The sequence below is a fragment of the Arvicola amphibius genome, chromosome 10 (genome assembly GCF_903992535.2).
Source record: "Arvicola amphibius chromosome 10, mArvAmp1.2, whole genome shotgun sequence".
Taxonomy (NCBI): domain Eukaryota; kingdom Metazoa; phylum Chordata; class Mammalia; order Rodentia; family Cricetidae; genus Arvicola; species Arvicola amphibius.
Genome location: NC_052056.1, coordinates 71,477,215 through 71,734,891, shown reverse-complemented (window position 1 = coordinate 71,734,891; position 257,677 = coordinate 71,477,215). Strand labels below are relative to the sequence as shown.

At 44.8% G+C, this 257,677-nt stretch overlaps 2 protein-coding genes and 1 pseudogene across 8 annotated transcripts; 2 read left to right on the top strand and 1 right to left on the bottom strand.

Moving 5' to 3' along the window:
- Nucleotides 1-23,267: 23,267 nt before the first annotated feature.
- Nucleotides 23,268-69,919, top strand: Senp2 (SUMO specific peptidase 2). 3 transcript variants are annotated; one of them, XM_038345641.1, is made up of 17 exons: nt 23,268-23,507; nt 25,075-25,133; nt 28,732-28,865; nt 30,911-30,977; nt 33,120-33,210; nt 43,548-43,716; nt 45,884-45,984; nt 46,970-47,064; nt 47,590-47,641; nt 50,924-50,984; nt 52,809-52,982; nt 53,917-54,048; nt 55,968-56,171; nt 56,915-56,994; nt 65,110-65,194; nt 66,579-66,674; nt 68,754-69,919. In XM_038345641.1, the coding sequence occupies exons 1-17, from the start codon at nt 23,407-23,409 to the stop codon at nt 68,793-68,795; spliced, it is 1,743 nt and encodes a 580-aa protein (XP_038201569.1). In that variant the 5' UTR covers nt 23,268-23,406; the 3' UTR covers nt 68,796-69,919. The 3 variants fall into 3 exon arrangements, with proteins under 3 accessions (XP_038201569.1, XP_038201568.1, XP_038201570.1); XM_038345640.1 differs by having other exon boundaries at nt 23,269-23,507; nt 68,582-69,919; XM_038345642.1 differs by lacking the exon at nt 25,075-25,133 and adding an exon at nt 24,940-25,007 and having other exon boundaries at nt 23,361-23,507; nt 68,582-69,919.
- An 8,681-nt stretch (nt 69,920-78,600) lies between these two features.
- On the bottom strand, nt 78,601-187,911 carry Igf2bp2 (insulin like growth factor 2 mRNA binding protein 2). 5 transcript variants are annotated; one of them, XM_038345437.1, is made up of 16 exons: nt 187,734-187,911; nt 186,193-186,253; nt 111,058-111,106; nt 109,525-109,576; nt 106,271-106,352; nt 104,058-104,309; nt 102,291-102,425; nt 99,150-99,272; nt 98,373-98,508; nt 96,088-96,219; nt 89,228-89,296; nt 87,490-87,606; nt 83,832-83,906; nt 82,215-82,346; nt 81,270-81,383; nt 78,601-80,424 (listed from the first exon to the last, which is right to left on the bottom strand). In XM_038345437.1, exons 1-16 carry the CDS (start codon nt 187,909-187,911, stop codon nt 80,332-80,334), a joined length of 1,800 nt encoding a protein of 599 aa, XP_038201365.1. In that variant the 3' UTR covers nt 78,601-80,331. The 5 variants fall into 5 exon arrangements, with proteins under 5 accessions (XP_038201365.1, XP_038201364.1, XP_038201367.1 ...); XM_038345436.1 differs by having other exon boundaries at nt 106,271-106,334; XM_038345439.1 differs by lacking the exon at nt 96,088-96,219 and having other exon boundaries at nt 106,271-106,334.
- Nucleotides 187,912-247,149: 59,238 nt separating this feature from the next.
- LOC119824283 lies at nt 247,150-247,967 on the top strand (annotated as a pseudogene).
- The last annotated feature ends 9,710 nt before the right edge of the window (nt 247,968-257,677 follow it).

The following is a 257,677-nucleotide window of genomic DNA, read 5'->3' as shown; positions in this document are numbered from 1 at the left end:
CAGAGACTCTTCCCCAGAAATAAATACTCAAAAGCAGTGCATACCCGGATCTCTGAGTAGTCACAGAGAAATTCCAAGGACCATGCAAACAAATAAGGCAGAGGCAAACTTCTTTTCCTCTGAAAAGTTCTAAAACAAACAAAAGTTAATAAAGTCTGAGGAATTCCCAATATGTGAATCATCTTTTGGTGCCATGTGTTATGCCCAGATCACAGAGTCCCCCAAAAAATCAACAAGAAGACCGGGTCCTGTATGTAAAAGCAAACAATTTTTATTCTTACACAAGTTTGCGAACTCGGACTCTCCACGTGTCCATTGTATTGGCGTGATCAGAGAGCCCCGAGTTCAGTTGGGGTTGGTTTTTTATAATAGTAAAGGTAGGGGTGAGAGATTTGTAAGGTTCAGAACCCCCGATTGGCTGACATTTGTCTAGGGGTGTCCTGGTGAAAAGCGATGGGTGTGTGCTGGCAGGTGATCCTATCTACAATGGTTGGAAACGTTAGGAATTTCCTGTGGATGATCTGTTCCTGGGCGGTCCCTGGATCATCTCAGTTTATGGTCTTTCTTGGAACCAGGTCTTGCCTTAGGATTAACTACTGAAACTCCGGCCTCTATTGAGCTTGTCAAGACTGGGTCCTACACCATGTACTTTAGATTCATTTGGATCTTGAATTGTTGCTTCAGAATTGAATGCAAGGAGCGCAGCAAAGTAACCGATGGCAGCAGCTCTGTTGGGGGGAAGAGGAAGTTTGTTCCAAATTGCCAAGGCTGCTCTCTGGGAAAGCAGAGAGTAGCGGAGATGGGGAGAAATCTCCAGGGTTATAAGGAGAGTGGGAGGGGTTACCTGGTGGAAGGGGAGCGTGTGAGCTGTGGTGTGGAGGCTTTGAAGTATGTAACAAGTACCTGTGTGTAGGGGCTGAGGGAGCCTAGAGGCTACCATGGACCTTGATATGCTGAGAGGCACCACAGCATATATGTTAATGGCAGAGCCTTATGTCCCTTTTGGGATAGTGGGAGTCAGTTTCTCAAATTCCTAAGGAATGGTCCTAAGGTTCAGGACTGCCTTTCGGGATATGGGGAAGTGGAGTTTCCTTTGGATCTGACAGAGATGTTTATTAGATCCAGATTTGTCTTAGTTTTTGTAGCTGGCTTCCCCAGGGCTGATCAGTAGAATCTAGAATTGTCATTCAACAATCTCCAGGCACAGGGCTGTCCACATGAGAAGCCACTCCGTGGAAAAGTCCCACAGTTTGGAAGGTCAGCTCTGTGACTTGCTAGGTCCTCGTTCGGAATGGCCAAGAGCCATTGGGGCTCTCTCATTCCACGGGGCGTTTTCTCGGAGACCCCTCCTTTCACTGTCCTTGGAGTCAGCTTTGTCTTGCTGACTTTCCTTTGAGTCATCAAAGTGTGTGTGCGTGTGTGTATGTATGTGTGTGCGTGTGTGTGCGTGTGTGTGTGCGTGTGTGTGCGTGTGTGTGTGCGCGTGTGTGCATGTGTGTGTGTGCGTGCATGCGTGCGTGCGTGTGTGTACACTTTTGATATAGGGTTGCTATGTAACTCAGACTGGCTTGGAACATCCTATCTAGCCCAGACTGACTTTGAAGCCAACAATTCTGCCTCAGGCTTCTGAGCTGGAATCACAAGCATGCACCACTATAACAATCTTCAAAGTTAACCTCAGATCTATATTTTAAATCAAACCACTCTGAAAATCTAAACTTGGTAAAAATAAATCCAACCATTTTAATTTGTGTTTATATTTTATTATTGTAAAGGTGTGTGAGTTTATGCTAATTTTGTGTTCATCATCACCCCATGATGATAACAGACAGTACTTTGGCAAAGATTCTAGAATAACATTCTATGTCAGGATGTTAGGCTGGGTCTCTGTGTGACTTCAGCATTTGCTTTGTGCTGAGCCTGAACGAGGTCCTACATTTAGGTGTTCACTTAGCACACGGACACTCTAACATGCCAAGTCCCAGAGAAGGTCCCTGCCCCATGATGTCTCATGTCAATGGGGACATTGGAGCATCAGCTCAATCCAAACATTTTTAGAAGTTCAGAAGTATTAAGGGTTGGAGAGATGGTTCAAGGATAAGAGCACTTATTACTCTTCCGGAGGAATCAAATTCAATTCTAAGCACCTCCATCAGGTGACTTACAACCTATTAATTCCACCTCCAGGAGCTCAGACACCCTCTTCTGGCCCCTGCAGGATCCTCCATGTACATTCACAAAAACAAATACACAAGTGGACACCGACAGATGCATATGATTTTAAAATTAAAATTAGTTTTAAAAATAAAAAATATGGAGCTGGGCAGTGGTGGCGCACGCCTTTAATCCCAGCACTCGGGAGGCAGAGGCAGGAGGATCTCTGTGAGTTCGAGGCCAGCCTGGTCTACAAGAGCTAGTTCCAGGACAGGCTCCAAAGCCACAGAGAAACCCTGTCTCGAAAAACCAATAAATAAATAAATAAATAAATAAATAAATAAATAAATAAATAAATAAATAAATAAATAAAAATAAAAAATATGGGAGCCGAAGATATGGCTCAGTAGTTAGGAGCACTGGTTGTTCTTCCGGATGACCCACGTTCAATTCCCAGTGCTTACACTGTGGCTCCAACCATCTGTGACTCCAGTTCCAGAGGATCCTATGCCCTCTTCTGACCTCTGCAAGCACTGTATGTACACAGTGCACAGACATACATGCAGGAAAAAACCCAGATACCTAAAGTAAAAATAAATAAATCTTTAATAGAGAAAATCAGTAACAGCAAAAAAAACTTGCTCAGCATGCAGGCACACACTGATAAGCCCAGCGCTTGGAAAGTAGAAAAGGAATAATCAGGCCACCCTAGCTACATAGCCAATTTGAGAACAGTTTTAGCTACAAAATACCATGCTGCAAATATCCACAGCAAAAGTGGAAAACGAAAACCTAATTTAGTTTATGGGTTTATCTTTCACAATAGTAGCACCAACAATAAAAATGTATAGCAACGAACATGGCATGAAATAAAAGGTCAGAAAGAAAATCATCCTGAAAGTGTCAGAGGAGCGAAAGTGGGAGAGGAGGGGCTCCCAGCGGCGTGAGAGATGACTGGGTCCTAAATGACAATACTTCTGATAGGTCTGTATATGAGGAGGGGCAAATATACAAAATGTACAAAAAATACAGGATGCTGAACAGGCCCTGAGAAGGGAAGAGAGGAGAGAAAAGCATCCTGTACTCACCTGGACACAGCATAGGCCCTTTCCTTCATAAATACTTAATCAGCCCTCAGATCTGAGCCAGCTAATATGGCCAGGTATCGTTTCTCCATTATCTTCAGGCATCATGAGTATTAGGTTTCAAACCTGGGACAAAGGTGAGGTGCCTATTTAACATATCAAAGAGGACCTGGCCAGCAGGTTCTCCAGCATCCTGGGGTCACTATCTATTACAGAGCCTTCCTAACTGGATGTCCCGACCCCTATCCTAAACTCTACAATCAAGGGGACTGAGCTCCTCTTCCCTATATAATGCAACCTATGGCTGCTAGTTCTTTTTGTACCTTTGACCTCATGGCTGCTGCACCTGGCACACCTCACCCGCCCTTCGTACTTGAATCTCTGCCCACAGGATTCCTCTCTCTACCTGTATTGTGCCTGTATTTTACCAGTTTCCCCCCGTTAATTACCCATCCCCAGTGGCTCATTTCTAGTTTTCTGTCTTCCACAGTACTCCAGATTAAGCACAAAACCAAACTGTAAGCAAGGATCCAGACATGAGAAAAATGTAGCTTTTGTCTTTCTGTGCCTAACCTCACTCAGTATAATTTCTTCCAGTTCTACCCACTTACCTGCAATTTCATTATATCATTTTCATTACAACTAAGTAATATTCCACTGTAAATATACACCATATTTTCCTTACCCATTCTTCAGTTGATGGATATCTAGGTTGTTTATATTTCCTGGCTATTGTAGAAATGGTATGGTGATTTGGGGATGTCTTTGAGAACAACATCGTCTTTTGTGGGGGGAGTGAAAGGAAAAGCAGGAACCCCAACATCAAGTTTTCAGCACAAAAGAGACCTGTGTGCCCCAGAGGGACAGAGGGCAGAGCCTAAGAGACAAAAGCAGGAGATGGAGAATGGGGAAGGGAAAAGGAACAGGGGAAGAAGAGGGTGTTTATTCCAGATGAACAAAGGACTGCCTCTGGATAGAGAGGAGACAAAGGTGACCCATAGGCAAATGGCAGTTTCTAAAGGTAAAGGGGGAAAGAAACCCCATGTTAGGATGAGGTGTTTAATTTTGATTGGTCATGTTAATTAGGTGAGCCAAAGGGAGCTTATGATCAGTGGACTTCAATACTTTGGTAGCTTAACCTTGGTTGTCAGCCTCGGGAGGAGGGATTGGCCAAACAAGGGAACAGATCTTGGGGGCTAGCTCTAGCATGTAATCTATCACTTTTTAGCCAGGTAGAGAGAGTATGGGGGAGAAGGGCCAGGCCCATTAGAGCCATGCTTTCCACACTTGACCTGCCAGAGTCCCCCCCCCCCCAAAACCACTCTGAGCAAGTGACTTTCAGGTTCTTGTCTCATGAATTTGAAGAATGAAACTCATTAACACAAAAGGTGAGTTTAGAGAGAATTTTACTATAGATTCTGAGGCATGAACTTAAGAGGGGGGTAGAGAGTCAGGCCACGTAAGACCAGCCACATGTGGCAGACATCAGTTGCATAGCAAAAGTGGGGGGTGGAAGTGGAATGGGGTGCTTCAGAGAAAGAATGAGGTATTCCAGAGTTCCAGAAAAAAAAATATACTTAGGCTCTGGCCAGCACCCAAAAGAAAAAGAAGGAAAAGTTATGCCTTCCTGTGTTCTAAGGCAGGCAAACTCTACAGAACCTCATGGCCGTTCATAGGGACAGCACTCGAGGGTAGAAACTCTGGGAAGGTGGAAGTGTGATATCTCACTGCAGAGATGATTATTTCTTCTAGCATGACTGAAAGTGGCTCTGCCTTCTCCAGGAGGTGGCCCCTTGGCCAGGTGATCAACTTGCTCAACTCTTCTACGTTTGAGTTGTTGCAATGATATTCCCATTCCAACTAGAGAACAATGAGGGACTCTGTCTCAGAGCCCAAAGGCTGCTGAAACATTTTCCACGTGTCAAGAGGCAGACCAAAAGCCATTTAAGAACTAGATCAGGGATCAGAGCCCCAAACACGTCTGGAATTTCTGGCCTCCAGCCAGGAAAGGCTCACCACCACCGCTCCCCCTCCCCCCCATGGTGATGTGGTAACACTAACATTCTCTACATGGCCATCTAGAGAATTGAGACAATGACTGAATCTGGATTCTTACTGCTGGTGGGATCATGGGGTGTGGCAGTTGAGACTCCCCTCTAGTGAGCCCAGGTAGGGGACCCGGAAGTTGAATCAGTGGTTACATTGATGTGACAGGGAGGCCCAGGGGATGAAGGAATACCTTGATTGGTGCCTGGATAGAGACATGGAGGAGGAATAAAAGTAAGAATGGAATCCTTTGAGTAGAGGAAAGATTTCATCTATCTAGTGTTTGGTCAGAAGCATCACCCCAGCTCCCTAACATCTCTTTATTTAAAAAAAAGTCTGGATTGTTTGTCTGGGGTCTTCACCCCAGCTCCTGGCATAAGCCCCCTCCCCTGGGAGTTGCCTCAGTCCAAACCCCACTTCCGGGAAAGTCCTCCAAATAGTGACCCCTCCCCAGGGAGGCTCAAGAAAACCTGCCAAACGATAACCCCTCCCCAGGGAAGGTCAAGACCACTCCCACAGGCTATTTAAACTGCCCCTTAGAGAACGAACACGTGGTCTCTGGGTTTCGTGTGGTCTCCCCTTCTCTCTCTTCCCCTCTTCATGCTTTCCCGGGGCCACCTGGGAACATTTCATTAAACATGGGCATCCTTTAATTTGGTCTGATTCGGTTTGATTGGGATTATTTGCGGAGAGGCTCATCTAAGACAAAATACATAACATCTAGGAACAGGAATGAGTTAACACAAAGCCTTAGGCAGAAACCCAGGAGCCAGAACAGAGGATTTTTTGGTTTTGTTTTTGTTTTTTTGAGACAGGGTTTCCCAGTAGCTATGAACTCAGTCCTGGAACTTGCTTTGTAAAGCAGGCTGGTCTTGAACTCCTAGAGATCTGCCTGCCTCTGCCTTCTGACTGCTGGGACACCTGACTGGAGGACATTCTTTAAATGTTCAAGTACAGGTCCATTAGAATGTCTGGATGGTCTCAAAACAGCAGCCATCCATTCCTTTGGCCTCCAAGACTGGACTCAAAGAGTGAAGGGCTCAAGATCTGCTTTCAGACTATTTGGTAGCTGTTGGAGTGACCAGAACCAAAGTGCGATGTACCTCCCAGATGGTTTCTGGAAAGGGAAAGAAAGAAACTTAGCTATCGTTTAATATTGGAGTGAAAAACAGCAGTGGCCTTTTTCCTTGGCTACAGACAGGGATCTGTGGTGTTGAACTGAAGCAAGGTGGGGTGTCCTGGATGCACATATTTTTAACCAAACAGAAAACCATTGGTGAGAAATAATTATCTAAGAACCATCTCATATGGATTTAAGTCTAATGTCTGGGAATGTGGTCCCTTGAACTATAAAAAAATAGTCTCCGCCAAGTATAGTGGCGCACGCCTTTATTCCTAACACTTGGGAGGCAGAAGCAGGTGGATCTCTGTGAGTTAGAGGCCAGCCTGGTCTACATAATGAGTTCCAGGACAGCCAGAGCTGTGTAGAGAAAAAAAAGAGTGAGAATAAAGAAAAGAAGGAGAGCAGTTTTAGTTATACTTTCCTGCTGGGTGTTTAAGACTGTGTAGCTAGCCGAACACACAGCTCTGTCAAGGCCAGCTGAGGATTTGGGCTGTGGTCCAGCACCTTGCCGGCCAGCCTGCTGCCATGCTCCCTGCCAGGATGGTCATGAATTCTTACCCTCTAAAGCTATAAGCCCTAGATCAGCGATTCTCAACCTGTGGGTTGTGACCCTTTTAGGGGTCACCTAAGGCCATCTGCATATCATATATTTACATTACAATTCATAACATAAAATTATAGTTAATAAGTGGTAATGAAAATAATTTTATGGTTGGGGTTTACCACAAGATGAGCATCTATAATAAAGGGTTGCTGCATTAGAAAGGATGAGAACTACTGATAAACTATTTCTTCTATAAATAGACTTGGTCAGGGTGTTTTATCATAATATAAAAACAACGAAGACGGAAGTGGGCTATTGCTATGACAGGCCCAGCCATGCTGTTTCTCTGGGAGAATGTAAAAGACTCTGGACCTTAAAAAGTGGCTGAGTGGGGCTGGAGAGGTGGCTCAGCGGTTAAGAACATTGCCTGCTCTTCCAAAGGTCCTGAGTTCAATTCCCAGCAACCTCACGGTGGCTCACAACCATCTGTAATAAGGTCTGGTGCCCTCTTCTGGCCTGCAGGCATACACACAGACAGAATGTTGTGTACATAATAAATAAATAAATATAAAAAAAAACCTACAGAGAGAAACACTGTCTCGACAAAAAAAAATCATTTCCACATTAAAAAAAAGTGGCTGAATGCTATGAACAGGGCCTAATGGGCCACCTTAGTAGTAGCATGGAAGACATAGTGCTAAGAGCAATGTGGACTATGGAGGCCAGCACAAGAGGCTTCAGAGGGGAATGGCATTAGCAACTAGGCTAGAGAACTTTTTTGTGATATTTTTGGCAAAGAATGTGGCTGCCTTTTGCTCATATCCTAAAAATTGCCTAAATTGAAAAATACTGGATTTAATTCTTTGGCTGAGGAGATGTCAAGACAGCCTAGTACTGGCTCTGTTGTGCAGTTACTAGTAATCATTCTTATGCAGGCCTACGACAAGAAATAACCAAGTGGGACAAAAAGAAAAACAAAATTTACAGTCTGAGAAGAAAAATAGCACCAGGAAATATAATGTGGGAGCCAAGGCTTGGGGTGATGGGGATGCGAAGTGAAGGAGATGACTGATTGGAAATGGAATAAAGGGAAGGATCCCTCCGGTAAACCCCACTGAGCTAAGCTTCCAACTTGTAATCAGGAAAGGCCTGAAGAATTTTCTATTCTTTTTTTTTAAAAAAATATTTATTTATTTATTTATTTATTTATTTATTTATTTATTTATTTATTATGGATACAATATTCTGTCTACATGTATACTTGCAGGCCAGAAGAGAGCACCAGACCCCATTACAGATGGTTGTGAGCCACCATGTGGTTGCTGGGAACTGAACTCAGGACCTTTGGAAGAGCAGGCAGTTCTCTTAACCTCTGAGCCATCTCTCCAGCCCGAATTTTCTGTTCTTTAAACAAAGGAAATTCATTGTGAAATATTACTTTAATTAGGCAAAGTTGTGTTACATTTGTTTATGTTGCAGAATATTACTTAAATGGTGTAAAGGTATATTACTTTTGTTTATGCTGCATTTGTTTAATTATTATTATTTTTTTAGTTATAAACTGATAGTTCCATTAGCTCAGGCTTCTTATTAACTAATTCTATAGCTTATATTAGCCCATAATTCTTGTCTGAGTTAGCCACGTGGCTTGGTACCTTTTTCAGCAAGGCAGTCACATCTTACTTCCTCTGCAGCTGTGTCACGATTGTAGACTGTGCTTCCCTCTTCCCAGAATTCTCATTGCCCCGCCTCTACTTCCTGCCTGGTCACCCCACCTATACTTCCTGCCTGGCTACTGGCCAATCAGCGCTTATTTAAAATATAAGTGACAGGGTACAGACCATTATCCCACAGCACTTCCCCTCCCCTTTTTTTTTAAAAAAAGAAAAACAAGAACTCTGAATCTAATCTTTTTTGTTTAGCTTTTCTCCTATTATCCATAATAACTTGTAACCAACATTCTAAACAATGGAAAATATCATAGTCCATTTTTTGGGAATGTGGTTGTAATTTTTCAGACTACTTCCTGTTGAACTGGGGCGCTGATAATCTTATGGGGCACTAAGGAAAATTTAGAATTATGATCAAGTGTGACTGGAGTATCCTGTGAAGCTTGATCATCTTGTCCAGCAGCCTTGAGGCTGTTCTGGATGTAGCACTCAGACATCTGGACCATCTGCTCCTATCAGAGATTTCTCAGGTGGTCTTCCTTATCAAACCTGATTTTTCTTAACCAGGAATAAATCCACAGCCTCTCATTATCTGTGGAAACAAAAGCAAAACTTCTTCTCCAAAGTAACATACCTTTTAACAATTGTGAAGTCAAGGTATTTTCAAAATACCTATCTTTGATTAATCCAGCAACATTTATAAACAAATACCTATTAGCATCTGTTGCTCCTTCCTCAGCATTCAAACACTTTAATGAGAACATAATAACATACAGTATCCAGACTCTCTGTGTATTTTTTATCTTTACATACCTTTATTTCAACCTCTATTTCGTTTATTTTATTTTTTAATTTTTGGCTTTTCAGACAGGGTTTCTCTGTGTATCTTTGGCTGTCCTGGAATTCACTCTGTAGACCAGGTTGTCCTTGAACTCACAGAGATCTTCCTGTCTCTGCCTCCCAAGTGCTGGGATTAAAGGTGTGTGCCACCACACCTTGAACTCTTTCTTTTTTATTTTAAGGACTTTAACCTTTTTCTTTTTTCTCCCAAGCCTGCATATATTTTTAACACACTGTAAACTATTTAGAGGTTTTCTTTATCTTTGAATCTCTCTTTACTGTATATCTCTCTTTTTATGACCACATGAGTCTTTAATTTGCTAAACAATATGGCTAGGATTAAAGCTGTGACTTTGATGGCTGGACTCCAGCCTCATGGCAGAGGTACTTGCTGGAGCCATGTTATTGCCATAACTCTATGTCATTTCAAAGTCCATGCCACCACCAAAAAGCATGTGGTAAGCTTTTCAGCAACACCATTTACGTGTTTTGTGGCAGGACCTCTTTAAAAGAGGTACAAGGTTTTGCAGCTAAAGCTGATTCAAGAAGCCTCTCTTAAATGAGAGCGCTTGTTCGCCTCTAGCAAGCAGAGCAGACCCGAGAAATTGCTGCTCTCAAGAAACCATGTGTAATGCTGTTATTTTGTGTCTAGAATAGTTGGGCACCATTCTATTGACTGAGGTTTTCTGTCCCACCAGGTCCCACAGCTGTTTAGCCCCAAAGGAATCACACAGAGGTCTACATTAGTTATAAACGGATTGGCCCATTAGCTCAGGCTTTTTATTAACTAATTCTTTTACCTTATATTAGCCCATAATTCTTGTCTGAGTTAGCCACATGGCTTGGTACCTTTTTCAGCGAGGCACATCTTGCTTCCTCTGTGGCTGGGTCATGACTGCATTTGTTTCATTATGTAAAGATGTGTTGCTGCTTCACCTTGCTTGCCTAAGGCACCTTATTGGTCTAATAAAAAGCTGAATAGCCAGTATCTAGGCAGTAGAGGGATAGGTGGGGCTGGTGAGCAAAGAGAATAGATAGGAGGAGAGAAGGGGATAAAGGAGAGAACAAGAGAGAAAGAGAGGGAGATGCCCGGGATACAGACAGACAGAGAGCAAGCAGTGAAAGTAGAACACACAGAATGAAAGAAAGGTAAAAAGTCCCAAGGCAAAATGTAGGTGAAGAGAAACAGGTTACTTTAAGTTATAAGAGCTAATGGGACAAGCATAAGATAAGGCCAATCATTCATAACTAGTAAGTCTCCATGTCTTGATTTGGGAGCTGATTAGTGGCCCACGAGAAAGCCTGTCACAGATATTTATGCAACAAAGAAAAGCTTATGCAATCATAATTCGAGGAGGGGGCCAGGCTCCATCCCGAGTAGGCAGTTGAGCTTGGCAATGTCAGCCAGGTGGCAATTATGGAAGATAGAGGAGTAAAGAGATTGTGGAATCTTCCTCTGCACGTGAGAAGCACTGAGGTCAGGCGTGTGGCAGGGAGTCCCTACACACAGGCCCTGAAGGGCCATTATGTGAAGCTATAAACATGAAGCTGTTATTGTACTGGTGATTCCAAGATGCTAGAAGTCCCAGAGCTGCGGGATTTGTGCCAAGGAGAGCTGTAGACAGGCAGTAGAATGAGAGGTGGGGGGGTGGTTGCAGTCAGCAAAGCTGGAAGGACTAGGAGATCTGAAGAAACACCTTTGACATTAGACACGAAGCCACAGGATTTGGAGTTTACCCTGCTGAGTTTCGGTGGTGTTTTGACCCAGTATTTTCTCACTATGGCCCCTTTCCTTATCATTATCATATCATATCTGATATACCTTATCAGAACATTATCATGTTCTGTGCCATTGTATATTGAAAGTCTGTAATTTGCTTTTTTGATTTTACAGGGGGTTACAATTAAGAGAGTTGCATGAGTCTCAGAAGGCACTTTGGACTTTTAAACAGTGTTGAGACTGTGATAGATTATGGGGACTATGATAGTGGTAGGAGTCTGTGTGGGCCAGGGAGTGGAATGTCTTGTTTTGAATGAGACTGTCTCCCCTAGGCTCTTGTATTTGAACACTTTATCCATAGTTGGTGAAAATATTTGGGAAGGATTATGTATGGCTTTGTTGGAGGAGATGCATTGCCAGGAGTTGGCTTTGAGAGTTTAAAAGCCCACACCACTTCCAGTTAGCTCTGTCAGCCTCATGCTTATGGATCAAGATATATGCTGTCAGCTACTATTCCAGCGCCGTGTCTGCCTGCTGCTATGCCCCACCAGGATGGTCACGGGCCCCCTCAAACTATAAACCCCAAATAAATACTTTCTTCTGTAAGTTGCCTCGGTTATGGTGCTTTATCACAACAATAATGAAGTAACTGAGACACAACCCTAGGGAAAAATTTCAATTAGAGGGATAAAACAGATGACACAGAAGGAAAGGTGGAGTGTGCTAGAGATTAAAGGTTCAAGTGGCTTTAGTGAGGTTGCGGAGAGGAGAGGGTAGGGAATTGGTTAGCCAAAGCTAAGAAAACATGGAGAAATACTATGTTAATCCGTATATAAAATATAGATTGTGTGTGTGTGTGTGTTAAGAGACCAGAACGCCCAGATATGGTGAAATTTAGGCAACGGAAAATACCCCTCCTGTGGAACAAGGCTGCGGTTTAGCCAAGCCAAAGAAAGAAGGCTCAACATCCTTTAGACTGCACATGGCTTAGGATTCTCCTTTAGCCCCCTGATAAGCTTGCCCAGGCCAGAAATGGCTGTGGCAGTGGTGGGGTTGTTGCTAAGGTAATTCCATTCTTTGGCCAATGGACAAGCAGTGGCCAGTGTCTGTTCCACAGTCCACAGGACATCGAAGGCACCAGGTGGCAGATTAAAGGCAGAAACTAATATGAGTGAAGTCTGCTTTCTCGGCTTCTGAGGGTAACTAAGGTTAGGGGCCAGGCTAAGTGGCGTTGTTTGCTAATGAGGCCTTGGGATTCAGAATGACACCTATAATCTCAAAGCTCTGGAACTTTTCACATGCATAATTAATGTTTCAAAATTGCATTTATTTATCATTTTATTTCAGTTTTTGGTTTGTGAACAAGAATTCCTGGAAAAAAGCTCTGACTACAAAGGCTGACTGACTGGTTAGAAGGTTGTAAGTCCAGAGACAAATTACAATAGACCATCATTAGTGCCCTTAATAATTACTTATATCCAGGCATGGAGGCGCACGCCTTTAATCCTAGCACTCAGGAGACAGAAGCAGGCAGATCTCTGTGAGTTTGAGGTCAGCTTGGTCTACACAGTGAGTTCCAGGACAGCCAGGGCTGTTACACAAAGAAACCCTGTCTTGAAAAGCTATATTATTATTTATTGCCCTCTTCCATATATGACCTAACATGTTTGTGACCACTAGGTGGATCCTAAAGCATTCGGATACTCTAAAGAGTATCCAAACAGACCCCTAGTTCCCACCAAGTGCAATGCTAAGAATGACGTCAGGTAACATCTACAGCCTGAAGCTGAGATTTCCCTGGTCTTCTGTGAACTGCCTACATAATGTTCCCCCAATATACTTTAAATGTGTCATGATTTATAATTTTCTTTGTTCTGTTATTATAAAAATTTCAAGACATCAGACCATGGAATTTGGGTCAACATGAGTCTTTTCCTGAGCCATACATATGCACATTTGGTGCCAGGTCAAATTACTTTTTTAAAAAGTATTTATTTATTTATTTATTTATTTATTATGTATACAATATTCTGTCTGTGTGTATGCCTGCAGGCCAGAAGAGGGCACCAGACCCCATTACAGATGGTTGTGAGCCACCATGTGGTTGCTGGGAATTGAACTCAGGACCTTTGGAAGAACAGGCAATGCTCATAACCTCTGAGCCATCTCTCCAGCCCCCAGTCAAATTACTTTTTATCTCTCTTTGAGGTGAGAATTGTGTTTTGTAATGAGAGTTTTTCTGAAACAGTATACTATTTCTTATATTTTTGGCTATAAGCTTACCCTTTAATAGCTGGGCCATCTCTCCAGGCCAGGATGCTGTTTCCTTATGTAGACCAGGCTGGTCTGAAATTTATGTTCCTCCTGCCTCAGCCTCCCAGGGTCTGGGCTTACAGACATGAGACACCATGCCTAGCATTCAACACTGCTCTTGTGTGTGTGTTACTGAAACAGCAAAGAAAGGACGGCAGTGCTGTGATGGTCCCATGAGACTTCATCCCGGATTCCTTACTCCGGGTGCTCAGCCCTGAGTGAGATAGGCTCTTATTCAAAAGCAGCTTGTTGCATATTATCTGAACGAAAGCTGCTCTTTCCCTTCAGAGACACCCAGTGCTTGATAAGGTTGAAAGTTTGCCAACAACAAGACCAATCCTCACTGATAGTCCAGGCATGTTGTCTTCTGTAGGGTCTTGGCTCCATTAAATACTTTGGAAGACCAGCTTGAATGGGGAGGAGGTAGAGATGGAAGGAAAGTTTCCCTGCATTGGTAACAATTGGACAAAGGGGCCTTTTGGGCTCCTCACTCTCAAAACCTATACCAGTGCCACAATGAGAAGTGTGTAAAGGGTTAAAAGGGAATAATGGAACAGAAAGGGTTAAACTGAGGTTGGAGGAGTGGAGGGTAAGGTAGAGAAGGGAATACGGGGGGAGGGAGATAAATAACTAAAGGCCTTTTGAAAAAGGCATATGAAAACCTGGTATTATAGGAGCTTCCTAAAATATAAACATATATCCCCCTCCCCTCAGAGTTAAAATGCAGTTGCTCTACACGAGGCAACGGTGCCCTGACTGGAGACCATGCACTAACAAATAAAAAGCCCAGGGTCAAGTTACTTCTTTTGGAGTTTTTGGCCCCAGTGATGTTCCACAGATCCACAAACATTACATACATTGGTGACCCTGCAGAACTGGACGCTAAGATTCTTTCACTGAAAACACCATGTGCTTGAGTCACAGAATATGGGAATCTTAAGCAGGTACTAACCCAGAAGCTTCATCCCTACTTGTCGGCTTACATAGCTTCCAGTAGGAAGGCATGACATATGCCACTGGAGGAGAAATGCCATCATCAATCTTACCCTGATGTGAACCCTGCAAGCTACAATAATGACCAACCTGTCAAGTCAAGCCCTCAGTAATAGTGGCATGGATATCATGGGAGCAAACAACTACTTTCTTTCTTTCTTTCTTTCTTTCTTTCTTTCTTTCTTTCTTTCTTTCTTCCTTCCTTCCTTCCTTTCTTTCTTTCTTTCTTTCTTTCTTTCTTTCTTTCTTTTTTTCTTTCTTATTTTATATTTTTATGTATGAGTGACCTGCATGCCAGAAGAGAGCATCAGATCCTGTTGGGAATTGAACTCAGGACCTCTGGAAGAGCTGCCAGTGCTCTTAACTGCTGAGCTATTGCTCCAGCCCCAAACAATTACTTTCTGAGATTGGAGTTAAGTACTCCACAAGATGAAACCCAAGCCTGAGCCCATTATCAGGCCAAGAACTTAAGCCCAGACAAGTGATAGGCCTTAGAACAGAGAGCCTAATATTATTATTCTGCTGAATTGACCTGCTATTAAACTGACTCCTAATAACATCCACTTAGATTAATGCATCTCTAACCCTCATCAAGGAACCTTCTCCTTACAATATATGGTGATTAACACAGAGACCCACAACTGTGCACCCACCCTCCAAACGGCACTTCTCGTGACACTGTCCTAAACAGGACTTTGGCCCTGAAAGTTTGATTTTAAAAAAAAAAAAGCCTTTCTTTCTGCTCATGGTAGAAAGAAATTTTGTAGTTTCTTTCTCTATGCTATTGCTTATATTCCGTGCCCAAAACCTGGGAGGGACACCGAGCCCCCAAAAGACCTGTTCCTCCTAATGGAACTAGCCTGCTAATTTTTGCCCCTCCTGGGTGCAGATCACTTGTTTCTGCTGGCTCCTGCCACCCACCATATCAGACTGTAGATTTTAGAGTCCATCTCTTCAGCGGCTTCTCCTCCTCCTCCTCTAACCACCCATCTTTCCTTGTCTATTCTGGGAAGTGCCGCTTTGGAGCTGCTTGCTCCGTCTCTCTTTTGTTGGCTCACTGGAGTCTGTCTCTGTCTCTCTTGGCTCCTGGAGCCTACTACTACAAAATCATGTCAGTGTGTCAGGCAGCCGCCCACAGCCTTTTGGGCACCCCAATGCATGGAGGAGGGATGTCCTTCCACTGATCCTGAACATCTCTCTGGCAAGTCTCTCAGTCGCTTGGGGATACCCGCACACTGATACTGGTTATCTAGTCTGCGCTGAGACTTAGCCATTTGCAGTAAGACAGAGAGGCTTTACTGAAATCTGGGTCTGAGGAGGAAAAGGATTAGAGAAGGCAGGTGAGGAGTCAAAAGGTGAGGAGTTTAAAAAGAACCCATGGTTAGAGATGAGAACAAACTCTAGGCGCAAGCTGAGAGACAGCATAAGCAGAAAAAGGGCAAACTCCAGAAGCAGAACAAGAGGGGCAGGCAGAGGCTGGGAGGTGCGGGGAGAGCAGTAAACAGTGACTTGAAGATGTATGTTTAACCTTTGTCTCTGCCTCCTTTGTTAACCTTTGCTGTTTGGATAAACTGAGTCACAGAAGAAACTGATATTCTCTAAAGGATTCTGCATCTACTCTAGAACCAGCTTGTTTTTCTGGCCCCGGTGCTCCTGAAGAGCCCTGGACTTGCTAACCGCGAAGAAGGGACACACTTGGCTCTCCCTCAGAAAAGAGCGTTGTTAGTATGTGTGTGAACCAGTCCCGCCAACTGGAAGAAAGACTAAAAAACATACATGAACGGGCTCATGACGTATAGCTTCTAGGAAATGACTCCAATGCCAGATTCTCACAACAGTCCTCTCTGGGGCCCTGGTTCTACCCTCCACTGGTCTCTATCCTTCTCATAACAACAGTTGCTTCTTTAGGTTCCTTTGGGAGCAAATTAATGAAATAACCCAAGGGTCAGTAAACCAGATGCTTCCTTGGGGTTTCCTTGGGTCTCCTACCATCACCCTCCAGCTTGCGCCCCAGCTTTGGACCAGTGTTCTTTCCAGATACATCCCTCTTCTCAAGCCTCCAACTGAGGAGAAGTAGCCAGAGGACTCATCACCCCTTCTCAACAAAAGGTTGGAATGTTAGGTCTAAAGGCTTCCCCCCCACCTCCTCAGGAGCCTCCCTAAAACCACCCCAAAGAGCAACAATCCACACAGCCTGATCAGCTCCAGTCCTCACCCTACTGACTGTCACAAAATCTGGTTGCTTTTCTGCCAGTTTGCCCCCTCCCCCAGAACGGCCTTGGCGGTTTGATCCCCAATAAACCTTCCTTTCTACAGAGCGGTCTAATTGGGCAGTTTCTCTGCATGGCTGCTTATGTACACTGCAGTCTCCCAAGGCTCCGGGATCACTGTGGAAGATGGGGTGGGAGGGCGTAAGTGCCAGGGTGGTGGATGAGTACAGGAAACTGTTTTCTGGACGCTCCAGTGAAAGGCCTATGGGCAGCACAAATGGAACTTGATGGAGGAAAAAGAAAAAAAACACAAACTTGGGTGAGTAGAGAAAGGGGTGAATCTGGGAAGAGTCGGGGAGGTGAATATGAGCAAACATGTTGTATGAAATTCTCAACTAATACAGATTCAATGCAATGCCCACCAAAATCCCAGAAAAATTCTTCAGAGACCTCGAAAGAACGGTACTCAACTTCATATGGTAAAGCACAAAACCCAGGATAGTGAAAACAATCCTCTACAATAAAAGAACTTCTGGAGCCATCACAATCCCTGACTTCCAACTCTACTACAGAGCTACAGTACTGAAAACAGCCTGGTATTGACATAAGAACAGACAGGAGGACCAATGGAACCTAATAGAAGATGCGGCTATCAATCCACACATCTTCGAACATCTGATTTTTGACAAGGAAACAAAAAATATCAAATGGAAAAAAAAAGAAAGCATATTTAACAAGTGGTGATGGCATAACTGATATCAACATGTAGAAGAATAAAAATAGACCCATATCTATCACCATACACAAAACTCAAGTCCAAATGGATCAAAGACCTCAACATAAAGCCAGCCACACTGAACCTTATAGATGAGAAAGTGGGAAGTATACTTGAATGCATTGGCACAGGGAACCACTTCCTAAATATAATCCCAGCAGCACAGACACTGAGAGAAACAATTAATAAATGGGACATCCTGAAACTGAAAAACTTCTGTAAAGCAAAGGACACAGTCAATAAGACAAAACAACAGCCTACAGAATGGGAAAAGATCTTCACTAACCCCACATCAGATAGAGGTCTGATCTCCAAAATATACAAAGAACTCAAGAAATTGGACACCAAAAGATCACATAATCCAATAAAAAAAATGGAGTACAGCCTAAACAGAGAACTCTCGACAGAGGAATCTAAAATGGCTGAAAGACACTTAAGGAAATATTCAACATCCTTAGTCGTGAGAGAAATGCAAAACAAAACAACTCTGAGATTCCATCTTACACCTGAAAGAATGGCCAAGATCAAAAACACTGATGACAACTTATGCTGGAGAGGTTGTGAGGGAAAGGGAACACTTCTGCATTGCTGGTGGGAATGCAATCTGGTACAACCCCTTTGGATGTCAGTGTGGAGATTTCTCAGAAAATTAGGAAACAACCTTCCTCAAGACCCAGTAATACCACCTTGGGGTATATATCCAAAGGATGCTCAATTGTGCCACAAGGACATGTGCTCAACTATGTTCATAGCAGCTTTGTTTGTCATAGCCAGAACCTGGAAACAACCTAAATGCCACTCGATCGAAGAATGGATAAGGAAAATGTGGTACATTTACACAATGGAGTACTACACAGCAGAAAAAATAACGACAGCTTGAATTTTGCAGGCAAATGGATGGAGCTAGAAAACATTATTTTGAATGAGGTAACCCAGACACAGAAAGACAGTTATCTCTCATAGATGGTTTTTAAACATAAAGCAAAGAAAGCCAGCCTACAAACCACAATCCCAGAGAACTTAGACAACAATGAGGACACTAAGAGAGACTTACATAGATCTACTCTACATGAGAAGTAGAAGAAAACAAGATCTCCTGAGTAAATTGGGAGCATGGGGACCTTAGCGGAGGGCTGAAGTGGGGAGGGGAGATGCAGGGAGGGGAGCAGAGAAAAATGAAGAGTTCAATAAATATCCAAAAAAGAAAAAGAAAAGAAAAAAGTGATGGGGGCGGGTATACAAAACTGATGTGGCTCAGCAGGTAAAGGCACTTAGCTGCCAAGCCTGACAACCTGAGTTCAATCCTTGGGATTCACTTGGTAGAAGGAGATTCAGTTCCCACAAGTTATCCTCTGAGGACTATATATGTGCCATGGCATGTGCTTGCATGTGTACACATATGAACAAAGAAATGTAATACGAATATCTTAGACACTGAAAAATAAAGCAATATGCCCCTGACTTTGAAATATGTCTAAGACCATAAAGTAGCTAGGAATAAAGCAAACATTGGAAACTAGGTGTTAAGTACTTCTTTCTATAGTATTATTCTGTAATTTTAATAAGTTGGAAATTTGCCATAGTAGTAAATCAAAATAAAGTTAATGTAAAAATAAACTTTATTGTGCAGTAGTGGTGCCACATGCCTTTGATCCCAGCACTTGGGAAGCAGAGGCAAGGGGGGGAAAAAGAAATTCTCAACTAATAAAATATGTCAACAACAACAACAACAAAATAACCAACCAAACAAAAATTTGGCTGGGTGGTAATGAAGTATGCCTTTAATTCCAGCACTCAGGATGCAGAGGCAGGCGGATCTCTGTGAGTTTGAGGTCAGCCTGGTCTACAGAGTTCCAGGACAGGCTCTAAAGCTACACAGAGAAACCCTGTCTTGAAAAGCAAATAAGTAATAGATAGATAGATAGATAGATAGATAGATAGATAGATAGATAGATGATAGATAGATAGAAGATAGATAGATAGATAAATAGAAGATAGATAGATAGATAGATAGATGATAGATAGAAGATAGATAGATAGATAGATAGATAGATAGATAGATAGATAGATAGATAGATAGATAGACAGGAGATAGATAGATAGAAGATAGATAGATAGATAGATAGATAGATAGATAGATAGATAGATAGATAGAATACCTCAAAAATAAGTAATAAAACTTAATAAGACTCCCTTCTTTCTGTACTTTCCTTCTTCTGGAAGAGTGAGTTCTGTTTCCCCTGTTCAGCTCTAAAGTCAACCCTGTCTTAATTCTGTGTGGCTCTTGTGCTTTCATATTACAAAATTTGTTGCTTTTTTTCTTTTTTATTGTTTCTATCCATACATTGCACAGACTAAATTATCAAGTCTTCAGAGGAAAAAGAATCTAGTTTAATTTCCTTTTACAAGCTTTAAGTAACAACTTGGTGTCGATTATGGTTTGGGAAATTGAGAGGTGCAAGCACATACTTAGAATTGTCTCTGCCAAACACCTCTCAAGCCAGAGGCCACCTGAAGGAATGTAGGCAGACTTTTCTTTGGCACCTGCTAGTTCCCAAATAACTGACACAGAGGCTTTATATTAATTATAGATGTGTGGCTGATAGTTCAGGCTCATTACTAACTAGCTCTTACAACTTAAATTAACCCATTTCTATTCATCTACGTATTGTCACATGGCTCATGGCTTTACCTGTCCTCCAGCATGTCTTGCTCCCTCTACATCTCCTGGCAACTCCTCAGACTCTGCCCTTCTTCTTCCTGGCATCTTCCTAGTCTGGCTTTCCTGCCCAGCTATAGGTCAGTCAGCATCTTATTACCAAGGAAAGCAACACAGGAGGCTTGCAGTAGAATTCTGGAACACTGTCTCTTGAAAGGAGGGGTCTCACTGGAAGCACCTGGGTTGAACTCAAGCAAGCCCAGAAGATGGCCTTAACTGAGACACAGTGAAGCAGAGGTTTGTAGGGAGTCAAAACCTTTGCTGTATTTTCAGACCTGTTGAGAGGAGGGTGGATTTCCAATCACCCAACAATGTGGGACTTTTCAGTTGCTAATTGATAGTGTGACCTCCACATTCACAGAGAGGACAATGAGACTTGCTACCTGACAGCAAGGGGGAGCAGAGGAGCTGATTAGGAGGCCAAAGGTATCATTCAGTCCCTGTTTCTCTGAAGCTTTCCTGTAACGAGTCTTTCTCTGTTCAGACAGCTCCCAAATAATGACATAGAGACTTCTTATTAATTATGAAATCCCGGCCTATAGTTTAGGCTTGTTCCTAACCAGTTCTGATAACTTAGGTTAATCCATTTATATTAATCTATGTTCTGTCACATGGCTCATGGCTGTTACCTCTCCTCCTGCCTATCCTGTTTGTTCTGGGTCTTCTGGTGTTGCTGCCTCTCCCCCTCTCAGTGTTTTTTCTGTTTATTAGCATTCAAAAAATTCAAAATTAACAAAGCACCATATAAGGCCCAAACTCTCTGTGTTATAATATTTTCCATTTTTATGTGGCTTATATTTTTCTTATTATTTTGCTCTATTTAAAGACTTTATTATTTTTTTAAAGATTTATTTTTTATTAAGCATACAATGTACTGCTGGCAAGGAAGGCACCAGGTCTCATTACAGATGGTTGTGAGCCACCATGTGTGATAGAGTACTCTCATTGGTTAATAAAGAAACTGCCTTGGCATTTTGATAGGGCAGGATTTAGATAGGTGGAGTAGACAGAACAGAATGCTGGGAAGTCAGTCAGACGCCATGCCTCTCCTCTCTGAGACAGACGCCATGGAGCCAGCCGCCAGGTCATACATGCTGAATCTTTCCCAGTAAGCCACCACCTTGTGGTGCTACACACATTACTAAATATGGGTTAAAGCAAGATGTGAGAATTAGCTCGCCTCTCACTACACATGTGGCTGCTGGAAATTAAACTCGGGACCTCTGGAAGAACAGCCAGTGCTCTTACCCTCTGAGCCATCTCTCCAGCCCAAGACTTTATATTACTTTTAAATTATTTTTCTACAGCGGTCTGTACTCATTTTCTTTCTTTAATATTTGAACACATTTTTAAGCATACTCTACTTGTTCAGAGTTTTTCTTGATTTGTACCTGTCTTTTTGCACGTTTGTAGCCTTCTCTGACCGTGTGAGCCAATCCTTAACCGGCTAGGTGACCACACTGCAGCTCTGGCAGCTGATTCCGTCTTCTCTCCAGTTGGTGAGAGCAGAGCTTCACGACTTCGGCCTTGGTCTGGAACCATATACTTCCCCAGCTCTGGGAAGTAGCTGAGTTCGAGATGCAGCAGCAGGCTTTTTTTTTTTTTTTTTTTTTTTTAAAATGAGACAGGGTTTCTCTGTAGCTTTAGAGCCTAACCAGGAACTAGACCAGGCTGGCCTTGAATTCACAGGGATCCCCCTGCCTCTGCCTCTGCCTCCTGCGTGCTGGGATTAAAGGTGTGTGCCACCACCGCCCGGTTTAATTCTTAATATTTTTAGTTGTGAGCCTAGCCTTTAACGGCTGAGCCATCTCTCCAGCCCCGGTTTAATTATTCTTTATTATTAAAAACTCATGAGTCAGATAACAGGGTAAGAACTTGATTGGTCAGCAAAGCTGCAGATAAGTGACCAGTGACCTCCTATATCTCTCCTTCCTCAATCCAAATTGGCAGAGGATCTTTCTAAGTTCTCTATTGGGGACCATATGTAGTCAGATTTTTCATCGGGCCTCCAACTCACAAATAAAGACACAGAGACTTATTATTATTATTGAGACTTATTATTAATTATGAAAGCTTGGCTTTAGCTTGGGCTTTTCCCTGCTAGCTCTTATAACTTAAATTAATTTGTTTCTATTCATTTACATTTTACCATGTGGTTTTTTGTTTTTTTTTTAACCTTTCTTTCATTCTGTATGTCTAACTCCTGTGTATGTTGGCGTCTCTTTCACATAATTCATTAAAGCGTGATTCCTTCTCCCCCCCCCCCCCATCCTACTTATCCTCCTTGCCTAGCTGGCCATTTAGCTCTTTATTATACCAATTGCAACAATACATCTTCACGCAGTGTACAAAGGTTCCACAACACTCTCCTAAGGAGTTGTCCTTCCCAGCATTTCCCAGCATGCGGTTCTCCTTTCTCTAGTTCCATTGCACTTTGCAACATTCTTCCCCACAGTGGTAATTATCTTGTATTCAAATTTAAAATTACTTATGAAAATGTCTCTTCCAGTAGGTTTGACCTTAAGAACGTAGAATCGGCCTAGTACTTTTGTTCAAATGCTGGTAAAACAGCTTTATTATCGTAGGCACAAGATTTAATTGCTACACCTTTGGTTTTTATGACAGGCTCCCTAACGCTTTCCGTTGCTGAGAACAGGATGGCAATCCGTGTAAAGTAATAGACAAATGTAGATGCCAATTAAAGAGTAAAACGTTAAACACTCGATCGCTAAGCTGACCTATTTTTGCCGTCCGCGTTCTTTTACAGAGCCCCCACCATCCGGCCCCTCAGGTAGCTCTCTCTCCTTAGCGGCGGTACACGTGGTCCGGGTCTGTGGGCCTTGTCCCGAGGCCGACTCCTGACTGGCTCCGCCAAAGAGAAAGCCCCGCCCACCAGTCCTGCCAATCAAGGTTGCGCAAGACCCTGTTCTGCCGGGCCGGCTTCCTGTTGCTAGGTTTACCAGTAGCGGGGCCCGGCTGCGCGTGCGCAGATCGCGGAGGCCGCTTTCCCGTTGGGCGGAAGAAGGTGACGTCAGCGGCGCGGAGCGGGTCCTCCCTGAGCCCGGGGAACGTTGAATCTGTGGGCCCTCTGATGGCGTCATAAGCCCGCGCCTGAACCTGGCTCCGGCTGAAGCAGCGAAGGCGGCAGCGGCGGCGACAGCTCTGGGGTTCGCGTCTCGGGGTGTGTCGGCCGCCGCTGCTGCTCCGGCCTGGAATGTACAGATGGCTGGCTAGGGTTCTCGGCACCATTCTCCGCTTGTGCGAGCGGCCTGCGCCCGGGGCTCGCGCCCTGCTCAAGAGGCGGCGCTCGAGCAGGTAAGGCGGCCGCGCGCCGGTCCCCTCCCCCGCGCTGGCGTTGGGCGCCGCGGGCCTGTGGGAACCGGCGGCTCCGGGACCGCGGAGGCCTGGGGGCGAGTCCGCCCTTCAAGCTGGGAGCGGAAGGGGAGCGGGAGGCCGCCGCTGTGCTGCTCGCCCGAAACAGCTCCGGTCGCCCGGTGTCACCGCGGGCGGGCAGCGCAGGGACAAGCCAGTAGGTTAGGAGTTGGCCCACGGTCATTTGCAAGTCCTGTTCTCTTCTCACCAAGGAACAGCTGTTGTCTTGTTTTACAGCAGCTGTGTGTGTTGGGCTGGAGGGGAGGAGAATGGTCCAGTTCTTTAGCATCGCTGTAAGAGGCGGAAAGAAAGTAGGTACCCCACTCTAAGGCTTGATTAAAATTAGAGGGAAATTACAAATATTATTACTTAGCAGCTACACCTTTACCTGTTTTATAGCCTTCCCCTTTAAGGATTTATCTAGAAAGTAAAACACTGTACAAATTCTATATTCCCCATAAGTCTCTCCCAACCTTCCTTACTATGCTGTGTCTGCTTCATTTATTATGAGGATGATGGTTATTTTTGTGTTTCCAGGTCCAGAGAAGTGGACAAAAATTGACTTAGGGGGAATTAGAACTAAATGATTCATAGATGATTCTAGAAATGTAGGTCACTAATGGGATTGGGTGTTAGCTAAACTGGTACATATTCCAGAGAGATAGAATCAAGAGAATTTAAGATGTTGTAAAGTTCCTAAAGTAATCTTTGGTGTACTAGGTAAGGGCAGACAGTGTTTTATGCTGAGTCTGGTGTACAATGAAATTGCATATTTTATTGAATGGGGACTGCTAACAGTTATTCTCATTCAGAATCATTCAATGCTCCCCCCATTTTAGGGACTAGAGGTGTGTCTTAGTGGTAGAGTGCTTGTCTACCGTGCCTGTTCTGTTTCCCATCGGGCGGGGCAGTTAATCACTCTCTCCCAAAGCCCCCCTAATAACATACCTCTTAAGGCTGCTAATATTGACACTTGAAGTAAAAAATTGCTGTCTTTGGGGTTATTGTTCCAAAAACAAATGATTTATTGGTTCAGTTTGACAAGATTACACATCATTACGAGATAGGAAGTTTTGGGTCTTTCTTAAGATTTAGAAATAAGTGCCAGGCAGCTGGGCAGTGGTGGTGCTCACCTTTAATCTCAGCACTCAGGAGGCAGAGGCGGGTGGGTCTCTGTTTATTTGAGGCCAGTCTGGTCTATGAAATGAGTTCCAGGACAGCCAGGACTGTCACACAAGAGAAACCCTGTCTCAAAAAACCAAAATTAAAAAAATAAGATTTAGAACTAGCATTCTGTTTTATATGTTTCATCCCATTTTATGAATTGTAGATGGAATTAGGAAGGTTGTATGGTATGTTTTTGTCTTGGTGCTAGGTTTTGAACCCAGAGGATTTTACATGCTAAACACGTGCTGTACAACCGAGTCACACCTCCAGCTCAGAGTAAGTTTCTTTATAGAAATACATATGTTGCATATGTATATACATACTTCTTTTCCTTTCTTTACAGCACTCTGTTTTCTACTACAGTGGACACTGATGAAATCCCAGCTAAAAGACCAAGATTAGGTATTACATTTTGAAAATTTCTTTTTAGTATGAAAAATACATGTATGGAACAAAATCCAAAGGTAAAATATTGCGACAGTGAAAAAGCTGCCTCTTTCCTGCCCTTCCCTACGCCACTGGCTTTCAGATATGTGCTAAAGTAGTCTGTAATAAAAAGGGACGTTTTCTTTATTTTTAAGCACCAGTTTAAACTGACTGATCAGATTCATCTGGCTGCGTGAACCAATCTGATTTGTTGTCTCATCTGCTTTCTTGTATCTTCCTGGTAGACAAGAATAAAAGCAGGTTAAAGGGCCAAGCACAGTAGAATACTATAGTGTGATCCCTGTTTTCAACAGTGCTTGTGAATCTGGGTTATTCCAGATGTGTTGGTTAATTGTGGAACTTGTTGCTATTTCATTTAAATCTAATAAATACTGAGTATGTCTTGATCTTACGTAATTACAGGAAATTAAAAAAATTAACTCTAGGCTTAATTATAATCATTTTGAACTAAGGAAAGATGAGCTTTTTAAAAAAAATATAAATAAATAGTAGCTTGTACTTGAATGTAGTAGAATACATAAAGCAACATGGCAAAACAAAAAACAAAAAAACACCAAACCAGAAACAAAAAACAACTGGTGGTACCTAGGGCCTGGTAAAGACAGGCCTTTGGTCTTATCTACTGAGGATGTCGAAGCCCGTAGATCAAAGTTCAAAGCCTGCTTAGACTACTGAATTAGATCGGTTTCAAAGTAAAGTAGTTAGGGGGTGGAAATAAGTTCGGTGATTGTCTAATATACTCAACACCCAAATTTCATTCCCTCGTACTACAAAGCAACACTTTGGTGGTATTAGAGAAGGTTCTGGGTTAGTTGTATATGGTAGTCACCTACTTCTGTGCTGAGGATCACCCCACTCCATCATTTCTGTTGAATACAGACTTTGATTTCAAACAGCAGAAAGGAATCAGAACTGGTGATGCAGCTTGGTAGCACAGCGTGCTGGCCAGCAGCTCTTCTTGTGGTGATGTACTTGAAGTATGGCTAGTATGAACTCAAAGAATTCAAGGTTTTTAAATTCAGTGTATGTGCGTGTGTGTGTGTGCGGCTGTGGCTGTGTCTTAAGTAATCCAAATTGTCCTCAATCCTTTTCCTCAGCCCCCTCCCCCCAGTTCTAGAGTATTGAAGTGTGATGGTTCACACTTCAATAAAGAACTGAATTTTTAATTTTCAGTGATTTACATGAAATTACACGGTAAGCACATCTGGCTTCTGGGTGACTTTAGGTAGCTTTGTGGAGAAGAGACAGCAGAGGTGAAGGCGGGAAGGGGACCTCATGGAGCAAAGCCATGATTTTACTGTGAGAACCAGAGTCTCAGGTACACCAGGTCATGTGAGCCTCTTTTATAGGTGAGACCTTCCTTTGTAAGAGTTTAATGAGCTGACACAGTATTAGGATAGACCCATTTTTTGATAAAATTTGTAGGAAAGTAAAACATTGCAATACTTTAGTGTCTGATACTCTCATCAAGAAGTATGTCTTGTCTGCCAGAGTCTGTGGAATACACACCAACCATAGGAGTAGAAACAATCCTTCAGCTTATCGTAGGAAGAACCTGCAACTGCCTCCCAATTCCTGAAATGAAAAACAACTAATTTGAAAATGTTAGTATTTTTCTTTTTTAGGACAAGGTCTCCATATGTAGCACGGGCTATCCTTAAGTTTACTGTGCTGCCCAGGCTGGTCTCCAACTTGGGATTCACCTCATGAATTTGGAATTATGCTTGCAATTTTTTCTTTCTTTTTTTTTTTTTTTTTTTTGGTTTTTCGAGACAGGGTTTCCCTGTAGTTTCTAGAGCCTGTCCTGGAGCTAGCTCTTGTAGACCAGGCTGGCCTCGAACTCAGAGATCCGCCTGCCTCTGCCTCCCGAGTGCTGGGATTAAAGGCGTGCGCCACCACCGCCCGGCCTATGCTTGCTATTTTTGTGTCAACTTGACTCAAGCTAGAGTCATTGGAGAAAAAAATGCCTCCATACGATCTGGCTGTAAGCAAGCCTGTGGGAGATTTTCTTAACTAGTAACTGATGTGGGAGGCCCAGCCCATTGTATTCTCACTGGACTGGTTGTCCTGGGTTCTATAAGAAAGCAGGCGAGTTCCAGGACAGGCTCCAAAGCTACAAAGAAACCCTGTCTCAGAATAAACAAACAAACCAACCACCAACAGACAAACAAACGGAATCAAAAAAGAAAGCAGGTTGAGCAAACCATGAGGAGTAAGCCAGTAGGCAGCACCCCTCCATGGCCATTGCATCAGCTCCTGCCTCCAGGTTCCTGTCCTGTGTGAGTTCCTGTCCTGACTTTGAAGAACAGTAATGATAGAGTGTAACCCAAATAAACCCTTTCCTCTCCAAGTTCCTTTGGTCATGGCATTTCATCACAGTAATAGTAACCCTAATTAGAACAGGATGCTTCAGCCTTCTGAATGTTGGAATTACAAGTGTACGCCATTGTGGTCAGCAAATATGTAAATTACTTCTAAGTTGGATTCTGCTCCGCCTGACCAACACGTTTTCTCACTTATTTGAGCCGTTCCCCTTCCTAGAGAGTATTTATTTTGCATTTTATCTACATTGGAACTCTGTTGCTTTAAGCCACCATTTTAGCCTATTTTTCTCTGAGGAAGAAACTAGTTCTTTAAGTATCTTTAATTGGCAAGTATAAAGGAAACTGTAGGAAACATAGATGTGTAGGAAGTGAGGAGGTAGTATTATAAAAGAAGGAAGTAGAGGAGCACTGAAATTCCCCCCCCCCCATTTGTTTACTTCTCAATTTTGTAATCTTTGGTACCAGGAAGAAGTGAGCTTGAGATTGTCCAATGCATCTGGTTCAGTCGTGGGATAGCGTTTCTTTGTCGCAGATGCTCAAGAGATGGTTTGTTTGTTTGTTTTTGTTTTTGTTTTCTCTCAGTCAGGATTTATGAGGGGCTTTGTAGATGGTTGTTTAAAGTAATCATGCTGTTACCCGCCTAGGAAACTAGTGAGTGAGTATCAGCGTTCTCTATAGGTTTTCCGTGCCTGGCAGTCTGTGTGTTCTTTGTTCATTTATCCCTCATCTCTTTGAAGTTTCTTTTTATGTATTCTACAAAGCCTACTGCTCAGAAGCTGCTATTGCAGATCGTTTCTTGGGAATCAGTTTGTGGCACTAAAGTAATAATTTAATGATTTCATAGCAGCTGTGCTAGTTGATTAAGACAAAATTCATGTGTTAGAATTCCATTTTTTCAGTTGGAAGTATTATTCGTGTATGTATGATGCACACACACGTGTGGAGTTGTGTCATGACATGCCTGTGGAGGTCAGAGGACAACTTTGTGGGTTCAGTTGTCTCCATCTTTATGTGGGTTCTGGAAGTTAACCTTAGGTTGCTAGGCTTGCAGGGCAAGCACTGTTACTCACTAAGCCATCTTGATGGCCCCAAAGTACTTTTATAGATACATTTTTAGTTGAGTGTTCAAAGTAAGACTTTATTAAAAACTAAGATAGGTTCTTTTCAAAACATCATTAATTTTTTTCTGCAAGTTAATGCTATGTTTATAATTTGTTGATACTTTCTAGATTGCATCATTCACCAAGTGAAAAGCAGTTTCTACAATGCTGCAAGTTTACTTGGATTCCCATGCCAGCTGACCACAAAACCCATGGTGTCTTCTGCTTGTAATGGAACACGGAATGTGGCCCCTGCAGGAGAGGTCAGTGGGGCTGGGATATTGGCCTTTTTTTCACTTTTTGTTGTTTTGTGTGGAAATGGAACCCAGGACCTTGTATATCTTTCTTTTTTTTTTTCAGACAGGGTCTCTTTTCATAGCCCTGGCTGTCCTAAAACTCACTATGTAGACTTGGCTGGTCTCAAACTCACAGAAATGCCCCTGCCTCTATCTCCTGAGTACTAGGATTATAGGGCGCCTGAAATGGGTTTTCTAAATCTTAAGTACAATTTATGTACCTCTAGCCCTACACACTGATGTTTGTACTTAGTTTGAAAAAAAAAATTACATTGTTGTAGCTTGACTGATAAAAGCCCAGAGACAGATAATGGGGTTCAAGCTGAAGATCAGAAAAGCAAAGCAGCCAAGCCACTAGAGAGTTCTTACCTCTTCTAAGGCTCAGACAAACAAAAGGGCGATCCTGTCCTTAGAATGACTGTAGACTGCAGTGCTCTCCATCAAACCTCAGACTATAGACTGTCTCCTCCTGTCTTATATTCCTCTCTAGTACTGAGATTAAAGGCATGTACCGCCACTGCCTAACTAGTGTGGCTGCTGGGATTAAAGGTATGTGCCACCACTACTTGACCTGTATGGCTGACTAGTATGGCTAGCTTTGCACTCTGATCTTCAGGCAAGCTTTATTAAAACACAAACAAAATATCACTATACATTCATTGTAATATATTTTTTTAACATTGAATTTAAAAAATATTCTCAGTCTTTTGGGGGAATTAACATATAGATTGACCTATTTCCAGAAATGATTATGCAATTATTAGCTTTGATATGAAGATTAAGAAATTAAAGATAAAAATTTAAGTACTTTAAAAATATTTATAAAGGGGCTGGAGAGATGGCTCAGCGGTTAAGAGCATTGCCTGCTCTTCCAAAGGTCCTGAGTTCAATTCCCAGCAACCATCTGTAATGAGATCTGGTGCCCTCTTCTGGCCTGCAGGCATACACACAGACACAATATTGTATAATAAATAAATTTAAAAAAATATTTATAAAGAATGTTAGGGGGCCAGCAAGATGGCTCAGTGAGTAAAGACTCAAGCAAGCTCAGGCTTTGCTGCTGAGCCTGATGAACTTAGTTCAATCCCCAGGACCCATACTGTAGAAAGAGAGAACAGTTTCCTGGAAGGTGTCCTCTGACCTTCATACGTGCATGCATGCACAGGCACTGGTGCATGCTGCGTGTGTGTGTGTGTGTGTGTGTGTGTGTGTGTGCGCACGCGTGCGCACACACACACACACACACAAAGAAATGTAATTTTTTTTTATTATGTATACAATATTCTTTCTGCGTGTATGCCTGATGACCAGAAGAGGGCACCAGACCTCATTACAGATGGTTGTGAGCCACCGTGTGGTTGCTGGGAATTGAACTCAGGACCTTTGGAAGAGCAGGCAATATTCTTAACCACTGAGCCATCTCTCCAGCCCCGGAATGTAATATTTTTAAAGAAGAATATTGGCTCATTTAGCTTCATGGCGCACTCTTATGATCCTAGTGCCCAGAAGCCTGCTGCAGAAGAGTTAGATGAGCTTGGACATTTAGGACCATTCGTGACAATCCAGTGAGACCCTTGCCTAAAAAACAAAAGGAAGAAAGAAAAGAAAAGGCCAGGTGTAGTGGCTAATGCCTGTAATCCTTAGGAGGTGGAGGCAGAAGAATCGGTGTGTGCTTGAGACTAGCCGGGCTCTATAGTGAGTTCCAGGCCAGCCCAGGCTACAGAGTCAAGTACTTTCTTCAGAACAAAAGACCTGTCGAGTGAGTGTGAGGTCAGCCTGACCGTGCAGTGGGTTCTGCCTTGCAAGGGAAATTCGTTGTTTTCTTGTTTAAGTATTTGTGGGGGAAATGTAATTATTTTTTAACTCCTGTCAGTTTTGACAGCTTTTTTTTATCTTAGCGATATTATTTCTGTGTGCTAGCTTGAAAATACTCATGGCTAGAGTAAGCTTTTATATTAGAAATGTTTTAAGTTTCAAGCCGGGATGCTACAGAAGCGACTGCTTTGTTTTAGGTATTTTCGAGCTCTTCATCTTGTGAACTGACGTGTTCTGGATCCTGCAACAGCATGCTGAAACTGGGTGAGGTGTCAGACTGTTCTTAGCTGCCCTTCTGCCTGTGTCCCCTTAGCCTGCAGGATGCGAAAGGAAAGCACCCATTTGGGTAGGATGAGAATGAAGGCCTAGTCTTTTTACTGTCCATCCAAACAAGTAGGGCTGAGGTCTGCCTTTTACCTGACATGGGACTCTAAAAAGTTCTTTGACCTCAGTGTGTTTTAGTTTCTTATCTGGAAAGGGGGCCAGTAATGCACTCAGTTTTAGTTTTTTGTTTGTTTTGTTTTTTAGTCAAACCTCAAGTAAATAAGAACAAGTCAGAAGTCTTGAGCATTGTGTTTGAAAGTTTTCTATCTTGTAGAGTATTTTAGTTGAAAGACAACTTTGGATGTTGTTTCTCGGGTGCCATTCGGGTGGTGGCACACACCTTTCATCCCAGCACTCAGGAGGCAGAGGCAGGTGGATCTCTTAAGTTTGAGGTCAGCCTGGTCTGCAGAATGAGTTCCAGGATAACCAGGGCTACACATGGAGAAACCCTGTCTCGATAAACAAAACAAGAACAACAACAAGTATAGGTTTTATCTTAAATTGTTGGGACTGGTTTTATAGTTTTTTATGGACCCCAGCAGTTGAGCATCCCTGGTCTGAACTCTGAACTCTGAAGCTGGAAACCTTGTCATCAGCACTCAGGTTTCACTGAAGGATGCTCATCCTGGGGCTTAATTTTAACATTCTTGTCGGAGTTGACTACTGTGTTTTGTTATATCTATATATTAATGTGACTGCAGATCAAGTCTCATTGATTAAAAAGCATGAAAGGGGGCTGGAGAGATGGCTCAGAGGATAAGAACACTGGTTACTCTTCCGGAGGTCCTGAGTTCAATTCCCAGTAACCACATGGTGGCTCACAACCATCTATAATAAGATCTGCTGCCCTCTTCTGGCCTGCAAACAGAACATTTTATATATGATAAATAAATCTTTTTTAAAAAACAACAACATGAAAGGGCTGGAGAGATGGCCGGGGGGTGTTTAAGAGTGTGCACTCTTATAGAGGACCTGTGTTTGTATCCCAGTACCAACAACGGGCAGAACTCCGGCTCCAGGGGGTATGATACCCTCTTCTGAACTCATACACAGACGTGTGTGTGTATACACTTTCACACATAATTTTAAAATAATAAAAATAAATCTTTAGAAGCCGGGCGGTGGTGGCGCACGCCTTTAATCCCAGCACTCGGGAGGCAGAGGCAGGCGGATCTCTCTGAGTTCGAGACCAGCCTGGTCTACAAGAGCTAGCTCCAGGACAGGCTCCAAAGCTACAGAGAAACCCTGTCTTGAAAAACCAAAAAAAAAAAAAAAAAAAAAAAATCTTTAGGAAAAAATCCCAAGAGCTTACTATGTGCTAGGCACCAAGTCAGCAGGAGACCTTGTTCTTGCTCGAAGTTCATATATTTAATGAGCAACCCTAAGTTCCTGCTTCTTGCAGCTGTATAGACTTCCATGTTGCCATTAGACATGAAGGGGAAGCATAATTGTATTTGTATGTACTGCACAAAATAGTGTTGTGGGAAGTTCAGAAGCCAGAGTTCTGAAGAATGGTCTTAGTGCCTGCCATGTAGGTAGAATTGTACTTTGAAAGAGGTAGCTAGTGAAAATCAGTGCTATAGAAGTTGAGGTTCAGAAGCCAAAGCTAAAGAAACGAAGCTTTATAATTATATTCCTCATACTTTAGTTAGGTTAGGGTAACTCTTGTGGCACAGAAGTGCAAAGATGAGTACACGTGTACCCTGTGTATTAGTTCCGTGACATTGCTGCGGCCAGAGTAACTGAGAGAACAGCCTAAGGAGCAAGGTCTCTTTTAGCTCATGGTTTTTAAAGTTTATGTAAAGTGAACTTGACTTAAGCGTAGTATTTTAATATCAGCTACTTGATTACTGTTGTGGTTTTGTGACAATTGAACTTAGGCCTCATGCATGTTAGGTAATAGTGTCTGTACCACAGAGCTATATTCCTAGCCACCATTTCTTTTCTTTAATGTTTTTTGTAACTTTCATGCTAGAGTGCTATGCTTTGAAAAAGATGCTAGTCTGTCATGTAAATTTTCTGTCCTAATGCAGACTGTTCACAGTGGTAGTTTTTCCTCTCATTACAAATGTGTTCTTAAAGGTAATAAGTCTCCTAATGGAATAAGTGACTATCCAAAGATCAGAGTGACAGTGACCCGAGATCAGCCACGTAGAGTCCTGCCTTCTTTTGGGTAAGTGTTAAATTCTGCTTTCCTGTAAATGGAACGCACTCCACTGTTGCTAGGCATTTTTACCTTTGTTCTATTAAATAGCACTCTGAGGGTAATAGCTTGCTGAGGAGCATATGACTAGTTAGATTTGAATTTGAGTGTTCATAGTATGATTTGGTTTTGAAAACCATTTTAAGATTTTTATTTTTGATAATTTGTGTATTTTGCCTGAGTAGATACCCGTGTCTTTCATAGTTGGTGTCTGAGGAGGCCAGAAGAGGGCATTGAACCCCCAGCCCTGATCCTCTGGAAGAGCAGCCAGTATACCTAATCACTGAGCCATCTCTACAGACCTGTTTTATTTTTTTGATAGTGTTTTTATTTATTTAAGAATTTCACACAGTATATCATGTTCATCCTCCTTCTGCAACTCCTCCCTGCCAGATACTCTCCTCCTCCCTGCCCACTCACTTTCATGTCCTCCCCTCCTACCTGCCCAGTCATCTTATGTCCTCCCCCCTCCCTGTCTACTCACTTTGATGTCCTCCCCCCCTCCCTGCCCAGTCACCTTCATGTCCTCCTCTCCTCCTCTTTCTTCTCCTCCTTGCTCTCCCATCTAGTCCAGTTTGTGTTTTTAGCTACTTCTGAGTATGGGACGTGCTTTGGAATATGATGAATAAACCTGGTGTCACTTGGTTGAAGAGAAGTGAGGTTCTCTTTCCCAGAAGCAGTCAGATACCAATAGCTCCTAAGCTTGGGGTAGGACTTTGTCTGGTTTGAGCTTCCACAGTTTTTGTACATGTTGTTACAGTCTCGCTGTGAGTTCATAAGTGCATCTGCCTGTTGTGTATGGAAAACTCTTGAAGTTACCTCTGGTTCTTACAGTCTTCTGTTCTTCTGCATAGATCCCTGAGCCTTGGGGGAAGAGGTGTGGTATAGACATCCATTTAGGACTGATCATTCCAAAGTCTCTTATTCTCTGCTCATTGGCCCATTGTGGGTTTCTGTGTTAATAGCCATCACCAGGAGAAGTTTGATGAGGATTGAGGGACACACTGGTCAGTGGTTATAGACATGAGTCATTAAGAGTCATTTTCATTGCTATATGCATTTAGCAGAATAGTAGTAGTAGATTTTCCACTTTGAGCCCGGTACCTCTCCAGCCACAGGTTCTTGGCCTTAGTGTCAGGTATGGCTTCCATCTCATGGAGCAGGCCTTAAATCCAGTCAGAATTAGCTGGTTACTCCAATAACATTTGTGCTATTAATGCACAAATGCTGTGTGCATAGCTGGGTGAGTTTGATGGTTACTTTTTCCTCTGTTGGTCTACATAGTACCTTCCAGCACTATGAAAGCTAACCAATATGACTTTTTCAGTTGAGTGCTTGCTAGATTTCTCTATGTTCTGTGACTCAAGTAGATGGTGCTTTTCAGCAATAAGATATTACTGTCAACCAAGAGCGTTGGCAAGCCGGGCGGTGGTGGCGCACGCCTTTAATCCCAGCACTCGGGAGGCAGAGGCAGGTGGATCTTTGTGAGTTCGAGACCAGCCTGGTCTACAAGAGCTAGTTCCAGGACAGGCTCCAAAGCTACAGAGAAACCCTGTCTCAAAAAGTTTAAAAAAAAAAAAAAAAAAAAAAAAGAGCGTTGGCAATAGCCTATAATGTTTAAGGGGTTGGTCTATGGGACCCTGTTAGGCAACAACTCAAAAAAGAGGTAGTCCATTAGGGATTATATTTGGTATTGTATGGTGTCTCATTAGAGAATGTACTTTCTTCTCAGCAGCTATTGTAATTTTCTTCAAAATTGACTACATATTAGCACATAAGCAAGTCTCAGTATAAATGTGGGAAGACTAAAATAACATCCTGCATCCTATCTGACCACAAAGAAATAAAGCTGGATATCAGCAATCATAGAAACAACAACAGTACCCAGACTCAAGGGAACTAAACAACATACTACCAAATGACAGTTGGGTTAAGGGAGAAACCAAAACGAAATAAAAACCATCCTAGAATTAAGTGAAAATGAAAACACAATATATACATTTATTTTATGTGTATTAGTGTTTTGCCTTTGTGTGCCTGTGTATATACCATGTGCAGTGCCCTTGGGAGCCAGAAGAGGGCATTAGAATCCCTGGGATTGGAGATATAGATAGTTGTTAGACGCTTTGTGGGTGCTAGGAACTGAACCCTGGTCCTTTGCAAGAATAGCAAGTGCTCTTACCCACTGAGCAATCTCTCCAGCTTCCCTAAAAACCATCTTAAAAAGAATTGATACTCACTTTCTTTTAAACTCTGTGTGTTTGTGTGTGTGTGTATGTGTATGCATATATGTGTACAAGTGTACTGTGTTTGTGTGTGCATGTGTACAGAAATCTTTACAACCTGATATAATTTGGGGGTGGTGGTCTGGTTTGAGATAGTTTCTCTGTTTAGTCCTGTGGACTATGGCTATTTTATAGACTAGGCTAACCTTAAACTCATTGACCTACCTGCCTCTGGAGTGCTGGGATTAAAGGCACAGCTCAGCTCACCCTGGTAAGTTTTGTGCACTGAACATACATGTCAGCTCTGTAAAATATTATTTTATCAATAATTTTCTTTCCTCTTAATTTTTTTTCTTTCAAGACAGGGTTTCTCTGTGTAGCCTTGGCTATCCTGGAACTGGCTCTGTAGACCAGGCTAGCCTCAACTCACAGAGGTTCACCTGCCTCGGCCTCCCAAGTGCTAGGATTAAAGACATGTGCCACCACTGCTCAGCCCTCTTAAATTTTTTTTATGCATGTAATGTGTGTGTGTGTGTGTGTGTGTGTGTGTGTGTGTGTGTGTGTGTGTGTGTGTGTGTGTGTGTGTGAGAGAGAGAGAGAGAGAGAGAGAGAGAGAGAGAGAGAGAGAGAGAGAGAGAGAGAGCGCAAAGACAGTTTGTGAAAGTTGGTTCTCCCTGCATCATATGGCCTCCAGGTCATCAGGCATGACAGCAAGCACCTTTACCCACCAAGCTATCTTGTCAGATGTCCTCTTGTTTATTGTCACTTTCTAGAGTTGCAATTGCTTGGATATCTTAAGTCCAAAGTCTCTTGCCTTGTTCCTTTTAAAGCCATGTTTTGTCAGGTTTGATGGCTAAGATCTTTAATCCCAGTGCTAAGAGGCAGAGTCAGGCATATCTCTGAGTTCAAAGCCAGCCTGGTCTACCTAGTAAGTTCCAGGACAGCCAGGGCTATGTTGTTGGTGTACAAAAGCATTCCATAATATCCCGGAATGGAGTATAACAAAGGTTTATTTATCTGGGGATAAACTCACAGAAAGAGTAGCAATCCACAGTCCTCTGCATGCACTGGGAACTGGAACCGAATCCAGCAGTCAAGAGGCCTGCACACACTTTTCACCTGCATTAATAGTATATAAGACCACACCCAAGCCGGGCAGTGGTGGCGCACGCCTTTAATCCCAGCACTCGAGAGGCAGAGGCAGGCGGATCTCTGAGTTCGAGGCCAGCCTGGTCTACAAGAGCTAGTTCTAGGACATGCTCTAGAAACTACAGGGAAACCCTGTCTCGAAAAACCAAAAAAACAAAAGACCACACCCAAAATGGGCCAGTATCTTAAAGGCTATTGGCTGAGGGAGTTCCCACAGCACCTCCCCCTTTTGTCTAAATAAGAGAGTTCTAAGCCTAATACAAAACTATATATAATAACAAATATCAAGTCTTGTCCAGGGAAAAGAAGAGGCAAAAACATCCATAAAAATTAGAATTACAACCAGCATGAACAACATCAAACAAGAAACATATGCTGAATGTTTCAAAAGTTATCCTAGCCTAAGGAATCTAACTCCTATGTTAAAAATGGCTTGGCTAAGTCATGAGAGGAAAGTCTTCAACCCCATCAAAAAGCTGAAAAGGGAAATAATATTACTTGTAAACAGGAAGTACAATCTAGCAACTTCCAAAAGGTTCAAGAAATGACAGAGACAACCAGCTGCTACCTTAGCAATCACCCAAACTCTCATTTGCAACATTGGGGCAACCAACTTTGGCTAAGGCCTAGAGTAACAGACAGACCATTTTCAGAGGCAGGAAAATTTGAAAAACCATCTTACCTTGTCTTGGCAAAGTTTGGTGGGAGTCTTTTTGCTTATATCCTGCTTGTCCAGTCTAGACACCATGCATTTTGTCAGTGGTTGAGGCAGGGGCAGTTCTTTGCCCAAAGGCCAGTTTTGCCAAGAAGAAAACAAGCTCCAAGTGGAGTGTATTCAGTGCCCAACATTTAGTGCAGTGTGATCTAAAATTGTATTAATATACAAAATGTCTTAAGCAGAGGTAGAAACATATATACATACAATATGACAAAAAAGCTTTGCATGGGTGCACAAATATTGTAAACAGAAATAGGAGCATATTCAATATAACTAATTTGAATTTGTATCAGTATATAAGAATCTATACCAAAATACATTGTCTATAAATAATAGCTCACAAATAATAATAATTTAATCTACCTATTATCCCATCCAGTTCCTTTTTTTTTTTCAATCAGAAGAAATCTCTGAGCTTGCTTCATTTCCACCCCCAACCCTATACCACTTATAACCAACCCCTAATAGATGTCTTTAACCCTGACTTTGTTGAGAGAGGGGACATAGTCTTTCAGAATTACTTCCAACTGTCATGGGGCGATGTTATTTCTTTGGGATCTTGTAAAAACTAAAATGATGGTTTCAAGATTACTGTCTGGTATAATTGCCGATAGTCTCTGAGTAGTCGATAGGGTTTTCTGAAGTTCTTATTTGAAGCTGTGGCCAGAATGTTGTAAGAAGGTGCACCATCTCAGCTAGCCAAGTTGGGACCATCTTGAGCAGCTTGCAACCCCAAACTGATCTTAGAGTGGTGCTATCAGCATAATGACGCCATATCAACCAGGTGGAATTGTTGTGGGGTCCCATCTTCTTCCTGGAAACTCCAAAGATTACTGCAGGAAAATTTATTGTTCATTGTGGAAAACTTAAACATTATTCATACAGACATATATTAAATGAAAGGTACCACAAAAAATAGGTATGAGGAGAAGTAAAATTTTTTGAAGGTACAGTTTTGGTAATATTAGTCCCTAAATTTTATCTTCCTTTTGTCCCATACCAGGTGGCTCCTGATATGAGACAGAAACTATGACTTTTTCTTTTAACAACAAACTTGAAACTAGGGAAGGATAGCCACTGTCCAACTCCAAAACCAGCTTTGATTTTTTAAGTGAGTCGCGACTATCATTAATTATACTGAGAAGTAGGGAGTTACGTATGTTTACTACGTAAAGAGACCCTGCCTCAAAACAAACAAACAAACCCCATGGCATGTTTTACTGATTTCTATTGTTATTGCTGTCCGTTTGATTGTTTTTTTAGGTTTTGTTGTTGTTGTTTGTTTTTTGCTTTTTGTTTGTTTTTATTATTGTTGTTGTTGTTTTCTTTTTTGAGATAGAATCTCAACCACATAGTCCACACCAAGCTGGAATTAATGTAACTGAGGCTGTCCTGAACTCACTGTGTAGTCTAAGTTGACTTTGAACTCTCAGTTTTTCTGTTTTAGCTTCCTGTTTTTTTCCTAAGCTCTCCTAGTTTTTAAATTGTAGGAGTCCTCTCCACTCTGCATGAGTTTTTTCTTTAAGTATCTTGCTCCAGTTACAAATGTCCAGAGCCTTTTCTTATCTCAGAAACTCTCTATTATTTTACTTTCCTTTGAACTTGCTCTTTCTGCTCTGAGCCTGCCTACTGCCTTGCTTTCTTTTAGTCTTTTCTTTCGACTTAGATTCTTTATTACAAATTCTGGGCCAGAGCCGGTCCGTAGTGTGTGCACGCCTTTAATCCTAGCACTCAGGAGGCACAGGCAGACAGATCTCTGAGTTCAAGGCCAGCCTGGTGTACAGAGTGAGTTCTAGGATAGTCAAGGCTACACAGAGAAACACTGTCTTGGAAAAAAACCAAACAAAACAAAATTCTGGGACTAGAGATAGCAGTTAGTAAAGTGCTTGCTGTCCAGACACGAGGGCCTAAATTTGATTCCTAGCATTCGTGTCAAAGCCGTCCCACAGCTGCACAAGTCTTTCCACTCCAAGTGCTGGAGGTGGGGAACCAGCAGATGTCTGAGCTCATTTGGCCAGCCAGTCTAGCAGAATTGATGAGCTCCCAGGTTCAGTGAAACCTGGGCTCAGTCACCTCAAAAAATGAGCTGGAGAGCAACTGAAGTAGATGCCTGGTGTTGGCCTCTTGCTTTCACAAGTACACGTGTGCAAACGTGAACCTATGCAAACATAAATCTGGAGGTCCTTGGTTAACGACTTAAAATTAAAAGTGAAAGGTGGGTGGCTGCATTGACTCAGTGTTTAGAGCACTCATAGAGGACCCAGCCATGTTCAGTGCCCACCTCTCAGATTCCAGGGTTCTGATGCCCTTGTCTGGCCTCCACAAGTACTGTGTATACATAAAATAATAAATAATTAAAAATTTAAGTGAAAGCTAGCTGGTACACCCTTAATTCCAGTACTTGGGATGCAGAGACAGGAGATCTTGGTCAAGGCCAGCCTAAATTACATAGCCAGTTCCAGCCTAGCCAGGGCTATACAGTGAGTCCTTGTTAAGAGGGAGGGTGGGAAGAAGGGAGGGAGGGAGGCGGGGAGAAGAGAAACTAAAAATCAGGTGCCTCTTAATTTGGGTGAAAAATAAATTGTAAAGCTAGAAGGGAAGATACAAATTGATATAAGAGACTCTCGTATCAGAATATGAAGGAGGGTCTAAAAACTGGTGAAATGCCAGCTTGACTTGGGGAAAAAACTTGATAAGTATTCAGTGGCCAAATAGGGGGCAGTGTAAACATCAAGGTGAATAAAGCTCAACACAGATACCAACGGATGGGTGCATATGGTGGAAAAGGAAGATCTTTATAGGAAAATGCTGACTGAGCACAGAATGTGTGGGAAGGAATGTGTGCCATTTGTGACCATCCCAACAATGATGGGTGCTGATGAGTCATGGTTGAGCTAAAGTGTGGGTTTGATAAGGCTTAGGATACTATATCATATCTCCCCCCAAAATCCCTTATTAATTATAAAAGGGAGTCACTTTTTAAAATAGGGAATCCTGCTGGATACTACCTTAATAAAAAGGTCAAATTGAAATGGTTGGTAGTAACACAAAGTGACATCATAGCCTGCAAGTATACTGCACTGAGATAGACATTATCACCCAGCCTAGTGTTCTTGCAGAAACTGATCATCTAAATTTACCTGTGAAAATACAGTTTAAGCCGGGCAGTGGTGGTGCACGCCTTTAATCCCAGCACTCCGGAGCCAGAGGCAGGCGGATCTCTGTGAGTTCAAGGCCAGCCTGGTCTACAAGAGCTAGTTCCAGGACAGGCTGGTTTCTACAGAGAAACCCTGTCTTAAAAAATCAAAATAAAATAAAATAAAATACAGTTTATTCTGAAATTAAAATACATTCAACAGAACCACAGGCCTGTACTCTGTAAATGGAGACTGCTTGTTCATTCCCAACTGTCCAGACCCAAATAATCACACAGAAACTATATTAATTATAACACTGTTTGGCCAGTAGCTTAGGTGTATTCCTAGCTAGCTCTTACATCTTAAATTACCCCATTTTTATTAACCTATGTATCACCACAAGGCTGTGGCCTACCAGTAAGATTCTGCCATCTGTTTCCTTTGGCAGCTATATGGTGTCTCTGACTCTGCCTACTCTCTCTATATCTCTGTTTGGATTTTCAGCCTGGCTTTACTCTGCTAAACCATTGGCTAAACCATTGGCTAAAATAGCTCTATTCATTAACCAATAAAAGCAACACACATATAAAAAGATATCCCACATCAGTACTCTATCCTTAATACACAGAATTATCATATGAAAGCACACCAAAGATACACAGCAACAAGATGCAGTGTGCAGTCTGGTTGGAGTCTACCTGAAAAGCTGTGAAAGAAGTTTTTAGTAACATTGGAGAAATTCAATTTATTATTTGAGGAATATTCTTGTTCGTGAGACATCCATACCTAGAAATGAACTTGATTCTCTAGGCATTCAGTTATGCTGACCGTTTCCCTATGATCATCATTGTGACATCCACCAAACTTAAAGACCGACTTGTTTCCCTTCAGTTTACAATTTTATCTAATTTCTGTTGTTAATTTACAAGGCTCAAAGTACATTGTTTAATTAATAAGTACCTGAGTATTCCCAGTATCTTTCTGATAGTGATTTCTGGCTAATCCCATTATGGTCCAAGAATATACTTGGCATTGATTTCACTTTAACATTTCAGCTTTGGTCCTACAGTATTATCCATTTGGAGGGTGCTCCACATTGGTGTCAACAGGATGTGTGGTCTGCTACTACTGAATAAAGTATTCTGTGTTAGGCCCAGATCCGCAAAGTCCCCCCGAGAACCAACAAGGAAACCGAGTTCCATATGTAAAAGCAAAGAGCCTTTATTTTAGACAAGTTTGCAAACTCGGTCTCTCTGTGTGTCCAAGGTATTGGAATAATCAGGAGAGCCCCGAGCTCATTTAGAGTTGGGTTTTTTTAGTACTAAAGGTGGGGGGAGGATGAGGGGTTTCTGAGGTTCGGGACCTCTGATTGGCTGACATTTGTCTAGGGGGTGTCCTGGTGACTGTTTGCTGGCAGGTGATCCTGTCTACAATGGTTGGAACATTAGGAATTTCCTGCGGATGGTCTGTTCCTGGGTGGTGCCTGGGTAATCTTAGTTTGTGGTCCTTCCTGCAACCAGGTGTTGCCTCAGGGTAAACTACTGAGACCCAGGCCTCCATTAGGCTTATCCTGGCTGGGTCCTACACTGGCAGGTGATGATGGTTGGAAGTTAAGACTTCCTTTGGGTGGTCCGCTCCTATTAAACTTACCGTGGTTGGTGAGTCCTGTGTTCTGTAGGCGGCAGTTAGGTTCAGCTGGCAGATCGTGTTTTATCTAGGTCTGGTCTTTTTTAGTGACTGAATGAAGAGTCTTGGTGTTTTCCACAATTTTGGAGCTGTACATTTTGCTTCCGTGCATGTCAGTTTTGCTCTGTGTTTCCCTTGGGTGTTTTGAAGTTCGCTCAGTCTGGCTGGTGCTCTGCAACATCTGCTTTTGCTTTCTCGGTTATGTGTGGATGTATTTTCTTCTGAACCGTTTGAGATGTAGCACTTCCTTGGATTGGATTTCTGCCTTTTTCTTAAATATTTGAGTTTACTTCTTTAAGGGTGAGGACATTGATTTGTATAATTATAGGTTATAAAGTTTGGCTTTTTTTAAAAAAAAGAGTTTTACTTAAATTTCTCCATTTTAGGTTTTCCCTGTCCAGGACCAGGATCCAGCTCAGGACGGCATAGTATTTGTTTTCCGTCTTCTAAAGTCTGCTCTAGTCCTGAGCATCTCCCTAACCTTCCTTTGTAGGGGCCTTAGTATTTAAATTTAAGAGACTGGATGTTTTTAGAGATGGTACAGTGTTTTTGTAAAAATTGTATTGGGCATGTTGTATCCTTTTCAAAGCACTTACCAAGAGCTATGATATCAGTTTGGGCTGCTGGCAGTAACAAGGAGAGAGGCAGTTTTTGTCACCAGCAGTAGTGACACAGCTTTCTTGCTGTATTTAGTTTCTTTATTAATCATTAACCCTTTCCTTCCCTTACCTCTCCATCCTTTTCCTTCCGGTTTCATTTTTTTCTTTTCCCTTTCCTCTTCTTCTTTCTCCTCTTCCTTCCCTTCCCTCTTTACCCCCCACCCCTTTTCCTTCCAAGTTTTAGGGATTGAACCCAGGTCCTTGAATATTAGTTGAATATTCTACCACTCACTGATCTACACCCCCAGCCACTCCCGACATACACCTTTTAGAAATTGAGATGGCTCTTGTTACCTTGCCCAACTGGTTTTAGATTTTTGGCTTAAAGCATTTTTAATCTCTGAATGGCTAGGACTATAGCAAGCTGCAGTCCCAGTTTCTGATTTGTTAGCATTTAGCTGATATTTCAGTGGTGCACACTGAGTAAAGGAAAAGTAGCTGCTGGGGGAGAGGTATGTGCTATGGGGAGCTAAATATGGGGTTAGGGTTGGAAACCTGGCTGTGAGAAGGAGGGCTTTCATGTGACAGCTCTAGTGACCAGAGCAGACATTCTATAATGGAATGCTGGGATGTCTGACTTTTACAAGTGATGATTGCTTAATAAGAGAATAAGAGCTAGTAGTCTTAAACTAGAATAGCAGAATAATCAGATGACCTAGGAGCCTAAATCTCATCAGTGATATGTTCTCTCTCTGTGTCTCTCTGTCACTCTCTCTCTCCTTTTATTCTTTAGTTATACATTGAAATCAGAAGGCTATAATAGAAGACCAAGTGGTCGTCGCCATAGCAAAAGCAGTCCAGAGAGTTCCTTAACATGGAAACCTCAGGAGCAGGGTGTAACAGAGATGGTTTCGGAAGAGGGTGGCAAGGGTGTGAGGCGTCCCCATTGCACAGTGGAGGAGGTAAGCCCTTTCAGCTTGGTATCTTTTTTTTTTTTTAAATATTTATTTATTTATTATGTATACAATATTCTGTCTGCGTGTATGCCCACTGGCCAGAAGAGGGCACCAGATCCCATTACAGATGGTTGTGAGCCACCATGTGGTTGCTGGGAATTGAACTCAGGACCTTTGAAAGAGCAGGCAATGTTCTTAACCTCTGAGCCATCTCTCCAGCCCCTCAGCTTGGTATCTTAAAGAAATGTTTTTAATGACTTTTGAGTAATAATTTGTGTACTGTGGCATACAATTCAAAAGGTACTGAAGGGGTACAGGACTATAAGTGTCCCAGCGTCTGTCCCTTCCTGGCCTCCCCAGCCTGCTTTGACTCATAGTAAGTACTGTTGCTGTGTGGTCAGTACCCGGAGCTGCTCTGGACATGCATCTTTGAGTCAGTTTCAGATGTTAGAAAAGGATCCCATTAGGAAGAGATGGCTTTTCAACTTTATTTTTTTGAAGACAGGGTCTCTCTACAGCCCTGGCTGTCCTGCGATACCCTGTGTAGACCAGGCTGACCTCTTAACTCACAGAAATTTGTCTGTCTTGCCTCCTAAATGCAGGGATAAAACCCGTGTACTGTCGTGCCCTGCCTCACTTACTTTGATGAACTTGAGTAGCTGTGATTCAGTAGAGGTGGTGAATGATGCGCCGCTCTGCTTTTCCTTCCCTTTTAGAGCGTGTAGTAAGAGGGAGAGAGGATAGTCCTTCATTTCTCGTCATGGCAGTGTTGAGGATGATTTCTGTCTCTGCTGTTTCCCAATACCACCCACTGTTTGAATTTGGTAGATGGTTTGGGAGCTGCTTGGTTCATCAAAGAAATATTTATTCAAGTCCTAGATACTGCACTAGTTTTTAGTAATTCGGGTTGTGAATCCTAGATTTGGCCCCTGCCTTCAGGAGTTTTACATAACTTATAATTCAGCAGACAAGCCAAAGGAATTGTGGGCCAGAGGCCCTCTGTAGAATTTCAGAAGAGAAGCCTGAGTGTTTTAGGAGATCTGAGATATGACTAAGCAGATAGCAGATAAGGCAGTTAGTCTTAGCAAGGACATGTTTGTTAATCGAGAATAATACATAGCATAGAGGGAGAACCTGAGGCCCAGATTTCAGCTCTGGATAAATATATGTCACTGACCAAGATACCCTGTGTGTTTAGGGGGAAGATGCTGACTTCAGTTTTGGACATTGTTTAAAGTGCCCGTGAAACATGCAAGAAGACCTCTCCTGTAGACTCTTGGATATAAGTGATGGGAGTTTAGAGAAGAAGGCAGGGTTAGAGACATGTTTCTGAATTTTCTACATATTGTTGTAACTTAGTTCAAGGGAGCTGATAAGATTATTCAGAGGAGGATGTAGTGTGAGACGAGACATGGGCAGAGCTGTCAGCACTTACAGCAGGCAGAAGAGAGCCTGACGGGCAGTGAAGACTGATTGGAAGCGCTTACTGTCCAGGAAGGCCAGGCGAGGTCCGCTGGGTGAGGTGCACCACAAATTATTAATTAATTAATGTGGCTGCAAGGCCATTGGTGATGTGGACTCTAATTATGAAGTGCATTCTTTCTGTTAATTTCTGGTCAACTCAGTTTTTTTCAACTTAGTTCTGTCAAAGACGCAAATGCCTCCAAGATCTAGCACAGTGGTTCTCAACCTTTCTCATGCTGCGACCCTTTAATAAATAGTTCCTCATGTTGTGGGGACCCCTGACCTTAAAATTAGTTTTTGTTGCTACTTCCTAACTGTTAATTTTGCTACTGCTGTGAATCGTAATGTAAATACCTGATGTGCAGGTGGTCTTAGGCCACCCCTGTGAAGGGCTGTGGGATGAGGACCCATAGGTTAAGAACCGCTGACCTAGCAGACAGTGCAAATGAGTGAAGGAGCATGGACAGCAAATGGCCTACCTAAAGGTGGAAGCTCCAGGTCGTTGATTCCTTTTTTTTCTTTTCTAAAGAGGTCAGGATTTTAGATTTTTTTTTTTTTAAATAAAGTTGATATTTAATTAAAGCAATTTTAAGAACAGTGTTCCCCAAATAAAGTTCATCTGTGGGCTGCATCTCACCAGCCAATGTCTGGTTAAATTTGAGTTTAGGCTTCATGAGCTTCTACTCACCTTGCATACTTTCTTATCCAGGGTGTCCAAAAGGATGAAAGGGAGAAATACCGAAAGTTACTGGAGCGACTTAAAGAAGGTGGCCATGGAAACACTCTCCCTCCCGTGGCTTCACATCACAGGTAAGACCTGACGAGTGCTGTAGCGTATATCCCTAGTGTGTATCCTTTGTTAGTGTGTCCTTAGCATGTACCTTTCTTCTGTTTCTAGCGAGGTGCTGGTGTGAAGAGAGCTGGCCGAGGAGCTTGTCTGACACTGTAGCGTAGTGGCTTACAAAATGGAGTTTTCCATTAGCTTTACAGACCTTTGCCTACACAAACTCATTTCTTTTTCTTTTTTCTGGGAGGGGGGATGTTTTTGTTTCTCATTATCTAGCACACAGGCAGGCCTAGAACTTACAATTCTTCTGCCCCATCCTCCCACATGCTGAGATTATACCCATTGAAAACCACATCCAACTCACATGAACTCTTACTCATGTACGAAAAGGAATCAGCTGCCCAGCCTCCTCGACACAGGTATCTGTGTCTCTGCCTTTGTCCTAGTTCCTTTCTTCTGTTCCCTTCCTTTATCTTCACTCCCTCACAGCCTCTCCTGTATTTTATTTTTCCTTTCTCCTCCCCATACACACACACAGTCTCAGAGGCATCTAGTGATTGCATTTTAGAATCCTCTGCTTAGAAATAAGATTAAAGTCAACTGGGTAATAAGAAATTTGCTTATGTGAGTGCTTGTTAATTCAACATGCAGGTGATTTGAAAAGATGTACTTTTATCTGGAGGAGTAGGCAGGAAGGTGTAAGCTCAGGATTTCAGTTCGCCTGGTAATTCTAACAAGTGATTGCAAATACACAGAGTCCTCTGAAGTATGGGATGATACACACAGTCGTGTGAAGTATGGGACTTCAAGCTTAGTCTCAGGATTGTCAAGCTTATTGAATGCAGAAAGAACAAATTATCATTTGGAAGTTTAACTTTGGTTATTGCACATCATAGGTTTTTGTCGTCGTCCTGATGTTGCAGGTTGGAATGTTAGTCCTTTCTCTGTTGTGACTAAGGCCTTACCTTTTGTGCCTGAGCTGATCTTTCTCCTTTTGTCTCTCTTAAGTTCTCAGAGAAGTCAGATGGACACATTAAAGACCAAAGGCTGGGTGGAGGAGCAGAGTCATGGAGTCAGAACAACCCACTTTGTTCCGAAACAGTGTGAGTTCCAAACTGAGTTCCATCATAAGACATTGACCTTGGTTCATGTGAGCGCATGCTAATGAGGTTGCAAATTGGTACACTATCCAAAGATGCTATACCAGGCTGTAAAGTGTTGTCAGACTTCAAGGCATTGGCTAGCATTTATCTAGTACATGAAGTTTTATTTTAAAAAAGAAAAATGCTTTTAAGATTAAGTTGATTAATTAAGATTAATGCCTGTGTAGTAGTATATTTTGTGAGACTAAAATTAATTTACTTCATATTAACTGTCTTATCTTTCTCCAATACTGTTCACTGAATGTCTTTAGCTTATTGAATGATCTGTTATCAGTTTGTGATCAAGCTTATATTGAAGGAAGGAAAAGTGACATGTATTTTAGAGGTGCTTGTGTGTGCAGCAGCCAGTAGCTTTGGAGTTCACAGTAACACGAGTGCAAACACATGTGCTGATACTTTGAATCTGACAGTTGGCATCCAACCTGGGATTGGCAAGTAAAGGATCTTTTCTTTCCATCCCCACAGACAGAGTTGTTGAAACAAGGGGACCTCTCTGTTCAATGAGAAGTGAGAAGAGGTGCGTGACCCTTTTAATTCTAAGATTTCATTGAGAGTAAGTCTTCTCACAAGTCACATTTATGAATGCCCATGAGGAACCGTGGCCCTCCTCGGTCTGCTAACTAGTCAGCACTATGAGTAGGTAAATAGTTCTTAAGTCAGACTCTTCCAAACTGCCGTCGTTCATAGCCACCGGGGCTTGGGGAAGGAAGTAGGTGACATCCCCAGTGGCCACTGTCTCAAACAGAGGAACAGTGAAGGTAGTTTTGCTTTCCTTAGGATTTTGGTGTTTTGTTTTGTTTTGTTTTGTTTTGTTTTGTTTTGTTTTTCGAGACAGGGTTTCCCTGTTGTTTCTAGAGCCTGTCCTGGAACTAGCTCTTGTAGACCAGGCTGGCCTCGAACTCAGAGATCCGCCTGCCTCTGCCTCCCGAGTGCTGGGTTAAAGGCGTGCGCCACCACCACCCAGCTTTACTTAGGATTTTGGATGGTTATTTCTTTATAGCAGACTTGGCCAGCAGTGTCAAGGGTCCAAATCTGGCCCGTCTGGTTTAAGTGAGCCACAGAGGTGAGGAAGTGTGAATGGGGCTGCAAAACCCGAAGTTTGTCCCGGGCCTTCCCAGGGAGGCTTTGTTGACCACTTTAAGGAAACTTAACTATTTAGTATTTATAAATTATGTGCCAGGATGGGTTCCAGAAGGCATAAACGTATCCCCAGAGAGCTCAAAATGGGGTAATTGTTAGTGAGTATCAATCACATGCTGTGACTCTTAGGGACTTCCTAAGAGTAGAAATAAATTGATATATTAATATGTAAACAGAAATTGTATAGGAAAGTTTTAAAAGTTTGACAACTTTTCACAAGGCTAATTAGAATTCCATTTCAGATAAATTGAGTAGGTGTTACTGTTTAGACTGATTTTGCTTCAGAGGGTTCAGCCCATTGTGATAGGGTAAACATGGCACGGTAATGATAGATCAGAAAGCAGAGGAAGGGAATGCTGGCTTGTAAGCAGTCTCCCAGCTTGCAGTCTGTGGAGTGCTGGTGCTCATATTCAGAGTGGGCTTGTTCCCTCTGTTGAAAAGCCTCTCATAGACACATCCAGTCTTTTAGGTGGCTCTAAATCAAATCATGATTAACCATTGCAAGTTCACCACATGGACAGTACCAAGGTCTTTTACCAACTTGGCAATAGCTAAGCTCCCTTGGACCACCGCTGCTGTGATCTTAAAAGTATTAGGTGGATGACCATAGGCAGCTCCCTGCAAGGAGGGTGCCTTTCTTCTTGAGGCAGGCAGTCTTCAAAATGATTTTACAGGGCTGGCAAGATGGTTCAGGAGCTTGCCACCAGGTCTGAAGTTTGATCCCCAGAACCCACTGGTAGAGAGGTTGCCCTCTGTTTTACACTGTGTATTGTAGAACTTCTGTCGCCCGTCCAGTAAGTAAGTGTGAGAGTACCGAGAACAAAGAAACCACTCGAAAATAATAAAGCAGTAAATAAGACAAGGTTATAGTTTTGTGCTTTAAACCCGTGGCCAGTTTCTTATTTTAAGGAAAAGTACCTGAGTGTTTTTGAGGGGACAGGCAGTTGGGGTGAGTTTTAACGGTACTAATCTTTTTTAAGTAATTGCATCATCCTTGTCCATCCCTTTCATCCTTTGACTCTGCATTTTCTTTAGTCTTCCTGTAAGCTTGGCTAAAATCTTCCAGCAGTAACCGTGCTATATCCTGGCTGCTAAACTGCCTTTAAAGTTCCTTTGTCACTGCTTCCCCACCCTTCTCTTTTTATGTGTGTGCGTGTCGAGGTAAGAGGTGGAGGGGTGTATGTGTGTGCGTGTGGAGGTCAGAGGTGGAGGGGTGTATGTGTTCGCGTGTGGAGGTCAGAGGTGGAGGGGTGTATGTGTTCACGTGTGGAGGTCAGAGGTGGAGGGGTGTATGTGTTCACGTGTGGAGGTCAGAGGTGGAGGGGTGTATGTGTTCACGTGTGGAGGTCAGAGGTGGAGGGGTGTATGTGTTCATGTGTGGAGGTCAGAGGTGGAGGGGTGTATGTGTTCGCGTGTGGAGGTCAGAGGTGGAGGGGTGTATGTGAGTGCGTGTGGAGGTCAGAGGTGGAGGGTGTATGTGTTCACGTGTGGAGGTCAGAGGTGGAGGGTGTATGTGTTCACGTGTGGAGGTCAGAGGTGGAGGGTGTATGTGTTCACGTGTGGAGGTCAGAGGTGGAGGGTGTATGAGTGCGTGTGGAGGTCAGAGGTGGAGGCATTAGATCTCTTCCTCAGTCATTTTCTACTTTCTTAGACAGCGTCTCTAATTGATCCCGGAGCTTGTTGCCTGGCTGGCCGGCAAGCCTCAGCCTCCTGTCTCTTCCTCCCTGGGGCCGGGACTATACCATGTGCTGATGCACCCAGCTTTTACACGTGTCCCAGACTCAAATTCACTATTTTACTGACTCAGCCACCTCTGCAGTCTTTGGATACAGGGTCTTACTCTGTAAGTAAGGCTGACCTCAAACTCTGATCCTCCTGCCTCTGCCTACTGAGTGTTGAAGTTACAGGCATGTACCACCTCTTCCTGCACTTCATCCTCTATAAAATCACCCTCAGATAAGGTTCCAGGTTGCAGAGAAAGTAGAGCCATTCTTTACCTTCTAGTACCACGGACCTTGTGTGGACCTTATGAGTATGTCTAGTGTCTGTATTTCTGTCGGCATCTGGTCTTCTCAGCACCTGTCAGAATCTCCTCTTCAGCTCTGCTTTTGGCTTTCTACAGCGTCTCTCTCACCGGTGTCTCTGTTTCCCTGTAGTCTTCTTCAGACTGTTCCAAAATTGTAGGCTCCAGAGAGAGGTCTAGTCCCAGTAGGAACTGCACTTCTCTGGAACCAGTCCTTCATGTTATTTCCTTCCGCTGCCTGCTACAGTGCCCAGTAGAGAGAGACAACCTGAGGGAGGCTTCCATAGCTCACAGTTTCAGAGAGGCGAGTCCTCACGGGGAGGAAAACATTAGCATGGTACAGTTTATTTACAGCAGGCCAGGACACAGAAACAGGACAAGGCCAGTGTTCTCAAGACCACTTTTGTTTAGAGATCAGTGAATCCTAATTTCAAAATTAAAAAAAAAAAGGCAAGATCTTATTTAGCCCAGGCTAGCCACAAACTCATTATGTAGCCTTGAGCAACTGATCTTCCTGCTCTCAGTCCCCTGGGTTCTCGTATTACAGATGTGCACTACTAATAAATCTTATTCTGGAACTACATGTACCGTGTTCAACAGCAGAAGTCTGTAAGTTCTCGATGGTTTCCTTCTCAGGTACTCAAAAGGGAGAGCTGACACAGAGAAGGTGGCGGGATTCCGATTTGAAAAGGAAGGTGTAAGTAGAAGCCCTTGGTAAAGTGTTGTTTGTCGGTTTTTGGTTTTTCGAGACAGGGTTTCTCTGTGTAGCCCTGGCTGTCCTAGAACTCACTCTAGGCTGGCCCTGAACTCACAGAGATCCACCTGCCTCCCAAGAGCTGGGATTAAAGGAGTGAGCCACCACCTCCCAGCCTACTTTCAGTGTGAGTATTAGAATCATTGTTTCAGTGATCTCTGTAGACATACTCAGGTTTTTAATGATAAGGTCTTTTACTAAACTTTAGTGTCTGGCAGAAGTATATTTCTACTCCCCCCCCCCCCCCCCCCCCCCCCCCGCTTTTGAGGTAGGGTCTTACTATGTAGCCTTGGTCGACCTGAAGCTTACTTTATAAACCATATTGGCTGCAAACTTGTAGAAATCCAGTTTCCTCTGCTTCTAGATTAATTAATTACATGGGATTATAGGTATGCATGACCACACCCCAACACAGAAATAGATTTACTGAATCTTTGTTACTTACATTTTAGTTACATAGAATTACAAAGTGGTAAGCCTTAAAACATTCCCTTATCTAATGTTCTGATGGACTCTTTGTGTTTAATTATCACTTGTCATTCATTTAGCCAAAGCAAAGAATGCTCACAATCTTAGCACTTGGGGAGGCCCTATTCTAGACAGCACAGTGAGAGCTGTTCTTTCTGTAAAATGAAGGAGGAGGGAGTGGTCTGCCTGGCAGTCAGCAAGAGCAAAGAGTGCTCACTGATCTCTGGAGAATTCTGTAGCTCTGCTCCAAAGTTCTATTTCTAAACACATTTCCTAACTTTTTTTTTTTGTAAGGTGTGGGTTTTGTATATGTAGGGCAAGTGCTCTACCACTGAGCTACATTTTCAATCCCCAGTCCTTGGGGTTTTGTGGAGGTTTCATTATGTATGCGTGAGTTAATTAGCAGCCGTTAGTGATAGCCTTGCTTTTCTACAATAGATTGTTGTTTTTTTTTTTTTTAAAAAAATACAGATATGAAATAAAGGACTAGACTGTAGTTCAATGGTATTTTCTACAATATATTTTTTAATACAAATATGAAATAGGAGACTAGACTGTAGTTTAGTAGAAGTGTTTGTTTAGCATGTTAAAGGTCTCCAGTACAGAAAGAGGAATAAATAAATTGAAGCAGGTTTAATTAACACAGGCTGACTTTGAATAAGGACAGAAGTAAATTCTTCTGTATAATGCGCTGCAGGCCATACCTCGTCCTTTCTAAACTATACAAACATCTTTAACTACTTTTTAGATGGGGATATGAACTGAAAATGCTTTCCTTCCTACTCCCCAAGGAATGTGAGTGCTTCCATTTGCAGTTGATATGCCGGGTTAACCTTTGTTTAACCCTGAAACTTCCGCTCACCCTTGCCCGGACATACAGACAGGCTGGGTCTTTTTTATGGTCTAGAGAGTTGCCAATTCTCTTATTCATTCTCTCTCTGTCTTCAAGTTAGTGCCAGAGTTTCACATTTTTTTCCTTAATTTTATAAACCTAATTATAAAAAACATCATACACCAAAACTAATCAGACCCAAAGTCTGTACATCTCAGTGAACTGCACAGTTAGAAAGGCCACTTGGAGCCAGAGGCTGTGTGGCTTCACGTTGGATTTTGCACTTTCACTATCAAATATATTTTTTGCATTTATTCACCACCCAAAACGAAAATCCATGACAGTTAAAACTAGAAAACAATTAGCTTTATATCCTTTTTCATAACGTATACAGTTTTATGTTCCATATGTAGTGTGTGTTGTATGTACAAGAGGAACCGTGTCAATGTTGAAACTCTTTTGGTCAGACAAGGGGACACCAATTGGAACCTGATCTGTCAGAAGAAGTGTCTGCTCGGCTGCGCCTTGGAAGTGGGAGCAATGGCTTACTCAGGAGAAAAGTGTCCGTGCTTGAGGCGAAGGAAAAGAACTTCCCGAGCCGAGAAAAGGAGAGAAGATCAGATCTCTTTGAGCTTACAGAGGTGTGGTTCCTGTGTGGGTCAGCCCGTCTCTAAACTGAAACGCATGCTATTTGGAGGAGTTTCTCTAGATAAGGACTGAGTAGATGAAGTTTAAAAAAAAAAAAAAAACAAGACTTGGACTCTGGGTCTTATATTGGCTGTGTTGATTATTTGTCTGTGTGAAGGTTGCTTGATAGATCAGTATACTTGGTTTTGGGGGTCTTGGGATTTTTTTTTTCTTTCATTACTTAGCCCAGGATGGTCTGGATCTCAAGGCAGTCCTCTTGCTGCTGCCTCTCAGATGCTGGGTGCTATCACATCTGCTGTAACTGATTGGTTTTCTACCCTTCAGATGTTTTGAGTTTTAAAATGTGCTATCAAGAATGAATGTATTGAACATTTTTAAAATTACGATTTTCTAAAACAATCTTTTTTTATTGATTACCGTACTTGAATATAGTGAAAAAAATAGTAAATAGTAAAGCCATAAAATAACAAAATTGTGTGGCAAGGAAAAAACAATAATGGAAATATTTTGATTGGGTTCATTAACTAAATATATATTTAGCTGCATAATTCATTAAAATAATTAAAGGAAGATATCCATTATTAAGACTGTTTTGGTTTGGTTTTATTTTTTTCTGAGATAGGATTTTTCTGACTATTTTAGAACTTGCTCTGTGGACCAGGTTGGCCTGGAACTCACAGAGATCCACCTGCCTCTGCTTCTCAAGTGCTGGATTAAAGGTGTGCGCCACTGCCGCCTGGTTTATTAAGACTGTTTTATAGTTGTACATTTGAATGTTTTTACACTGCAGTTTTGTAGCTCTTGAATAGTGACTTTTCTCAAAGATCACCAGGTGTTGCTGAGATGAAAGGCATTTTTTCACTCAGGCTTTTGATACCTGCTAGTGGTTCTGTGCTAAATTCATGTCCTCTGGACTTTCTAATTCAGGACATGGAAAAGGAAATCAGTAATGCCCTGGGCCATGGTCCACCAGATGAGATCCTAAGCAGCGCTTTCAAATTGCGAATTACTCGAGGAGATATCCAGACCTTAAAGAACTATCAGTGGCTCAATGATGAGGTCAGTTCTCAATTCCTGCTTTGTCACCTGTTTATAATCAAAGTTAGAAGGGGCTGGGGAAGCAATTTCTGTTTCGCTGTCTTTTCTTTTAGTGCCAGGGATTGAACCAAAGGCCTCCCACATTAGACAAGTGCTCTACACTGAGCTTATATCCTCTGCCCTCTTGTTTTTCCTCTTGTCTTCTGTTTTGAGACAAGTTTACACTAAGTTGTCCAGGCTGGTCTTATCTTAAAGAGCTCAGACACACCTTGAACCCTGTTGTGATCCTCCTGCCTCATCTCATCCTCCAGAATAACTGGGTCATAGCTTTCACACAGCCCCAGATGCTCTTTCTTGTTTTGCTTTTTCATGCTTGAAATTGAACCTAAGATCTTGTGCAAACACTCTCCCACTGAGTTATTCATCACCTGATTAGTAATATGTAAAGCAAAACATCTCATTAAAAATGTATTGGAGTGGGGGTGGTGGCAAATGCTTTAATACCAGCAGAGGCAGGCAGATTTCTTGAGTTCAATGCCAGCCTGTTCTACATAGCAAGTTCCAGGCCAGTCAGGGCTACATAGTGAGACCTTGTCTCCACCCTTTTTCCCCCCCAGAAAAGGTATTGCCCACGGTTGGTTCTGATGATTACAAAGCCCAGCCTCGATGCCTACAGCTTTATTGTCTGCTGTTGGTACAGTGATGGAGAATGGGACTGGGCCCTCACACATGGGAAGGGAAGAGGACTGTGGCAATCTCTCCCTTCAGCTTCTTCATAAGAGTAGTCTCATCCATGGGTAGAGTGCTCCTGAGTGAATCATTGCCTACTGCCGACACGCTGGGTATTAGATTCCTATGTAAGTATTTCCAAGAAAGGACAGAAGTAGGATGCAGCAGTTAGGACCCGCACTTGGTTCCCAGCACCCACATCCTTTGGCCTAACAGCCTGTAACTCCAGCTGCAAAGGATCTTTGTCTCTGGCTTCCATTGGAACCTGCTCTCAGCGTGCATATACTCATATATACACACATAGTTAAAAATAAACCTTAAAGAATTTTTGATTGATATGTGTGTTCAACCCATAGCAAATGATAACTATAAAAGTCACTCAATTTGTTGTCTATATAACATAGTCCACAAAAGCTGCCTTAGTTCTTACTCCTTTTTCAGCTAGCCAGCTGTTCTGTCCTCAGTTTTCTCATTTGCTCCTTTTGCTCCATCTCCCTATGTCACAAGCCCAGTTACATGAAAATATGGCTTTTTGTTTTGTTTTGTTTTGTTTTGTTTGTTTTTCAAGACAGGATTTCTCTGTATTGCTTTGGAGCCTGTCCTGGAACTTGCTCTGTAGACCAGGTTGGCCTTGAACTCTCAGAGATCCACCTGCCTCTGCCTCTGCTGGGATTAAAGATATGCACCACCACCACCCAGCAATACTGTCATTTGTAAATGTAATGTAAGTATAAATTTGCTTATTATAAAGTTTTTGAAAGATACTTTATATTTGAAAAAAAAAATATTTTTCAAAAGTTTCATAAATATTTTGGCATTTTTCCTTCCAGGAAATATAACCGAATTGAGGTATATTTTGGATGTAGTGCTATAGTTAGTTAATAGTTCATTTTCTGCATAACAGTTGCATATGCCTTTTATTATTACATAGAAATGTGATTCATGTGCTTCAAAATTATAGTCACATGACTTGCTGGTTTTCATTTAGGGAGATAGTCCAGTACTAGAAATTAAATCCAGGGTCTTGCATGTACTAGGCTGTACATAGCCCTTTATTCTTCCTTGTCTTGCTCATTTGTACTGAACAGTTGTTTTCTGACTTCTTGCATGGACTGTCTTTTCCCTAAGCATCTCACTTCCTGATTCAGGTAGCAGTTTAATTTTGTAATGTATTTGCCATGTTCAAATTTTAATCTTTTGGTATTTTACAGGTCATTAATTTTTACATGAATCTTTTAGTGGAAAGGAGTAAAAAGCAAGGCTATCCAGCACTTCATGCATTCAGTACGTTCTTCTATCCTAAATTAAAGTCTGGGGGTTACCAAGCAGTGAAAAGATGGACCAAAGGGGTAAATCTCTTTGAACAAGAGCTTGTTCTGGTACCTATTCATCGGAAGGTGCATTGGAGCCTTGTGGTGAGTTGTGAAGGTTAATTGTTGGAGCTTGGCTATAGACTCCTCCTTCTCTTCCTCTTTCCCCTTCTCTCTTCTCTCTCCCTCACTTCCCTTCTTTCCCTGACTACCTCTTCCCTCTCTTTCCTCCTGTCCCCTTCCTTCCTCCTTTTTCTCTGTTCCATGTCTTTCTTGTCTTAGGGATCAATTCCTGAACCTCACACATGCTAAAAAAGGATTGTACTGCTAATTGTACCCCAGTAGCAGCAAAGGCTGCTGTCACTCCTCCAGTGAGAAGGCCAGCTCTGTAGAGTCCTTTTTCTAGGTGTTCACTTGTTCAGCTTCAGAAGCTACAGGCATGCTTTAGAAGGAGCTCTGATTTTATCAGAAAAGGTGCAGGGGGAAGTCCCATGCTAGGAGGATTACTGGTGCCTTTGTATAGGAATTGAAGTTTGTCCTATTTATCTCAAACCGTGTGTGTTTTACAACTTCAAGTAAAGGTTCTGAAATCTGTTCATATTGCTACATATGTTAAAGTTTTAAATGCTCTTATTTTTAGAAATGAAATCATACTCCTATTAATGCTTACATCTTTCTGGCATGGTGTGGTACTGGCATAGTCGCACATGTCAAGATCCCAGTACATAGGAGGCTGGTGGAGGAGAATCTGGAGTTCAGGCTGGGCTACATAGTGAGACTTTATCTCAGTAAAAATCAAATAGCAGAAAAGGATGTCTGCCTGAGAATTTTTGCCTTTTCCCTTATAGGTGATGGACCTAAGAAAAAAGTGTCTTAAATATCTGGATTCTATGGGACAGAAAGGCCACAGGATCTGTGAGACTCTTCTGTAAGTATGGTCTGAAAGTCTCGCTGCTGTGCTGTCTTTCCTCCACGGGATCTCTCTTCTGTTTAATACTAGAACGTTCTGGGTGGCTGTCTTAATGCAGTTATGAAGTAATGTGTCACGATATGAAGTGCTTCTCTGCAGGGCTCCCTTACATCCAGCTTGTTGTCTAACACTAACGTAGGAGCTTATCTCGGCTAAGAGTTTGTTTGCCAGATCGTGGAGGGCAACTTTGCAGGCATTTTGGTGTAAGGCATATTTTCCACAATCCTGACTAGAATCAGATTTCCTTGAAATTAGAATTCTGGGTATTCTGAAATACTCAGGGAGTCTTGGCCTGCAATCCTAGAGTCAACTTGTAACTGTATTTTCTGAGAGTGGAGCTCGATTCATAGAACTGAGGGATATTTTTTTTTTTTTTTGGTTTTTCGAGACAGGGTTTCTCTGTGGCTTTGGAGCCTGTCCTGGAACTAGCTCTTGTAGACCAGGCTGGTCTCGAACTCACAGAGATCCGCCTGCCTCTGCCTCCCGAGTGATGGGATTAAAGGCGTGTGCCACCACCGCCCGGCGAGGGATATTTTTTTAAATAAAATGTGTGCTTTGTATAGGCAAGTATTCCAAATTCAGTAGTCTCCATTGTTGTCAGGTGTCGTCCAGTGATGGAGGAGGGTCATCTGTCTGTGTGTTATTTTCATTGGTTAATAAAGAAACTGCCTTGGCCCTTTAATAGGACAGAAAATTAGGTAGGCGGAGTAGACAGAACAGAATTCTGGAAGAAAGAAAGCAGAGTCAGGCAGATGCCTCAGGCAGTCGCCATGCCTCTCCTCTCCGAGACAGACGCAGGTTAAGATCTCTCCTGGTAAGCTACCACCTTGTGGTGCTACACACATTAATAGAAATGGGTTAAGCAAGATGTGAGAATTAGCCAATAAGAGGCTGAAACTAATGGGCCAGGCAGTGTTTAAATGAATTCAGTTTGTGTGTTGTTATTTTGGGTGTAAAGCTAGCCGTGTGCGAGCCATGTGGGAACTGCTCCTACTACAGTCCAGGTGAGCATCAACAAGATAGGCAGTGCAGAACCAACCTGTGTGGACGGTGCTTTGTCCCTAAGGATGAAAGTTCCTCTGTTTTCCTGTGTTTCAGGAACCTCCTTTGTATTGTTAGTTTTGCCTTTAGAAGCCATTAGTAAGTAAAATAATTGTTATCTGGACACAGTATTCTACTAATAGGACAGCAAGTACATATAGATGGGTGGTATAGAGCAGGGCTTCTTAAATAGTCCCCACTTCCCTTTTCATTTGAGAAATTTCTGTGTGGCTCTAGGTACATAAAATGGTATATAATCAAACATTTTCTAATAAAAACTGGGTCCTGGGGATTAAACTTAAGTGCTCAGGGTTGGCAGCAAGCATCTTTACCAGCTGAGCCATCTTGCTGACCCCAATTTTTTTCCCCACAAGACAGAGTTTCTTTTTGTAGCCTTGGCTCTCCTGAAACTCTCTCTGTAGATCAGGCTGGCCTTGAACTCATACAGATCTACCTCTCTCTGCCTTGTGAGTGCTGAGATTGAAGTTGTGCACCACCCCGGCCTAGCACAAGTAGCAGTTTTTAAAATCAGACATTCTAACATGATACAACCCAGAGATATCTTTGAATACTTTTATGCTGGGTAGAAAAATAGTAAAAGTCTGTTTTCTGTAGTTAGACAAATTTGTTTCTATAGGAGCAAAAAAACTGTGTAAGTTAAAAAAAAAAAACAGTGGAATTGCTAATGTGCGGGAGTCTTCTGTCCGAGGTGAGGCGTGTCAGTCAGCATTGGTTGGTGGTTGGTGGTGTGATGGCACAATCAGTGTATAGTACGCTTGTGGTTTCTTGAGAACCGAGGCTGTAGTGAAATGGCGGCTGCTGCTGCTGCTGCTGCTGCTGATGATGATGCTGATGCTGATGCTGATGCTGATGCTGCTGCTGCTGCTGATGATGATGATGATGCTGATGATGATGATGCTGATGATGATGATGATGATGATGATGCTGATGCAGCATGGGCCCAAACTGCCCAAACACTGCATTAGTTCTTAATATCATAGTATAAACTATTTCATCACACATTTGATTATGGCTGTTGAACATTGAGAAACCTTCTGCTGTTGCCATAGTTCTGTGTCCCCACCCCACCCCCAGTAGATATCCCATGTTCCAGAAGAAAGCCATGTATCCAAAAGTTGTGGGCAACACAAATTGGTTGTTAATATTTTATTGTATTTACCTTCCTGTCTTTGAAAGGTTCCTGGACATTGCTAATCCCCCCCCACACACACACACAACACACACTGTGGTTGTGAGCTGCCATTTGGGGGACTAGGAACCGAGCCTGGGTCCTGTATAAGAGCAAATGCTTATGAATCCATTGAGCCATCACTCTAGCCCCAAAGATTTATTTATTTTCATTTTATGTGCATTGCCATTTTGCCTGCATGTGTGTATGTTCCACATGTACATGTGTGGTGACCATGAAAGCCAGAAGGGCAATGAATCCTGCAGATAGCTGTGAGCTGCCATGTATGTACCAGGAATTAAAGCCCCGTCCTCTGGAAAAACAGTCAGTGCCTATGAGATCAAATGTTCTTGACCACTGAGCTGTCTCTCTCCAGCTGCAGAACCCACTTTCTTTGTGGTTTTGTTTTTGTTTTTGTTTTTAATTTTATGTAAATTGGTGTTTGCATGTCTGTATGAGAGTGTCGGGTAGCGTGAAACTGGAGCCACAGACAGTTATGAATTACCATGTGGGTGCTAGGAATTGAACCTGGATCAAATGGAAGAGCAGTCAGTGCTCTTAACTACTAAGCCATCTCTCCAGCCCCCTTGTTTGTGATATTTGTCTCTTTCCATTAGGAGAAAAATTTAATTCCCCATTAATGAATACTAAGGATTAAATTTATTGTTAGCTGGGTATGGTAGTGCATGCCTGGGAGGCAGATCTCAGTGAGTTCAAGGCCAGCCTGGTCTACAGATTAAGTTCCGGGACAGCCAGAGCTACACAGAGAAACCCTGTCTCAAAAAACAAAAAAACAAAATAAGAAAGATTTATTTGTGGCCAGGCATGGTAGCTCATGCCTTTAATCCTAATTTGGGAGATTGAGACAGGAGCCTCTTGGATTGGAGGCAGTCTGGACTTTTGTACAAATAGAAAATTTTTTTTCTTTTTGTTGGACTCAAATATAGAAGGCTATAAAGCATTAAGACACCTAAAATTCTTACCTTCTGAAAGCCAATTTCAACCCTGTTGGGGACAGTGTTATTCCAGTTGAGAATGTGCAACGTAGTCCTGCATAATTTTACTCCATATTCAATTTAGAAGGTCTGGTTTGTTGAATTTGAGGACTTTGAGATTAAAATTAAAATTGAGGTTAAAATTAATTATTTATAGTACTTAAGAATATATCTCCTGAGGCAGAGAGATAGCTCAGTGGTTAAAATCACTTGTTCTTGCAAAGGTCCCTGATTCAGTTCCCAGCATCCACATGGTGGCCCACAACTCTCTGTAACTCCAGTTTTGGGGATCCAGTGCCCTCTTTTGGTCTCAGTGGCAGTAGACACACATAAATACATACAGGTGACCACTCGTACACAAATACTTTCTAAAATCTTTATAGCCTGTTGTGGTGGGCACATTGTAATACCAGCACTTGGGATATAGAAGCACAGGGATCTCTGAGTTCAAGGCCAGCCTCATCAACACAGTAAGACCATGTCTTAAAAACAAAAAAAAAAACAAAAATAAAGAATTCTCTTCTATAACTGCAGTGATATTACTATGCTTAGGAAGTTATATCAGTAAAGTCATTTTTAGTGAATGTTCGTGTATGTATGGCTATACATAGGAACTGGTGTCTGTGTGACACAACCCAAGTGTCCTCATAAGCATCATCTGCCTGCTTTGAGACAGGCTCTCTAATGGCCTGGAGCTCTCCGATTAGGCTAGACTGACTGACTGGACAGCACAATCCATGGCTCCTCCTGTGTTTCCTTCTTGGTGCTAGGATTACAGGCGCACTTGCCCATGCCACACATTTTTTAAACACAGGCCCAGGAGCCAGGAACTCAGACGTGTACTTAATGTCTCTTTAGCTTCCTTGAATTAAAACTGTTTTCTTGCCTTAAAGAAGGCGTTTCATGACTGTGACTTTTCTAGTCCAGTCTACTTTCTTAATTTTAAGTGAGAAAAGGCAAATTGTACAGTGAGTTAGCTTATTGTTGACAAGGCCATGTTTTTTCCTATAGAATATCTTTTATTCTTTGATGATTTACGAATGTAAATAATTTGTCTTGCTCATAACCTTTGCCAACTCCTCCCAGGCATTCCCAACATGCTCCTTTCAGAGCCCCTGCTCTTCTCATAGGTCCTTTCAAGTCTCCTGAATTCTACAGATAACTCCAAATTAAACACACAGATATAAAAATTTAAAGCTAGTATTCACATGTGTGAGAAGGGCATACAGTGTTTGTCTGTCTGAGCCTACGTGATCTCACTGTAACTTCTTTAGTCCCATCCATTTTCCTGTGGATTTCCCGATCTCATTTGTCCTGCTGTAGAGTAGAATCCCATTGTGTATGTGTAGCACGCCTTCGTCATCAGCTGATGGACACGCGTGCTGATTCCACTCCCTGCCGTTGTGAACACAAGTGTGCAGGCTTCTCCTAGGAGAGAGTCCTCAGTACGCATCTCAGGAGTGGTGTGGCGGGGACATGCGGAAGTTGTATGTGATGTGTAGCCATCTGAGAACCCTCCACACTCATGTCCGTAGTGGCTCCACCAGTTCACCTTCCCACCAGCTGCGGACCAAGCCTTTCTTCCTGCCTCCACACCAGGATGTGCTGTCTTCCCATGGCCGTTCTGACTGTGGTGAGGTTGCAGAGTAGTTTTAGTAACGTGCACACTACTAGCCATTGTCCTCTTTTGAGAATTCTCTGTTCGGTACCATTGTAATAGTTGGCTTTTCTCAATGTGTAGTTCCGAATTCCATGTATATTCCAGAAACTGGTCCTCTGAGGCGTTTTCTCTCATTCTGGAGGCTGTTTTCCACTTAATTGACAGCTTCCTTTCTTGTACAAAAGCTTTTTAATTTCATTAGAGCACACTTGTGGATGATGGGCCTTATTTCTAAGCAGTCAGACTCCTATTTCGATAGTCTTTACCTTTGCCCCCGGTGTACTCCTTTCTCCCCTAGCAGTTTCAGAGTTTCAGGCCTTAGATTGAGGCCCTGGGTCCATTTGGAATTGATTTTTGTGCAGGTTGAGAGATACAAGAATTTGGGTTGGGTTTTTTCAGGGGACGGTAGTTAGCCAGTTTTCCCAGTACCGTTTGTTGAAAACGGCTGTCTTTTCTGTGTGTTTTGGGCATCTTTGTGAAAACTCAAGGTGCATGGCCTTACATCTGATTCCCTGTTGTACCCTTTCATCTGTTATCATCCTTGCATGTATTTGTAATCATCATCTTGAGGTCTGGGCTTCTTACTGACACCATTACTGTATAGTCAGTCATTTCTACAGGACTGATGCTTTCTTGGCTCTTTTCCTGTTCCGTACTGCATTTGGGATTTACACATCTGGTGTTATTTCTTGGCTATTATTATTATTTAATTAAAATATTTTGTTGTTTGTTTTTGTTGGTGTGGTTTTTTGTTTTGGAGGCTTTTTTTTCATGTTTGTTTGTTTGTTGAGACCGAATCTGTCTACATAACCCCAACTGCCCTGGAACTGTCTTGGCATTGAACTCAGAGATCCACCTGCCTCTACCTTCCAATTGCTGGGATTAAAGGCCTACGCCTTCACACCAAGCTGCTTTCTTTTTTCTAATCAGCTATATTCTTTTAGCTGAAGTATTGGCAGTGTTGAGGTGGGACTTGGATGTGGTAGTGATGAGTGTGTAGTTCAGAAAATAGCTCCTCAGTCCGGGAGTCCGGGTGCCTGCTGTGAGTTCTAAATTATCCCCTGAGGAGGAGATTAGCTAGGACAGCCACAGCTGTTTGCTATTTCTACCGTGCAATTGTCATGCTCACCTTTTATCATGGACCCTTAGATTTCAGTAGCTCTGCAGGATAAACAACCAAGGATAACATGGAGTGTTTTCAGATCTTAATCAAATTAATGAGAGAGAAGTAAGGTGGGGAAGTATAAGGATTAAGTATTAGATGGACTTTGAAGTAAAAAGAAATCAAGGTGGGAAAATAAAAAGGAAGGGAGCGTTGGGGTACTAGTGGGTCCACAGATTTTAGAGAGCATTAAAACTATAGAATATTATAGACGATAAAAGAGGAGGGGATAGGGCTGGAGAGATGGCTCAGTGGCTAAGAGCTTTGCCTGCTCTTCCAAAGGTCCTGAGTTCAATTCCCAGCAACCACATGTGCTCACAGTCATCTGTAATAAGATTTGGTGCCCTCTTCTGGCCTGCAGGGATACATGCAGGCAGAACACTGAATACATAATAAATAAATAAATCTTTTAAAAAAGGAGGGGATATGGTTAAGAAAAGAGGGGGAGTGTATGAAACACAGTAGAAGAAAACAGTAAAAAAAAAAAAATGCCTTCTATGGGTGGGGAGAGCCTGGAGAGACGGCTCAGTGGTTAAGAATACTGGCTGCTCCTCCAGAGGACCCAGGTTCAATTCCCAGAACCCACATGGCAGCTCACAGCTGTCTGTACCTGTAAACTCTGACACCCTCACACAGACATGCATGCAGGCAAAACACTGGTGCACATTAAAAAAAAAATTAAATATTTATTTATTTATTATGTATACAATATTCTTTCTGCATGCATGCCTGAAGGCCAGAAGAGCGCACCAGGCCTCATTACAGATGGTTGTGAGCCACTATGTGGTTGCTGGGAATTGAACTCAGGACCTTTGGAAGATCAGGCAATGCTCTTAACCGCTGAGCCATCTCTCCAACCCCCTACATAAAAAATTTTAAAAAGTGTCTTCTGGTAAACCAGGTGGAGAAACATAGTCCTAAAACTTCAGCAAACAAAAGCAAAACCATCCTGAGACATGCATGCCAGAGTTGAAATTGAATCAGAAAATAAGAGGTAAAAGTAATACCCATGTACTGAATTGCTCACAGCGGCGCTGAATCGAAAGGTGAAGTCCTCAGATTTTGCTGCTTCCAGTTAAAGTGCCCTGTGGTGCTGTGGGGAACTATTGTCTCTGTAGCTTCACTGTACTTGGGGTTTTGGCCTGTGAAGGAGTAGAAGAAGCAGGTCCTTTCTGGTGGTTCCCTTGAACCCTTGCACCCCACCATGGCCTTTCCTTGTGCTGCAGGTCTGTGCAGCCCTTTCCTGCAGCCTCTGCTGCTCCCTCCTGGGCTGCTTATTAGACATTCCACCACACCTATTGGAGAGGGCTTCCAGCTGGGCTCTGCAGCATAGGGGTCCTGCCTGCTCCCCTGTCGAGCTCTTCCTGGTTTAATGAGTTCCTTACCGACCTTGTCTCTTTCAGATTAAGGTAGTGCTCTTGTTTGAGACTGTTGTGTTACATTCCCAGACTTCCCTCAAACGTGGACTCCTGCCTCAGCCTCTGGAGCACTAGAAACTTTCACTACCTTCAGCAGTACTTTCCAGTACAGTGTACGATGAATTCTTTAGTTGTGTATACTACAGATGATATAGAGAACTAGAAAAATACATAGCCAGTTGGTAATTGAGTGGCTGTTTTAGGGTTTTTTTTTTTTGCTGTTGTTGTTATTGTTTTAAAGTAAGCATGCATGATATCTTTTAACATAAATAATTTGTACTAGCAGGAAAGGACAACCTAAAAATAAAAATGTAATTATATTTCTAAAAAAACAAATAGATTCAGGCCGGGTGGTGGTGGTGCACACCTTTAATCCCAGCTTTTGAGAGAGACAGATCTCTGTGAGTTCAAGGCCAGTCTAGTATACAGAGTGAGTTCCGGGACAGGCTCCAAAGCTACAGAGAAACCCTGTCTTGAACCTCCCCCCAAATTAAAATCAGATTTGAGAATGACATTCCTGCTGAACATCACACAGTCCTTTTTAATCACAGTGGGTGGTCTCCTGGGCCTCCATTGATAAATTTATTATTTGTTTTTGTTTTCTTTAGTCAGTATTTGCAGGATGAAAGTAAGACCAAAAGAAATACAGATCTCAATCTCTTAGAGTGGACCCACTACAGCATGAAGCCACATGTAAGTGATGCTGCCTGTATTTCTTTCTTGTTTCACTCATTTTCCTGAAGAGTGTATGTGAGTGTGCGTGCGCGCGTGCGTGCATGTGTGTGTGTGTGTGTGTGTGTATGTCCGTGCGTGTGCGCGTGAGTGTGTGCGTGCGTGCGTGTGCACGTGTGCGTGTGTGTGCGTGCGTGCGCGTGAGTGTGTGTGTGTGCGTGTGCGTGTGTGTGTGTCACACTAAAGATCGAATTTAGGATCCGTGGATACAACCTTAGTCCTGAGGTTTGTATTTCTAAACTTATAACCATCAGTATAACCAAGATAGTTGCTTCTTGTCTTTCATCTTACTTTAGGTATAAACTGTTTGGGGAAAACCCAATCTCGGGTCTGAAAATGGGCCCCAGGATACCGTGAGATCAAAGGCAGGCAGACCCATGACAACAGACTGCAGCTTCTGGTCCATTTGCACAGAAACTGGCACAAAGTGGCAGCAGGTTTAGTGGTTAGGTCACAATGGAAGAGACCTCATCTAACCATAATGATGTGGTTTTTCTCCAGCTAATGTCAGAGACTAAAGGCACATTCTGTGTATTCATGATGTCATAGTCTGGTCCTACAACTCCCATACATACCACTCCAGTGGCTTGACCTGCCATAGTGTGCTAGGAAACTGTGTGGTGCAGAAACTGACCAGGTTCAACTCAGATTCAGTTAGGGTCACAGTTCAAGATGGCTGCAGTCACGTCAAGTCAAGATTGGGATGAGAGCACACAGCTTTTTCCATATGGGTTTATTTTCTAATGTTCTTAGAGCTGCTTGCTCCTAGCTGTGTTTCTGCCTCAGGGACATGACTGAGCTCTCAAGGAGTAATCCTAGTAGGTTAAAATCTCTTTTTCATCTCCCTGGAAACTGTAGGGATCCTAAGCAATGGGCAGGTGCCCTGATCGTTAAGACATGTAACCTCTCCACAGTATTGAAGTAGATGCTTGCGTTTCGGGCATTTTAAAGTTTATAATATGAATCATCATCACTACTATTCTTGTAATGAATCAAATGCCGTTCCTTCTTTTCCCACCCCTCATCATGTTTGATGGGTTCTGTTTTGCTTAGAACTCTTACTTGCCTTACTTCTTTCTTCTGGAAAGTGTGTGTGTGTGGCCTCACATCTGTAACATGATTACAGTTTTTAGTCCACAAAGAGTCAGAGTGATTGTGTGTGTCTGTGCATCTGTGTGTGTGCAGCACCAGGTTTATCCACAGTCAGAGTGATTGCGTTTGTCTGTGTAGCACCAGATTATCCACCATCATCACACTGCTTTTCCACAGCGATGTTTAGAAAGAGACTAAGGGGATGTATATGTAATGATATTTTACCTCTTCCTCCTCTGTTTGTTTTGTTTAGGAGATTCCTCAACAGTTGAATGGGAGTGATTGTGGAATGTTTACTTGTAAATATGCAGATTATATTTCTAGGGACAAACCTATCACATTTACTCAGGTGAGTCCAGCTCCTTCTCATGCACTTGTTATGTACTTTGGCAGTGCCTGGCACACGACAGACAGACAGACAGACAGACAGACAGACAGACAGACAGACAGTTGCTAAGAACCTTAGGTGAGGCCCATTCAGAATCAGTGGTGCACATGCTCCATATTAGGGTATGTTCTTGGACTTGACCAAAAATTGTTGATGACCAGTGGGATAATTTGCTGTCCCTGACTCCATTTCTGGTTGGTTCATGTGTATCACTGTTCTTAGCTAAAGGGAGGCATATGAGAGTAGATAACAGCTGGGGAAACAGGCCTTGTGAGGACTTTAACCCCAGGTCTAAGATGGAAGCATGAATGAATGCTGCTTTCCTTTCTGAGAGATGTTTACACTTGAGAGGAAGTTCAGTTGTATCAAAAACCTTAAACCTCTGCTGTTAGTGAACTCTCAGTCTTTTTACAGCCAGAGTGAACCCCAATTAGAAATATTCTCATCCATAGACCTCTGTCTCATAGCTCCTGTGTGCCAGACAAACTGTTTCTGAACAGCAGAACTAAATGCTTTGGAGGAACATGGAGTAACCACTACTGAATGTCAGCTTTCCCATCTCAGATTAATCAATAATCACTATTGATTAGTCTCAGCAGTTTTACTAGGAATAAAAGTAATGTTTTACTGAGTTTTATATGATTTTATTTTTTTGAGAGAGACAGGATTTCCTATAGCCACAGGCTGGCCTGGAAATCACTATGTAGCCAAGGATGACCTTGGCACTTCTCATCCTCCTGCCTCTGCCTCCTGATTGCTATGATTACAAGTGTACACCACTGTGCATATTAGACAGTCTACTGAACCCTTGGATGCCTTGAACTATTTCTAATAATTTTAAGAATCATATGCCAAGGCTGGGCATGGTGGTACATGCCTCTAATCTCAGCCCTGGGAAAGCAGAGATTTGAGGGTCTCTGAGTCTCAGGCCAGTCTGATTTATATAGTGAGTGACGGGCCAGCCAGGGTTACATAGTGAGAGACCTTGTCTTTAATTTAAAACACAAATAGGCCAAAGGTGGGAACATCAATTTTTTTTTAAATTTTTTGAGAGAGGGTTTTCCTGTATGGCCCTGGCTATTGTGGAACTCAGAACAGTAGACCAGGCTGGCCTCGAACTCAGAGAGGTCCACCTGTGCCTGTTTCTGCCTCCGGAGTGCTTGAGATTAAAGGTGCACGTCCCTACCACCCAGCTTTTTCCTGCTTTTTAAATAAGGGTCATTTAAATTGAATTTAATTTAAATTTAAATTGCCTCTTAAATACTAGGCAAGACCTCTACTAATGAGCCATACTTTCATGCCCTAAGGTCACTTTTTAATATAAAAGCGAATTATTTTTTAAAAATAATGTTCGCTTAGGATGTAGAACAGTTTCCTATTGTGCCACTGCATGGACATTTCCATTGTGTTGCTTTTTCTTTCTCTTCTTACTATTTTGTCATTACTCTGTAATACATGATTCTGTATTCAGCCTTGGTTTTTATTAACCTGTAAGTACATATGTATGCACATGTAATTACACTAATGTGTGTATATAGGCTGAGTGTGGTACACTTGTAATCCCAGAACTGAGGCTGAAGCAGGAGAAGCTCGTGAACACAGCCGCTTAGGAGCTGTTTAGCAAGACCCTTCTCAAGCAAGCAAACAAACTAAACAAAAACAAACACCTGTGTCAGACATGGCAGACCATGCTTGGAATCCCACACAGTGGGAAAGCCTTCCTGGCTCAAAATAAATCCCACTGTGCTTCAGAAATGTATATTTGATGTGTGCATCCTATTTTACTTATGTGGTGACACCTAAAGCCTGTCATGCTGTGATACTGCGCACAGCAGTGTGTAACACTGTTGTTTGTGGGATTCTTTCAGCACCAGATGCCTCTCTTCCGGAAGAAGATGGTGTGGGAAATCCTCCATCAGCAGTTGCTGTGACAATGCCCTCCCCCGGGCCTTCTAGCTGCTGGTGGTTCTTTCATGGATGTTTCCATATACCTCATGCATTGTGGGTCAAAAAGTCCCCGTATCATTTCTGTTCTCACAGGTACTGAGCTATCAAGAGTGCATGAAGGCCTCTCCACAGTAGCCCTGACTCAAGGTGTGGAGGGGCTGCTTGCAACCCTGTTTGTAAGGCTGTGCCTGCTCAGAGCCCTGGACTGTTCACCCCATACAAGAACAAATGCTAATTAATGTTTTTTGTTTTCAAGAGTTATTTCCATATGAATGTGGGAAATGCAGGATTTGTTCTATGAATTGTTTGTGTATATTTGTTCGTGTGTGTTCACTCACCGTCATTTGCAAACATTGGGCAGTGCCCTTCCTCACTGCTCTTTTATAATTAACGATAAATAATTTGTTTGAATATTTATTTCTGAGAAGAATGTTAATCAGACTTGCCACTCCCTGCTGCAGAGGGACGAAGGGGGTGCTCACTAGCTTCTCTGATGCTGGAGTAGGAACTGCCGGCATGGTTAAAGTTCTCTGTTGAGACTTGAAGATGCCAGAAGAAATGACGATGCTGTTGTAGGGATCTGCTGCCTTTTAGAGAAGCACAGTTCGTGGAAATGTGGCCAAGGAACTCAGTCTGTGCAGCCTCAGAACAGCGCGTGCTCATCTTAGAGACTTCCTTTTCTAGAACTGAAGTAGCTTGGCTTCCTCTTGAAACTGGATTCAAAGTTACTGTGACCATAAATGTTTCATCCTAGGTGTGGTTGAGTATGAACCTCACAATGGTAAAGGGCTGGCCTGAACTGTCTATTTCAGAAGATGCTCCTCAATTTAAGCCTATTTTTTCCTCAGAGTTTTTTTTAATATATATATATATATATATATATATAAACTGAAATTAAGTTCTTGGCTCATTAGCATGCCCTACTCCAGTCCCACTGAGCCTCTGGAGAGAGATTTAGTACTGGCTCTGAGGTTGCCCATTTTACAGTCATCTATTTTGCATATGAAAGTTTGTATTTAACTTTTTTGTTCATTAAAAATCTTACAGATGTGGTTATGCATTTTTAATTTTAGAAAGTTGGTCAGAGCATATTTTGCAAGATCTAGTGCCTAGTGTTGCTTTTATGATGTAATAAAAGACTGTCTGGCAGAACCTAGAATATATGCTGATAATTCCTCCTCTCTTCAGCTTCCACCTTCCCAACTTGTTCTGATACAAAAAGAATAAACTTAGAAAAGCTGCATATGTGTTAGATACAAATGTCCATATCTGCTTTTGGGGAATCCTGGGTCAGAGGTTGTAGCCATTGAAACCTTTTTTTTTTTCTGAGACTTGAAGTGGCCTTGGTATGTAAGCTGGGCCTGTGATGTGGACCAAAATGGCCAAGCCAACCCAAAGAGACCTGGTGGCCCAGTCAGGGCTGAACTGTTTGTGCTCCTTCCTCCACAGGACAGACTGCACAGAAACCACTTCCTTAAGCTTAGGTCCTTTTCCTGGACACCCTAGGAACTGGGCCAGTGGGGCCAAGATCAGGCAGCTCTCAGAAGTTGGCTGTCTACTAGAGACTGGATGCTAGAATTCTGCCTGAGAGTTTATGGCTCAGACCTGCCAAGACGGTTGCATGACCTGAGCTTAATCCCCTGTACCTACCATGGAAGGAAAAAACTGACTCCCCCAAGTTGTTCCCTGACCTCCACACTTGGTCACATGGACAGGTGCACTGTAATAATAGTAAGCAAATTTTCAAAGGAATCAAGGGTTGAGTAAGGTTTGTTTCTGTCGGCTAAGTCCGTCTTGGATGGCGATTTGTTCTCCACCCAGGTGAATGATGCTATGGCTAATGGTGCATTCGAGGGACGTTCTCTGAGCTTTTCATCTGTGCGTGCCCTTGAGAGGTATTAATTCAGACAGGAAGCTGCAGAGATGGTTCAGTGGTTTAAGTCTAGAGTTCCCTTTCAGCCTCAGCCTAGCACCTAATCACAGGCTCACCTGCTCACACCTGTAATCCCAGTTCTGAGGGAACGGAGGCAGAGGACCAGACCCCGCCTCAGAGGAACAGAAGTGCTAGAGGACAGCTTAAGCCCCTCTTCCGGCCTTCTCATGTACACATCCGCAGGCATATGCATACACCACACTCAGGCGTAGTAAAATAGGTGAGTGCAGGTGTTAAGCTACAGCTGCACTACTCTACGTGAATTCCTGCAGAAGACTCTCCTCCATCATGATCCAAGAAGCTAAGATGCCACGAGGATGGTTGTCTAGGCACTCATGTGTTTTCCTTGGTACAAGGAAGTGTGTGGGCAATAGAATTGTTACAGTTGCTGGGAGATTGTGGCGCACACCTTTAATCCCAGCACTCAGGAGGCAGAGGCAGCTGGATCTCTGAGTTCAAGGCCAGCCTGGTCTACAGAGTGAGTTCCAGGACAGCCATGGCTGCACAGAGAAACCCTGTCTTGAAAAACCAAAAGAATTGTTAGTCAAACATTATGAAAAAAATAAAAACTGCTATTGGTGTAACTAGTGAGCAGGTCAACAAAATTAAAGCCAATGTGTGTGTGAGAGTGTGTGAAATTTCAATTTGGGGACCTGAAAAAAATGTGTCATTGTTCTGTTTAGCCCACAGTCTGTCGTCTGAAAATGAGTAAATTTTAAAAAATGCGTAGTGCTGGTGACTTCTCTTTCTGCAGTCAAATGCTCTATGCTTGTGCTTGGAGTTGCGGTCAGGGAACGCTGTCCAACCATCCCTGCAGATTCTATATTCTACCCAAGTTAATTAAGGCTGTTGGAACCCCTGCTCCCTCCCTCTCAAGTCCTGCACAGAACTTGGGGGCTGCTGAGAGGACCTTGTGTGGGTGGAGTCTTCCTGAGGATATAGTAAACACCAAATACCTAAACAACTTAAGATCCTGTGGTCAACCCACGTTATTTAAATGGCTTTATGAGCTAGTTTTGAGAAGGCCTCCATATCAAGTAAATTTTTAGAACTTATTTGTAAGGTGGAGATACATATGGCTTGCTGATTTATTATTTTTAGTAATTTAATATACCCAAGGATGATTTGGGGTGTGCTGGAATAGATACTAGTTTTATTTACTAATAAATCTCTTAAGTAGCTTTTAGATTTTGTATTGAAACTCATTAATGTATTTTATCCTATGATCAATACGTGACTCACATGTACACAATTATTTTGTGAAATATGTTTCCTTTTTTGGACTGGAGGGATGGCTCAGCAGTTAAGAGTACTTGTTTTTGCAGAGGGCCTTAAATCCCAGCATACACCTGGGCAGCTCACAATGGCCTATAGTCCTAACTCTAGGGAGTCCAGCACCTTCTTCTGATTTCTGGCTACCCATACATGATATGCACTCATTCAGACAAACACAAGGTAGACGACCTGGAGAGATGGCCCAGGGGTTAAGAGCACTTGCTTTTTGACCTCAGGCTCAAAAATGCTCTCTTCTGGCCTCCTTGGGCACCTGCACCCACACGCACAAACCCAGACATGCGGATAATTTTTTTCAAAAAAATTTTTTGTTTTTCAAGACAGGGTTTCTCTGTAGCTTTGGAGCCTGTCCTGGACCTAGCTCTTGTAGACCAGGCTCTCATAGAGATCTACCAATCTCTGCCTCTCTGGTGCTGGGATTAAAGGCATGTGCCACCACTGCCCAGGCAAAACGAAAAGTTTTTAAAACAGGAGGTGGGGGAAGAGTGAGGGAGGGAGGGAGAAAAGCACAGCCTGTTTCAAAGTGATCCACCTAAACCTAGGGAAACAGGCTAGAAGCTTCCAGACTTGATAAGTGATTACCTGGGGCAATCACTCTGGTTTGTACATTGGCATTTCCTAAATATGTTCAGTAGAAGTCCTCTTCTCTACACAGGTGATAAGACAGGAAATCAAATTGACAGGATGGCCCAACAAGCAGCTGAGTTCACTTGCTTGAACATGTCGGGGAAGGAGAGACCCAGCTTCCAAAAGTATCCTCTGACCTCTATATTGCGTGCCAACACTCATACAAATTCAGATTTAGAAAAGCAAGGTCCGGCTCAGGGAATGTGAGAAGTGTGACTTTCTCTTCCTGGAGATGTGTAGCCAACATGCAGGTTTTACATGAACAAACACGTCTTTGTTTTTATTTTGTTTTGAGAAAGTTCTCTGTGACTCAGGCTTGCCAGGAACTCACTTTAAAGTGCAGACTGCCCTCAAGCCTACTGCAATCCTTCTGCCTCTGCTTGCTGAGTGCTGGGATTACAGGCATGCACAGCTGTGCCTAGCTAAGTAATGTCCTAGCCTAGCATCTTTCAACTGTAGGTACTGAGTCCTTGTCTCTGAGACTCCTATGGAACCGTTCACAGGAAACTGCCAGACCAACAGAGTTCTTGGGGGCATGCGCTTCAAATATATAAAGAAAAGCTCTATACTACCCTTGCTGCAAACACACAAATACACTCCACATACACAGTCTCTACATGCCATGTCAAACATGTTACATACAAATATGGCTGTCAATGTGTGATTCCTAAGTACCAGATACCATCTATAATTTCCTTTAATAATAACAGTAATATGTACTTATGGTAGAAAGGTAAAATACTGACAAAAGGTAAAGAAAAATTCTGGCCACCTGTACCACTCTACTCCACACCCAGACTCCCCACATCTTCCAGGGTCCCACAGCCAGTCCCATCACCTCTTCTGAAGTCGACCTCTAGGCGTCCACTAAGACCTGCCCTACCTGTATCTGTCCACAAGACCCTCAGCACTTCCTGCACCACCGCGCATCATACATCAACCCATTCATAGTTGGCCATTTCAATGGTCCACTGAACAAAAAAACCACATTTGAATCAAACTGACATCATACATCTTAACATAGCTACAGAATAGTCTATCCAAACACCAAAGAATATACATTCTAAATAGTACATGGGAGCTTTAACAAAAATAGGCCACATCCTGAGATGCAAATCATTGAAGTAACTCCTTATATCCTATCTGACTACAATGCAACAAAACTTAAAATTGCCCGAAAGCTACACAGAGAAACCCTATCTTGAAAAACCAAAGGGCTGGAGAGATGGCTCAGTGGTTAAGAGCACCGCCTGCTCTTCCAAAGGTCCTGAGTTCAATTCCCAGCAACCACATGGTGACTCACAACCATCTGTATTGAGGTCTGGTGCCCTCTTCTGGCCTGCAGGCAGAGTACTGAGAATACTGTATACATCATGAATTAATTAATTAATTAAAAAAATCAAAACGAAAACTTAAAGTTGATGCTGGGCAGTGGTGATTCCTGTCTCTAATCCCAGCTCTTGGGAGGCAAGAGAGGTGGATCTCTGAGTTTGAGGCCAGCCTGGTCTACAAAGTGAGTTCCAGGGCTGTTACACAGAGAAACCCTGTCTCAAAAAAAAAAAAAAAAAAAAAAAAAAAAAAGAAGAAACGAAAAGAAAAAAAACCAAAAAGTTTGTGACCAGATAGATTCAAAGCAGAATTCTAGACATTCAAAAAAGAGTGCTGCAAACTCTTATGAAGCTAGTATCTCAGGATCTCATACCTAAACCAGGAAAAGGCAAAACATAAAGACAGGCCAATATCCCTGATGAACGTAGGTTCAAAAATACCCTATAAATACAAAGATTACAGACACACGTCAAAAAGATTATCCACCAAGTTGAAATTACCCTTGAAAAGCAGGGATGGTTTAACACATATATAAGTTGAAGAATACACCACATAAATGGACTTAAAAAGCATGTGATCATATCAATAGAAGCAGAAAAAAATACTTTGACAGAATCCAACATTCATGATGAAAGTACTAGCTAATATAAGGCTAGAGGGAATAAAATTATACATTAACCTACAGCCAACATCATCCTAAATGCAGAAAAGCTTGAAGCAATCCCACTGAAGTCAGGAACAAGGCAGGAATTCCCACTATCCCCACTCCTGCTCAGCATGGTGCTTGAAGCACTAGCTGCAGCAATAAGGCAAGAGAAGGAAATCGAAGGACTACAAATAAGGAAACAAGAAGTCAAACTATCCCTATTTGCAGATGGTGTACTATACATGTCAGATCCCCAAACTCCTACCAGAAAACTTCTGGAGACAATAAGCAAATGCAGCCTTGTTGATACACAATCAATTTGCACAAATCATTAACTTTTCTGTTGGTATTTCCTATACCAAGAACACACATACACAGAAGGTGGCTATGAACACACCTTCACAATAATCTCAAAAAAAAAAAAAATATGGTATCTAGGGGTAAACCTAACCAAGGAAGCAAAGGACCTCTACATGAAAACATAAACCCTCTGAAAAAAGATGGAGACACCAGAAAATGGAAAGACACCCCATGTCTCTGGATTGTAGAATTAACATTGTGAAAATGACCATTCTACCAAAAGCTAATTATAGGTTCAATGAAATCCCAATCAAAATTGCATCTCGCTCTTCACAGAAATAGAGAAGGGTATCCTAAAATTCATATGGAACCATGAAAGACCTTGGATAGCCAAAAGAATCCTCAGCCAAAAGAACAATGCTTGAGGGATTACAATTCCAGATCGTAAGATATATTACAGAGACATAGTAATAAAAACAGTACGGTATTGGCACAAAAACAGGCAATGTAACCAAACTGAAGACCCAAACATGAGCACACAGAACTTCAGCCGTTTAATATCTGACAAAGACTCAAAAACAAACAACCCTGGAAACAAGAAAGCATATTCAACAAATGGTGCTGGGAAAACTGGATACCAACATGCAGTGCACAGAAACGAACTCCAAATAGACCAAAGACCTTAACTTGGTATCAGTAATACCCTCCGTGACATAGGTACAGGAAAGGACTTCCTGAATAGGACTCCATTGGCCCAAGAATTCACGACACTAAAAAGCTTCTGCTTTTTGTTGTTTGGAAACAAGTCCTACAATAGAGAAACGGATAATGAAAATGTGCCACATACACACTAGGAATACTAGTCAACTGTAAAGAAAAATGAAATAACTTTGCAGGTAAACGGATGGAAGTAGAAAAGATCGAATGGAGAGAGGCATCCCAGATCCAGGATGACAAGCACCACATGGTCTCTCTTATTGGAGGCTCCTAGCTCCAAACCTTCAGATGCCAGTACGTAGCCTATAGAAACTACAGAAACAAGGGAAGTAAAACAGAACCATTGCCAAGATAGGGAGGTAGGGGACAACAGGGAGGAGTTTAGCCAGGTACCAGGGAAACCGGGGGGGGGGGTCCTTGGTGTCGGGGAGCAGAGTAAATACAGAGGTGGGAGGAGGGCGCGGGGAATAGAAGGGTACAAGTGATTTGACGGGGGAATTGGGAAAGCAGGGCTCTTGAGGGACTGAGAGGAAGGTAAATACAGGAGGGAGGTGGGCAGAACAATAATAGTGGCAGTGGTGATAGTGGCAGTGGTGACAGTGGCAGTGGTGGCACACACCTTTAACCCCTGTGCTCGGGAGGCGGAGGCAGGCAGATCTCTGTGAGTTCAGGGCCAGCCTGGTCTACTGAGTGAGTTCCAGGACAACAAGAGCTACACAGAGAAACCCTGTCTTCAAAAAAAAAAAAAAAAACAAACAAACAAACAAAAAAAACACAAGTACATAGGAAAAAGCTACAAGGAATCATACTATTATTTATAAAACCCACAGTACAAGAAATTCTGTGTATAAGTATACATACATATTTTAATGAGCCTTTCTCATCTGAACTTTTTGCGCTAGTACAACATAACCCTCGCAACCAAGAACGCAGTGCAGTGGTTGCCTGCACCTGGCATGCGCAAGACCAGCCCTGTTAGCAGCCCTGTTAGGGGTGGGCTCAAGGGTTCTACCCCTTCCTGCTGAACTGTCTATCAGTTATTGACAGATTCTTGGGGAGAGGAAACCATTGTCTGCAGTTGTATATTCACAGCTGAGCCCACCAGGCTACACAGGAAGCCATGGAAAGCCATGGTCCCACAGAGCAAAGCTAGCAGATTCTTGAGGTGAGAAATAGTTCTATAGGGAAGATGTGGGGTAGACAAGGGTTGGGGGAGGAGCTAAGAGGAGATGGAGGGGAGGTAATCAGTATGTAGGAAACTATCAAAGGACAAGCAATAATTTGCAAAAACCTTAAGATTCATCCTCGAACTGAGTAGAAGACACACACCTGAAACTGGATTGACTTTACCTTGAAATTTTTGTTTCACAACATGTTGGGGGGATTATAGCCAACTTTATCAGAAAAAATTGGAATATATTTACATGTGTGTATATACATATACATATACATACACAAATACATATTTTTTGAAAAACATACTTCACCTTATTTTTCAGAAGTTAATTCTGGGGCCCATAGATATAGGTGGTCATTTGATTTTTACTTTTCATTTTGAGACAGTCTCATAGGATGATCCAAGCAGGTCTTGAACATGTGATTCTCCTGGCCCCATTAACAGGGCCAAGCTAAATCTGTGCTTTTTAAAAAAGACTTTAACCCAGGTCCTTTGGAGGAATAGCCAATCCCCAAGCCATTGTAACCACTGTGCCATCTCTCCAGCCCCTAAGTCTATTTTTGAATGATTATAGTGTGGTACTGGTTTCTGACGTGTATGTGTGTGTGTGTGTATGTATATATGTGTCTGTGTGTGTGTGTGTGTTACGCACGCTAAAGGCCACAATCATGGTGGCTTGGGTAAGCCAATATTCTCTGTAGCACCGATTTGCCTTAGGCAGTCCAACACTTGAGTCAGTAGCTTCCCGGTGCCCAGTGTTATCCTTTAACACCTTCCTACCAGGCATAGTAGTGAACACCTACAGTCCCAGCACTTGGGAGGTTGGACCAGGCAGCACACTGCCCATCAAGTACCATGTCAGCCAGGGTGACACACAGGACCGGACCATTAAAAAAAAAAAAAAAAAAACACACAAAAGCAAGCAAACCAAACCCCACTTTGCTTCTAATCTATGCCAGCTCTACCACCTCTACACTTTCCACTGGGGGGAGTGGCGAGTTCCTCCGAGAGATGGTGATCCTCAGGCAGACAGCCTGGCCCTAGAGGTTGCTCCTTTCATGCTCTTCCTATTTGCTGTGTGTTGCTAGTATCTACTGCTGAGCTACACTCCTAATGGGGAAGGCTATTTCAGCCTTGCTCAGCCTAGAACTCGACAATGGTTAATTCTGTTTTACTTTTGCTTTTTGAAGACAGGATTTCGCTGTGTACCCTGGCAGTTCTGGAACTCGTTTTGTAGGCCAAGCTGGCCTCAAACTCTGCCTGAGTGCTGGGGTTAGAGGTGGGCATCACCGTGCCCATGTTTTACGTATTTTTAAGCTTTCAATTAGAAGATGGTTAACTCAGCAGTTCTCAACCTATGGGTCGTGACCCCTGGGTTTGTTTTTTTTAAGCCTTTTGCAGGGGTCATGGTAGACCATTGGAAAGCAGGAGCTTACATCATAATTCATAACTAGCAAAATTATAATTATAGTTATGAAGGGTCACAACATGTGTTAGGAAGGTTGAGAGCCTCTGCCCTTGAGCTGGCTAACTTGAGTCCTCCTGGGCAGGCTGAGGATTCAGTTCAGCTGGCCAAGCAGGCTGCCCTCTAGGCCTATAGATCCGCCCCCGAGTCATCCACAGGCTGAAACACACGCCAGTCTCCCACACCCCCCAAGCTGTCATCCCACGTGGACCCAGCCGTGGTGTGTTTCCCACAAGCCCCCGTGAGACGGCAGCTGCTGACTGCCCACTGACTCACCCAGTTCCCCGCCCCCAACCGTGTGGCCAGGGAGCTGCCCAGGTCCCGACTGTCCAATTGCTCAATAAATAAGACACCAGGACGCCAGACTCTTGTTAGCTTGGATATATTTTTCTTTTTTTCTTTTCTTTTTTTTTCTTTTTTTTTTTTTTTTTTTTGTCAAAGAACACTGCTTGCAGTAGAGGAAACCGGCATTGCAGTCTGGTGGTGTCTTTCTTGGCTTCTTCACATAACCAAGCTGTGGTCATCCTTCAGCGCAAAAGCCCTCATGGCACGCACCCTATGGAAATTCAGGACGGCTCCAATATTCTGTTTTTGTCATTTTTAAAAAATAAACATTTTTAGATGTGTCCACAAGAAGGCCACGCAGGCTCTTGGCCAGCGGAAGACAAGCCAGCCCAGTAGCCGCACACTTGGGCTGCCGCCTGCTCCAGGCTGGCAGTTGAAAGCTTTTTTTTTTCCAACTCATTTTTATTACAAAAATAAAAAATGTTCCAACTATCAGTTTTACAAAATCTCTAAGGGAAACACAAGAGCGAGGTGCTGAGGTAAAAAACACCTGAGGTAGCTTTATTTGTGTGTTTTTCTCATTTAAAAAAAAAAAATCTGTGAATTTAACGCCCTGGGCCAACAACCTGGTATAAATTGCTATTTTCTTGCACTTCCAATTTTTAAAGGAAGAAATAATTTCACTAAATGTTGATGGCTTATATACCAAAATGTAGAAAGACAAAGTACATTCTTTCTTTCTGGAACATTCCTTTGTTTGGTTGGCTGGCTGGTTTGGAGGGTTCCCGTTTTCCTCTTCTAGAGGCTAGGACAAGTGCCATTGACTCTTGTCGCTTGAGTAACCAAGTGCAAGCTGAAGCTGGTTCCTGTGTTTCGCAATGGTTCCTTTTGTGTGACGTGATACTCAGAGCACTGCTTTGCCTGGGGGGGGGGGGGCGTGCATAGATATGGGGGAGGGAGACAGAAAAAAATGAAGGAACTCAAAGAATGGTGGGTAAAGGAAAAGGAGGAAAGTAAGGGAGGGAGATAAACAGAGAGACAGAAATATATAGCAGTATGCAAAAAAAAAAAAAAAAAACCAGCTTAAAACCCATGCCGCAGAGAAATGGGTATATGGGATAAACAGGTGACAAGGGCTGGGCCCTCCTCAGGGACGGTATCCCTTCTGTTGATAGACACAGGTGACCCACAACTGCCATTAAGTGTCCTTGACGAGATTTCCCTCCAAGTGAATTTTGTGTGGGTGGCTCAAAGTTCCTTTGACTACCTATGGTCCTCACCAAGACTTTATTCTTTGAAGTCTAGAAAAGCCTGCTTTCTCTTCAACAGAAAACAAAATTAATAATTGAGTAAAAATTGGAGTGAGTTGAGTTACTTGATATATTATTTCTAAAATATATTAACGCTGCAGGCGCCCTGTGTAACCCACAGGCCACAGTATCTTAACATCTTCCCCTTCTAGTATGTACAGCCATGTACAGAGACACTTTGCACAACAAAGAAAAGGCTACAGAGGTTTGCCTCACTTTGAGCATGTTCACCTATGTTAGTTCAACTGGAAGGGACGGCGTCCTGGGAGCTGAGGAGGGAGCTGAGAGGATGGGCAGCGGATGACGGTAAGCCTGCAGAAGCCAGGGGAAGCTGGGCGCAAGTCAAGAGGTGTTCCTGGGGAACCCAGCCCTCCCTCGGCCTCCTGGATCCCAGGATGTGCGGGGGTCTGCAGGCCCTGGCTGCTCTACAGACTTCTCACTCCTCAGGATGGTCTTTGGTTTGCTCCCGATCTGCTGGCTGTTTGGTCTCGTCTGTCAGATGTTGGGAGGGTTCCATTCATCGGTTGTTTGCTGGCGCCTGGGGGGCTTCACTTGCTGCGCTGTGAGGCGACTCCCTGAGGGCATTTCTTCACTTGCTGCGCTGTGAGGCGACTCCCTGAGGGTATTTCTGCTCCTGCAATTTCACCTGTTGCACAATTTCCCTGATCTTGCGTTGAGCAGTCTGCAGCAGAGAGAGGGAGGGGAGAGCACAGGGAAGAGACAATCCCAATTCTGGCGCCCCACAGGAAACCATCTGGGACTTGGGAAAGGAGAGACGGAGTGCTCAGACCAATCTCACCTCCCCCAGGCCCCCCCCAGAACCCCCCAGCACCAGGCCCAACAGCCAGGGGAAGTATTCCTCACCAAGGCTACTGGGTGCAAAGGGGTGTGTGTGTGGGGGGGGAGGAACTAGCAGCTTCCCCTCACACCTGAGCTCTGCTGTGCCCCTCCCTTTCCCAGAGCACTAGAAAGATCAGCAGAGAGACTAGAGCCCTGCCAAAGCCCCAAGAGCTGGAGTTCTGACCCTGAGCCACAGCTCCCCAGGCCACAGGAGAGCAACTGAGAGTCAGATCAAGCGGGAGACCAGACTGCCCTTCTTCCTCGCTTACATGAGGATCACTGTTGCCCCCTCTCTAAAACCCACCCAGCAAAAGGCATCGAGAGACAACCAGGTCACATGTCACTGCAGGGCTGGCTTCTCTGAGTGCAGGGCAACAGTGATGGGGTCTTCTAAGGAGGTGGGGGAGGAAGACAGAACACTAGGGCCCCCGCTGTGAGCAGTTAACCTTCCGCAATGAAACCTGGCCACCTGCTTGCCCTACTGGGGACCTGCTGGACGTGTGGCTCCTCGGAGGAAGGCTGGGAGGGCAAAGGGATGCTAAATTCCCAACCCTAGCATGCCAGGAGCCTTGCACCAACAGTTTCCAGTCCCTGAGGTCAGGGGCTCAGGTCTATGGCCACTTGACACAGATACAGTATGTGAACTAGCAGAGAGCGTGCAGGAGGCAGGCCCTCACAGAATAGTACCTGGCTAGCAAAAAAATGCCCGATAATTCTGACGATCACTTCCGCATTTTCATCTGGCGTTTGGTCACGAGGCACGATAACTTCTGCACTTGTCAAGTTCTGCAGCTCATTTACCTGGAAAGGCAGAAAACTGAGCGAGGTCAAGCGCACCCCACATCCCAATAAAGCCAATACGTGGGCTGTGGAGGGAGACACTCCAAGGATGCGGGGTAACGGGAGGCTGAATCTTCTTTCTATAGTGATATTTTATTTGTGTTTTAACAAATAAAGCTTGCCTGAAGATCAGAGTGCAGAAGCCGGGTGGTGGTGGCACACACCTTTAATCCCAACAGGGAGGCAGAGGCAGGTGGATCTCTGTGAGTTTAAGGCCAGCCTGGTCTAAAGAGCAAGTTCCAGGGCAGGCTCCAAAGCTACACAGAGAAACCCTATCTCAAAAAGCAAAAATAAATAAAAATAAAAAATTCTCATCCTATTGCTGAGCCAACTCCCCTAGAGTAGACGGCCAGACTTGAGAAAGAACCAGAAAACGGGAGAGAGAGAGGGCTCCTGGAGACGGCTCTCAGGAGAGAGCACAGGGCAGAGTTACAGTCTCGGAACTTGGAAACCAGGTAGAGAGTGGCTTCAAATGGGTTCTGTCTGCTACATGTGGATGTGAGGGGAGGGAGGGGGAGCAGAAGATGGCCTTCTTGTCTTTCAGATAAAAACAGGGCTGGGTGGCATAGCACTCGGGAATAGAATAGGTGTGGCACCATGGGATTAGGCCCTGCTGATGACATCTCTGTCCTTGGAACCCCCACGCCCCACTCATCGCGCCCGTGTCAGAACCTAAGTGTGTCATCCTAAGGCCCTCACGCAGAAGAGCTCATGAGGATCTGAGGGCCATCAGGCCTGGCCCGGGCAGGGAACCCATCCAGGCGAAGGGACTCGAGAGAGGAGCTGACTTACGGTTTTTCCCCCTTTGCCGATCACCCGGCCAGCTGTCGACGAGGGAACTCGGATGTGGGCTTCCAGCTTCACCTCTTCTTTGGGATTAAAGAAATTTTCTTCTTTCAGCTTCCCAAAGATCCGTCCCTGAGCCTGAGAACAAGATGACTGGTAAGACTGAGAACTAGCTGCCGGCCACACTGCTTTGTGGGGGCTGTGCAGGAACCAGGAGTCTCAGTGACGGAATGTGCAGTCTCTCCTCCAGGTACCGGGCAGCTGCACAGCCACTCAGCGCTGAACAACCTCACTCTACCGGAATCTGGACACACTGCCAAGCCTCTTGGTTTGCATGCGATTGCTCCCTCTAGGGAATGCGTGTCTTGGCTGGGGGCAACTGGCGAACCACTAAGACTGCATCCTTATTTCCATATCCCCAGCGCCTATAAACATTCGGTTGGCTGAATTTGTTTAAGGCATTCTAAACTCCCCTCCACTGTCTGCGCGGTTCTCTGGTCATCGAATCAGAGGTAAGCAGATGGTGACAGCATTTGCTGAGTCTAAACATGCCGCTGGTTTTTGTTTGTTTGTTTTGCTGGCCTTGCACATGCTAGTGAAGTCATTACTTCTGTATTGTACTTGGCAGTCAATACGTGTGGGCCCATCACCACCATCCAGAATATTCTGGATCCTCCCCATTATCCATTGGTGGCACAGAATATTCTGGATCTTCCCCATTACCCATTGGTGGCACAAGCCTGTAATACCCAGTTTCTCAGGAGGCTGAAGAAAAGAATTGCAGGTTAAGGCCGACCTGAGCAATTTAGGGAGACCCTGTATCAAAAATTTTTAAAGAACTGGAAGAGGGCTAGGAATGTGGCTCAGCGGCTGAGAGTTTGCTGCCCCCTACGCTGTGGTTGTGAGGCCCTGGGCTCAATTCCCAGGACTGGCCTATCAATCAGCAGCTAGCTGCCACCCCTTCCTACTGCCCTTCTCCAGCAACCGCCAGTTTACCGGCTTTCTCTGTGGTTTGCTACTGGATACCCTGGAACCATGGCCTACAAGCTCTTGTTTCTCCAGGTTCATCCCTTGGTAATATGCATTGGGTAAATCATTCTTTTTTGTGTCAAAATAATATTTCCTTGTGTGGGTATTCCACGTTTGTCTGTTCATTTTCTAGCTGAAGGCTTCTGGTTCCTTATGATTTTAATTATTAAGGGTTGAACTCTTATAAATTAATACACGTTTCCAACTTCTTGAAATTCAAGTTTTAATGTTCCTAGAGGAACAACATCAGAAACAAAGCAATGTCCCCCACAGAAGAACTCTCTAGTGCTGCCAGAATTCCCTTACAGGCTGCCAGAGCATCCACTACAAAAAGCTTCTCCTCAGCATCCATGTTAACACCCACGGCTGAGGAGGACCCAAGCGACCCAGTCAGAGACATGCTGGAGGTACTAGCATCCCGACTGGGCACCTACAGACGACCCACCTCTCTGTGGACAGAAGGCAGAGCACAGAGGAGCAATAAGGACCTGGAGCGGAGATGGACACGAGGCTGCCACAGGTGAACCTCAACACCTCTGCACTGCCTGCCCTGCACCCAGAGCCTGCAGGGCCGGCATGGTCTTTGGCACTGACCTTGAACTGGGCTTCAGGTGGCCCGGTGATGATGACCATCCTTTCACTGACATCCGGACCTTCCGCCGGAGCTATCTGCAGTTCGAGAAAAGGAACACGCTGAGGCCGAGCCCCCCTGCTTGTCTAAGAGCATACTCACACCAGCTGATGGACAAGGCTTCCGCCTTCGAGCTCCATACTCTGTCTGACACAGTGCCACTTCTGCCCTGAGTCTTAGGAAGGCATGACCTTAATCCTCAGTATCAAATATGGGTCTTTGGCTACCCAGGGCAGGTCAGTCGTTACTGCCTGTCCCTGCGTGAGCCCCCTCAGCAACTTGCCTCTGCCAACCCCTAGGTCTAGAGGGAAGGAGGGTTGGTGCACAATGCTGTCCACCAGTAGAGTGCAGGAAAGGTGAGCCTGGCTCTAACACTCAGTTCACAGAGGAACCAGCCGTAAGTGACAAGGAGGCAGAGCAGGTATGGCTGTCATTGAGTGATCATGTTTCCTTGGTTCCAGTCATGGCTCTGCAAACCCTTCTTGTGCACGTCCCCACTCATCAGTGGAGCACAGGAGGACGAGCCAACTAGCTTTTAATCTTGTGAGAATACAAACAAGGACCTCACCAATAATTTGGTTGGAGGTCTGTGGTGGTCTAAGAACGGTCTGCCGTAGGTTCGTATATTTGAATGCTTAAGGAGCGGCAGCTTCAGTCACGTGATTCTGGCTTTAGCGTCAAGGATACAAGACAGGTGTTGGGAAATTTCCCTCTGTGACTAACAAAAGTTACAGAGACCAGGCATGTGCCAGGGCCCAGACAGGCCACTGCACGAAGCTGTGCAGGTGAAGCCTGGGATCACCTTGGAATCCTCCAAGATGTTAGGGATGCCAGAGGAGAGCTACGTTGACATCAGACGTGGAGATGCAGAGTTCGGGTTTGCCCAGTTTGCTTTGGTCCGGTATTTCCCCCCTTTGCTGCATCACCGGAGTGTGAAGTATGTGATCTGCTTTTGATTTTGGTTTTATAGGGGATTACAGTTAAGAGACTGCCGTGAGTCTTTGGAGTGTTATACAGTGTTGACGCTGTGATAGACTATGGGGACTTTTGAAGTTGGACTGAATGCATCTTTTTGCATTATGATATAGCTACAAGTCTATAGGGGGCAGGGAGTGGAATGTGGTGGTCTGAGTAAGAATGGCCCCCAGAGGTTCATATCTGAACACTTAGGGAGTGGCACATCGGTAGAGCATTGACTAAGACATTTTTATATTATTATGTTCATTACATTTTCCTCCCAGCACATTCTGACTTACTTAAAAAAATCTTTAAAGGAGAAGAGGAAGGAGGAGAGGAGACAACAAAATCTAGTGGACCTGGCAGTTCATGTCAGTAGTTCCAACTACCGAGGAGCCAAGATGACAGGATCATTTGAGACTAGATGTTGGAGGTTAGCTGGACAACACAGACACAAGACTCTCCTCTCAAAAACAAGTAAGCTAAAACTCAATCATCAGATCATTGTAAAATTAAATGTAATTCAAAGTAAAAAGAAAGCAAAGTGCATCGGGAACCTAAGGGTGAGCCAGGAGCTACAGGCAAGCACACCACACACCGTGCGAGGCCCGACACGGTTCTCAACTCTCAGCTCCTCAGAGCATTTGCACAGCCTAGCACAGCGAGAACAGCCGCAAACCACACTCCCGAGACGAAAGCAGGAGAATCAGGACCTCAAGGCCATTACGGGCTCCATTGGGAAGCTTGCAGGTAGCCGAGGCTATGAGACCACGTCTCTCAAGCAAGCAAGTAAACAAATGGAAGAAGAGGAAGAACATAGTCTGTTACAGGGCCGCTCAGGAGAAGGAATCCAGGGCTCAGGGAGGTTCCTTTCCACTGCTTTGTGAGCATACTGTCTCCAAAGCTCAGAGGCCTCCACTCAGAGGAATGATTCTGCTTTCACCCATCTAGGCTGTAAGCAAGGGTCTCCCCCAGGACCTCAGGGTCCAGCGCCGTGTGCTAGCTTTCTTGGGAACACTGATCCAAAGCATGTTGGCACCTTCACTGATCTAGAAAGAGGGACCCCTTTATCAAGACCTCTGAAGACTCCCCATGATGTTATTTCTTGGTGGCAGTCATAGTCTGTCCAGGGGATGGAGGGTGGGATGGGCTGGTCTTGCAGCAGGTGGCAGGAAGCCCTGTCAACTTCAAGATCCAACGCCAGCACTAAGTCATTAACTGAGAATGCTGTGAGTGACGTCTAATGGACTAGTCACCTGAACTCCTCCCGCCCCTCGGCATTTCCCTGAAGGCGCTAACTGGGAATGATCAGTAGGGTTGCTATGGGAGGAGGCAGTCACGGAGCAGAAACAGGACAATCACACGCTAGTTTTGTGGCCTTGGGTGGACAGTCCGACTTCCTGGGCTCCATTTCTCACAAGCATTAGCGGGTGGGGAAATTACTGCTGTAGTCTCAGCCATAGGAGATGCTTAGGACTCTAGGAGTCAATGGGATTTAATCTATCCAGGAGCTAGGCTGGCTGAGGCTTCGTTTAGTCCCTATTCTCTCCACGGCTCACTTTCCCCAATAAAGTGGGGCAGGGGTGAAGGAGCCCCGCAAAGCTCTTTAGTCCAAACTGTCTCACTGTGGTCCTTCAGCATCCCAGACCACAGCACTGAGCACCAGCAAAGATCTGGGTGCAGCCAGCCTGTTCTCACCCTCGCCTTCTCCATCATCTGGGCCAGGATGCGGCCTGTGTCAAGCCACTGGGCAGAGCGGACTCCACGCCCACATGGCAGCCACCCTGGTCTAGGCTTCACCCAGTTCGAATGTGAGTCTCTAACTGCGAAGACAGATGCAGTCTGAGAGTCCAGCAAGGTGCGACTCTTCTCCGGTGGCACCGCAGTTCTCAATCTGCACAATTCAGAAAGATTTTTTTGTTTTTTGTTTTCCCTGTCATGCTTTCTGTGGGAGAAACTCCAGCTCTCGGGGAGAAAGTGTAAGTATTCTTTCTCTCCAGGTCATGAAAACTTGTTTTCATAATTCTGGGTTGTCTTATAGTAGTGAATTATTTTCCATAGCAATGGGAAGTGTTCCATGGGGTTTGCAGCATCTCGGCAGAGCTGACAGCTGGGCTTGAGGCAGGCCCACGGCAAACTATCCCTGACAACAAAGGAGGCAAAATCTGGGACTAACTGCAGCCACTTCTGCACACATCAGTTTTACAAACCAAGAGGATTTCCCTAGCCTTCTGCTCAGTCCTAGTCTCTTTAACAGGTGACGCTATCAGCCCCGTCTGTTTATGATTTTATCAGCACTTTCCAGAAAGCTCTTCCTCCCATTTCTTTTCTCATAGTCTGTAAGTCCTTGAAGCACGGACTAACAGCAGCTCGGATGTGCTGAGTGCTAAGCACAAATGCTCATTCCACTCAAGCACACCCCCTCAGCTTGGGATAAATCTTCAGCCTTCTTTTATCTTCTTGGGAAGAGCGACAATGCCAATCCCCGGAGGACACGGTTTGGTCATTACTCGTAGCTTTCTTCTAACTTAGTTGTTTGGTTGAAAGGAAAGGACTAAGATGAAGAACGGGAGCAGATTCTGTCTGGGGCGGGGGGGTTGTAGGAATTGTCTGGCACGGACAAGGAGGACCATGGGGTCAGGCAGCTGGTGGCAAGAATCTTACCTTGATGGAGGCTCCAGCAAATCGAGCCAGCTGTTTGATGTGCGCCCCCTTTTTCCCGATGATAGCACCCACAGCCTGGGTTGGGATGAAGAGATTCACAGTCTCCTGCTCTGGGTACTAGAAAAGAACACGTATACAACTGTCCCTCTAACCTGGCACCTCATGGCCCAGCCAAGTAACCCTGAGAGTACCAGAACGGGAAGGCCTCACCACCCAGGGAGATGGCCAGAGACGGCCAACACGGCACGTTTGTGTGGCCTGGTACTCTATATATGAACCCAAGCTGGACAGCATGAGCCCACAAGCACCTCTGAGCAACCGTGTTTGCTGGGCACATGCATCAGCCCTTTCCTGGGTTCTCTGACATACACAGATTTGATACTCATGTTTCCTGTGCCTTCATCCAAGAACCAAAATGGTTATTCTGTGACGGTGTGGTGGATTAAACAGTGCTTATCATGCAAGCCTGATGACCCAAGCTTAACCCCTGAAACCTGCTGTGGAAGGAGACAAGCTGGCCTGACCTCCACATGGTGCCGTGGCACGTTCCAGCCTGCATATATATATAGTAATACATGAAACAGTAAAAATTTATTAAACAACCTGGCCATGGGCAGAGAAAGCTGTCCAGTCTGTCCCAGCACTAGGACTACCATTTCATAAGGAGATTCACCCTGCTGTGCTAAGGCCCCGTGAGGGAGGTGGGCAAGCCACCTCTCCCTGGGAACCCTGAGGAAAGACAGAGGCTCCTGTGCCAGGCTGCCAATGGTTCTTATGGGAATGATGTGTCTTCAGTTATTAGACTTTTAAGAATTCCAGCAAAATGAGGAAAAAAAAAAGTCTGGTGTGGTGTAAGCCTATGCACATGTTCATGTGTATACATACATGTTGGAGGCCAGAGGCTGACACTGGTATCTTTCTCAGCCACTCTCTACCTTAGTTTTGACAGAGTATCCCATGGAAGCTGGGCTCACTGATCTAGCTAGACTACCTGGCCAGTAAGATCCAGGGATCCTGCCACTACTTCCTCAGCACAAGGAGCACCACACCACACCTGGCTTTTATGTGGGTACTTAGGATTTGAACTTGGGTCCTCATGCTTGGATGACAAGTACTTTGTCAATGGAACCACATCCCCTGCCTACTGCAAACTTTTCTTTAGCTTAGTAATACTTCCTAACTGGTTTTCTTTCTATTGTGTTTTTAATATACTTTTAAAAAGTGTGTGTGTGTGTGTGTGTGTGTGTGTGTGTGTGTGTGCGCGCGCGCGCGCGCTTGTGTGTCTACATAAGCACAGGTGCCTACAAAAGCTGGAGACACTGGATCCCCTGGAGCTGGAGTTACCAGTGACTGTGAGCCATCTGGAGTGGGTGCTGGGAACTCCAGCCCCATTAGAGCAGTGTGCGCTCTCAATGACTGAGCCATAGCTCTAGGCTCTTTGTTCTTTAAGTTAGGACTTTACTCTCTATGTAGCTTGGTCTGGAATGAAAGTCACTACACAGCCCAGGCTGACCTCAAACTCTCAATCCTCCCACCTCCCTCTCGCAGTACTTAGGATTACCTAAGAGGCTCTCCACTGAGTGTGAAGCAGGGTGGCTTGCTGCATCACTCCTGAGACAGTCTAGAGCCACATCAGAGAATACTGTGACCATTCACAGGCCTGTTCATCAGGGGCTACTTGGGGCCGGGCCATGAAGCAGGAAGAAGGGTGGCTGGGGCACATGCGAGGGGCACTTACGGAGTGATGATGTGGGAATGGGCCGAAATGGTGGTGAGGGTACAGGCTGGAGAAGTATCCGGAGTGGGTCTGCATACAAACGAGGCAGTCAGTGAGTCGGCAGTACACATGCTCTGCGAGCCAGCAACACTGTCACATCTACACTGTGTACCGACCCCTCTGTGTTCCTAATCTCTGAACCCTTGGCAAAGTGTCACCTGGTTGCAACAGGCCCTGGGGATGCAGCTTCTAAGACAAGCCTTGCTCTCTCTAGTTCGGCCTACCCAAGCTCTCACTGCTCCGACCCACCTCTTGGTGCAGACAGGGCTAGCGGCTCCTAGATTATGGGAGAATTACAAGTTGGGCATTACAAACAACAGAGATCACTGGGGACAAAAGCCAAGAATTATTCAGAACAAGTGAAATGTGATCCCAGTAAGACAGAGTTAGCTGCATCAGAGATCAGAAGGGATAGAAACTCAGTTTGGAGAAACTGAAAGTGAAGGTAAGAGAAAGGAACCAGACAGATAAAGGAATTGTCTGCAGATGCGGGGAGAGGAGCGGGAGGGCAGATGTGGGGAGGGGAGGAGAGGGAGGGCAGATGTGGGGAGGGGAGGAGCGGGAGGGCAGATGTGGGGAGGGGAGGAGCGGGAGGGCAGATGTGGGGAGGGGAGGAGCGGGAGGGCAGATGTGCACTCATGAAGCAGAGTTAGCTATGGAAAAAATCGAAAATCAAAAAAAAAAAAAAGAAAATCAAAGCTGAAACAGTAGCTACTTTTTAGTTGAATACCTACGGTATAGCAGGGACTATGATATTTTATATCTACTTATAAATTCGTAAACCTCATAGTGGTCCAAGTTCACACACCCTTACTAAGTGAGCAAAGCTGCATTAACTATGTCTTACATGCGGCCACATAATAATTAAACAGCACTCTCACTGTCACCACCAGCATGATGGTAACAGGTACGGAGCATCTAGGCACACAGCCCTGCCTGACATAGGGAGATGTACATGTCTTCCACTGTCCCAGTCTCCAGCTAGACTCAGCTCCAGATAAGACTCACTCACGATTCCTTACCAACAGAAACAACTGTTCTTTTGAGCTTGGAGAGAAAAGACCGAGTTATGAGCACCCTGCAGGGCTTCCCAGGCCCTAGGGTAGGGCCACACACCTGCAGCTTCAGGGCTCACGCCCTGGTACAACTGAAGAGGCTGCAGTGATGCCTCTGGCCACAAGAGGGTGCCACAAGACCAGGGTCTCAGGGAAGCTTCAACGTTTTTTTTTTTTTTTTTTTTTTTTTTTTTTTTTTGTTTTTTCGAGACAGGGTTTCTCTGTGGCTTTGGAGCCTGTCCTGGAACTAGCTCTTGTAGACCAGGCTGGTCTCGAACTCACAGAGATCCGCCTGCCTCTGCCTCCCGAGTGCTGGGATTAAAGGTGGGTAAAGAGGGAACTGCCTCTTTCTGAAGGCTCTCTGGGAAGCAGGTGGACTTCAGCCCTTTCTCTGTGCAGGTTCTATTCTGGGGTGGGGCTGGTAGAGGGGAGCCAATTCCTGAGCTTTTCACTCAAGGCTCTAAATAGGGGAAATGGGGCCTCTGCCTGCTTCTGGCCCCAAGCACTATTCCTTCAGCTCTCATGGTAAACGCAATTCCTGTAAATTGTGATTCTAGCGCCCATGCAAGGCCAAGAACGGATCTAGAGCGCTGCTTGTATTCCAAGTGTTCAGGGTCCTAACATGAACGCTGCCCATGTCAGTCCCACCCTGGGATAAAGGAGAGGTTGTTAAATTAGCTGTAAAACGATAATGAAGACAGATTCCTTTTATCCCCAAGTCGGAGCCGCAGGGTTGCTAGAAGAAAAGAATTCTGAATTCAGCAGCCAAGAAGTCATTTCTAGCTGAGACTCAGACCTACACAAGCCTGAATCTCTAGCTCTTTTACAAATGGGACCATTTTTCATAGCCTGAATCTCTAGCTCTTTTACAAATGGAACCATTTTTCATAGCTTTCTGAGTCCCCTCCCCCTGGCTCAACTGCCTGTATCTGACTGTGTCTGGCCATCCATTCACTTGCTCAAAAGCTTTCGAGTACCCACCGTGTGGGTGACCTTACTCTAGGAGAGAGGGACACGAGGGGACTTATGGTCTATTTGTGAGGCAAATGCAAAAAATAACTTCAAAGGAGTTTTAAGACAGTGGCCACAAAGATGGAATGCGTGAGCAGCCCAGGGGCAACAACTGTGAGACTCACACGAGACCCTGGGCAAGAAGTATGCTGAGTAGCAGGGTTCTTGGGAAGTCAGGCCAGGATGGTTGGTCTCTTTGAACACCTTAGGTTAGCATGGTGACTACAAAGGCATTCTGAAGGACACAGGAGAAAGCAGGTGGTTGAGATCATCCCTGGTGGAGATGGGGACTGACCTCAAGTACACCTGGGAGCCAAAGAATATGGGCTGTTTTAGAAGTGTAAATACGTGATTACTACAATGAGCAGGTGTCTATGGTGGCCTTTCTCTTTTCCATCTCCCCATGCTAGGGTGGAGTTGACAGCATCCAGTGGAATGGGATTTTCAAATTCTGTTTCCTCTAGTGATTAGAATGCATCTGCCCATCGGTAAGCAACTTCCTCTTAACACTTGGCTCACTGGCCCAAACCTTGTATGAGGGATGTGTGTTGTGTGTGTGTGTGTGTGTGTGTGTGTGTGTGTGTGTGTGTGTGTGTGTGTGTAAAATATAAAATTAAAAACCTTAGCACAGTAAGAGTGCATGGGGGCGAGACGGTGTTTTTATGAAGGTGACAGCTAGGTGTGCCCCACAAGGGGACAGTGGCAGGAGGTCTTAGCCTAGTCTGACTCTGCTAGTGGGCAGCAGACACTGTGAAAACTGGCAGGAGTCACCATCAGTTCACCCACTCTGCTGGAAGAACTGCAGAGTCCAGGGTACAGCTCAGAGATGGCTGACCCTTGAATCAGGAGAAACCAGAGACCCTCAGTATGAGCAGGGAGGAAGGCGTATGGGCAGCCCAGGCCAGGCTTATGTATTATCCTCAAGGGGTTCAATAGCTCTGATGTGACGACAGACTCATCCCCGGCTGAAAAGCGAGAGTGGGGCCAGGACAGGCAAGGAAGAACTTGGACAGGTTCCAAGGCTAGGAAGGTTTAGTATTCTGTCCCAGACTGTCGAAATGTTGCTATCCCCAGCACTTATCCACTCTGGGTTCTCTTGGGACAACTTGGGGAAGAGTGTAGCACAATTAATAAAAACTCAAGAGACAGAAACTGGGGTTCAACCTGAAGATCCTGTTTCCCTGTGTTGTGGAAATCCTGTAGCTTTGGGTCTGCAGGACCGGTCCCTTCACGTGCTCCAGCAGATCAATAAACTTCTCTAAGGACTCATTAATATATCCTCTCGAGTTTACTAAATACATGAAAGTACAATTACATCTCATTAGGCATGTATAAGTCAGTGGGGAGAGAGGAGGGAGCAAGGCTAATCAACAGGCCGGGTGAACAAGTTCAGAAAAAAAGTGAGCTCCCAGAAAGCAGGAGGCAGCACAATAACAAATGGAATCCCTTATCTGTGGTGGCGTTTCATTTGCATTTTAATAAATAAATAAAGCTTGCCTGAAGATCAGAGAGTAAAACAGCCCCACTGGTCAGCCTTACAGACCAGGCAGTGGTAACACATACCTTTAAACCCAGTAGCCATATTAGTTGCCATAGAAACGGTGCATGCCTTTAATCCCAGCCCTACAGAGGAATAGCAAATGGGAAGAGACAGCTCTCAGACACAGTCTCATTCTGAGATTTTTGGAGGCAGGATCTCCATTTCTGATTGGGATTGTGTAAGAGCCAGTGGCTGGTTGTTTTGCTTTTCTGATCTTTAGGTTGAACCCCAGTTTCTCTCTGAGTTTTTATTAATCATGCATCACGTATCTCCTTAGCAGATTAGACGTGTGTTCCACTGTAAGTACCTGTGGAGCGTAACAAAGCCTGGGTAGTTCCCCAGCACCGCATAAACAACGTGTGCTGTCACATGCCTGTCATGAGGGCACTGAGAGGTCAGGTAGCAAAGCAGAAGCACAGAGTTGAGGCCAGCCCACACTGCAGGGAAATGTCGCCAGTCAATAGATGAGTAGAAAGTGGAAGAGGGAAACTCTGCAAATCTTATTAAGAGATTAAGAAAGAGTCGGGCGGTGGTGGTGCTTTAATCCCAGCACTTTGGGAGGCAGATCTCTGAGAGTTCAAGGCTAGCCTGGTCTACAAAGTCAGTTCCAGGACGGCCAAGGCTACAAAGAGAAACCCTGTCTTGAAAAACATAAAAAACAAAACAAGAACACAAACATATAACATATAACATATAACATAAAACAAAAGAGACAAAAGACCACAAGGTTGGCCATTTAAAAAAGGAAGCGATCTGCTATGCACGACTTTAAGGTGCTGTATTTAAAACAGAGATAAAGTGGATTTCCCCCTTGTGCTGGAGGAAAACCCACAGCCCTGCATGTGACAGACAAGCATCGTCCACTGAGCTCCAGCCCAGCACTGAAATGGACACTTTGATAGACAACTACAAACTAACAAAGCCAAGTCAGAAACTTTCAAAAGAAATAGGAAAAAGTTATCTTTTTTCCAAACAAAGTTGCCAGGTCAAGAGGTTTTATGAGTAGGATTTAGCATATCTAAAAGGGAAAAAAAAAACAGTATATTTTCTATTTTGTCAAACAATAAAAGCTGCCATCTTTCCAACTCATTCTTTGCGGAAAAACACAAAGGCAAAAGCAAGCTTTCTGTTGAAACTGTCAGATGTCATAGAACACTAGTGACTTCTGCACAGACACAGAGTTCAGTGGAAAGGGACGAAGTGCAGAAATATGATGAGGTAGGCTGAGGGACAGCTGGAAGTGGGCAAGGTGGCACACTCACCCTTGAGGGGGCAGGAGGATCGGCGGCTCAAAGCCACCCTCAATCACAGAGTTAGCGGGAGGCCAGCCCGGGCTATAGGAGACCCTGTCTCAAAGAATCAACAGCATAACAAAGTACAGAGCTGGATTTCAAGCTGACTGATAAAACAGCCGATTACTCAATAACTTCCTTTGGGAAACTGGCTATTCACTTGGAAAAATAATAAAGTTAGATCAAGATCAATTCTCTGCAAAATACAATATAAACATCCCCCAGAAAAAGCAACAACTGAAAATTAGTATAAGGAAAACATTTTTTACAATCTTGAATGAAGGGGCTTTTTCCTTAGCAAGACATTAAAGGCCAAAAGCCCAAAAGAAAGCATCCCATGTTTGCTTTGTATTGACTTATCTATTTCATTTTGAGACAGGGTCTCACTATGTAGAGACCAGGCTGCCTGGAACTTCTGGAGTCCTCCCCCTCAGCCTCCCAAGGGCTAGGCATGCATCACCATTCACGGACTAAGAAAACATTCCTTTATGCTGAAAAAGCCTGCACCAATTTGGTCTAAGAGAAAGCAGTAATACCCATTTTCTACTGTAATTTCAGCTATCAAGGGCTTTAACTTTCAGACCGACACTGTAGGGCTCCCTATGCAGGAAGTGAGATGTCTTAAGTGCCTTTTAACAGTTGGTTATCACATCTCCCAGCAAAGATAAAGAACGTGAGCACACCCATCCCGCGTGCTTCTGCCACGACCCCTCCATTATAGACACTCATGCAGTCCAGTGGTAGCTCGTTCCTTCAGTTTAGAGGAAATTGGACAGAACCAAAGAGATGGTCTACAGTGCTCCCAAACACCCAGGAAGCTCCTGCAAGTCAGTCAGGATGTGCTGGGCCTGTGAGCATGGTGCCAGGCCATGCTTGTTTTGAGGGTGTGAACACAGGGGCCCCCAGGAGCCACTAGCCATGCCTACACCAGGGAGTAGAACAAGAGTTCCCTAGCCCATCTGATTCTCCCCCACTGAAACAGTTTACACACAAACAAGCCATGTGCTTGGAGAAGACAAGGTGGGGGAAGACAGCTGTGGCGTGGTCGGTGTCTTCAGCCCCCATCTGATAACACACTAATCTCGAACAACGGCTGTGAGTGACGGCAACAAGCAGAAAAACCATTCACATTTCTTTCGCTGCGAATTACGAGTCAAACGATACTTACTGAGAGCCTGCTACATATTAGACAGCATGCAGTTTAGAAGCGAACACGCTAGCATTTTCTTTTTAAAAATTCCTTTCAATAAAGTATACTTGAATTATGGACAAAGGTGGGACTGTGTACCTTAACATTTGAATTAAATAACAAGTACTCACGAATATTGTTTGAAATAACAACTTTTTTCTGTTTGTGTTTTGCTTTTTAAGGACAGGTTTTCTCTGTAGAGCCCCGCCTAAGTGTCCTGGAACTTGCTCCTGTAGACTAGGCTGACCTCGAACTGCCTCAGCCTCCCGAGTGCTGAGATTAAAGGTGTGTTCCATCACTGTCAGACCAACAACTTTTATTTTTATCAAATGGACCTCGGGAGGCTAGAGAGATGGCTCAGAGTTTAAGAGCACTGACTGTTCTCTCAGAGGATCTGAGTTCAATTCCCACCAACCCCATGGTGGCTCACAACCATCTGTAATGAGATCTGGGGTGGTCTTCTGGCCTGCAGGCAGAACACCGTGTACATAATAAATAAATGAATCTTAAAAAAAAAAAAAAAAAAAAAAAAAGGACCTCCAGTTAGCGAATAGGTGAGCAGTTCCTTTTCTCTGCAGCACGGCACTTACCACGCTTGAGTGCACACACTCAGAGCCAGGGCCAGTGTCACTTCCCACCATGAAGACAGGACTGCAAATAAAAGCTTTTACCTTCACTCAGCACTGCCTGGAGGTGCCCCACATGAGTGACCCTCGGGACACTGAGCTACTTACAGCGAACGGGTGGTGGTAGGGGACACTGGGGGGACCTCCACGGGGCCCTGCTGGTGGAGGGAGCACGGACAGTCCTGTTGAAAAGATGCCAAGTGCACTGAGGTTCAACCCTGGGATTAGATTGGCTTGTTGCTGGGAACAGAAATGAAGAAAAAAGATGAGGGAGAGAAGGCCGGAGGGGCCAGGCTTGCAGTGGTCAGGTTCACCTACTGTCTGCGTAGCACCCCTGCTTCCCGGTCAGCTCCCCCAGGTACCTGGACTTCTTCACCTTGGACTGGGTGTAGACAACAGATCCCAACCTGTCAACCTAACTGTGACATTCCTCCCAAGGTTCCCTGCCACCCCTGGGTGGCCAACAATGCCTTCACGAGCTGCTTTCCTACCCCAGCAAATCCTGCTTCCTGAATACCCTGTGCCCTTTCTCCTCTGGACCCCTGCGCCCTGTTGTTGCTCCTTGTTCCCCTGCCCAGGCGTCCCTCCCAGTTGACATGGCCTTTCTAGGCTCTCCTCACACTCCTATTTCCTCAAAGACACAGGACAGAATCAAAGGCTCAGTGCCTCGCTCCTGCCTCACTTCCTCGGATCAGTGGCCATTTTACTTAGAGCTGTAGGCAGTACCTTGACACACTAGCACATAATAAATATTTGTTCAACCAGAGCAAATACCAGTCTCTTCTAGTTACCCAAGGATGGGTCAGCTGCTTCACGAGTTCACTGCTTATTTCACATTTCAATCTAGGACGCTCACCAGGGTTGGAGGTGGAGAGAGGCCAGCCCTACGCTGGCCTGTGCCCAGCCTGCCCCATTCCTTAGCTTCCTAAACCTGGAGGCAGTTTCTCTGTGAGTAAAGTCACCCTGGAAAATGCTCCTTTTCGTAAGAACACAGAACAGCAAACCTGGGTCCTCACGCTGTCTGTCAAGCCCTGGTGATTTTGTGATTTGTCTCACAGCATGGATCTGACGCAGGTAACCTAAGTAACCTGCTCTGAATAGCAATGCGCAGGACACCCACACCTCTTCTGAGTCTAGCCGGGTGTTCACAGGAAGAGATGCTTAGCAAAGAGATCAAGAGTCCTCAAGCAAGGATTGAGATGGCCAGATGACTGCCACAAGGGTGCCCAGTCACTGCGTGGTATGTGGAGAAAGAACCGTGCAGCACTGCTGTGGGGGAGGTGGGGCTGCAACACAGATAGATGTTTATTCCCCTGTGAAATGTTCGTGGGTGGGATGGGAAGTAGAGGAAGGGTCAAATGAAGCCAAGAGGTCAATGAGGTTGATAACCGTGGAAGGCTGGATTGTGGCCCATGACGGCTGATCGAAGGACCCTTTCCATTCTAAGAAAATCATAGTGACAAAGGAAAGACTACTCTTCTGAGATCGAGAGTCTGGGCTTTGCTGACAGAGAAATAATTTCAACAGTTATAAAGTGAGAGATAAGAAAGAGGAAGAGTGTGAGGTCTTCTTCAAGTTCCAGAGAGCACTCAAGTGGGTGACAGCATTTACTAGGAGAACTAAGAGCGTCCACCAGCAAGCGAGAGATGCCAATCAGAGTTAGGCCATTCCCTTCCTCCCACAGGCTTGCTTCAGACAGATCTGCCCCCAAGCAGCCTAGACAGACAAGGTCTCTGTACCCCATGATGCCATATGTTCTGACCCTGAATAATTAACTCTAAGCCTTATATATGCTAACACACGTATTACCAGAGACAAACCTCCAGCCCAGTCAATTTATATATATAATGGAGACAGGGTCACACTATGCAGCCCCAGCTGGCCTGGAACTCGTTATGTAGACCAGGCTGACATCCACCTGCCTCTCTGTCTCTCCAGTTCTGGGATTAAAGGTGTGTGGTCACCAGGCCTGACTAAAGTATATACTTGAAATTTTAAAGAGAGAGAAGACACAATAATATTATACAAAGTTTAGAAGACAGGGGAACACACTTTCCTGGCTCTCTAACTTTTACTCCTGTCGGCAGCATCCAGCCCTGTTGACCCACACTACTTTGCACATCTATGTGTAGCCCAGCTTTGACTTCTCCCTTTTCTAACACACGTGATCATGAACTTCACCCCACTTTCCGGTCTGGAAGGTAGGATTTTAGCGGCTCACACCGATCCGTGTTTCTCACAGTTTACTGACATCTTTAATCCTAAGAAGTCGGAAGCCCTTCCCTTTTCCCTAAGGTACTTGCTCCTCAGCTGAAGGACAGCTATCTTTGCAGAGCTTGGGTCCTGGCTTAGCTATGGGGAAACCAGCAGAAAGGGAAGAACTCGGTGCTTACATTAACGGCCAGCATGTCGTTTTCAAAGGCCTCGCGCAGTTTCTTCATGATCTCTATCTCAGCATTGGCACAGGCGTCAATGGTTCCCTTCACCGTGATGGTTCTCTCGGGGTTATAGATGCTCAAATCCTGCAAGCTGGCCAACGGGGAAAAGACAGGAAGAATGACACTCCAGACCACAGGCACATCCCAGTAAAGACTTGATTTCTCCTAACACTACAGCATAGACTCCTGCTATCTAATCTCAAGTCTTACTAGTGACTTTCATTATATATATATAATATATATATATATATATATGTATGTATGTATATAAATATTACATATATAAAATCTATGGGCACAGACTATGGATTGAACCTCAGCCTTACACATGCTAGGAAAGTCTTCTACCTTTGAGCCATATCCCCAGCCCCAAGTCTTACTTTGTATTTTGAGAAAGGTCTCACTAAGGCTCTCCTTGACTTCACTGTGCAGCCAAGGCTTGCTTTGAACTTTTGGCTCATCTGCCTCTTCTCCTGAAAACCTGGATTACAGGCTTGTGCCACAGAATTGACCATATTTTTTATTTTAAGATTTTCATGGTGTTAGGGTGGCCCAGAGTCTCCCTGGTGCTGGTGAGCACTCTGGGGACTTTAGAGCCCACCTGTGAATCAATTTCCATGGCTGCTCAGAGAAACTATGGCATGGCTGAGCGTCTCCCCTCTGGACAAAAGCAGAGGACAGGAATGCTCAGTCAGCTGCTCCCGCACATAATTAGTCTGAGGGGTAACTTACGATGAGATGGTTATCTTGGTCCCCGTCTCATGCTCAATTTTCTTCAGATTTCTGCCTTCTTTGCCAATCAGTCTTCCAACCAAGCCATTGTGGGCCAAGATTTTCAGAGGAACCTCCTCAGCTCTAGAAGACAAAGCACATTCAACACTTAGGACAGACACTCTGTCTTCTCCTGAGCCATCACCTGCACTTTTTACGAATGGAAACCAACTTTTCAAGGTTCTTTCCTCAGCTTACAAATCCCGACTCAAACGAGCCACAGGCTAACTCTACTTCCACTTTCTACTTGCTAGTAGCCAGGTGGCAGAGAGTGAGTCCACAGCGCGGCCTGGCCAGAGGAGCTACGTTAACAAAAATAGAATCCCATATAATCCAGCAATCCCACTTCTGGGCATATATATAAAAAGAAATAAAAATCATGATCATTTGTAATTTGACATTCACAGCAATATCACTGAGAAATGAGAAACAGCCAAGGCACAGCAGTACAGCCCAAAGGGATGGGGGAACTGGGGGACTGAGATAAACCAGCCACAGGAACACAGAGCCATGTGACCCATTCATGTCAAGTTTCTAAAGCAGTGGCTCTCAGCCTTCCTAACACTGCGACCCTCATGCTGTGGTGACCCCAAACATAAGATTAGTTCTCTTGCTTCTTCATAACTAATTTTCTACTGCTATGAATATCTGATATGCAGGACACTTGGCACGTGACTCCTCTGGAAGAGTGGATCGACCCCAACAGGTCACGACCCACAGGCTGAGAACCACTGGTCTAAAGTAACCCAGTTGGTAAGAACAGTAGGTGAACAGGGAGGCAAGAACAGGCAGGTAGAGCTGTTTCTTTTGTAACAGTGTGAATAAATATATTGTTAGGTGTATTTAAACACAATTCTTCAAAACATTTAAAAAGGAAGTGACGGCCTTCCTCTCAAGTTTGGGATACCTTTCTGTGGTGATACAAGGTCTGAGCTATTATAAGGAAAGCAAAGCAGAAAAATGTCCCAGATCTCTGAGCCCAAGGTTTCAGTGACATAAGAACTTTTCTAATTTTAGCACTTCATGCTATGTGACGATATGTTTCTTACTACTTGTATTTTTTTCTACTCCTTCATTAGCACTGCAATCTGCTAATCTTCATTAGCACTCAAATAAGCAATCTGGTTATCAATGCACACCCTCAGAGGGCAGAGGAGCCTGTAGCCCCCTGCTGGGTCCCCAGTGCACACAGCAATGTCCAGCACATGGTACATGATACATGCTTGGCAAATGGAAAGGAAGTTTAGGGTCTTATCATGTGTCCCTTGCCTTTTATTTGCCCCCTGGGCCCTCCAGTCACTCCCCGTGCCCCTGAATCTTGGGTGAGTGTCCTCACGAGCAGTCAGCAGGCTGATTTCTCCCTGCTGTGTTTACTTCTGCCCACAGCTGGAGCTTCCACACGCAGCTCAGGTGTGGCATGGACAGCTGCTCAGAAAAACTCACTTTGGACATGCGAATTCTATCTTGGCTCTATAAGACATCTTAAAGCCCCCATTCACACATCCACCTTGTGGCCATCTCCTAAGCTGCACACAACTAATCAAAAGAACCGAGGAGACTTATTTGTAAAAGCCTCAGTAATTTAGATCAAAGAAGGGTTCCCTCAAATCAAGCCATGACATCTGGGGGACTTCCAAAAGTCCCAAGTAAAGCAAGTACTTAACCGTTAGGCGAGGGGCTAAGCCCTGTATGTGATGTGCTAACAGATTGGCAATGTTGCTCTTTTTAGAACATTCTAGTCTTGGTTTTTGCACAACACACCTGCTATTATTGGCCAAATGAGTTTACTACTCAGTCTACCCCCTGCTCCTCTACACAGCTCCCCCACTGCCCACAGACAGATTTGGAAGACCGACAATCTTTTTAAAACTACAGATAAATATAAGTAAAACCCAAGCTGCTGGGTACACTTGTGAGGGATTTTTCTTTTTCCGAGACAGGGTTTTCCTGTGTAGCACTAGCTCTCCTGGAACTCTCTGTAGACCAGGCTGGCCTCAGACTCAGAGATCTGCCTATCTCTGCCTCCTGAACGTTGAGATCAAAGGTGTGCACCACCACCCAGCTATTTTTCTTAATTATATGAAGTGGGAAGAGCCACCTTTAATTGGGACCACAACTTCTGCCGGCAGCCTATATAAAGGACTTGGAAGAAGGAAGCTTCTGCTTTCTGCCTGTGAGCCCATGCTCTTACTGGCATTACATTGTGCTTCGTTGGGAGTCCATGTACTGAAGACCATCTGAGACATGCAGCCTCATGGACTCAACTGCTGGACTCTTGCATTTCTTGTTGGTAGACAGACATTGTTGGACTAGCTAGACCACACAGACCACAGCCTGTAAGCCACTCCAATAAATTCCCTTTCCTCCTTCCTCCCTCCCTCCCTCCCCGCTTTATATATAATATACATACATACGCATATGTGAATCTATACATATATACACAGAATATATTCATATACAAATATACATATATATTTTATAGACATATGTATATGTAATATACAGCATATATTGACATTATGTCACGTATTAACATGTATACAGTATATTCATGAATATGAATGTATATATACATGTATAAATTCATTCTATCAGTTGTTTCTCTAGAGAACCCTGAGTAATACAAACATGATCCCTCTACCTTTATTAACATGCTTAGAGCTTTTTAACGTATTTCTTTCTTTTTTAAAAAATTCTTCTCTCATATATTACATCCTGATCATAGCTTCCCCAACCTCCCCTTCCTCTCCCCCAGATCCACCCTCTTTCTATCTTCCCTCAGAAAGAGCAGACCTCCCAGAACATCAACCAAACACAGCATAATTTGCCACTGCAAGACCAGGCACACACTGTCACATCAAGACTGGATGAAGCCATCCAGGAGGAGGAAAAGGGTCAGGGACCATCCCCGCTCTCACTGTTAGAAACAACATCAAGCTATTCAGCTATAATGCATGTGCAGAGGACCTAGGTCAGACCCCACAGGCTCCCTGATTTCTGCGAGCCACCATGAGTCCTGAACAATTGGCTCTGTGTGCTGTGTTCTCACAGAGCTTTCTTCATCTTACGGCACTGAGTGGTCTGGGCATTGTACAAACTTACAGTTTGGTCTCATCAGCCTCTTTCTGCATAATTTCAAGGATCATGCGGCATGCTTCAGATGTCCCTTCTGGGGTGGCATGGATGGTGACAGGCTTCTCTGCGGCTCCAGAGTTCTCCTTTCTGTGGATGTCTACCCTATAGGAAAAGAATCAGGAGCCATAGCACAGATCCGATAGGGCCTCAGACACGACAATCACAGCTCAGCCAATACAGTGAGGACAGAGGAAATGCTATCAGCACACTTGCATGCTGTGATCCAAGCGGGTCAGTGTGCAAAGGGGCTGGTGCCAGACGTAAATTCTTTGCCGCTCTGGTCAGAAGTGGGCCATTCTGACAGGAGTGCTGAGGATCAAGGCACCCAGCCAACTTGGTAATAAAGTCAGCTTGGTTAGTGAAGCATTTTGTGTGGCCTTTCAAATGTCTGTGGAAGTGAAGGGTAAGGTAAGAAGGAGTAGCACACTGGACCAGTTCTGACCTCTATACTGAGCACAGCTTTTAAAAGCCTTATGTGAATCCAAATTCCAGCACCAAATTCAAGCAAGCTTTATGTGTCTGAGCATCCACAGAGGGACAGAGGAGGAAAGGAGGGACAGAGGGGCAGAGGCGTGCCTCTCTGCCTTCCTGAGGTTTTGGTTCCCTTTCTGCTGGCAGTCTGCCTTCCTTCCAGGCTCCTAAAACTAATGGCCTAACAGTCTGACGACTCCACCAGGCTCCTTTGGGGCCTGTTGGCTTCAATCACTTTAAGAAATCACACAACTGATTGCAGCCCCTTTCCCTCCAGCCGTTAGAGAGGGAGCAGTCTTCAGCCTCCTTCTCCAACTGGGCTCATACTTTAAGAACTAATTTCACTTCCCTGAAACTTAAGCCACCTTGCACAATTTTTGGAAGCAGAACAGAGATAACTATGAATTACTTGGGAAAGGAAAGGCTGGTTTTTAGGAACAACAGTCGACAACTTCCAGTCTGATCTCAGCAATTCCCTTGCCTACCAGTGCCTGCAGCTGGGGCTTCCTCAGACACTGGAGCGACTTACTTCCCTTTCAGCTTACAGGACGCTCACTGACTGGAGTAAGACACACCATTTGAGTCCGTTTGATCTGCCTGTTTGCATCCTCACAACAACCCTGGCCAAACATCGTGGCTTCCGTTTTCACAGAAGCAACCGAAACTCAAGGTTTATCAAAACTTGAACACAAGTCACTGTTTTTAAGTCTTGTATCTTCATGACAGTGTGCTGTGGTCTTACGGACATATAAAAATCAACAATTGTACAAATGACTTTGCCCACTGACTGCCACCTCCAGTCTAGTCTCTTTAAACAGAAAATCAGACAAAGCCCCATACTTTCTTGAATGGTACAGCAGTGACCCTCAGCTTCTATAGGTGACAACCTAGACAGTCTAAAGAACAGCTACTCCACTCCAAGGCTGACCCAGCAGAGGGTGAGAGCTCGGACCAGAGAGCCCCTCTCAGCTGCTGTGGAACTAGGCACGCTCATGGAACACTAGCACAAGGGACCGTCCTTCCTGGAGGTCCGTAAGTGCTCTCTTCATGGACTTAGCCTTTCAGGGAATGACGTACATCTTAGTATGAACACTCAGACAGCGACCCCCCCCCCCCCCGGTGAGTCTAGTCACAGCCTAGGGAAAGAAGCACTGGTCCCTACAACACAGCCTCCCGCTATAGCACCAAGTGACCTGAGGATGAGGGAGACGGGATACAGGCGACCCCTCAGAAGGAAGCTGAGGGAGCACTGGAGGCACGTACCGGGACTGGGTCTGTTTAGTGATGTTCTTTATGGTCAAGCCCTCCTTTCCGATGATGGCACCAACGAACTGGGTGGGGACCAGGATCCGCAGCGGGAAATCAATCTGTCTGGCCTGAGAAGAGCTTCTGGGGCTGTGGTCCCCATGCTGGGCTCGTTGAGGGGGTGAGGGGGAGCTCACCTCTTCATCGGGGATGTAGGAAATCTTGAAGGAGTAGTTCTCAAACTGATGCCCACTTAGCTTCTCAATTGCTCTGCAACACAGCAGAACACAGCAAGCTTATCCGAGAGCATGGCAAAAACTCTAGAAGGCGGGAGGGTGCACCGACTCACCTTGCTCACTAGCCATTTATGGGGTGCCTGTGCCAAGCACCAAGGATACAGGGGTGAGCAAGACATATCCAGTCTCGGGCCTGGAGTCTCAACGAATAAATAAGCTCTCTCTCAGAAACTAGATCTAGGTGACTAAGACACAGTTCTGCTGTTTGTGTCTCCCCCACCCCCCACAGACTAAACCCTCTTCATCAACAACTGTAGGTGTGTGTCTAAAACTATTAGTTTCTTTTTAACCACAACACGTCTTCATGATTATTCTAATCATCACAAAATTCAAATATATTTGAGAAATCCAAAAATACATAAGCACAAATTAGGGAAACAATAGTTTCCTTGTCTTTATTATATACTATTTATTAAAATGTACTAAAATGGATATACTATTTCTAATCCTTAAAAATCAGTTAACACTCTAAATATTTTCCATTATCAAATATTTTCTATAACTCATTGCCCACTCCACTTGACCCAACTGTAAAGTGAGGTCAGCCCTTCTCCGGGGTCACTGTAACTTTTGCTAGGGCTAGCCTCTCATTCAAGTTTGTGAATTATGCCCAGTCTCTCAAAGATCACTTGTTGTCATGGGCACCTCTGAAGGTATAGCTCCTTCTCTGGGGCAACTCCTAGAGATGAGATGGCCCAGGGTCTGTCTGGTAACATTTCAATATCTACTATTCTACAGCAGTTAGGGTATATTTATGCCCTCAATCCTCAAGGCTATGGATTATCTAAAAATAACTATTATGAACAACAAAACTTACTTCTGTATTTTAAAAATTTTATATGAAACGGAAAAATGCCCTTACATGTTTCTGCAGCAATCCTACTTGGGTAATCAGTTTGTGAATTCATTACAAAACAGAAACTTAATTCAATGAAGGCAAGCGAGTAATGTGCAGATCCTACCCAAGTGGCACTGGGCTACGGCTGTGAGGACCAGCGGTGGCCTAGCCTGAGCCTGCTGGTATGAAAACAGGTTCACTACATCTTCATGTGTGCTGAAAACTGCAACAGCACCAAGGTTATTCCTTCCCTTGGGAATGGACATACACAGCCATGAAGCATGACTGCCTGTTATACTTCTAAGTTACTCTGGCCTAGGAGGCACTAGGAGGGCCTCCTGCCAAAACAAACGTCTTAGCTAGGCACGGTGATACAAGGCTATTAATTCCCCCACCTCAAAACAGCCCAAAAAATTAAAAAGAAACTTTTTTTTTTTTTTTTGCTATTGCTTAAAAAATGTAATCCCATGTCTGTTAAGAATAAACTCTAATCATTACTGAAGTAACAGAGTAATGAACGGAGTAATTCATTAGGGGTCCAAGCCAGGGTGGAATACTCCCAGGTAACCAAGCCTGCTACTGTCAAGGAGGTGAATTCTGAAAATAGTACACAGGAAAAAAATAAAACACTAGTATTTTAGTCTGCGTTCAGTGAGTGCGGCTAGGAGGCTGTGCACATTCCTGGTGGAGAGCGGAGTGTGCTCCAGGTCAAGAGACCCCCTGAAACCTGTCAAAGTGAGCCTGTGGGTGCAGCATCATAGTGCTGGTGTCCTCCTCTTCCTCACGTGGTTCCTGTCTTTCTGCTGGTGCCAAGTTCAACACTGTTCAAGAAAGAGATCCTGTACAACCACACAACAGCCCGGCACGAACTCCCAGCATTGCATGGACATGCCAAAAGTAGCAAGAACACCTTGGAGCTGTAGAGGCCTGTCCAAGAGCACACAGACACCCTGGGGTTGTCCCGGCATGTACAAAGAGGATGGGATCTGGCTGGATGGCACCTGTCTTCTCAGGAAAGGTTTCCAGAAGCAGGACTCAAAGGAAACCAAAGACAAACCCAAATAAACCTGCAAAGAAATGAACCCCAACCCACTTACATCTTTGCTTCTTCTCTTGTTGTATAGGTGACGTTGACGACAGCAGTTTCTGTATCTGTATTGACTAGAGAAGAAGCGAAAACTACAATCATTTAAACATAGCTCTCACCCCTGTGCCCATGGAAAGCTAACTTCAAAGGAAAATGCACAGAACGCCGCACCTAACGGCACCCATGCGCACCTCTGTGTTTATCATTATAGCATTTGTAAGTCAGACGTATGCAACACTCTAATTAGGTGCTCATGTAACATGCTGCCCTGCATTGCACTTATAGGCATTCTAAGGAAGTGAACTATCTCTGCACATTCATGTATTTTCACACAGAGTTGTGGGGAGCAAAGAGGCCATGAACAGCCTCATCTTTAATCATTTGGGAATGTGCTATCCCCAGTACTGTCAACCTAAAGCGCTGCTAAGTCACTTCCATGGCAAGGCCATTTGACTTTGTATTCTGAAATATTTCTTTAGGCTAAAATCACAGAGGAAAAATGGGTGAAAGAACATGACATAACGAAAATAAAGAAAAAAAACACATGGTTCTCTGTGCTTCGTTATTTTCAAACTTCTAGACCTATTTATTATTCATTTTAATTATTAATTTTAAAAACACACAATATTAAAGGGTTCCTATCTGCAGTTTTCAAGAGCTAAAGAGAAGGCTATGGACTCTGACTCCCAAAAATGGCTGGGTTTGAGCCTTCTAGTTAAGATATCCTCCGTATATAAACACCATAATAAGAAAAGTCAACCATATGTATCTGTGCCATGCAATGTGTGTGTGTGTGTGTGTGTGTGTGTCCGTCCATCCATCGTAAGAATGGGAGACTGAGGCAGGATAGTAAGCCTGAGCTACACAGCAAAGTCCTATCTCTAAACAGACACAGACATGCAGACAGACAGACAGACAGACAGACACACAGACACACACACACACACCCCATTCAAAAGGCTTGATTGATAAAGCTTGCCTACGTTTTCACAAAAACCAAGAATGACTAATCAGACCCTCTCTTCAAAACACAACGTAGGGGAATTTAAAGTTAACAGCATTAAAAATAATTCCAGAAAGTCACAATAAAGCTCCCTTCAAAGTAGCAATATTCATTCTTAAACCTTAGGAGTCCTATGCCCATCTCACTTGCAACATCTTAAACTGTAAAGAAATGTGACTCTAAGATTCTCAACGTTAAAGACTTTAGGATAAAAACATATTTTGGCCAGTAATTTCAAAGCAGCTTCAGACTTGGTGGGGGGGTGTTGGGGAACGGGTAGGAGGTGTACAGAAACTATCAGCTCAATGAGCTATGCACCATCAACACCGATCCCAGCCCTGGCTCTGTCCTGGCTCACTGGGGCTGCTCCTAACGGCCTTACTCACAGATGCCCTCTCAGTGCTCTACGCGGCCGTGTGGCACATCACTGTCCTCACCCCGGGTCAGTACAGTGTCAGAGGTTTCCGATATGCAGCCTGCTGGACTCAGACCCCCAGAGAAGTCATCCTCTAGAAATCCTGGCTCCTTAGATTTGCTCTCGCTTTCACGAACAGTCTCTGTTCTTCAAAGACGTTTGTCCGCTGAAAGTCACGTGGTCCTTGGTTCTAGAGTAAGCTGAGCTCCACTTAAATTATTTATTTCGTTGTTCATTAAAGTTTCTAAGACTCTACTGACAGGCTGTGCCGGGTCGAAATCACCCATGAAACAGGACAAAAGACGAGCTCAATAGCTTGCTCCATGCCTTGAGGGGCTGCAGCTGAGCAATTTCCAGTGCACAGGGGCTGGAGGGCTGTGTGTCGCCCCAGTGCCCTCAAACCCCACCTTCTCAGGTAGCACAATCCTGAATCAATTTCACGGTTTTAGCTGTATCTGTCTTCATCTCTCCAAAACTGGGATTTCAAGCATGTGTCACCACACCCAGACCAGCACTCTGTTTTAAAATTTTTTCAAGTTCATACCTGTAAAGCTATCTTGCCACTAGAATGTCTTCCTTCCAGCGACAAGGAAGTGAAAACTGAGAATTCATAGAAAGCATGTTCTCTTCTGAGTGCTTTCAACTCTGAGCACAGGCAAGCGGCCGTAAGAAACAGGGTAACTTCTTCACTATCGTGGAGGGGAGCACACCCAAATAACTGCTGCTTCAAGACGATTATGCTAATCACACTGATTGGACCCTCTGTGAGAAATAGGATGCTCTACAGTCTTTTCCCGAGGACCTTATAATCCCTTACAATTGTCTATGAAATACATCAACAGGTTTGCGCTGAGTGACGTGACTATCCAATGCTACAGGAAGGGTAGAAATTACGCTCGTTTTACACAAGTGGATACAGAATCAGTGTGGTTCAGTTGGTGAGGCTGAGCAACTATTCCAAGGGTTCACAGGTAAGGAGCAGTCAGGGACAAAGTAAAAATCATTTTTTACCATGCTTTGGTGTCATCATTGTCAGGGTCTTGGGATCCACCTTTCTGGGACTCGTAAAGAGCTATGCAGGACATCATCTTCAGGTGCCTTTTTGGTTCCTCTTAAAAACCAGTGCCTCAGGCACTAGCCAGAAGCAATGGGGAGCAGAAGAGAAGTATTTCCTGGGGCATTTGTAGTGCTGTTCCTATGATGGCAGGCCTCAGCTCTGAGTGCGCACAAAACCACTCCAAGATTCTTGATTCAACCAAGAGCCACTCCCTCCACCCCAAATCTCTGCAGGTTTGTGCTGAACCCAAGGAACCGACATTTTCATAAGAATCTTGGTGGGGAAATCCTACCTTACAGTAAACAGACACTAGGTCATGTCCTCCCTTCTAGAGAGGCGGAGTCAGCTAGTCACAGCAGTGACTCAACTATTCTCAGATGAGTTAAGCCTGCCCCACCCCACTGTGTCTGTCCAGTGCTTATGCTCACTGCAGGTGTTAAGACAAGTGTTAGGCGAGGTAGCCACGCCTCTAATCCCAGCACCCAAGGCAGAGGCAGGCGGGTCTCTGTGATTTCGAGGCCAGTCTGGTCTATAAAGTGAGTTCCAGGTCAACCAGGGCTATATAGAGAAACCCTGAAAAAATATATTCCCTGAATGACTGGACTATACAGATATATAATGACAGTCACAGATTCCTCTGACAGGGAGGTGTACAGACACCAGAGGAAGCACACGTCAAAGGCATTGGGACTTACTACTTCTCCCTGATGATCCCAATCTAAGAGATAACAATGTCCTCTCCAGTGAGCTAACTTCCTGACTCTCGTGTGGAACTTTCCCACTCATTACCTTGTTCCACATTCTCCACGGTCCCACACTCGGCCAGCAGTCCATCCAGCACCTGTGAGGAAACAGGAGAAAAGATGACTAAAAAGACATTCATTTCCCCCCGCAGTGAAACACACAGAGAAACAAGGACAGCAGAACTGGGCTGTAAGACGGCCCCACACAACTGTGTGGTCTTGGTCACTGGACAGCCACACCCACGCGATGACCCGAACCACGCTGCTGAAATGAAAAGCAGAGTAAAGGACACAGCACACTTTTCTTCAGAAGATTTAACAGTTCTTCCTTCAGCTCTCCCCCAGGGACCCCCTTATTTATTCACGTAATAGATTGTGTATACTTCAAATTTTCCACAGTAAAAGAAGTTATTCTTGAGGCGGGAGAGATGACAGTAAAGAGTGTTCACTGCTCCCGCAGAGGATCAGAGTTCATTCCCAGTACCCACATGGCAGCTCACAAACATCTAGAACTCCAGTTCCAGGGGATCAAACGACCTCTCCTGACCTCATGTGCTCTGAACACATGTGGTGCACACAGACACACATACATACACATTGAAAAATCTTTTGACAATGTTTGTTCATTTTAAAGATTTAAGACAGGACCTGGTTGTCCTGGAAATCCCTATATAGACCAGGCTAGCCTCAAACTCAAGAGATCTGCCTGCCTCAGTATCCTACGCACTAGAATTAAAGTCACACACACCACTATACCTGTCTGTCTGTGTGTGTGTGTGTGTGTGTGTGTGTGAGAGAGAGAGAGAGAGAGAGAGAGAGAGAGAGAGAGAGAGAGAGAGCGCTGTGTGTGTGTGTGTGTGTGTGTGTGTGTGTGTGTGTGTGTGTGTGTGTGTGTACATGAGCATGACATGTGTCTGCAGAGGGCAGGAGTATTGGATCTGGGGTTATAGATAAGCCACCCAATATGACTACTGGAAATTGAACTTGGGTCCCCGGCAAAGGCCGTGCAGGCTTAAGCACTGAGACAGCTCTCCAACCTCATCCTTTCTCTTCTTTCCTTCTGGTTTCCTGTGGGTTAGGGCAGTTTGTTCTTAACAGTGGGGCCACTCCTGGCATCCTAATGTATTTTATATAAAGACAGCAATCTTAGACCATTTAGTGCTCTGAAGATGTTATCTGTAATGTTTACTCATAGCAGCTAACTCAAAACAAAAAACAAACAAACAAAATCTACTCTAACAAAGAATATTCTGTTTCTATAGGTTTCCCAGTGCCTCAGCCAATCAGAATGTAAGACAACAAAAATCCTTCATCAGATCCTGTGATAAGCATCACAAAAAGCTGCACACTGTCTCCTGGCTGTTGTGCTGGTGCTTGTGGCCTGGTACTGAGGGAGAAGACTGTGAGGGGCCAGGGTGCATCATCAGAGAGGAACAAACACAACCCCTAACTCACGTCGTGAGCCCCAGCACTGGAAAGGAAGGACAGGACCCAGAGGCTCTGGGGACAAGTCTCAAGGCCTCTAATTCCTAAAGTAAAGGAAGCTGAACTAAGGAGGTGTCTGGGTGCCCGGGCTTACCTCCCACTGCAGGTGAGGCGGGATGTTTCGAATTTGGATTTTTCTGCTCCTGTAAAGACAAGAGCAGTCCAGAACATTTTCTCCACACACTCCAACCCCAGCAAATAACAAAGCCACACATAAGATCATAAATCAAGTTCACTGTGCAACTGCATTTACTAAACCATGCACAGAGCATTCCTACAGCGGACAGTAGGCTCCGTGTTTTAAGGTTTCCAATTACCTCGGGAGGAAAAAAAGAATCCAGAAATTGTAACAAGTTAAATAAATTACAATTTAAGTGCAGATTTATGTTTCCTACTAAAGTAGTCAGAAGATAAACTACTATATATTGTTTCTACAGTTATTCTATCAAAATACACATGCTTGCAACTGATCCAATTCCAAGACTCAAACACAAAGAATAAGATCACAAATACTCCAGGCCTAAAGAAAATCAGACCTTGTTTCATGTCAAATTTCATTTAAAAATTTATTTCCAGAAGGTAATTTATTTGTGACTCAAAATAACACAAAAACCTTCTACCTCCTGACCCTCACCACACACTTGTCTGTGTATCCTCAGTTTCATGCAAATACAGACTTAAATCTCCTACTGAGGCACCGCAAGGCTCTCTCAGCACCTTGTTCCCCTGCCCCAGTCACCCACTGACCATCTTCCTAGCTTGGAAAGCTTGGCGTCTGCTTTCTACCCCGTGATTGTCCCGGCATTCATTTCACCCAGCCACTTTCCTTATCATGAGCATTTAAACATCTCACTTTTTTTTTAAATTTAGAAGCCTTTCTTAAAACACCCTGATAGTTTTGATGGCTCTAAATCATTTAGGTATTATCTTCTTCTGGGTTTTTTTTTTTTTTTTTTTTTTTTTTTTTTGAGAGGGGGTCTCTCTGTGTAGCCCTGGTTGTCCTGGAACTCACTCTGTAGACCAGGCTGGCTTCAAACTCACGAGATCCACCTGCCTCTGGAGTGCTGGAATTAAAGGTATGTGCCGCCTAGCTCTGTTTTCTTTTTAAATATAAACATTAAAATTACATAGAAAAAAAAAGTCAGCCATGGTGATCTAAGTTTTTTACACTACACTCATGAGGCAGACGAATCATAAGTTCAAGGCCAGCCTGGGAAGAAAGGCCGCGTGGTCTGTCTATTCCTATCTGCTGAGGACCCGGACCCATCAGTGTACAGAGGTGCACTCAAACTCCGTCAACACTGGCAAAGGGACGTGGTTCCCATTCCTTTCCCCTTCTTTCTGGTGTTGGTATTTCCAAACAGTGGCTGCACACGGCCCACATGCGCCCCCATGATTTCAACCTAGGCAGTCTTCGGGAAATGCTGCCATTTAAGCTGAGAGGAGAACAGAGAAGTATAGAACAGAAGAAAGACCAGCGAAGTGAGGAGCTGTGCCACAGAGGCCAGAGGACCACCTCAGGTGCTGTTCCCTCCGGTGCCAGTAGCCTAGAGACAGGGTCTTTCGCTCACCTAGAGTTCCTCAAAGTTACTAGGTACACTGGTTGGCTGGTGCCGGGACCACATGTGTGAACTCCCTTGTAGCTTCTCAAGTGTGAATGCACTGTGTTAATGGCTAGTATGGACTGGGACCTCACACCTGTGGCAGGATGGAGAAAGAAGCAAGATTCAAGACTACTTTTCTGTCTCCACGTTCTCAATCTGGTTTCTCACACTCTGTTCTTAATAAAGAGGCATGTCAATGGTGGCTGCACAGGAAGTCCCTACAGAAGATGCCACCAAAGCTATCTGTAGAAAAGTCACCAGAATTTTCAAGAAAATAGAGTATCTCTAAAGAAAAAAGTTTAGTTCCAAATATAAATATTGACTCTAACTGCTAAACAAGAATATAGCCCATAGAAAGCAACTTACTTATTGGTCTTATTTAGTGGTCTCTCCTCATATTCCCCTTCTTTACCCCCCCTAAGCTGTCTCTCCCCATACTTCCTCTTTTACACCCCCTTCTTTTCCTCTCTTCTGGTTTGATCCACCTATTCCAGTCTACCTGACCCATGCATCCCCAACCCCTTCCCACCCACCCACAACTGCCTACTATATTTTCTTCCCTGGGGAGAGCCCCCTTCTTCTCTACCAGTCCTATACTCTACACCTAACCTCTGTGGTTATATGGATTGGTGGGAATGTAAACCTGCACACCCACTATGGAAATCAGTGTGGCAATTCTTCAGGAAGTTGGGAATAGATCTACCTCAAGGTCTAGCTTTACCACTCTTGGAATATACCCAAAGGAGTCTACATCCTACTACAGACACGTTCTCAGCCATATTCACCGCTGCTCTGTTCATTCTAGCCAGAAACTGGAATCATCCTAGACGTCCGTCAACAGATGACTGGGTAAAAAAAAAAAAATGTGGTCCATACACACAACGGAATACTACTCAGCTGTTAAACCAAAATCATGACAGTTACAGGTAAAATCATCTTGATAGAACCCAGATCCTGAAGACAAATATGATTATGCATTTGCTTACATATGGATATTAACTGCTAAGTCTTTGATAAGCGGGGTACAATCCATATAACCCTTACTGTTATTTTAATTAATATGCAAGATTTATTCTTTAAAGTACACCAGAACTTGCTAGGAGAAGAGGGAACTCAGCAAACACTTCTATCTCTTGCTCCATTACTGCAGAGAATCAGCTGATCAGGCAAATCATCTGTTCAAGCGCAACAGTCGAGAAACGAAGGTCAGCTTGTCCTGCTAACTGAACAGACCTAAAATAACAGCACTTCTTGTAATAGATACTTCTGTGTGAAGGCTGCGTGTCAGGCAAGCAGAAACCAGACCTGGTAAATTCCAGTGTTAGGATGCTTAGAAACATAATCTCTAAAATGCTTGTCCACAACCCCTCTAGTCATAGATCTGGACATCAAGGAATGAAAGGAACTGAGAACTGGGAAAGGAGATCACCCTAGAAAGACCCACAGCCTGGGACTTTGTCAGCCGCAGCTGTCCGGAGACTCTCCATGCAAGAACGGTCCATGTGGGTCAGGAGGGAGGTCTCTGAAGTTGACAGCCCCCACAGCATCACCAGGCTACCATGCCTGTGGTCAGGTCACCAGAATGCTTTGTTGGGAGGAGGGGCTTCTGAGGGTCCTTCCAGTCCAGCTTTCGAGCTGTGTTGGCAGATATTTTGTGGGCATCCTCTGGCCTCTTTAGCAACTCCCTGTTCATTCTGCCTTTTCACTATGGTTATCTCTCTGTGGGCACAGATGATTCCCCATCATGATGATTCCCTTGAGGACAGGCTCTGTGGACTTCTAACATGAGTCAAGCACTTGGAACCCCAGGACTCTAAGAGTGCCCCATGACTGGCTGCTCAGCATGGGGCCCTCCCGACCTACAGGAAAGCTGTGCTGTCTACATCTCCAGTGAGGGGCCAGGTCAGAGTTTTGGATGAGTGACCCCGTGTTCGGCTCAAACACTGGGGACATACGCATTTTTCTTCCTTTAAGTTCACTGTCTTAGTTAGGGTTTCTATTGCTGTGAAGAGACACCATGACCACAGAAACTCTTATAAAGAAAAACATTTCATTGAGGTGGAGGCTTACAGTTTCATCATGACAGGACATGCAGACACAGTGGGGGAGGAGCTGTTACATGTTTGTGTGCAAGATACAGGAAGTAGACTGTCTCAGTAGGCATGACTTGAGCATACAGGAGACCTCAAAGCCCGCCTCCACAGTGACACACTTCCCCAACAAGGCCACACCTACCCCAGCAAAGCCACACTCCTAATAGTGCCACTCCCTTTGGGGGGGCCATCCTTTTTCAAACCACCACCATTCATGCAAGTGGGCCTTGCTTTGAAATCTAAACTTACAGTTTAGCAAGGTGACTGGTTATAAGGAAACCCCTCCCTTTTTGGTTTGCTATTTTTGAGACAGGGTTTCACTACATGGTCTTGAACTTAGGACTCTCTGTCTCAGCCTCTTGAGGGCTAGGATTATACGTGTGTACTTCCATGCTACCAAGGAAATAAATCTTTGTCCCTTAAAAAATAAAGAGAATAACGTCCTGGATTGTCTGGGTTGCTGCTTGTTTTTAAAGCAAAGAAGCAAGCACCTTTGACCACGACAATGGCAGCCATTCTCACCTTCACTGCCACGTGGCTACTACAGAGCTTTCTTGGCCGTCTCTACCCTGGCCTCCCTTTTCCCCAGTGCATTTCACTTGGCTCCAGGTACCTTCTAACTAAAGCACAGCCACATACTGAGTACCCTGCTTCCTTTGGATAGGATCCCGACAACACGTTTAACAGCTCCCTCTATTTGTAATATTGCCATGGCCATTCTGCAGCCCACTTCTCTGCCTTCCGGCTCTTATAACCTTCCCACCCTCTTCTCGGCAACATTCCCCAAGTCTTAAATGGGCTGTATCTGGGCTGAGCCCTCCACTGGCTCAGCATGTTGTAGTCTCGGGTCTTTGCACAGATCTCCATTGGCTGAGGAGCTTTCTCTCATTAAGGTAGAGAGTCTTTGAGGTAGTTTGAATGAATATGGTCCTCATAGGCCCATAAGGAGTGGCACCATAAGGAGGTGTGGCCTTGTTGGAGGAAGCATGTCACTGGGGGTGGGTTTTGAGGTTTCAGATGCTCAGGTCAGGCCCACTCTTTTTTCCTGCTGCCTGCCGATCCAGATGGAGAACAGACTAGCTACAGAATGAGACCTTGACTCAAAAAACAAAGGAAGATTATCTTAGGATTTCTATTGCTGTAAGAGACACCATGATCACGGCAGCTCTTTTTTAAAATTTTACTTTATGTGCATTGGTGTTTTGCCTGCATGCATGTCTATGTGAGGGTCTCAGGTCCCATAGAGCCGGAGTTACAGACAGCTGTGAGCTACCATGTAGGTGCTTGGAATTAAACCCCGGTCCTTTGGAAGAGCAGTCAGTGCTCTTAATCCCTGAGCCATCTCTCCAGCCAACAACCACGGCAACTCTTATAAAGGAAAGCATTTAATTGGGGCTGGCTTATAGTTTCAGAGGTTTAGCCCTTTATCATCATGGCTGGAAGCAAGCAGTGTGCAGGCAGACATGGTGTTAGAGGAGGAACCGAGAGTTCTACATCCTAACCCACAGGCAGCAGTGTAAGAGAAACTGGGCCCGGCGTGGACTTTTGAAACCTCAAAACCCTCTTCCAGTAAAACACTTCCTCCAACAAGGCCACACCTCCTAATTCTTATAACCCTTCCAAATACTGCCACTCCATGGTGACTAAGCATTTAAATATATGAGTCTGTGGGGCCATTCTTACCAAACCACCACCACACACCTACAGTTTATTATTTTTGGTGTGTGTATATGTTTACAGATGTATATGGGTGCATGTACATGTATGTACATGAAGGCCAGAGGACAACCTTGGTGCTCTTCAGGAATGCTATCCACCTTGTTTTTGAGACAGGGTCTCTCTGGTCAAGAGCTCACCAAGCAGGCTGGGCTAGCTGGCCAGAAAGCCGCGGGGATCCAGCCGCTAGTCTTTCTCTCCCCAGAGTGAGGGATGCGCACACCGCCATACCCAGCTGTTTCATGCGGACTCAAGCTCAGGTCTTGCGGCTCCGAAAGCAAACACGTCACTGACTAGGTCTTTCCCCACAATTCTACACCTGTAGCTCAGGTCGCACAGCTGATCATCTAACCTGTGTCTTCACTCTGAGAGCAAGAATGAAGCCAGCAGAGCAGGCATTTTAACTGACGTTAGCGAAGGCACCGGTGCTCTTAATAAAAGTACACAGTCACTTTCCCTGTGGCTTTAAAACGCAGAACTTAACACTCAAATCAAAGTAAGTTTTCTGCAGTAGGAAAGGGTGAGAGTACCAATTCCACACGGCCAGGACAGAGAGTGCAGCCCTGGAGCCCTCCCATGGCAGATGCTGCAGTCTGTTTAACTGGTCGCAGTACCTCTATGGGTTTCCCCTTGTAAACCGCTTCAAAACGAAACAGTCCTGACCCTAACCTGTGTTCTAGCACTCGATGCCTCAGGGCATTCTCTACGAACACCATTATTTCTGTACTCTAGATCCCCAAAGTGATACAGGCTGCAACTACTGGACTTCAGATGAAATAGATGTGTTACAAACACCAAGAACTGGCAAAATTATTTTGTCATGATAGAATTTGTTACAAGCTTTGACCATGCTGGGCTCTGCTTCAGTCAAGAATGAGTTAATGTGGTTTGTAGGTGCCCAGCTGGTTGCATCCCTGGTTCCTTTTTAAAAACTAGGCTTGAGGATCCCCAGGGAAACTGCAGGCATGAGGGGAAGCAGAGGAAGCCAAGAGCATCCTGTGGGTAGAATTCAATGAGGAATTCTACCTAACTAGGTCCCCCTTGTTTCTATAGCAATGCAGCAATCCAACAGATGTCATGGGGTCCTCATCTTGAGGGGGCATTAGAGCACTTTGGAAACCTACTGTCTGCACAGAAGGGAGGGTGTACTGACTGACTCCAAAGGCTCAGGTGAGCTCGCCTGTTCCAGTCACGTAGGCAGGTTCTACTCACCCCACAGACTCAGCATGTTTCATGCAGTTTTACCTGCTTCGAGCTCCTTAAAGAAGTCTCTTTAGAACGTCTGTGATCAGCTGACCTATTATGGGAGGCAGATAAATGTGTAGTGAGAGCCAAGTCTCACCCTATACCTACATCAATTATGTTTTTCCTTCTAGCATGTATGTTCACATATGGTAAGCAGTAGCATAGTCATGGATGAATCATAAAATGATAGGTAAGTTAGATAAAGCTAAGTTAGATACTGCAGTGATACCTTGCAAAGCATTGCCTGGGACAACTGCAGTTATGAACACAGTTCTGTAAAGGTATGTTCATAAAGGTATAAGGCTCCAGCAGGGGACAACTCGTGCCTCCTGTATACTCAGTCAGAACTTCTGAAAGCCATGCTCGGGTGGAACAAACCAGTGAGTACAAGTGTCTTGTCTGTTTGGTCTGCTGCAACCAAGCACTGTGAACTGGGAGGCTGATAAACAGCCAAGGACAGCTGCGGGTGGGGCCGGCCTTCAGCCAGGGTTCTTTGCTGGTGGTTGTGTAGTGGAGCCAAAGGGATAAGAGGGAGAGAACTGCGAGGACATTACTCTGAACCATTACCTTGGGCTGAGGATTTCAGCATATGACCTTGAGGGAGGTGGGAACAACACGTTTTCAGACCAAAGCAATACAATAGTTGGAGACTGAAAATTCTGTGACTCTTGCACCTCCCCATTGCCTTGAAAAAATCCTTTTCCACTAGGCACAAGCCATTCCCACCTGGAATCCCAGCACCCAGAAGGCTAGGGCAGGAGTGTTGCCATGGGCCACAGGTTTCACTTACTCCCTTCTCAATAAAAAACAAAGAGTCACCCAAAACTAGCTCATAACTCATACAAAGACCTCAACTCTTAGAGGAGAGTCATTAACTTGCTTCCGGGAAACCAGAAAACCAGACCTGGTGGTGCATTCCTACAATCGCAGCACTCTTGAGGCTGAGGCGGGAGAATTGAGGTAGAGGCTAGCCTGGGCTACACAGTGAGACTCTGTCTCAAAGAACAAAGGGAACAAGATGACTATGAAATAGAGGAAGTAAAGGAGGGAAGGAAGAGGGCACGACTGGGACGTGGGGATGCTGGCACAGGACAACCCCAACACTCTTCTGAAGCTCTGAATATAATTCCCTCTGGATAACATCTCCCATCACGCGCCTCCTCAACTCATCTTTTACAACAAAGAAAAAGCTTTAGTTTCCCCCCATCTTCTCTGTGGGCTCACTGCTACTCTCTCACCCATTCTTCTAGTAGTTTAATGGGACGCAGACTAATAAAATCTCAAAAGTACACCCAAAAATATCCTTCACTGCTTATAACAGGAAGACCACACAAACTACAGCTGTTCTACAACGGCGTCTGTGCTTCTGAGTGAAGCCTTACCACTCCTACTGAAGTGCCTATCACTGTCAAAAATTTTCAGATAAATAAACCTTATCCAAGTCTCAGGGAGTAACAGGTTTGATGGTGGTGGTGGCTTTTATTTTCTTTATATATTTAAATATTTGCTCTTAAAATGTCAGACTGGAATTGCCAATTCAACAACAAATGTTTGTAATTCAAGGACGTATTTTGTCTCAATAGACCCTGGGTAGGATGTGTCCCCTTAGACAGAAGAACAGCTGGCCTTAGGAATAAACATGTAGCTTTTCCTTCAACACCAACCTCACTGTAGATTTTCACCAAACCCTCTCCTCCTGGAAAGGTAATTCAGGAAACTTCCCCATAGGTGGGGACATGTGGAAAATCACCTGCTTCAGTTTTGCCAGACTGTGTCATGTCTCATGGGGCAAGATCAAGTTTGAGAACCTCCCCAAAATATAGGTGGGACACATTCCAGAGAGCTCCCAGAGAAGGGTAAGGGTGCATTGCCTGGAATGATTGATTTTGTAGGCTAGGATGCTCTTTAACTTTTATCTATAAGTGTTCCCAAATCACGTAACAAACACCTGCCTATTAGAACCCAGTCCCTTAAGGTTGTCCAGCCTGTAGGCTGCATGCAGCCCAGGACAGCTGTGAATGTGGCCCGCATGCCTGCGGACGACATCATGTCACAGTATCAAAAGGCTGAACCTCTGCACACTGGGGTGCCACAGCGAACACAGCCAAATTACTCTGACAGCTTCACTCTCTAGGGAGTGAAACACCAGCCTTCATTTTATAAACACTAAGACATAACTTACAGTTGTTGCTCAATCCAAGTCCCTATCTTTTCCTAGCTCATTTTTAAGATATCTTTTTTTCTGTTAAAAACAAACCACCTTTAAATGCCCAGACCTGTGCACCACCCTTATGATGTAACACACTCCAGTAAAGGCCAAGAGCACGAGGGAAAGCCGGTATTGGATGTCAGCAGGGCATCTTCACTATGGCATGGGCATGTCGAGGAAGCTCTCCTTACGCTCACTCTGCCCCTGTATTGAGCTCTCTGCCCCTGTCGTCACCAAACAAGGTAGCACTCTGGGAAAGACCAGAAGGAGAAAATTCTTTATTTTATTTTATTTTATTTATTTATTATGTACACAATATTCTGTCTGTGTGTCTGCCTGCAGGCCAGAAGAGAGCATCAGATCTCATTTCAGATGGTTGTGAGCCACCATGTGGTTGCTGGGAATTGAACTCAGGACCTTTGGAAGAGCAGGCAATGCTCTTAACCACTGAACCATCTCTCCAGCCCCAGAAGGAGAGAAAGTTCTAATGGCTATTTATCACAACGCGAGGAGATGCAGAAAAGTAATTTTTCAGAAGGGAAAGAGAGGAGGGGCAAACACCTGTAAGGCCGGCTCTCTGGAACCTGAGGACAGAAAGAGCCCACGTCTAAGGCTGGCCTTGGCAACAGAGGAAATTTGAGAGCAGTCTGCAATCAAGACGACAAACAAAGGACCAACAAGCAGCACATCTTGAATGACATGAGGGGATGCCAGTCCAAGACCATCTTCCGGCATCTCAAAGGATGCTGTGGTTTGGGGACCCCTGAGGGTCCCTTATGATGGAAGTCTTGTCCACAGGGTGGGAGGCGGGGGCACACACCTGTATGGAGGCACGGGAACTTCAGGAAGTAGGCAAAGCAGAAGGTTCTTGGGTCACTGGGGACATGAGGCATTTCCTTGTGACTCCTTTGGCAGCTCTTACACTCCCTGTTCAAAACAACATCACATGCTCACTGGTCCACCTCCCTTCAATACTATTCGTATGTGAGGCTCTCACTAGAATGGAGTTGTCCGGGCTCAAATCAAACTTGAGTGGTAAAAGTAACCCTTTGATCTCCATAAAATCAGCTGCCTCGGGGTTTGTTAACAGCAATGAAAGGGCAATACACAACATGCTGATTCTTTTTCAAATTAGCTTCTAGCACCAACATTACACAAGTTGAATACACAGAAATCTACTTTCGAGAACAGGGTCACATCTCCAACAGCAAGTAGACTGGCTGCCTGGCACGATCAGACTTCTAGCACTAAAACCAAGTTGGGGATTTAAACTCACCTTTTAAAATGAACCCTGAAGAATCTATGTTTAATACAGAAGAGCAGACTATGGAAAGACAGAATAAAAATTGCTTATTTTTTAAAACTAGGGATTTTTTTTTCCTCGAAATTTCCTATATATGTACTGTATTTAATCTGAGGGAAATTAATTAGGGATAACTTCCCAGATAAAAATGTGATTGAGAGACCAGACTTCTGTCAAGAAGCTCCCCCCACCCCCACAGTGGCTCTGAGGGAGATGCAAGGGCCTCACTCACCTGCACCCCACCAAGCAACGTGCAGCTGTTTGGTAAGACCAGTGGTGCACAAAGGCAGGCCAGCCACGGGGCCTCACAGCTCTGGGGCTTCAGCTTAAAACACTGCCTCCAGGGCTCCCCCTTAACACATCACCAGCTAAGCAGGCTCCATCAGGACCCGCTGTTGACATCAGGTTGCGCCCTGCCCTATTGTGAACAACAGTGGTTTTTCAGGCCACGCCTTATCCTGAGAGACGGTTTTGAGAAAGGCCGTTGACTCCATTTGGAGCAGGGGATGGCTCTGCACGAGTGCAGACATTTTAATGGCACCACCTGCCTGGCACAACCACACAACACAGCACAGACTGGCAAGTGGCTGCTCCCTAAGGAAGGGCACACCCACCTCTATAAAGTTTTTAAAGTAAATGGGTGTATTAAAATACCAGGAAAGCAGGCCTGAAGGAACGCCAGGATAAGGCAAAGGTGCACCTCCTCACCTGGCTCCCAGGAAGAGGACATCTAACCCTGGGATGGTGACAACTGCTTCAACCTTCCACCTGACCATCGAGCAGCCCGACAGGCAGAGAGAGCACTTCCGAATGTCCCAGGAACTTCAGTTTGTGGCAGTCCCCACTGCTGATGTGGCTTACCCTCAAACTGCCATCACTTGCCCACCCTTCACTCACCTGAACCTGGTCCTGCTCTCTGCCTCCCCAGCCTCCACCACACCTCACTTCTGCAGCTCTACCCAGCCCTGGGGCTGCTCCACAGCAGGGGCAGCACACCCCAGCACATACAGGGACTCATCATTCCTGTTGGCTTCTGCCTCTCAGGCCTCCGTGAAAGCCCTTGAACTCGGCTGGCCTCTTCAGCCCCTTTGCAGCGTATGTAGCTACAGACGTATCTGCTGTGCGGTGTGTGACCTGAGAGTGAAAGCTAGTAATTAAGGCTGCAGTAAGAGAACCCCTGCTCACCTCAGCAAGGCTATCAGCAAATGCCGGACGACTTGACAAATTGCTGCCTAGGGAACTGTTGTTCCTTGTAAAATTATTGTTGTTCAATAAATTCTGACACTGTAGACCACAGGTGTGCTCCTTTTGTCTCTGTGTAGTGTGTAAGTCACACACAGGAGTCAATACCGGACTTAACATTGGTGAGATTTATTTACCCTTTCACGGACGCTGGGATGTGAGGCAGGGAGGTGAAGGGAGAGGGGCACACAGCTAGACAAGGTGCTTCCAAATCAGCTATGGCATCTTGGCTACAAAACAAACTTGATGCAAAGAGAAGGCAAGAAATGGAGAGCGAGCGAGGGCCTCAAGAGCTTCGGCTACAAACAGATCACAAAAACCCCAAACATCTCAATTAAATCTTGTTTGTATGAAAGTTTTAACAGCTCAACAAAGAGGGCAGACAGCAGGACTCAGAGAGGTTTTAGAAATCCCCATTAAATGTCAGTTGAAAGTAGTCACCCAGAAAACTGATGTGCACAATCTCCAGAAAGAGAAGTCCACCTTGAACTTCAGAACAAAAGCTACAACAAAAGCACAGCTTCCCAGGGAATAGCTGCAAACCAGCAAGGGGAGGGAGAACCTAGGAGTCACCAAGGGCACGCCCTGCAAACAAACACAGTGGAGGACAGACATCTCTGTCTCAGCCTGACTTGGGAAAGCCCACCGTCCTCAATGACTGAAATGCACCAGATTCCTAAGGCCCAGTCCCTGGAGCTCAGCTTCAGAGGCAGAGGGTCCGAGGGAACAAGGTTGCCCATGCGTCACCTCCAGTCAACTCTGCTAGGCAGCTTAGAGAGACAAGACAGATGGAGCTCACCACCACAGCCTCTGCCTTCCAGGAACTCCGGCCAGGGCTCATCAAAAAGAAGCAAACCACAGTAACACTGCACTGCGTTCCTCTAGCCGCCAGCTGTGACACAAACCCTAGGGAAGGGCAGTGTCGGCGGGTTTCAGAGAATACTGTGCCGTTCTCTGCGCTGGGGAGGAGTTAGAGTGAGCTTGGAAATGGTAGGTGGTGAGACAGGAAGCTTACAGTGAGAGCCCTGTCCCATCAAACCTGGGACAATCAATTAGGAACAACTGAGTCTGGTGGAGGCTGCACAGCAAATAACACATGAACTTAGCTGAACAAAAGTGCAGACTTGGCCTCTTTACATCAGGGCTGCTGAACAGAGAAGAACTCTGGCCTCATGCTATGGAATTAAATGAGCACACACATGGATTTATATACATACTCAGTTCTTCATGCATGCACACATCCACACTGACACAAGTTAACAATATGTCACTGTGCAATTAAAACACAGAAGCTGCTTGCAGTGTTACTTCTAAGGCCAGATTCCATTTTAGCAGACAGGGTTTGTCTCCTTCCTGAAGGATATGTCACTTTTGTCCCTGGACCAAGTTGGAAGCTGTTATCCCGGGAAGACAATACAATTCAACAGATGAATTAAAAGTATGAATTAGGATCCACTGAGGTTTATATAGAAAGGGGGAGATATCTGTGAACTATGGATGGATTTATGATTTCAACAAATGAGATGATCACAATCACTCAACAAGTTTCTACCCCTTGGAAATGATGGTGTGGGGGTCATATTAAATGTTTTACTACATTGTTGGCTCTGGGCGTGTAAGCAAGGTGGCCTGTCCCTGAGCTGCAGGCCTAGCCCAGAGTTGTCTTCTCAATACTCAGAATTTACTGCTTGCTTATATGGCAGCCTATAGCCAAAAGTCTTAGAAAAAGTCATCTTCTTTGAGCATAGGGCTATAAAAACTCTCAGGGCAACTGTTATAAGAACTCCCTCCTGGGGGGGGATGGAAACAAGAGCCTTCATTATTGAGCACCAACAAAACCAAGGCGCCATTCTGAAGTTCAACTTGAGGAACCAATGAGCCTATAGAGCCTACTTACAGAGCATGCGTGATGATGACTGTGAGGCAGCCATGACACTGAAAAGAGGTCATCATGGATGTCTCCTCGCATGGATGTCTCCCCACGAGGATGACTCCCCACAGCTTTGCAGATGGGGTCCCCCCCTGCAGGCCATTTCCACAGTCTACGTGCTCTGACACCTCCCAAGAACACCAGGGCACCAGAAATCAGGGCAAAACTGTATACACATAGCCGGGAGGTGCCGCAGGATGGCAGACTCAGGTGAGGGTCCAACAGCCCTCTTCAGGCCTCTGCTATAAAGAAATACCAGCAGCCGCCAGTCCTGGTCTGGAGAGGGGGGGCACTTGCACAGCTGCTCTGATGAAGATGGTTTTGTGTTCCACAACATCAATTCCTTCGCTTCATACACAATGATAAAAGTGTTCTAAGACTCTCTATGATCTAACACCAGCACCTCTGTACCTTCCTTCCGCCCCAGTATCTCTGTACTAGTGTCTGCCCCAGACAGGCACTGGCGTACACTAGATGCTGTGCACACCCCCAGGAAGGATGCAGCCCCTACCCTCAGTTATAAAGAGGGACTAAGGGTTATGGAAGAGTGACATCCAGCTTCTTCCCAGACTGGTAAGCAGACCAAAGAATGCATACAGAATAAGGTGAAGCCATTGGAGGACAATGGACAGGACTAAGAGGCAAGGAGGTGTGTAGGACCTACGCTTAATCCTGTAGAAAGAATAGACCTCCAGTAAAAAGAAGAGCAAAGGACGTTCATCCTGCAAAGAAAAGAGCATAAGCAAGATTGACGATCCCAACCAAGTAGCAGCAGGTTGAATATGGGCAAACTCAGGAAAGTCCCGAATCACTGAGAAGCCAAAGTACACAGAGAAAGCACACTGGGATGTTAAGCAAGGCTGCAATGAACTAAGGTCAAACAAATACACGCTAGCATCAAGAGACCTAGGAGCACGAACAGCCAGGTAGGAGGGGACAGATCAGGAGAGAGCTCACAGGGGGAGACCTCTCCCAGCCCCACCCAACAACTCACAAGCAAAGCACACAGGATGAGGTCTGCAGAGGCAGACGTGGAGGTAGACTATCATTAAGACAACCCCGGTGGCTTTTCTTGCCCACTGGGGCCATGTGTAGTCCACAGACTAAAGTGTCTTGATCCACCAGCCATCAAGAGTGGATGAGATGGTGTAACTGGCCTGGAAGGGGCAAGGATAGTCCAGAGATACTTGTGTTGTCTGCTTTGACTACTGTTAAAACAAAGGTCCTCAAGAAACTGGATTGTCCCCCACAGGAGTCTCACGCTGGGAGGAGGCAGTTGAAGTCTGGTGCCAGTTATAGGAATGGTTTGTCCTCTTGTCCCCCTCCCTCCACTACCTAAAGATCTCACATAGTTCCGACATCTGTGAGGCCACCTTGTAGGAGAAATTAGAGCCCAGACAATGATGGGTTAATAATGGGCAGCCCATCTTGGCCAAGATTACTTAACTATATAACCTTCAACCTAAGTTAGGAGTCAGAGAATGGACTTGGGGTAGGGAGACAAGCCGCTAGACATCTTTAACCCCCTTCTTTCTCAGTGGGCCACATTGAATAATCTTTTTCTTTCTTTCCACTACCACTTGTTCAATTAGCCTGTAAGGGTGGTGGCTGAATCTGGCTTATTAGGGTCGTCAAGGATCAGGTTCTAACTTCAAACAGCTCTAGTAAAAGGGAGAGGTCATTGTTAATAAAGTCTTGTAATTGTTATGTGCCCCTGCCCTCTGTCCCCATAGTACAGACATAGAAAAGCCAAAGGTTCCAGTTCGAAGCCCATCTACCCAGATATTTAGCTGACCTTGGGGTAACCGTCTGACTTGGTCTCAGAACTGCCAGGTTGGATGAGAAAGCCTGGGACGTGCCAACGTGATCTCTGGCACACGCGTGCTCTGTAGTCTAGCTAAAAAGAAGACGAACCAGATTGTATCAAAGCTCTCAAATTAGTCTGGATTTTGTGGTAGACAAAATTTCCTAAAGATGACTTCATTAAAAAAAAATCCCACCCTTATGACTCTGTCCCACTGAGATGATCTTCTGAAATCCAGCCAGGCTTATAACCACTGGGAAATGAGTCTCTTACTTCTCAAGCCACAACACAGCATGATTCCCCTAGGGATGCTACCCTGAGAACTCAGCCTATGGTAGAAGGAAGAGGAAACAACCAGAGAAAAGCCACCCTTTCAGCCAACAGCCCAGCTGAGGTCCCGGTGATCAGCCATATCAACCTGCCAAAGAGAGAGTGAGTGAGCCACCCCCAGATACAAATTACCTTGGCCACTGAGTCTTCCCAGTAGAGGGCCCTGACACAGGGCAGGGACAAAACAGGCCTGGCTACACCCTTTCCATTCTTGACCCACAGAATCTGTAAATATACGGGTTTTATTTTATGCCACCTAATTTGAGCTTGCTATGTAACAAGAGATACCGCAAGTGGAAATAAATCTTGATTGATGCATTCTCTAGTCAGGGCACTCTGGACTGTATAAAAATGGAGAAGGGTACCAAGCAGTGACATGCATTCACTACCTTCTATTTCTTGACTGTAGATGCAAGGTCACCAGCTGCTTCAAACAGGGCTTCCCCACCACAGTGGAATCTAGCCTTGAACTGTGAGAATACACCCTTTATCCTTTGTCACATTTGTTGGAATAACTTATCACAGAAAAAGGGAAAGAAACTAAGATAGCATCCCAAACATGTTAGGTGTACACGATGTCTCCATAATCTCTGAAGTACCCAGCAAGTACTTAGACATTCACGAGGAAGCTGACTAATGATTTTGGCTGGAACCTTGGCAATGAATGAAGCCATACTTAGAAACGAATGAGACTATACTAAGAAACGAATGACCATACTTAGAAATGAATGAGACCATACTAAGAAAACTCTTGGCCTCCAGGTGCCTACAATCAATGGACCAGAGAGTGAGAGGGACTAGAATTGCTCCACCAAAGAGACGGAGTGATTAATATTGATCCAAACAACTGGGGCCTACAAAGGAGAGGAGAAAGGAGGAGGTAAGGAAGAGACCCAAGATTAGAGAAACCCTTCGCCACTGACTGAAAGTGCAGTCGGACATGTGGACTGAAGCACAGAGATAACAAGGTGTACAATTCTAAGACTATGAGGCGCACGCAGACACCTGCACTCATCTGTCTTCCAGGTACACACTAGGTTCCCAGACAGCTCTCTGCATTCCCCAGCCCATCCTTCAAATTTTAGAACAATTCTAGGGTGAGCTGGAGGAAACAGGCTATATACTACAAGACAAAAACCAAGGCAGGGTTAAGACCTGGAAACAGCACAAGAAATCAGGCTGATCAGGCTAGTTGGACTCCCTTTATGTCAGTAGAACATTTTTTGATCAAGAGGATGTTCGGGGGAAAGTTGTGGAAGAGATTCATTAACAACCATAAAGCTCTCTGAATCTCACTCAAAGTGATGTCGAGGAGAAGGAGAGGTGGAGACACTCCGATTGTAGAAACAATAAAAGTGAATCCCAGGAATGAGGAGCATTCTAAGAACAGCAAGGCAGAGCACTTGGGAGGCACAGGGTCTGAGGAGGCGGTGGCCTCATGCCTATTTCGTGCTGGTAACCCTGCCTCTTTGCAGTGGACAGACATAGCATCTGACAGCTGGGCAGGACTGGCACATGGAGCCACAAACGCAGAACAGTAATGGGCTAAGCCACAAGCAGAGCCAGCCAACAGGCAGTTCTGCAGGTCAGAGCAGCCTGGTCCGTCCCAGAAAGAGTAAAAGGAAAGAGATGCTACAGTTTTATTAAGACTTCGCTAGCAGGTCCTGGAGAAATGACATCACAATTCTCCCGGTGCTGTATTTACTTTTCCCCTAAACAGTTTTTAATGAAGGAAGGCAATGATGACCATGTCTGAACAGTCATCAGGGCTTTTATAAGTGAAGAGATAGCAAGCCTAAGGAAAGCATTTGGCTGCCTACTGTACACTATTTGGTTTCACACTTACAATACTCTCAGGAAATGCTGGCAGTCCCACTTTATAGAGACAAAATGAAGGGGGATAGCTGTACTGCCAAAGCTTTATAGTGAGTTCATGCCAGAGTCAGGACTTGCCCTGGCGAGCCTGCTTCCAGAGCCCACGGGCTTGACAGGTCAATCTGTTAAGAGGTACCTCTTACGAGTAACAAGTTCAACGTTAGTCAAGCATGAACTAATGAGCTTTGTGGTAACTGCTCCTCCAATAGTGACTATATCCTAGAACCAGAGACTGTACGGAGGGGACTTCCATCACATGTCATATGTACCTCAACCATGACAGCAATTCACACGAGTGCCAGGCCACTCTATGTGTGTGAGGTGAAGTTCCCGTCATCACTCTTGTTCTTGGAGAGCCTCTCTCAGCACTCCCATGCTACCATCAACATATCTTCTCTGCTCCACGGGATCCCAGTCTCCACCGGTCACCAAGCACTCTCTCCTCTCCGTTTCTTCAGAGTCTGGACTCAGGAAGGAAGAGTTAGTGTAATGATTTCGGCCACTTTGTCAGTTTTCCGTTCAAGTCGCAGCAGTGCCGAAAGCCCAACTCAAGCGGGCTGAGGTGGGAATTGCGTGGACCAGAGACATCTGCCACTCATTTCTCACGACTCCCATTTTGACTCGAGTTCTCTCTGGTGGACGCACTGCGACAGGCTTGAGTCCCAATTTTGGCATGGGCTTCTAAATGGGTTCTTATGATTCGAAGCCAAATCCTCAAATACCCTTGGGATGCCTTTTATAAAAATCCTTTTAAATTGGGGCTATCTAACATCTAACGTAATAACAAACAAGGCTCCAAAAGCCCATGGTTTCTAGATGTGTGCTCCCGCCCTCACTTCCCTTCCCCTCCCCCTCTAGCTGTTTGCTGTTTGTCTCACTCTGGGATTCTCTAAACGGATCTGTTTCCCCTGCCTTTCCACTCTAGTCTGGTCTTTAATGGGACCACCTCTGTGCTTCCCTGGCTTCTGCCGCTTACCTACGCTGGAATTTTTAAGTTGGTCAGCTGACACAGATTTCTAAAAGCGTTTTATTTGACCTTCTGTTAGAATAATGTGGCCACACTATGCCTCTGTGAGTATGTGGGTGTGTTTTCATAGTATGACTGTGTTATGTCTTTATGTGTATATGTGTGCATGTTTTAAGATCTGTAAAACTTATACCTCCAGATTACAAAAGCTTGGGAAAAATACAAACACATGACCCCACCACCATCTTGGGTAAGAGCACCCACATGTGCTAGTGTTCTTTGACTTACTAAAACATTCCTTTTAATCTTCTTACATTTATTACATTGGTAAGCTGTAACTAATTGGGTAAAATACATGTCTAAATTTAGCTTATATGTCTACTTTAAATATAATGGATAATGGTACCCAATTCTCAAGTGCCTTTACAGATCTGAGAGTATGGCATTTAACAAAAAAACTTGTAACACTGAGACATGCCAACTCCCACAGCATCCTATAGCTCCTCCAAGAAGATGTGTGGTTACCGAAGACCTTCCGTCTTGAGGCTTGCCTTTGGGTTTGGCAAAGCCACTCACACACCAAAAAGGAGCCTTCCTGGATGCCACCCAGGGAATGGATCTTCTCATCCTGCCAAGACAGGTAGACTAAATCCCCCCCCCCCAACAGGAAAATCTTCGGGCCTCTTGTATTCAGCAGCTAACAGCAAGCACTGCTTCTAAGGCTGATGTTCTCCAAGGACTAAGGAGAGACTTGGGATTGCCTGTGTAGCTAAAAAAGCTCATTTCTACTCATTTAATCCCTTGGATCTGTCTAATGGCATTTAATGATTTAAGGTACCGGTAGCTCATTACTTCATTTGTTAAGTTTCCTTCTAAAATACAGACAGGTGTGCCTCTTTACCAGACTTCATAGTCCAGGACTAACAGGTTTCAGGTTTATCTTCAGAGGTTTAGAGTTTCCAATTCCCTTTAATTGTCTTCTAAAATGTACACACCTTTTCACCTAAAGCAATAGCCTTTTGCTATGACACCAAGACGCAAATCTCTTCCAGTTCTCTTACAGACACCTACATGTTCCTGGAGAGGTGCTACTGTGTCAAAACTCAGGTCTGATGATGACAACTCAAGGACAAGTGAGCAGCTGTGCAAGCCGGCTGCCCTCTTTACCCGACTGGCCATTCACCACTGTGCTCGTCCATCTTGTTTATTATCAGAGATCCCAGCAGGGGGCACCATGAGGGAAGGAAGAAAAGACCAAACTTCTCAGTGTCAATGAGTCTCTGCAACAGGACATGGAGGCTGCCTGGCTCCCACAGACTGCAACCCGACTCCTCCTGTGGACCCTGATATACAAAACTGTGCAATCAGAACTCCTCGCCAGGAAGAGCATGACCTCAGCCTTCAAAATTAGACCTGGAGAAAGCCCTCGGCAGCACAGTGTCTCCCACACAGCAGCTTCTGACATTCCTTTCTGACTTTAATTCCAAGCTAAGACATTTCACCATAATAAAAATAATTTTTTTAATGCTGACCATTATTTTTTCCTTTAGAGTTTCTTTTCCCCCTTTTGGTTTTTCAAGACGAGATTTCTCTGTGCAATAGCCTTGGCCATTCTGGATCCTGCTCCATAGGCCGGGCTGGCCTCGAACTCAGAGATCTGCCTGCTTCTGCCTCCTGAGTGCTGGGATTAAAGGCGTGCGCCACCACCACCACCCCAGCTCTTTTAGAAGAGATGTTCTTTTTTTCTTAAGTTTAGGGGCTTTTAGTTGGCTTGGTGGTTAAGGGCACTGACTGCTCTTGCAGAGGTCCTGGGTTCAGTTCCCAGCAACCACATGGGGCTCACAGTCTTCTGTAACTCCGGTTCCAGGAGGTCCAAGCCATTATCGCCCACAAAACTCTCAGACATATATATTTTTTTAAAAAAATTGGTATTTTAGGTTAGCATACAAAGTCATGGGTTTTGTTACAGAATTTTCATGCAGAGTGTTCATTTTTACTTCTTGTTTGCATGGTTCTAAAGACGTGATGTTTATGTTCTTCACGTCCATTCTTAAGGGCTGTCACACACCCTTTCTCATAGCTTTGGCCAAGCCGTGCTATTTAGTTCCTTTCATGTCTCCTCTGTCCTTCCTTCCAACAGTGTTGGCTCCTCTTTAGATTCCTCTCAATCTGTCAACATCTTTCTGTAACTGGTGCATACCCCACCCTTGATAAACTCTCTAGGTAGTTCCATTCCCCGAGAGTTCTCCAAAAACCCCTACAGTAAAAACAAACCAGACTAGGACTCCAAGGGTAGCTCAGATCTGTGATCTGATCCAAGCTTTGATATAAAATTCTGCCAACAATGTGCATGAAAATGTGCATGTCCCATTTGTGCAATTAAAACAAAAATATGGGAAGCAGATATACTCACTGCAACAGCTACCCTGACACACGATTCCAAAGACACACTCTCCGTGAGCCCTTCCTTCCTGTTTTCAGACTACTGCAACAACAGACAGCAAAGCATGAAAATTTCTCCAGGAAGCCGGGATGCCAGGCAGAGGAAGAACTCGCCCCCCAGGAACATAAGCTAATTTTCTGGCTTTGGTTTCATCTTTTCTATAAAACTTCCAAAAGTGATACAGGAAACACAGAAAGCAGCTAGGAATCTTTTTCTTACTGTTTTGGTTAAATGTAAATAAATTCATTTTCCTTTTATCAATTTGCTTTTTCTTTGTCTTTTTTTTTTTTTTTAAAGAAATGGCAGTTTAGGTGGCTGGAGAGAGGGCTCAGTGGTTAAATGCATTTGTTCTTCCAGAGGACCCAGGTTCTATTCCCAGAACCTATGTGACAGCTCACAACTGCCTGTAACTCCAGTTCCAGGGAATCTGATGCCTTCTTCTGGCCTCTGCAGGTACTGAATGCATGCGGTGCACAGACATACACACAGAATAAATGATTTTCTCAAGAAAAGGGAGAAAGGGAGGGAAGAGAAGGAAAGGGAAGGGAGGCAGAGGGGAGGGAGGGGTGGAGAGAGCTGAGACAAGGTCTGGCCTCGAGCTCAGAGGATCCTCTGACATTAGCTTCCAAGGGTTGAGACGTAGATGTACACCACCACATCTGGCTCAGCAGCCTTCCTACTTCATCTAATCTGAACTTGTACACAGCATGTGTGAGCAGTGGAGACACGTGTACTGTGTCCATGGTCACTGATTGTCACCTATTGCCCAAAGCACCTGTGATGCTCTCTGTGCAGGTTCTGGTGTTCTCCACTTAGGTTCAGCAAGATTCATGGCAGACTCAAGAAAGCATCAGTCTACGGCTAAGCAGAAGTCAAACCCCTAGGAAGCCAAGCTTCCTTCTTGGGAAGTGGCACACTACTAAACATGAATGATTTGCAGACTTTTTTTTTGTTTGTTTTATCAGACAGGGTCTCTCTTTGTAGCCCTGGAACCCAGTATGTAGACAAGGTTGCCTTCAAACTCAGAGCTCTGTCTGCCTCTGCCTCTCAAGCACTGTGATTAAAGGCATGCACCTTAATACCTGGCTTTCATCACCCACATTTTTAAAAGCCAGGTGAGGCAGAACACACCTGTAATCCCAGTGCTAGGGGTGGCAGAGACGGAAGCTCCCCACGGTCTACTGGCCAACCAGTATAGCTGAATTGGTATGCCCCATGTTCAGTGAGAGACTCTCAAAAATAAAATGGAAGCAATTGAGTGAGATGCCTGATGTTGCCTCTGTTCTCAACACACACGCGCACCCACAAACATATGAATACACACATAATAAACCAAACACTGACTAGAGTTCTGAGTTCTGGCTGGGTGACGTTCTGCTAATCAACACCCATCCACAGCCGTCTTCCACCAGACATAACAACCCAGAAGTCAACAACAGGTATTCAGCCCAACCTAGAAGAAAGAACTTTAAGCATCAAGTTAAGGCTAATAGTTCTCTGACATCTAAGACTGTGCCTTAGTAAGGCTCCCTGGGAGGGACATGTGCACAGGGGGCAGCTAGTCTCCGTGTGACACAGCAGCCCCAGGCTGCAGCAGTGAAGAGTGCACCTGTCACCTTTGGCGTTCTAGAAAGGAGATGCAGATCCCAGCATGTGGGAGATGCCTTCGGGCTACTGAGCACAAGCACTTCAACACAGCCTTATTTTATTCCTGAGACAGTCCTGTGAGACACTCAGAAAAGATAAAAAAAATAATAATTTTAGCTGTTAGTATTCTAACAATGGAAATAATGTTACTTCTGATGTTCTTGATCTGAGTAGTGGCTACCTGGGGATTTAATTTATACTCATTTACTGAGCTAGTGTGTATAGGGGGAGGCACACATTGTATGTCTGTGTTTGAAAAAAAAATAAAGGTAATAAGAAATGAGAGAAGAAAGAGTTGAGGGAGCTGGGCCAAGCAGGTGCTGGCTAACATTCTTTGTTTTGGGGTTTTTTGAGATAGGGTTTCTTGTGTAGCCCTGGCTGTTCTGAAACTCATTCTGTTGTAGACCAGGCTGGCCTTGAACTCACTGAGATCAGCCCACCTCTGCGGGGATTGGGATTAAGGGCGTGTGCCGCCACTGCCTGACATTATTTTTTTTTTTGTTTTTAAGAGACAGAATCATAGTTTTCATCTTTCTGTCAAATTCAGTACACTATGCTTTCATCTAGGAAAAAAATCTATTTCTTAATAAAGCAAACCTTTGTTTATTGAAACATCTGTGCTCAGAGTCCTAGGCATTTATCCTGACAGACTGAAGGGAGAGCTAGCGAATGACAATCTGCTCTGACCTTTTCCCAACAACTGTCACCCAAAAAACGACAGAGTGGTCCCAGTTCCGCGGAAGGATGAGCGTCCAAGGGAGGGTGGCCTACAGAGCAGAGTCAACATTGCCCTTTTGAAAGTGTACTACCAGGACAAGAAAGTCATGCCAGAGACCGAAGAAAAATAAACCTCAAAGGTCTGAGGTTCAAGGTCAGGGACCATCTTCTATTTGTTATGTGTCGCACGAGACTCTGTGTGTGGCGTGCATGCATGTGTGTGCATGTTGGAACGTGTGTGGCTGCATGCGTTCGCAGCTGGAAGCTGCGTCCGGCTCGCCTTCGTCACTGCTCAGTTATTTACTGAAGCGGGTTCCTCACTGAGGACGGATCTGCCATCTCCAGTCAGTGCAAGGTACTGTGCTGGGGCTCACAGGCGCCTGTCACACCCAACTGCTTTAGAGGGGTTCTGGGGGCCCACCCCAGTTCTCACACTTTATCCATGAGCCCAGAAGAGAAAGTCCATAAACATCTATGAAACAAAACTCTGCCTGTCTACTGGTTGGTATCGTGCAGTTTGCCTTCCTGCCCCAAAGACAGCGGGAAAGCGGGCCTGGCGAACCAGCAGGAAGCACTAGCCAGCCGAGATGGAGAAAAGTTATGTCGAGAACAGCTGGGATTAGAGCATGAGTCCAGCATCTTCTCCTGCTCTCTTCCCTCTGCCCCCACCCGTTCACTAAAGCAGGACCCTAGAGAAGAGAGACATAAAACACTGGCCACAAAACAAGAGCTAGGAGTAAGGGCTGAGCAGTCCACGGTCCAGCTGCTTCCCGACAGGTGGCAGCGTCACACTTGACACACTGAGTGCAGCTGAGTGCTGACGAAGGCCCTGGGCTGCTGGAGGGCTGTAATCAAGACAAACAAGGAAAAGAGCCTAGGCCGGGCTTGGCAGGTGGTCTAAAAACTTTTAGGTAAGGCCATGTCGACTTTAAACTACCCCCTTGCTAACTAAACCAAAGCAGCCAAGAGGCCAGGTTTGTGAAGATAACTCTCCCTCAAGGAGAGCCACCACTTCACCCCAAACTTAGGACTGCCTAACCTATTATATAAAGGACTCCATAAGGTCAGTGATCCCCAAACCCACCAGAATCCAAAATGCTGCACTGTCATTTAGTGTCATTCCTAACACAGACAGGACTCTTCAGCTCTAAACTAATTCCCAAATTCTGGAAACAACAACAACAACAACAAAAAAAAAAACCCACAACAACCCATTTTTCATAAAACTTAAAATAGAGCCTACAAGGCCTGACATGTTTGACTTGAGGGGCATCCCGCTTAGAGCTACAAAGTGGCCATGCTATCTCGGTGGCTATGAAACCAGCGGGTTCCACGTGTTCTCAAGGGCCAGGCTCCACACGACCCAGCCGGGTTTTCCCAGTGAACACAGACATTTAATGATGAGTACTGTCCTCAGCAACACTGAGGTGGGGCCCTAACTCAGGACTTAAGACACTGTTTGAACAGTGTCAGGGCGCATACCTGTGGGCCCAGTGCTGAGGAAGCTGAGACGGGAGGATTGCAAACTCAAAGATAAGTAATAGGACTCTGTCTCAAAAAGAAGTAACTATAAACGGCCAGCTCTTACATTTCATTCTTGGCTATGAGACATGGCTTGATTCCTAGGGCTTAGGGCTGTGTGAGGAAGATCACATATGGTGGAAGAAGTGGAGATAAAAGTACAAGAAACTGTAAGCAAGGCATCTGTCACTATTATTTCAACTTCCGCTCATGGTTTAACTAACATTTTAATTATTTTTAAATATTTATTTATATGTATACGGTGTTCTGCCTGTATGTATGCCTGTATGCCAGAAGAGGGCGCCAGATTTCATTACAGACGGTTGTGAGCCACCATGTGGTTGCTGGGAATTGAACTCAGGACCTCTGGAAGAACAGTTGGTGCTCTTAACCTCTGAGCCATTTCTCCAGCTCCATTTTAATTATTTTTTGTATATTTTAAATTAAAATTCAATTACATAATTTTCCCTTCTCTCCAACCCCACTAATATTGTTTTATTTTATGATTACTATTATTATTGATATAGAATGTTATGTAGCTCAGGCAATACTTAAACTCACTGTGTACTCACTGTGTAACCTAGAAGAACCCTGGAAGCTTGTTCCCTGACTTCACTGTCCACGTGTAGGATCTCAGGCATGTGTCATCAAATTCATACACACACACACACACACACACACACACACACACACACGAGAAAAAGAGGCCATGAATTTGAGAACGGGGAAGAAGACAACATGGGAGAAGTTGAAGGAAGAAAAGGGAAGAAGGGAAATGATGTAATTATATTTTAGTTTTAAAAAAAAACTAGGTATCCAAGTATGGCCATGCTTTTGAGTGTGGTCACTTTTTCACTTTTGAATTGTTTTTTTTTTTTTCTAGAAGTATGACTGGGGAAAAAAAAAGAAAGTCAATGGCAGAAGCAAGAGCAAAGCAGAAAAGGCGGAGACCTACAAACAGCAGCATCAACAACCTTCAAGTCACCCACGCAAGGGGTTTACAGATCTGAACTCAGGGTCTTCACACGTCCAAAATTAAACATCCACCTGCAACTTCAAACTTAAAAAATTATAAACAGGTACTTCTTAAATTTTTAATATTGAGTCTTGCTTATGTAGGCTTGGATAGCTTAAAACTGCAGTGATTCTCCTGCCTCTGCTACCAAGTACTGGGATTGCATACATGTGCCACCATACCAGGGTATGCATGCGCTTGTTTAGTGAATTAAGAAATGCATATTTGCCGGGCGGTGGTGGCGCACGCCTTTAATCCCAGCACACGGGAGGCAGAGGCAGGCGGATCTCTGAGTTCGAGGCCAGCCTGGTCTACAAGAGCTAGTTCCAGGACAGGCTCTAGAAACTACAGGGAAACCCTGTCTCGAAAAAAACAAAAACAAAAAAAAAAAAAAAAGAAATGCATATTTTAGCTTGGAGGTGGTGGTGCATGCTTTAATCCCAGCACTCGGAAGGCAGAGGTGGATGGATTCTCCGTGAGATCAAGACAAGCTGACTTCAGAGCGAGTTCCAGGACAGCCAGGGCAACACAGAGAAATCCTGTCTCAAAAAACAACAACACACACACACACGCAACACAGAGAAAACCTGTCTCAAAAAACCACACACACACACACACACACACACGTTGGTTTTAAAACTGCCATATATTTAAACACTCTCCAAAGTGTTAACACTCTTACCTGCACCTCTCATGGACCTTGAAGACAGCACTGTCCCGGCCCTGGGCTTGAAGACCGACTACTTAGGGTCTTGAAGACTTTGTTTCTACAAGGTCTTTGTTGTTGGTCTCAATCTACGGGCAGAGACTAGTTCTGTTTCTTTAGTAGGTTGGGATGTCCCCAGCGGTGACCAAAGTTCTGTCTTTTTAAAAAGGGATCCCAGGATCAGGACGGCATAGCAGGTAAGGGCACTTACCGAGCAAGTCTGCAGAACTGAATCCAAAACCCTAGAGGAAAGTGGATGGAGAGGACGAACTCCACAAAGCTGTCCTCTGACCTCTACCCACGGGCCAAGGCACCACACACACACAAATGATACACGCTACAAGTTAGAATAAACAAAAAGGGGTCCTCTAGCTGAGGGTGGTGGCACACACAACCGTACCCAGTCGTCAGAGACAGGAGCACAATGCCACAAATTTGAGGCCACTGTCTACAAAACAAGTTACAGGCTAAAACTACAGTGTAAGACCCTGTCTTGACAAAGCGAAACCCTTTCCTTCACACCGTCATGCTGCCTTCAGCAGCAGAGAAAGAGGGCGCGCGGTGTAGGAGTCCCATGACTACTGCCTGCCTGTGTCTGGCGTCAGAGAAAGCATCCTTGTGCCTTGACATCAGGAACGGCGGCTGGCAACCTGGAAAGAACTCTCATAGCCCAAAGCCCAAAGCCTGCTGTCACCACTGTGGGGAGTCAAATCCCGATGTTTCCAGCAGCACCAATCACTAGTTCTATTAAAACCCTTCACAGTCGCCACACTCTAGACTGGTAGAACTTGACAGACACAGTATGCACAACCATTAGCGGCTGAATTCCTCCATCGCACCATCACCATGGCAACCCCATTCTCCAATGGGTGGCTGTCCCTGTATAATTCTAAAGTCAGCCTAAATTATTCCATCCTTCTCCATTCATTCTCTCTCTCTCTCTCTCTCTCTCTCTCTCTCTCTCTCTCTCTCTCTCTCTCTCTCTCTCTCTCTCTCTCATTTTTAAACTACTTCTTTGGGAATTCTGTACCAGGTGTTTGAACACAGTCACCCCTTCTTCCCCTCTACTCTTCATGGATCCACCCCTTTCCCTACCCTTCAACTTTGGGTCCTTTTATCCCCAAGTTCTTGACACACAGAGCTTCAAAAGCACTGACGAACTCAGAATCCCACAACACTCTGGCCAGCCACTAAAACACCTTAAAAACAGGTGCTGCTATCTACGAACTTCTCTTTCCTCCAGTTTGAGCTTAATGAGAAAAATTATCATTACTTTATATGTGCATGTGTGCACACATGTTACATGGTGCAGCTTAGGTCAGAGGATTACCTGAGGGAACCGGGAGTCTGTTCTCTCCTTTCTACATGCAGCCTGTAGGGCTTGAACTCAGGGCTTGACGGCAAGGACCTTCACCCACTGCACTGAGCTATCCTGCTAGACCAAGAACATTAATTTAACCTAAACATTTATATACATCAAGGCTGGATTGTTAAAGGATGATTGCCTACTGGTTTATTTATCAGTCATCTAGATTAAGAATTATCCTAAAGAAAAAAAAAAAAAAAAACACCAAGAAGTTTTGGTCCTCACTTGAATACGAAGTTAGAACACTTGATCATTACTGTTTGGACACTAACGATGATAACAAACTCTGGAGCCTTCAATGCAAACAAGCAATCAGCATGAATACCAGCATAGACAGTTAATGGAGTCTGGCCTGGGGTCCTCGCTCTGACAGTCTAGCCTCACGTCTCTATGGTGACTCCCTGACTGCCACCTCCTCCCAGGCCCACTAGCCTTGAACAGGAAAGTTTTCAGATCCTTTTCCTACCCAGTAAATGATCAGACTCAGAATTAGTCTGGATGTGGCCTCTCATTAAAGGACAAATGCCCTAGTACAATGAAAAGTCACATTATGTTCAAAAGGTCCCCGACATCAAACCAAGAGCTCAGTTTAGTTCAGAGAGAAAACCAGAGATAACCAGGCAAGTATACAGTAAACACTACCAGGGCACCCGAAACAGCCACGGTTGGGCTCTTCGGCCCCAGCTGACTTCAGATTTAAAGCTCTGAACTTCCTCCTCCACTGAGCTTGTGTGGGAACACAACTACTGGACGACAAAGTTCGAGTGACAGTGACGTAATACACTCGTCTGGGCAGAGAAAAACATTTACATTGCTGAATTCAAAACCATTTTAGCCCTGAGCAAAAGTGCTGCCACCAAGCTCCATCCTGGGACCCAGATCCACACGGGGCAAGCAGACAATGGCCTCCCAGTGTCAGAAAAGGGGTCTTCTGAGCCTCACATGTGACACATAAAAAATATAAAGTATATAAGCCAATGCAACTTTCAACATTTTTTTAATATTCATTATGTATACAATATTCTGTCTGTGTGTATGCCTGCAGGCCAGAAGAGGGCACCAGACCCCATTACAGATGGTTGTGAGCCACCATGTGGTTGCTGGGAATTGAACTCAGGACCTTTGGAAGAGCAGGCAATGCTCTTAACCTCTGAGCCATCTCTCCAGCCCCAACTGTCAACATTTTTAAAAGCACTTCTATTTTTCATTTTTCAGCAATTTTAACATTGATGGTCTTTAAATTTCTTATTCATGCCCCAAAGCAGCTGCTGTATTTTCCCCATTTTTAATGGAAAATTTAATTTTGTTAACAAAATTTGTTTTAAAAAACAAAACGTATTTCCTACATATTTCCTACAGCCGGAAGCTGGTTAAGAGCATATTGTGAAGCTCTTCTTTCCAGTAAAGGGGAGAATTCAGATATGCAAGATGCTTACACTGTGTTCTAGTCTCTCATTCACCTGAGAAAATGTGAGGGTTAAGAGCAGTGAGAATTAACTTAAGCATCATGCTGTATGGTACCCAAAATGCCGAGGCCGTGGGAAAGAAGGGCTTTCTGCTTTGCAGTGATGCTCAAAGGCTTCTCCGCTAGACGAGCACTGTCAATGCAGGGATTTCCTTTCCAACATTTCAGCTCCATGGCCAACATGGCGGCTTCCCTGGTCCCGTCTCCAGGTCTGACCCCTAATTCTTAGTTTTTACTGCCCCAAGGCATCAGACCTTGTATCAAGAGACTCAACATCACTGGGTAAGATACAGAAAAGTTAATACATAATTATCTTAGAAAAAAGTCAACTCATATATCTCTTGTTTAAAAAAAAGTTAATTACCATCTCCCAAAATAAATCATACTTGGGGAGCCCACTTAGCCACTGTATCATGAAAAATGAGGCAACTGTCTGACCCAAATCCAGCAGGGCATAGTCATTGTTTCTAGTACCTAAATTTAAAACCCTGTCTTCTAAGATCAACTCCAGCTCCTGCGTTCATTTTATCTAATAAGACAGCAACAGTAGCAGCACCTCTCTCCCACAATCCCCAGCTCGGACCATGGAGTCACCGTGGTTATCCTCCTCTCTGTCAAACCTGAGTATCTACTCACTAATTCACCAAGTCCTGTTTCTTGTCCCTTCACAATCTCTGCCTGCCTCCTTTGAGTTTTCTCGGTCACCATCCCAGCACAAACCGTTCACTCAGCTCCTCCATACTCCCATCCGTAGCCTCTCATTTCACCCGTGGACCCCTGCTTACTATCTCTCTGCTGTTAGAGACAGGAGCGGCTGCAGAGTGAACTCTGTCCTGTGCAGCATGGTTCCAGACAGTGCTCCAAAGACACCCATTGAGCACGGGCACTAATGTTCATCAAAGGCTTTCCTAGGGCTAGGAGACAGCTCTGTGAGTAAAGCACTTTTGGGCAAAAAGGAAACCAGAGTAGGACTCCTCAGAACCCATGCAAAGGAAGACGTGACAGCGGGTTCTACTGTCCCAAGTCCCTATAGCTACGGAGGCAGAACGAGGAGGTTCCCCAGGTCATGGGCCAGCTAGTCCAGTATACACAGCAGCAAATAACGAAAACCTTGTCTCAAACAAGGCAAAAGGCAAATGACACTTGAGGTTATGCTCTGACCTACACACACACACACACACACACACACACACACACACTATGGCACATGTACATGTGCACACACACCTATGATTTTTTTAAAAAGCTTTCCAATGGCTGAAATTCAAGTCTGGGTTTAAAATAAAAGACAACGGATACCTCGTTTTCAACATCTAGCCATCCCTTAAAATAATCTTTTTTGACAAGTAGTGGTGGCTCATGCCTTTAATTCCAGAACTCAGCAGTCAGAGGTGTGGGGAGGGATTTTTTTTTCCTTCCTTCAGGTTGAATTTCCAAGCAACATACCACACTAGGCTTCCTTAGACGGTCCCCGAGGCACTGCGGGCACACCTAACATCACAGAGAGCCTCTGCATCCCTCCTGTGGTGCAGTGCTCATGTGTCCACTAGCTGTTTTCCTCATAGAGTGCCGTCATCAGTTTACGCTGTAGCTGCGGCATGGGCTGGTTCTGCCCTCCCCTTCGATAGCACACAACCGTGGACTGCTTCCATTAGAACCCACCGTGCTTAGAACCTATGGAACTACACTGTCAGGAAAGGAACCCAAAGGCCAAAGAGGAGACAAAATCTTCAATCACGAGTAGAGTTGGGCTAGAGAGATGGCCGGAAGTTAAGAGTGCTTGCTGATCTTCCAGATGACCTGAATTTCTGTGCCCAGCATCCACGTTGGGCAATTCACAACAACCTATAATTCCAGCTCCAGGGGATCTGACTCCGTCTTCTGTCTTCCCGGGCACTTGCATACACATATAAATACAAAGTAACGATACATTTTTACAAAGTATCAAGTCTAGAATAGACATCCAAAGCTAGGGATGATACTCAGAGTAGAGCTTGCCTCGCATAGATATCTAAGGTGAACTAGAATCTCCGCTGCAGAGCTGAGGAAGGAAAGAAAAGGCTAAGGGTAATTATCTCTAAGAAGTGCAACTGAGTGTACCTAAAAGAGTGGGGGGTGGGGGAGAACGCTTTCCTTATGAGGCATACTGGCAAGAAATACTCTTAAAACCAATGATCAGCCTGAAAAATGAAAACTTGGCAGGTGGGAAAGGAAGCATCATGGGCAGAGAACTGTGAGGTCACGGAGCACGATGGCACCAACCCGGCTCCAGCCTCATGCTTTGAACACTTGGAATCCAGCTGGCAGTACCATCTTAAGAGGCTGAGAAACCAGAGAAGGTGGGATCTGGTTCCAGCATGCTTCACTTCCATCCACCATAACGTGAACAACATCACCAAACTCTCCCACCACCATGAACTGTTGTGGGATATTATTACACCGTGTGAAGAGAAATTGCTATGATCAGTTGAATAAAGAGCTGAACAGCCAATAGCTAGGCAGGAGGTGTGGGCGGGACTTCTGGGCAACGAAAGAGGAAGTAGGAGATGAACTGAGAGGTGCACAAGAGGATGCCATTAAAATGTGGAATGAGTCAGACACACAAAATGGGAGAGGGGTAAAAGTCATGTGGTATAACGTAGATTAATAAAACTATGGGTTAATTCAAGTTATAAGAGCTAGTTGGGCAAGCCTAAGCTAAGACCAAGCTCTCATAATTAGCAGTAAGTCTCCATGTTGTATTTGTGATCTGGCGGCCCAAAGGAAAGTCTAATTACAACAAACAGCTACTCTGCTAAGCTTCCCTGCCATGGTGGACTAAAATTCCTCTCTCATCCCTTAGTGGGCTTCTATCAGGTACTGTGGTCACAATGACAAGAAACTAAAAGAGACCAGAGAAATAGCACAAACAGGGAAGCCAGGCCTGCCATTCAAGCCACATGAGAAGCTAAGGTAGGAGGGTCCTGCAGGCCTAGGAGGTCAACAACAGCCTGGATGGCACTGAGGCCACTCACTCCAATAAACAAAAACAACAAATTAAAAAACCTACAGAAATGCCAGAGGATTAAAAACCAACAACTGGGAATAACTGAAGGTTTTAAAATGGTACTTTTTATTATCATAAAAATAATACCTTTCTGGGGCTAGGGGTGGAGTCAGCTAGAAGAGTGTCTGGCTAGTGTTAGGTGTGGACCCCAGATCTTAAAAACTGGGGGTAGTGGCACATGACATTAATCTCAGGACTCAGGAGGTAGAGGCAGGAAGACAGAAGTCCTATGTCATTGATTTGGGGGTCAAACCTGAGCTTCAGGAGGTGCTGTCTCAAACAAACAAAAACCTTTTGGGGGTACAGTAGACCCACTCACCTTACAAAGAGTAGGATTTACTCAAAGTCTAATGGTTAATATAGGTCTAATATAGTCTAACACGGGTCACAAACAACACATGCTTTGACAGGCAACACAGCTGTGTTGGGTCAAACATCTATGCATCATGTCCTCTCCAAAGGGACCACATAAAACTATCCAGTGCAACAAGTAATTGCCCTTAAGTTCTTCCTGCCATGTGCTCCTAATAAGACCCTGAGTGCTGGTAAGTCATGCGGAGGTGGGTGGTTTTGGAATCATCCCGAAGCCAGGCAGAGCTCAAGCAAGAACAAGGGCCAGAGGCTGAGTCTGGTATTCACTGGGCAGCTCCAGCGGCTTGTGGACACCCTGCTTCCCTTCAGGTCTGCCCACTTCACGAATCTAAGCAATCACTCTTAAAAAAAAAAAAAAAAGAAAAGAAAAGAAAAGCTACTGATCGAGCAATTGAAGCAGACCGAAATAATGACGTAGCTAAGTTCTTGGCAGGAAAACCCTCACTCGTTTAAAAGTCACTGCTGCTATTTTGGACTTTTCTGTCTTCTCTCAATGTAGAGTGTAAAGGGTCTCTGTGCTTTGTCGTCTGCAGGGCCTCAGCTTAGGCCCCTGCGTTACTATTTGTCCTATGTACGAAGACTTTCTGGAAATGGGAATGAGCAGGTGAGGCTTCTCCATGCAGATCGGCAGCAGCTTGGTGGCTGGGAACTGGCTATCTCATTCAGGTCTACAAACGGGGCCTGTGAGGCAAAGGCGACTCAGATCTCAAGTGAGTGGAGAGTGTGACCTCAGGGCACCAGCAGGTGGCCAGGAGAGGAGTCTGTCTTGGGAGGCTTATGTCACAGGCTTGGAAGTGGTTTGCTGGAGGACATCATCACCATGATTCTCAGAAGGATGATTCCTAAAAATAGGTGATGATCTCTCTCCTGTGTGTAATTATGTTACGATAAAGCAGCTGACATTATGACAAGTCGTTAGTCACAAGCCACACTGACTCAGATTCCAGCCTGCAGAGGGGACGACCTAGGCCACAACTTAGGGAGGGTTCTACCTGACAGCTCTCACAGCACCCAGCCTCACCCCTACCCTGAGACCACGGGGCTCAGGGCAGTATGGTCGGACTCATATGAGCCTCTCCTACTGCCATGAGAGGTCTACTATTCTGCTTCCAAATCACTTGAGTCCAATGATTTATTGCTTCTCCCTCCCTCCCCTTGCTAATTTTAACTCAAGTCCAAATTAATATTTTTTGAGAGATAACGTAATGCCTGGCCCCTCCTACCACTTCTCATGACTGAGGAATGAACATCAGCACAAAACATCTTCTGGTGGCCTCAGAATAGAAAGCAAAGTTAAAGTTTTAATTCTTTCCCCCCCCCCAAAGCTGTCAAAGCACTGGTTCACTCCAGCTTCTCCACGCCACTTCCGTCCTCTTCCTTTCCAACATGCAAAACAAAACTAAACACGGGTTCTTTGGCTCATAAGCCCCAGCCTACAAGGCAGCAGTGAGAAGCACTGACACAGATCAGCGGAGGGGAATGCGAGCAGAGGCACACAGGCCACCTCCCCCCAGGGCACTGCCAATTCTCTCTCTCTCTCTCTCTCTCTCTCTCTCTCTCTCTCTCTCTCTCTCTCTCTCTCTCTCTCTCTCTCTTTCTCTCTCAGCAGCGTGCTAGATGCTGACCTGGTCATTACGTCATACCTACTCAACACTCACTGAGGTGCCTGGGAAAGAAAGGGACGCATGCATGGAGAGGTGCTGGGAGACTTGGGGAAGCCTGGCCCATGCATGCTTGCTCACACACACCCCACTGCAGGGGCTTTATACCACAAGTCCACCCCACTCACTGATCTCACACTTGGCTTAAGCTGGTTGACTGAAGGTCCTGTAGGACCTGAGGACAGGGAAGACACTCTGGGTCTGGGTTTCCAGACAGATGGGACTACATGACAAGTAAGTCCTTTGGGGAGAAATTCTTGTGCATCAGGCAGTTCTGCTGTAAGCCTAAATCCCACAGCCTCTGTAAGGAACAGAGATATCAGGGTGCAGGGACAGGAACCATACCCCCACAAGGTTTCGGTATTCTGGAAAACGGACTCCTACTTGCCCATCCCTTCCCCAAAACAAACAGTAGACACTTGTGGGGAAAAACGTGGATTTTCTAAGAAGCTAACAGCTGGGTAGCAAGCTAATTTTCCACAAGTGTTGACCGCTAAGGTGGTGGCGCCACACAGCCACCTACTACCTAATGGGAAGCTCTTATCACACACAATCTAAATTGTGACAATTCCACCTGTGTGTCTGTGTGGCCTGTTCACATCTGCTTGGCCATGCCACCCTTTAGCTGTAGATGGTTCCTTTTTCTCACCAAAGTCTCATCTTTTGCTCTCAAATCACACACATGCACACGCACACATGCACATTTTAAAGTACAAATCTACATACGATATTTCTCTTCCCACCATGTCTCCCCTCTCCTCTCCCTTCCATTCAGACCCACTTCTCTCCTCACACAGCCCCCTCTCATGACCTATATACTTATTTAAATCTAGTGTCAACACAGGAGAGAAAACACCTGGTATTTGCCTTCCTGAGCCCCGCATGTTTCCCTTAACGAGATGCCCGGGTCCAGACGCTTCCTGCCAGCACCACCATTTCACTCTTTACAGCGGAAGAATACCGTGTGCATGCGTGCCGCACGTCTCCAGGGTGCACTCGCTGCTGGGCATCCAGGCGGCTCCCTATCTTGGCCATTGTGAACGATGCATGTGGTGTGCCGGCATGTCTCCAGCATGCTGACTTCGCTTCCTCGCAGCCTGTATGCAGTAACGGTTCAGCTGAGTCATACGGTTCTAGTTTCAGCGTTTCTTGAGGAACTTGCACACTGATTCCCATGCTGGCTGCACTAGTTTATGTTCCCACCAGCTGTGTCTTGAAAGTGTCCTTTGCTCCCCACAGGTAGTATAATTAAGGAACATCCTAAACTGTTTACTACGAAATTAAAACCAAATCAAACAGCTGTACATTTCTCCTACTGCCCTTTCGTGTGTTTTAGGGTAGAGTTTCACTATAGAACGCAGGCCAGTCTGAAGTTCTAAGATGACAGGAATAAGCTACTGTGTCCAGCCCTTATAAGAAAAGAACTTACATATGAGATATGGAACATGTGTTGGCAAACAAGAGCCAGGATGCCAGGAAGCCAAACTCAACCAGCCAGCCAGCCAGTCTTGTCTTTAAAGGTTTTGGTTTTAATGCTCTACAAGCTAAAAGTAGTTTTAACTTTTAAAATTACCTTGAATGGTGGGTTGGCTGACTGTGTATACAAACACGGAGGTCAGGGAATAAACTTGAGGAGTTATCTCCTTGTATCCTGTGGTCCTAGGAACTGAACATCAGGCTTGGCAACAAGCTCCTACTGAGACACTGTGCTATCCCAATTTTTAAAAAGTTTTTAAAAATGTCTGAAAGGGCTGACATTATTGTAACTTCAGTAAAGGCATTGCCACCAAACCAGATGACCTGAGTTCAATCTCCAGGGATCTATCCACAACGTGGACGGGCAAACGTACCCTGACAAGTTGTCTTGTGACCTCTAATTGTGTGTGTGTGTGTGTGCACACGCACACACACACACACACACTAAGTGAATTATAAAAATAAATATGAACATGTGAAAATCTTTTCTTCATCTTGTCACACTTCATAGATGTTTTGGTACACTCTGGTTACTGCTTTTATTTTCTCTTTACTCCAAGTCTGAAAGATGAGTCAATGGGAACTGTGTTCGGTATCCTCTTTAGATAAGAAGGCCAAGAAGCTTGGAAGTAGATTTGTTCAAGGCCAGCAATAGATCCCTTTCCATCCCTACATCCTGCGGCATTCCCATTACACAACTCTTCTTGGCTGTCTCCCAAGTGTAGCTGCCCAAAGTCCCTTAAACATTCTCTGCATATTTGACAGCTCACCATAATGTAAAATCTATCCTTCCTAAAATAGGACGGAAAACAAGCTCCCAGCCCATTTCCTGCAGAGTGGACATAACCCGGGCTGGTGATGCCCTGACTGACGATGGAGGCGGAGCATCCTTGACTGACTCCTTCTGACAGGTTCCTTGAAGCTCTGCCTGGGATCTAACTCTTCAGCCACACAATAGCCGTGATCCGTGTATCTGCTCCTTCAGACTTTTCCACATAACCTTGCTACTATAGACCCCTTACTCCGTAAACACGATCACAAAGTCCAGAAGAAACTTTTATTATACTTCTAGATGTTTTATTACGTGCATTTATTCATATGGAGATGGAAGAGTGAGTGTGTAGGTCAGAGGGCAACTGGTGAGAGCTGGTTGTCTTCCCATCACGTGGTCAGGCTTGCCGGCAAGCGCCTTTACCTGCTGAGCCATTTCACCAGGCCTAAGAGACTTGTAAAATCTTCCAGAACATCTTTCTGCCATCACCTGGCAAGCACAGCCCTGCTGTCACTAGCCCTTACCAGCTGCTGGCCTTAAAGGGACCCTATGATTAGCGAATACAGCCCCCTTGTCATGTTTCTCAGAGCTTTACAACGCACATGGGTTTCACACATTCCCAGTGCAGGAATAAGGGAAACACACATTTGAAACATTTACCTGAACACCGAACCATTTCCTAATATATTTCACAGAATAGGAATGCACTTGGGAAGCAGAGGAAAAAAAAAATCTACCATCTAGAAAAAGTTTGTAATTATAAAATATAAAGAAAATAAGAAAATGAGGAATGTAATCCAGAAATATATATTAGAGAGAAAAAATGCTTTCCTATACACTCTTGGGGAAATCAGTTTGGTAGTAATTAGCAAGTGCCTTGATAATTATACTCTTTTACACAGGAATACTACATCTAGGAATTTATACTTTAAAAATCTGAAATGTCCTAGGGCTGGTGAGATGGCTCAGTGGTTAAGAGCACTGGTTGCTCTTCAAGGACCTGAGTTCAATTCCCAGCAGCCACAGGACAGCTAACAACTGTCTGTAACGCCAAGATCTGACACCCTCACACTGACATACACCAATGAGAACAAAAACAAGAATGATTTTCCTACTCCTTAATTTACACTTAATGACTTTATGAGAAAGGAAAAGAAAGTGCTAGCCCTTGAGAAAATGCATATTTCTATTCGACTGAAAAGGACAAGAAACAAGTGAGCATTTATATTCTTAGTGACATCAAAACAGTATAAACATGTACTTAAACCCTAGCTTTCCCAAGAGAATCGCTGCTGTCAGTTAAAACAGATCCCCCACATGTCTGTAAGACAGCAGTAAGAAGAATCCCCCCAAGTCATAAATATTAGGGAGAGGTGTTCTGAGGCTGCACACACCTAGAGGCTGAGCATGCTCCTCAAACCCTTGGTAACTTAGTAACCAACATAATGACTATCAATGACTGCATGTTAAACCTTTTTAAACAGCTAATTTAGCAATTTTAAGAGGTCATTTAATATCAATACATTTGTTCAAGTTGTATTTTAAGTACATGTGTGCAGTGATCGCTAATGAAGGAATACAAGAACTGGAGAAGCGAAGGAAGCTTCCAGTGCAGCAAGCTGCAGGTTCAGATCATGTGACTAAGGCCGGCTGCCCTCTAGTGGTGGGAGTCACGCTTGCTCTGAGGCTTCTTGGAGGTCAACAAGCTCTTTGTATTTAAAGCTTTAAATAGCAGAAAGTTACAAAGAGGCAACAAAGTTTCCAAAAACCCTGTAGAGGTCCTTAAATGCTGAAGGCCGAAATAAGGGTATTCAGGTTAAAGGCTGCTACTCCATTATTTATTCTCAAAGTCATTGTATAGGTCAGATTCTCAACCTGTGGGTTACGACCCCTTGGGGCCTTTTGTAGGGGTTGCCTAAGACCATCAGAAATAGACAGAATTTTATATTACGATTCACGACAGTATCAAAATTAGTTATGAAGTGACAACGAAAATAATTTTATGAAAACAAAATTGTATGGTTGGGAGTCACCCCAACATGAAGAACTGTATTAAGGGGTCACATCATTAGGAGGCTAAGAACCACTGGTATAGTCAACCTGAGTCTCAAGAGATAAGAAATAAAAGGCATGGTGGCACATGCTTTTAAATCCAGCACTCCAGGGAGAGGCAAGAAGATCTCTGTGAGGTCCAGGCCAGCCTGCTCTACACAGTGAGACCCTGCCACAAAGGAAAAACAATCTATTTCCAGTCACAGAAATTATATGAACCACAAAGTTCAAGCTTCCATCATACTTAAAGCCGATTAGGCACTGACCTAACTGTGAACGAAGGAACTTTTTTCCCCCCAACTTTCTCTCCAACCATGGTGGCTTCTATATTCTTCCCCCCACAAGTGCAGCCCTCACGATTGTGCCAGGACCATGTACCTTGAGGCGGAACATGAGTTCTGATGGTCTCCCTCTTAGACTCACTCATCAACAATGCTGTCTCATCAGAAGGGAGACTGCGGGTGTAGAGTTCACTCAGAAAATGAAGCTTCCACTCCTGTGTACCAGAGGACACCACACACAACTGGGGGAACCGGACTCACTGCGGCTCATCTGGTGATTCACAGGGACCTCTGGTCCTCTCCGGGAAAACATGATTTGTCACGAGAGGTAGAATCAGAGAGCACGGACTCAGCATTCCGTGTAAGGAACAGCAGTGGGTTCAAGCTACATGGCATTTCAGTGTCTCAGTGTTCTTCCTTGCTCCTTAGGAACCTGCAGACTCCACTCCAAGGAAACAGACCAAGACGGTAAATGCCCGAGTGTGGAGCCTGAGAACTGCGTGGCAGACCCGCCTGACTCACTCCAGCACTATTTATTCCCCACAGCACCCATGAATCACAGGGGCGGGGCTGGGGGTCTTCTCAGAGCAGCAGGAGACTTTAATGGGCGACAAGAGGAAGGCTTTTTATTTATTTATTTGCGTTCTGAGACAGGGTTTCTCTATGTAACAGCTCTGGCTGTCCCGGAACTCACTGGAGACCAGGTTGGCCTCAAACTCAGAGATCTACCCACCTCTCCTTTCCTAGTGCTGGGATCAAAGGCGTGCGGGGGCAGGGGTTGTTTGTTTGTTTGTTTGTTTGTTTGTTTGTTTTTAAAACCACAACCAAGCTTTCTCCCCCCCCCCCCTTGTGCATTTGTTATTTTACCTGCATGTATGCCTGTGTAAGGATGTCAGGTCTCCTGGAACTGGAGTTACAGACAGTTGTGAGCTGCCATGTCGGGGCTGGGAATTGAACCTGGGTCCTCTGGAAGACCATTCAGTGCTCGTAACTACTGAGCCATCACCTCTCCAGCCCTGGGAAGGCTTTTTAAAAACCCGAAAGACTCACAGAAATTAAAATGCAAAGAAGATCCAAACCATTTTCTTTTTTCTTTTTGTTTTTCGAGACAGGGTTTCTCTGTAGCTCTGAAGCCTGTCCTGGAACTAGCTCTTGTAGACCAGGCTGGTCTTGAACCCACAGAGATCCGCCTGCCTCTGCCTCCCAAGTGCTAGGATTAAAGGCGTGTGCTACCACCACCAAACCATTTTCTTTTTAAGTAACAGCCAACAGTCAGTCTTAGGGCTCGAGAGGTTAAAGGAGGAGGGTCACCATGAGCTGGAGGCCAGCCTGGGCTACATACAAGAACTGACATGCCCCCCCCATTCCCCAAATTGAATTAAGTTAAAATGTACAACAAAGCGTAAGGTAACCAGTGTATTGAGTCAAGCATGTCCTTAGACTCTTGTAAGAAGCAGGAAGATGGGGGGGAGGGGGGGAGAGGGGGCTTACAGGGGAAACCTAGCAACATGTGTTCCATCCTCAGAACTCAGACATGGAAGGAGGAGCAACTCCACAGATGGCTGTGTGATAACACCCTTCTACTTACTGACCCACTGGAGGGAAACAGCACCACGTGCCACCCGCAGAACACAGTTTTATGCAGCTATACGGTTTCTGTATACAGAAGATACAGGCCCTGCCCCCAAAAGCAGCAGTTAGAACTGGCAAAATGGTTAGCAGGTAAAGATTCTAATCTCTAAGGCTGGCGACCTGAATTTGATTTATGGGACCCACATGGTAGAAAATAAAACTAACTTCCCCAAGTTGTCCTCTGACCCCCCACACGTGTCCACACACACAGGGACACACACACACAAGTACACAACTGTTTTTAAAAGTGTAAAAATCAAGTATGACATACTACGAGCATTTCAAAATTAAATACACTCATATGGATCTCTATGATGAATCTCTTTTCATTTTATTTTCAATAATAATTTTATATTTAATGTATATGAGGTTTTTGCCTGTAGGTAAATGTGCCACATGCATGGCTGGTACCCTTGGAGGTCAGAAGAGGGAGTCAGATCCCTTAGAACTGGAATTACAAATGGTTGTGAACCATCAGGTGGGTGCCAGGAACACAAACTGAGGTTCTCTGCACGAGCAACAAGTGTTCTTAACCACCGAGCCATCCCTCCAGTCGCAAACACTTAAAATGCTTGAATGTATGTTGCATTCACCCACATGGAGGCCAGAGGACAACCTCCAGTGTCCTGCTCAGAAACACTGTCCCGTCTGCCTCCTTTGAAAAAGGGTTTCACACTGGCCTGAAGCTCACCAATCAGGCTAGACTGGCCAGCCAGCAGGCTCCAGGATCCTCTTGTCTCTGACTTCCAGTGCAGGGATTACAAGGGCATGACACCATCCCAGCAATTTTACATGGGTTCTAGAGATTAAACCTGGACTTTTGTGCTTGTAAATCAGGCACTTTATTGATGGAGCCATTCAACAACCCGTTATCCACAGCTAAAGGCAGTTTTAGATAGCCCTCAAGCTGGAAGTTCTCAGGAGAAATAGCTACATTCAGGTAATATGTGCACATTTGAGATCTCGAATACAAAAACTTTGAGTCTGAGTATTTTCCTATTTTTAAAAATTACACCTTGTTATTAAATAGCCCAAGCAATCAAATGGGGCGGGGGGAGCTACCACTTTATCCTCAGCACCACGGAAAACAAAAAAACAAGAAAAAGAAAAGGAAGAGAAACAGGCCAAAGTTGATGAATCGAGTCTAACCCCTGGGACCACACGATGGAAGAAGGGAACAAACTCACCCATGTTGCCCTCTGGCCTCAAAAAGAGCTGAGGCACATGCAGGACCACAAACATATATGTGCTACCACACAGTCAATAAATACAACAAAAAAGGTCAATTTCAGCTATTCTGAGTTTCTTTGTATAACTATGAATTTGTTATGGAAAATATGAGCAAACACAGAAGTAAACAGATATCATGCACCCATCTCATTTAGTCACGTGACTGACTCTGCAAGCAGTGTCTGAAGGATTAGGAGGAAGAATCCGGCCATCTTTAAAATGCTGAGACAGTCCCCTCCTAAGGGGAACTAACAGTGAACACGCAAGCCCTTCATGAGAAACTCTCTCTAGCACATCTTTAAAAGTGTGGTGTTTACAAGGCTAAAAGGTTACAACAGACCTTAGACTACAACCAGCTCCCTACAGGGGACCTTTTAGGCACTGTGCCTACAGAGACAGCACTGGGCATGAACACACATCTATTTGTAACTGCAAGCACCAAGTCTTGAGAGAAAAGCTCTTTGGTCATTGAAGACCAAAGTATTTTAAGCATCTCATACGTTTCTAAGAATTGTTTTCATATTGTTCTCAAAAGTGAGTTTATAGTCTGTGTGTGCACATGTTCTTGCTTTGGGGATGCTTGCCAACAAAAACCCTGAGGAGAAATCTACCAAGGGCTCCAGGATCAAGTTCTGGGAGCTCTCAGTATGCATGAGAGATTAATTACCTTGTATTATTATTATTATTATTATTATTATTATTATTATTATTAATTACTTTGGTTTTGTTTAGAATTTGGCAGAATCCATATATTATTGTTTTAAAGAAAGTCAGGGAACTGGAAATGACTCAGCATTTAAGAGCACACTCTGCTCTTGTAAAAACCCAGAATCAGTTCCCAGTACACACACAAATGGCAGCTTCCAGGGGATCCAGCACCCTCTTCTGACCTTTGCTGGCACTGCACTCACATGGTGCACACACATAAAATCGGGAACACATACATATGCACAGAATATATATCTTTAAAATTACAAAGAGTCCTTTATATCTTGCTTCAAATGGAAGAGGTATTCTCATAACCTTAAACATGCACTGCCCTGAAATCTTGGCAAATTTAAACCCTGACCCGGCAGAGTAAAACTGGTCCTTCTTTGGAATGGGATTGGAAAAGCTGCTAAAAAACACCTTCTGAGTGTCAGGAACAACTGAGCCAGGAACTGTTTAAGACTGTAGTATATTACTAACAAAGAAGGAAATGGCGCAGGGCCGCCAATCAGCTCAGTACCACACCTTATTTCAGCGATGGCTCTCCTGACTCCCGGATCTGCACTTTTCTCTCTGACACCAATTAGCGCAAGGGGACACGCTTGCTACAGAGGGTCTTCGAAGACGTTGTTCTGATCATCATTGCTTGGAACTGACCTCTGATGATCACCTCTACAGTATGAAGTCTAATAAGCCTGCATTCACTTATAGGCAACCTGACAGTACGCACCCCTAACTCCCTGAGAAGAGGTCCTGCTCTACACAGAATGGCACTTACAAAGTGCTCATCACAAACGGACAGTGCAGAGGCTACGGATGGAACTCGATTGGTAGAACGATTGCTGAGCATGCAAGCACCACCACATGTTAAGAGGTATAGGGGTTGGCACTCTGGAAATGGGAGCAAGCAATCACAAGTTCAAGGTCGTCCTCATCAGCATAGCAAGAGTTCAAGACCAGCATAAACAACATTAAGACCCTGTACCCAAAAAATAGCTATTTTATTCCACAGTCAGAAACTCATGGTCATGGTTACCCTAGTCTTGTCTGCTAAGAGCTCATGACTGTCCACACAGTGACTAGAAAATATCAAACACATGATGGGGAGAGAGTCTCCACAGAGCTGCCACCCAGGTACACTGACCTTTAGGTTATGGCTGGCAGGTGGAAATCATTGGCCTTCTAGCTCAGTTACCAACGGCATCTACTTGAAGTTTTTTCCTTTTTCTGCCTGAGATTTTTATCCAAAAGTCTTCCAGTGGTATTCTTCCGACATTATCTCAGGACATGTGTAGGGGTCCAAGAAGGCGCTGAAGGAAGACCCTAGACTCAAACAGTATGCAAGAACAAGGAGCGCTTACTGCTTGCACGAGCATCTGCGGGGTCGTTCCCCTGTACAAAATGGCGGCAACCCCGAGAGGAGTGTGCAGGCTCCTTTTAAGCACGGCTAGGGGAATTTCAGGAACAGTGAGGTCATCTCAAACATAATTGGTCAAACAAGCGGCAGTCACACTAGTATACTTTTAATTGACTAAGGTTTAGTTTTACCATTTTTGGACATACTTGACCAAGTCCGGACATGACTCAGAAGGGGGCTGCAGGATTTGTCCCTGAGACATTGCGGGGCTGACTCAGGCCTTGTATGTCCCCGAATATGGGTGTTGCTGATAAATGGCCCTTTGTTGGGAGAGACATATTATTTTGTTCCTCAGAGAACTGAAACCTAGATTCAGTTGTAAAAGTGGGAAAATTTAAAACCTTCACTTGCATAGGAAGAAGCTATGTGGCTGGGATTTACCACCTGACTGTTCTATCAAGTTACAGGCTTTCTTGATTTATAATTATAATTTTCAGTACAAATTTTCTTTCACTAAGATGTTGTCATAAAAGTATGACAACTAGGACAGTTTCTGGACCAAAGGGTAATACTAAAAGGTATCATATATTTGGTCCACAGGCCCACCAGGTCTCACTCGGCTCAGACAGGTGAAAGGCGACCACAGGCCTGCCCAACACCTTGATGATGGGTAAATGTGCGGTGGAGTAACGCTCGGAGAGAAAGAGGCAGAACTGAAGAGGCAAGGGCAATGAGGAACAGGTTGGCCTGAGTGGCTAGGCCGCCACCTGGGGCCACGACGACATCTGAGACTGACTACAGCAGCCAGGGTCTATGGTGGTGCCCATGGCCTCAGTAACCACTGAAAGCCACACTGATGCCCAGGATCTGGTCAGCCAGCTGAGTCCATGCTAATGTCCAGGAACCATGCTGCTGCTGGGCTCATGCTGATCTGGGTGGCCAACCTTACCACCCGAGGTCACAGTGACATCTAGGCCCAGGCTGCAGCCTAGGGCCATGTCTGGTTCTATGGTTCTGTTGCAGACACAGATTGTGTTTGTGTCCGTGGCTCCTGCTGCCAACAAAGGCCATGCAAATACCCAGGGTCTGTGCCGCCACCTGGGGCCATGCTGAGGGGCCACACCAATCTCAGTGGCCTGTGCTGCCATCCAGGACCATGTCTGGGTCTATGTTGATGTCTGTTGCCCATGTAGATGCTTGGGGTCTACGTTGCAATCTGTGGCCAAGCTGGTGTCTGAGGGCTGTGCCGCTGACAGGCCATGCTGATCTGAGTGGCCTATGCTGCCACCCAGGGCCACGATGTTTGGGCCCAGGTTCTTGCCAAGGGCTATGTCTGGATCCATAGCCTTACAGTTGTCAGGGTCTGAGTTGATATCCATAGCTCCTGTTACCACTGAGGCTGTGCAGATGTCTGGAGTCTGGTCAGTCACCTAAGACCATGCAGTGTACAATGGTCATGCTGCCGCTGTGGCCATACTGATCTGGGTGGCCTGCACCACTACTGGGGCCACAGGATGTCCAGGCCCAAGCTGCTGCTGAGGCATTTCTGGGTCTGCAGTTGTAGTCTGTGTGGATATGTGATCACAGGGGGCCACAGGAACCAAGTGTGTCAAAATCTGAAGGTTGAGCTGAGCTAGCCCCGTCCTTCACCAGCGCCGCCCCTCACTTGACACCACAGCAGGAGAGCTGTGCCCCACCACACACACACACACACTTTACCATGGGTGTGGGAGAGATGCCCTGCTTGCATGGCCATAGGGGAGTTAGCTCTACCCCTCGCCCGAGAGGGGTGGTCCCTGCAGCCTGAACTGGCTATGACTAGTTCAGCTACCACCCAGGCCCACATCCTGGGTCTTGGGTTGGTTCACCCTAACTTCTACCCCATCTATGACATGCTGGAGCACAGGAAAGGACTGGTACCACAGAATGTTAACCAAAGGACTTCTATGACTCAGGGCAACAGCAGGATCTCTGAGAGGCTCTTTGGCCGGCGAGTGTTCTATGATGATGGCCAGCCAGAGGCCTTGACCCAGACCACAGTCACTGCAATGGACATTTGTGGGTGGGGCTGATTGGACAACAGGGTGTACTGCACGAGGCACCACAGTTCCCAACTATACTGGGACAAATGAGGCCGTGCTGGAGAGATGAGAAAGACAGAGGAGCAAGATGGTTTTGTTCGTTTTGTTTTTAATTAATTTGGGGTGGTTCCTTTGGGAGGAATGCTACAGAGGTTAGGGGTGGATATAGAGGGACTGGGAGGTGAACAGAATTGGGGTGCATGAAGTGAAATTCTCAAAGAATCAATAAATATGTTATTTTGTTGGCAGAGTCTGTACGTTCATTCCTGACAGTTCTGTCCCAAAGAAACACACAGAGGCCTACATTAATTATAAAGTGGTTGGCTTATTAGCTCAGGCTTTTTTATTAACTCTTACATCTTACATTAACCCATAATTGTCTGCGTTAACAGCGTGGCTTAGTACCTTTATCAGTGAGGCAATCTCATCTTGCTTCCTCTGCATCTGGGTGATGACTGCAGATTGAGCCTTTCCTCTTCCCAGCATTCTTATTCTGGTCTCCCTGCCTATACTTCCTGTCTGGCTACAGGCCAATCAGCATCTTATTAAAACAATACAAGTGACAAATCTTTACAGGGTACAAGACCATTGTCCCACAGTATTTTAAAAAAAAAGGAAGGGAGGGAGGAAGGGAAGGAGGGAGGGAGGGAGGGAGGGAGGGAGGGAGGGAGGAAGGGAGGAAGGAAGGAAGGAAGGAAGGAAGGAAGGAAGGAAGGAAGGAAGGAAGGAAGGAAGATGGCTCAGCGATTAAGAGCATTGCCTGCTTTTCCAAAGGTCCTGAGTTCAATTCACAACAATCTCATGGTGGCTCACAACCATCTGTAATGAGGTCTGGTGCCCTCTTCTGGCCTGCAGGCAAACATGCAGACAGAATATTGTGTATGTAATAAATAAATAAATATTTTCTTAAAAAACGAAAAAGAAAGGTATCATGTATTTGATTAAGATTTAATATGGTCACGCATCGTGGGTATGGTGGTACACCTGTTCAGGGACCAAAGAGTGATGGGGAGACTGTATGTGACAGTATGCACCTCTTGTGCAGAGAAAAACTGCAAGTAGGAACACAGGGTACAAACAGGCAACTGAAGTACGACCAGTCCTAGAATCCTGTTCTCTGAGGGCACAAAGATGTATTAGTCACAGGCTGTGTTTGCAGGGCCCCAAGAAAGACCTCAACTCCAACAACAGCCTGCGATCAAATGTGTACATTCTAACTCTGACACTATTAGGCAAAATGATGACATACTTGTGCTTTCTTTTCAACTTAAGACTTCTTTATACCCTTGGACCTAACCTCATTTTTTTATGTTAACAATTAGAAGAAAAAGCAAGCCAATATTGCACGTGCAATCCCAGACCTAGAGAAGCTGAGACAGGAGGATCACGATTTGTAGGCCAGCCTGGGGTCACATGGCAATACATTATTTCTCAAGACAGAAACAAAGGGACTAGAGAAATGGCTCAACAGCTAAGATCACTGGAGGCTCTTCTAAAGGACCTGGGCTCAGTTCCCAGCACCCTCACGGTGGCTCACAACCATCTTTAAACTCCAGTACCCAGGGGATGAGATACCTCCTCTGACCTCCAAGGGTGCTGCACATAAGTTATACACATACACAGATGCAAACATTCACACACATAAAACATTTATCATTAAAGGAAAGAAAAGAGAAGGGGAGAGGAACTCTAATGCCTGCCTGACCTTTCAGAGATTATTTGACAAAGGTTTTTCAAAAGATTATTTATTATTGTTATTACTGGAGGACATGCGTGCACGGGTGCACATGTGAAGGTCAAAGGGCAACCTTGCAGCCTGAGTTCTCACCTTCTGTCTTTTTGTTGGCTCCAGAGTCCAACCCAGGTCACCAGGCTTGAGCAGCAAGCACCTTTACTTGCTGAACCATCTCGCCAGCCCTTGGCAAACTTTGAACCAAAGCCCAGAGTCCTCTTTGCCTAAGCTAGACTGCGTGAATTTTCATCACTAGGAACCTAGAAAACCGTGGCCTGATATAGAAGGATAAAGTGTGGCATTCATGACCAAGTATGCCAAAGGTCACCAGCTCCCAGCTCCCCCTGGGCTTGTTCCTGGCTCTCCCTCCCCGCTAGTTCTCATCCAAGAAACTAGGTTAAACCTCTTTGCTACCAGGTGTTCAGGGATCCCACAGACAGGCGAGCTGTGTCATGTGTTTAAGCAGTTCCTGCAGCCGTGACTCCCCACATCCCCCCCCCACGCCAGCACCAAATGCAGAAACTTCAACATCTTCACGTCTAGAGCATCACTCCCAGCAGTTACTCTCTGCCAAGTGTCAAGTAGACTAAGCTTTGGGCTACGCATGGCACCGTGCTCGGAAGGAAGGTGCTGAAGGCACAGCCTCTTTAAAATGTGGCCAGTGTAAATGCTATTCATATGGAAAGAAATCCTTTACCACGAATAGAGGAACAAGAAAAAACTTCTACCTTCTTCCCATCAGCCAATCACTATTTACCTGGCTAACTTTGTATTATAATTTTCTTTAGTGATGTGGCTATTTTATTCTATCCATTAAAAACTCATGTTTAGCCGGGCGGTGGTGGCGCATGCCTTTAATCCCAGCACTCGGGAGGCAGAGGCAGGCGGATCTCTGTGAGTTCAAGGCCAGCCTGGTCTACAAGAGCTAGTTCCAGGACAGGCTCTAAAAAAGCTGCAGAGAAACCCTGTCTCGAAAAACCAAAAAAAGAAAAAAGGAAAAAAGAAAAAAAAAACTCATGTTTAAAAACATTTACAATATTAACTGAATTCACCCTAAGAGCTCATGGTTTTATACCCCATATTAGGAATCATAAGAGAACAAGATAATCACAGGGAAAAATCACTCAGTTAAAAATTGTAGAGGTTTGGTCTCAGGATATTTACACATAGCTTGTTTTGAGCTATGAGGGCCTTTGGCTAAGAAAGAACATTCTGTTTACTTCACTATCAGGAATAGCATTGGGCAGCCGCTTCTCAGTAGGTCTTGTTCCTAATTTCTCAGCAGTCATCTGTGACTGTATGGAGTTAAGTGGACAGGAACTCACCACGTTAATTTCAAGTAAGAGCACGGAACCAATTATGACAGGAAGGAGGGGGGAGGAGGCGGATGGGTGATGCCACGGCTCCACTCAGTGTCCTTGAGGCCAATAGGTAAGGAGGTCAGCCAAGATTCAGAAGTAGAAGTCTACATGAGGGAAAGTATGAAGCCAGACTGGGAGCTTACAGAGAAGAAACACACAGACACATGCGCAGACACACATGAAACACACAGGCACATATGCACACACAGAGAGAGACATAAACAACTGCATAGAGACACATACACCAAGAAATAAACAACACATGCACACAGAGACATAAACACAGACACGCATAGACACATGTACACACACTTTTATAAATTGCTTTCTGGCTGGGTGCTGATGAATTTCCCACCATGTCCCTGTGGCTTTAGACACTCTGGATCCTTTTCTGACCACTTAGTTCTCAGTCATCCTTCTTTTGGTTTTGGTTCTTTTCTTCCATGCAGAACATCAACGTAAGAGCTGTTCAATGCTGCTACCTATGCTATGAATAGAAACAGTGGCTATGAGTCACCAACTACAAGAAACTGTGTTTGCCTTAGTGGAAAACTCAGAAAATTAATAATTAATAGAACACTTGAAAAGTGTCCGAAGGGTTTGGAAGAAGGAAAGTGGTATGTAGGTTGTCCAATCAATCTCAGCTGAGGGGTGTCTCCCGCAGGCGGAAGAGGACTGATGTGTGTTTGAACCCACAGCTACAAGTAAGCGCCAGTCTGGCCAGAGTGAGGCCAGAGTGACGTAAGATCCTGTCAGGGGAAGGGGAGAAAGCCAATCACAGGTTTCTAGGTTAGGACTCTATCTGAAAAGAAGCGAGGTAAGAATTACTTTCTAGCTGAAGACTGGATAGAGGGAGGCTGCCCATTTCAGATTATCTACCAATTTCATATGAAGACTTTTCGAATAATTATAAAAATCATCATTTTGTCACTAGTATTTGAGGAAAGAAAAGGGGTTTTGGCATCAGAAACATGAGCTGATTCAGGATGCACCCAGGCATGTGTAAAGTCCCCGCAGTTCCTAGGACAGTGGACCCAGGTGCTGGGTCATACACTCTAAGCCATGGAGGACAAGGGATGGGTGTGAGTTATCACAGTGGTGCTTTTCTCATAGGTGAGCAAAAAACATCTAGCAAATCAAAGTAAACAAGGGGCCAAGAAATAAAACCAACGTCTAAGATGATTACACAGGGAAGGTTGACTTTTCTCTTCCCTCAATTCAACTAAATCCAGCAAGTTTTTCTGGGAGTATGTCTGTGCCAAGAACTGCCGGCAGTAGCCAACAGACAACAACCAAACAACCTGCCTATGCTGTGCCTCTCGGAGGACTTCCATCACCTGGGTGCCCACTGTCCTCAGGCCCTACCACTCATCAAAACAGCTAAAAAAAAGTGAGAGTGGTGGAAGACCATGAAATATTTCAGAAAAATGTGACTTTTAAATGTACTGAAGTACACTAACTGTTAGCATTAAATATACTAACAGCTGATCGTGTTATATGACCTTTTACTCCACTACTTCTAAGAGAAATACATTCCAACAGAGACGCCCGAGTTCCAGTCACGGTCCCGCATCTCTGCTTCCTCCAATGAGAACTCTGGTCCATCCAAGATGAGGTAGAATGAAGAAAAACTAGACAGTACAACAGCCCAGACACGACATGGGTAGCTGGAACCTTGCCCAGAAGGAACCTGCATCTCTATTTCCGATCACCGTTAAACCCGGGTGCGTGTTTCATACTGAACCCCCATCCTCACAAGAGATATAATGGCTATCCACTTGAAGGCATGATCACAGTAAAGTCACTTATCGAATTTTAACAAATCCTGCTAAAAGCAGATTACTTTCTTAAGGGGGTTCAGAATATCACCAACTGATGATCCCACCAAATACAGTAACTATGCAGAATAAAAATCTATCTTGAAGGCTGGGCTTTGCCTTTCTCCGTAATGGCCAAGAGTCAAAAAAAACGAAAGAGTAAAGAAAAAGGATGTGAAATTGCCAATATATTTATTTAGCACAGATATTATCAAAGTTAGGCCTGCTGACTTGAAGGGTGGGGTATGATGATGGAATGTTTGCCTCGGATACTTGAGGCCCTGGCCTGGACCCCAAGCACAGAGTGTAGTAAGCAATCTTACCTTCTCCCTCATCCATCCATTGAAAACATTCTACGTTAGCCTCAGAAAATAAAGGGGGGGAGCGGGGGCACACAAAAGCGAAATGCCTTCTACCAGTCATTTCAAGTGCCATTCTTTGCTCCTTGATTCGTTCAAGCCTTACTGCAGGCCTGGCTGAAGAGGGAGCGTCAGAGAAACTCTAAGGCCTATCAGATGATAGAGTAGGGGTTAAAAATAGAAAGGAGCCACTACTCGTTAGAAATACACAGGTGCAAACACCGTCAGCATTCCTCAAAGACACCATAAATAGGCCTACGAGAAACAACAGTGACATCAGACCCCAAGCTCCAGATCACGTGAACTGCCCCTCCCCCATAAGCAGCCGCAGTACCACAGGGCAGTGCTGACACTTGGGTCCTGAGGAGCACAACGCTGGCTCAATCACGGCAGAACTATTCAGACCTCGGCATTATAGGAAGCTACAGACAAAGTCTTCCTGGTGATTGTCTTAGTGCTTTCCTGTATTGGAGGCCAACTCTGTTCTAAATTACCCAGCTGTATAATCGTGTGCCTTCCTATACTGTTTTACAGTCAGACAAATCAAGGTTGTATCTAAAGGTTTTTCCCCCTCTTTTGTTACTGGTGGCCTTAAGAGACTGGTGATCTCCCTGAACTCCAGTCTGCTCTGGGGAGGAATAAGGGCTATTGAGAGACAGCCACAGGGCTATCGAGAGATCGGCAACAGTTCTGGCAAGTGGTCCCCATTTCTCATCCTAGGCCAGTTATACCTCATCTTTCCCATCCCATCCATGGCTGACCACACACGGCAGTGGGTGAGTGTTCAGGTGCGCTCTGGCCTGTCAATCTACCTGTGGAGGCTTCACACAGGCAGAGGTCACAAGCCCCCGTGACAGCTACTGTACAGGGTTAACAAGACTTGTCACCGATGAAGCCATCTCCCCAGCTCTGCATGCCCTACAGAGTGGGTTCCTCCCACCTGCAGAAGCCTTGAAGTGAAAGCACCGGCCCCTGACCTCTCCTCTTCACCTTGGATCTTAGTAGCTGAGTGAAGATGGGAACGGAGAATAACACGCTCACTGTGGAGTGCTGTTAAGAATGGGCTTTCAAATATGTTTCTGTAGAGGTGACCGAGTTGGCACAGCTTGTGAATGTGGGCAAACGGTGAGTGGAAAATAGGCCAGAAGACCTGGTCCAACCTGGCTGCGAGCCTTGCTGCTTTCCTGGCCAGCAGTCCGAGTTCCTGCTGCATCTGATGCCAACGTTAGCACCTACCTGCCTCATTAGAAGGGTTGTGTGGTTACTGTCCCTCACTGTACCAACTAGGACACTTTCAATTATTTTAAGTAGCTGGAATATTGGTGAAAAAAACATGGGAATTCGACCTGCCCTCTCGCCTCTGCAGCAGACAGATGCCTCAACAGAACAGAGTTCCAAGGGAGCAGGGGAAACAGTGGCAAAGGGTTGTTTTTCTCTCTGACCCTTTCCTCAAGAGAGAGTAACACCTCCAGCCTTGGATGGTCAGGACAGCTCCAAAGGGTGGGAGCCCGGCCCTTGGAGTGTGCTGTGGTGTCCTGCCTGCAACCCAGACTGCACTTTGACTCGGAATACCCTGTCAATTAGGAGCCTTGATGATAGTGGCATGCTGTCTAGTAACGGATCAAACTATCGTAAGCAAGCGTTTTTTGGCAGGTGTGCCCTGTTGATACAGAGCCCGGCGACAAGTCTTAGAGCAAGTGCTACAAACTGCCTGCCACACTTCAGTGGTCCCGAGTAAACTGTGACTCAGAGTACGCAGGCAGGGTGCTCTAGACATCCTAAGGCAATTATCAGATAAATTCCCACTGGAGAAAAAAAAACACGATTTCTTAAATTGATCTCCATGATGTTCTAGCTCAGAACCTCTAGGACCAGGTGTGAAGAGTATACCAAATTCTTTTGGTTTTCTAAGATGCCCCACTGTTTAGCACGGGCTGTAATTCCCCGTCCTCAGCCTCCTGCATGATGGAATTAGAGGCAGGAGTCAGCCGGTCTGTTCTGCTAAAGACAGTGCTTTTCTCTTCTCTCTTTACATTTTATATACTTACTCTGTATGTGTGCAGTCGCATGCACCACTGTTCAGGTACAAGGAGAGAAGACAACTTGCAAGAGACTTGGTCCTTGCCTTCTACCATGTGGGTTCAGAGGATGGAACTCAGGTTGTCAGCATAACTGCAAATGCCTTCACTTGCTGGACCAGCTCCTTGGCTCAGAGGAAAGAATTTAGCCTAAGCCCTAATTCTGGGTCTGTGAGCAGCCAGTTCCCTGAACAACCCACCTGGCACTGGTTTTCTCTCACACCAAGGACAACACGCACACACACTTGCTGGCCTCTCATCTTCTATTCTGCTGGTCTGTGACGGGCTCTCTGACCTACACATACAAACACACATGCATGCACGCATGCACACACACACTACATGTAATTTTTAAATACTTTAAAAATAAGATGAAATGACTCAAAAGACACCTAAGCATTGACTTCTGGCCTCCACACACACAGATACACATACATGCAAACGCACCACACACACACGCTTTCCAAGAACCCCCTTGCTCTTATCACTTCCAGCAACAGCAGTCACTAATGGGTCCCCATTCCGAGGCTCACCCCAGGAAGTAAACTGTGAGGAAGACATCCCTCAAGACCTCCTGAGACAGTCTGAACAGCTCAGGTTCTCCAAGCCTTTCCTGCCCAAATTCATAAAAGCACAAGTATTTATTAAACACTACATTCTGTTCCTAGGATGATACATATTTTTCCCTGGGCTTGGTGCAAAATTTGTAATTTTAAACTACTATGGATGTCCACAATTATTGTATCATTTATTTCGTTATGCTATTGGTCTACTCTATGATTTATTTGATGCCAAGGCCCTGATAAGGAAATTAACACCCAAGTTTGACGTTGCTGTTATGAGAAAACGCCACTGTTCTGACATACTGGTGTAATATAGGCACACATGTCCCATGTGTGCACTCCAGCATCTGCATCCCATGGCACACATATGAAATCATGGGTCCCTGTTGTTCTCCTACTGTGTATGCCACACTAGAAATCTGCGCACCTCCACGGAGTCTCCCATCTCTCCACATGGGCACTGGGCTTACAGCTTCAAGGATGCATCTGGTTTTCTGTGTGGATTCTGGATCTTTAATATCTCAGGTCCTCATGCTTGCAAGGCTGCTATGGGGCCGGGAAGATGGCTCAGCAGAAAAATATTTGCTGCCTAAGCATGAGGAACTGAGTTCCAGTCCTCCGCAAACACATACAAGCTGGGCATGGCAGCGTATGCCTGTAACCTCACATGGCTTGCTGGACAGCCATTCTATCAAGCTGAATCACTGAGCACAGGTTTTCTGAGAGATCCTGTCTCAAGAAAAAAAAAAAAGAACACAGGAGGAAAGCAGTAGAGGACGACACCCACGGTTGGCATGTTTGACTCCTCACCTCTGAGCGCTCACACGCAGGGGAGCGCACAAACATACACACACACACACACACACACACACACTTAACTATTTTTCAAGATGTATGTGTATGTGTTTCGCCTATATAGATGCCTGGTGCCCATGGAGTCCAGAAGAGGGTGCCAGATCCCTTACAACTTACAACGGGAGTTACAGAGGGTCGTGAGTGTCCATGTGGGTCCTGGGAACCAAACCGGGGTCCTCTGTAGGAAAGCAAGAGCTCTTAACCAGGAGCCATCACCCCAGCCCCTCCCCCAACTATTTTTATGGGGTACTTTTTCCCTGAGGGATGTTTATAGTGCAGTATTGTGAAAAGCAGACCCACCTGCTCAATAAAACCCAACTAAGTAAATTGTAACTAAGTTTGTCGTTATTCCACTTTCAGGAGGAAGACACTGCAGTGTGTTCTGAAGTTCCGGGCACCTATGTGCACACTGGCTGCACACTAGCAACATGTGGGATACCTACACAAGCTGTGCCAGCTCCTAGCCCCCAGACCATGAAGTCACTCCCTGGGTACCAATGAGATCCATCTGGGTGCAACTGTACACCACCTGAGCAGTCATTCGTGATTCTGTTTACATTTTCCATCCCATCTTAGACTTTTAACATATTCCCCATTGGTGCAGATGTGATTAGCCCACAGGCCACACAGAAGTATTTGCTCAGCCTCCTCTAGTTTAAAAATGCGTTGTCATCCTAAATTGCCTTCTTAAAACACGAGACAACTCTTTGGAAAGGAGTGTTGGCATTTCAGATAGGTTGCCAGTAGTGTTGGACAAAGAGGAGGATTTCTCCTGGCGTGGTGGTGCAAGCCTACAGTCCCAGTAACAGGGAAGTGGAGGCTTGAGGTCAAGGCTAGCCTGGGCTACAAGAGACTATGACAACAAAAAGGTTTTCCTGCTTGCCTGTCACTCTAGAAAGGTAACTTAGTTCTCAGAATGTGTTCTTCCCTAAGAATGGTACCAAAATTAAACATACTAAACTAGATACAGTTTATTTCAATCCTTGGGCAGCACTTCCCACGTGCTGGCTGGCACCCAGGCACAGGCACTGATGAACACATACCACAAGTATGTCACTCCTTCCTGCTACGGGTGTGAACAGACACAACAGCTCTGCACAGCGTGAGCAACTGAAAAACCTGGAGGCTGCTCAGAAGGACAGAGACTTGATTCAAGACAAGGCCTCTGAGATGGGTGTTCAAGGACACCGCCAATTTCCCAACATCCACAACAACTTTTACGGCACCCAAGCGGTTTACTGCCTCCCCACGAGCTCCACCTGGACCTTGTCCCCAGCCACTTCAGAAGTGATCAGGAACTACATGCTCATTTGAATTCTAGGCTGACAGGCTCTACAGTTTATCTACCTTTGAACTTTCCAGCTATTAACCCAATGCTTCCCCCTTAGAAATCCCTTGCTGAATGCTTGGGAATAAATGATAAAGAGGATGTTGTGTGGAGACAGGTACTGCATCCCAGGGGAACCCGCAGATAGAGGGAAGATCGGGCTTTGACTGTCTTTGTTCTAAGCAGCATCCCATCCCAGCCTGACATACCAGAGGCTTAAAAATGTGCAGGAGGGAGAGAGATCTCTTCCCCGGTGCTGTCCCCACATCTAAGCGAGAGCAACCCTATGAAATGCAGTGAGGTGCTCTCACGAGGCACGCAAACAGGAAGGGACTGGGTGGGAAGAATGGGTGGCTGTTATTTCAACACAGGTACAACATCCTCAATGAAGTACAGAAGTCATCTTTATTCCAACCAGCAGACTAAAGCATTATCCATGATATTCAGGTCTCTAAAAGAAACACCCTGGCAGAGAAAACGCCTAAAAGGAAAATGTTTCTCAAGAGGAGAGCACCCACAAATACCTCTATGGTGGTTTGGATGAGAATGACCCCCACAGGCACATACGCTTCAATACTTGGTCTCCAACTGGTAAAACTGTTTGGGAAGGATTAGGAGATGTGGGCTTGTTGGAGGAGGTGTATTTTGAGGTTTCCAAAGAGTCATGTTTGTGGTTTGAGATGTGAGCTCTCTCCTGTTCCTGCTGTCATGCCTTTGCTCCACCATCATGGACTCCAACTCTGAAACCACAAGCCCAGTGAAATGCTTTCTTTCATTACGTTGTCTTTGGCCAGCAACAGGAAAGTAATTAATGCAACCTCTTCATTAGAGCTAAAATAAATGTAGATTTAGCTGGTATAAAGCTTCCTTGGGGAGCGGACGTGGTGGTTCCCGACGCCCAGCCTCTCTTGCCTACCAACAATCGAGATCATCGTCCTGTCTCCCACGAATGCAGTCTGTTAGACTCAGTCTCATACTGAGCCGGACTGGTGGCTCACACTTGACATTCCAGCACACAGGAGGCTGAGGCAGGAAGAATGCCACAGTTCGAGGCTAGCCTGGGCTACAGAGCAAGTTCTAGGCCAATGCGGGCTACACAGAGACACTGTCTCAAATTCAAATAGAAAAACTAAAGTAAATTTAGAAAGCAATGCAGAATGGATGTCATATGGCCCCCAACGGAAACTAAAGTACAACTGGTTGACAGATCATTCCTATGGAATATTTTCCAAATAAAAGTACTTAAAGAGAAATGTTTTCACTATTATAAGCTGTGAGCATTTTCATCATCTTCCACCAGTCAGATCCTACTACATCCCATGACTGGAGCTGAACACTCTTTAGAATGGCTGGAGTTTCAGCCTATTTCCACCACCCGGAAGCTTCCACATCCTAAACGCTCAGCAGAGGCCATCCCAGACATCACTAACTGCCTGAGCCTGGGGCCGTCAAAAACCTAAAACAAATCAAGACTGAAATTCATTGAATAATAAAACATGGTACTTGGTACTTATAATAGAACCAAGCCAGAAGTTACTTGGTCTTCCCATCACAAGGAGAGGAGTGGGCAATTACTCAATGAGGAAACCATTATCATTATCACAAAGAGGACGCTTTAAACTGCACAAGGGAATAAGCTAGTTAGACATATTTCTGAAGCATTTGTACAACACTCATGCTGGAAATAAGTCATAGTTTTACCCAAAGAGAAAGTGTGGAAGGAGTTTAACCCAGCAATGTCTTACAAATACCTGGGTGGTGGTATGTAAGGGAACGGCAGTATTTAACTGTGCCTGAACAGGCATGATCACTGCATCTTCCCACTTCAGCTAGCTTCAGCCAGTTTCAACCAGCGATGCAAACTGTATGTCAAGAAGCGGACAGCATCCATCCAACTTGGAGAAATTTAAATCGCTCAAATTGCTTATGTTTTCAGAGTGGAGGCTCAGATGTCTGTGCAGATGAAGGACACATGAGAAATGTGATCTACTTCCTGTGGCTCCTAAGCTGGGTAGAAGACAAAGAACTGGAGGCTCAAGCATCAGCTGGTGATAACATAAAGGCGTTTCTCAAAGTCCACACAGAAGCGGTACTTCACAGAGGGGATGCCTTGTACAAGTCTAAACACAGTGATGGATACTTGCAATCCCAGGGCTAAAAACGCAAGGTAACTGTTTCCTGAGACTCTGTGACCACCAGCCCTGCCCACGTGGAGAGGCATCCCAGAAGAGACTGTCTAATGAGCTTGACATGGGAGGGACCATCCCATCCCTGGCTGGTGGTCCTGAGTTCTCTAAGAAAGCAGACTGAACAAGCCATGGGAAGCAAGCAAGTAAGCAGCACTCCTCCATGGCCTCTGCATCAGCTTCCTGTCTCTATTTGAGTTCCTGCCCTGACTTCCTTGGATGCTGAACTATGATATTGGAGAGAGATAAATCCTTTTCTTCCCAAATTGCTTTTGGTCATGGTGTTTCCTCACGGCAACTGAAACCATAACTAAGACAATAAATATAAATAATTTTCATTTTAAAAAGAAAATAACCAAAATAACTTTCGATGCCACATAACTCATATTCTCAGAACCTTTTTTGAGTTGCGTGTGTTACAGGAACAAGCACATTGCAGAGAGCCAGTGACGAGCTGAAACAAAAGTCTGAAATCATGACCATTATCTACACTATAATTGACCAAGTCAGGTAACTCGGGGCATCCTACATGCAACTCTGAGAGGCTGGCATGAGTCTGGTAAAATATAGAATGAATTACCTGGTATCCACATGGATAGACTTGTACTGGAGACATGGCTCAGTGGCTACATTTGTCTAGCGTGCTGCAATCCCTACTTACACTGTCAAGCATTGTTATGCTTGACACAAAAGACAACTCTAAATACAATCAATTTCTTCAAAACCGTCAAGATGTGTTCACAGTGTATTTACGGTGTGGTAAAGGTAGGAGTCAAAGTTCTGAGGACTCCATGGCTTTAGATTTTTAGTTGGGGAGAAAGCTTCACATCTGATACCAAAGTGACCACTACGTTCTGCTTGAGAAAGGCGTTCATATTTGGATAGTAAACGGCACATTTCTTAGAAAACCAATGATTTTAAAGAGTAAGTCTATTTTCCTCTCGTAGGCCATGGCTAACCACAGTATGGCGTAATTCTGGAGAAATCAGACCTCACCCAGTTACAAAAATAGCAAAAAGAACTCTTCGCTGCTGGCAGAGAAGTAACAAACATCCTTCCTGATAGCAGAAAAGTGTTTTTGTACTTTCAATTAGGCATTTAAAACACTAGCTCTTCCAGGTGAGACAGAGAGAATACTTATTTTTACAAAAGAGGATCTAAATGAAATCATCTTTCAGGGAAGGTTAAAATGACAACAACGAGAATCTCACAGAGGTTGAGAAGTAAAAATGTGTCCTTGCCCGAGGCACTAAAAACTTGGGTCTCATTCTGTCACCTCTGAAATGGAGATAGCAGACATCTTCCTACACGTGATGGAGAAGTCAACAGGACTCGGTTCCCGGCAACTGGTACGACCGTGGTTCGTGAGGAGTCCAGTTTCACTCTGAACTGTAAGTGCAACTGTAGCCATTCTCGCCCGTGTCAGTCACAAAGGAAACACGCATCTGCTTGTTGGCTCTTCCCGATGAACGCCGTCACTGCTCCCAAAGTGGCCACCCTGACACTCACCATCCTGAGAGTGTGAGCCAGACCTAGTGTCTCCTGTCTAATAAAGGGGTGCATGCAAACACCCTGACACTCACCATCCTGAGAGTGTGAGCCAGACCTAGTGTCTCCTGTCTAATAAAGGGAGGGTGTGCAAACACCCTGACACTCACCATCCTGAGAGTGTGAGCCAGACCTAGTATCTCCTGTCTAATAAAGGGAAGGTGTGCAAACACCCTGACACCACCCTGAGAGTGTGAACCAGACCTAGTGTCTCCTGTCTAATAAAGGAAAGGTGTGCAAACACCCTGACACCACCCTGAGAGTGTGAACCAGACCTAGTGTCTCCTGTCTAATAAAGGGAAGGTGTGCAAACACCTTGACACTCACCACCCTGAGAGTGTGAACCAGACCTAGCGTCTCCTGTCTAATAAAGGGAGGGTGTGCAAACACCCTGACACTCACCACCCTGAGAATGTAAGCCAGACCTAGTGTCTCCTGTCTAATAAAGGGAAGGTGTGCAAACACCCTGACACTCACCACCCTGAGAGTGTAAGCCAGACCTAGTGTCTCCTGTCTAATAAAGGGAAGGTGTGCAAACACCCTGACACTCACCACCCTGAGAATGTAAGCCAGACCTACATAGAAGGCAGCTGGTGACCCTGCTGTGTTACTGACTTTGGGGAAGCCTGATGTTACCATCCAAACAGAGTAAAGGCAGGTTGTGCTGACAGGGGCCTCCACAGGACTAAGCCACAACTGAGCCTTCAGGTGACAGCCGCTCCAGCCGGCACGTGACTGTAGTTTCTTGAAAATCCTAGCCATACGGCTGCCACGATCCTTAAGAGATGCTGGCTGTCCCATCTTCCCACCCCTCAAATGCTACACTGCCCTTGTCTGGATGGTTACAGGACTCTCAAAGCCTCTGCGCTGGGTTGGGCAAACCTCATCGAAAAAAAATCTGAAATCTGAAGTTTCCAAAATTGGACACTTTTGAAAGTTCCACAGCATAAAGGTTTATTCCATTTACAAAACAATTAGAAATAGGAAATTCGTGTCTTATCCACTAGTCCACTGCCATGAAGAGACACTGCGACCGAAGCAGCTTATAAGAGGAAGTCTTTAACTGGAGGCTTCGACCAAGGGTGCAGGAATTAGACTGCAGAAAGAGGAGCATTATTGTTTTCAAGTGGTTTTCTCCTGTAACTTAAATTTTTATTGTAACTTGCGTTACAACAAAATAAATACCAACAGGAGGAATTGAGTTTTCAGAAAATCATGCGAGACTTATAAACCTAACAGTGAGCCAGGTGTGACAGAGCATACCTCTATCCCAGCACTCAACAGGCAAAGAGGATCAAAGGCAGCAAAGAGCGCCAAGCTAGCCAAAACTCCGCAGTGAGATCCTGCATCAAATACTACAAAGCAAAAGCTCAATTACCCTTAATTTCTGTTTGTTTTGTTCTCAGGACAGTTTCTCTGTGTTACCCTGGCTGTCCTGGAACTCACTCTGTAGGCCTTAGTGGCCTCAAACTCAGAGATCTGCCTGCCTCTGCCTCCTGAGTGCTGGACTCGAAGCTGTGCTGCACCACCCACAGGCTACCTTTTTTTTTAAAGAGTGATTTCCGAAGCCTGTTGCGACCCCCACCAATCTGAATCATCTTCTGCATGTTTCCTGATCTATGCATGGTGCAGCCACCTCACACTCCAAACAAGCTGTCCTGAGGCTGTCCATAAGTATATGCCAATTCCACCTACACCAAAGAGTCAGTCAAAAGACTGAAAAGGCTATTAACAAAAGGCATAGACTAGTTAACTCTTTTCCCTCACAATGAAAATGTGAGCCAGTGACAACACTGTGGCTTCAATTCTAGTACATTTGTTTGAAAAGAAAACAACTCTTCAAGGCACAGCTATTTCTGACAATTCTAAAGTAGCCAGTGAGAGTCCAAAAGGCTAGGAGACAGCTCGGTCAGCAAAGGTTTGGCCTGGCAGGCATGGAAATCTGAGTTGGAGCCTCAGAATCCATGGTTATGGGGGTTCACACCTGTGACCACAGCACTGGGGAGGCAGACTGGCTGGCCTACCCTACCTGACAAGTTCCAGGCCAATAACAAGACTCAAATAACGAAGTGAACAGTAACCAAGACCACCTCAGGCTGCACTCTGGTCTCCACAAACAGGAACACATGACTCTGTGTGTGTGTGTGTGTGTGTGTGTGTGTGTGTGTGTGTGTGTGTGTGTGTGTGCGTGCGTGCACGAGCTCACCATCTAGTTCTCAAGGAAATTCAAAGTTTTAAAGTTCAAAGGCAAAAGCGGTAGCACATTCCTTTAATCCCAGCACTAGGGAGGCTGAGGCAGGTGAGTCTCCATGATTTCAAAGCCAGCCTAGTTGATCTACATAGTAATTCAAAACAAGTTTTAAGTTCAGAAGACCAGGCCAAACCAGGAGTGGTGATATCAATGCATTAAATCCGAGCATGCAAGAGGTGCATCTCCATGAGTTCAAAGGCACCCTGGTTTACACAGGCCAGCCAGGGTAACATAGCAAGACCCTGTCTTTAAAAAATAAAAAGACATGTGGCCAAAGGCCAATCCTCCCTCCCCTCCCCACCATCCTGCCCTGCAAAATGGAGCTGGCCATTTTCGTGGATCCTGAACTTTCAAAGAAGCATCTGAGCTATGCTGACTGCAGTCTTGGAGGACATGGTTTTCGTCTTACCACATGTGGTAGTATAAATAGGAATGGCCCATAAACCCATATGTTTGAATGCTTGGTCCACAGGGAGTCACACACTCCAGCCACACTGGAGTAGGTGTGGCCTTGTTGCCTCCTGCACTTTGGAGGCAGGCTTTAAGGTCTCATATGTTCAAGCTGTGCCCAGTGTGGGGGACAGTTCACTTCCTGTTATCTGCAGATCAAGATGTAGAACTCTCAGCTACCTCTCCAGCACCATGTCCGCCTGCATGCTGCCGATAAAGGACTAAACTTCTGAAACTATAAACTAAGCAATTAAATGTTTTCCTTTATAAGAGCTTCCATGATCATGGTGTCTCTTCACAGCAACAGAAACCCTAACTAGGGCTGGAGAGATGGCTCAGCAGTTAAGAACACTGGCTGCTCTTCCAGAGGTCCTGAGTTCAATTGCGAGCAACCACATGGTGGCTCAAAAACCATCTGTAATGAGATCTGGTGCCCTCTTCTGGCCTGTAGGCATACATGCAGGCAGAACACTGTATACATAATAAAAAGAAAAAAAACTTAATTCACTACTGTAGAGTGACCAGTTTCTTCATGCTTGTGAATTACACTACAAGATACATTTTTAAAGTGTAATTCCAATGTCAGCTGTGGCACACACCTTTAATTCCAGCACTTGCGAGGCAGAGGCAGGTGGATCTCTGTAAGTTCAAGAACAGCTTGGTTTACATAGAGTATTACAGGACAGTCATGGCTGTTACACAGAAAAGCCTTGTCTCAAAAAAAAAAAAAAAGTGTAATTCTGGCTTTCAGAGTTGCATGTGTTCTGACACAAACAAGCTGGCCTCTGACTCACTACACGCAGACTCGCTTCTGATGATTCCCCTCTGCAACATTAGGATAGCGGGGAATCCATCACACCAGGTTTATGCAATGCTGGAGACTGAACCAGGGGCTTCCTGGTACTACATCCTGGACCTCAGAGTGGTTTTTATTTTTGTTTTCTGAAAATGTCTCTTAAGTCAACAGTTTCTAGTTTGGCCTTAATGAGTATTTATTGCACCTAGATCCAAAGAACAAAATCCAGACAGCCTTCAACTTCCTCGATGGAGAACACACAAAGTACAATGCTAACCAGAACACTTTGAAACATATTTAAAGGCACCACTTTTCATCAATATATTTCTCCACTGGCATATTTTACTTCCAAAATAATCTGCCTTTTCCAGGAGTAATGAGACACACCTGTCTTCCTATCACTTGGGAAAGTAGGGATAGGATGATTTCAAATCCCAGGCCAGCCAGGGTTCCACAGCAAGACCCTGTCTTAAAATATTTTTAAAAATCAAACCACTTGCTTTATAGTCGGCACAGAACAGACTCACTCAGTTCCTACCTCCAGAAGTGTAAATGAGGGCTTGCGAGATTGTGCAGTGGCTACGGCAGCCACGTTTCTGTCGCTATGATAGAACACCACGACCAAATGCAGGTGACAGAAGAAAGGGCTTACCTTGGTCTGCAGTTCCAGAGGGATGAGAGTCCGCCACAGTGGAGACTCAGGGAAGCAAGTGGCAAGCACTGCAGTGGGGGCAGGATGTGAGAGCTCACATCCCCAACCACAGCACAAAGCGGAGAAAGCAAACTAAAGAAGGAAAGCCTTTTTAATCTCAAAGACCTGCTCCAAGTAGAAAAGGTTTTTTGTTTGCTTGTTTTTGTTGTTTTTATCCTGCAACAAGGCTGAAGCGCCTACACCTCTCCAAACAATATTCCCAACTGAGGATCAAATGTTAAAATGCCAACCGAAAAAAAAAAAAAAAAAGTTGAAATGCCCAAGACTATGGAAGACATTCCTTATTCAAACCATACTGCAAAGGTGCTTGCACCCAGCCTGACAAGCTCAGTCAGATCCCCAGAACCCAGGCAGGAGAAAACAGAACCCTGTAGATTGCCCTCTGACTTCCACTGCATGCTCACATATACACACAGACACTCACAAATGCAAAATAAAATTGTAAAGTATTTGCCAGACATATGAGACTCCGTTTACTAGGGCGTGATTTAGAGCACTTGTTATAGGTGCTCTGATGTTGATCAGAAATGGGAACTACGTTCCTCCAATTAAATAGAGAGTGCTGTATTTTTCTTTTATCAGATGAACCTGTATTATGTAACACACACACACACACACACACACACACACACACAAATAAGATAATATAGTCAGTATATATACATCCTGTATTTACAGAGATTTTAGGTGGCTTCACAAAACAAGTATTCGGGACACCTGCAGCTTGCAGGCCAGCCAGTATAGCTTTAGGTTTAATGAAACACCCTGTCTCAAAAGAGGGAAAAAAAAAATCTAAAGCCACAAATCAATTCTGGCATCTAAACACTGTTTTGAAAGCATTACTGAAACAGATACACATATCAAACCATCATGAAAAAAAAAATCAATGAACAAAAGAACTAACTTTTCCCAGGCAAAACTCTGAAGATGCAGAAAGAAGTGCATGAGAAACCACCACCTGCCTCCCGCCTCTACAGCCCTGAAGACAAAGCCTTTTAACAATCTCAGTCTTATTTCAAATAACTCAGCAGTCAGCACCTCTGACATCTTGTATAGTTCATGATGAACAAAATGTGAAAAATTTAAGAATAACAGAAGCTAAAATTTAAAAATCGTAAGCCATTAGACTCTTTTAATTCTCTAAAAGGAGGAACAGGTCCTATATTTCTAAAGTTCTTGATTTCCTTCTTTTCAGGTGTCCCAGCAAACAGTGTCAGAGTTCTGGCTGGAGGCATCGCTGTCAATCAAAGGGGAAGGGAGGGAAAGGTTGGCAGGATTAGAAGTCAGATGATTAACAGGGCCGCAGATGTCTTTTCTAGCCTTCGGTCATTAACAAGGAAATGAAAGCGATCTTTTTCCCTTTGCAAAGGATGGATGCAACTGCACTTTGGGAAAAACCTTCAGCAGGGAGAAACTCTTTCCCAATCTCCCAACCACTTACAAAAAAAATCTGCAGTGTGTGGCCCCACGCCCCTTGAAGCCTGTGTCAGCTGCACCAATCCAAGGAAGTGTGTGCCACAGAGACCATACATTCCAACACACTGAGCAAGCACACACGTGCCTCCTGAGCTGCCCCAAACCTCAGTGATGAGGGGCACTGGGGCTAGAGCACACAGCGGGACTGCAACCTAGCGTTCCTAGCACCCCACAAAGTGCAAGGGAAGGCAGCAGAAAAGGAAGGGGTCTGTGCAGGGCCTTAAAGAAACCTTTTGTAAGCAGGCCAGTCACACTGGAGGAAGAAAGGTGGCAGAGCTGCTCAGTCCTGGGGGCTCTGGAAGCATGGACTGTCCTCACCCTGGAGTTACAGAACACACACAGCAGCACCACAGGCTGCCAGCGACCCAGTTGCCTCTGTTTCTGAGGCAGCTGCTCTTCTCCCTTTCTCCTTCCCTCCTTGATAAATTAAAGGACTAAACTCTTTTTCTGGGTGAATCTTTCATCATCTACATGGGACAAATAGAGGCACAAAGCACGGTCCTTCAAAACTCTATATATTCAATGATGAAGAAAAACATCCATTTTCCAAGGTAGTGCTGTTCCCACCAAAGATGATGGAGCACTAAAGGAAAGGGTCCCCAGCCGGACAAAAGCCCACAGCCGCATCTGCAGGCCTCTCTCTCAGCAGCTGACAGGCTACATGCCCTGGGAAAGGCCAGCATTTAAGATCTACTGATACCCTGAGCTGGCTTCATCCAGGTTCTTAACTGAGAGAGGGATTATCCTTTATAATTTGACACATTTCATATTATCTTATGGCTAAAAAATGCACTATCCTCTACAGGAGACAAAGCTCTTACATCTCATTTCACTGGTGATATGACTATAACTTGAGTCTCATGTTACTTCAGAAAAAAACAGCCACAAATGCATGAGATACTTTAAGTACCGGTTTAAAGGCAGCCACAGATTTTTCGTCCCTCTGCCTCCACATCTGAAAGGCTTAAAGTTTCCTTTCCCTTCTTTTCTTTTTTAATGTTTTTTTAAACACATCTTTATGTAGACCTGGATATCCCGGAACTCAATTTGTAGAGCAGGTTAGCCTTGAACTCACAGAAATCTGCCTGCCTCTGCCTCCGAAGAACGGGGACTAAAGATGTGCTCCACCACCACCTGGCTCAAGATTTTCTAATGTTAATAAGATGACCGGCTTTAAAAATAGGATTTAAAATGGGGCTGGAGAGATGGCTCAGAGGTTAAGAGCATTGGCTGCTCTTCCAGAGGTCCTGAGTTCAATTGCCAGCAACCACACGGTGGCTCACAACCACCTGTAATAAGATCTGGTGCCAACTTCTGGCCTGCAGGGACACATGCAGGCAGAACATTGTATATATAATAAATAAATAAATCTTTAAAAATTATAAAATAAATAAATAAAAAATAAAAATAGGATTCTGTAATTCCCCTTCCCAACTTATAAACATTTAAAAGAATACAGCTGAATGATCTACTGCGGTAAGAAGTGTTAGACCCTTCTGCGCCTCAAGTACATGGATCATGGACACGTGTGTGCCCTTGTACTTAACTTTACAATCATTTTAGTTTTTTTAAGCACTTACTCCCTTTTACATAATTATAAATTTCTCTACTCTAGGACTGCTTTAAAAAAACATCCCTTCAAATCATGACCAGCACTTTCAATTTCTTTCTATCTTTTGTGTGTGTGGTTGCTGAGACAGGACCTTACGTAGCCCACAATGACCTTGTGCCCCTGATTCCACCTCCCGAGTGACGGAAGCACAGCCACCGTACTCACAGAACTGGTTTTCAGCTGCACTGAACTGTGAATACAGCAGACTTCAGCCCCCTCTGTTCTCGGCATACCCACTGTGGACAGGGGTCACATACAAAGCGAATCTCTATTCGCTGACTGGATGCTGTTAGTCTAGTCGAGCTACGCACACGGCTGCAAAGATATGACAGCCCTTGAATGAAACAGTTCGGTGCAGCGGAAGGATCTGTTGAGTCTTCAACAGGGTTAGGCTCAGGGTGGGGTGGTGGTGGGGATGCGGAAGGCCTGGGAGGCCTGGAAGGCCGAGCCCAGTGCCTAGCATATATAGCAGCTTCCACTCCGTAATTATTAGTTACTCTCTTCCTCTCCCCCATCTTCTGAGTCACAATTCCATAGAAAATGCCACATCCCGCCCTGGACTGTACAGCCTGAAGAAATGCACGAAGAGTTAGAACAACCCTTCACCTACTTTTTTTTTCTCGATAACTCCACCCTCCATCCCCCCACCACTACCACCCTGAGAGTTCACAGAAATAAAACAAGATGATGAGTTCAGGAAAACATTACAACGCAGAGACGAAGGGCAACTCGCACACGCTTAGTTACTGAGGATGCCATCAAGAACTCGGCTCCATTGGTGGCACCTCTGCTCACACGCACAGCAGGGGGGAAGACCTTATTCTGTGCAGAGAATAAAGCAGAAGAAAAAAGACTAGCTTCAGGGTGAATCCATGAAAGACTGGCAGCTCCTACCAACTCAAAGAAAGCACGGCGCTGCCTCCTGCAAGCAGCTGAGCCACGAGGAGCCCACCAGGTGAATTATTGAATTTTACCAAATGGCACAGTCTTGACCAGAGCTAAAGTCAGTGCCTAATTTGTGTGGCTCAAATGTTGAGAGAAATGTCCTATTTTTGTTTTCTGGTATATTGGGACAGGGTCTCTCTATGCGGCCCTGGCTGCCCCGAAATTTGCTATGCAGAAAGGCTGGCTTCTAACTCACAGAGTTCCTCCTGCCTCTGCCCAGGATTAAGGGCCTGTGCTACTGTGCCCAGTGAGGACCGTCCTTCTTAGTACTTCCTACTTCTCCTACTTCTTAATACAAAGGATGCGACCACTAGAAAAATGCAACAGTATAAACAAGAGCCAAACAAGCCAGCAGAAATACTGTCTGAAAGCAGGGATTAATGCTGCTTTTAAAATGACATGCCTGCCCATGTCTTTAATCCTAGCACTGGAGAGGCAGAGGCAGGCAGATCTGTGTGTGTTTGAGGCCAGTCTGGTCTACAGAGTGAGTTCCAAGACAGTCATGGCTACACAGAGAAACCCTGTCTCTGAAAAGAATAAACAAATAAATAAATAAAATAAGTTTCTGATAAACCAGTATAACAAAGAGCGGCTCATCTAGACCATGCTAAGAATAAGGTGGTTACCAAAGGGCACTTCTCTATTTCTAGAGTTCCCAAATGGCATCTGGGCTTTCCAAAACTTTCGGTGGATTAATTTAAAACGAAATGTTAAGGGAGGCACTCTGTAAGAATCAGTGACGGAGCCCTTGCCTGGGTTCTTCCCTACAACTGAATGTCTTTCTCTGCCTCAGACAAATTTCTCTACTCTCTAAGACTAAGTTTCCTCACGTGAGAAAAGGACTGGTCCATTGTTCCTCTTCTCCAAATCTTACTTAGGAAAAGTTGATTTTCTGTCGAAGAGGCCATACAGCTTTTTTACTGTATGACCTGAAGATGCAGCCACACGCAATACAGCTCATGCTCTTAAGTACTGTGCTCATAACAGCACCAGCTCAAAAAACTCCAGTAATTCTAAAGCTCAAGCCTCTCCCCAAGGCAAATTCACACTTACGCATTAAATAAATACATGCCGAGAAAAACTGCAAACATCCCTCTTGTTGCAATGGCTCCATACAAGCTTTTCTGTTTACTAGGTAAACAAACGCTCAAGATGTAGGAAGAGATGATAATACTTAAAGTGTGTATCCAAACCTTCGACTTCACTTGCTGAACTTATTAAAAGGCCTACTTGACAGACTAGGAAAACGGTGATTAAGAGTTCAAGTATCAGGAAATAAAAGTGTAAGGACATAAACAATGAGATGATCAAAAAAATAAGCAAAAAAATGCACCTCGAGAATGCAGAATTATTACTGGAGGTGGGAACCACTGCTTCAGAAGGAGATACCCTGAAATGGCAGACATAAGGATGGCCCCTCTAATGCAGAAGCATCCTTTCCCACTCTACTTATAGTCCACGTCAACATGCCATCCAACTCTGAACCAAATTAAAGACACATTCTTGTATTTTATTTTTCTCCTCTTTGGCAGCGAAAGCAACAGAACCTAAGGTTTTCTGCAATAGAAAATAATTTCTTTCCCTTATTTTATGAAGTAACCAGACTAAAATCCATAATCAAAACGGGAAAAGTAAAAACCTTAAAAATAATTCTGAGCACTCTGCAATTTGCTGCCCAAAATAGAACCCATACCATCCATACCACCAAATGAAAATTATAAGTTTGTAAGCATCAAGCCAAATTATAAAGTAAAATATTTAAAATGTTTCAATGGCAATAAGTTGGGGAGGGGTGTCTTTCTTTACTGGCAGGTATTTGCTGTTTGTCCGCTAGCATCTCTTCATTGACACTGTTTGAACGTTCCCCAAACTAATCTGTTCTTCCCCTTGAGTACAAAAAGATAAAACCTGACTAATCAATTGTTCAGGCATGCTGTCTTAAATAGAACTTTCCTGTCCTCAAATTAAGGAGTCGGTCATATTTTGAGATATTATGCCTTGGACAAGATGTTTCAAAGCACACATTTTTAAAAATTAGTTTAGCCAAAGCCCACCAATCTCATTTAAATTTTTTTTTAAAAGGAGAATAAAAAGGAAAGGAAGAAAAACAGAAAATACATGCATGGTGTTTAAATATAATCTTTCAAATTACATTTTGAAACTCATGGCTTCTGAGCAGCTCCCAATTCTATGCTGTTTCTAAGAGAACTGGTTCGGTACCGGTTGTGCAAAAACAACAAAACACCCTCCTAGGACAGCATTTCTAAATGGAAGAGCGCATGCACTAACACACACTTCACAAGCTGGGCACTGCGATGTATGCCTAGGATTCCAGCAATTTGGGAGGCTGAGGCAAAGAGCTTCACGAGCTCAGGAACAGCTGGGGCTGCATCAGGAGACCCTGTGTATAAAAAAGAAGAAAAGTTTGTGTGTGTTGGGGTGTGTGTGGGGGGGGATTGACAGACTGTGAAAGCCACCACAGAAGTGAACTGGAGAGAAATGAAGGAGGTGGACAGGTCTTCTCAGCAACGGGCTCACTGAAAATGCCACTGCAGGTGTCTCTGCCTTGCCGGCCAGGAGTGACAGCACCTGTAAGTGCCATGCATCTCGCAGGGACTGTGCCATTACACGTAATTTCCTTTGTGGGTTTCAATCATCTGGTGATTTTCATTAGCTTTGTCTGGACTGAAACTCAGAGTAATGGCTGCTCAATTAAGGACCTCCCCTTTCTCTTACTACTTGATCTATGAAAAACTACCGCTCCCCCCACAAGACGCACGCACCCCAGTGAATCGGAGGGATGATGCATACATTTGTAGATGACCAATTGCTCATCTACGTTTGACGGTTTCATTAGCAGACCTGGAATAGTGGTCCAGTTGTAGACAGCAGATATTTAGAAAATATCAAACATTTATAAATAGTTCTAGGAGAAATCTATTTTTACTGCTTTTCTGTCTTGTTATAAATACACCCTAATCTCTATCCTTTTACGCACAATTCAGCATCATTAACATTCTTCTTCAACCCACTAAGGAACTTGAAAAGCAACCTGCACACACACATAAAAATATTGTTTACTTTAAATGGTGAAATGATTTTCACATGTAGTTAGTTCTGAATCTTCTAATCTCTTTCAAGTGTATTTTAAAATATAAAATCATTTCTTAAAGAAAATATACTTCAGACCATTACATGTAAAAGGCTTTCTTCAAATATTACTAATTTCCCCTCATCCATCAAATGACCACCTCAGCTTAACATAATGAAACACACAACTTCTAAAGGGTCATCTTATTCTCTGTAATTGCAAATAAACCTTGTTATTATTGAAAAGTACAATGTAGCAGAGGGACTAAATAATCAATTCTCTTTTAGAACTAAAGTTTAAGAATTTAAATACCTCTATAAATTGCTGCCTCCAATTTAAAATTGATACTATTGGAAAACCAGTCTAATTCAATAGTACTATTGAATTAGAAAATAAAGGAAAACAATATACTTTATTTGTAGACCTCATTAGTTTTTAATGTTTAAATAATATATGAAAAGTTAAATACTAGCCTCTTAAAAACATCTTAAGGCTACATTATTATCTAAATATCAAGAATTTTTTTACCATTTTTATTCCAACCCTAATATCTATTTCTTAGAGATCAGGAAAATGTATGTTCTCTACAATATAAAAAATTCACCTTTTTGAAAATGTGTAACTGCAACTTCAAAGCTAAATCAAAGTGACTTTACAGTTTGATAACATATATGGCACTGTATTAATCTTTCCACATATGTAATTAAGTCCAGCCATTAATTTCTAATTCAACAAACACTTGAATTAGAAGACTCCTATAAGATGTAAAACTAATAAAGTCTTTGTTTCTAGAAAATTAAAAATTAATGCAGAAAAAGCCTTTGTTGCAGCGAGGACTTGAAGTTGGGTGGATTTTTGGGGGGGGTTGGTATTTAATTCAGCTATACACAATGTGGTACATACAAGCAAAATACAATTGGGATACTGTTTTCTTTAGCATTCCTATAGGAGACCAAATTCATTTGCATTGGAGAACACAATTACTGATTTCTAACTCATGAAAGACAGATTCATAGCTTCCCTACAGCACCTCGGAGCATTTGACTGTCCCAGTGAAAATGGCATCAATCAGCTACTTCCTAGAAGTGGGTAGATACTGCATTTTTTCCTAAAGTTGTTTCCGCACAGAATCATTCAGCTTTAGGTACAAAAGCACAGTCAAGTAAGCATGTCTTGGATCAAAACCGTTTGTCCAATACGTGTACATGTGTGTATATGGGAATTTTAAAGTGTACTTTCAGCAACCAAAATAAAAATTCTACCAAGGAAGTTTCTGGAACTTTTCACAGCACTTTTAAAGTTATCAGTTTTTTTCCCTCTCTAACCCACAGGTACTATATGAATATAGAAGACAATCCAAAGATTTTTATTCAGCAGATTGAAACCAAGTAGAATGCAAGAGAAACAGATGATATGTATGGCTTACTGACCAACAATCTGCACTTAAGATGGATGAAACATAAGTAACAAAAAGAAAAAAAAATTTTCTACTCCAGAGTGGCTGAGAAACAGTAGTGTCTAGTCTGTCTACAGTGTAGCCATGTGTATTAAATGATGCTATGTGATTTAACAAAAGACCCAATAGTAAGCAAATAGCATGCCAATGACTCCACAAATGAAGATTAAAACATTTTACAAACTATCATCAGCTTTAGAAAAACAACACCTATCTTCCTATTGGGAACATAGGCATTAAAACAGCTTCCTGAGAATTCAAAGAGCCAAGCACGATATTTAAAAAATTAGCAGTCAAACACTGAGTCATTTCTCAAGGAGGTAAAGAGAGCACGGCTTGTTTTTCCCTGTGCTCCACAGAACACAAAAACCACATATAGAACTGACCAAATGTTCACAAATTTACTTCCAACTTGTCAATTTGCATGGAAAGGCAACAAAATAACAATAAAACAATCACTGTATAACATGAAAGCTTAGGTCTTAAATGTCACAGTATTCTAGTTTTTTTTTTTTTTTTTTTTTTTTGTATTCTAGTTTTTTTAAAGCCACCAGAGTGGTTGTGCCCAGAATTATGAAGACCTCGTCCCAGAGGGCTGAGTCTAGCTAACCAATTCCAACCAGTTTAGCTTTCTCTCCCTTAAGTTGCAGTGCAAGTAGGAAACGTCTGTATTTGAAATAAAGGGGGAGGAAAAAGATTAAAACCATCAGTCAAAAATAGAACCCCCCTCTCCAGCAGCCGCTACCCATGCCTTTGGTTTATTAACTGTCTTCAGGTGTAGTCAACCAAGCGGCAGGCTCTGAGGGTCTTCCTCTTGGTTATTTTATATCACCAACACATTCAAAGAAATCCACTTATTCCTAGGACTATATAAGCCCTAGACTGTTAAACAATTTATACTAAAACTTGTGACATAACTAATTTTGAGCTATGGCAGAATAAAATTACCTAAGTGACACTTCAGCCAAAATACAAACAACCTCTGCATTTTAAAAGAAAAAGCCAAAATAGTCTTTTTGTTGCTAAGTTCTGGGTGATCTTAACAACTTTAAATAAGCTAGCATTTCACTTATTTTGAAAATTAAAGGATATACACTGCATCATGGAATAAGGGGACATCAAATAACCCCAATTACAAATCTATTGACTTTTGCTAATTTTGACCTCCAAAAGGATTCACAAGAGCTAGACAGCCAACAGAGTGAAATATTTAGAGATACATAGTGCATTAAACATTCTCAGTGGTTCTTTTTAACAGTATTCATCTTTTTTCTTTTTTTTTTTTTTTTCTTTTTTTGGTTTTTCGAGACAGGGTTTCTCTGCAGCTTTTTTTAGAGCCTGTCCTGGAACTAGCTCTTGTAGACCGGCTGGCCTCAAACTCACAGAGATCCACCTGCCTCTGCCTCCCGAGTGCTGGGATTAAAGGCGTGCGCCACCACCGCCCGGCTAACAGTATTCATCAAAACTTCAACTGTTGAGAGACGAATGGTTTAAACTTACAGTAACTACTTAGCATCCCAGAAGACATTCCCTTACCCATCCCCCAAAATAGTAATACTGAAGGAAACCACATAAACTCAGAACAATTTACAGAAAGGCTGCTATACATTTTCAACATAAGAATCCACTCAGTAATACAACCCAAACTGCAAATCATTAATTCTTAACTTTTTCTAAAACAAAAGTATTAAAACAGTTTTCTAATGTGGTGCACAGTCATGTACAGAGATTCCATGACATTAAAACGTATGAGGAAATAAGCTCACAATGTTTTTAAAAACCCTCCAGCACAGCCAAGTATTTCTAAAATCAATTTGTTTTAAAATGTTCTCAATCCTGCGTCTTAACCTCTGACTAAGAAGGTGGAAAATCAGACTTAGCCTCCCAAGTTCACATACTTAATAACGAATGCAAAGAAACTTCCTTAATGGCTGTAAAGTAAGTCAGGACACGTGGGAGGAGGTAAACATCCCCCCTCCCAATTTAAAGTCCACAATGAGCTTTACCCAAAGATTTTCTCCTTCATTCTTCACTAGCAAATCACTGGGGAAACCCAGCCCCCAAAGAATGCGTTACTCCTAGGTTAACAATAGCTAACTATATCACCGCGACATTGTTTATTCTCCAGCGTTTCTCTAATGCAACAAGAACAGCAAAGTGCTCAGGAGCACAGCCCCTCTGCCTCAGTTATTGAAGTCTGGCTTCTCCCTGCATCCCATACAACCTACTGCTTTAGAATACCACGCAAAATACTGACCCCTTAGTTACTGAATTATTCTATTATTCGTCACTAAACTATGCAAAAAAAAAGTAATTAGTCGCATGATCAAGTTAAGCAATTCAACTGACACAGTAAATATTTACTCTAAACATCTCCCAGGAAGTTTGCTATTGTGCTGGGGGGTAGGGATGGCAGTCGGGAGTTCTCGGTGAAAGGCAATTTATGATAAACAACTTAATCGATCACAGCCAACTGAATCTACCTAGTGTTCTCCATCTCGACCCCTAATTAGGCACCAAACAGTTTGCAAGCACAGAAAACACCTTATATAATGAAAGTAAAATAATAATAAAAGAATAATAACTTTCTAAGCTATGTATCTCCACTAACAAACAGAAGCCCTTTTAAAAAAACATACAGACATTATTTTTTAAAGTTGACCATTTTTTTTTTTTTTAGTTACACGTATGGAAAACCAATCGCGGAGGGGGGGGTTAGAAAAAAGAAACTAGGCAAAATATATTTACCTTAGCTTTTTAGAGACTGAGTAATCAACTTCCATGATTTTCCCATGCAATTCCACTTTACCTTTAAAACAGAAATTTAAAGTTCTCAGAACCTCCCTGAGTCAAATCCGCGGGGGTCTAGGCTCACTACTCCGCGCTCGGGCTCCGCCTTCTGGAGCCTTTAAGGGGTCCTCCACCCGGCCGCAGCTGGGCGAACTTAGCGCCAACTGTGATGAAAAGTGGGCGCCACGGGTGGCGGACCAGGTGGAAAGGGCACAAGCCCGGTTCCGACCCCAGGTGTAGCTGTGGATGGCATAACCGGAAAAACACATTTAATAAAGAGCGGCGCCAATTTGAAAAGATGAGCTCATTTGAAACTCAAGCTGAAGGGCTGGCGCGCCACGGCTTCTCCGGCCCCCAGTTCCCCATTCCGCCACCCGAGGACCCCGAGATTCCAGGGCGCTCGCCCCCCACCCCCACCCCACCGCCCTCCCTGCCAGCGGGGCCCGGGGTCACGCGCACGAGACCCCAGCTCTGTGGCCGCCTACTTTGGGGTGACCCCCCCCCAGGTCTCGCCAGCCCACCCCGCCGCACAGGTCTCCAAGGAAGGGGTTCCCTGCGGGATCGGGGGTCGCAGGCCCGGGGAGCGTGGCTCGTCTCATGCGTGTGCGGGATGCGAGCTGGGAACGCGCGCGCAGGCGAGTGTCGCGCTCCGACTCCCGTCTGGGCTCCAGCGCGCTCGCGGGCCCCCCGGTCGCCTCTTTCCCGGTTCTCAGCCCGGGCCCCCACCGAGTTGAGACAGGGTACCTCGTAAAAAGGTGCTTCTGGCCGAGCAGGAGGCGGGGAGACGGGAGGCGGAAAGCCCCCAGCCCCGAGTTCTTCTCAATAAAATCGGACAAAAAATTCAGGGAAAAATAGGAGCGCTTCCGAGACCAGCGAGAGGGAAGTGAGCTTCGGGAAAAGACTGAGGGAGATGTGCGGTCCGACAAGGGCCGGGTAGGGGGAACCCCGGGACCTCAAAGGGTTCAGTAGGTAAAGTCGAGGAGCTGCCGAAAGTGGGGGGCCAGGAGACTGGGGGGGTCTCGAAAAGGAGAGTGCAGCTCAGGAGACGGCAGAGGGCGAGAGGTCTTTGGCACGAGGCATGGGAAGAAGGAAGGTCTGGCCAGGAGGGGAGATGCTGGATATGGGGGGCCCCTAGCAAAGAGGGCACTAGAAGGGTCAGAGAAAAGGAAAACGGGGGACTCTGCAAAGGTGGGGGCGGGGGAAGCTCCGAGGAGCAGCTGGGCACGCCAGGGGCGCTCCTAGGAAGCCAGCGAGCCCTGGGACCCCCGGAGGAACACAGGGTCGCCCCGAGTCTGAGGCCCGAGGGTCTAGGGTAGCCCCCGCTGTGGGGGCAGGGCAGCCGGCCGTCCCGAAGCCCGCCCGCCACCAGAGTCGCGCGGGGCTGGTGCGTGGAAGTGAGCGTGCGGGCGCGGGAGTCGCGGCGGGCGCGGCCCGTGGGGCTCGGCCTCCCCGCTGCCACCGTCCCGAGCCGGCGAGGCGTGGGTCGCGCGAGTGCTCACCCGAGAGGGTCTCGATGGCGCGGATGGCCCAGTTCTGGTCGGGGTAGTCCACGAAGGCGTAGCCGGACTTGAGCAGGACCTGTCCCGCCAGGGGCAGCTTCCTGTCCCCGAAGAGCTGCCGGAGGTCGTCGGCGGTGACGGCGGGGCTCAGGTTCCCGATGTACAGCTTGTTCATCATCCGCGTCTTCCCGAGAGCCCGCGGCTCCCCCGGCCCGGCACCCGGCGCTCCCGCCGCCTCTGCTGCCCTCCTCTCTCCTCCTGAGCCCGCCCCCGCCCCCACCCTCGCCCTCAGCCTGGCTCCCCCCACCGCGGCCGGCCCGGCCCGCCCGGGGGCAGAGGCGGAGGCGGGGACTCGGCGCCGCTGCCTCCTCGGGGCAGAGTCCCGGGCGGGCTCGCGGACAAAGCGCTCGCTCTGCCTCCCGGTACCGGGGCGGCGACGTGCTACGCACCCCGCTCGCCGGAGAGTTGGACCGCGTGTGCACCGCCGAGAGTGCGCGCCCAGCCCGTCCCGCGCCGCGCGCTCCGATGGCTCGGCGCTCCCCAGGCTGCACGCCGGACGGGCGGAAGCGGCGGCGACCCGAGCAGGGACCCGACCGGGAGCGGCTTTGCGTGGCGGCTCGCGGGCGGTAGGAGGAGAGAGGGGGCGTGGGCGGGGTGTGTGCAAGGTGGACCGGGCTTGAGCGTGAGGCCGGTGAAGTGCACAGCGAGGTGAGAAGCGCACGCCACGGCTGACAACTTTTCCCCCGCGAGTCCAGAGCCATGCGCGGATCGCTGAGAGCCGGGTTCCTGGAGAAGGGGGCGCATGTGGTCAAAGGACGGTAGACCACACCGGCTTCTCCCCAGACCGTGTATCCTAGGAAAGTTGCCGTGGCTCTGGGCCCCGGTTTTCCCATCCAAGAAGAGAAAGGAGAGCCAGAGCTGAGCCCAGCGGCGGCCCAGGTGGCAGCCGAAGACACGGCGACGCTGGATGCCAGGCTGAGCGGTCGGTTCGGTTCCAGAGCCTGGGAGACATTCCCGGAGTTCTGGATGGAAGAGGCAGAGTCGTACACTCCTTCCCGGGAATGAGCCATTACAAGGGACCTGTGGAAATGTAGGGCTACAGAAGAGAATTGGAGGGATTCTGAGGTGAGATGACTCTGGACTTCTGGGTGTAACCTGGAAAGTGTTTGTTGGAATTTAGAGGGCTTACATGGTAGGGGGTATGTCTAGGTGGAGAAGTGGCCATGGGCCATAGGGTTGAAGGCCTGGCTACTCCATTCTCAGACCCAGCAGTGTGCCCCCAAAGTGCGCCAGCGTCCCTGAGCCTGTTTTATCTGTAAAAAACAAAACAACCACACTAGTGAGGTTGTCGTAAAGGCTAGTTGAGTAATGTGTGACTACTGAAGGTTTGCTTTCTTTGCCCAGGGAACCTTGGAGCTTAAAAACTTGGAGGGGGGCTGGGGCTGTCCTTAATTACTTGTCTTGAGAAGGAAATGGCAATTCTTTCTCATTTAGATATTTACTGACATTTCAATTCTGGCTTTCATCAAGCCTTCACACATTTCCTCTCTGCATTTTACTGCTGCTGGAATCTGGAGCAGCTTTGCTGACAGATAAACCAGGGATAGATGCTTCCTAACTAAACTGTGGAGGAAAATCACACACGGAAACAACTTGTGTGTGCATAACTCACTGGGGACTGGAAGCCAACCGCCTTCCGATTATTTACACAAATGCTCCTAATTATGGTGGTCATCTCTGTATGAAAGAAAGGATACCGTTTGCCTGCTTGCAGGAAATCATAGTTACAGGTTACAAAAGACAAGGAACTGTCATTGATTGGCAGTCTCCTTGCTCATTGAAAGGTTAGTATGCCTTTTGTTTTGCATCACATTTACAAATATGTCAAGTGTTTGTGTTGTGAAACTGTGGCTGCTCCCTGGGCAGTGTGCACAGTCTGCTGATTCTTACCTAGCAGAGGTGGCTTCTGGTGGGCCCTCTTTACACTGGCAGTAGGATTGCTTTCAGATTGCTTTGTGGACTTGATGTCTTTGGTGTGTTCTGTCCTGCAGGCATCTTGTAAACGGTGCTACTGAAAAAAGCTCACGATCTTGAAGCTTGAAGGACCCTTTTTTCCAGACCTCTTGCGTTCTTGACTTTTTTTTTTTTTTTTTTTTTTTTGGTACCGTGGACAAAAAATAAGTTGAAGGGGGAAAAGTTTTTTTTATATTTTTTTATTATTTTTGTGAAGGCTCACAGTTTGAAGATACAGTCTGTCACAGCCACAGGAGCACGCAGCAACTGGTCGCAATGCAGTCACAGTGAGGGCACACACAAGTCTTTATGTAGTCGGAGACCCCTGCCCGTGAAACAGTACCACCTACATTTGCAATGGGTCTTCCTGCCTAAACCCAGCCCCTCAGAGACATGCCCACGGTGATTTCAAATTTCATCAAATTGACAAGATTGTAACATTCCACCCCTGCCCCCTAAAGTTTTGCTTTGATCTCATAATAAAAATGTAGTTAGTTCAATTCGAAAAGCCCCTATAGTCCTCCCCTCCTGTTGTCTCCTCCTTCTCTTGTCCCAGTGCAGAGGTCCAAGGTTCTTTTGACGCCACTAGTTCATTTCAGTAGTTCCAGCTGCTTTCAAACTTGCCTCATTTGAAATTTCAACTTGTTTGCACGCCATTCCTCCCTCATCAAACTTTACTTCTTCCCTCCTTTTGCTTTCTCTAACTGTGTTGCCGATTAAGAGCAGCGAACCGCAGCCAGACCACAATTTGAGCGCTATCTTGTCTTGAATTTCCCGCCATCGTTTGATGGACAGTAGTCCATTGCTTTTGAATTCTGCCTCACTCGGGTTCTCAGGACACAGTCAAGAGGCAGCCTGAGTCTTTCTAAGGATAGGACATGAATGGCCCCCAGCCCAGCTCCTGATAGAGTTCTGTTCTCTGAAAACTCATGAGCTGGGCATCCACTGTCCACACTTAGCATTCTGGTTTTCCAAATTCCCTCCAGGATGGTCTGTTAGCATCCTAGGGCTTTTCTAGCTCAAAGTTCCAAACTTACATTCCTCCTGTGAACCAATTCCAAACTCTGACAAACCCTAAAGTCAGGATTGTTGTAGTAGTGGCCCCACTACTAAGTGCCAGTTTTCTATGTTAGTCACTGGTTGTGGCCAGACACTGACAGAAGCAGCTGGAGGATGACTTAGTTTTGCTTACGTCTTGAGCACACTGCCCATCACGGTCTAGAAGGCATGACAGCTGGGGTGTGACAGAGCTGTCTACATTGTGTCCACAGTCAGGAAGTAGAGAGAAAGAAATACTGGTGGGCAGCTCTCTTTCTCTTTCTTCAGCCTACAACCCCAGCCCATGGAGAATGGGCTCACATTTAGAGTGGTTCTTCCCACCTAAACCCAGTCCCTCACAGACATGCCCAAATACTGGCTTCCCTGGTGATTCTTTTTTTCTTCTTTTTTTTTTCTTTCTTTTTCTTTCCTGTTTTGCTTTGTTTTATTTTTCGAGACAAGGTTTCTCTGTGTAACAGCCTTGACTGTCCTGGAACTAGCTCTGTAGACCAGACTGGCCTTGGACTCATGGAGATCCTCCCTGCCTCTGCTTCCCAAGTGCTGGGATTAAAGGTGTGCGCCACCACCACCCGGCTCCCCTGGTGATTCTATCATGTCCATTGTGAGATCAACTGTCACACTGCTCCACAGATGCCATGATTACTTAACTGTGATAGTTCTTCTGTGCTAGGAAAGGGGCCAGGAAAACATAGGAGACAGCAGGGACAAACTCCAAGGCAAAGCCAGAAATCCAGAGGCCCTCACTGACAAAACTCACTCCTAGCTGTTTCTCTATGCTACTCCACTATAGAGAGCAGAAATGGTGGGCACTGAGAGTGTCTTGAGTGATCTCAGGTGGATTGAAACCTAGCAAACCGAGATGAGAGTTCAGAGTCAGGAATTTGGAGACATACTCAAAGTGTTCCCATTTCTCTCTAATGCCTGTGTTAGCCTTTCCCTGGTGCTTCAGAAGCAGGGAGACCCTGACAGCTTCCCGTTGAAACTCTGGGGCAGAGCAACAGGTAGGTGACTGGGACAATAGTTCCTAATCCCATTTTGCAGGTGGGAATACTAAAGCCCTGAAAGCACCAACTCATGGTCACACCGAAGCTTAAGACACGTGGTAAACATAGCTGAGCCTGGGAGTCCATGAAGGACAAAGTCTTCTTCCAGGATGTTGGCCACAAAAGGTACCGTGACTCATGGCCCTGGAGGTAACTTTCTGAATCTGCAAAGTCACAGCAGAAATGGTTATCACAGTCAAGGGTCATATAGTCAGTGTCTTTAGGCTATACGAGGAGCTGGAAGAAGAAAATGGAACCTTACTGGAAGACGGGGCCAAGGCTGGCATGGCAGTGACTGAGAATGTCATGCCCGCATCTGCGTGTCCAGCGGTACTTTTCATAGTCCCTTAGACTCCTCCTAGTGAGTTGATGTGGGGGAATTGTCTAGCCATAGTTGAGTTAGTTCACCTTGCTCTACTTGGACTCCTCATCTGTGAAATAACGCAGCCATTTCCTCACAATAAATTCCGCCTCCCCTGCTCTCCGCGTTTTCCAAAGCCTGGGTCTCCTCAGAACTCTGTCCATTTCCACATACCGTTCCTTTTCCCTGGAGTAACCTGCCCCTGAATGTTGCCATTCCCTTTCCCCAGAATAACCTGCCCTCAAACATGCTGTTCCCCGTCCTGGAATGCGTTTCTTCCTCCGTAACCTCCTTTCTCCTCCCATCTTGGCACCAGGCTATGTTCAGCACTTCACACAGATAAGAAACATCCTGGCTAGTAGTCTCTGTGTGCGTGTGTGTTTGTTTTCCTGGGGCTTGGTCCCAGGTACACTCTCTACCACTGATCAATGGGATGTGAATTAGATCTTAGTTTTTAAAAAGTACATAAGGGACTAAGGAGATTGCCCAGTAGCAACACTGGGGGCCCAAGTTCAATACCTGGAACCCACATGCTGGAAGGAGAGAACCAGTTTCTTCACTGACCTCCACCTGCATGCCACAGCATGGCGTGTGCAATACACATACATAAATATTAAAAACATTTTTAGTTATATAAGAAAAGGTCTTCTAATTATATAGTTTGTTTTTAGATAAATGAGACATTTGTCCTTTTTTCCCTGTTGTACTTCAAGCCAACATGAAAACTGGTCCAGGTAATATCTATTGAGCAAAGAGTGGTCATCTGAAACCCCAGACTGAATGCAGGCATATGCGTATGGTGGTGCTTGTCTTTTCTTCCTGTGTTGATCACATCCTTGTGCTCTGGGCATCATAGCACAAGTCAATAAGGACACACAACAGGTACGCATTCTCCCGACCTGGTAGGTTTATGGTCAGTGGGGGAGGCAGATGTGCACACGGATGTAATAATGACATTTCATATGTGAGTTTGTTTTTAAACAGATGTCATTCAGCCTAGGGTTACCAGGGTTCATCATGAGAAGGCTGATACTAGAAATAGGGTTTGAAGGATAAGTAGGTGTCTGAGTCAGGGTGTCTATTGCTGCGATGAAACACCATGACCAAAAGCAAGTTGGGGAGGGAACGATTTGTGTGGCTTATCTTGCGCATCATAGTTCATCAAAGGAAGTCAGGACAGGAGCTCAAGCAGGGAGGAACCTGGAGGCAGGAGCTGATGCAGAGGCCATGGAGGGGTGCTGCTTACTGGCTTACTCCCCATGACTTGCTCAGCCTGCTTTGTTATAAACCCAAGACCATAAGTCCAAGGATGGCACCACCCACAATGGGCTGGGCCCTCCCCCATCAATCACTAATTAAGAAAATGCCCTACAGCCTGATCTTATTTTCAGCATTTTCTCAGTTTTTCAGAGGAGGTTCCCTCCTTTCAAGTAACTCTGGCTTGTGTCAAGTTGACGTAAAACTAGCCAGCACAGCAGGAGTTTACTAGTCTAGGAAAAGCATGAAATGAATTATATATCCTAGATAAAAAGTATGGCATGTGGGGGTTGGAGAGACGGTTCAGTGATTAATAGCTCTGGTTACTCTTCTAGAGGACCCTGGTTTGGTTCCCAGCACCCACGTGACAGCTCACAACTGTTGGGGATCTGATTCCTTCTGGATTCTGCAAACACTAAGTGCACATGCTACGCAGACATACATGCAGGCAAAACACCCATACACATAAAATAAAATGAATTTTTTGTTTTGGTTTTTCAAGACAGGGTTTCCCAGTAGCTATAGAATCAGTTCAGGAACTAGCCCTGTAGACCAGGCTGGCCTCGAACTCACAGAGATCCTGCCTGCCTCTGCCTCCCAAGTGCAGGGATTAAAGGCGTGTGCCACTACTGCCCAGAAATTTGTTGTTGTTAAAGAAAGAATAGCATGTTAAAGAAAGTCATGGAGATAAAAAAAAAAAACTTCACACCTAAGATCAAATTGCTTGAGAAATAAAAACAATAAAAGGACAATAGAAATAATGAAAAGTCAAAGTTCCCAGAATCGAAGACAGACTGAAGGTGTGCAGAAGGTTCAGTGCAGGCAGTGACTCTTCCAGAGAAAAGCCACCTCGCTGCGAAGCTCAGAACTCACAAGGTGGTAAAAGCACATGTTGGCAGAGTCAGTAATGTGGGAGAGATTCGGAAAGAGAACAGCAATGCATTTTCCTAAAACTTGAGATTAGAGGACAGGTGGCGGTGTCCTTACAGCAGACTGGAGATGATTGTAATCTGGCATTCTAATTTTAGACCAATTACAAAGTCATGCCAAGATCCAACTGTGTCCCCACCTAGTGAAAACCACCAAGAGATGAGTACCAGCCACACTGAAAGAAGGCATAGCTGTGGGAGATAGGAGCTCTGATACAGAATACTCTGAAGAGACACATGGAATGCTATCGTGCAGCCGTCCAGAATGCAATGAGTACAAACTGGAAGATGAATAGCTCAGAGGAAGACCGAAAAGGACAAATCACACACACACACACACACACACACACACACACACACACGGGGGGGGGGGGGGACTCATTATTCATGCAAATAGTAAGCGTTCCTGATAAAATAACAGGCGTGGAGCTTATGAAAAACAAGACAACTGGAAAAGCATGTGACCATTCAAGCCAGGAGCCCTGGCTGTAGGCTCAATTGTGAAAATGTTTGTATAGTCGTAACATAAGCAGCTACAGGAGACTTCTACAGAACAACCAGAAAAGCAAAACCAGTAGAAGAATCAACAAAGACCATGACCGGACTAATTCACTGGAAGACAGAATGCAAATGAGCTCATCTGCCAGTAATTGAGGAAATTAAAGCCACTCCCACCCAGCGCATTGACAAAGGTTTTAAAATTCTGAGGAGACAGGCATTGGAGGTGCAGAGCAAAACGCTCATCTGCTACTGTCCTGAGTGACCAACACAGTCCCCAGACCCAGCAGAGCTGAAGATGTCTGCTTGACTACTGCCTGGCTATTGGTCCATGGGTTTTCTGTTTATTTGTTTGTTTGTTTGTTTTTCCAGAAAAGGTTTCTCTGCATCGTCCTGGCTCTCCTGGAACTCACTCTGTAAACCAGGCTGGCCTCGAACTCACAGAGATCTGCCTGCCTCTGCCTCCCGAGTGCTGTGACTAAGGGCGTGTGCTACCACCACCAGAGATAAAGACCTGTTGTGGACAGACTGCCCTCTCTATCACTGCAGAACACTATCTATGATCTAGAAGGTAGGAAGCAGGCAAAAAGACAAGCAATTCAAGCTTTGGAGTGAATCAGCCCTGGTGAGATAAAACAGAAGATGGGGCCCAGAATTTCAATTTTATGTGTCTGGTTTTTGTTTTTTGCTTTGTTTTTGTTTTTGTAAGGTGGTGCCATTTTCTGGGTGCACAGGTCTGCTGTCTTCTGCAGGTTTCTGAGAGCCAGAGGCTGATGTCTGAAAGCCCAGGCAGATGGCAAGATTGGTTGTCACATTTTTTAAGTAAAATTATTAGTCTTATTTAAAAAATAGTAATAAATCTTGATGGTAAATGTGTAGGTATTTATTTATTTTAAATTATTATTTAATTTTGTTTCATGTGCATTGGTGATCTACCCGCATGTGTGTCTGTGATAGTGGAACCGGACCTACAGACAGCTGTGAGCTGCCATGTGGGTGCCAGCAACAGAACCCGGGTCCTCTGGAAGAGCAGCCAGCACTCCCAACCACTGAGTCATCTCTCCAGCCGGGTATTTGTCTTTTAAAAATCTTGCCCTAACAAAATTTTATCACAAGGCAGAGAATGATTTCCGAGCTTGATTTTTGTACCATGATCGTCAGGATAACTTTAAAAATACAGATTTCTGGGCTGGCAAGATGACTTGACAGGTAAAGGCACTTGCAGGCATTGCTGATGACCTGAGTTCCATCCTCAGAGCCCACGTGGTAGAAGAAGAATCAGCTCCCACAAGGTGTCCTCTGGCCTACACATGTGCTTTGTGGCTTGCATTGGTACCCTCCCCAAACAAATGTTGTCATGTTAAAGAAAACTGGAATTGTCGTTTTCAAGATCTATCACTAGAATTCTTTTTTTCCATTTAAAATAGTTTTTTCATACAGTTTATTCTGACTCGAGTTTTTCCCCCTCCCAGATTCCCCACATCCCACTCACCAAAAGCCACACCCTTTCTCTCTCATTAGAAATCAAACAGGCATCTAAAAAATGATAATAAAATAATGACAAAACATACTGGGAAAAAAAGGCAATTAAAAGCACAGAAGGGATTAGAGAGATGGCTCAGTGGTTAAGAGCACTGGCTGCTCTTCCAGAGGACTCAAGTTCAATTCTCAGCACCCACATGGCAGCTCACAACTGTCTGTAACTACAGTTCCAGGGGATCTGCCACCCTCACACAGACATGCATACAGATAAAACACCAGTGTACATAAAAGTAAATAAATCTTTTTAAAAAAAAAAAGGCAGAAAGCACCAGAAACACATATAGATGCTTAGACACACACTTTGGCCCACAAACAGTAAAAATAGTATATAAGCAAAAAATCTGTAAGGTTAGAAGAAAAAGACAAAACATGGGAAACAAAGTAACTCCAAACATAGCATTAAGTCTGTTTTGTGTTGCCCATCTAAATGGATCTACCCAGTGAGACTACATTGGAAAAAAACTAAATTTTCCTTTGTAAATGGTTATCAATTGGAAATGACTTCTGAGTTAGTGATGTGGGCTTGTGTTTACTTCCCCTCTCAGCACTGGTACTGGTGGCTTAGACCTGTGTAGGCTGTGTGCATGCCGCCAGTATCTCTGTGAAAAGTTCTTTTCTTTCTGTTCTTTTTTTTTTTTTTTTTTTTTTGGTTTTACAAGGCAAGGTTTCTCTGTATAATAGTCCTGGCTTAGCCGGGCGGTGGTGGCACACGCCTTTAATCCCAGCACTTGGGAGGCAGAGGCAGGCAAATCTCTGAGTTCGAGGCCAGCCTGGTCTACAAGAGCTAGTTCCAGGACAGGCTCTAGAAACCACAGGGAAACCCTGTCTCGAAAAACCAAAAAAAAAAAAAATAATAATAATCCTGGCTTTCCTGGAACTCACTCTGTAGACCAGGCTGGCCTCAAACTCACAGAGATGCACCTGCCTCTGCCTCCCAAGTACTTGGATTAAAGGTGTGCCCACCACTACCACCTGCTGCTCCATGTCTTTAGCAGAGCAATAGTGTTTGGTTTTCTCATACCTCTACAGCCTGTTTAGTCTCAAGTCTGGCCACCCAGGTGGTGTCAGGCTGGGTTCCATCTCCTGGAGTGGGCCTTAATTCCAAGCAGGTAGTGGTTGGTTGCTCCCACAACTTTTGTGCCACTGTTGCACCAGCGTATCATGTAGACAGGTCACCAGTGTGGATCTCGGGGTTTGTATCTGGGCTGGTATGTACTTCTCTCACTTGGGAGCATGCTGAGTATGTTCCAGTACCGTGAACATTAGTCAGCAGGGCTGAAGGTGCTAGGTAGGCATCAGCTTCACTTCTCTCTGTCTTCAGTGAGTTATATAAGTGTTGTCTTTAGCAGTAGGGCCTTACCATCAATTTGTGGAGAGCCACAAGTAGCCTTGGCCATAACCTGAGTTTGGGGGGTTTCCATGAGGTCCCTTTGGACAACGACTAGATTGGGTGTAACCCATTCCCAGTACTGGAAAGTTTAATTAGCTGGGGCTTGCGCTCTCGCGCTCTCTCTCTCTCTCTCTCTCTCTCTCTCTCTCTCTCTCTCTCTCTCTCTCTCTCTCTCTCTCTCTTTCTCTCTCACACACATACATCATACACACATACACACAAGGCTCAGAGCACACCCTGTTCTTGCAAAGGACCCAGGTTCAGTTCTCAGTACCCCTTGGTGGCTCACAACAATCCCTAACTCCACTTCCAAGGATTCAACACTCTTTATGCTCTGCTGACACTGCACAGATGTGGTACACATACATTTAGGTAAAGCACTCATACACATAATTTTTAATTTAAATAACATTTTTTTAATTTATTTTACATACCAACCAGTTTCCTTACCCTCCTCCCTTCCTGTCCCCTCCCTTTTCCCACTACCCCCCTCCCCATCCACTCCTCCTCCATCTCCATTCAGAAGGGGACAGACCTCCCATGCACTTGCACAAAGCATGGCACCTCAAGTTGAGGCAGGATTAAGTTCCTCCCCTTATGTCAGGCAGGGCCAGGTAATCCAGCATGGGGAACAGGTTACCAAAAGCCAGGTGAGCACCAGAGAGAGGTCCTGCTCTCACTGTTAGAAACCTTACTAAGAGACCAAGCTACAGGATCATCACACGTATGTAGAGGGCCTAGGTCGGTCCCATTAAGGCATCCTGACTGTTTGTCCAGCATCCATGAGCTCCCACAAGCTCAGGTCAGCTGTCCCCATCATGACCCCTGGCTGGTACAATCCCTCCTCCCTTTCTTCCACAAGACTCTCAGAGCTCAGCCAAGTGCTGGTCTGTGGATCTCTGCCTCTGCTTCCACCAGTTACTGGATAGAGTATCTCTGAAGGCAATTAGGGAAGTCACCTATCTGCTTACAACAGAAGGCCAGTTCAGGCACCGTCTTCACCACTGATAGGATTCTTAGCTGGGGTCATCTTTGTGGATTCCTGAGGGTTTCCCTGGCACCAGGTTCTCCCTAACCCCCAAAATGCCCCCCATCAAGACGTCTCTTTTGTTATTCTCCCCACATCCTGCCTCAAACCAGCCTCCTGCCCCCAGCCTGCCCACATACACATATTTTTTAATTTATTAGATATTTTTAAAAAAATACCAATCCAAGTTCCCACTCTCTTCCCTCCTCCCATTCCCTCCACACACCCTCCCACCCCACCCCCATCTAATTCTCAGAGAGGGTAAGGCACATTGCTTTGTGGAAAGTCCAAGGCCCTCCCTACTATACCTAGGCTGAGCACGGTATACATCCAAAGAAAATAGGATCCCAAAAAGCCAATATATGCAGTAGGAATAAATCCTGGTACCACTGCCAGTGCCCCTCAGTCTGCCCCAGCCATACAACTATCAACCACATTCAGAGAGACTAGTTTGGTCCTAAGCTTGTTTCTTCCCAGTCCAGCTGGAGTTGGTGAGCTCCTATTAGCTCAGGTAAACTGTTCATACACATAAACTTTAAAAATTATATCAAAAAAAGAGGACAAGAAGTTGAGATGGGTTGGTGGTAAGGGTAATTTTGGGAGGAGCTAGGTAGAAAGTTGGGGGATGGATTATAATAAATACATTGCATGAAATTCTCAAACAATACATTCAAAAGTGCATACAAACCATGAAATAAACATTAATACTAAAATCTGTAGTTTTTCCAGAGTTTATTGTCAAAAACATTTGTTATGGCAAAAGGGAATTCAAATCATTTTTTACATTTGGGTGTCTTGAGGTTGCGTAGTTTCTTGGGCATTTGTTCCTAATGTGCTGATGTTCTTGATGCATGTGCGAGATATTTCTGTGGAGAATGCTGTCAAAGTGGGTGCATCCAACGTTTTATCCTGGCTAGATTTAGGTGAAATACTCAACAGGAACACCGCAGAGATGCCACTGCTTATGTACGGGTGTGTGTTGTGTCCGTGAGGACACAGTGATGATTTGTGCCCTACAGATTGTAAAGCGGCTGGTCGGTGTCAAGAAGATTCCCGTGTTACAAAGTTACTAAGTACTTCAAAGCTATGAAGATACTTTTTACCCTTAAAGTCCAACCCAGAGGTTTTAGTGTCTGTTGTCCTGTCCCTGGTTCTTTTATTCCTCTTTTTCTCTTTCTGCGGTACTAAGGATTGAGCCTAGCACCTCACACATCCTCGGCAAGCCCTCTACTCCTGAGCTATGGCCCCATCCCTATTATTTATTCTTCATTGGATTAGTCATTACGGGTATATTAATTCAGTGTTAGAATGCAGAGTTGCTCATCTGTCTTTGAAAATGAAGTCTGTTGTTGGTGTTGGAGAGATGGCTCAGTGACTAACAATGCATATTGCTTCTGCAGAGGACTCAAATTCAGTTCCCAGCAGCCAGGTTGGATAGTTCACAAGCTCTAGGGGACCCAATACTTCTAGTCCTGAGACACCTATACTCATGTGCACACATCCACATAGACATGTACACACATAGTTGAAAATAATAAAAATGAATCTGGCTGGTGTGGTGATGTGTGTTTTTAATCCCAGCACTTGGAAGACAGAGGCACCTGGATACTTGTACATTCAAGGCCCTCCTAATCTACAAAGCAAATTCCAGCCAGGCAGGGTACATATAGAGACCGTGTCTCAAAACAGCAATAACAACAATAATAAAACTTTAAAAATGGAGCGAGATAGATGGATCAAAGGTTAAGAGCACTGTCTGCTCTTCCAGAAGACCCGGGTTTCCCAGTACTCTTATGGTAGCTCATAACTGTAACTCCAGCTCCAGGGGATCTGATCCCTTTCTCTGGCTTTCTCGGGTACTGTATTCATGTGATTCATAGACATACATCCTGGCAAAATAGCCATGCCCAAAAATTAAAAATAACTAAAAAACTAAGTGTTTTTCTAGACTTCTGTTATCTAACATCTGTCTTTGGCATAAGGATGTAGACTCCATCTACAGTGTTTAAGGCTCCCTTGGGCTGCATTTCCCTTCTGTGGTATGGATCTCCTTCATCTGAAATTAGGTTTGGCTAGCCGCAGTAGCCAAAACAGCAAGCTCGTGGTCAGCAAGAGACCCTGCCTCCCTTAATATATAAGGAGGAGAGCTGTCTTGAAAAAGACCTGATGTCGCCCCAGGCCTCCATGTATACACACACGTGTGTGCAAGCATAAGCATGCATTTATACAGACATGCACATAAAACACACACAAGAAAGAAAACAGAAACTGCCATAACAACCTTGTTCTTTTGTACTCTTGGAGGCTTGTCTGCAGTGTAAATTCTTTTTCTGTTGTTTTTTTTTTCAATACAGTGTTTTTCTGTGTATAGTCCTGTGCTGTTCTCTGACTCACAGAGACCCACCTGACTCTGCCTCCTGAGTGCTGGGATTAAAGGCATGCGCCACCCCTACCCATTCAGTGTAAATTCTTAAGAGTGAGGTAGCTAGGTTAAAAAACTGTGTATGCATGTTTTAAATATGCATTGTGGGGGTGTCCTCCATAAGCAGTATAACAGTGAAGGGGAAGCCCAGCCAATCACCTTGTTTGGAAAGCGTGTTCCCCTTAGGCTAATATTTACTTATAAAATCTTGAGGGTGTGCGGCCCGCCTCCTCTTTGTTTTCCTGCACTCCTCGCTGGAACCTTGGCTTTTGTAAATTCCCTTTTCTTTCCTTTATTAAAGTTAAATATTTTATAATAAAGCTAGTCTGGTTAATCATAACTGCCGATCAACCACGCCCCTTCATAACAGGGCTTAAAGGAGGGTGGTTTCCTTGGAAATATTGCTGCCTTGTAGATATAAGGACCTGCATTTGATCCCCAGCACTAACATCTAAAAGTCAGGTATAGTGGTACACACTTGCAATCTCACTTCTGGGAGGTGGAGACTGATTCTTAGGGCATACTGGCCAGGCAGCCTAGTTTAATGGGTGAGTCCCATGTACCGGTGAACGACCTTGTCTCAAGAAACCAAGGTGATGAACTGGGCATGAAACCAAGGTGATGAACTGGGCATGGTAGCCGTACTCCTTTAGGCCCGGTATTTAGGCCATGAGTCTGAAGTCATCCTGGTCGATACACTGTATACTAGTCCATCAAGGGATACATAGTAAGAACTGTCACAACAACAAACAGTCTAAGTGATGGCTCCTGAGGAACCACACCTAAAGTTGACCTCTGGCCTCACCATGGGAACATGATCCCACAGTTATACCTGTTGGCTTTCCATCAATTGTGAAGAGCACCCACTTCTTCCCAACTATTGCCAACAAAGTGTGTGGTAATCTTTAGGTTCTGCCAGTCCTATTGGTGAGAACTGGTATCTCAGTGTTGTTTTAATGTGTAATTTCCATGACTGGGAGAGGATCCTTCTCATGTATGAGAGTGTAGCATCTTCGCATTTTCTGCTTCTGTCTGCCAATCACTCTATGGAGTTTCTTTACATTTTGTGAATCGCTGAAATGTGAGGCATAAAAGCTCTTTGTCTGTGTACGTGTGGCAGCTATTTTCTCCCAGATTTTCATCTGACTTCATCATATTCTCTCCTATGCAGAAATCTTCACTTCTGTGTATCCAAGCTGTCTCTCCAAGCTCCATTTGGTTCTAAGCTATTATGAAGCATGTTCTTCTATATCTACATTAAAAAGGAATTTGCTCATTTTTCTAAATGAGAATATGTATGCTTTTTTGAGAGAGAGAGAGAGAGAGAGAGAGAGAGAGAGAGAGAGAGAGGCCCTATTGTCTCACCAGGTTGGCCTAGAACTTACCATGCACCCAACCTAACCTCCCACTCCTAATCCCCTTGCCTCAGCCTCTCAAGTGCTGTGATTCCAGATGTGTGAGTTGGATCATGGAATCTGGTCCGATCTTTTGCAATAAAACCTCCTTGGTAGAATCAAAGTGGTCACAAAAACCTCAGTTTTCCATTCTTCTGCTTGCTTCATTGGTCCTTGCATATTTCATTTATTCTTTCATTTTCCCTGCTTGTTTCATAATGATATCCTGAAGATAGAAGGGACCAACTCTGCAGTCAGTGCTATGCCTTGGGCACAGACATCCATTGACAAAGCAGGAACTTGCTTTTATTATTTCTAGTTTACAAATCTTGGGGGGAGGTGCAATATGGAGGAGGCTTACCCAAGACAAAAAACTAGATCCAAACCATGGCCTGGGATGGACTCCAAAGCTCACCTTTAGCTGCTGTTCTACAGGACCTCTCAATGTAGGGCTTTCTGGTGTAATTCCCAGATCCCTTTCTCAAAGGGAAAATGATGCTATCTATATTCAGTTCCTAACTTCTTTCCCTCGGGGAATGACTCCTTAAGCACTCGATGGCTGCTTGTGCCTTTTCTCCTTAGACTCCCACCTTCAGATATAGACTCTCGAGGAGAGAGTCCTTGAGCAACTGCAATGCCTGCTGACCCACAGAGTGCAGGGCTCTGCTCTGGAGAATTGTTATCTAGGTTAGAGAAGAAAAGTCAGGAATTGTGTCCCGTGTGGTTAGAACAGCTGATTCACAGACCATAGTGGGAAATCAGTAGAGAAGCCAAGTATATACCTAGACTCCATCCCCACGGCAAGCCTTAAAGGAGAGGCTACAGAGGGAATTGAGGTGTTGGTTAAGCTTTGACTCATGGAAGGTAATGAATGACCAGTCTTCCCTTCATGAATGTTCTAGCCTTAGCGTAGTCTAATCGCTCATAGTAGCATTTTTATAGCATCGTAGATCAGACTTCTTTGCGCTGAGTCTTGGAGAATGACTAGGATCTGGGTGGCAGAAACACCAAGAGCTGTTTGTGCTTTCCGTCGCGGTGCTGGCCGAAAGCAGCTTGGGAAGAAGGGGTTTATTTCAGCCTGAAGCTGTAGTTCCATCCTGAGGGGGAGGCAGGCAGCATGCCTTAAGACCTTAAGACCATGAAGGCGTGCTGCTCACTGGCTTGCTCCGTCATGGCTCACTCAGCCTGCTTTCTTATGTAGTCCAGGACCACCACAGTGGGCTGGGCCCTTCTGCATCAATCACTAATCAAGAAAATGCCCTCACAGTGTTGCCCAAGGGTCAATCTGATGCAGGCAATTCCTTAATGAAGTCCCTTGCTCCTAAATGACTCTAGCTTGTGTCAAGTTGATAAAAAAAAGAACGAAAGAAAAAAAGGAAGGAAGAAAGAAAGAGAAAAACTATCCAACTACCCAGTACTGTAAATTTCTATTCCTGGTATAGTGGTCTTTTAATACAACATATGTTCCCTTTCCACAAACCATGGGGTTTAGTCTTTGTTCATGGCTTCTAACTTCTGCACTAGACTTCCCTGACATTCTGGTTCTGTTCCCTGCTTCCTCCCTTTTGGGTTGGATTGTTCCTTTAGTACAAGAGGCCATAAAGGAAAGTGCTGTGTCAACATCAGAAGACCCAGAGTTGAATTCCCTAATGTTCACTACTACTTGTTCTTTGTATCATGTTAAAGTGGTCTTTTGCCTTCTTCCCCACCCCCCACCCCGCCTTTTTGTATTGGGGTGTATAAGCATATGGAAAATAAATGCAGGCAAATTCAGTTTTCACTGGATTGCCCTCCCGATTCTATCCTGTGTTTCTATTTCTTTTGTATCTCTGTTCTGTCTGCTTGGTGTTTCTAATCCACATACCTCTACCCTGAAACCCCAGCCAGGTTGGACCCTGACAGATGTCGCCCCAATGTGGGACCCCAACACATGTGCCACCATAGCCTGCTGGATAATAAAGTCTTTAAAAATCACCTCCCTTCAGCCAGCAGGAGCGCTCAGTAGGCAAAGCTTTCATCAAGCCTGACAACCTGAATTCAATCCCTGAGAGCCACCTGTAGGAAGGAGAGAGCTGACTACATATTGCCTTCTGACCTCTGCTTGCAAACACATACATACACACACACACACACACACACACACACACACACACACATACATATATATATATATATATACATACACACACATATATATATATATCACACAAAATGTAATTTAAAAAAATTAAATCTTCTTCCTTTATGTGAAAAACATGTTTTAGAAACCACCCCAGAAGTGCTTTGAGAACCTGATGTGTTGATTGACTCTTGCCCAGAAGAACCAGTACTACAGCAGCATCAGAAATGCCCTTGTCTGCCGGCATTCAGATAGGCTAGTCAGGGGCCTGTGAAATGGCTCAGCAGTGGGGACTGGAGAGAGCTCAAAAGTTAAGAGCACCAGCTGTTCTTCCAGAGGACCTGGGTTCAATTCCCAGGACCCAACGGCAGCTCAAAGCTGTAACTCCAGATCTAGAGAATCTGACACCCTCATACAGACATACAGGCAGGCAAAACACCAGTGCACATAAAGTTTTAAAAAAAATTTAAAAGGCTCAGCAGTAAAAGTGCTTGCCAGGTAGACCTGACATTCTGAGTTCAATCCCCAGAGCCCACAGGGTGGAAGGCAAGAAATGACTCCCTATGGCTGTCCTCCAGCCTCCACACAGGTGTTACCAGGCAGGTACACACGCGTGCACACAGTAAATTAAAATTGAAAACACAAAAACAGGCCATTAGCATAATGTTCCTGCAGTGCTGACTGCCACATGTTGATGACTTCCTATTTTCCTCTCTGGTTTTTTGACAGAGCTTCTGATTTAGCCCAGGCTGTTCCACAGTTCCATAGTTCCATAGCCCAGGCTATTATCCTAGTTACATAGCGCATTGTTACATAGGGGGCTGACTTTGAGCCCCTGCCTGGTCCACCGTTTCCATGTAAGCCCCACCATGCCAAGCTCTCACCAGATCTAAGCATAAACCAGGCCCTCCCTCAGCCAAAGCGGCTCAGAGAAGACTGGACTCCAGCTAGCCCCCAGACTCCCCGAGGAAGACAGGGCCTTCCCTTCTGCTCCAGTCTGAGCAGGGCGCATTTCTATAGTCTCATAGAATAGTGTAGCAACTGTACTTTGGCTCAGTGTGAAGTATTTTTAAAGGCTTATGTGGAAAGCTTTCTCACCTTCTTAAATATTATACACAAGGGTATAACACATCATGAAATAATGGAATCAGTGAGGAACATGGTTCATTTGCAATTCCATGCTGGAGAAGGGAGGCAGGCCGGCCCAGGTGAGAGCCGTTTCTCCAAGACTCTGAAGGCCCGCAGGCTGGCAGTTCTGTTGTCGTCATGTGGCAGTAAGGAGTTTATTCTCTCCTTCCTTTTAGTTTTTGTGTTTGTTTGGTTTCACCTTTTGAGACAGGGTCTTATTCTGTAGCGCAGGCTGAACTAAAACTCACTATGTAGTTCAGGCTAGCCTCAAGCTCACAACATTCCTGCCTCCCCTCCTGAGTGCTGGGATTACTGGGCTGAGCCACTTCACCCTGCAGGTTTCTTTTTTCTACCAGTGGCCCTGGGAATGTACCTCAGGGCCCTGAGCTTGATGCATAAGTGGCTGCCACTGCCTACCTTCTTGGCCCTTGGAATTGTGAACTGTCCAACTCGGTTACTTCTAGAAACACTTGCCTGAAGCCAAAGGGATATGGTATAGGGTCAAAGTCAGTGCTTTTTGGTAGTAGAACTCTTGCCCAGTATGCACAAAGTCCAGCACTGCAAAAATAATATTAATAAACTTAATAAGTTAAGTCTGTTTAAAAATAAAGAAGAAAGAATATAATACCTAGACTCTAATTCTTACCAACTTTCACCCTGTGGACTTGAACTTGGGCTAGTTCTGGGATTCTAGGCATGAACCACCACACATATGAACACATATGTTGTCTATTTCCTAAGGCACTGTTCTATAAAACATTAATTTTATTATGTTTAACAAAATTAGATTGGCACATTTCAAAATGTCATTGCATCATCTAACTTAACTTTTTAAAATAAATTTATTTATAAGTATTCTCTGTTACATTTTATTTAAAAGTTTTATAGTTTTACATTATACCCTACTGTGACCACAGCTCCTGTCACTCCACCTGAGGACAGCACAGAGCCCTGCACAACTTGCACAGGGAGCACTGTCTACCTCACCGTGACCACACAGGGAGCACTGTCTACCTCACCGTGACCACACAGGGAGCACTGTAAACCCTCACCCTGACCACACAGGGAGCACTGTAAACCCTCACTGTGACCACACAGGGAGCACTGTAAACCCTCACCGTGACCACACAGGGAGCATTACCATCCTCAGCCTGACCACACAGGGAGCATTACCATCCTCAGCCTGACCATCTGCCATCAAAGGACCACTGGCAAAACAAAGTGTCCCTTCTAGGTATCTGAGGACTTGTGAGAACCTTCTAGCTTTCTATTACCATTATTTTTACTTATATTGATCCTCTGTGGATTTCACATCAGGCATTCTGATCCCACTCATCTCCTTGTCCCCTTGCATCCGACCTCTACTTTTGCAACCTTTCCCCCAAAACAAAACAATATTGGAAAGAAAAAAACAAACCAAACAAACAAACAAAAAGAGAAGAATCAGCTCCTTGAAGCTGTAGTGTGCCCCAGTGAGTCACACAGTACACCCTTTAGTCTGTTCATTTGCCACGAGTCAGTGGTCTTGCTTGAGGCCTCTGCATTCTGCTACACCACCAATGATGGTCTCTCACTGGGGCTCCTCTTGGATATGGTGTCCTGTATCATGCAGATCCCTCTGTTTTGGATCTGTAGGTTTCCCTCCTTCACATGTGTTGGAGCCCACAAGATCCACAGTGAATGCACAGCTGACAGACTTAGGCAGATCCACTGGAAGTGTATATGTACACGTCCACATGGAATAATCCATTTTGCAGAGCTGCAGGAACACTTATCTCTTGGAAAAGTCACTGTCATATCTGTGGAAACCTTGTGAAGCCATGATTCTTCCCTTCAAAATGGGATTCACATCCAGAACACCTCAGCATTGTGACTTCTACACAGGCAATGGAGCGACCTTGTTCAGTTCCCCCACACCACAAGGCCTTGGAGCGATGATGGAATTCAATTCACTCTTTGTTCTAACAGTCAAATTTACATAGAGTCAATCCACAAAATTACTTGCTAACAGACCACATAGAAATTTCTGTAGAAGACAGGCACTGAGCAGGAAGGCAGCATGCCCCACCTTTGCTAACAAACAAATCTGGGTGTCCTCAAAGCTGGTTATCACAAGAGATTAGATGAGGAGAATGGGTGAGTCCAGGATTCAGGGATGTTTAGTAATTTCGTCTAATGGTTTGGGATGTCAGGTACTTCCCCTTGGATGCTGGCTCTTTCCTGGTTCAGGTCACCTGTTCCAGAGTACTGCTTTGTCAGGTTCTTCCTGCCCCTTTTTGTGATTTTGATATGCACAATATTATTGTCCTTCCCTGTGGAATTTTCCACCTGTGTCTGTAAAAACTTCAAGCCTTGTGGAGATCAGCCCTTATTCTTACTCTTTTATTCTCCTTCCTTCGTCTCCTTCTTCTTCCTCCTCTCCTCCATACCCCCTTCACTTCATTTTTCCCCTTGCATGAAAAATAAAGAAGATGCAGAGGTCATGTACTTGAGTTAATTTTTTTTACCCTCAGATCCTCACCTGCCATAGACATCCAATTCTGAGCCCTGAGGGGGTACTGAGGCTGGTACTCAAGACTCCCGATACACATGAGCCTGCAGTTCACAGATGGAGTGGATGCTGGGATGGGTGGGCCAGCTCATAGCCCTGGGCCTGGGCCTGGACCTGAGTAGTAGCTGAGCTGGTCAACCAGCCAGCTTTCCGCCGTGGTCAACTACCCAGGTGAGCTCTCCAGCACTGTCTCGGCCAGCTCACTCGATGCAGCCTGCAGCAAGGGGTGAGGCCAATTTTCCTGCTCTCAGCTCCTCAGATCCAGGTCACCCACACTCACACCACTAGGGCCAACTCTACTGTTCTGCCAAGGCGAGGTACGGGGCCTCTCTCCCGATTGCTGTATCTCAACACCCTCAGGGATGGCTCACCTGCAACCCCCAACAACAGGGTCAGCTCTAGTGTGCTGCCCAGACAGGGTACAGAGCCCGCTCTCCTGTATACTGCTGCCAATGAGGGTCAGGGCTAGCTCCCCCATTCTCCTGGCCCTGGGGCCAGCTCTCTCACCTGTTGCAGGTGGTAATGGGTTGCAGGGAGGGCATCTTTCTCTCACCCTTGCCACCACATAGCAGACAAGGGGGGTGGGTCAGCTCTCCTGTTCTCATGCTCACCTGCATGCCCAACAAAGAGGGTCAACTCTAGTGTGCTACCCAGGTGAGGTGCACACCTGTGGTGAGCTGTGGGGCCATCTTTCCCAAGTACATGTAAGGGAGGTTTAAGGGGGTCACTCTCCCGTGAGGGATGGGGCCAGCTCTCCTGCTGTAGTATCCTTTGAGGGGCAGGATTGGCTAACCCAGGGCCGGTGAAAGGTAGGGCTGGCTCAGCACAGCATGGTTCCGATGACCGCACACCCCCCCGTGATAACACAGGCATGGATGTCCTCACAGACCCCAGCTACAGCAGGACCATGGACCCAGACACAGCCCTCAGCAGCAGCTCAAGCCCAGATGTCACCATGGCCCCCATGGCAGCACAGGCCACCTAGATCAGTATGGCCCTGGTAGCCACCTGGTCCTTGGACACCAACATGGTCTGAGGTGGCTGACCACACCCTGGATATCTGCAGAGCCCTTCATGGTAACAGGATCCATGGACATTGCCCAAAACCATGCTGCTGCCAGGCATGGGCCCAGACATGGGCCCAGACAGTGACAACACGCCCCCCACAGTCCTGCTGTTCCCATGGTTCCAGGTGGCGACACAACCCACCCATGTCAGTATGGCCCCCAGCATAGCCTAGGTGACTGGCCAGAACTCGGTCATCCACGCTGTCTTGGTAGTAACAGGAGTCACAGACATCAACCCAGCCCCTGGCTGCTGTGGGGCCACTGACCCAGACATGGCCTTTGGCAGTAACCCTGGTCTGAACAACACCATGGCCTCCAAGTGACAGCACAGGCCACTCATATGAGCATGGTTCCCACAGTAGTGTCATCCTTGGACGCCAACATGGCCCCAGGTAGCAGCCAAGACTCCTGCATCTACTTGGCCTTCAATGGTATCAGGAGCTATGGACATCAACACAGCCCCTGGCTGCTGTGCGGCCACTGACCCAGACACGGCCCATGGCAGTAACCCTGGTCTGAACAACACCATGGCCCCAAGTGACAGCACAGGCCATTCAGGTCAGCATGGCCCCAGTGGTGGCATGACCCTTGGACACCCTCAAGTCCACAGGTTGCAACCTACACCCTGCACATCTGTGTGGTCTTCAGAGGGAACATGGGCTAGGGACATCAATACAGACCCTGTAGTAGAACCATGGACCCAAATGTTGTCCTAGACGGCAGCCTACACTCAGGTGTCACCATAGTCTCAGGTGGCAATGCAGAGGCCACTGAGATTGGCATGGTTCCTGCAGCAGCATCATCCTTGGATGCCAATATGGCCCCAGGTGGCAGCCAAGACCCCTGCATCTGCTTGGCCTTCAATGGTCCTTGGCAATAACCCAAGCCCAGACATCACCTTGGACTTGGGTGACTAATAGGCCATTCACATTAGCCTGTTCCTCACCACCGTCTCTTCAGATCTGCCTCCCTCCCCAGCCCATGAACCATTCCATCTCTCTCTCCCACCTCCCCACCCTGTACTCGCTCACCATAATGGTGCCAACTGAACCTTCTAGCTTTATAGGGGATTTATTTCTATACTCAGACGCTGCACCCAGCCCTAGCTGAGCTAGGACCACTATTTTAATTTTAAAATTTCTTTATTTTTAGTTATGAATATGTGTGTGTGAGTGTGTGTGTGTAAATATAAGCCACATGTGTGCAGGTGACCATAAAGGTCAGAAGAGTGTCAGATCTCCTAGAGCTGGAGTTACGGGTTCTTGTGACCTTTGAGCTGCCCCGGGTGGCTGCTGGGAATCAAACTTGGATCTTCTGGAAGAGCTCTTAACCACTGAGTCATTTCTCCAGCCCCCCATGCTCCAAAAATTATCTTTGTTTTTTTGCTTTTTTGTTTTGTTTTGTTTTTGTTTTTTTAGACCAGGTCTCACTATGTAGTTCTAATAAACCAGGCTGTCATGAAACTCACAGAAATCTGCCTGCCTCTGCCTCCTCAGTGCTGGGATTAAAGACATGCACCTCCACACCTGACTTAGGACCACTTCTGATATCCCATGTGCACATCAACACTGAGGAACCCAAGACTGGACCTCAAGTACCATTCAGCCTACCCAAAACCTGAGAAACTGGAGCAACAGCAAAGACTCAAACGCCTACTCAACAAAGGCGGGCAGATTCCATGCTAAAAGATAGATGCCAATGATCTCATTGTAGATGCCCAGGTCCCATCACAAGAGCATAACATCAAACCAAGACAGTGTGTCTCCTTCAAACATTAGTATTCCCATAGTAATGTTCCCTGAAAAAGCCAACTTAGATGACACACAAGAAAGTGTATTCAAAATAATAATTTAAAATATATTCCAGGAACATAATGAGGATATAAATAAATGCCAAAATGGAAGCTAATAGAACAGAAACAGTTGGGTGAAATAAAACCATTCAATATATGGAAATCAAATTTAATAAGGAGGCATTGAATTTCTGAAGACCCCCACCCCCAACAAAATAAAACGGGAAATGAAAATTTTAGGAAATCAAATAAAAAACTCAATGGAAGGCATCACCATCAGAACAGATCAAATGGAAGAGAGTTTCAGGGCTTATAGACAGGGTAGAGGAATTAGACCACTGAGCCAATGAAAATTATTTGTGTGTGTGTGTGTGTGTGTGTGTGTGTGTGTGTGTGTGTGTATGTGTGTGTGTGTGTATAAATGAGGCATGCATGAACTCTGAAATGCTATTAGAAAAGACCAAACCTGTAACTAATATTTATAAAAGAAAGAGAAAAACTCAGGTTAAAGGCATGAAAATATTTGCAACAAAATCATAAAATGTCCCCAAAGTACAGAACACTAAACATACATAACAAGGAAAGGATATTGAAAGCTGCAAGAGAAAAAGACCATATAACATATAAGGGCAAAGACATCAGAATAACAGCTGATTTTTTTTCCAGTAGCGCTTTAAGATCCAGAAGAGATTGGGTTGACCTACTACAAGTTCTGAAAAACTAGAGGTGCCATCCCAGGCTACTATACCGAGCAAAATTATCTGTCATCCTCGAAGGAGAAAGAAAACTTTTTACAATACAAGCAAGTCAAAGAAATGTATAACCAGCCAGGCAGTGGTTGTGCATGTCTTTAATCCCAACACTCAGGAGGCAGAGGCAGGCAGATCTCTATGTGTTTGAGGACAGCCTGGTCTACAAAGTGAGTTCCAGGTCAGCCAGAGCTACACAGAGAGAAACCCTGTCTTGAAAAACCAAAGAAAGAAGAAAGAAAGAAAGAAAGAAAGAAAGAAAGAAAGAAAGAAAGAAAGAAAGAAAGAAAGAAGGGAGGGAGGGAGGGAGGGAGGGAAGGAAGGAGGGAGGGAGGGAGGGAGGGAGGGAGGGAGGGAGGGAGAAGCATATCCAAGAGATAATATCACAAACACACACACACACACACACACACACACATTAGGTCAGTGGTAAAGCAGAATAGAACAAGAAAACAAACCCCACCAAATCAACAAAATGATAGGAATCGACATATATCTTGAATAATAATCTTGAGCATCAATGGCCTCAACTTCTCAAGCAAACGAAGCAAAAACCACGGACTAGCAGGTTGAATTGCAAAGTCGAGTCCTGGACTGGAGAGATGGCTCTTCCAGAGGACCCAGGTTTGGTTAATAGCGCCTACATTGGGAGGCTCAAAACTGCCTGCAACTCCACCTCCATGGAATCTGAGGGTGTCTTCAGTCACATGTGCACATGTCCACACAGTGACACAGACAGCATTAAGAACAATGAATGGGACCTTATGAAACTAAAAAGCTTTTGTACAGTAAACAACGCCATCATTCAGGGAAGAGGCAGTCCACAGAATGGGGGAAAATCTTTACCAGCTATACATCTGACAAAGGGTTATTATCTAGACTATACAAACAACTCAGAAAAAAAAGCTGAACATCAGAAACACAACCCAATTAAAAATGGGGCATAAAACTAAACAGAGAGGTCTCAAAAAAGAAATGCAAATCACAAAAAACCACATTTTTGAAAAATGTTCAACATCTTTAGCCATCAGGAAAATGTGAATCAAGACTATTGAGTGTTCATCTTACACCTATCAAAATCAATCTCTCTCTCTCTCTCTCTCTCTCTCTCTCTCTCTCTCTCTCTCTCTCTCTCTCTCTCTCTAAGACAGGGTTTCTCTGTGTAGTCCTGGCTTTTCTGGAACTCACTTTGTAGACCAGGCTGGCTTCAAACTTACAGTGATCCTCCTGTCTCTGCCTCCTGAGTGCTAGGGTTAAAAATGTGCACCACCAACTCTCATTCCCAATCAGGATCTTAAAAAAATTAATAAATCAACCTGACAGTGGTGGCACACACCTTTAATCTCAGCACTCAGGAAGCAGAGGCAGGCAAATCTCTGTGTGTTTGAAGCCAACCTGGTCTACACAGCTAGTTCCAAGACAGCCAGGGCTACACAAAGAAACACTGCCTTGAACAAACAAACAAACAAACAAACAAATAAGTCATGCTGGGGTGCAGTGGAGTGGTATAGGAGGTTCTTCTGTCTATGTGTTGCTTTCATTGGTTGAATAAAGAAACTGCCTTGGCCTTTTGATAAGCCAGCACTTAGGTAGGCAGAATAGATAGAACTGAATGCTGGGAAGAAGGGCAGACAGAGAGCTCCCATGTAGATGCCAGGTCAGACCTGCTGAACCTTTCCTGGTAAGCCACGACCTCGTGGTGAACACAGATTATTATAAATGGGTTAAATCAAGATGTGAGAGTTAGCCAATAAGAGGCTAGAGATAATGGGCCAGACAGTGATTTAATTAGTACAATTTCTGTGTGGTTATTTCAGGTGTAAGCTATCAGGACAGCCAGGACAAACAAAGGGACCCTCTCTCCCTCAACAGTGGAGTATGCCTATAGTCCCAGCACTTGGGAGGCAGAGGCAGGTAAATTTCTGAGAGCTCAAGGCCAATTGGGTCTACATATCAAGTTCCAGACCAGCGAGGGCTACAGAGTCAGATCGTGTCTGGTAAAGACTAGGACACCAAATGGAGCTGCCGGTAGGGCTGTGATAGCTTAAATGTAATTGGTCCCCATAAACTCACAGGAAGTGGCACCATTAGGAAGTGTGACATTGTGGAGTAGGTGTGCCATTGTTAGAGGTAGTGTGTCACTATGGACGTAGGCTTTGCTCAAGCTACACCTAGTTTGGACACAGACTCCTTCCTGTTGCCTGCAGATCAAGATGTAGAACTCTCAGCTCCTTCTCCAGCTCCTTGTCTGCTTGCGTGCTGTCTTGCTTCCTGCCAGGACAATAATTGGACAACCCTCTGAACTATAAGAAAGCCTTCCCTAAATGTTTTCCTTTATAAAATTGTGGTCATGGTGTATCTTCACAGCAAAAGAAACAAGACACTTATTCACTGTTGTTGAGGATGTAACATGGTGCAGCCACTATGGACATCAGTCTGGGGTTCCTCAAAAACCTAGACATAGCATGTTCATGGTCCAGATACACCACTCCTAGGCTATCTCCAAAGGACTCTACATCCTACCACAGAGAAACCCGCTCATTTACGTCCACTGCGGCTCTGTTCACAATCGCCAGGAAATGGAAACAGCCTGGATGCGCATCAGCTGATGAAGGGGATGCTGAAAATGTGGCTTATATTCACAATGAAATATTATTAAGCTGTTAAGAAAAATAAAATTATTAAATTCATAGGCAAATGGATGGAGCTGGAAATAATCACTCTGAGCGGTACCCAGATCCAAGAAGATAAAGGCCACATATTCACTCTCGTATGTGGATGCTAATTTTCAATCTTTAGATGTGTGTTGAAATTGAAGTACCTTGAAGAGTCAGGAAACTGGGGAGGGGTCATGGGGGGATTTTAGTGGAGGGGAGATACAATGCAGGTGGTGGGAGAGGGAAAGAGTAATGGGAGAGGAAGGGTTAAGTGGATGCGGGTGAGAGAGCGGGAAGGGGAGCGAGCATGGGAAGGACAACTAATGCTGAAGACTTTTGCTAGAGCCACATGGAAACCTACAGCTGCAGAAGTTCCCTAAAATATATACACACACATAAAAAGTTTAAATGGAGTTAGTCTGTAATGCGGGGGTGGCAGTGCCGGTTCCATAGACCACAGGCATCAAATAAATCCATTCGTTAAGTAGGGGTTACCACTTATTGAGCTGCTGGACAACTGGGCCCTGTAAGTCTCCCAAGTATTACATGCAGTTGTCAATATACTTGGTTTCTTTCTAGAACTTGATAGTAAGACACTACTAAGAAAGACATAATATATTTTAACCATAGAACACGGAGAAACGAAGACAGTACTGCGGGGATTATTATTTTCAGGTGTGTTACTTTTGTTTATGCTGCATTTGATTAACTGTGAAGCTGGGATTCCTAGTCTGTCTAAAACACCTGGTTGGCTAATAAAGAGCTGAACAGCCAATAGCAAGACAGGAGCATGGATAGGTGAAGCTAACAGGCAGAGAGTATAAATACAAGGAGAAATCTGGGCAGGAGCAACGAGAGAACAAGGAGAGGAGGACACCAGGGAACAGCCCAGCTACACAGCAAACCACAGAGAAAGAAGTAAAGAAAGGTATACAGAAATAGAGGAAGATAAAGTCCAGAGGCAAAAGGTAGTTGGGATAATTTAAGAAAAGCTGACAAGAAACAAGCCAAGCTAATGCCAGGCATTCATAAGAATAAGTCTCTGTGTGAGATTTATTTGGGAGCTGAGTGGCAAGCTCCCCCAAAAGCCAAAAGAATAAAATGTCGCACAACCCAGTACTGACCTGGAAGCTTCATCCTACTCACTGGATTTCATGGTGTTGGGAAGTGCTGTGCACAGTATTGGGAGAGAAAAGTAATTGCTTGTCTTACCAAACTATGAAACCTGTGAGCTACGAAAATGATTCACCTTGCAGGATAAGCCCGCTGTTGCAATAATGGCCCAAATGTTATGGGAGTAACCAACCAGTGGATTTAAGGACCACTCCAAAAGACAAGACCCCTGCCTGATATTGTTAACTGAGCCAAGAACCCATGACAGGGTAAGCCATGGGCCCTAGAGAAACGTTTACTACCCTTACACTACTAAATGGCCATAAACTACCACCTGAGCACTTCCGTTTATACCCACAGAGTGTCCCTCAAACCCCATCCAGAGAAGCTGCTTTTTGTAGTAGATAGTGATTAATAGAAAGACTGCAAGTGGTTGACATGCCGAGAATAAATTGTGGAGTGCTCAGCTCTAAAAGGTATAACTATATCACATGCACACGTGAGCACATGCGTGTGCATGTGCGCGCACACACACACGTCCCACTCAGGTCATTGTGGAAGAGGGGGCAGTAAGAAAAGATTGTAAGAGCCAGAAGCAGTGGATGCCTACAGCAAACGTATTTTCTGGGTGTAAATTCACAGCAGCTGTGCCTACATGCACAAGGTCTACACACAAGAACAGAGCAGCTAAAATTCCAGTGTGGATGGGAGAGATCATGAAGTCAACCCTTTATCTGAGGCAATACTGGCAGCTGATGGGTCTCTCTCTCTCTCTCTCTCTCTCTCTCTCTCTCTCTCTCTCTCTCTCTCTCTCTCTCTCTCTCTGAGATAGGTTTCTCTGTAGCTTTGGAGCCTGTCCTAGAACTAAGGCTTGTAAACCAGGCTGGCCTCAAACTCACAGAGATCTGCCTGCCTCTGCCTCCTCAGTGCTGGGATTAAAGGCGTGAGCCACCACCGCCTGGCTTTCCAGTAGCCTCTGGGACTATGTATTTGAAGCTAGCCTGGTCTACATTAGGAGTTACAGGCCATTCATCAAAAGAAAAAAAAATGAAAAGAAAAAAATCTTTAATAACCATTCTTTATTCCCTCCACAATTCTTGTGAAAATACACCGCTTGCTCTGTGTAGATGGGGGAAGGGGGGCTCTCCATCCCATCCGTGCACACATGGCAGCAATAAGTGGACTCAGTGGGTTTAAAACAGAACACATGGATTTGCGAGGGGAAAGCGAGGCATAGAGACCTAGAGGGGAGGGAGCATAGGAGTAATGTGATCAAACTGTATTACATGCATGCGTAAAACTCTCAGAAGATTAAAAACATGTATGGTCTGAAAGGAAAAACTATGGACGATATGGTAAATGTAACTGGGCAGGAAAAGCAAAAACAGTTTCGTGGTATTCTCATCAAATGTTCACTTCTAACTGAGAAAACGTTAACAAGACCCTCTATTACACTAGTGGGAGAATGCATTCACTTGGCCCTTTGGTCAAGCAGTTTGGCAATCCACTAAGAGCCTGAAGAAATGGTCATAGTCTTTGGACAAACGATCACATCCCTAAAATCTCACCACTAGAAACACAGCCATGCTGAACTATGACAGGCTACCCCTGACATGCTCTCTTTTTTTAAAAGATTTATTTATTTACTTATTATGTATACAACATTCTGCCTCGATGTATGCCCGCACGCCAGAGGAGGGCACCAGATCTCAGTATGGATGGTTGTGAGCCACCATGCGGTTGCTGGGAATTGAACTCAGGACCTCTGGAAGAGCAGCCAGTGCTCTTAACCTCTGAGCCATCTCTTCAGCCCCCCTGACATGCTCTTAACATGTCATATGGTGACAGATCACCTAGCAGTCAGCTTGTCAGAATAGATCCCCACCACTAAGTAATGTGTGACCGTAATCAGAAATGTGGTCAAAGGTTTACGACAGTGTGTACTGGAACTTTTTTTTTTTTTTTTACCACACTGTGTACTGTAATGTTTTTACAACAGAGTGAATAAAAGCCAAATGCCCAGGAAGCTGGTGTTACATCCAAGAGATAAAAGAGAGGTGGCAGCCAGGCAGTGGTGACACACATCTTCAATCTCAGCACGTGGGAGGCAGAGGCAGGTGGATCTCTGAATTCAAGGCTAGCCTGGTCTGCAGAGGGAGTTCCAGGGATGCTCAGAGAAATCCTGTGCCAAAAAAAACCCAATAAAAACAAAAAGATGTGCCAACTAACACCATGCTTTGGCCTGAAAGTCATGTAGAACATTTATGTGGCTTCTCTGAGTGCTTAGCACCTCTAACATGGCCAGCAGGTGGTTTGGGATTCTGAAGGACGCTTCCTATTCCCTAGGAAGATAAGCTTGTTCTGAAGTGGGAAGCCTCAGTCCCCAGCGTGTAGTCTTTCCAAGTCTGAGGGAGTCCCTGTAGTTCTGACCTGAGTTCAGTCTCGGGCCCTCGCTCTTCCCTACCCACACATAGGAGTCTATTCTGACAAGAATTGTGGGGAGGGCAGAAAAAACTATTCTTTGGAGACTTCCTTCTCTGTGTTGGACACAGGGGCTCACTATGTAGCTCTGGTTGGCCTGGAATAGCCCTGTAGTCCAGGCTGGATTTCAACTCAAAGAGATCCGCCAGCCTCTGCCTCCCCTAAAGGCATGTGTCCTTGCACCCTGCTCTTTCAAGAAATGTTGGATATCTGAAGAGGTGCTGTTTTGAAGTCAGGATTTTTAAATGATTGCACTACTCTAAAGGTTTGGAGAGAACAGCACACCAAAATATTTTCTGGGTTTCCATCTGAGTGGTGTGAGTGTGGATGATCAATGAGGAAACATTCTGGCTGGAGAGCGTCACCCACAATTTGTCTTGGCTGACAAGTCTACCTGTTTTCTGGAGCTGCTGGAATCAAATGAGAAAGTCCAGCATGGCTGGAAATAAACACGACCTTCTACACACGGCATTTAGAATGGTTGGTCCCAAGACCCCATGGTCCCCTGGAGACTCTCAGGATCACCCCCTGCTATGCCTTCATGATGGACAGAATATATCCCACGCCCTTGGATGGGGTTTCACCGCAGAGCTTACTGTGGCCAGTAGATTGAGGCATGCATAAAGGAAAGGCCTGAAGTAGACCAGCAAAACTGGGCTCTTCCCCTTGTCCTCCTGCCCTTTGCTTTGAGAATGGCATGTTTTAAATAATGAGAAATATATAAGAAACATGGGCTCAACCTACAGCCCTAAGTTTAAATTATATCCAACCGTTGTTTGAAGCTTAATGTCAGCCAACCTGAAGACACATGGTGAGAAATAAATGACTGTTATTTTAAGTCCCTATGTTATGAAATTGTTTTATGTAGAATTATAATGGTTAACTGATGTTTAAGAATAGAATCACATTATAGTTCAGGCTAACCTCAAACTCGTGACAATCCCCCTGCGTTAGCCTCGCAAGTGTGAACTTCATAGCCCAGCACTGAATCTTCCTGGTGAACCAATACAAGCTGAAATTTGCTTTCACACCAGGGTTCTAGGATCTGCGGGTATTCAACATCTGAAGAAAGCGTGCCATAAAGCTTCGTATACAATGCAACCCACTTCATCTCATGGTGTGACAGCAAGTCTCCAGTGAGGAGGGGGATGTCTACCTAAGAAATACAGGACATTCTGAGGAGGAAATAAAAGGAACACAAACACCACGCCTAAAGTATAGGATTGGGAAGAAAGGTGGATGTGAATCAGGTGTAGTCAGGGGATAAACCATGAGCAGAGAAGCAATAGCCTGGTATACAGAACTCAAAAGAAAGCCTTTCTTTGGGGCCACAGAGAAGCATTCTGCTCCTCAAGAAGCCACAGCAAGGGCATGTATATAAAGAAATAGACAATTCTAAACTCAAAAACCTTAAGCAGTTGGGGAGAGAGCTCCATCAGTAAGTGGTTTGCAGTACCAGTATGAGGACCTAAATTTGATCCACAGCACCCATGTAAAAAAATGAATTTACAATCCCAGCACTGGGGAGGCAGAGACAGGGGTCTCCAGGGCTGGCGGAGCAGCCAGTCTAGTGAAATTAACCAGCTTCAGAATAGGGAGAGACCCTGACTCAAAAAATAAAGTGGGGAAAAATCAAGAAAGATACTCAACATTGACCTCTGGCATACATGCACACATGTGTGTGCATATGCCCCCCCATAATATACATATGTACATATATGTAGGCAGCCCTGAGTATGTGAAGTTCTTGAGTAAATGTGTGCTATTGACATAGGCACAGCCATGTTGAGGATGCCAAAGCCTCAGATCCATGGAAAAATGCCAAAGCTTTCCTCCCACAACTGTAGCATGAATAATAAAATCTCAGAGACAGATATTGGGGTTCAAGCTGAAGATCAGAGAAGCAAAGCAGCTTTTCTAGAACTCTCTAGCCACTAGAGACAAAGAGGCAATCCTGTCCTCAGCGTGACTACAGACTGCAATGCTCTCCACCAAACCTCAGACTGCAGTGAGCTCCTGTCTCCTCCGGCCTGATATGCCTCTCTCTGCCCAGCCACATCATTCCTGTCTCCACCTCCCTAGTGCTGGGATTAAATGTCTGTGTCTCCTGAGTGCAGGGAGCACCTTTGTGTGAGTTCTACTTCTCTTTTTAGACAGATTCAATCTCGTGTAGCCAAGGGTGGCCTTGAGTCCTGGGATTAAAGGTGTGTGCCACCACTTGCTGGCCTCTAGTGACTTAGCTCTGCGCTCTGATCTTCAGGCAAGCTTCATTTATTAAAACACAAATAAAGCATCACTACAGCCCCCCCCCCCAGGGTGAAGCCTGAAGAGAAATGGCAAAGTCTTCCTCTGGTCCATGTGTGGATGTTGGTAGTGAGTGTAGAAAACGTTCCCTGTAGAACTCCCAACGGTCTTCACATCTTGAAGAGCGCTCCCTACAGAGACTGTGCCTACTAAAATTAGCTGGACTGCCTCCTGGATTCAGCTATATACCATAAACCTTGCCTCCTTGTTTATCTGCCAGCTGTGTGTAATAAACATGCTTTGGTTCCAGGGCACTGAAGTCTTTCCATCAGAGAGCCTGTAAGCATTGCAGTTCAGATGGATAGGAATCTTGGCAGTTGGGAGCCGAGGAATGCCATGAAGTCACCGTAAGCATAGCAGCCAACAGTCCTGCTCCAGCAAAAGGGTTTCCCCGTGTAGCGGTGCTCAGGTCTGGAGCAACTCTGCTCTGCCAGGGGAAAAGTTTCTCCAGTTTCAGTTCTGCTCCGTTCTGCTCTGGCTCTGAGAAAGTTGTCTCTTCTCTGCTCCCACTCCACTCCTGTAAAAGAAGGTCTTACCCAAGCCTCATTCAAGAGATTTATTGGGAGGGAAGAATCCTGCCTCTGCCAGGGTGGGAAAAGGCAACTGATAACTGAACAGGCACAGGGCTTAGATAGGGCTTCTTAGGGGTGGAGTTTTTCCAGAGGGAAGATTTTTCGGGTGGGAATTGGTCAGATTTCAATCCCTAAATTTAGACAAGCTCAGAGATTGGCTGAATGTCGTGTTCATGGATTAGTTGGATTCATGCTTAGAGATTGGTTGGTTTTCCTGCTCAGGGACTGATTGGTTTTTGTACTGATTTGGTCAGGGGCGGAGTATGTTTCTTCAGTTCTGGTTTCATGGCCAAAGTGTTTCCTTCATTGGCCCTTTTTAACCTTTTGGCTCTAGTTTCAGGGCCAGTGAATTGTCTCTGGTCTCAGGGTCAGTGTGTGTTTCTTCGGCTCTGGTTCCAGGGTCAGGGGTGTGTGTGCATGTGCGTGTGCGTGTGCGTGTGTGTGTGTGTGTGTGTGTGTGTGTGTGTGTTTGGCTGGCCCTTTTACTCTACAGAGCCCACTTGACTCCAGCTCCTCTATGTGTCTTTTTCTTCATTCCATCACTGCCCCCAGCCAGGTCATGTTCTTGGAGGTCCCTGCAAGGACACAGCAAGTAATACCTGAACAGAAACCCAACTAGGGGCAAGAATGTGGATACTGACTACAAGGACTACCCCAGAATGAAGTGTGCTTATGCAGATAAAAGAAAAAGTAGGGAAAAGGGAAGAATTCAAAATAACTATGAAGAAAGAAATATGAATAAAGGGGATATTCTAAGCATAGGCTGTATAACATTTGGACAAGAAGACTCCAGAAAGGGACCGTTAGACTGTAGAAATAGACAGTTATATGTTAAAATTTTGGGGATAAATAAAATCTAGAGAAAAGAAGTTATATGTGGATAAGTAAAATCTAGAGATAGGTGATTGTATACATTGAAAGACTTTTAGAAATCTCAGAAGTACCGTGTAGGCTTTGCAGTTTCATGCAGTTCTTGGATTGTTTTGGGGAGGCATGTCCAGGAAGAAGGCAGTGAGTTTGGCTACTTGAAGAATAAATAAACAATAGAAGAAACTTTGAAAGATGGATACACAGCAGAAAGACCCACTCATGTTCCCGTCTTAGGTTTTTATTTAATTGCTCCCATGTTATATCTGGCAAGCATGCATTCATGCACACAGGCGACCCAGTCTGCTGAGGGGGGACCTCAGCCTGATCCCTGGGGGCCAGGCAAGAGCAGCAGGGCTCTGTGTCTCCCCACCATGGCTGAGAGGCCCCCATGTGTCTGCAGGAGGGCTGTGCAATCAGTCACCGCAGCATGCCTGGGGCAGAGAAGCCGTCAAAAGCTGCAGTGCTAGCTGGGCGGTGGTGGCGCACGCCTTTAATCCCAGCACTCGGGAGGCAGAGGCAGGCGGATCTCTGTGAGTTCGAGACCAGCCTGGTCTACAAGAGCTAGTTCCAGGACAGGCTCCAAAGCTACAGAGAAACCCTGTCTCGAAAAACCAAAAAAAAAAAAAAAAAAGCTGCAGTGCTGAATGCACTGGACAGAGGAGGCACGTAGCCAAGAGGGGAAATCTTGGTAGCTTTAACTGGTTTGTGTGCAGTAATTGTATCCATGCAGGTAAAACTCTCCAGGGACTAGGCATTGTGTTTTCATCCGGTGACTTGGTCATGCCCATCCTCGCTTGTTTATATCAATGAGTCATTCTGGTTTTGGGGGCTACTGTTGTAATCACCTGGAGTCCCGATGAGCTCCATTCAACTATTTGGGGTGGGCTACAGCCCTGCAATTTAGACAGGATAACTGGGAAATAATGGGGCCCACCTCCCGGATCTTGGACCCACAATAATGATAGTGTGGATGTGGCTTAATTATGTCCCCACATCCTAGAAAAGCAAAACGGTTAGAATGAGGTCAGTTTCTCCTGCAAGCACTGCAAAAACAATTCATAATGAACTCCAAGGCTTCTGTCCCTTTAGCTTGCTCAAACTTTCTTTTGGTTTCCTTTGGGCAAAGTGGCCATTGCGATCTTTCTTCTTATCTTTGCTGTCTAGCATCCAGCACTGCAGTGAACCCTTCCTGGACTAAGCAGGAAATCCATCCTGAACATCTAAGACAGGGGAGACATGGGGAGCAGAGGAACCACTTAGTGAATGTATCAAGGACCCAGAGCCCCAAACCCATGGGAGATGGCAAAGCTTGGCCACAGGGTGAGGCTCAGCAGGAATGGGCAAATGCTCCCCTAGTCCACATGTGAATGTCCACAGTGTGTGCAGAGAGTGACCACTATAGCTTTCTCTCCCTTCCTCCATATTTGGGGCCTGGAAACTGCTCCCCTACAGACATGGCTCCTATTGTGATTGGCTAAGCCTGTCTTTTTGATCCAGCTGTATACCATCACTTCACCCCTTTGTTAAGTGATGTACAGTAGCCCTGCCTTTCTGTTCAACTGTATAGAATAAACATTTCTGAGCCTCAGAGGTGCTGCAGCTTCTTGTCCAGAGAGCCCAGTCAACCCGACTGCAGCTTTTCTGTGTACCTGTGTATTTGTCTTTCCTTCATCCCTCAGCTCCCCAGTCATGTTAAGTCCCTCCCCACAGGTCAAGAGCTGTGCAAAGATCACACACACACACACACACACACACACACACACACACAAGCCTAGAGCTCAAAGGCCATGATAGCCCTCACTGTGTATACCTGGTGTGAAGTTTGGGGAACCATGCTTCCTTGAAGACTATACGCCGGCATCACGTGCCTGCTCCCTCAGCTCTTGTTTCTCAGAAATGAGGTCATAGCTCTTGTTTGCTTGTTTGTTTGTTTGTTTGTTTGTTTTGAGATAGGGTCTCTCTATTTAGATCTGGCTGGCCTGGAACTCCAGTTATCACCTGCCTCCGCCTACTGGGACTAAAGGTATGCACTGCTATACCTAGCAAGGTCATAGTCCTTTTAATCAATTGTATACTGTTCTGTGTACCACAAACTGTTTGCAAATTATTAAATACCATAAAGTTTGGCTTGGGTTTTCATGGCCCTAAAGCATCCTCCACTGTGGTCCAGCATTCTCCACTGTGGTCTAACACCCTCCACTATGGTCCAGCATCCTCCACTGTGGTCCAGCATCCTCCACTGTGGTCTAGCATCCTTCACTGTGGTCCAGCATCCTTCACTGTGGTCCAGCATCCTCCACTGTGGTCAAGCATCCTTCACTGTGGTCCACCATCCTCCACTGAGGTCCAGCATCCTCCACTATGGTCCAGAATTCTCCAGTGTGGTCCAGCATCCTCCACTATGGTCCAGCATCCCCCACTGTGGTCTAACATCCCCCACTATGGTCCAGCATCCTCCACTGTGGTCCAGCATCCTCCACTGTGGTTGAGCAACCTCCACTGTGGTCCAGCATCCTCCACTGTGGTTGAGCAACCTCCACTGTGGTCTAGCATCCTCCACTGTGGTCCAGCATCCTTCACTGTGGTCCAACATCCTTCACTGTGGTCCAGCATCCTCCACTGTGGTCCAACATCCTTCACTGTGTCCACCATCCTCCACTGTGGTCCAGCATCCTCCACTGTGGTCTAGCATCCTTCACTGTGGTCCAGCATCCTCCACTGTGGTCCAGCATCCTCCACTGAGGTCCAGCATCCTCCACTATGGTCCAGCATCCCCCACTGTGGTCTAACATCCTCCACTATGGTCCAGAATTCTCCACTGTGGTCTAACATCCTCCACTATGGTCCAGCATTCTCCACTGTGGTCTAATATCTGCCACTGTGGTTCAGCTTTCCCACTTTGGATGGGAATTTGGACACAAAGAAGCAATTTCTTCTCTGTGCTCTCTGCTACCCTTTAGATGCCTGTGTACATATAGATGAACATGCTATGGAAGCCAAAAGTTGACATCATGTGTATTTTTCTATCTCTCTCTACCTTAAGTTTTTGAGATAAGGTTTCTCACTAAACTTGAAGCTCACCAATTCTGCCCGACCAAATGATCCAGGAATTCCCCTGCCTCTGTTTCCCCAGCACTATACATGGTGGTTATACACCACCATGCCTGGCTTTTCCCATGAGTGCTGGGGATCTGAATTCAGGCCCGCTTGCTTGCATGGCAAGCACTTCACTGACAAAGCTATCTTCCCAGTTCCACCCACCTTTTAAAATAAATACTTTGAGTTGTTGCAGAATATTCCTTTAATTATGTGAAGATGTGTTACATTTGTTTAACTTTGCAAAGATGCATTGCATTTGTTTAACTATGTAAAGATGTGTTACATTTGTTTAACTATGTAAAGATGTGTTGCATTTGTTTAACTATGTAAAGATGTGTTACATTTGTTTAACTATGTAAAGATGTGTTGCATTTGTTTATATTGTAGAATATTTGTTTAACTATGTAAAGATGTGTTGTTTTACTGTGCTTGCCTAAGGCACCTGATTGGTTTAATAAAAAGATGAATGGCCAATAGTGAGGGAGGAGTAACAGGCAGAACTTCCAGGCAGGAAGAGTCAGTTAGAGGAAGAATCTAGGCTGGGGGAGCTGAGTAAAGGAAACAATAGGGAGACACCAAGTATCAACCAGAAAAACACAAAGGAAGTAGGAAAGCAGGACATACAGAATGAAAGAAACATTAAAAAAAAAACCAAGGCAAAATGTAGATGAATAGAAACATGTTAAATTAAATTAAAAGAGCTAGTGAGACCAGCCTAAGCTGAGGCTCAGCATTCATAATTAATAATAAGCCTCTGTGCCAGGCGGTGGTGGCGCACGCCTTTAATCCCAGCACTCAGGAGGCAGAGGCAGGTGGATCTCTGTGAGTTCGAGACCAGCCTGGTCTACAAGAGCTAGCTCCAGGACAGGCTCTAAAACTGCAGAGAAACCCTGTCTCGAAAAACCAAATAATAATAATAATATAAATAATAATAATAAGAAGAAGAAGCCTTTGTGTCTTTATTTGGGATCTGGTTGGCGGCCCAAAGAAAATTCCATCTCCCTTTAATTGTGTGTATGTGTTTGTACATCTGCATGTAGGTGTACATGAATACACGTGGCCTTGGAGGTCAGTGGCACTGAGTGTCCCCTGGAGTTGGGTTTACAGGGAACTGTGAGCCAACTATCAGCGGCACTGAGAGTGGAACTCAGGTCCTCTACAGCAGAAGTACATGCTCTTAACTGCTGAGCTCCCTCTAGCCTGCACTGACCTTTTTAAAAAACATCTAATAAAAATCAAAGAAAACCTGCTAAAAAAAACTACCAAAAATAAATTAGTAGTAAAGTGAAAGACAAATACTTCAGTAAAAGTGGTGAAATAAGAAATAAACATTTATTCTGCATGATATTTCAAGTATTCATTAACATTTAACAAGAGAACCTCCCCATTCAGCCAAATCATGCACATCCTTCTGCAGGTAAGGCTGAGTAATCCTCCTTCGTCTACCTGATCTAGTCCAGATCACACACCCAATGCTCCAGCCTAGCCTAGCCACCCCTGCCTGTGCCACAGCTAGACTTTAGGCTTCTGCCAGGACCTGCCCTGTCTATCCCCCCTCCGACCTACAGGGCCATTCCAAGCCATAGTCAGCCTCTCCATCCAGCCAGGTCTACCTCCACACTCCAGGCTGAGCCAGGATCCACATCCTGCACACCAACTCCTGACTTCATTCCACCTAGGCTATTTCCAACTTTTTTTTGAGACAGGGTTTCTCTGTAGCTTTGGAGCCTGTCCTGGAACTAGCTCTTCTAGACCAGGCTGGCCTCGAACTCACAGAGATCCACCTGCCTCTGCCTCCTGAGTGCTGGGATTAAAGGTGTGTACCACCACCGCCCAGCCTATTTCCAACCTTTTTGCCCAGCCCACTCACACATCTTTTTGCCCCACCTACCCTGTCCATATCAGACATAGAACTAACAAAAGAAGGCTGCATACCAGGATCTCACAGCATAAATAAATAAATAAATAAATAAATAAATAAATAAATAAATACAAACCACATGAAAGATCAAACTAGTATCTCCTGTCCAAAACCTACCAGCTCTGTAGAAGTGTTTGCCAATCAGAATTACCAAGATGAACCCCAGGGCATAGAATTTAAAAGAAGTCATGAACTTCATCAAAGAATTGAAGAAGTTTTAAGAAGACACAAAGAAACAGCTCAGTGAAATTCAAGAGAAAGAACTTAAGGAGAATAAACAGAAAAATACAAATGTGTGGAGAGATGACTCAGGAGTTGAGAACACTTGTTGCTCTTGCAAAGGACCTGGGTTCAAGTCTCTGCACCCACATGGTGGCTCACAATCATCTTTTCTGTTTTAGTGGATGCAGTGCATTCTTCTGAATTCAGAGGGCACCAGGCACACACATGTTTCATGTATATGCATTCAGGAGAAAACACTCATAAAATAAATCCAAAAAAAAACTTTTTAAAAGAAAACACAAGCATAAGGCTGATGGAAATGACCAAGACAATCCAGAAATTGAGAATGAAATTCAATGAAGAAATAGAAACATTAAAGAGAACTCAAATGGAAATGAAATTGGAATTGAAAAACCCTGTAGCCCAACTAGAAAACTCAAAGGAAAGTCTTAAAAGTAGAATGGATCAAGCATAAGATAGATTATGAAGGCTTGATGATAAAGTAGAGGATCTGATCAAATAAACAAGGAATATGAAACTTAAAAACAAACAGGAAACACACAGAAACTGTGGGACACCATAAAGACCAAATCTTCTAATTATAGGTGTAGGTGAGAGATTAGAATTCCAAGCCAATGGCATAGACCAGATCTTCAGCAAAATCATAGAATAAAACTTCCCCGAACCAAAGAAAGATACTTCAATACAGATCAAAGAAGTACAGAGAACACCAAATAACCAAGACCAGAAAAGAAAATTCCTATGGCATATCACAGTTAAAACACTAAATATGCACAGAGAGAAAAGTATATTGACAGCTGCAAAAAAAGACACAAATTACACAAAAGGAAAAGAAACATCAGAATAACAACAACTGATAAACTTTGAAAGCTAAAAGAGACTGAAACAGTGCATTCCAAGCCCTAAAATGCCATGATGGCCAACCTCAGCTAATATACCCAGAAAAACTATCCACCACAGTTAAAGGACAAATAAAAACTTTCTGCAATATAAATGACCTGAAAAAATGCATAGCTAGCAAGCCAAACCTAAAGAAAATACAAGAAGCATTATTTGGGACTGAAGAAAGAGATGAACATAGCCAAGAGACTGAGGGAAAGAAACACAAAGTCATAATTATTAAAACACAAAATACCTCTGAGAAGACACACACAAACATATACACATAAAATCAATACCACAATGACCATAATTAATACACACATTTCAATAACTTTAAATACTATCAATGGCTTCAATTCTCCAATCAAGAAACAAAATCTATCTGTTGCCTACAAGAAACACATCCTAGTTTTAAAGATAGGCACTGCCTTAGTATAGAAGGATAGGCAGAAGCACTCCAATCAAATGGGACCAGGAAGCAAACAGACCTCGCTATCCCAATATCTGACAGAAGAGACTTCAAACTACAACTAATCAGAGAGATCAAGAGGGAAACTTCATTCTAAGCAAGGAAACATTTAGACAAACAGAAATTACTATTTTAAACATATATGCACTAAACTCATTGGTACCCAAGTTCATTAAAAATGTACTACTAGATTTAAAGACACTGATTAACATCAACCCATTTATTGTATGTGATTTCAATACCCTACTTTTCCCAGTAGGTCATCTGAACAAAAATAAACAGAAAAATATCAAAATTAATTGGCATCATACATCAAATAGACTTAGCAGATATCTACAAAACAGTCTATCCAAACACCAAAGAAGATAAATTCTACTAAACAACACATAGAAACTTCTTGAAAATGACCAAATCCTGGGACAAAAAACAAATCTTTAAAAATTGAAAAAGAATGAAATCACTCCTTGTATCCTACCTGACCACGATGCAATAAAACTTAACATTGACAGCAAACAAATCTCTAGTAAATATAAGTTGGGGAATAATCTTTTTGTACACTGGGAAGATGTATCTTTGCCAAGGCGCCTTCTGATTGGTTTAATAAAAGAGCTGACTGGCTGGTACCTAAGAAGGAGGTACAGGCAGGATAGCCAGATACAGATGACTCTGAGAAGGGCAGAATCTCAGGAATCTCTTGAAGATGCAGGGAAGCAAGATGAATGTGCCGTGTTGAAAGAAGGTACACCATGTGGCAGAGGGTAGATAAGAAATATATGTTAATTTAAAATGTAAGAATTAGCTAGTATAAGCCTGAGCTATTGGCCTACCATTTATAATTGACACTAAGACTCTGTGTAGTTATTTGGGATTGGCTGCTGAGACACAGAAAAGTCTGCCTACAAATACACAAACTCGTAGAAATTCAACAACTTACTACTGAATGATTAATGGGTCCAGTAAGAAATCAAAGAAAGAAAATAAAAACACAACACAGCCAAACCTCTGGGTCACACCGAAAGCAGTCCTCTAAGGAGGAATTTATAGCTCCAGTGCCTACATTAAAAAATCAGAAAGGGGGGTGCTGGAGAGATGTCTCTGGGTTAAGAGTGCTGACGACTGCTCTTCTAGAGGACCTGGGTTCAGGAGGAGGGAAGAGAGAGGGAACTGGTATTGGTATGTAAAATAAAAAAGACTTTTAAAAAATAAAAAACAATAAATGTAACCAAGGAAGTAAAGGAACTCCACAATAAAAACTTTAATCCTCTGAAGAAAAAGATGAAAAAGACACTAGAAAATGAAATTTTTAAAAATCCCATACTCAACTATTAGTGAAACTAATATTCTGAAAAATGACGCTTTTACCAAAAGTTGTTTACAGATTCAATGGAATCCCAATCAAAATCTCTATCTCATTCTTCACAGATACAGATATATATATATACACACACACACACATATCAGATAGTCTAAAAACAATCCTGAGCAAAAAGAACAGTGCTGGAGACACCTACCATTGCAGATCTCAAGAAATCTTCAGAGCCATAGTAGCACACTTCTTCAGCCATCTAACACTTGACAAGGAAGCCAGAAGTAGAACCTGGGAAAAAGAAAGCATCTTCAACACGTGATGCTGGGAAATGAGGCCCTCAAGGATGAATTAGACCCTTGTCTATCCTCTTGCACAAAAATGAACTCCAAATGGATCAGGTTTAATCTGAAACCTGAAACTACCAGAAAAAAAAAAAAACCATAGGCAGAACCCTACATGATTTAGGTGTAGGAAAGAGCTTTCTGCATAGAACTCCATTTGCCTAGCCGCAAAGGCCAGCAGTCGACAAGGGGGACTTCATGAAATGGAAAAGGTTCTGCACAGCTGAAAGATAAATGAATTTTTAAAAAAATCAACCAGGTAGAAAAAAAAGCCCACGGAAGGGTAAGAGTCTTTGCCATCTATACATCTGACAAAGGATAATATCCAGAGTATACAAAGAACCCAAAAAATGAAGAGTCAAAAAAGAAATTCCCTCTCAAAAAAAAAAGGGCATAGAACCTAAGCAGAGAGTTCTCAGAGGAAGAAAATGGCTAAGAAATATCTAAGAAAAAAAAAGTCCCTGACAATTAGGGAAATGCAAATCAAAACAACTTTTAGATTTTATGTTACCCCAATCATAAAGACAAAGCAGCCAACAACAAATGCTTGAGGAGGTGTGGGGAAGAGTGGAAGCTCATTCCCTGTTGGTGGGACTGCACACTGGTCAAGCCACTGTGGAAATCAGTGCAGAGAATTCTCAAGAAGCCAAAATAAATCTACCATAGCACCCAGCCATAGTACTCCTTGGCATGTGCCCAAAGAACCCAGCATCCTCTTTGACAGACACTCGCTCAGCCATGTCCATTGTTGGTCTATTCACAGTAGCTGGGAAATGGCAACATCTCACGTGTCCTTCAGCCAACGGATGGATCACGAAAATGTGGTCCATATGCACTATGGAATACCAATCAGCTATAAAAAAGAAGTGAAATCACAAACTTTGCAGGTAAATGGGTGGGACTAGAATAGATCACACTGAGTGAGGTAACCCAGACTCAGAAAGACAAACTGTGTGCTCTCCCTCATATGAAGTCCCTAGCTCCAAATCTTCAGATGTGAGTATATAGCCTGGGTTAACTGCAGAAACCAGGAAAGTAAAAAGGATCATGGTTGAGGTGGGCTGTGGGGAGCAATAAGATAAGAGAATAGTAGGGAACAAGAGAGCTGATGGGGAACATGGGACAAACTAGGACCCTCTAATTAGAGAAGGGGAAGGGATCTAAATATGGAAGAAGTATTGAAGAGGATAAAGTAGCAGTAAGGATGTCAAAAAAAGTCATAAGGAATCATGCTATTAACTATTTACTTTAAAAACTATGGGCCGGGCGGTGGTGGCGCACGCCTTTAATCCCAGCACTCGGGAGGCAGAGGCAGATGGATCTCTGTGACCAGAGACCAGCCTGGTCTACAAGAGCTAGTTCCAGGACAGGCTCCAAAGCCACAGAGAAACTCTGTCTCGAAAAAAAAAAAACAACAAAAAAAACTATGATACACGTAAGTCTGTGTATAAACACACATGAATTCACACACACACACATAATGAAATTATCTCATCTGGGCTGACAATGCTTCCTCCAAGAGTCAAAGACCATCTAACAAAAACCCAACACCAAGCATGAGAACCTTCTTCTGAGTTATTTTTCGGGGTTGTCCAAGAAACTCCCCAAACATTACAGGCTATCGCTAATGCCTTTGGTTACCACCCCCAGGGTAGAAAGTAAGTTTCTATTGCTGAAGACACCCTGTACTTCAGGCACAGAGGTCAGGGGTCCCTGAGATGGAGCAGATCTGAAAGCCTCCTCCCTGAGGATTCGCTTTCATGGTACCATGCAAACTTCCAAAGGAGGGAGGTGACCAGCAGTCCTCCCTCCTGTCAATCACAACAACCACCATTGTGTCGCTATATCCCTAAGGGTGCAAGAGGGTACCATACATTTGTGATGACCAACAGCTCTCTAACTGGGCTTAAGGCTTCCTCAGCAAGAGTGAGCTCATCTATGGGCCTGGAAACTTACTCAACTACCCAGGCTAGTGAAGTCACAAATCTTTTTTTTTTTTTTTTTTGGTTTTTCGAGACAGGGTTTCTCTGTGGCTTTGGAGCCTGTCCTGTAACTAGCTCTGTAGACCAGGCTGGTCTCGAACTCACAGAGATCCGCCTGCCTCTGCCTCCCGAGTGCTGGGATTAAAGGCGTGCGCCATCATCGCCCAGCGAAGTCACAAATCTTAAAGGACAACCTACAACCTAACCCACCACTTTGCTAAGACAGCATAATCCCTAACTACGTTCTACATAGTTGTCCTCACACCCACATATAAGTGTAGTCTTCATCCCTTATTAAGGAAACGTCCATCACAGTCCATCACTGAGGGAAGTCAGGACAGGAGCTTGAGACGGGAGCTCAACAGAGGCCATGAAGGAGCACAGCTAACTGGTTTAGTCCCACGGCTTTCTCAGTCTACTCTATTATACAGTCAATTCAGGCCCACCTGCCCAAGGCTATGTCATCCCTAGTGGGCTGGATCTGCATCAGTCACTAATCAAGAAATTCCCCACAGACTTGCCTACGGGTCAGTCTGATGGAGGCATTTTTCTCAATTGAGCTTCCCCATTCCCAGATGACTCTCATTTGTGTCAGGCTGGCAAGAGCCAACCAGGACAGAAAATAAACAAAAAGAAGCATGGCCTGGCTATATTGGGAGTATACAGCAGGTAAATCACAACACTTGGCTCTCTGCTCTCAAGCATCACAGAGAAACTCAGGGAAGCCCCAGTTTTGGAGAGGGGGAGGCAGAAAGGACAGCAGCTACTGTGTGTGGTGAGCGCCATGAAAGACGGAACTATAGAAGGTTATAGAAAACAGGTGTTTTTCCCTGACTCCTGCAGGTCAGGTTGGAGAAACAGACATTTAAGGAGATATTCCAGAGGGGCCTAGAAAGCAAAGTGCTAGCAGATCTCTGGAATAAAGTGGACAACCCAGGAGGTGTGTGGCTTGGATAAGAATGTCCCTCTTAGGCCCATATATCTAAGTGCTTAGTCACCAATGAGTGATGCTATTTGAAAGGATTAGAAGGACTGGGAGGTGTAGTCTTGTTGGAGTAGGTGGATCACTGAGGGATCAGATTTGAGGTTCAAAAGCCCATGCCAGGCCTAGGTTCTCCCCCCCCCCCCCCTCTCTCTCTCTCTCTCTCTCTCTCTCTCTCTCTCTCTGTGTGTGTGTGTGTGTTTCTCTGTCTCTGTCTTTGTCTTCCTAAAGAACAGGATGTAGCTATCAGCTACTCATCCAGCACCTGCCTGCATGCTGCCATGCTTCCCACCATGATGATGATGGACCAGACCTCTGAAACTGTAGGCAAACCCCCAGTTAATACTTTCTTTCATAAGAGTTGCCTTGGACATGGTGTCTCTTCCCAGCAATAGAATAGTGACTAAGATGGGAGGGAATTGGTCTAGAAAGGACCTTCCCTAATTTTGTTGTGTGAGCTTTAGTCAAAAAAGAATCAAGCATTCCCTCTATTTGGGCTACGGTAATATGCATTGTTGTGGCCTGACCTCAGGGAAGGTCTCCTAGAAAAAAAAAGCAAAAGGGAAGGGTCAAAGATTCTGTATATACACTCCTACCAAATGTCTAGTGACCCCCAAAATAAACTTGAGACAAAAGCAAAAGAAGTGATGTTTGAGCTGTCATTAAGAGGTTTACAGTCCAAGTCTAATCAAATTTGATTACCTTCTTTTAAAATAAATGAAAGAGAATCCAAATTGCATTTACAACATCCAGGATCCATGAAAAGGTGACTCATGTCCAAGAGAGAATAAAATTAGCAGATGTGACTCCATTAGTAGGGTGCTTTCCAGCAAAAATAAAGCCCTGGTTTGATTTCAAGCCCCACACAAAAGCCAAGCATGATGGATGGGCAGGTGATACAGCTCAGGGGGTAAAGGCACTTGCCACCAAAGGTACCACCTGAGAGCTTCCTGCAAGTCTCTGACCTTTATGTGAGCTATGCTGCACTTGCACACACACGCACACAAACGCACACATGTGCATGCACACACACATATACACAGAGAGAGAAAGAGAGACACAGAGAAAGAGTTATATTGTGCCTGATACCCCAGCACTTCGAAGATGAAATCAGGATCAGTAGTTCAAGGTTATCATTGACTACATAATGAGTTCAAGACCAGCCTATGCTACCTAAGCTCCTGTCTCAAAAAGAAAAAAAATATAGAACCTAGTGGAAAAATAATAATTAAGTTAATATTTTCAAAAATTGTGTGAGCCAGGCAGTGGTGGCACACTCCTTTAATCCCAGCACTTAGGAGATAGAGGCAGGCAGATCTCTGTGGTTTTAAGGCCAGCCTAGTCTACAGAGTGAGTTCCAGGAAAGTCAGAACTGTTACACAGAGAAACCATGTCTCAAAACACCAAACCAAAAAATAGAAACACACACAGAGAGAGTTAATGTATAGGATGATTTATGAACACAGAGGTGGCCTAACTTGTCATCCTGGAGAGTCACTGTGGACTAAGAATACTGGCGTCTGAGAGGAGAGAGGATGCAGAAGCTGGTAGGGAGAATCTTATACTCAAGGAGAGGCTACATATAGTCAACATTGTGAGATATCCATAGACTAGAAGTGAAGAAGTGCTTGGCATCATAATCCACAATGAGTGATTTACAAAAGTTCACAGAATCCTGCCAGGCTGTAGAAAGTCTCAGAAAACAGCAGGCCCAGTCTGTCAGCAGTTCTGAAGGGGGAGCAACAGAGTGGGAGGGGAGATAATTGTTTTTATTTTTTATGTACGGGTCTTTTGCCTGCAAGCACGTCTGTGCATCCTGTGGGTGCAGTGCCCATGGTGGCCAGCAGAGGGCGCTAGTAGCAGAGTTACTGAGTGTTGTGAGCCACCACGGAATTAAACCCGTGTCCTCCGGAAGCAGTGCTCTTTACCACTGAGCCATCTCTCCAGTCCTGCTGTAATATAATTACATAGATCGCCTAGAGGCACATTTTTAAACAGATTGAGAAACTATGCCTTGGATAACATGCAGAAATTAGAGGCTGGTGTGATAGAGCAGCAGGTAACGAAATTGTTGCCAAGCCTGGTGACCCGTGTTCAATCCTTGGAATCCACATAGCGGAAGGGGAGAAATGAATCCTACTAGCTGTCTTCTGACTGCCACGCGTGTGAGGATGCACACACACACACACACACACACACACACACACACACACATTCAGGTGCAATAAACATTTTTTTTTTTTAAAAAGCCAGAATTAAGTGGAGAGACGCAGTGAGAAAATAACCTTTCAGAGAGGGGAATGGCCAGAGTACAAATACTTTTGTAATTGTATTAGGAAATGAGCATGAAGAGGCTGACAGAGGCCAAATACAAAAACACTTCGATGCTTTGCTGGGGGAATCACACCGAAGAGCTGAGGAGCCATTGAAGGATGGCAAGAAAGGGAGAAATAACAGTTTGCTTTGATAGACCTTTAAACTGCCTTCCACAGCCATGATTGTGCCTCCGTCTCTCAGAGAGCTGTAGAAAGTGTAGACATGTCCTTACTGCGGCCATTCTTGGCTGCTGGCTTCTGTGACAGGAGAGGTCTTCTCCTGTGGCCAGCCTTCTCTTAGCGGGTGCCATACTGGCCGATCATGTGACTGGAACCGGGTAGGTCTGCTTCCTGAAACTGACCCTCCTGGGTCACCACTGTTCTCCAGATATTACCATTTCACTTTGTTGGTAGACCTATGAACAGCATTAACAGAGCCAAGTTTACTCAAGGGGCTAGCAAAGAAAGGGAGGAAAATCTCTCATTGTAGTTTAGATAAGGTTTTGCGTCTGCTCAGCACTGCTTGACTTTGAGTAAGCCAAAAACATAACAACTGCTCTCTTTAATATTTATTGTGTGTGTGTGTGTGTGTGTGTGTGTGTGTGTGTGTGTGTGTGTGTATGCATGTGAGTGCTGGGCCTGTCAGATCTCCTGGAGGCAGAGTTACAGGTGACCATGATCCACCTGATACAGGTACTGAACCCGAGTCTTCTGGAAAAGCAGCAGGTGCTCTCAGCCTCCGCACCATCTCTCCAGCCTCAAGTCACAGCTCTTGGAGCTTTAATTCTCACCATGCAACTCCATGTCTTTTCCTGCAGCTGTGATAAAAGCAGCTAGCATAAGCTGTGTTGCTGATGATGCAGCTTGAGGGTGAAGGGGTTGATTTTTGCTCCCTCGGTTCCAGCTCCAGTCCATCATTGTGGGAGTCACAGCAGCAGAAGCTTGGGGTTGCTGGGCACAATCCTGCTTCAATCAGAAAGCAGAGACTGAGGACTTGTGTTGCTGACTTTCACCTTTTTATGCAGTTCAGGATTCAAGCTCAGGGAATGCTGGTGCCCACCTTTAGTGTGGGTCTTCCCACCTCAATGAATTTAGTTGAGATAATCCCTCACAGGCCTGAAGAGGCCATATAATCTCTCAGAGGTGTGCCTCTAGGTGTCCTTGTCTCCTGGTGATTCAGAGCCTGTTAACAACATCAACAGCTACTGTAGGTGAACATTTTTCTCCTGCCCTTCAGTTCCCAGATAACCAACACAGAGGCTTAATATTATTTATAAATGCTTGGCCAATAGCTCAGGCTTATTACTAGCTAGCTCTTACATTTTAAGTTAACCCATATGTCTTATTTACACTCTGCCACATGGCAGTACCTTTATAAGCATAGCACATTTATCTTCTGCTCCCTCTGTGTCTGGCTGGTGACTCCTGACTCCCCCTTCTCCTTCCCATCATCCTTAGTTTGGTTACCCCACCTATACTTCCTGCCTGGCTACTGGTCAATCAGCATTTTATTAAACCAATTCAAGTGACAAATCTTTAAAGTGCAGAAGGACTATTCCGCAGCACACTGAACAGGGTAAAACCATGTGGGCTTGGAGGAAAACATCCTTACAGAAGGATTCTGTGCTGGTAACCCAGGCATAGGCCTCCATCCCATCACTCTGCACTCTGTCCCCACAGCTAAGACCTTGTCACGAAATGCACTTGGGATGTTTGCCTCCAGACACAGCAGTGTACTGACCTTTGCCTGCAGCAGGCTGGACATCCCACAAAGGCCATGCTCCTGGAGCCTCTCTCAAGCACTGACAAATGGGCAGTGGTAAATTAAACCCTCATTAACCTTCACACACCTGAGCCCCTTGCACACCTTGCCCGAGATGTGGACCGTGACTCAGCAGTTCTCACTAAAGATCACTGGATTGACCTCCTGTCCTTCCTCGCCTCAACCCACCACCTCTCCCAGTAACCTTTTCCCAAGTACACTACTTAAACTCAGTCTATCCCCAGGAGCACACTGAAAACAGTAGCTATTGTTCATCCAGTGGTGATGGAGGACCTGCAGATGCCAGCCCAGTTGTTTCTACTGCTACCTGCACTTACAGCAGTCCTCTGTCTGGGATCTCTGCCTTCTCGGAGTTTATCATATCCTTTTCATTGCTATTACATTTGTTTGCTTTATTTGTGGGGGTGCTTTTCTTCTTTGATGACATCGTTCAGACTCCTTTTGATTATTTCCTGCCCCAGATGTAGAATCCATCACAAAATCTCTAGGCAGAAATTGGGAGCATGGTGGGGGGGGGATTGAGGGAAGGGAAGAACGGGAGAGAGGGGAGAAGGGGAGGGTTAGGGAGAGCTTGGGGGAGAGCTTGGGATGGTTGAGATGGAGGGAGGACGGATATGGGAGCAGGGAAGAAGATATCTTAATTGAGGGAGCCATTTGGGGGTTGGCAAGAGGCTTGACCCCAGGTAGAACCCTGGCAGTGGAGGAGAGGGTGCCTGAACTGGCCTTGTCCTGTAGTCAGACTATCTTGAATATTACCATAGAACCTTCGTCTGTCAACAGATGGAGACAGAGACAGAGACCTACATATGAGCACTGGACTGAGCTCCCAAGGTCCAATTGAAGAGTGGAAGGAGTAAGAATATGAGCAAGGAAGTCAGGACCACAAGGGGTTGGTTCACCCACTGAGACATTGTGCCTGAGCTAATGGGAGCTCACCAACTCCAGCTTGGACTGGGAATGAACAAGCATGAGATCAAACTAGTCCCTCTGAATGTGTTTGACAGTTGGGGCAGACTGAGAAGCCAATGATAATGGCACTGGGATTTGTCTCTACTGCATGTACTGGCTTTTTGGGATCCTATTCTCTTTGGATGCATACCTTCCTAAGCTTGGATGAAGAAGGGAGGGCATTGGACTTCCCACAGGGTAGGGTGCCTTGCCCTCTCCTAGCACTGAGACGAGTCAGAAGGTATATGGAGGAGTGGGAGGGAAATGGAAGGAGGGGAGAAAGTGGGGATTTTGATTGGTATTATTTATAAAGTAATAAGAGAAAAAAGAAAGAAAAGAAAAAGAAAATGAAGTGATAGCACACAATGAAACAATTTAAATATTTGCTGAAAAATAAGAAAAAAAAAGAAAGAATCCATCAATTCTCTGAAGAGCTCCAGACTAAGTGTAAGTGGGGCTTCGTGCCACAGTCTAGACATGGTACTCAGGGAGGTGCCACAGTGTAGACGTGGTACTCAGGGAGGTGCCACAGTCTAGACATGGTACTCAGGGAGGTGCCACAGTCTAGACATGGTACTCAGGGAGGTGCCACAATCTAGACGTGGTACTCAGGGAGGTGCCACAGTCTAGACGTGGTACTCAGGGAGGTTCCACAGTCTAGACGTGGTACTCAGGGAGGTGCCACAGTCTAGACATGGTACTCAGGGAGGTGCCACAGTCTAGACATGGTACTCAGGGAGGTGTGACTGGGAATTTTATTTCAGTGGAAACAGCTAGAAAAATCTCTTTTAAAATTTCATTTTATTGCTAGGCAGTGGTGACACACACCTGTAATCCCAGCACTCTGGAGGCAGAGGCAGGTGGATCTCTGTGAGTTCAAGGTCAGCTTGGTCTACAGAGTGAGTTCCAGGGCAGCCAGACTATTACACAGAGAAGTCCTGTCTCAAAAAAAAAAGACAAAAAAATCTTTAAAAATAACTAAAGCAAAGCTAGATACTTTGTTGACGTTTTAGAGATGTAATTCAGTTGTACAGTGCTTGCCTGTCAGGGACGAAGTCCTGAGCTCAATTTCCAACACCGTATAAAGTCACAGTGACAAACACCTATAACCCGAGCAGAAGACTACAGGAAAATCAGAAGGTTAAAGTCATTTTTGGCTACACAGTGAATTAGAGGTCAACCTGGACTATACAAGACCCTGTTTCAGAAAGAAAATAACTTTTGTTCAGATCCTGAAAGCTAGTCTCATGGAACCTTTCTAGGAAAGGGCTAATAGTCTACATGAACCTGGAAGCAAAATGCATATTTTTCTGGGTCCAGTGTTCCCAGTTTTGCTCCTGATTTTTGTTTTTAGATTAATTCATTTGAAATTTCCCTGTGTTCTATTTAAATATTAATCCTAATTTATTTAATTTTTGTTATATGAAGAAAACATTTTTTCTTTCTTATATATACTAGTTCACAAGGTGAAATTTTATTTCTTTCTCTTTGCTTGTTTTGGGACAATGCAGTAAGTCCTGTGCCCAGACTGGCCTCAAGCTCACTATGTAACCACAAATCATAGTAATCCTCCTGCCTCAGCCTCATAAGCACTAGGATTACAGGCATGAGCCACCCTCCACTCCTGGTTATGAAATGCATTTCTTATTATGGCAAAGGGCACACTGTGGGATGAGGGGCAGCTGTCCCTGTGTGTTAGTGCTGTGGATTCTGTTCCTTTATCCATCTTTATGACAGAATCAATGGACCACAGAGCATCAAAATGTCCTTGAGAATCCTATTTTAAAAATAAGTTACATAGGGCAGGGGAGATGGCTCAGCAGCCAAGAGCACTTGAAGGAAGAGGGTGCTCTGCTCTCCCAAAGGGTCCCAGCACCCACATCTGATGGCTCACACCTGCTTATAATTCCAGCTCCAGGGGATCCAATGCCTTTGACCTCTCTGGGCTCCTGAATTCATGAGAACCTATCCACATGCAGACATACCCACATGCACATAATAAAAAAAAATAATAAAAATAGCCAGACATGATTGTGCACACCTTCAGTCTAAGCATTGGTAGACAGAGGCAGGTAGATCTCTGTGAGTTAAAGTTCAGCCTACTCTACATAGCTATTCCTAGGCCAGCCAGGCTTACATAATGAGACCCTATCTCAAAAATTAATTAATTAATTGAAATCTTAAACTCTAAAATAATCAAAGTGTGGTCCAATCTGTCTTGGCACTTACTTCATTTGAATATTCTGACTGTTGTGACACTGTTTATTAAACCATTCACTTTAGCTGCCTTTAAACACGGTTTGAACCAAAAACGTTCTCCTTGTGTTCCCACCATCTCCTTACCTGCCTTTTACAGGCATCTCACAGCCTACCTTTCCACACGCTCATCAGACAACCCACTGCTGCCACTTCTGCCATGTCGACTGGGTGCCTCGGTCACCACACACAGGATGGGCCAGGAGCAACGTCAAGGTTAACGTGTATCATGGGGTGCTCAGGACTGTGGACCCAGAACATGTTAACCTTGGGTGTATAGCACACTTCTAGCATCCCTAAAATTCTCTCAGATCAGAGAACATGTTGTTTACCTTCTACTGTAGACTCCATTAAAAAAACAAATACCCAGTGATTTCTTGTGTATGGTACCAGAAGATTATGTCTAGTGTCTTCTATCGCCTCTATGTTATAGGATTTCCCTCTGTATGCTGTGAATACCAATGATGAATAAAGAAACTGCCTTGGCCTATTGATAGGGCAGAATAGAGCTAGGTGGGGAAAACTAAACTGAATGCTGGGAGAAAGGCGGCAGAGTCAAGGAGAAGCCATGGAGATGCCAGAGGAGAAAGATGTGAGTTGCCAGCCAGAACCTTGCCTGTAGGCCACAAGCCTAGTGGTAAAATAAAAAATAATAGAAAAATAATAGAAAATGGGTTAAATTAAGATGTAAGAGTTATCCAATAAGAAGCTAGAGTTTATGATCCAAGCAATGATTAATTAATACAATTTCTATGTGATTATTTTGGGAGTCTGGGTAGTCAGAAAAAGAACAAGCAGCCTCCTACAACACCTCTACCTTATTTTTTGAGACAGCTTCTCTCTCTGAACCTGGAGCTTGTCATTTTAGGTAAGCTGGCTGACTCACAAGCTCCAAGGACCCTTCTTTCTCCCTTGCTGAGCTTTGGGATGATCTTGTTTACTGGGCAAGTGTGAGGGCAGGTACCTAACACCCACATAAACACAACCAAACAACCAAATATGTAGTTGTAACAAGAGTCACACCACTTGTCTAGGGGACCCCTTAACTTGTTCATTGGCACAAAGCATGGAACCACTTCGAAAGACAAAAGATCGAGCCTTCAGCATAGGAGAAACAAACCTAAGAAAGTCTGCTATTAAATCGACTCTGGCTTAGGTGTTGCATTTTAAAGGCCCATAGGTCTTCCCCTCTCCCCTCTTGGCCTCGTTTAGATGTCTATCCTATGCCTTCCCCTGTTTCTCCTTACAATGCTTTCAGGCAACAAGAGGCTACCATTTCAGGAAGCCTGCTTTCTCTTTCCTTGTCTCCTCCAATGCTCCTTCAGTGCATGACCATGTTTGCTGTGCAAGTGTATAGACTGGGATTCAGATGCCCAGAACCCAAGTCCAAAAACCAGGAATGTGCTGTCATGAATCTGTAATCCCAGAATTCCCTCAGCAAGATGGAAGACAGATAGGAAAGTCCTCAGCAACTCATGGCTAGCTAGCCTGGTACACACAGTGGTGAGCCAGAAACTATCTTAAACAAGGTAGAAGGTGAGGCCAACATCTATGACTGTCCTCGGACATCCTCATGAACACACATGAACAGACATGCAAAGAAATATTCTCTTTGTTCTTTATTATGAAGTCTACGTCACTTACATTTTTATACAAATATTAGTTACCAAACACACTTTTATTTTCTTTGATTTAAAGATTTATTTTTTAATCACATGTATGCATGCTGTTTTGTGTGGGCATGTGCACATGTGTTCAGGCTCCCTGAGAGGCCGGAGGTGTTGGATCCCCTGAAGCTGGAGTTATAGGCAGTTGTGTGCTGAGAACCAAACTCAGTCATCTACAAGAGCAACATGCGCTCTTAGCTGCTGAGCAGTCTCTCCAGACCTTCTCTTTCTTTATGTTTAAGTTTTTTTATGCAAAGATGGTTTGGTGGTTGAGAGCCTTTGCTGCTCTTCCGGAGAGCCCAGGCAAGCCTGTGCTACAGACACATACACCCATATACATAAAACTTTTAAAATCATTTCTTTTGGTTTTGGGGACTAAAATTGCATAATTTGCATCTTCCCTTTCCTCGTGCCAAGCTCTCCCTATACCCCTTGCCCTTGTTCCTTTCCTAATGTTGTGATAGAATACCAGTGTTAGAGTCCATGGCAACGGATCAAAAGGCACAGCAGCAGGAAGAGCTGAGAGCTCACATCTTAGTCCTCTGACAAGGCCACACCTCTTCATCCTTCCCAATCTGTCCCACCAACTGGGAACCAAGTATTCAAACATACGAGCCTACGGGAGTCATACTTGTTCAAATCACCACATCCCTCCTTGCTGTCTTTCAAATTCATGGCCTTTTTAAAAATTAATTTTTGTTACATACACACACACACAGGTGCAATGTGTTCTGTATGTGTAATGTTACTTGTTATGACCATTGGCTATTGGACAACCAAGTGGTGTGATCTTCCCTAAGGAAGAATGTTTCTCCCCGTCCCAGCACCCCTCAGTTGCCTGTAGTTTATTAGGGTTTTTATTAGGGTTGAGAGCTTGTGGGCTTTCCCACATGCACTTTAGGAAGTCTAACATCCTTGTTCAGTTCATGTTTAGGCAGTCAAGAGACTTTATGGTGAAGGTTCTGACACTCCTAGGAGGCACAAGCTCACAGCAAATTTCGAGTGCCTCTGGCTCCTAGAAGAAACTTTCCACCTCCTCTTTCGCAATGATTCCTGAGCCTTAGGTGCCGAGCTGCTTTGTAGATGTTTCATTGGAACAATGGTGGCTATAAGGACAAATATTTAGAATGCAGTTAGGGATTATACTAGTTTAGTAAAGTGGAGGTTGCAGGTTCTCCTCCAAGACCCATGACTTCACTAGCCCTGGGTAGTTGCCTAGGTTTCCAGTTCCAGGCATGAGTTCCTTCCTGTTGAACAGTCTTAAGTACAATCAAAAAGCTGTTCATTACTGCCAAGGTATGTGTTCCCCACTGTACCATAGGGTTATTGTGACATACTATTGTGGTTCATAGGTGTCATATCCAGGCAAGACTGTTTACTGCTTGCATGGCAACTTCTAATACCATGAAAGGTAGTCCTCAAAAGGCAGCTTTTGGGCCAGTTCTTTTTTGGCCTACTCCGTGCTAGGCTTCTTGAGCCTTCTTATTCCCCAGGGAAAGGTGAGTGTTCTATCCGCCCATTCCTGCAGCCCCACGATGCAGGACAATCAGTTGTGATAGGGAGTCTTATCAAAGCAGGAACTCCGTTTATTATTGTGAGCAGCAGCTTACATAGGTCAAGTGACATGGTGCGATGTGGGGGTACCCCCAGCCAATGAGAGGCAGCCAAGCCCTCCCTCTGGCTGGAGGGGCGTCTACTTAGCTTTTGCTGTCTCATCCTCTCTCAAACTTGAGCCAAGCTTTTCTCTGTCCTCTGTCCTACAGGCCTCGAAGTCCAGGCCCTGAACTCTAGCCAGGCTTTTTTCTGTTCAGGCCCTGAGATAATTTTGGCCCCCCGTGTCTAGTAATTTTTTTTAAGATTTATTTATTTATTATGTATACAGTGTTCTGCCTGTATGCCTGCAGGCCAGAAGAGGACACCAGATCTTGTTACAGATGGTTATGAGCCACCATGTGGGTGTTGAACTCAGGACTGCTGGAAGAGCAGCCAGTGCTCCTAAGCTCTGAGCCATCTCTTCAGCCCAGGCACTGTGTCTAAAGTAAATGGCGTCTTCAGCAATACAGACTTATCTTTCACCTTTCAGGGGACAGCCAAGGGCAACAGCAAAAGCCTGAACTGTTCTGGAGCCTCTTGGACAACCCTAAGTAACAATTCAAAAGAGGCTTCTCATGCCTGATGTTGGGGTTTCTCATGCCTGGTGTTGGGGTTTCTCACTCCTGGTGTTGGGGTTTCTCACGCCTGGTGATGGGGTTTCTCCCGCCTGGTGTTGGGGCTTCTCTTGCCTGGTGCTGGGGTTTCTCATGCCTGGTGCTGGGGCGTCTCCCGCCTGGTGTTGGGGCTTCTCCCGCCTGGCGCTGGGGTTTCTCCCGCCTGGTGTTGGGGCTTCTCATGCCTGGTGTTGGGGTTTCTCCCGCTTGGTGTTGGGGTTTTTGCTGGGTAGTTTCAGACTCTTGGAGAGAACAGTGTCAGTCCAGATGGAAATTGTTTTAATAATAATAATGTATGTGTATTTATTAACTGATTTATGTAGATTAAAGGGTTTTTTTGCTTTTGGTTTTGTTTGCTTGTTTTTGTATTTTTTTGAGACAAGGTTTCTCTGTGTAACAGCCCTAGCTGTCCTGGAACTCACTCTGTAGACCAGGCTGGCCTCAAACTCAGAGATTCACCTGCCTCTGCCTCCAGAATGCTGGGATTAAAGGTGTGTGCCACTGCCACCTAGCCTATTATAAGCATTTTAAGTAGATAATTATTATGATTCTTTATGACTTTTTCAGACATCTTTATTGTTATTTTACCTCCTCCTTCGTTTATACTTGTCTCTCCCTTCCTCCCTAATTAGAGGCTCCCTGTCTCCCCCATCGGGTCACATGTACCTCACTAGTTTCCTCTCTGTTGCTCTCCTATCCCCCCAAATGTGGTAATGGTCCCATTTTGCTTTCCTGGTTCCTGTAGTTACTCCAGGGCGTGTACTCACATCTGAAGATTTGGAGCTAGGAACCTCAAATAAGAGAGAATATGTAACCAACATTTTTACCCATGGGTCCATTAAGCATGTTGTTTAATTTCCAAATATGTGGGGATTTCCATAATGTCTTTCAGTTATTGAATTCAGTTTTAGTTAAACTGTACTCAGAAAAGGTGATTAATGTTCTACATATATATGAGAAGATGGTATGTTCTTCATTTATTCTATGTAATTTTCTGTATATGTCAAAAGATTGAATTAGTTAATAATATCAGTAAAGCCTATTATTGCTTTGCTGATTTGTCAATATATATACATATATATGTATGTATATATATATATATGTGTGTGTGTGTGTGTGTGTGTGTGTATATATATATATGTATATATATATTGAGCCAGGTGGTGGTAGCACACACCTTTAATGTCAATACTCGGGAAGCAGAGGCAGGCAGATCTCTGTGAGTTCGAGACCAGCCTGGTCTACAAAACAAGTTCCAGGACAACTAGGGATATTACACAGAAGAAACCCTGTTTCAAAAAACCAACCAAAGCAAGAAACAACTCCCCTGTCAAAAAAGAAAACCAAACTATTATTTGCTCGCTAGTGTGTATGATATATGGGTGCTGGTGTGCTCATGCCATGGTGTGTGGAGGTCAGAGGACAGTTTTGGGGAGTCAGTTCTCACCCACTATCTTGTTTTGAGGCAGGGCATCTCGCTGTGTGGGTTACACTGTGGATGTTGCGCTGTGGACTCCGCAGTAACAACTGGCCCGCATGCTTTGGGGCAGTTCTCGCTGTCTCCCATCTCACTGGAGGAGTGGCAGGTTACAGATGCTGGCCATCACATCCAGCTGTTTTCTTTTTAAAACGTGGGTGCCAGGGATCAAATCAGGTTCCCACGGCAAGCCATCTCAGCATCTCCTAGTTTTGTAGTCTCCACTATGATTGGGGAGCTTTATTCCTTCTTGCGTTTGTTGGTTTTGTTTTGAGTGTGTTCATGCTGTCGTTATATTACAGGAGCATCGTAACTGTGTTCTCATCGTGTACCGACTGTTCAGCGCAATAAAACGGCTCTGTCTACAGCAGTCTCTTTGTCCTGAAGTCTGTTGTTCATAACAAATTAATGAATTATTCTTAATATGTTGCTTGATGTTAGGTTTGTTATGCTATTTGATATTTAGATGTAGACAAACTCTTCTTTTGGGCCACTGGCTCTTCCATAACCATGTAGAGACTTACTGTTAATTATTTTTTTGTTGTTTTGTTTTGTTTTGTTTTTCGAGACAGGGTTTCCCTGCAGTTTGTAGAGCCTGTCCTGGAACTAGCTCTTGTAGACCAGGCTGGTCTCGAACTCACAGAGATCCGCCTGCCTCTGCCTCCCGAGTGCTGGGATTAAAGGCGTGCGCCACCACCGCCTGGCAAGCGTTTTTAACTTAAGTCAACCCATTTCTTTCGTTTATGTTCTACCATGAGGCTTTTACCTCTATGGCATTTTGCATGTCCTACTCATCCACACCGGATGGACTTTTCCTCCATCTTTCCATTCTTCTTTCCTGCATCCTCCGTGCCTGGAAATCCTGCCTAGCTATAGGTCGTTCAGCTTTTTACTAACCCAGTAACAATGACACATCTTCACCCTACACAAAGATTACTCCACAACGTTTACATCATGAAATAGTCTAGCTTTGAAGATTGTTGTCTGTAGAAGTTGTTGTAAGATTAGTGCTTCTGTCCCAGCACTCAGGGAGGTACAAGCTGCACTCAGGGAGGTACAAGCAGGCAGATCTCTGTGAGTTCGAGGCCGGCCTGGTCTACAGAGTGAGTCTCAGGACAGCCAGAGCTCCACAGAGTTCTTCTGGCTCTTGCCAGGCGACTTTAAACCCTGCCTGGCAATCCCTGACGCACTGCCGTAATGCCCAGGGAAGACAGAGTCACTTGGAAATCCAGCTACTTCTTTAAGATCATCCAGTTTTTGGATGATTACCCAAAATGGGAGCAGACCACATGGGCTCCAGGCAGACGCAGCAGAGCCGCATGTCCCTGCAAGGGAAGACCGCGGTGCTAATGGGCAAGAAGACCACCATGATGTGCAAAGCCATTGGAGGGCACCTGGCAAACCATCCCGGCTCTGAAGAAACTGTTGCCTCATATCTGGGGGAATGTGGGCTTTGAGGGCCTCATTGAAATTAAAGACATGCTGCTGCTCAATAAGGTGCCAGCTGCTGCCCGTGCCGGTGCCATCGCCCCATGCGCAGACATTGTGCCAGCCCAGAACACTGCTCTGGGGTGAGGCCCAAGAAGACCTCCTGCTTCCAGGCTTTAGGCATCACTGCTAAAGTCTCCAGGGGCACCTCTGAGATTCTGAGTGATGTGCAGCTAATAAAAACTGGAGACCAAGTAGGAGCCGGTGAAACCACACCGCTGGGCATGCTGAACATCTCACCCATCTCGCTTAGGCTGATCGTCCCGCAGGTGTTTGACAACAGCGGTGTTTACAACAGTGCCCGGCTGCACTCCTGCTTCCTAAAGGAGGCCGAAATGTTGCCTCGGTGCCATGCTGTCATCAATGGGTACAAGCGGGTCTCGGCTCTGTCTGTAGAGACTGAGTACGCCTTCCCACTTGCTGAAAAGCTCAAGGTCTTCTTGGCTGATCCATCCGCGTTTGTGACCGCTGCCCTCGTAGCTGCTGCCTGTGGCTCTTCTGTGGTCCCAGCTAAATCTGTTCTTTGACTAATCCCTTCAAAGCCACCAACTCAGCCAGCTTAATTTGAGAAATAAAGGCTTCTTTCGTTCTTTTTTTTCAAAAAGTGTTTCTGTGGTATATAGCTTTACATCCTTATATCTGCACCTGGCATCTATTCAATAGATATACCTTTAATTTTTTCTAGTGCGCATACGAAACAATGTTTTATTATTCTGTGTCCATACACACAGATCATTGCACTTTATTGGCATCTCTTACACAATGTATAATTGGGTTTTTAAACTCAAGTTTGATAAACTCTCGTTTTTGATTAGCATATCTAATGAACTTAGGTTTACCAGATCCTTTCTACACTGGGGAACAAACTCAGGGATTTGAACACCCAAGGCAAATCCTATCTGCCACAGAGCTACATTACAGCCACAGCCCTTAACTTACATTTGAAATAATTTTTATGCCAGGTGGTGGTGGTGGCACATGACTTTAGTCCCAGCATTCCAAAAGCAGAGGCAGGCAGATCTCTGAGTTTGAGACCAACCTGGTCTACAGAGTGAGTTCCATCCAGGACAGCCAGGGCTGCACAAGAAACCCTGTCTCGAAAACCAAAATAAATAAATAAATAAAATAATTTTAAGTAACTACATTTAACTTCTGTATTGTTGCTTGTTTTATTTGCGTGTGTGTGTGCACGTGCATGTGCGTGTGTGTGTTCGTGCGTGCATGTGTGTGTATACATGGTGTATACATGCATTCAGGAGCCCTTGGAGGCCAGAAGAAGACACTAGAACTCTGGGAGCTGGAGCTGCAGACACACAAGGTACCTGACATAGGCGCTGGGAACTGAATGAAGGTCCTCCAAACGTACTCTGGTGAACCATCTCTCCATGCCCCAGTCTTTGATTTTTTTTCATGTTTTTTGCTCTTGTTTCTTCCTCCCCCATCTTTTAATTACTTGGGCATATTAAATATTCTATCTCCTTATTCTATAATATAGCTCTTCCAAGAAGAGCTGATACCTATTCTCCTTAATGTGTTTCACATAAAGAAACAGAAGAGTCATTGCCAAACTCATTTTATGAAGCCACAGTTACCCTGATACCAAAATCACACAAAGACTCAACCAAGAGAGAGAATTACAGACCAATCTCACTCATGAACATCGATGCAAAAGTTCTCAATAAAATACTGGCAAACCAAATCCAAGAACACATCAAAAAACATTATCCATTACGATCAAGTAGGCTTCATCCCAGAGATGCAGGGCTGGTTCAATATATGAAAATCTATCAATGTAATCCATCATATAAATAAACTGAAAGAAAAAAATGATCATTTCATTAAATGCTGAAAAAGCATTTGATAAAATTCAACACTCCTTTATGATAAAGGTCTTGGAGAGATTAGGGATATAAGGATCATATCTAAATGTAATAAAAGCAATATACAGCAAGCCAACAGCTAATATCAAATTAAATGAAGAGAAACTCAAAGCCATTCCACTAAAATCAGGAACAAGACAAGGCTGTCCACTCTCTCCTTATCTCTTCAATATAGTGCTTGAAGTTCTAGCAATAGCAATAAGACAACATAAGGAGATCAAGGGGATTCGAATTGGAAAGGAAGAAGTCAAACTTTCGTTATTTGCAGATGATATGATAGTATACATCAGTGACCCCAAAAACTCTACCAAAGAACTCCTACAGTTCTACCAAATAAATACCTTCAGTGATGTGGCAGGATACAAGATCAACACAAAAATATCAGTTGCCCTCCTATACACAAAGGATAGAGAAGCAGAGAGGGAAATCAGGGAAACTTCACCTTTCATGATAGCCACAAATAGCGTAAAGTATCTTGGGGTAACACTAACCAAGGAAGTGAAAGGTCTATTTGACAAGTCCTTTTTCTATAATATGGTCTTTGTCTTATATGATTAGTGGTTACTTTAGGGTTCTCAAATATCATTTTAATCTAGGCTACTCTGTGTTTAAATAATAAGAATTCGTGTTTAAGTTATGAAACAACTGCATTTTAGTGCTTTCCATTCGGTGTGTTGTTTACATGTTCTCTTCCGACATTCAGCATAAAGCCTGCAATGTGTTGTCATTCTCTAAAACGTCTTCTTTTCACTGATGCGTGCGTGTGTGTGTGCGTGCGTGCGTGTGTGCGTGCATGTGTGTGCGTGCGTGTGTGTGTGTGTGTGTGTGCGTGTGTGCGTGTGTGTGTGCATGTGCACATGTGTGCAGGCACTCGAGGAGCCCGGAAGAGAACATGAGAGCTCCTGGAGGTGGCGTTACAGTTGCGTGGGAGTCACTTGAGGTAGGCTCCGGAAACCAAGCTCAGGCTCCCTGGAAGAGCAGTGCATGCTCCTAACCATGGAGCCGCCTCTCCAGCCCTGGGACGGTTTGCTTGTTTGTTTGTTTTTAATTTAACTAAATATCTTCTGAGAAGTTTAAAGAGGAAAGCAGTGTTTTACACTCATCTTCATATTTACCATCTCTGGTACTCTATAATCCTGATTTCATTTATTTTTCTACCAGATATAATTTTCTTTTAGTCTAAAGATTTCTTTCAAGTTTCCAATAGATCATATACTGGCAATGAAATTCTCTGAGCTTCATTTGTTTGAAAATGTTTTCATTCCCCTAAATGTTTGAAATTTTTAATATGGATTCTTGTTTGATAGGCTTTCCTTTTATTTTTAATTTGCTTTTTATTTATGTGTATCTATTTGTCTATCTATCTACCTACCTATCTCTGTCATGTGTGTGTGTACATGTGTACATGTTTGGGTACCCAGAGAAGCCAGAATGGTGCATCAGATCCCTGGAGCTGGAATTGTAGGTGGTTTTGAGCTACCAGATGTAGGAGCTGGGAACTGAACTTGGGTCCTCTGGGAAAACAGCAAGCACTAACCAGTGAACCACCCACCCACCAAGCCCCAGGTTTTATTTCTCTGTTGCCACTTTTCCATGGGTGTAGCTGGGTCTTCCGACTCGGATTGGTTCTGATGAGATGTTAGTGGCTCTTCTCGTCATTCCTGTATAGATGCTTATTCCTTTCTCTGGCTGCTTCTTAACTGTCTTCTTGTGGCTTCAGTAGCTGACTGCCATGGCTCTGGTATTGTTTGACTTTCCTGTTTGCTTTGTTAGGACTCCTGGAGCTGCTCAGATCCGTGGGCTTGTGCTTCGGATACTGGGGGAAGGGGTGGTGACACATATTCACGCTGTGACCATCATTCGAGTGTTTTCCTACCCCAGTGTCGCCCTCAGATCTAAACCTCACTGTGCAGAAGGTCACTGCAAGACCATGTGCGCTGTTTGGATAAGAATGGCCCTCATTGACTCATATATTTGAATGCTTGGCCCCTAGTTGGTTGTAGTTGTTTGTTTTAACTCTTTGCTCTTTGGGGACCTGGCACCACCTCCCAAATAAATCACACACAGAGTCTTATTCTTATTTATGAATACCCGGCTTTAGCTTGGTTTATTTCTAGCCAGCTTTTCTTTTTTTTTTTTTTCTTTTTTTTTGGTTTTTCGAGACAGGGTTTCTCTGCAGCTTTTTTAGAGCCTGTCCTGGAACTAGCTCTTGTAGACCAGGCTGGCCTCAAACTCACAGAGATCCGCCTGCCTCTGCCTCCCGAGTGCTGGGATTAAAGGCATGCGCCACCACCGCCCGGTTAGCCAGCTTTTCTTATTACCCCATCTGTCTTTTGCCTCTAGGCTTTTACCTTTTTGCATTTCTGTATATCTTTCTTTCTTTCTTCCTTTCTTTCTTTTTTTTTTTTTTTTTTTTTTTTTTTTTTGGTTTTTCGAGACAGAGTTTCTCTGCAGCTTTAGAGCCTGTCCTGAAGCTAGCTCTTGTAGACCAGGCTGGTCTCGAACTCACAGAGATCCGCCTGCCTCTGCCTCCCGAGTGCTGGGATTAAAGGCGTGCGCCACCACCGCCTGGCTTATATCTTTCTTTCATATTCCAGTGCTGGCTGTGTAGCTGGGTGACTGGCCCCTGATGTCTTCCTCTCCTCCTTCCCTTGCTTCTTTATCCTCCTCCCAGATTTCTCCTCCTAATTTATTCTCTCTGCCTGCCAGCCCCGTCTATTCTTTCTGCTGCCTTGCTATTGGCCATTCAGCTCTTTATTAGACCAATCAGGTGTTTTAGACAGGCAAAGTAACACAGCTTCACAGAGTTAAACAAATGCAACATAAAAGAATGCAACACATGTTTGCATCATTAAATAAATATTCCATACCATAAGCAAATGTAACACATCTTAAACTAATATTCCAGAACAGTTGGTGGACTGTTTAGGAAGGATTAAGAGTGTGACCTTGTTGGAAGAGGTGTGCAATTGGGGTTGAGCTTGAGGTTTCAAAAGGCCACACCAGACCTAGTCCCAGTCTCTCTGTCTCTGTCTGTCTGTCTCTGTCTCTCTCTTTCTCTCTCTCTCTCTCTCTCTCTCTCTCTCTGTGTGTGTGTGTGTGTGTGTGTGTGTGTGTGTCTGTGTCTCTCTCTCTCTGTTTCTCTCTCCCTCTCCTGCCTATGAATCAGGATGCAAAGCTTTTTTAATTACTGCTCCAGCACCATTCCTGTCTGCTTCCCACCACGATGGTGATGGACTAATCTTCTGAAACTCTAAGCAAGCCCTCAGTTAAATGCTGTCTTTTATAAGAGCTGCTTTGGTCGGCGGTGGTGCACACCTTAGATTCCAATAACTTGGGAGGCAGAGGCAGCTGGATCTCTGTGAGTTCGAGGCCAGTCTGGTCAACAGAGTGAGTTCTAGCAGAGCCAGGGCTACATGGAATCTTGTCTCAAAAAAACAAGTTACCTTGGTCATGGCTTACTTTTGCTGTTGTTGTTATTTTGGATCTAAGGCCTCATGTTCAGTTCACTGAGATTCTTGTGTGGTTAGTGTTTTATCAAACCTGTCTGATAAAATCTTTAATTCACGCATTTTATTTTTGGTTACTAGACTTTCCATTTGATATTTTTAGGATTTTTGATCTTTCAATTACCCCTTACTTTTCCTCTCACAATATTTGCCTTTTCCTCACAGCAGCCAAACGTGACTGGCATAGTAGGATCTTACGGTGTTGTGACAGGGTCAGTAGGCCAGACTGGCTTTGGTCTCACTGTGTGGCTCAAAACGAAACTAACCTGGATCCTTCTTCCTCTGCCTCCAAAGTGCTGGGACTTGCAGACTCGTGTGCTACCCCCGGTCTGTGTGGTGCTGGAGGATCGAATCCAGAACTCTGTACCCACTGAGCACTCTTCCAGCTGAGCCACATCCCCAGCCCCTCCCTCCATCACTTTGAGCTGCGTTCCTCTGCAGTGATTTCTTCGAGGGCACAGATCATACCTCCATCTTCTCATGTCTAGACTTTTTAAATTATATGATAGATGTTAAAGGTTCTATAGTGTGGAGTGTAGGGGGTTTCTTTATTGCTGTTGCTTTTATTTTCCTTCTTTGTAGCTCTGCCTGACCTGGAACTAGCTCTGTAGACCTGGATGGCCTCGAACTCACAGAGATCTGCCTGTCTCTGTCTCCCGGTGCTGGGATCAAAAGCTGTGCACCACCACCAAGCGGCTGCTACTTACTTTTAATTAATTTTAGATTTACTTTATGTGTATGAGTGTTTCACTTGCATGCATATACATGTACCTCATGCATACCGGGTATCTGAGGAGGCCAGAAGTGGGCGTTGTATACTATAGAATTGGGGTTAGGGATGACTGTGGTACGCTGTAGTGATATTCTGTTGGTGTTTTTAACAAATAAAGCTTGCCTGAAGATCAGAGTGCAGAGCTAAGCCACTAGAGGCCAGTGGTGGCACACACATTTAATCCCAGGATTTGGGAAATCAATCCAATCTAAAAGAGAAGCAGCTCACACAAAGGGGATCCTAGCATGGAATCACATGCCTTTAATCCCATTACTAGGAAGGGGGAGACAGAACTGATCTGGCTGGGCCGATAGAGGAATATAAGGCAGGAGGATGTGTCTTTCTCCCTCTGCATCTTTGTCAGAAGCCATCAACTGAGGAGAGCTGCAGAGGGGCGGGACCAGCTCTCGCAGCCCACCATACCTCGCCTGTGGTGTGGGGCCGGCCCTCCCAGGTCAAGTCACCACCTGTGTTGCCTGGCAGTTGGCAGTTGTCTATAACCAGCCGGGTTAGCTCTTCCTCAAGGGGTGGAACCAGCTTTCCCACAAAGGATGGGGCTGCTCTCTCGTTAGGGGCGGGGCCAGTTCTCCAGCGTCTTCAGACAGTGACATGGGTTCCAGCAGCCGCCCAGAACACAGACATCTGCATGTGGTAAAGGCAGGCACTTGGCAGGTGTCAGAACCACCGACCCACTCATGGCCCTCATCGGCTGCATGGTCCACGGGTCTCAACATGACCTCAGGTAGCTACATAGCATGTCACTCAAGAGAGCCCCACGAGGCAGCAAAGCCCCAGGACATCACCAAGACATAGGCAACTGCACAGATGCAGTGGACCACATGGACCTCAGGCTTCATTGCGGCCTGGGGCAGCACCATGGACCACAGACACCAACATGGTCTCTGGTGGAATCGTGGACCACAATGGTCCTTTTGAAGAGGTACAATCCAGAAAGTGAAATGTTCCTCTTCTTGGGCCTCTGTTGTTGACCAGAGCCAGGGGGAGCCGGTGGCCAGTGGCAGGTTCAGGGGGGCCGAGTATGCATCTGTATAAGGCCCTGGCTGTTGTACACCATCCCACCGACCCTGCTGAGCTATAACAGCATGCCAGCCTCAGCCCTCTCTCATCTGTCACTGCCTTCTCATCCCCAGCTCTGCCTCTCTTCAGTGCACATACTGCCCCATTTTTCTGCTTCCTATCTCTCCATCAGGTATTTGTTCATTATAGTGGCATCTGCTTGCCAATGCCATGGGACACTGGTGGCACTCCAGAGTTGTCCTGCAATGGTGCTCCAAATGATAAATTCTTTTGGCTTTTATCTATGCTTCTTATCACTGTCCACTCTGTCCTTATCTGCATCTTCTTTCCTCATTAGATGTAAGTGATTTCCACTCAGAGCTTCCAGTTTCTCTTTGTGCCCTCTCACCCCCTTACCACAGTGCATAGTGAAATGTCTGGCATCCTAACTGCATACTGAATACACGAGCAACTTAAAGATAATAGTTTTTGTTGCATCAAATTTAATAGATACATTTTGCCTATAGGCATAATCTATAAAACTTAAAATTAGAGCATGGTAGTGCATGCCTTTTATTCCACACTCTGGAGGCAGAGGCAGGCAGATCTCTCAAGGCCAACGTAGTCTACATATTGAGTTCCAGACCAGCTGAGGCTACATAGTGAGACCCCGTCTCCAAAAGTACAACAAACCCCATAAAACAAAGTTTTACATCTCCAGCTTTCTGATCCCATACTTTATGGTTCACAATCTGGGCTCATGGAAAGTCCTGGAAGTCACAGCACTCCACAGCACTCGCTTGCCGACCCCTGATAGAGCTGGAATCCTCACAGTGACTTTTCCCTTCCCATACCCTCTGCGTGCTCTTCAGTTCCCATTTTCTTGCTTTTCCAACAACTTCCCCCTCTCATTATTTCTTCATTTCCCAGCCAGCCAGCTTTGAGTACTGCTGTGATCAATCTCCTACCCGCCACAGGACAGAGCCAGAAGGCACCTGCATGATGGTATACAAATGTAACTTCAGTTCCACAGCACCTAGCAGTCTCTTCTGACCTCCATGGATGCCAGCCATGCACTTGGTGCAGACATACATCCAGGCAAATCATTCATATACATAAATTTCTTTTTAAAAACTAAGACATTGCCAGGCAGGACCAGATTAAAAGATCCAAGCAATCAGGAGGCAGTGATGGGCAGATCTCTTGAGTTTGAGGCCAGGCTGGTCAACATAGTTATAGGACAGTCAACACTATACAGAGAAACCCTGTCTAGAAAAACAAATTAAAAAAAAAACACAATAGAATTGCTAAATTAAAAAGAGCACAGACCTTGAGGACATCTTTGTAGGTAAAAGTACTTACTATGTATACAAGGTTGGCCACCTGAGTTTTGCCCCAACCCAGTGAAAGAGAACTGAGTCCTAGAAAGTCACGCTCTGACCTCCAGGACATGCACACTCCCCCACACAAGTGCAAGATTTTAAAGACAAGAAACAAGGAAGAAATGGAACTCTCATAAGCTGGTGGGAAGAACATTGAATATTGTTAAGTTTACTAATTGGGATTGAAGAAGACAGCTCAGTCAGTAGCAGGATCCAGGTTCAGACCCAGTATGGTGTATGTCTAACTCCAGCACTTAAGAGGTGGAGCCAGGAAGATGAAAAACTCGAGACCTCTGACACTAAGAACCTGTCTTTAAAAAACAAAACCCACCAACCTTACTATAAGCAGGTGTTCATCAGCATAGCTTAAAAACCACCTCGCACTCACAGTGGAACATCTGGCAAAAGGAACAAACTACTGATGTATACAACAGAATAATCACAAAACCACACAAAAGCAGCCAGACATACAAGAGTGAATACATACGCAAAATGACATTTACTTTATAACTGTATTGTGTATATAGATGTCAGCAGACAAGTTCTGGGGCTCAAATCCAGGTTGTCAGCAAGCACCTTTACCAACTAGCCATATTGCTAGCTCAATATATGATTTAGGCTAGACAACCTAATCCCGAATAGTATTGAGAACTGAACCTATCACCTGTTACACTAAGTGTTCTACAGCTGAGCTATATCCCTAGTCTCTTTTAACTCTTCATTTTGAGACAAGGGCTCATTAAGTAGCACAGGCCGGCCTTGAACCTTCAATTCTCTTGCTTCAGCCTCAGGTGTCCAAAAAAGCATGTCAAACCTGGTTTCTCACACTGCACAGCTTATCCAAGCCATAAGTAGCTAGTCTCAAGCTCATGGCAGTCCTGCCTCAGGCTTAAAGATTTCAATTACTCAACAGTTTTAGTGTTTTTAAGTCTCACCAGACACCCCTGGGTGTCAAATAATGTTAATTGATCTATGATTTGTTAGAGAGCTACATACTCAGGTTCATGGTGGAGCACCTCAATTGAAAAAAAGGTTGGCAAACTTTTAAACGGCAATTTTAAAAAATTTATTCTATATACATTTGTGCAAGTGTCCAATCCCCTAAAATTGGTAGTTGTAACCTATGTGGGCACTGGGAATTGAACATGGGTCCTTATAAAGAACAGCCAGTGCTCTTAAACTCCTGAGCCATCTCTCCAGCCACGCCCCCCTCCCCAACCATCAAATTTCAATCAATAGGAAAAGAAATGTTCAGTTTGGTCAGTCTCAAGAGTTCTCTTGGTTCCACATGCTCTTCTATTACTTTTGATTGATGGAGGCTTGAAGTAAACCAAGGCTGTCCTCAAGAAGCCTAACTTTGGGATTAATGTGTGTACATTTGGCCAGTTCCATGGCTTTCAAATCTTTGCAAACTTTATGATCCCATGAGCATCTCTACACCAGATAGAAACTATTTCTGGTTAACAACAGTCCTTGTGTAGAATGAGCCCAACCTAAACTTTCAAAAATGCTGGGCACATTTGTTGGAGATAGAGCTTGGCAACCTGGAACAGTTGCCAAATGTTTACCACCTGAAAAGGCTGGTAACTATTTGTGCCAACTGCAGTAATGTCACTCACTGCATGCCCCTGAGGCTTATAGTAAATGAAACAAAAAACAGATCTGGGACCAGAGAGC

Excerpts from the sequence above, each read along its gene's own strand:
- Igf2bp2 (XM_038345437.1), bottom strand. The coding sequence starts at position 187,911 with ATGATGAACAAGCTGTACATCGGGAACCTGAGCCCCGCCGTCACCGCC. Across the intron at positions 109,577-111,057 it reads CGCCTCACCTGCAGTGGGAG|GTGCTGGATGGACTGCTGGC; the intron begins GTAAGCCCGGGC and ends GTTTCCTCACAG. Across the intron at positions 96,220-98,372 it reads ACGACATGCTGGCCGTTAAT|CAACAAGCCAATCTAATCCC; the intron begins GTAAGCACCGAG and ends TTCTGTTCCCAG.
- Senp2 (XM_038345640.1), top strand. The coding sequence starts at position 23,407 with ATGTACAGATGGCTGGCTAGGGTTCTCGGCACCATTCTCCGCTTGTGC. Across the intron at positions 28,866-30,910 it reads ATGTGGCCCCTGCAGGAGAG|GTATTTTCGAGCTCTTCATC; the intron begins GTCAGTGGGGCT and ends GCTTTGTTTTAG. Across the intron at positions 54,049-55,967 it reads ATCAGTGGCTCAATGATGAG|GTCATTAATTTTTACATGAA; the intron begins GTCAGTTCTCAA and ends GGTATTTTACAG.